The 257275-nt window shown below is 40.6% G+C and overlaps 8 protein-coding genes, 1 long non-coding RNA gene and 1 other non-coding gene across 19 annotated transcripts; 6 read left to right on the top strand and 4 right to left on the bottom strand.

Annotated features, from left to right (window-relative positions):
- Window positions 1-16358: 16358 nt before the first annotated feature.
- LOC116521598 (cathepsin D-like) lies at window positions 16359-46624 on the bottom strand. Its single transcript, XM_032236255.1, has 10 exons — window positions 46571-46624; window positions 42988-43068; window positions 41865-42002; window positions 32425-32548; window positions 31239-31357; window positions 30218-30417; window positions 24221-24352; window positions 21656-21851; window positions 19074-19172; window positions 16359-16550 (listed from the first exon to the last, which is right to left on the bottom strand). Exons 1-10 carry the CDS (start codon window positions 46622-46624, stop codon window positions 16359-16361), a joined length of 1335 nt encoding a protein of 444 aa, XP_032092146.1.
- A 9611-nt stretch (window positions 46625-56235) lies between these two features.
- Window positions 56236-107159, bottom strand: LOC116520697 (protein kinase C and casein kinase substrate in neurons protein 2-like). Of its 4 annotated transcripts, none has more exons than XM_032234996.1 (10): window positions 107084-107159; window positions 82536-82603; window positions 80365-80521; window positions 77381-77616; window positions 76454-76615; window positions 73808-73983; window positions 70307-70427; window positions 67505-67602; window positions 61745-61839; window positions 56236-56381 (listed from the first exon to the last, which is right to left on the bottom strand). In XM_032234996.1, the coding sequence occupies exons 2-10, from the start codon at window positions 82593-82595 to the stop codon at window positions 56266-56268; spliced, it is 1221 nt and encodes a 406-aa protein (XP_032090887.1). In that variant the 5' UTR covers window positions 82596-82603; window positions 107084-107159; the 3' UTR covers window positions 56236-56265. The 4 variants fall into 4 exon arrangements, with proteins under 4 accessions (XP_032090887.1, XP_032090890.1, XP_032090886.1 ...); XM_032234999.1 differs by lacking the exon at window positions 107084-107159 and adding an exon at window positions 105473-105542; XM_032234995.1 differs by lacking the exon at window positions 107084-107159 and adding an exon at window positions 104079-104375.
- LOC116520700 lies at window positions 104031-115499 on the top strand. Of its 2 annotated transcripts, none has more exons than XR_004256827.1 (5): window positions 104031-104053; window positions 110932-111046; window positions 112775-113002; window positions 113906-113999; window positions 114176-115499. It is a non-coding gene; the product is annotated as an uncharacterized LOC116520700 (long non-coding RNA). The 2 variants fall into 2 exon arrangements; XR_004256826.1 differs by lacking the exon at window positions 104031-104053 and adding an exon at window positions 108691-108713.
- LOC116523127 lies at window positions 109804-109893 on the top strand. The gene has a single exon (XR_004257053.1). It is a non-coding gene; the product is annotated as a small nucleolar RNA SNORD88 (small nucleolar RNA).
- LOC116520698 (testicular acid phosphatase homolog) lies at window positions 114973-144360 on the bottom strand. Its single transcript, XM_032235000.1, has 11 exons — window positions 143653-144360; window positions 131568-131663; window positions 130934-131020; window positions 128635-128772; window positions 124067-124165; window positions 120998-121093; window positions 120214-120346; window positions 118727-118809; window positions 117394-117500; window positions 116541-116710; window positions 114973-116452 (listed from the first exon to the last, which is right to left on the bottom strand). The coding sequence occupies exons 1-11, from the start codon at window positions 143737-143739 to the stop codon at window positions 116367-116369; spliced, it is 1182 nt and encodes a 393-aa protein (XP_032090891.1). The 5' UTR covers window positions 143740-144360; the 3' UTR covers window positions 114973-116366.
- Window positions 137581-146827, top strand: LOC116520699 (integrin alpha-X-like). Its single transcript, XM_032235001.1, has 7 exons — window positions 137581-137742; window positions 139727-139807; window positions 140505-140632; window positions 141699-141844; window positions 142064-142214; window positions 144901-145045; window positions 146490-146827. The coding sequence occupies exons 1-7, from the start codon at window positions 137682-137684 to the stop codon at window positions 146660-146662; spliced, it is 885 nt and encodes a 294-aa protein (XP_032090892.1). The 5' UTR covers window positions 137581-137681; the 3' UTR covers window positions 146663-146827.
- A 4258-nt stretch (window positions 146828-151085) lies between these two features.
- RABEP2 (rabaptin, RAB GTPase binding effector protein 2) lies at window positions 151086-169230 on the top strand. 5 transcript variants are annotated; one of them, XR_004256825.1, is made up of 13 exons: window positions 151086-151177; window positions 151463-151693; window positions 151829-151947; window positions 152048-152197; window positions 153220-153540; window positions 155690-155785; window positions 157033-157131; window positions 157976-158116; window positions 158230-158407; window positions 158599-158610; window positions 158700-158770; window positions 162910-167140; window positions 167245-168916. XR_004256825.1 is itself a non-coding variant. In XM_032234993.1 (12 exons), exons 1-12 carry the CDS (start codon window positions 151171-151173, stop codon window positions 168974-168976), a joined length of 1449 nt encoding a protein of 482 aa, XP_032090884.1. In that variant the 5' UTR covers window positions 151086-151170; the 3' UTR covers window positions 168977-169230. The 5 variants fall into 5 exon arrangements, 4 of the variants coding, with proteins under 4 accessions (XP_032090884.1, XP_032090882.1, XP_032090883.1 ...); XM_032234993.1 differs by lacking the exons at window positions 162910-167140; window positions 167245-168916 and adding an exon at window positions 168923-169230 and having other exon boundaries at window positions 152048-152167; XM_032234991.1 differs by lacking the exons at window positions 162910-167140; window positions 167245-168916 and adding an exon at window positions 168923-169230.
- Window positions 169231-175368: 6138 nt separating this feature from the next.
- Window positions 175369-182270, top strand: TUFM (Tu translation elongation factor, mitochondrial). The gene is made up of 11 exons (XM_032237133.1): window positions 175369-175474; window positions 178262-178308; window positions 178411-178573; window positions 179316-179482; window positions 179734-179838; window positions 179942-180106; window positions 180205-180337; window positions 180423-180527; window positions 181088-181239; window positions 181438-181557; window positions 181725-182270. The coding sequence occupies exons 1-11, from the start codon at window positions 175423-175425 to the stop codon at window positions 181893-181895; spliced, it is 1380 nt and encodes a 459-aa protein (XP_032093024.1). The 5' UTR covers window positions 175369-175422; the 3' UTR covers window positions 181896-182270.
- Window positions 182271-184123: 1853 nt separating this feature from the next.
- Window positions 184124-205016, bottom strand: ATXN2L (ataxin 2 like). Its single transcript, XM_032235625.1, has 23 exons — window positions 203052-205016; window positions 201404-201440; window positions 200469-200525; window positions 199826-199897; window positions 199389-199539; window positions 199160-199284; window positions 198964-199055; window positions 195363-195563; window positions 194795-194970; window positions 191999-192103; window positions 191693-191890; window positions 191096-191185; window positions 190405-190469; window positions 190006-190280; window positions 189506-189575; window positions 189244-189390; window positions 189055-189124; window positions 188735-188919; window positions 188519-188648; window positions 188308-188429; window positions 187345-187554; window positions 184829-185009; window positions 184124-184576 (listed from the first exon to the last, which is right to left on the bottom strand). The coding sequence occupies exons 1-23, from the start codon at window positions 203288-203290 to the stop codon at window positions 184527-184529; spliced, it is 3048 nt and encodes a 1015-aa protein (XP_032091516.1). The 5' UTR covers window positions 203291-205016; the 3' UTR covers window positions 184124-184526.
- A 13653-nt stretch (window positions 205017-218669) lies between these two features.
- Window positions 218670-236225, top strand: SH2B1 (SH2B adaptor protein 1). Of its 2 annotated transcripts, XM_032235795.1 has the most exons (12): window positions 218670-219520; window positions 220452-220553; window positions 220957-221027; window positions 221916-222844; window positions 222957-223058; window positions 224036-224127; window positions 224936-225042; window positions 231471-231662; window positions 232000-232226; window positions 232395-232566; window positions 232832-232940; window positions 236125-236225. In XM_032235795.1, exons 4-12 carry the CDS (start codon window positions 221993-221995, stop codon window positions 236141-236143), a joined length of 1872 nt encoding a protein of 623 aa, XP_032091686.1. In that variant the 5' UTR covers window positions 218670-219520; window positions 220452-220553; window positions 220957-221027; window positions 221916-221992; the 3' UTR covers window positions 236144-236225. The 2 variants fall into 2 exon arrangements, with proteins under 2 accessions (XP_032091686.1, XP_032091687.1); XM_032235796.1 differs by lacking the exon at window positions 220452-220553.
- The last annotated feature ends 21050 nt before the right edge of the window (window positions 236226-257275 follow it).

The following is a 257275-nucleotide window of genomic DNA, read 5'->3' as shown; positions in this document are numbered from 1 at the left end:
GCTTAGCCTGCACTGCCCTTCCGCTGCCTTTGTCCATTTCCCCATTCATCTCTCAGCTTCCCTCCCTCCCTCCATTTTCCTTCCCCCCCCCTTCCCCCAGCATCTTCCCCTTGTTGAGCCACTTTTCAGGGTTCCTTTTCTGCTGCTTCTTCAGTTATTCTCCCCCTCCTAAGAGTTGCCAAAAAATTTTCTATGCCCTTTCCCTGCATTGCTCTCTGGTTGGCTCTGGAATAACACTGCCCTGGCTCACACTGCCTATTTGCTGATTGAGCGGCCCTTGGCGCTGCCTTAAGCAAGCGCTCTAGTTTTGCTTCCAGGCAGCGATCCACAGCAGAGTTGCTACTCTATTTCTGCCCAAGTTCTTGGTCCCTTTCTGACCCAGCGTCCCACCCACCCTATTCCCCCACTGCCTTGTTTCTCCTATGCCTGACCAGATATCCCTTGAAGTCCCTAGTATAGAGTTTTCCAGATAATCCTCACTAGCTGGGTACACCCAACATGCCTAAGCAGTTAAAAGCTGCACTGTGTGCTAAGCCTAATTCAATAAATCTTGGCTGGGATTTTTAATATGTCATGAAAACTCAGCTTGCTTCATGAATTTCTCATCTGGTGAATAGTACAAATCCAGAAAGTGGATTAATTCAGTAACCAAGTTGTGGGTTGTGTGAATCCAGCCACTAGCTTCATGTTATAGTCCTTTCAGTCCTCCTTCAGTGGCCTTTCTACAATTGTTCTTTTGTCTTGATAGCTTTTTCCACCTGTAGTCTCCCTACAGAGGTCTTACAGATCTCTTCTCTTATTGGCTCTTATTGTTCCTCACAATGGGTCAAACTGCCCCCCACTTAATCTTGGATCCTCATTCTATCCAGGGCCCATATATCCTTGCCCTTGACCTCTTCCTTTGACCTCTTTCATGACCTCTGCTTCTATTTCAAATCCCGCTGCCTCAGAGATCCTCAATCTCTCATCTTTAGCTCTTCTCTCCTTTCCTTCCTCTGTATATTGGTTTTGACTATTTTTTCAAAGGTTCCCTTCTACATGTACCTCAACAACCCTCAAATCACAGCCCTGCAGTGTCCTAGTCTTTTGTCAGTGCAGCCATCCTTGCATTCTAACACATCCCAGAACTGCCAGGCTGGGAGAAACACTTTCTCCCTACTTTCCTTCCTGTATGTTTTTGTGGGGTTCTTTTTTTTGTGTTTGTGTGTGTGTGTAATGTCCCTCAGGATCAGAAAAGTGTTGGCATGGCTAGGAATGAGGACTTCATTATACTTACTGGATTAAAGTCAGGATAAGAAGGTGGGGTGAAAAGGGAGAAGGGACATTGGAAAGTTTGTATGAATGTATGTATGAGTGCAAGCTCCATTCTTAGATAATTTCTCTTGGCCTGGATTGGCTTGTGTGCCTCTCCCTCCCTCCCCCACTGGTTTATATACCTTTCCTTTTATTTTATATCATTCTCTAGCAGCACTTCTTAACTTCAGCATGCTGGCTGGGGAATTCTGGGAGTTGAAGTCCTCACATCTTAAAGTTATCCAGGTTGAGAAACATTTGGTCTAAAAGGTACATAATGCAAACCCCATAATGCAACTTGAGAAGTATTGATCTAAAGGACATAATGCAAAGCTGGGCACATCTGGATCTGTTCATTACCTAGAAGGGAGAATGCCTAGAATTCGGGTTCATATTCACCTGAAGACCAGTGTTCGGATTTTGGGGTCTTTGAAGATCAGTTGGGAGGAAATGAAGAATTTTAACCAATGGGTGTTTAACCTGACCATATTAAACCTGCATCTATAAGACCTCAGCAATAAGGTGTTTGTAAAATGTATCTCGGACATGATCCTGCATTTATTTGTTCAGAAGTAAATTCTACTGTGTTTAATGGAGTTGCTCCATATCAGTTCATAAGGCTGCAGCTCTGTAATTTTGAGAAGTAGGGAAGGGTTTCTAACAAAGGCTTTCATCCAAAGGGCTATACAACCTTTAGGAATGTTTTTTTAATGTATGCTTATATATTGCTTGATGTCTCAGCACTAGTCAGGCTATAACCTCAAAGTGTGAATAAGCCATATATATATATATGGCTTATATATATAAACACCACAGATGAAATTCTTGTATATTTGAAATGCAATGTCACCCCATGAACAGTTCACACGTTCAGCTGCTAAGCATCAAGTTTCTCTCTCATCAGGTGATCTATACCTAGAGGAGACCCAGTCTGACCAGTGACAATAAGGAAAAGCATGACAATGCAATTAAATGGGTGCATGTATATTATCAATAACATTTGTACTGAGATTGTTTTTGTTCAAGAGCCAGATGGGGAATATTGGTTGTGTGAATACCAAAGGGGGGCAAAAAAGGCTGGAGTTTCACTAATTGCTGTTCCTTTACTCATGTAATTGTCCATGTACACTCAACTGCATGCTCATATGTACCTGAGTTTATGAAGTATTTATAAAGGGAATGTAAGTTCGTGTGTGTGCATTAAGTCTCAAGTGTTTCTAAATCAACATGGCATGTAAGGTTGTGCAAGGAATGAAAATGCACAGATTATGGGAACAGATCTATCAAAACAACATGCAGAAAAGTAAATGGCTATCCCAATTTTGAGTCTGTCGCTGAGGATAATTGGCACAATTAATTCCTAATGAAATGTTCTCACCAAGAGTGAGTTTCAGATGTTGGATTCCAGTTTTTAAAATCCAAAGTCCTGCACTTTCCATTTCAAAGTTTGCATTTTTATAGTGTGTATAATGTGTATGTTTGAAATATATTTGCCATTCCAAATACAGTGAAAACTAGAATCTTCTCCCTAATATATTTCCAAAATCAAAATATATAAATGTTTTAGGAAGGATAACTGAGAAAGAGGAAAGGCAAAAGGTGAAGCATTTTGATTAATTACCCTTCTGATTATGCTCATCATTTCCAACTGCTGTGGTCCAACCTTTTGCAAGAGGTTGGAAGTATTCCACTGGGATAAAGCTGGCTTGAAGGACGTGGGGATGGGAGGAGCCATCTTCTAAACCCCTCCACACAGAAACATCCTCAGAATTTTATTATTCAGATCTGCAACCTGTTCAGCCTGATGTAGACAGCAATTCCTGAGGAATCTAGCTGGGATTCCTTCTGAGTAAATTAAGATAGGATTGTTTTGCCAATTTACTCAATAGCAAATTCTTATAATTTGCCTTCATCCTAAGCTTTATTAGGAAATTCTGTGACTGAACATTTATTTAAAAATATAGTTAATTAACACATTACTAATATCCTGAACTACTTTTCTATATGTCTATTCAAAAGTAAAATTTTCTGGTTTTGGATGCAATTTAATTTTTCACAATTACATATGAAGGCAAAATATAAGGAAGTTAGCAATAACCTCATGTGAATTTGGAATGAGTGTTCCCAAGCAGAAAGATAGGTTATAAATGGAAATAATACTAATATTAATATTAATACAGCACATGTAGCTAGCAATGGTACATGGCTGTTTTCAAGGGCAGGAGCCAATCTGTTATTTTTAAAGGCTTCCATGCCCTAATATTTGTGGGACCATCTGGTTCTTACAGCTTTCTTTTTGTGCTTTCCTGCGAGGAAGTATGTCAATGTGATTGGCTTTTTCTTACAGAAATAATCTCACTCTAACTCCCCTCCTCTCTTTCTTTTCTCTCCCCACATTTTCTGTCCTACCACAACAGCAGAGCAATGGATAGCACACAAAACAAAATCTGAGGACATCACCAACGCAATCATCATACAGGATTACAATGACACAACCAAATTGTTGCCTATTTTTCATGTGCATCTATGCATGCAAACATTTCCCAATTACTGACCATATTTTGGCATGGTAATTTCCCTCATGTGCCAATTCCAATTAAACATACCTTGTTTCCCTTTGGAGTCATAATCCCAGAGACACACTTTCATACACGCTGACCATTCAATCATATTAAACCTTCCTTCCTTTCTTCCTTTTTCCTTCCTTCCTTCGTTCCTTCCTTCGTTCCTTCCATCCGTCCTCAAGATGTAATGGACTATGACTATGACTTCCATGCTCCATACTTTCTAGACAGCAAAGGTTCTCCTAAGCTGATGGGACTTGTAGTCCAGCATGTCTGGAGGGCCTGAAGTTGGGGGTGATTGAGCTATTCTTGAAGTCATGGCCCATGCATTCACACTGCAATGCATAGATTAGACAAATCAAGATCACTCTCCCTCTCTCTCTCCCCCCCTCTCTCACACACACAGTCACCAAACTGAAAACCAGACCTGTATCCTCCAGAAGATGGTAGAACAGTAAGTACCAATAGAGCACAAGCCATCCTTGTCTTCTGTCTATTTTTAACACGCTGCTGTCCAGTCACAGGTGCTGAAACTGTCACTCCTCCCCCACCCTCATCTCTGGCCCCATATGCTCTCTATGAGCTCCTTTTTCAGGGGGAAAACAACCTGCACATATTTTGCTCCCCCCAACCAGCTTTTTGACTATAGTCACCCCCTCCCTCTGCCACCCAACAGAGAAAACAAACACACCGACACACACCAATAGAGCCACTAAAGGCCCATCCTTACCTGCTAAACCAACCCTTTTGGCTTAGTGTTATTTTTGAGAGAGGGAGACAAAGACAGAAGGAAAGCCCGTGATGGAGGGAATTACCCTTGCCTCTCCGCCAAAAAAAAAAATAAAAAAAAATCAGGGAGCAGGAGAGAGGTTATGGAATGCTTCCCCACAACCACCTTCTGGGGACTGAGCTATCTCTGTAGCAGCGCAGAAGGATGGAGTCGATAATTGATGGTGAGGTGGAGGGGGGGAGAAGGAGACGCAGGATGTTGCTGAATAGAGTCACTCTGTCTGCCTCTTCCCCCCACACACCTTGTGTGTTTCTGCTTCCTACCCCCCCTCCACCCCTGGTCTCCGGATGCAGGGCTGCGCCTTCTGGTACTGCAGACCCTGTGATGACATCACTACCTCTTAAGGTGGAATTTTGGGGCATCTCCCAGGCTGTTTTTGGATTGGATTAGAGGTGGGGGAACATTTTGTTTTCTATGATTTTGTTTTCTATGATTTTGTTTTCTATGATTGGGGAGAGTTGAGATTCAGAGAAGCACAACACAATTTTGCTCACAGGGAATTGCAAAAGAAATAAACAACACCCCCAGCTTTTCCACTTGTGGATGCCACCAGAGAAAAACAAGTGATTACTGGATGGGGAATAAATTTGTGACTATGGCCTGAAGTGCTATGTTCCCTGGAACTGCCACATAAATATCTATCTATCCATCCATCCATCCATCCATCCATCTAGGCTTATTCTGAACTAGGTTATTTAAAGTTACAGTGCCTAAAAGGTAACCTTTTCTACTCCAAAAACATTAGAACCTTTTGGGAGAGCAAATGGTGAAAGTATCCACCTTAAATGGAAAGAGGGTTTACATACTGGGGTGAGTTGGGGAGATTGTTCCCGAACTGCTGAACAGTTGTGAGGACATCCACAGACCATGATATGGTAGGGTTTTCTACATAGGAAGAGGTTGACTTTTATTTGAGGTCTGGGCTACCTTGCAGGAAACACAAAAGAACCTAACATGAAGGGGCTACAATACTCCCTCCCTATCTGCTACTCTTAAGAGGATTGTTGTTCTTTTGAAACTGAGGCATTTTTCCCTACATCCCAGGCATTCTGTATGATCTCAACTCTCCTTCTGGTGGGCTACGTTGCACTCAGATGTTTGGGGATCAATTTCTCTCTTTCTTCTTCCTACATCTCAGTCCAGACAATACTGAGAGGATTTTTAAAAAAATCAATTCCAATCATCCAGAGCCATTGAGAAAAGATGGTATTAATCTATGGGGCATTAAAAGGCCACCCTTCTGGCATACATCCGATTTCTGTCATCATAACTAAGGTCTGTTCTAAAATCCATTGCCACTAACTGCTGAACATGCAAAACAAGCAGTCATGGGAATTTTGCCCAGTGTGTCACAAGCTCTCCCAGGCCAGAATTTCCACTATTTAGGAGGTAACTTATTAGATACAAGGCTGAAACTGGTTTCTTATTCCCAGATCTGAATATGACACGTAGCTTCAAGACAACAAGAAGTTGTATGGGATATTGATTAGGGGACTAGACACTCCCAGGAGATGAAATTCACATCAAATTATTATTCTCAGTGGGTGAAATTTAGTCAATTGCTAATTATCAACCTAATCAACCTCAGCAGAAAAGAGGGAAGACAAGCTTTACTTATGTTCCTTGAAGGAAAGGTGTATTTAAGCTAATCAAGCAGAGAAGCAACCTAGAACTAAGAAGAAATTTCCTGACAGTGGAACAACTAACCTCTAGAAGTTGTGAATGCTCCAACACTGGGAGTTTTTAAGAAGAGATTGGACAACCATGTGTCTGAAATGGTATAGGGTTTCCTGCCTGAGCAGGGGGTTGGACTAGAAGACCTCCAAGGTCCCTTCCCACTTTGTTGTTCTATTCTGTTCTGTTCCATTTCCACGTACAGTTCTCCTTGAATCCTGATGACTTTAGAGACAAAAACAACTATGAAGTTCTAATAGCAATAATTTAAAAACAGTTCCCTTCCTTCTTCCAAAAGATGATTTGGACTCCCCAGTCTAGCCTTCACTTCTGACATTCCCTTGAAGTACCCTATCTGTGTTTTATGAATATCAGGTCCTGCTTAACTTTCAAGATTAGCTAAGGGGTGCCACCTACTGTAGAAAAGAGCAATGCATAAACAACCAACAACCAAGCATTGGAAGGGGGTAAATATGTAAGAATCAATGCTAGGACCTACTCGTGTTGTGGCCAATTGGAACTAAAATGCCACAAGTTCTTATTGTTTCCCAGATAGTGCCTTTAAAAAAATGCTGTTTAAAAATTTAAAATAGCATTTAATATTTGCAGAAAGATGGAAGGCAATGGGGCAAGCAGCCATCAGTCTTCATGGCTTTTGCAGAGAAGTCTCTTGTGCTTACAATCTAAAGTGCAATGGGAGAGAAACAATTGAGGAAGGGGAGAAAACCTTTGTCCAGCCCAATTCCCTTTAAATCTCTCTTTCTTGGGACTTCATGTTAGTGGCTGATGTACCCAGAGCCATTGCCCATTTTTGTCCAGTTTTAAAACCTACCTCCTATCCTTCTGTTAGCATTCATGCCCACACGAAGATGCAAACATGATTGCAATCTATGCCTTCCTCCTCTCCTCTCTCCCTCCCCTCTATGCCCACCACTCCTCTCCTCTCTTCGTCTCCCCATCTCTCCCCCTTTCTCCTTTCCACTCTCCTCCTCTCCACTCTTCTCTCTTCCCCTGTCCTCCCCTCCTTTTTCCTCCCTTCCTCTCCTCCCTCCTCTCCCCTCTCCTCTTTTCTTCTCCCCTCCCCTGCTCTCTCCCCCTTTCCTTTCCCCTCCTCTCCCTCCTCTTCTCCTCTGCTTTTTCCTCCCCTTCTTTTCCCTCCCTCCCTCTTCTCTTCTCCCCTCCTCTCTTCTCCTTTCCTTTCCCTTCCCCTCCTCTCCCTCCACTCCTCTCCTCCTCTCCCCACCTCTTCCTCCTCTCTCCTCCCTCCTTTCCCCTCTCCTTCTCCCCACTCTTCTCTCTTCCCCTGTTCTCCCCTCCTTTTTCCTCCCCTCCTCTCTTCTCCCTTCCCCTGCCTGCTCCTCCTTTCCCCTCCCCTCCTCTCCCTGCTCTCCTCCTCTGCTCTCTCCTCCCCTTCTTTTCCCTCCCTTTTCTCTTCTTCTCCCCTCCCCTCTTCTCCCTTCCTTTCCCTTCCCCTCTTCCCTCTTCTCCCTCCTCTCCTTTCCTCCCCCTCTCCTCTCCACTCTTCTCTCTTCCCCTGTCCACCCCTCCTTTTTCCTCCACTCCTCTCCCTCCACTCCTCTCCTCCTCTCCCCACCTCTTCCTCCTCTCTCCTCCCTCCTCTCCCTTCTCCTCCTCTCCTCTTCTCCCTTCCCCTGCCCTCCTCTTCTTTCTCCTCCCCTCCCTATTCTCCTCCCCTGCCCTCTCCTCCCCTTCTTTTCCCTCCCCTCCTCTCTTCTGCCCTGCCCACCCTTGCCCTCCTTTCCCCTCCTCTCCTCTCTCTCTCTCTCGTTCTTTCCCCTTTCCTTTCTTTCCCATTTCCATTCCCTTTCCCCTGCCTTTTTGTTTTTGCTCCCTGCTGAAGTGTTGCACATAGTAACCTATCCACTTTCTGTTGGAGACGTCCTGCCCTTAACCTTTCCCCAGTGTTCTGTGCAACAGACAGTTTCATTTCACTCTATGCTTCAGAAAACAGCGGTCGGATGAAAAACATCTGCTCCCGTTTTCTTCGTACAATGTATTTCTCCAAGTTGCACTGACTATGCCCTTCCATCATCACTTTTCAAAAAGAGAAAGAAAAAGAAAAGAAATAGGCAAGGAGCCCACAAGTCCTCCTCTCCCCCTTCACCACCCACCCGTTGTCCTTTGAAATCCCATGAACTCAGCAATTATTTAGCCAGTATCTCAAAGAAGTGTCAACCGCTGTAATTAAAGTTATAGTCTTGAGCAATGTGGGTAAAATGATTGGTGAAGCTCTGTGGAAAAAAACATGTCACGTACTGCTGACATCCATGGCAAGGACCCACCTATGGTTATAAGACAGCAGCAAAGAAATGTTTTCTGATGATCAAACAGGAATTCATAGAACAAACAAAACTACCGTACTTACCGAAATACTGTCCTGCATGGAATCCTGAGCAACCTAGTTTGACTTTCCATTTTTCCCGTCCCTATTTCCCTGTCGCCTTTTGGACGATGCTCTTTTTGTAGAAGAAATGTATATGAAATGTTTTTTTCACATGTAACTTAAGGCAGCAAACATATCTAATACTTGCCCCAAAGGTGCTTTTTCAAAAGGCAACTGGACTTTCTGATTTTTCCTTGAAGACGTTTCAGTTTTTCTGAAGAACCGAATAAGCTTCTTAAATGAGAAGCAAAACGTCTTCAAGAAAGTCCAGTTGCCTTTTGAAAAGCACATTTGGGACAACCATAACCGGATGGCTTAGAATTTCCACAGAAATATCTAATAATCCTTCCTCCTATTTTCCACACAGCAACAACCCTGTGAGGTGGTCACTGTACCAGTTTCCATGCCTAAGATGGGACTAGAACTCACACTCTCCTGGTTTCTAGGCTAACACCTGAACCACTATTATCCAACAAGGATTGCACTGTATACAGGGAACTCATTAAAGGAGATAAAAATAAATGCATCTCCTCCAAACATAATTTCGATTGCCAGATTGACTTTGACACAGCCATATTCATCTTCCTAGAGAATATATGAAAATAGAGTAGAATACAGGTAGTCCTTGACTTACAACCAGTCACTTAGCAACTGTTTATAGTTATGATGGACCCCACTCAAAAGCTACTTAGGACCCAATTTCAAAGTTATGTCATTGCCCTCCTTCGATCACATGAATTGGTTGCTAAGTAAGTCACCCTCGATTTTTCAATCTTTGTTAAGTGAATCACTGCAGTGAAGTGAATCGTTCGGTCAGGAAGCAGATCTGGCTTCTCCTATGGACTTGCTTGTGGGAAGCTGTCTGTGAAGATTGCAAATGGCGGCCACATGACCATAGGACACTGCAACACATGCCGGTTGCCAGCTGGCCAAATTTTGATCATATGGCCATGGGGAATGCTGTGAAGGTCGTACTTGTGAGGATTGGTCATAAGTCTTTTTTTTCAGTGCCGTTGTAACTTCAAGCAGTTGTTAAATGAATGGTTATATGTCAAGGAGTATCTGTAAAGCACATTGGACTAGTGGTGAAGGCTCAAAACTAGACTGAATTCTAGCCCTGGGTTAGGCATGAAAGTCAGCTGGATGACTTGGTGACATTCAGGGGTGTTTTTTTTCCCCAGCTCAATGTACCTCATAGTGTTGTTGTAGGGAAATTGGGAGGAGGAACAATATTAGGTTTGCTGCCTTGAATTGTATATGGAAAAAAGGCAGGATAAAAATCTAAAGAATAAAAATTGCTACCAGAACAGGGACCCTGTTTAGGTGATCTCATGGCCTAATATGTGCACAGGATAGGGGCGCCTTTATTAAAAACAATAAAGATGGTGTTAAGGGATCTAAATGAAATAAGCAACATATTTATTCTGGAAAAGCAGAACAGAAAATATGAATAACTTGGAGAAAACAAAGCTCAAAACCAGCACCTTAACTGGCCTGCTGGCTTTGCTGTCAATACAAGAAGTTTACACCAGAGTAAGAGGCTTAGAAGTTATCCAAAGCTTTCTCCCTCTGGTGAGAGTTTCAGCTGATTACTCAAGGAGCCACAGCTTGTCTGCTCCTTGCTGAAAAAAAACTGCTAAAGTTTCCTGTAGTTCCTTCCTGTCTAAAAAGGCTTCAAGAGGGATTGTCTCCAATGCTCTGTGCTCTGATGGCTCTGGAGCCAGGCGGAGAGAGCTGTAAAAGCAATGTGCTTTCTGAGGGAAATCTGTCTGGATTTTGTGGCCAGGATAAGTGTGACATACATCCCCCATTCAGGGGGATCCAATGGTGAGGCCAATATGCTTCCATTTTCAAATGATAAAACCTTCTCTGTCTTATAGTGTCAAATTCATCTGATTCAGAGGTGATGTCTGACTGAAGCAACTGAATGCTTCGAGCTGTTTTGAGCTGAGAGATGAGTCATCAGGAAAAGGTGGGGGGGAAGCAAAGTAACAACCCAACATAAAAATGCATAATTTAAGGTCCTCCAAGTACTGAACCATGAGATCCCAGAAGATCCAGCAGCACAGAGAACAGTGAGGAATGCTGGGAAAGGTAGTTCTGAAACATCAATAAGACTATATGGACCATATCCTTTTCAATGCTTTCCTTACCTAATACACTCAAAATGTTTGGGGAACCTCAATTACCTCAGCTGTTAATAAACTTGGAGGGCATGCAGTTGAGGAAAGAGCAGTCTCCAGAATTGAACTTAACTTACAACCTAAACCAGTTTTGTCATCTTTTCCAAGTAAGCCAGACAAGAAGCATGACAAGATGAGTTAATTCCACTTTTTTTTGCAAAGCTATCTTAACAGAATCTTACATCCTGTTAAGTTAGAAAGGATCTTTTCTGAATTTGTTCCTCTGCCTATTATTCAGGTGTGGGCTTCTGTTTCTTTTATCTGACCATTTCCTAGCTATTTCTTCCCTTTTGCCAAGTCTTTCCCAAATGCCACTATCAGGTTTGAACTGAACTGAAACTTACACACATGTATGTCCAAATCATTTGGAAATAACAGTGTATTTTACCATGGATAGTTTACACTCAAATGTGCATAGTGCATAACAGTTTAAAATTGATATCCAGATGGGGTGACCCAGGGGTCGATACTCTCACCCTTCCTGCTCAACATATATATGAAACCACTGGTGAGATCATCCGTGGTTTTGGGGTACGGTATCATCAATATGTTGATGATACCCAACTTTTCATCTCTACCCCAAGCCACCCAAACAATGCCCTCGACATGATGTCCCGATGCCTGGAGGCTGTGCGGATCTGAATGGGGAGGAATAGGCTCAAATTCAATCCCTCCAAGACTGAGTGGCTGTGGTTTCCGTCATCCTGATTTGTGCATCTTGTTCCATCTTTGATGATAGGGGGAGAAATTTTAGCCCCCTCAGAGAGGGCCCGCAATCTGGGCGTCCTCCTGGATACGCGGCTTAGTTTAGAAGAACACCTGACGGCCTTTTACCAGGTTCGCCTGATACGTCAGTTGTGCCCCTTTCTGGATCGGGATGCTCTGTGCACAGTCACTCATGCCCTGGTCATTTCTCGCCTGGACTACTGTAACGCTCTCTACGTGGGGCTGCCCTTGAAGAGCGCCCGGACGCTTCAACTGGTCCAGAATGCGGCTTTGCGGGTTATCATGGGGGCACCTAGGTGCTCCCATGTTACACCCCTTTTAGGCGGCCTGCACCGGTTGCCGGTTGTCTTCTGGGTGCAATTCAAGGTACTAATTATGACCTTTAAAGCTCTCCATGGCTTAGGCCCAGGATACCTGCGAGACCACCTACTGCCACTGGTAGCCACCCACCGTCCAGTGCGATCCCACAGAGTTGGCCTCCTCAGGGTGCCGTCGGCCAGACTGTCAGCTAGCGACCCCCAGGGGGAGAGCCTTCTCTGTGGGAGCGCCTTCCCTCTGGAATGAGCTGTCCCCGGAGCTTCGTATAATCCCCGACCTCCGGTCCTTCCGACGCGCCTTAAAAAGTTGGCTTTTCCAGCAAGCCAGCCTGGCCTGAACAAAACAAAATAAATTACTGATCATTGTTAATTTTAATCCGAATGTTTTTAAAAAATGTTCTTGTCAATTCTAATTGGGTTTGTTTGGGATATTCTATTTAATTTTTTAAAAACTTTTGTATTATGTGTTTCTTTTAATGTTGTACACCACCCTGAGTCCTTGGGAGAAGGGCAGCATATAAATCTAATAAACCAAACCAAACCAAATTAATTTCTGAAGAGAATATATATCTATCATATTGCCATAAATAAACCTGCAGCAGATCATCAGAAATAAAATAATTATAAAATTACAGATAAAGGTAAAGGTTTAGGAACACTCCTCTCATCTACAAACAATAGTGGGATAAAATCAAGGCAAAGTTTTTGTTCAACCAGATATTGTTTTTTCAACATAGCACTACTGGAGTAAGGGGGGAAAATGCTCTACATTTCTATCATCCATCAAATTTTTGGAAGTCTACAAGCCCTTTTCCTGAAGAATAAAAACATGTCTCCAGATAACTTCAGCTAAGTTTCATTTAGAATATTTGATACCAAAAATAAAACATTTAAATTGAAACCAGACATTTTCTTTTTAAGCCTAGGTATCACAGGTAAGCCGATTGAAAGAAAACATAAGTGTTTGTATTTATACATGATAGAGGCAGCAGGATTTTTATATGCACAGAGTTGGAAAGATACCCAAATTCTCACACCTGAAGAGTGGGTCATGAAACTAATGGAACTAGCAGAGATGGCAGAATTGACTGATGAAAGACAAAAGTTTTTCTAGGTTTGTTTCTACTAGGAGATCACGTCTTGGTTGAGTGAGATAAAAATGAAATTTTGGTTTCAGAATGTGATGGTTAGATTTGTTATAATCATATAAATATTGGGCATTTTTATTATTATTATTAGATGTATATTTTTTAATGTTTATGTTTAAACAGAAGTTATTTTACATGTGTACTTTTTGTGTTTTGGTGATTATTTGGTTTGTATGTTGTTTATACAGTGTTTTTATTTTAATTTAGAGTAAGAGGTTATTTTGTTATATACTTATATCTGTATTGAAGTCAGAAGTCACTTTTTTGTACCTCTTTCCACCCTTTTTTCTTCCTTTTAACTTTTTTCCCTTTAATCCCTTTTTTTAACCTTTTTGTATTTGTTACTTTGTATTTTAATTGTCTTTGAAATTAAGTAAACTTTGTTTTAAAAAAAACCCAATAAAGCATTGAACAAATAGCAACAATATAGTCCAATAGCATCACATCCATACAAACAACACAACAGTTCTATCATGTCCCAGTAACAATTGTGAAGGTCTGTGGGAATCTAAGTTGTGGAATTCATCTAAGGTAGGAATCCTTTAAATAAGTGTTTCTCAACCTTAGGTACTCTAAGCAATCTGATTTCAAATCCCAGAATTCCCTCACCAATATGCTAGAGAATTCTAGAAGCTGAAGTCCACAGATCTTGCCAAAGTTGAGAAACACGGATTTTAACATTGCAAGATTCTTTATTACCTATAGTAATATTGATCGATAGTAAGCAAATCATAGAGGCAATGGAGGTTGCCATTTCTTAAAGTTATTAAACTAAAAATCGATTATATATCTCTGATCAGTTTTATTATACTCTATGATTGCAAACTCAACAAGACACCAGTAAAAGCTTTAAATGTTTTATTCCACATAACAGATGACATAAAAGTGAATATCAGGACAGTGGAGATCCCAGGACTCCATTCAAATGCAGCTGGGTTGGGTGAATAATTCTGTTTCCTATGAATGCATGTTACTTCATTTTAAAGCAAACATTTCTGTCTCTCACGGGTGCAAAAACAAACTATACATGTAATCCCCATGGAAATATTAGAAATTTGACATGGCATTAGATTTCTATTGGATAGGAAGGGAGAAATGATTTTGTGGGCTTATTTAATTCCTTATCTTTTGATGCAACTAATGGAATCAGAAAAAAAATGAAGCATTAGATACACATTTATTTGCATAAACCAAAGAAGAATGTAGAACAATATATTATTAGTACAGTAGTAGTAGAAACATGCCTCTTTAATAATGCGAGTAAGATGTGACACAAAGGCCACCTAATTCACTCCCTATTGCTGGAGGATCACCAACTGAAGGCTATCCATTTGAACACAAAAGCATCAAGTAAGAAAAACCTTTGATTGTCAGTCAGAATAGTCAAAAATCTATGATAGAGGAAAGTGAATTGACCTTGTTGTGAAAATATCTGGCCTTTTCCTTGAAATGCTCAGTTGGTTATTGATTTATTTTATTTCTTTTAAAGTCATGTCTCAAAGTCCTTTAACTTAAATAAATGTAAGTAAAGTTATGAAGATGCAATTCAATTTTAGCTCTGTCTTTTAATCGTTTGGCTAACAGGCCCCAAACCATTGGAATAGCAACTGATGGCTGATTAAACTGAAAAATCACCAGACATATTAGGCATAAGGTATTATTTTGACTTCAGCTGATCTTCTCTCATTATTCTTCCAGCCTGACTCACGGCATTGTTTATATTATTTTATTTATTAAATGTATATGCCACCCATCTCACTATCAAAAGCGACTCTAGGTGGCTGTTTCTAGCTATTATCCCGGTGACCAAATAGGAAGGAAGCTAAAGAAAGGTGACTTGACAATATCATTTGTACATGTTAGGAAGCTGCCATCAAACATTGGTTTTGTAGCTCAGCAGCACAGTGGGAGAGGTTCTCTGAGGCCTGAATCTTCCAACCCTCCCTGAAGATATTAGGAGGTTGTACCCGGAAGCTTTTGCATGCCAAGGTCATAACTCTTCCACTGAGCTATGCTCCCAGCCAAATGAACACAGCTGCCTAATGAACAATCTATTTCATTATTGACTTTTCTCAGGGGAAAAAGGACTTTTCCTGCTCTGCTACAGAGATTTTTCTTAAAGGGAGAGTTAGGACTGAAACGAACGCCACCCATATGCAAAACAAGTTTTCTCTAAACTTATAGCTCAGAGGAGTTATTTCATTTCAAATACATAAAATCGTTGAGGTTGGAAGGGACCTTGGAGATCTTCTAGTTTAAACCCCTGCCCAAGGGAAAAGTCCTTGTACAGGTGAGTCCTGGACTTACAACAGTACTTTTAATGACTATTCAAAGTTACAACTAATGACCATTTTTCACGCTTACAATCATTGCAGCATCACCATGGTCACATGATCAAAATTCAGATGCTTGGCAACTGGTTCATATTTATGACGGTTGCAGTTTCCTGGGATCATGTGATCACCTTTTGCGACCTTCTGACAAGCAAAGTCAATGGGGAAGCCAGATTCACTTATCAAATGTTCTTCTTAACAACCAAAATTATGTGCTCAATTGAAATTGTAAGTTGAGGACTATCTGTAGTATCTTATAAATAGCTGTGAGTTATCTGGCTTTTTTTTTCTTTGACATTAGGGCTGTAATCCAGAAATCTAGTTTGCAAGAAATGAGGCAACCTTGGCTTCTATCTCCCTCTTTTTTCTAACCCCTCCCCTTTTCTTTCTTTATTATGCCTGAATTCTCTGATATTTAGTAGAGGGAGAAAGACTCCATAGAATGAAATCCTATGATCTCTAACTTTGGGGTAAGACTCTACAGAATTACTTCTGAATTGGCATGTGTAACATCAAGTTATGCATGAAACAAAAAGCAGAGGGCCAGGAAGAAAGAGGAGGAGGAGGAGGAGGAGGAGGAGGAGGAGGAGGAGGAGGAGGAGGAGGAGGAGGAGGAGGAGAAGGAGACAGGCGAAGTCAGTGGCAGCTAATTTCTGTATTCAGAAATACATTAGGAACTAATAGGAGAATTTCCAGGTTGGAGTTTGGAAACATAATGGTTCAACACCACCATCATCATGTCTGAAAACTTGTTCTTGCGTTTTAAAAATGGAAATATTCCATGAAGTATGGTGAATGCAGACACCATGCATATACTGGTAAGAAAATAAATCCTTGCAGAGCTTCTTAAGGCCATGAAACAAATGATAGCTACTATTTTCTGACCACTCTGAGGACAGTAGAATTTTCTGCTGCAGCTGTGATGTTTAATCTTTCCCATCAGAACCACATGAAGATTGTTTAGAAACAGCTAAGCCAACTCGGTCATGGTCTCGGTCAAAGACTGAGTAGTATCGTCTGAGGAAAACATCTCCCAGGATCCAGAGTGGTCCTGTGGGCTTTGGGATGTCGAGGGTCATGAATCCACTGATGCAAGCAGTCACCTTTGCCTGTCTCACCTGTAGAAGAAAGGAGACACCTGAATGATGAGCTTATGAACCTCAAGGTTTCACATTTTCATCACTGCACGTCTTTCCCCTGAGCACAAGTGCTCTCGCTGATCCATGACAACTGAAGAACAGAATATCCTTTTTTCCTGCTAGCATAATATGGGTTATTCTGTCTAACAAGAATTTAGAGATTTTTTCCACTCCTCAACGTCTTGCACCATTCGTAATCAAAGATGTCAACAATTGAACTTTCAACTTTTGGGGCAGATGGTCACATCCAGTGAGGCCCCACTGACAAACCTTGGCCCCATGATTGGGATCCAACTCTACTAGACTGGGAAAGTTGTGCTGGGGTAAATATTTCTTGGAAACATGTATGTATTTAGTTTAGTTTACTTTATTGTCATTGTACATCGTACAATGAAATTAAATGCCATCTTCAGTGTACATTATAATTATAAAAAATAAAACACAAACACACATCCTTCACATTCTATATAATTAAAATTGAAAACCTGATATTGCATTAATATTGCACTATTCAGTAGAATTCAATATAGTTATTGCCCTGGGATAGAAGCTGTTTTTCAGCCTATTTGTCCTTGTTTCTAATTATCCTGTACCGTCTGCCAGATGGTAATTGTTCAAAAAAAAAAATGGGTGCCCAGGATGAGATGGATCTTTAAGAATGTTTTGAACTTTCTTAAGGCAGTGGGAGCTATAAAGCTCTTCCGAAGAGGGGAGAGGGCAACCAATGACCCTCTAGGCAATGACGTTAACCTTCTGGAGCACTGTCCTATCTGCCACTGTGCAATTGCAAACCATACACAGGTGCAGTGTTAAAATACTCTCTATGGTGCAGTGGTAGAAGGTCACCAGCAGTTTTTCATTCAGTTGCTGTTTCCTGAGAAGTCTCAGGTAGTATAATCTCTGCTGGGCCCTTTTGACCAGTGCTGCAATGTGAGCACCCCAGAACAGGTCCTCTTTTATGATAACACCCAGAAACTTAAAACTGGCCTCTTGCTCCACTGGGTCTCCATTGATAATAGTTAAACTTTGTAAAGCTCTTCATTTCCTTCTTAACATATCTTCTAATAAAAATAATAATAACATTAAACATAGTTATTCTCATCATACTAATACCACCATGTTTCCCTGAAAATAAGACAACCAAAATAAACTCTTGGACTTATTTTCGGGGAGGTATTATTTTTGAGGTGCAGGAGGTGGCGAGTGTGGTCACCTCATAGCCGCTGCTATGTTGCAATATTTTCAGGGAGGAGGACTTATTTTTGGGGAGGTCTTATTTTCAGGGAAACAGGGTAACAATTGTCATTTTATTCTTATCTCGATCTTGATATAGTTTCTATTCTTCTTTTTGCCTTCTTTTATTTCCAATTTCCTTTTTTATTTTCTAACCATTGATAAAACACTTCCCATATCATATAATAATCAGTTTGTTCTTTATCCTTAATTGCTAATGTTACTCTATTCATTTCTGCACATTCTAATATTTTCCACAGATCTTACCACAGTTCTTTTAGTGATTGTTCAAAGTTATAACAGCACTGAAAAATGTGACTTATGACCATTTTTCACACACTTACGATCTTTGTAGCAACTCCATGATCATGTGATCAAAACTCAGGTGTTTGGCAACTGGTTCATACTTATGACCGTTGCTATGTCCCAAGGTCATGTGATCCCTTTTTGTGCCCACTGATAAGCAATGCCAAGGGGGAAACCAAATTCACTTAACAATGGGGTTATTAACTTATCAACTACAATGATTCATTTAAGAACTGTGGCAGGAAAGGTCATTAAAAGGTGCAAAACTCACTTAACCAAAGTCTCACTTAACAGAAATTTGGGGCTCAGTGATGGTCGTAAGTCGAGCACTACCTGTATACTGTCCAATATCTGATTTTTTAAAAATAGAAACGATGCTGCATTTCAGTGCTTGGATGGCCTAGAGACTGAACATAGACCTTTTTAACATTTATATTTTATTGTGTTCTATTAATCTAGGTGCAAGGATGGGATCCTATGAGTTTAACAACTGGTTATCTACATGTGGGTGCGTAGTTTACAGAGAAATCATCTTCCGCATTACTGCTGGGGAGGAAAACAGCTGAGGCACAGCAATCCACTCTGCCGTGTCTATCAGCTGGGCTTCAGAAAAGGGAATATAGGTGAGTATAGCTCAGGGGCAGGCAGGTGGGCCCAGGTGAAAGTCGGGGCAAACCGGTTTGCCCCCAGCTAACAGTCAGAGCTACCAGTTCGCCTGAACTGGTCCGAACTGGTAGAATTCCAACCCTTTATAGGTAATTTATAATGTTAATATATAGTGCTAGTCCATATATGATATGTCATGCTCTAAATAAATAATAAATTTCAGTGTAAATTGAATTAAACCTCTCATTGGGTTCAGAAAAATGAACCCAAGAAAATATGGCTTTCCGGCTGTGTATTAAGAATCCCATCCCCCCAGCTATCCCATTTTCTCGTGTGGATTTCATTGGCTTATCTCACCTGAAGAGTATAATCTTCGGGGGTCAGGGTGTAGGGTCTGCCATCCAGATGAAAAGTGATACTGGGCATCTCAGATAATTTCTGGCAATCTATTATGTACTAGGAGAAGAAAAGGGAGACAGGGATGAAGAAGAAGTAAAGGTTTGATATCACTCTCACGCTTATACAAAAGTGTTGGGTTACCTCCCCCCCTCCCCTGCTTCTCCTGGGCCAACCGCTTGCTGATTCTCATCACACTCGCCGCCTGAGACAGGTGGGAAAAAACTGTCACTGTTGAACACAACAATCTTGTTTCTTGGTTTTTCTCTTCCCTGTCAAATCCAGCAAAATTCAGCAGGTGACATAATGCCAGTATGCAGTGACTTTGCTGCTGGCAGGAGAGGGAACATCAAAAAGCAATGACTTCAGGCCATTGAGTCCATTTCAATACCTCTTGTAGACCTCTTTGCAACTTCAATGAAATTCCTTTGAAAGGGAATCCTGCATGGTGTCTTGTCCACAATGAGTGTTTTTGTCAGGAATTGGAAGCACATGCCAGATTCCAGCAAAAAAAAAAGGTCATAAATCGCAGTCATGTGACCTTAGGCTACTATAAATGCATGGAGAAGAGATGGGCAGCTATCAGAATTTTGAATCCAGGTCATAAATATCTTGTATCATCATAATTGTGAATGGTCGCTAAATGGCTATTCATAAGTTGAGGACTATCTGTATAGAGTTTATGAAGTCCCATTTCAACATTTTCCCCCAATATTTTTTCTATGGCTGCAATCACAAACCTCCTCCATCACTTCATCTTGAAGAGTGGAAAGTTTTAGCTTTGCCAGCAGTGTGCAGTGGCAGCCAAAAAAGCTAATACAATCCTTGGTTGTATTAACAGAGACATAGAATCAATATCACGTGATGTATTAGAACTGCTTTGTAAAACCTTAGTAAGGCCACACCTGGAATACTGCTCCCCACATTGTTGGCCTCCACATTACAAAAAAGATGTTGAGATTTCGAAAAAAGTTGACAGAAGAACAAATAAGATATTTAAAGGCCTGGATATTAAAACATATGAAGAATGGTTGCAGGATTTGAGTTTGATTAGTCTACAGAAAAGGACTAGGAGTGACATGATAGCAGTATTCCAGTATTTGAGAGACTACTACAAAGAGGAGGGGAGTCAACTTATTTTCCAAAGCACCAGAGGACAGGACAAGAAACAATGGATAGAAACTAATAAAGGAGAGAAGCAACCTGGAATTAAGAAGAAACTTCCTAACAGTTAAGGCAATTAACCAGTGGAACAGCTTGCCATCAGAAGTTGTGGATGTTTCACTACTGGAGGTTTTTAAGAAGGGATTGGACAGCCATTTTTTTGAAATGTATAGAGTCTCCTTCTTGAGTTGGAGATTGGACTAGAAGACCTCAAAGGTCCTTTCCTAGTTTATTCTGAATTGAATTGTATTGAAATGGTACCGTGTATTTTGACATGAAAATTATGTCTTGGTACTCATTGTTTGTTCAGTACTCAATGCACAAACTAACACTTGTCAGTGACAGCTGCTTTGTGACTCACTATATTATTCCTTATGGGAAAATTTATTTGATACTCATCTTTTTTGATACTCATCACGCCTCCTGGAACTAATTAACAATGAGTACCAAGGTACCACTGTAGAAGGAAGCAGACAGTGAATACCTCCCCCACCCCCCAGGATTCATCTCAGTACCACGTTAAAGGTTAATGTTTGACTGCTATTAGACTGCACAGATGCATTTGCAGACCCGCTAAGTTTGAATAAAAGATGAGTTTGGCCTCAGCCCCTGAAAATGGCACTTGTTCTGATTGTTCCATTCTGTGCCATGTTTTGTGTTTGTTCTAGAGTGAAAAGGAATGTCAGTCTGCCATTGGCATGTTGGCTAAAATGCAAAGTCTGCAATGGGTAAATGTGCTACTCTTGGGCCTCATTATCTCAAGCACTTTCCGGGGTGGAAGGAGCTTTCCATCTATCTGACTTTTATTTTTAAATATTTTAATGAAATTATATAAACCAGTAGCAGATGTACTGTGAAGAAAAAATGCCTACCTCTAGCATAGTGTTTCTCATTCATGGCAATTTTAAGATGTGTGGATGTGTGCTGGCTGGGAAATTCTAGGAGATGAAGTCCATATGTCTTAAAATTGCTAAGGCTGAGATACATCACTAACATCACCATTATTTCCAAGAATCCTTTTGGGCAGTAGTTGGGGCATTGTTTGCCAGCATGCTGTTCCAAAATGAGCTGTGGAATTGGATTTTTGAACCCTAAAAAGGGTGGCAGGAGGGAACCTTCTGCAATATGCCATTTAGGGAAGAGCCAAGATGCAGTAACTATTTTGAGAGATTATCCATTATTGGTCCCCAAAAGCTGCCTACTAAAATAATGAAATGAAGGCTAATATGATCAGATCTGAATTACAAAAAATTGAAAGGTGATAGCAAATTGTTGCTCCTTGTGACACTCACTTGTTGCTGTCTAGTGATCATCTGGGGATCTGCAGCCCAGATGTGCTCGTTCTAGGATGCATCCTCAAAGGAAAATCTCTTCCTTACCTGTCCACCGAAAGCATGTTGAGCACCAATAATTTCATTCAGAGCCTTTATGTCCTCGCTGGGTCCCGTAATGAGAGAGGTCCCTGTGTCCACAATGCCTTGGCAACTGTCCTTGCAGAGGGTGGATGAGTTGGTAGTTTCAAGCACGTTCCATGGCCAACATGTATTCTCCTTGCGTTGTTTCTCTATGGTTATCCTAAACAGAGTATTTGGAAAAGGACAGAAAATTGATTTAGATTGGGGAAGAAGGCTCAGTGGGAGGTAAGAGAAAGTGCCAGAACATTAGAGGCAGGGAGGATATGCAGTTTGAAGGGTTTGCACCCAGCAACTTCTTCCAGTTCTCTTGTCATAGCGGAGAACATGGGGGAACAGATCATCTTTGTCTCAATTGGGATTGGTCGTCATGTGAATTGCACCTCATATTATGGCCTTTTGCCACAGTCATTAAGAGAATCACTGTGGTTGCTAAGTAATACTGACTTTGTTGAAAGCCCCATGGAAAATGACAACAAATGACAACTCCAGAATGCAGTAATCTTTGTAAATACTTCATGGTTGCAAAGTGTCCTTATTTTGATCATGTGTAACTACTGTAGTTGTGAGGTCCAGTTGCACATCACTTTTTTCAGTGTCATAACTTTGCATGGTTGTTAAATGAATGGTTAAAGTTCTTGGAGCATCTGTATCTGGACTGTGCCACTTATAGAGTGTGATAGGAACATTGTCTGACTGTCTGCTGCTTTATTCCAAAACCAACCACTATTTTCATCCTGCATACATCTGTGTATTAGGGAAGAGGATGTAGCTCAACTCCTTGTTGAAATGGTAAATTTTTATGCCCTGGAACCACATTGGATTAGCCCTCAGATAAATCCAAATGCAAACTGACCACATTATCTGCAGTTTGAGAAGGCATTCATAGAATCCTGGCTTTTTAAAGCCTGGAGCTAGGTCATTGCAAACTGACCTTTTTTTAAATTTAAAATTTGATTGTTCAAATTAAGTGATTAACATAAACATGGGGTGAGCCAGCCAAGAAAGATCAATGGCAGCAATTTTCTTTCATTAACATCATTAATATTTGGGGAGAAGGAACAGAGGACAGGACTGGCAGTTGCCTTGGGGAGAAAAAATAACTGTGCCCAATGTAGGCCAGATGATTGACATCCCTGGCCTCTGTTAGTAATGATGACCAAAGCATTTTTTTTTGGTGGGGAAAGAAGTATATTGAGTGAGGTGTAACAGGGAAAGTGAAAGAGAGTCTGTCTTTTCTACATATGGGCTATAAAAGAGTCAGTTTAATTTAGTGGTTAAGGCACCAGGCTAGAAACCAGGAGACTGTGAATTCTAGTCTAATTTTAAGCATGAAAACTGGCTGAGCCAGTGACCCCCCTCTCAGTCCAACGCACTTCACAGGGTTGTTATTGTTGACTAAATAGGAGGAAGAAGGAGCATTATACACGTTGTTGCCTTGCATTACTTTTATTACATAAAAAGGTGGGATAAAAATCTAATAAATAATGGTTTCTACCCAGAGTTCCCAATGAATCTCTTATACGTCTGTTAAAGCCAAAACAGAGGTTGTGCTAAGGCAGGATGTACATTCCTGGGTAAAATTTTATCTTTCATATACCATCTGCACATTTTCACCCAATCTTGGTGTCCTTCAGGAAGGTGAAATATGTTACCCAGAATTCTAAGCAGCAGCTATGCTGATAGAAGGTTTATGGAATTCAGTCCGTACATCTGAGGGACAGTTATGCTGGGGGAAGCTGCTCTATCTAGTCTGCCTTTTTCTATGCTGTCATTATCAATCTGGTGCTTTCCTGGTCTATTAGACTACAATACCCATCAGCCCAGATTGGCCATGCAGTCCACACTAGTTTGGGGGAAAATGTGTTTAGTGATCACAGGAGAAAGCTGCAGGGGACTGCTTGTCTTACTGATGCCTTTAAGCTCTTGCAGGAATATCACGTAGGACAAGTAAAGAAAAGAAAAAAGAAAACAATAATAGCATAATAAAGAATAGTAGACCTGAATGTCATTTTTAAAAATACTACAGCATTGCCCTCTAGTGTTGAGGGGTGTCATTGCAAGCAGCTAAACTCAGCTGGCACCAGTGATTGGGTACTTACAGATAGTCCACAATTTACAATCATTCGTTTATTAGCGATTGTTCGAAGTTACATTGATATTGACAAAAGTGATTATGACCAGCTCTCATAATTGTGACCATTGCAACATCTCCATAGTCACTGATCATAATTTGTGCATTTAACAAATAGCATGTATTTATGATGATACAGCGTTCTGGGAGTGTCATTCACTTAATTGCAGTGATTCTCTTAACAACTGAATCAACAAAAGAGATCATAAAATGGGATGTGACTCACTTAACAACTGTCTTGCCTAGCAATGGAAATTTTGGGCTCAGTTGTGATGGTAAGTTGAGGATACCTCTCATTTTCTCCAAGCAGATACACTCTGAGGTTTATATGTGTCTACAAAATCATAATTCCTTGCATGTGTGGCAATCCAGTATGGGGGATCTAAAGGTGTACTCACTTGTCCATCTTGATCTGCCAGTAGGCTTTGCGTGACACTGGGATGTAGTGAAGCTTTCCCACATAGGCGTTGTGGTTGATGCCTCCGAAAATAATTTCACCTCCATTGTCTTGTTGTGAGGTCTTGTTGGAGCTAAGAGAAATGTTACAAAAGTTAAAACAGCTGTTTTAAGCCCCAGTGTAATTTACTGCATGTAAGTTCACATTTCCAAGATGGCTAAAGGTCTTCAGGTTTTAATGGTTGCAGAGAAAAGTAATTAGGGTACACAGGGCATGTTTTCCTTATTGTATTATAAGCTGCACCCAGGATCTGTTTTAAGTGTGTCTAGTGCCTAGGGCATAGGAATATAAATCAGGACAACAATTAGAAGCCCAATCCAGCAATTGACTTTCCTGTTTTTTTAGTTTATCTTTACTAGGGCTTTAGGTGCCTGTGTTAATTCTATTATGGCTACCCAGCCACCCACACACCCCACCTCCAATATTCCATTCACCTACACTGCCTGAGGAATTCTGGGGACCACACATCTTAAAGTGACTTAAGTTTGAAAAATACTGTTCTTCCCCCTCAATTTTCTAGTTAGAACCACCATGCCCAGGCTGTACAACATCACACAGCCACTAGATGGTGATAAAGAGATAATTCTTCACCTGAACATTGTGAGGAAAAAAATCCAGTGGAAGTGTCATTTCTTTCCCCACAAGGTCAATTATCACATTATCTGAAGAGAGACCTTTTCATTAGGGAAAGGAAGCATTAAACCCAGCCTCCCTGCATTCATTGGCAATTCCAAAGAAAATTGCCTTCCAGTTTAAAAATAAAAGTTTAAATACAGGCAAAAAAGTACTAACCATTCAATCAAGGTAACACATGCTTAATTTTGCCACCAAGAACCAGGAGTTTACAAAGATTAGTTCTTATCTTGAATGCTCTTTTTTCCATACACTCACTCACTCACTCACTTACTCACATTATTATTCTGGCAGAGGAACAATCACATAGCCATTCAGGACAACCCTATTGATTCTTATTCCATAGATTTCAAGATTAAATCCAAATTTTGCACATAGCCCTTGATCAATACCATCAAGTGAGATGATGAGGAGAAACAGGATCAGTTTGCATAATAAGCCAAAACAGGTTCCTGTTGAATTGGCACTATTCCTATTTCTGAGTAGGCTTGGTTTTGTTGTACTACAAGGGAAGTTTGCTTTCTTTCCTTCTGTCCATTTTTACTCCACTCCTTTTTCACATTATATACTTCAAGTTCTAGGGCAACATTTCTCAATCTTGGCAACTTTAACATATGTGGATTTCAACTCCCAAAACTGAATCCTTAGCAACTTTAAAATGTGTGGGCTTCAAGTCCCAGAATTCCTCAGTGAGCATGCTGGCTAAGAAATTCTGGGATTTGAAGTCCAGGTATCTTAAAATTACCAATGTTCAAAGACACTGATCTAGTGCTTCCAAAAGGCTCTTATTGAACCTTGGTAATGTAGATAAGCTTCTTATCTACATTACAGTGTGGTATCTGGGGGTCAAAAGCAGAAAGAAAATCATATAGGGAGGGAGTATAGTATAGTAATTTCTTTTAGATTTCCTGATAATTTTTCTTTATATATGTGGTTTTTAGTGGTAACCAACTAAACCCAATACAAAGATTTGTGGGAAATGGAGATTGTATAATGTGCAAAGAATAATGTTGTAAGCCAATTTCTTAACCATGGCAACTTTAAGATGTGTTCACTTTGACTCCCAGAATCCCCAAGGTAGCATATTGGCTGAGGAATTATGGGAGTCAAAGCCCACGCATTTTATAGTTGCCAAGGTTGAGAAATGCTGTTGTAAGTGATCCCTAGCCAATTTTTCAGAACTGGAAAAGTGTAGAATGGTTAAACTAATTGTTTGAGATATTCAAGAACCCAGAAACCAAATTTTAAAAAGTATTAGGGTTTTGGAGAGTTGTCTTGATAAACTACCTCGTTCCCAAATTTTTCTTGAGAATACGGCTATACTTCAGGAAGCCAAACAGAAAACATAAACCTGATCATTTTACATAGGCTATTACTGTTAAATACAATTCAATCCCATATTTTTGACATTTAATTTTTATTGAATAGATGGGTGTACTTATTCCTAGTAAGTGTAACTCAGGAAGCGCCACCAAAGTTTGAGGAAATGATTGTAGTTGTTGCAAATTGGTAGGAATTTGCCAAAGGAATAACTGGATGTTAGGGATGTGATTGCCTAGTGTTAAGATATTAAATTTAATAGCTGGAACAGTAAAATGCATAATGGCCCAGAACACACAGCAATAGTTGATTGATTGGAGAGTGTGGGCTCCTACGTGAGGCAATCTATGTTATGATTGGTTGCTGGGTATAAAGAGGGTGTTTCCCTTTTTCCCCGCCTTTTTCTTCTGTGTGTTCTGTATGCTGTTCTGTGATTTACCTCATGATGTAGTGATGTGCCTGACTATCTTGTCTGCTGTAAATATAAATTGTAAATTATATTTATTTATATAAAAACTACAAGTTCATGTCAGCATCTCTGACTCCGTTCGGACACCGGCTGCTCAATTCCCTGACACTCAGGTTTTATATAATTAGTTGGATCCAGAAGAGGGGGGAAAAAAAGAGGATGTAGAGGTAAACAGGAGCAAAAACTCCAGTGAGTCACAAGAGGATTAAAATAGGTTCTCGGCAGACAAAGTGAAGTCTTCAAGGACGATCCAACAGGAGGGGAAAGTCATAGGAAGATATGGAAATGTAGACTTTGAAAAGCATATTAAAAAGTGTGGAGTTGTGAGTGCAAAGAGGGCACTGGTGTACTAATCTAAGACCTGGACTACAAAAATGGATTCTGGAAGAGATGGCAGAGAAAAAAACAAAGAAAGTGATTAGGCAGTGAAACAACCTGAGGCAATAAGAAGGAATCAGAGATAAGATCGATATTTGCTTCAGCCAAAAATGTATGGACACTGAACTTATGGGAAAACACAAGAAAGAAAGAAAAATCAAGTATGGGTAGTCCTTGACTTATGACCACAATTGGGACCAGAATGTCCATTGCTAAGCAAGGCAGTTGTTAAATGAATTGCACCTGAATTTATGACATTTTTGCCACAATTAGGTGAATCACTGCAGTTATTAAATGAATTGTGCAGCCCTTAAGTGAATCCAGCTATCCCATAGCCTTTGCTTGTCAGAAGTCAGCTGGAAAAGTCACAACCTGAGCCTGGGATTCTGCAACGGTTATACATAAATGGCAGCTGCTGCAATGGCTGTAAAAGGGAGAACTAATGGCAAGTTGCTTTCTTCCAGTGCCAAAGGTGCTTTTTCAAGAGGCAACTGGTTTTATTTCTCATCCAAGAAGCTTCTTCAGCTGTTCAAAAAAAGAAAAACCCAAAAGTCTAACTGCCTCTTGAAAAAGCACCTTTGGGACAACCATGACCTAGATGATTGAGAATCTCCATAAGCCCTTTTTTCAATGCCATTGAAATTTTGAACAGTTGCTAAATGAAGGTTGTAATTCTACCTGTAATCAGAAAGATTATTCTCAGTTCTGCCAGAAGAGTCAATATAAGTTAAGATGGTAGCCAGGACCTCACAATGAAGCCTTGCTCTTTTACTTTACATTGCACAAACAACAGGTAATAATAAAATGGGGGTGGGGGGTAGCTTTGGCTACAGACTGGCAGCCTCCATCTTGACATTTTTGACCCCTGTCCCTTGATACTCTGGGAAAATACAAGAGTGTGTCCTTGCTATGGATCCACCATCAGAGAGGTGGATCAGGAAAGAAATCAACAGGACTGGCCAGTTGGAGAGAAGACTCAGGCCAAGAAACATGGGAGTAATCTGTTCTGACCGAGGCTTCCCAAGAGCATGAAGCAAACTCCTGGTCCCAACAAATTTTATTAATTTACTGTGAATTCTGCTCATTCACATCCAGCAAAGTCTTTCAAAGGAGGACTTACAGTCACAGACCTTACCTGGCTTAGAAAGCTGACAGGTGGATATCTGCAAGGAGTCTCGGAAAGTCATGAGCCAATTAAGTGAACTAAATGTCTCCTGCAAACTCCACTCTTCTTTCACTCCTCTTTTATTTCCTCTGGAAGGGCCCATTCATTGTCCACCTGTCGCCTTACTCCCAAGTCAACCTTTGTCTTTTAGCTGTTCCCTTCACCTGGCAACTCTGTGTATGTGCACACTGGGAACAGGCTCCAGCTGTTCGTCTGCCTCACTGATGTCTGACTCTGAAGATAGCTGATAACTGGCATATGGCCCTGGTCCCCTCTCTGCCTTTGACACAGAGCCCACATCAGAGCCCTCCCCAAATTCCAGGACTGGCCCATGTTCCTCCCCAACTTCCTCACTGTCCGAATCTGCTGCCAGCTCTGTTGGCCGCTAGCAGGCCACAGCATAATCCTCCAGAGCTGATGGCTGAGAGACTAGATACTGGAAGGCTGGTAACAATATTTTCTTGCCTGGAGTACAATTCCCACGACAGGTAGTCCTCAACTAATGGTCAATTGCTTAATTATTGTTCAAAGTTATATGATAGATTCCCCCCTCCCCCAAAAAGATATTTACAACCTGGCTCCAACAGCTCCAATACCTGGGCCTCCCCCCTCCCCATAGTCACATGACCACATGTCAGGTGCTTGGCAACCATCCAGTATTTATGGCCATTTGCAACATGGCCATTTATGATGTTTTGCTGAAAACTGGTTTCCAGTTTTCAGCAAAAATGGCCCATAGTGAACAATGGGTTTGCTTTATAATTGAGGTGTTTGCTTTATGACCACAATATTTGCTTTACCACATTAGCTTAAGGACTCCTGCAAAAAAAGATTTTAAAAATGAGTCTGGTTATGTGATGACCTGTTTTATAACCATCATGGCACACAATTGTAATGCACAGGTTCCATTATTGTCATAAGTCAAGGACTACTTCTCACATCCACATACAGCCTGCCTCTTGACTAGGAGTGGAAGCGGTGGGAGGGGTTAATTTGGTAACTGAAACAGTCCACTGCAAAAGGAGGGTCTCAGTAGCAGAAGACTTCATAAGGCGAAGCGAAGAGACTAGAGGAATGACCCAACATTTGAAGAGAGACAGTTAAGAATGAATGGAGATGCTCAACATCTCACTTGTATGTAAAAGATGTTGTCTGCTACTCTATATAATATGGTAATGCTCACATTCTATTCAACAGCTGATAATTGTGTACTACCAGATGTTTTGAAATCCTGCATTGCTCTTGGTGAGTCAGTTGGAAGTAAACTATTAAACCTGTTACAAAACAAACTACCCTCCTGGATAGGAATGATAGGTGGTGTATTCCAACACATCAGGAAGGCACTAGGTCAGGAACTTCATCTTGATCTTTATGCAGAAAGGAAGGAGGGAAGGAAGGGAGAAAGGAAGGAAAGAGGAGGGGAAGGCAAGCGGGCAGGCAGGCAGGCAGGCAGGCAGGCAGGCAGGAAGGACGGAAGGAAGGAAGGAAGGAAGGAAGGAAGGAAGGAAGGAAGAAGGAAAGAAGATGGAAGGGGAGCCAGAGGCTGAGGGAAAAAGAGAGAACCAGTTCTGAGCTACTAGTTTGATGTGACTTTAAGTTTAATTTATTTTAATCAGTCATTTTACACCTTACTGAACTTAAGGCTGAGGTTCTTCAGAAAGAGCAGAGAATGTTGCCTATAGCACAGGAGTGTCAAACTTAAGTCGTCATGGCAATATCACGTGATGTAGTCGGACTTTTTTCCCCTTCCCTAAAATGAGGGTGGGCATGGCCAGTATATGACGCATCCAGCCCGCAGGACAGGAGTTTGACAGCCCTGTTATAGCACAAGGCTATATAGGTTGGATGCCAATTGCTGAGGATGAGGGAGGGACCCCCTCCCTAAACTCTCATAAAGGGGATGGGGCTTGGGAAGTCTTCTACTTTGGTCAATAACAGGGAGAAGGTGATATCAATAGCAGAGAGGTCCATACTTGCAAAGTTGGAATGAGAAGACATTGTTTTTCAGAAGTTTTGCCTTCATCATGTTATCAAAGGGTGGGGTGATGTTGTTTACTGAGATGGAGGGATAACCCAATCCCATGATACCGTCAAATTTGGCAGCCACAAAAACCAAGCCTGGCAAATCGGTAGCCTCAGCAAAGGTCTGGTTCTTAACGGTGATGTTACCAATCTGAAGAGAAAGAAAATACACAGAATTTTGTCTTCTGTTTCATTTATCAGGGGGTGTCCATAAGATATTATGAACCACAAGTGCAATAAAAACTGCCTGGTTTTTATGTGTATCATATAATAAGTTAACCCAGTTATATGACTTGTCAAAGTTTACTGCAATGCATATAAAATGGGAAAAGTCTCAATCAAGTTTTCATGACCACCATTTTGACTTATTTTCACCACACATGGTAGACATCCCTGCCTTTTATTACATACAGATAATTACATTATTATTAAGTATAACCAATCTGATCCATCATCAATCAGGAGTTATGGTTTTCAGTGTTCTGGAAAACAAGCAGGGATATCCACAAAGGGTGGTCAAAAAGTCAAAAGAGCATACTTTTTATGGTACCCCCAAATTGATGCTGGAATCCACATTTTGGCCAAACACACCAGTGTCTCGCAATAGTTGGTATCTTAAGGATGCTTGAATTTGTAGGCTGATGATATTTATTTAGTGTAATGAAAAAAACCTGCAAATATTCCAAAGCTGCTTCTTTGTCCAGCTCCCAAAGTTCATATGTCTTCATTAAGTTATCTAAGAATTGAAGAGAAACTATTTTCTTCTGTCTTAGATTGCATCTTAGAGATCTGAGACTTGGCACAGGAAAGAGAATATAAAATAAATGGTATAAAAATCTCATTCAAAAGAAAACTGAATTTTATCTTCAAGAAAGGAAAAATATGCCCTTGTATTTCCTTCTTAATCCCTTCCTTCCAGCATTAAACTTAATTATTTCTGAAAAGCAGATTCTGCCAGCTTCCAATACTCACCCTGAGGACATCCTGGCTTAAGAATCCTTTAAGGCTACCGCTTCCATAATGAATTTCAAATTTGCTTTTATCGGCCTTGTGGGTGCAGGAAAACAGGGAACGGTAATGTTTGTGTACCCCTGATAGAGAAAAAGCAGTTAATTGTGTACAGAGAACAGACTGGGCTAGGGCTTCCCTTCCCTTCTCTCCATGCTAATCTACTTTATGGCCACTGATATTTCCCAACATATAGCAGGGGTGTCAAACTGGTGGCCTGCAGGCTGGATGTGTCACATGCAGGCCATGCCCACCCCAGCTCTGCAAAGGGAAAAAAAGTCATGATACGTCACATGATGGCATAAGACCAAACCTAGCATGTGATCAGCAATATGATCCACAGTCCTAACATTCACTGAGAAAAGCCCACAGTTTTCATGGCTGCTATGAATTCCTAGGTTATAAGAGACAAGCTACTGAGACTACTCACTATCAAAAACTTATGTGATTTCAACAGTAGTTATATTGACTCAACTGGGCAAGCAATTACATAACAGGGTGGATGGTATGCTAACTCCTATCAACCTGAGAGCTCTCAACTTTATATATTCAATATAATTATTATTTTTCCATAGGCATCTTAATGAAGGCTGTAATTGTTATGGGCCACAACAAGGCCACCCATACCTAACCTTACCTGTCCCACCAGAGAGAACCCTGATGGGAGAAATGGAACCCACACAGTGACACTAATGTCACCCCACCTAGGGTCCATCCATGATCAAATCATGGATGGTTTTGTTCTGATTTCAAAATAACCTATCTTTCCAGGAGAGAAAGGCATTCAGCCCTTCCAAATCTTCCCTGGTGTTGGGTTCATACAGTACTGTGGCTTCTTTGGTTTGATGTTGCCTGTGAACCAGGCCAAAGTCTCTCACGATGAAACTATTCCTTTACCACTTAAGTTGACAACTGGAGAGAATTTGACTGACCAAGTAATCCTTCTACTCCTCTAAGAGAGGAATGGATTACTGTAACAATGGTTATATTTATATTTTTTTTCATCTGGTTCATTCTACATCAGTTTGTGATTTTAAGAAAAGCCTGCATAACATTTTGGATGCATTAGCATGTACATTTCTCTTGAGCAACTCCTCCCCATCCACCTCCACTCTATTCTCAGGAATCAGTTGAGGGTATGATGTCTTACAGCATGCCAAATGTATCAGGCAACATTTGGAAGAGGGCACCCACAGGTTGGATGAGCCAGTATCAAAGACGACGTTGAAGCATTGTTTGGGGGTTCCAAGACAGATTTCACCATAGTATTGGGCCTGGGATATAGCAAGAAAAGAAGAAGAGAACAAAAGGGTAAGCATTTTATAATGACTTGAACCAATGTCTTTATCTACAGTATTATTTTATCTAGTTATTGTCCTTATTTATTTGTTTATCATTCTTAAATAGAGAGGACTAATTTGGTACCAAAACCGAATTGGGGGATTTAAATTCAGATCCTTGAGTGATTTTGGAGTAGACATTCTCTCCTAGCCAACCTATCTCACAAAGGTTCTCTCTGCCCTCCCCCAGTTGCCTTGTAGTCTACCTTGATTGTCTAATGCAGCATCACTCAAGCTTGGCAACTTTAAGATGTGTGGACTTCAACTCCTGGATGAAGTCTGCATGTGCTAGGTGGAGCATTCTGGGAGTTCAAGTCCATAACTGCTAGGTGGTGTATTCTGGGAGTTCAAGTCCATATGGACTAGGTAGGGTGTTCTGGGAACTGAAGTTCACATAGCTTAAAATTGTCAAGGGTGAGAAACACTGGTCTAGAGAAAAAAATGTAATTATAAATTAAGTAAATACACCAATAACAAACTCATTCTGAGTGCCAATCTTTTTGTATCCAATATGGGAATCGCCAAAGGCAAAACAGAGATGTAGCACCGACACAGAAAAACTGACATTTGCAGAAGAATTCAAGCAGTTCAGAAACATTAATCTTAAAGAAGAGGAAAAGGAGAAGAACAGCAAATGAGGAACCAGCACACTCAGTAATTACATGACAAAGTCAACTGAAAAAAAAATCCATCAGCATGAGAAGGAGAAAAAATAATTACAGAATTCTTGAGGAGAACAGAGCACAGATGACTCTCCCATATTGCAACATTTAATTGACAGATTTTTTGCATATTGGTCTTTTGTTTTTCAGATGGAAATCAAAATGGGAGTTAGAAGTTTTTATCTGAATTTGCTTGATTGGGAGAGTGGAATATTAAGGTTATGTAAAAGTTATATAGAACTAGATTTATCCTCTTTCTAATAGTAGAATCCTGCCTCATTTTAGCAGGGTAAGTGGTGTTCTTTGGAGGGAATGTATGCCAAGTGTATTCTTTCATTAGGATCACTTAAGGTCACTCCAGCTACCCAACTAAAGAGAGCAGGCACCTAAATTCAGCAGCAGTGATACAGGAAGATGATGGAGATGCATGATCACCTTAACCACAACAGGAAGGGCATCATTTTAAGTGTGTTAGAGAAGGCAGTGGTCAGCCACTTCTGCATTTTACTAGGAAAAACAACATGGATAAATAAGATAGAAGTGATTGATGACATAGTGCCTGGATGATGAACACCCAGGTCAAATTGTACCTGGCATACAAGTGATATTTCTGAACACTAATGAAGTTTATCATGGTGTTAGATTGGAAGTGGCCTTCCAGATGTTTAGTTGCTGATGTTGTCATGCAGGAAAAAAAGATCTGAGGCTGCAAAGAAGAATTGACAATGGGAATATGGAATGCAAAAATCATGAACATGGAAAAGTTTGATACAGAGATATGAAATGAAATGTATATAAATAACATACTAGGCATCAGTAAATTGAAATGGATTGGAGAATCAGAAGATCATGCTATTAACTATTCAGGACATGAAAAGCAAAGAAGGAATGTCCTTGCTTTTATAGAAAGGAATAGTACAGGCAGTCCTCCAATTATGACTGAAGAAGGGATTGTTGGAATCTCGAATCTAGATTATAAGTAACCCCCCCCCGAAAGGTGTGTCAGAGCTTTGAATGGTCATTAAGTGACTGGTTGTTAGTTGAGGACTACCTGTACTTTAGAACAAAATAATAATCATGTAAATTTAATAGGACATCATGGACAACACTTTACTGTTATGCTTAGTTCATGCTCCAATCAGAGGAGGAGGGGAAAAGTTTTATGGTTAAGTTTAATTTGAAATGTATAGAAATTTATAGAACATGCAAGGTTGATGTGCTGACTGTGGTTGGAAGTTGTAGATAGTAGGAAAAAACCACAGTTGGTTTGTATAATCTAGGAAACAAAAATTAAGCAGGAAAGTGACTAATCTCTGTCTACCAATCCTATAATATCTTCATTGCTAGCCCAGTTTTCAACCAACCAATATTGTGAAATTCCAAGCCAATTAGAAAAACAAAGCCAGACACTTTCCATAATATAATCTTGAAATATCCCTACCTATTAAAGAAAATATTGGAAATCCTAATCCTCATAGTTAAAATAGCTAGAGAACTGTGGAATAAACTTAAAAAAGGATTATATAAAAAGAGATTGCCAAAGATGAAGAAACAGAAGAAAACAAATTGGGTTTCAGAACAAAGGATGAAATTGCAAAAAAGCAAAACCAAGAAAGCTAAATATTTTAGGAAGGAACAACGATATTCAGAGAACTGTTAAAGAGACAAGAAAAAAATCTGTTTAAACAAAACAGAATTTGTCATTACAGCTAATCACCAGATTACGAGCATTCATTTAGCGCCTGTTTGAATTTATGAGATAAGCACCTCCTAGTGTTTACAAGCACTTCCCCTCTCATCCTGCCTTGCTGGTCTCATTTACCCTACAAGATCTATCTCCTCTTTGCCACAGTTTCTTTGCTTTTAAGGGAGATGAGAGTTGATGGAAGTTCCTGGGTGCCATAATATTGCACAAATTCAGGCACTCGTCCTGTTTTGCAGAGACTAGGTGCCTGATCTCTCATGAGATATGGACCCCAAAAACTTTCATTCTCTGCATGAAAAGAGTTTGTGGTGCCTGTTTCCTGCTCCTCCTCCCAACACCTTGCCGCCACCACTGGGACACTTTACTCAGACGGAAACCTGATGGAGACTGGAAGCTTCATCTACGTGCAAATGGAGCCTTTGAAAACAGAGGGATTAACTCCATTTTAAAATGCCCCCAAGGCCCCTATGAGGCCTTTGAAAATGGAGCAAATCCCTCCATTTTTAAATATATTTTATTCATTTTCACATTCCATTTTACAATCACTTATATACAGGGTATTTGCTATAAGAAAAAATAAATAAATAAAAATAAAAAAAAAGAAATAAAAAAAATTAAAAAAGAAAACACAACTCATCATTCACAACCCCACCTGACACTTCCATCCTCCATACACCCCATCTACCCCCTCCAACTTTCCTTTCCTCCCTCTAACGCTCCCCTCCTACTTCCCTTTCCCCTCAAACCTTCCTTCTCCCCTTACTCCCAACACGCCCTCCTTACATTCCCCTTACTCCTTCCTTACTCCTCCCTCCTCTTTCCCTCTACCTCCCTCCTTGGTGTATTCCTTTATTCAAGTGTTGTTTATTATAATCTGATAAAAAGTAAAATAAACCAAGGAAAAAAAAATATAAGAAAGAAAAGAGAAAAAAAAGGAAAAAAAAAAAAAGAACAACCGTATATAAGTGCATTCTTGTTCTTATTGAGACTATGTTAACACCCACCCACCCACCCCCCATAAATCCCCATCCCTACTCCTCCCGACTTCCCAGGGCCCACACCTGGCACTGCCTTCTATCTAAAGTATCTTATGTTCGTATGGATTAAAAATAAAGTAATATATTAAGGGGGGGGGAAAAAAAAGAACAAAGAAAAAAGAAAAAAAAAAGAAACTCTTTGTGTTAAGCTCAGCCCCCATCTTTATCTATGCTTAAATAGTATGTCATTCTATCTATATTTTATTCTCGTCTCTTGCTTCTTTGTTATTTACTCCGGCCTCCTGTAGACTCTCCCATTCCTCTTCCTTAACCTTGTATTCAGATAAACATTTATCCAAATTTGTATAGACATCAATATACAATCTAGCTCAAAAATAATCCCTTCTAGTAAAATTTAAGCAGCGTGGATCATTCCACATATTCAAATATTACTTTACAGAAGAATAATCAAACTTTCCCTTCTAATAGGATTTAAACAGCGTAAATAATCTTTCTTAACCTTAATTTCAAACAGTAATTCAAAATAATCTGACCAAACTTTCCCTTCTTAGTAAAATTTAAGCAGCGTGGATCAAGTATTACTTTACACAAAAATCAGTTTGCATTCTATCTTAAAATGATCCCGACCAACTTTCCCTTCTAATAGGATTTAAACAATGTAAATCATTCCGCATGCATTTTGCCCTCATCCCTTGCTTCTCTGATATTTACCACTATCAAATTTATGCAGACATTAGTTTAAAATTTAGCTCAAAATAATTTCACCAAGCTTTCCCTTCTAATAAAAATTAAATAGCATAGATCATTCCACATATTCAAATAATACTTTCAACAAGAATCAGTTTACCTTCTGTTTTAAAGTAATCTCATCCAGCTTTCCCTTCTAACAGAATTTAAACAACATAAATCATTCTGCATTCATTTTACATATATACATTCAGTATCACCCCACCAATATACGTAAATCATTCCGCATGCATTTTACCCTCATCCCTTGCTTCTCTGATATTTGCCACTATCAAATTTATGCAGACATTAGTTTAAAATCTAGCTCAAAATAATTTCACCAAGCTTTCCCTTCTAATAAAAATTAAATAGCATAGATCATTCCACATATTCAAATAATAGTTTCAACAAGAATCAGTTTACCTTCTATTTTAAAATAATCTCTTCAAACTTTCCCTTCTAACAAGATTTAAACAGCGTAAATCATTCTGCATGCATTTTACATATATACATTCAGTATCACCCCACCAATAAATTCCGCTTTTTCTACCGGAGAGAGGTCGCAAACCCCCATTCAATCCACAACTTTGGCGAATATTTTAGAATGTCTAAATCCTCAAACTCCGCTTTTCTGCTTCTCCGAGGGAGGGGGAGCTACCCCCTCCATCTTGCAGCCATGTGGTCTGTTGCTTGCCTTCTCCTTCGGCTTGTCTCTCCTCTTTTCCAAGTGAATCAGGAAGTCCCGCCTTCAAAGTCTTGTAATAGAAATCTCGAGCCTCTGAAACAGAATTGAGACGAAGTCTTTGATTCTCAAATGTGACCGTAATGCCGGCTGGGGCCTCCCATTTATATTGAATCTGATGATTTCTAAGCTCTTTAGTTAAAAAAGCATAGTCTCTTCTTGCTCTCAACATCTGAAATGGTATTTCTTTGAAGACAATCAAGTCCTGGCCATCAACTCTCAAACTATTATTGTAAAATTTTTGCATGATCGCGTTTCTGGATTCTTTTGTGGAGAAATATATAATTATGTCCCTCGGGAGCTGTCGCTGTTCCGCTACCAACGAATTCTGGCGATAGATTTTCCGAATCTGCCAATCAAAGTTAAGTCCCGGGCTTCCCACCGCATGGCTGAGGGCTTCAACAAAGGTCTGTTTCAGATTCTCTCGCTCCTTTTCGCGCAATCCTCTGACTCTTATTGCGAATGCCTTCTTATTAAAGTTTATCATAACGAGCTGTTCTTGAGTGTCTCTAATTTTTTGTTGTAATATTTGAATATTAGTAGTCAAATTAGAATTAGCCTCCTCCAAGCTTTCCAATTTATTCTCTATTTCAGCGGTATAATCTGACAGGGCAGACACGGCTGCAAACGTATTCGCCTTCATTTGGTCAATTTTAGACTTTAAATCACCATATAGCTCCAATACAAATTCCTTAATTTCTTGTTTAAAATCATTAAACATTTGAAAAAAAAATTCCTGTGTTAAGAATTCTCCAGTAGAGGGCGTAGGAGACAAGGGCTGCGATTCCAGTGTAAATTCTTTAAGTTCATTCATAGATTCTTTAGGCACATTTGTAGAGAGACGCTTCGATTTTGACCTGGGTGCCATTATAAATAAACAAATAAACAGCGCTTTCGCTCCCCTCTGTTTCCAAAAAAACAAAAAAAATTATCTTGTTAAGGAGCGGTCTGCAGGAAGGTAAAACCGGCTACGTACATCCCCTATCAGTCACCAACGGAGAGAAATCGCCATTTTGAAGTCCGTTTAAACAAAGAAGCCTCTAAGACAAATGGTGCTGGTATTTAAGATAGTAATAAAAGCATAAATCTCACAGGAGTGGGACCCGCCCGTATTAATCCTAGCTTCAAACAACTTTGCTTTGTCCTGGGGGGGGGATCGCCTGTCTGGGGCTGCAAAAAAAAAGCAGCTGAGAAGAACTGGCTGGAGATAAAAGCTCCGCTCACGCTGGATCTAATCTCTGTCCACAGCCAAAAAAAAGAGAAGGGCTGTGAATTACGAATAGACCCTAGCACACAGAGCTACTCCCTGCCCCTTTATAGCCAAAAAGGGGTGATCTCTATGATCTTATTTAGATATACAGACCAGATCTCTGAGAGGAGCTCGGTTGAGCCCTCCTCGGCGACAGGCTCCGCCCCCCCCCCAAATCCCTCCATTTTTAAAGGCCTCATAGGTGCCTAAGTGGCATTTCAAAACAGAGTGAATCCCTCCATTTTCAAAGGCCTCATAGGTACTTATGGGGCATTTCAAAATGGAGCACATCCCTCTATTTTCGAAGGCCCTATTTGCACACAGATGAAGCTTCCACTCTTCGTCAGGTCTCCATCTGGGCAAAAATTATCCCAGTGGGGGTGGAAAGGAATTCAGGGATGGGAAAGGTGTGGGAGACAAGTGCGGCAAAACACTTTCTGTGCCCTGGAGATCTCCTCTTCCTCAAAGAGAAAGAAGCCGTGTCAGAGAGGAGACAGATCTTTGCAAGGCAAGTGAGTCCAGTGCGGCAGTGAGAGAGAAGTATGAGGTATCTTAGTGGGTTGGGGAGGTCTTGGGGAACTGCTCCATCACTACCTCTCCCCTGGCCTTCCCTACCTTGAGATACCTCATGTCCACGTAACAAAGCACACATTCACCCACGCATTAAATTTGCGAATGTGGGAAAGCAGGGAGTGATCTAGTTCAAGGTATGAGATTCACTCCCACGAATCCTCAAGATATGAATGGAATGGACAGGCTCCAACACATTTATAACTCGATGACTACCTGTATATATTTGCAAAAGTCATTGAAGATAGAAGCTGACATAGAAACCCAAGAAAACTTTTTCAAAATATTTCCTAATTCAGAAGGAGATTTAAATTAACATAGTAAGGATGTCAATGTACATAAGTAACTGATTCAAAAATGAGAGGAATTTAGCAATATCAACAGCAAATAATTTTTTCAAGATAATTCCAAGAATCTCTAGTACTAAAATAGGTAGTTAAATCAGCACTTTGAATACAGGTATTATCAAATGGGAGGGCTACAAGAATTGATAGAATATCCACATAAAAACAGCAATGAAGAGGAGAAGAACCTGTAAAGGTTCTAACCAAATTATGCCAGCAAATCTGGAGAAAGACAAAATGGTAAAGAGAGTGGAAAAGATTATTCTACCAATATCAAAGAAAGAAGACCTAAGAGGGCATGCAAACAGTATCCTTGACTGCACATGCTAACAAAATACTTAGGATCATTCAGATCATTCAGATTAAAGCCCTGCATGAACATTAGTCTAGTTTACAAAAATCTGAGGACCAAGAAAGATTATTAGTGATGCTCACTAGAAAATTGAGAAAGCGAAAGGATTTTTTAATAAAAAAGTCAGTATGTGCTTAATTGATTATAGAAAGATCTTTTGATAGTGTCAACCATATCCAACTGTGGTATTTCCTGAGAAAACTAGAAATCCTAGAACAAGTTACTAGCCTCATGCAAAATTTATATACTGGACTGGAAGCCACAGACTGTACATAACACAGCAAAAGGAACTGGATTTATAGTGAATATATATTCAGTGAAGCTGGATTGAAAGAACATGAATGCATACAGGTGATCTTCAACTTAAAACCACAATTGAACCCAATATTTCTGTTGCTAAGTGAAATATTTATTGTGAGTTTTGCCCCGTTTTATGACCTTTATGATCAAAGTTGCTATTGACATGGCAGATGTTTTCCACTTTTCACTAGTGAGCAAGCAATAGAAAAGTAACAAGAAATATTTCATAGGCTAGCATTTTGTTAGAATAGCAATGAGACCTGGAAAATATATTCATACTGTATGCTGGGGTATGTCTATATCTACAAAGATCAGAAATGTGCTTGCAATGATTTTCTCTGTGACATGCTATGGAAATTAAAGTTAAACTTTGAAGATGCAGGATAGAAAGATTATTGATTATTTTGAACTTTGGTGTTGGAGAAGACACCTCAAAATACCATAAACAACAACAACAAAAACCAAAGAAACCAAAGTTTTCACACAAGGCACAAATGATCAGGCTTAAGTTATCATATTTTGGACACATCGTGCAAAGACTTCATTCTCATTCTCATGGGAAGCCTTCCACCAAAAGTGGAAGAGCAAGGATGATGGACTCAGTTACATTGGCACTAGGTGCACCATGCACCATTGGTAGACCTGAAGGACCATGTTGGGGACAGATCATCCTAGAGAAGTTCTATCTATGTGGTCATTAGAGTGAGGGTTAGGTTTAGGGTTTGGAATGGATACTTTATGGCAGTAAAGAACTTCTGGCCATTGTAAATTACCTCTTCCTCACTGTGATTCTGCATTTTGAGTGCTTAGCAACTGGCTCACTTTTATTACCAATCGCAGCATCCTATGGTCACATGACCATGTTTGCAACATTCACTTTACTTTATTTCATTTCACTGTGGTGATTTGCTTGAGGACCACTAATAAGTGAAATGAAAAAATGGGTCAGGCCATATGGGTACCTTGACTTGTGAGTGTAATAATTTATGATTGGATTTCTAATCCCAAGTTAAATTGTAAATTGAGAACTAACTGTAAGGTCCTTTGTTTAACCCAGCAACACTTACATTTGGTTAGTTGGCTAGTTTATACAGTATATCTCATAGCATTACTATTTGTTGAAGTGTCATCCATTGAGTATTATTAGGGGCAAGAAGAAGCCATGCCATTCACTAACTATAGTGACTGAATCCCTACAACATACCTAACCAAAATCAGACAAATCATGGGTTATCACTAAGGCTTGAACAAAGGCACAATTTTTGAGGCTCTGTCCAGCAGCTAAGTTTCCTTCCCTCATAGACCCATCAATTTATTTGGTGGATTTATAACTTGCTTTTCTTCCAGAAGCTCATGGTAGTTTACATAGGGTCTTTCTTCAATTTATCCCACAACAATAGCCTCCCTGAATAGGTTGGGCTGAAAGAGATGAACTTTCCATAGTTGAGGATGGGCTTGAATTGCCTCAAATTTATCCAATTATTTGACCACCAAGTTTTGGTATTTTGGCCTCATCATACTTGGGTTCAGAGGGCCTTCATTTATTACTGCAACATTCTGAAATTTAATCATAAGCTTATGCTCTCTATTAAGAAAACATACATCCATGTAGTTGTGGAGACGCTGGCGAGTGACAGAAGCTGTAGCTGGTGGTTTTCCAGTCCTTAATCCACCTCGCCTTAATACTTCAGCAATAGGAAGCCCTGACTGGCCAAACCGGTTTCGGACAGATGGAAATTTCTGCAGAGGGATCCTGTCAGGGAATAGAAAGCAGATAGAAGAGGGGGGGAGTTAAAAGTAATGAAGGGTGTGGTATTCTTTCCATGTCACCACCATTATAATAAGTCTAGGACAGAAATGAAAAATATAAATACTAATAGATTCACACGATTTCCCAGAGCCCCCAAGATTAGGTACAACCAAAGATATGGATTCTTTCCTCATGAGAGGTGGGATTTAAGGTAACTCCTTTACCCTTAAGCATTCTTCCTCACTTTAAATTGGATTATTTACAGCCTCTCCCCTCATAGAATACTGTTCTCTGGATAATGAAAGGTGGTGTACAAACCTGATTGAGGGCATACAATCTACAAACTGAAATTGTTTTATTCGGTCAAATGGTCCTACAGGACAGGATTTATTTTTAAAAACCCATAATTGATCAGATTCAAACTACCTGCTGAGCTATGACAAATGAAACAAGATTCGGTTTAGAATGAAGTAGATTCAACAAGGTTGCTTCCTTGTAATGTATACTGTTTGGCCAAATGTTAAAGATATGAGAATATTTCAAAAATAAAACAGGCAAATCAAAATCTAGGGTTTATTATTTCCTTGGATTGGGATTTTAAATCATTGAATTAGAGTCATAAATTCCTTGTCCATCTAGCATTACTGTGTTCAGAACTCTGTAGAGTTAGCTTGGCATTTTTCATCCAACATTCCTCAACCCTGTCTCACCTACCCACATGAGAGAATATTAGCCATAAAGGGAGAGAGATAAATCCTTACACATGTAGTGAGATATTTTTTAATTAACACAGATACTTGGCATCACCCACCTGTAGGCAGCAACAGGGCTGGGCAGGTGAACTAATTGTAGCTATCTAGTATCCCTAATCAGTATTAAGTTAAGTCATAGACTGGTGTGCTCTGGCACCAGGTTGACACTTCGTAAGACACCAGATCTCTTCTCATAACTGCCTGAGAGGAGCCAAACACTAACCAATCTCTTGTTTTGTATCAGATGCATCTGATTTTTAGGGAAGAAGATGAGCCAGAACTGGTGGATGCAAATGGGGTTATCCTGGAAGAATTGGTTTGTGTTATCAACTGGATAAGCTATCTCTTCAATATAGAGGAAAGAGTATTGAACTGGTACCCTCCACTTTGGTCATATATGCTATGAGGAACTGGCTAGCAGATCTAGATTGCTACTCACTATACACCTACAACATTCTTGAATCATAGGTCTCAGAAATATTTAATCCTTATTTAGAGCAGGAGGGGGAATGTTGAATCAGTGAGTCAGATACATCCCATGCTTAATTCCATCCTGCTTGGGCAAATCCATGGTGCTTGTTCTCAAAAGGGAATGCCTCCCAAAAGAGACAGATTGATTAGATGATAACCCTGAAAGTGCTCCAGTTCCAAGAATGAGTTGTCCTTGACTTATGACAATTGGCATCATAATTTCTGTTATTAAACAAGATAGTTGTTAAGTGAGTCACACCCAATTTTACAGCCTTTTTTGCCACAGTTCTTAAGCAAATCACTGCAGTTATTATACGAGTGCAGCTTCTCCCACTGACTTTGCTTGTCAGAAGCCAGTGGGGAAAGTTGCAAATAGTGACAGGTAACCATTATAAACACATGCCAGATTCAGATGCCCAAATTTTGATCACATGATTGTGGGATTGCTGTTATGGTGAAATTACAAAAGTGTGAGAACCAGTCATAAGTTACTTCTTCAATGTCATTTTTGCTTTCAATGATCACTAAACAAGGAGTACCTGTATTGCTTAGTGTTGGAATTCATTGTTGGAATGTATTTCTATGCAACACCTACAGTAGTACTCACCCACTAGATGGCAGTATTTACAGGTTTGAATCTATGATATATATTGGATGCTCTTTTGTTCTAAGTAGAGTTTCCTGTTTCCTGTTACAATAAATGGTTGAACAGTAAAGTACATGGTGACTGTACTCTTTGTTTCCTCTATGGTGCATTATATAAACAGAATTTCGAACACTTACCATGTTTCCCTGAAAATAAGACGGGTCTTATATTAATTTTTGCTCCAAAAGACACATTAGGGCTTATTTTTTCAGTTAGGTCTTATTTTTGGAGAAATGCAGTACTAAATGTGTCGGTCTGGCTGACAATCTTAACAGGGGCTTATTTTTGGGGCTAGGACTTATATAGGTATCTGAAAAATCATGCTAGGGCTTATTTTCCAGTTGTGTCTTATTTTGGGTGAAACAGGATAGTTGTCATACCCAAGCAGCACCCCATATCTTTCCTATTACCTGAGAGAAAGAGCAGGTGAGTTTCTTTAGCTTCTTCCCATTCCAGGGTTAGTTGTAGGTTGGCTTCAAACACTGCATTAAGCCATAAGATGGTTTGGGGGGTTTAATATGTTGTGGGAACCCTGTCATAGTGGCTAAGCCATGGATAAGACAATAACTACTTATGCAGTTATAGGTATGTTGAGGCCCCAAAGCACTACATGAAGCTACCAGATTTGATTGCGACTTCAAAAGATTGGACTACAATTATAAAAAAAAGTTGTTTTACACTGTGGCTTTTTGAGATAGGAAACTCACAAGACAAGTATTGTAAACCCTAACATTTAAAATTAAACTTTAAAAGTCTCCCTTGACGTGAACACATCTTCATGAATGCATCTGTGAACTTGTCTTGGCAACAGTGCATAAATGGTATTGTCTTATTTTGGGATTTTTTTTTTTTAGTGATTTACCCTCTAAATACTAACTTCATCTGATCCTACATAGGTTTTTTTCTTCTTCAAATTGAACAAAGACCAGCTATAGTTTCTTGTCACTGTTGTAGAAAAACCTAAAAGAGAGTTAATTGCATTCTGGAAAAAAGCTAATATTAATTTCCCAAACCGAAAAGACCCCACATCATTCTGGACACATATAGACCCCTAATATATGTGTCATGACCTCACTGACTTTACATCCACAGTCTGTCTGTGCTCAAATGACAGGTGTAGCACCTAGTCTACAAAAGATTTCCATTCATTCTCAGTAGATAAATCCATGTTAATGTCTACTCAACTTCATTGTTTAAACATATAGCAATAAACATAGTCTTCAACTTACAAATATTCATTCAGCAACCGTTCAAAGTTATAATGACACTGAAAAAGTTACTTATGCCTGGTTCTCGACTTGTGACTCTCACAGCCTCCCCACAGACACATGATCAAAATTGAATGCTTGGCAACCTCTTCTCTTGTCCCTCACCTAACAATAAGACTTGATTGATTTGATCATGTGCCATCAAATCAGTGCCAATCTTAGTGACCCATAGGAATTCTCAAGGAGAATCTGTCCTCAACTTGGTCCTTCAGGTTTTCCAACAAATAATAACAAATAACTAATATAATTATATAATGAATGGTCAATTGTTGTGTATCTTTTGTTTTCTTCCTATAATTTTTTTGAGAAGGAAACTATTCCAGTTCCTGATTTAGTACAAGAGTGAGTAGATTTCAAATACAGTCAGTTGGATCTAATGCTTCTGATTAGGTCCCTAATATGAACCAGGTATGCAGACAGTTCTATCATGCAAATGAGGACAATCTTGCGAAGTATGTTCATCGTAAAAATCAAGCTCTATTCCTGGTTTTCCCTTAGGGGCAGAAATTTCTGGGTTTAATTCTTTCCTTTTTAATTCTTTTATAAAGAAATGTTTTGTTCTTTTTCATTTTAAGACATTTCTGGATATATTAGTTTCATGCTCAAGACAGCATGAAAATTCTGCATAGCATTTGCAAATCACACTAAATCTCTGGCTAATCCTGATATTCTGGCTTTTATTCAGCAGAAACACTTTGCAGTATTTGTGAACTAGTCTTTGGGCATCCTATGTATCTGCTTCATAGCTTCTTTGTTTTATTTAGGTTAAAAAACAAAATATATTTAACCATTTTTTTCCAGAGTTGATACTACAATGGATTTCTGTTAATTGTTACTAGACAGCTCCCCCCCTCCCCCAAATTTGTCTGATGGATGAATGGATACATGGAAAAATGCACAAATTTCACCAGTTTAAAAGCAACAACCACAACCACTAGTATTTCTCTCTCTATTCATAACGTCCAGTAAAATAATGTTTTATTGATATCCAAGGGATTCCAGACCTGTCCTAAATGGGATAATGAGGATTTTCAATATCCTCTAAAGCAGGGGTGTCAAACTCAATTTCATTCAGGGTTGTGTTTGACTTCGGGGGGACGGGAGGACGTAGCTGGGATGGGCATGGCCAGTTCAACATCACTCATATTGGGGTGCCTGTGGTGGCCCAGATGGGGCTGGGGAGATCCATTGTCTCCAGTGGAGGAAGGCGAGACTAGGGAGAACACCAAACCCTTGCCCTTTAGAGGAGTCTCGCTGTCCTTCTCAGGCCACAAGGAGGACCCCTGGACAGTGGTGCAGGCTGTCCAGAGCCCTAGGCAACAGAGAGGAAGCACCCAGCCCTCAATCTCCAGGGCATCGGGACCCCACAGCCCAGTCCAACCCAGCCCTACTTCCCCGAGGGGGTGCCCGGCAGCGCTTACCTCCTCCTCAAGGCTGCTGTTGCTGTTCTCATTCTCCTTGGCCAGGTTGCTCATGGTGTGTGCGGGAGGGCAAAGTATGTGGGTCAGAGGGAAGCCCACTCCCTCGCCATGCAAGTAGACCTGGCTTTGCAACCAAAGCATCCTCAGCGATAGGATGGGAGACCACTAGGAGATGTCAGGAGGATGAGACAAGGGAATGGCGAAAGGGCAGCAGGCTGCTGGTGGCCAAGTGCTAAGGCAGGACTTTCCTTCCTTCCTTCCTTCCTTCCTTCCTTCCTTCCTTCCTTCCTTCCTTCCTTCCTTCCTTCCTTCCTACCTTTTCTTCTTTCTTGCTCTCTTCCTTCTCTTTTCTTCTTCCCCCTTCTTCTCTTCTTTTTCCTTCCTTGCTCTCTTCCCATCTTTCCTTTTCTTTGTCTTTCTTCTTTTTCCTTTCTCCTTTCCTGTCTCTTCTTGGATGCTCAAATACAAAAGGGAAAATATTTCTCCTTTTGTTTGCTTTTAGTTTGTTTTGCTAGCCCTCTGCCAGCGAAAATGGAGCTTGGAGGGGAGGTGGAACGCTTCATTTTCACTGGTAGAGGGCTGCAGGAGGCCATCACAGCTAAAAACGGAGCCTGGGAGGCTGTGTGTGACAGCCCCAAAAATTCCATTTTCGCTGACAGAGGCACCCACAGGCCAGTCCTTCGCTGTTTCCAGAGTGGGCCCCACAGGCCAGATCTAAGCACCCCACAGGCCAGATCTGGCCTACCGGCCTTGAGTTTGACACCCCTGCTCTAAAGGTACCTTACAGTAGCAACACAATGTAAGTTCACATTATTACATGCTATTAAAAGTTGCAACACCTCTTTTGAGACAAGATGAACTTTGTTTATTTGTAATCATGCTACTGTAGTGTTTCTCATCCTTGGCAATTTAAAACTCCCAGACCTCCAACCCTAATTCTAACCCTAACCCTATGGAATCCAAAATTTCATCTCTCTATCAAAAGTGGGAGAAATCTACATTAAACCTCTTACCTATCATCAAAAAGATGAAGCGCAAACCTGAAAGAGGACAAATGTATATTTGTATAAATTTGGACTTGCAAATTGGCCTGTACAATAATTTAAGTAAAAATAGAATTCGTCTCAGTTGAATTTTGAAGAGAATAACCATATATATCTGCTTGGCTACTCAGCTGCTTAATATGGATGGTAATTTCAAGGCCATTGTTTTATCTTGAAAGTGGACACGTGCTAGAGGGATTTTCAGTTAAGGGGGACTCTCAGTGGGATCCATTAGCATCCTAATCTGGCAATTTGTTTTCTGGCAAGCCTAAAATTCAACTTAATCCTCCCTTGTTCTTTTAAAGAACCAAAGAGTTCTGTTTCTCACAGCTTTTGTTCTTTTTACAGAACAAAAGAATTTATTTATATTTTAAACCCAATCCTATAGCTAAAATCTTTCTCTTCTAACCTGTTTAATTCAATTTCTTTTTAAGTGTTTGAGTCATCCCAGTTTTTAAAATCTTTGTTAAGGCAAGGTGTGCTTTTACTACCAACCACTGGTTATTCAGTATATACAACTTTTTAATTTTATCTTGAATCTCTACATTTTATTTCTCCTGCCTCCTTTGAGGATACTTTCCTGCGTATGATGGAAAGACCCTTTTTTTTAAATCTCACACCTGAAATTTCAAATGTGGCAGAACTTCTGCTTTTCCAGATATTGGGAGTTGGGAGTTAGAGTCCAACCAAATATGGACAGCCACAGATTCACATGTTAAGCTATCAGCACTCTTCAAGAGAGAGAAGAGTGAGCATAATATTATCCATCGATTTGACTGACAACTATTATTTTAATCTAAGTTTCTACAATCAGGTGATCCTCCAGATTTATCGAAACTACAAAATCTACAATTTCCAGGCAGGATCTCCCTTTGTAGCCCAGCACAAAGGAAAGGAAAAAGTAGATCATTACATTAACTCACAGAGACATCCTTCTAATCATTAGGCCACTTTATTTTGTTTTCAAATTACCTCTAGCTATCTTAGATCCCATATTCTGTGTTCACAGTTGGTGTCTTACACAGACCATTTCCTTGAAATGCAAGCTGTATGTCCCTACAGCCTGATTCTTTATATTCTCTGCAATCATATTCTTCTTTCTCGATCAAGGGTCCCTCAAGCCACAAGTTTCTCAATCCCCCCCCCCCCAAACCAATAACCTCCAAAGGATGAAGACTACAGTTTACAGAATTCACCGTGCTAGCCAGAAAGTTGGGAACTACTGTAACTGGTCCAGTCAGCTGTAGCTTCTGAAACTAAGAGAGGCTATCCTATCTTCTATGAGGATCTAAATTCCTAGATACTCCTCTGCAGCCCAAGTTCAATAACATCTTGCATTATCTCACCGGATTTGCCCTTCAATCCCAATTGCCAGCAGCATTATGATCCAGATTCTGCCTCCCATCTTCCGTCAGTTCAGTCCTTCAGTTCAGTTTCCAACAGGAATTCCTCCTTGTGTCCTGACTACACCTGGATTATTTTTCTTGGGGATGGAGAAGTTGTATATTTACACCGGCTGGGGAGTAGCATGATTGCCTCGCCCACGGGGCCCAGGAATGTGGGTTGTAGATCCTGACTGGTTAGGACTGCTGGGGTTACCGCCTCTATTCTATGTAATTATTGGGGTTCATGTTTCAATTGGCTAAGAGCACCTGAGGCAAAAATGCTTTGCCACTCTAATTAATGAGCAGTGAACTTTGATAGCTCTGAATCTCCTTGGTCGTCAGGGGAGCTCAGTCAGAAAGCAGATCTCTGTAATGTTTGGCTAACACTTGTGAGGTTTCATGTTTGTGATGTGCAAAAAGGGTTCTGAAACAAAATGATTTTCCTTAAAGCCCTTAAACAGTAGAGCCATCATGGGTGTGATATGTCTCTTGCCATCAAAACAGAGAGATTATTTGACAGCAGATATTATATGAATCAGTGGAGAAAAGCTAGGAAATCCCCCTGTTTTCTGTTTTTTATTTTCTTTAAAAACAAAATCAGGTAACTATGCTTATACAAATCTGGGACACAAAGATACTATACATACAAAAATTCTCTCTCCCTCACCCTCACCCTCCCTCTCATCAGACTATCTCATCTAGCCATCGAGATAAACCCAAAACCCATCCAGTTTGATAAAATATGGTTCCTAGCTCTGATGTCTCCTTAATTTAACTTTTGTAGTTTTTTTTTCTATGTAGCAATTGACGAGGCCTTATTAATCCACCCTCTCTTTTTTCCCTGTTGTCCCAGATGTTGCAAACCTTTGTTCAGGAGAGAACAAAAACTACATTACATTAAAATGAAGTTACTGCAACAATCCCCAGTGTATTTATTATTTTATCTCAATCTGACTTCCAAATATTATAGCCACTAAGGCAGGGTTGAGGAAACACTCAAGGGTTTTTGGAGACAACTAACTGTGAACTGCTTTGCCTATGAGACAGCTGCAGTTGTTGATTATGTTAGGCAGAGCGAAACAGCTAACCAAAAGGACTCAAGAATGACTCACTTTTTCATTTTGCAAATTAAAGGTCTTTCTTGAACTTAAGGCCAATATCAGCATCTGTTTGCCTAAAGTCCCATTCTCTTTTCTATAGATAGTCCTCAACTTACATCCATAATTGAGCCAGTCATAAATTGTGCTCTTTGTTAAGCTGGTCACCAAGTGACCATGTCTGATTTTATTATCTTTTTTGGGATGGTGATTAAGTGAGCCCATTTTTAAAGGGTATTTTTTACCAGAAACTGAAAATAAATGCCAGTTTCTGGCAAAAAAAATGAAAACAAAAAAGCGATCACAAAGCACAGTCATGTGATCAGGGAATGGTACAAACAGCTGTAAATGTAGGTTAGTTGCCAAGCAGTCAAAATATGATCATATGACTGTGCCCCCCCTATAGGGGGTGGTCCATCATAGAAACTTCAAATCTTGATTGTAAGTAGTTCTGGGGAGGTCAGTTGGTAATTTTAGTCACTAAGCTATCATTTGTAAGTTGAGGGCTATCTGTAATACAGTCCTTGACTTACAGCAGTTCATTTAGTGACTGTTCAAAGTTACAACACTAAAAAACTGACATGACTATTTTTCATAGTTACAACCGTTGCAACAATCCTATGGTCACCTGATCAAAATTCAGATACTTGCCAACTGACTCATCTTTATGGTGGTTGCGATGTCCTGGGGTCATGTGACCCCTTTTGTGCAAAGAAAAAAATATCTGCTGCTAACTCCACATGGCATCAGGCACCCGGTCAGTAAATGCTCACACTCCATCCAGTTGCCCCAACTCTACCTTGAATTGAGGGATGACAGTCATTAAAAAGGAGTTTTAACTGGACCCTGCCATAGTGTGGGAATAACGCTAGGAAGATGATGTTTCCTCTCTCAAGTCCCTCATAAGTTGTTTGGATTCAGTCCCTGGTGTGTTTGTTGTTGGTTATTTCAAAATATCCACATTGGTTTCCAACTAATCAGGAAGAGAATGCAAAGAACATAATAGTCAATAGTTCTTCCCTATGGCTTCTGTTATGTACATCTGTACTTGCAAAAAGGTTTCTATAAGAGGCCATCCAGGCACCATCCTTCTATTGCTCTGAAAATACCTGTGAATTAATAGTGTCCGAGTGTGATTTATAATGTCTTGGTAGGACCATGCTTGAAATATTGCATTCAGTTTTGATCACTATGATATAAAAAAGGTGTTGAGACCCTGGAAAGAGTGCATAGAGGAGCAATAATGATTATTAGGAAACTGGAGGCTAAAACATATGAAGAACGGTTGCAGGAACTGGGTATGTCTAGTTTAATAGAAAGAAGGACTAGGGGAGACATGATAGCAGTGTTCCAATATTTGAGGGGCTGCTGCAAAGAAGTGGGGAGGTCAGTCTATCTCCAAAGCATCTGAAGTGCAGAACAAGAAGCAATGGATGAAACTAATCAAGGAGAGAACCAACTTAGAAATTAGGAGAAATTTCCTTAGAGTTAGAACAATCAGTGGAACGGTTTGCCTTTCCACTGTTATGGGTGCTCCATCACTGAAGGTTGCATGACTGGAAGTTATGGGTGCTCCATCACTGGAGGTTCTTAAGTAGAGACTGGACATGTATGTCTCCTCCTTCCAACTCTGTTGCTATAACATCTGAACCTCTATGGGGAAGGAAATTCATTTGAACCCATGACCTGGGAGGTGGATTGAGCTGAGAGCGCCTGCCAGTGGACCAGTGGTTCTGCATCTGACAAGCACGCCTCCTTCAGTATCCAAGAAAGAAAAACCTCAACTCCATTTGAATAGAGATAAAGTACTTTACTAGATAAGAATTTAAAGCAGCAAAAAGGAAAGCAAGATCTGAGTCAAAAAGGGGCGAATAAGTACATATCAAATGATTACCCAGCCCCCTCCCTTCAATTACCTCAGGCCAGTGTCCAATTTGCAACTCCCTAAGATTTCATGTAGGGTGCATCTTCAAAAGGTCTCATCGGGTTGGTATGGGAGACGGTTGGCCTTGACCAAGACCAAACATCAGCCATCAGCATGCACAGAGGATGGTGGGAACAAAACTCCCTTCTAACTCCTCCAGTACCACACAATTCCCTTCCCAAATACCATGCCCCCACCCACCCCGTTTCTATGGCAGCCAATAGCAATCAAGTGAAGCAGAGGCTGACAGCATCTGTGATTTTCAAATGCATCATAGCCAGTGGTGGGATTCAAATAATTTAACAATCGAGGTTGTTCTGCCATGAATGGGGATTGACCATCTCCCAAACACACACACTCCACTGTCAAAGTGGATCCTGGGTGCTGCAATAGAGAAACAGGAAACGGAGCGGCTGACACAAGGGAAGGAGGATGCTTTCCCCCTTTTTTTCTCGATGCTCCTCGTCATCCCCTCATGTCAGCTGCTCCGTTTTCCATTTCTCCATTACAGCACAGCGCCCAGGATCCACTTTGACTCTCCTCAAAACCCTTCTTTTTTGCCTGTCCATTAAGTGGGCTTTGCCCAGCATGTATGTACAGCGCTGTGTAGTGCGCAGCTGTGCAGTCCCATTTGACAAGAACCCATTTTTGGGGTGGATCTCAGGCAACTAGAAGCAAGAACTAGAGAAAGGAGCAGCCTCTACTGTGTGAACAAAGTGGGCTAATAAAAGCATTGGAGCCGGGGCATTTCTGGGTTACAGTCCTTTTATCGAACACAGCTGCTTTAGGAATGCATATTGCCGTGGCTGCCGGCCAAATGCAAAGGATGAACTCTTGGGCAGGAGCTGAATCTCACCCCAACTAGCTCCGATAGGTCCAAAGGGGCAGCGCTGCCTATTCCAGCCATCCTTCCCATGCTGTCACCTTCATCCTTCATCTTAGGAGAAATGGGGCTTGGCAGGCTTGAGTCCTACTTTGGGCCAACCAGGAATCAGCATCGTGGGAAGGGGTGGGGACGACCAGGGCTCAAGAAGACGTGACCCAATGCCCAACTCCAACACCAAGCAAGAGGGTCCTCTGCAACATCGTGCATGATTGGGTTTCTGGCGCATGCTCAAGAGAGCATTTGCTGAATCAAGCGTTGCTTGCTAACTGGAAAACCTCGGTGGCTGCTTCTCAAATATGGAGCAAAGTGTGTATGAAGGCAGCTGGCAAAGCCCTTCCACTGACCTACCTTTTCCCTTCCCTTTCCCCTCTCTTCTTATACTTTCCTACTTAATTTAGTAACTTCTCCACCCATGATCTGATATAGCTTATTCTGCTGCTGCCACGTGAATGCATGCTAGCCTGGCCATTTAGGAATCAGTTTGCCAAACTCCCCAAAAAAATTAGCTACCAGTTCTGCCGAAGCAGTGTGAACCAGCTGAATCCCACCATAGCTGAGCTGGAACTAACTCAGCTCAGCTGCTGAACACAGAAGGCGGCATTACTCAGGCCAGGAACTGATGCTGCAGGCGAAGGGCAAGACCTTGTGTGCAAATGCTCCAGTTCATCCTAGGAAGTTATGTTAGTGCAGTTCACACAAATCATAAGGTGTGACAAACGAATAATTACAGGTAGCCCTCAAATTACAGCCATTCATTTAGCAACCATTCGAACAGCATTGAAAAATGTGATTTATGATGGGTCCTAGCCTTAAAAAGCATCACAGCATCCTCAAGGTCATGTGATCAAAATTTGGGCATTTAGCAACAGGCATGCATTTATGACAATTACAGCATCCTGGGATCACATAATTGCCAATTAGAACCTTCCCAGCTGGCTTCCAACAAGCGAAGTTAATGAGGGAATCTGAATTCACTTTATGGCCACCTGATTCACTTAGCAACTTGCAGCGATTCACTTAACAACCATGGCAAAAAAGATTGTAAAATCAGGTACAACTCACTTAACAGCTGCTTTGCACAGTGCTAGAATTTCTGTTCCCAATTGTGGTCATAAGTTGAGAACTATTTGTAGTTAGTTTTTTCCCTAACTTCAGGGAGAATGGGTATCTGGTGCCATGCCAGTCCTGTGAAACAACATTCCCTGGAGATTTGGATGGCACATCCTGTTAAATCTTTTGCAAAATATTGAAGACCTAAAGGTTTCCCTACACAAATTTGGGCTGGGAGGTATGGGTGTCCCACTGGCTGGTTGTTAAGTAATTGTTTCAGTAATTGTACTAGAAGTATTACTTTTTTTTATTTATATCTTTGCCCCAAGCATGTGCTTTGTTAGAGCTCCTATTGCTCTTGTACTTTGTTTTATTTCATATATTGTACATTGTTTCGTGTTCTTTTTTAACAGTATAATTAATAAAAGTTAATTAGCAATTTAATTAACATGATTAAATAGTTAATGGCACATTTAAATAGTTAATGTGTTTAATTCTTCCCTCCATATCATATCATTATTATTTGGCAGAATCTTGGTGAGATTTTCTATGACTGAAACCTGAGGGTGTTTCTATGACTGAAACCTGAGGGTGTTTCCCCTTGGTTTATGTTTCCCTGTTACCAATTTCTGCAGGGGAGATTCAGATGTTTCCTGAGGTGGAGAAATGCCTCTTTTAATGTTTAAAGAGAGATTTATTTAATCTGAAGTGGGAAATCAAGTGACAGTTGACTATGAGGCAAAGCTCAGCTGAGAGATGTTTTCCTTTGAGCCTAGTTCAAATCTGCTAAGTCTATCTCCATGCAGTTTTCTTATAGTACAGAAGTGCATTGTCATTATCTTCTTCATTCATGGTTTTTCAACTTTCAGTCTTGTCTATAGCCTTGGGATTTCCTGATGCTTTTTGTCCAAGTCCTAAGCAGCTTAGAACTCCACTTAGCTTTTGGAGATCAACCACCTTGGCTAGGACTGGTATGACATACATATTGTATCTTAACTCAGCTTCTGGATTATTATCAATTAAACTGGCAATAGAGACCTTGAGAAAAGAGTAAATAAAATGCTGGAACAAGTCACAAGTATACCAACTGAATTTTATCAGCCCTGGCCATGTATTTGTAAGATTAAATTTATGTCACAAGAACTAGAAGCTTGGAAACAAAAAGAAAACTAAAATTGGCCACCGTGCTTATTTATTTCTTTATTTTCCAAAATCCAAAGCTGCTAAAATATCAATTTCAAAAAACAACCCACAGATGTTCACAAATTCACCTTAGTTGTCTCAGCCTTGTTTTTGCACTTTTGATGGATGGAGTGTACTTCTATAGGTGGAGTGCAGTTGCCTCTGAATGGTTTTTCTTCCCCAAATGTCAATCATTCAGGGATATGTTGAAAGAACGGTGTGGTTGGATCCTACAAACTTCCCATACTTCACTAACTTGCCATGTGAGGGCCATTTTCAAATGTATATCCATCTCACGTGTTGCAAATCTTTGGATTAAGATATGACTAAAGAGAATTTGTGGGATTGTGAGATACCTTTCTTGTTATGCTTCTTGTGAAGTTTGACCAGCCCTTCAGGGCAGGGTGCTTTCAACCTCTGTGGCAAATAAAGGAGAGCTTTAAGGTACCTTGATTTGTTTGTGTGTCAGAGAAACAAGAAGAAGGGATGAATAATTACGTAAGCACATAAAAATCTGCAGGCATACCGAGTTATAAATTAGACCGGATGTATGTGTCCAGTAGATGTATGTGAATATGTGTTTGTATTTACTTACAAGTGCTACGTAGAGGAATTTAGTGACTACACTTTTACACAGCTTTGTTTCTGAGTCTTTATTATTTGAGTCTACTTTAACAATTTGTGCCACCCTCGAAACAACAAAAGGCTTGCTTTCTGTGAATACAATATGTAAATGGAGCTTCAGAGGGCTTGCTTTGCAATTCATTTATTCTACAACTAAAGGGAGGGACAAAAAGCTATGCTGAATGCAAAAGCCAGAATCACCCATGTGAGGTTCCATGTGGACCCACCCACCAACCCACTGCAGCTTCTGAGATTTCACTAGTATTTCCCACAGTTTTCAGGGTGAACTTCACACCTGCATAAGCTAACAACCTTCATGACTATCAAAATGCAACTGGATCTCTGAAGGAACTGAATTTTGCATCTTTCGTCTTGCAAAATGTGATCTCAGAAATGCAAATTATATATAATGTAATTTTACTGATTGGGTAAGTCCCCCCCCCCCCCCCGCATCCCATCCCATCTTCCCTTCCACACCCACTCCCCCGTTTTTGCCCATTCTATCTAACCCTGTATGGGTTCCACATAGTTGGCAGGGTAGAGGCCCACATGTCCACTGTCAGTCACTCCTTTGCACCAGCCTTGTTCATCCTCATCTTCTAATTTGGTGAGAAGCTCTCCTGAAAAGAAAAAGCAGGGGAAGATCTCATAAATTATTACAGATAATGGGAAGGGTGAAATAGTTTGAGTCAATAAACTGGTCTGACACCCAAAAAGACTTGGAGTAAAATTAAAATTGAAGACAGAAGAGAGTAAGTGGTGAATTAAGCCTGAATTAAACTTAGTATATTATATTTTTTAAAAACAAAATATCAATGGAACTTTTACAAATGCCTCTTACTTTTTAAATTGGACTGGTTTCTTTTTTCCCTCTTCTATTTTTCTTCTTTTTTCATATTAGTGGATTATGATTTTCTTTCTCTTCTTTTTACAATGCTTGGCTGGATTGTTTGCTTTTAACCACTTTTTTTTCTTAAGTTTGGAATTTAAAGAGAGGGATAAAAGCAGAGGAAAAAGAAGTAACAACACCTAGAGGCTGGAGGCTTGGAAACATCATTTTTTTCTTATTTCCTTTGAACATCTAACTCACATCTTATATTTCAAGGCTCCTGATTTTGTTTATTAAAAGGGATAGTGGGAAGAGTACAGATTGTTTATGCAGATGCTCTTCTGGAGTACTATCAATAGCTGGACTGGAGTGAAGAGAAAGCCTTGACTTGAAACATTATAGTGAACTTGTTTGAAACTTAACAAAAAAGCCTTGGATGTTTTAGTGGCAGTGTTTATAACCTGGAAGAATGGCGCAACATGAAGAAGAAAAAGAATTAATGTTGCAAATCATTATGTTAGAAATTCAAAAAGTACAAATAAGTACAGAAAACATTGAAAAGAGAATGGACAACATAGAACAAAAAACAGAAAAAATAGAGGGAAGAATTGAGAATATTTACAAAATGATGATGAAATTTGAGGATAGCGTTCATAAAATTGAAGAAAAATATGAACAAAGTGATAAGAAAATTGTTGATATTGACAGCAAATCAAGCATAGTTGGAAATGCCAGGAGTGAAATGTTGAAAGGAGAGATTAACGAACTGGAACTCTATCTCAAACTTCAAAACATGAAAGAAGAAAAGGAAAAAATCTGGCAGAAACAATGAGAGAAATTCTGGCAGAAACATCGGTGATAACTAAAGGCAAGCGGATGGAAGGAACAGATGGAAGGTTTGGAGTCTTTACAAGATATGAAATGAACAATAAAGTCCACGTGATGAAATGAAATGTTAGAATAAAAATTAAGTTAAATTTAGTTAAATTTAGAGTATTATGTATAAAATAAAGTAATAATAGTTATAGCTAAACAAATGATTAAAAATGGTAAATAATGCATATATATACAATAGATGGATAATATGAAATTTTATACAAATTGTAAGTGAGGGCCGTGGAGAGGATGTTTAAAAGCTTTGTTATAAAGGCTAAGCAATTCTATATAGAATGGAATATAAAGATGTAATATTATTGGATGATTTCAGGATGATGTAATGAAATGCCATAATATAAATTTATTTTAAATTTAGAATATTTTACATAAAAAGGATGTAATAATAGCTATAGTAAAATGAATGTTTAATAACCCTAACAATTGCATACATATATATTAGATTGATGGTATGAGTATGTAAACTGCAATTGAAGACTATTGTGAGAATGCACAAAAGTTTGTAACCAATCCACACACTGTAAGTTATTGGAGAAGGGTTTTTATTTTGTGCGTGTTTATGTTTGTTTGTTTTATGTTTTTCTAAAAATAAAAAAAAATACAGTGAAAACCTTTTAAATATTTATTAATGATATTGTAAGGAACTAGTTAGTTAATTGAAGATATGTATAAAATAGATACATAAAACAGTATTGCTATTAATACTAGCCTTGTTCTGGTATTGTCACATTTAGAATAGTAGGACTGTTAATATGATTCTGGGTTGATGACTACGTGTTGGGAATGCATTTGTTTTTTCTTGGCTATATTCCCAGGGATTAATTTAGAATCTATTAAAGCAAGCATGGAGACTTACCAAAAGAATTAACATAGAGTGCTGGAAGAAAAACTGTACATCTGATTTAAAGCAATGAATTTTTGTTTTGTTTTTTAACAGAAGATCAAGATGGTAATATTTTTTTAGTCATTTTATTTATTGCATCCTTTTCCAGGCCCATATACCTCTTTGCATTTTATTAACATGAATTTTAAGTAAAAGAATACACATACACACATACACACACTCATATGTAATTTCAAAGCCAGCCATCTCGTCTCAAGTTCTAACATGTCAAAAACCAGCAGTTCTAATATACCACCAATGTTTTGCTAACTAAAAAAAGACTAAAATCAATCAGATTTAAGAATTGTCTTTCCCATCCTGGAACTCTTCAGATCTAGTGGATCGCCACTTCCTTACTTCCCAATTCAGGTTAGATATTGCTCAAGGGAGCCAGCATGCCCACCAATTTCAATTATGCCTAGGAGTAGGCAACTGTAGCTAAACTCGTTGTTCTTGTGGTGTTACAATACTTTCACAATAGCATTGTGGTTGCTGGCTAGCCATGCCTTTGTTCAGAAGATTGCTTGTTAATGGCCCAGAGTCTTGATGTTTCCTTAAGGAAAAATAATGTTTGGGAAAGATCTCTTGAGAATCAGCCCCCACAGCTTTGAGAAAATGAGCCACATGTGCCTTGCTGAGCCTTAATGAGTAAGAGGTGTGTATGCATGAGTCTATGTTCTGGAACAAGGGACGGAGATGCCGATTAGTTGAGGCTTGAAATACCTTGGAGATCAGGGTAACAACTCTGACGCTGGAAGTAGTAGGCATGATGTTTGCCTTCTATGTTTGGTTTGTAAGGCATCCATCTTGTTCATAAATATTACTGGTAGTCCTCGACTTATGGCCACAATTGAATCCAAAATTTCTGTTGCTAAGCAAGACATGTGAGTTTTGCCCCATTTTATGACCTTTCTTGCCACCTTTATTAAATGGATCACTGCAGTTGTTAAGTAAGTAACACAGTAGTTTAAGTGAATCTGGCTTCCCCATTAACCTGGCTTGCCAGAAGCTGCAAAAGGTGATCACAAGACTCAGGGACACTGTAACCATTGTAATATATGAGTCAGTTGCCCAAGTCTGAATTTTGACCACATTACCATGGGGATGCTGCAACAGTGTGAAAAACAGTCACAAGTCACTTTTTTCAGTGTCGTTGTGACTTCGAACATCACTAAATGAAACCCACAAAAAGAAGGAGAAGATCCTTGGTCATGGTCCTCCTGATTGAAGGAACTCAAGTTACTCTGCTGATCAGCCGCAGTTGGACAAAGGGGAACAGGTTTCCCATTAGAATCAGCATAAATAAATATTCAACAGGGCTGTGAGGCAAGAAGGAGGAATACTTTAATCTTACCTGCCTTATGCAAATCCAAATTAAAATTCCTGCTGCCAACTGTAGTGAAGATACAGCACTTTTCAGTATTGCAAAGGTGAGGATGGATAAAGTTTAAGTCTAGCCTGCCTCCCAAGAATCCTAATAATGAATTGGCTGCCCTCTTCTCCTGCCGCCCTTCCCAGTATTAGCAGTAGCTCCCCGGGCTGAAGAGAAGGAGGGGGTCAAGTCGTTACCCACCCAGTGGACAGTTAATGAGTGCCATAGGTTGAGGCTAGTGAAAAATTGATAACTCCTCCTTTCTCCTGCCACCTGTATTTATTTATTTATTTGCTTGTTTGTTTATTTATGATTTGATATGTAAGCTGCCCATCTTGTCTAGGTGGTATGGAGGGATGACCTTAGAAGGGAGAATCTCACATGGGGCAATTGCCATGTAAAAGATACCTCAGCCACAGAAGAGGAAATGGTGTGGGAGATGTTTCAAAAGGGACTCTCCTTAGCTTTCCGGAAATTAAAGAAGGGGAGAATACTTTCGTCTGCAAGATTCTTTTAATGAAACATTGCAACAGAGAGCCAGTTTAGTGTAGTGACTAAGGCACAGGGCCAGCTGGATGACCTTGGGCCAATCGTACCTTTTCAGCCCTAGGAAACACGTAATGACATACCACTTCCAAAATCTTGCCAAGAAAATTGCAGGGACTAATCCAGGCAGTTGGTTAACATCAACAGTGACTCAAAGGGCACAAAAAACAAATTGAAATCCAAACCCAAACACCTTACAATAAAGCTACAGTAGAACTAGCACTCCTGGCTGTGTGTCTTGTCTGGATAAAATTGCAGGCTTAATACCACTCTTTTCAGCCTTGGCTAGAATAACTTCTGACAGACAGAACCCCATCTTTGATCTTCCGTCAGAACTCAGTGGTTACCCAGCCTCAACCCATTCAAATACATTGGCTGATATGTTTAGTGGGACAGAAGGAAACCAAAGTCAGTACAACCCTCATGTCCTTTCCTTAGTTCACTGTAAACAAGGATGCCCTTTAATGGTATTCTTCTATGGCAGAATAAAATCCAACAGTGGGACAACAACTGTTATGCTAGTATTGTTTTCTGTCATCTGAAGAATTGGTAGATAGCACTGTATCTAAGTTGTATGGAGCAACCTTGGGAAGAGGCAGGACAATTGTCCGTTTATCCTGATCACTTTGGTATAGGAGAAAATAATATTAGATGAGCAAGGTTGTACCAATCACCTTTGTAACTGGAAACACCACTATCTCCTAATCCTTGTCAAGTGCAAACAACCACAGCCCATTCATGAATAACAATAGTTAGTAACTTTATTATCTACCACTATGTTGCAAAAATCTCATCAGAATGCTTGCCTTCCCCTGGGAATAATTAAAGAAGGCTTCATGGATCTTGGTTGCTTGCAGCAACACAAGGACTCCAAGTTAGGTCCTTGTTTGACTCCTTCCAGCCTGGCTGGTAGATTTTCAAGTCCTTAAGCAATGGATTTCTTATCTCCATCCTTAGAATTTCATATGCTCTGTTTCCCAGAAAATAAAACCTGCCTTTCTTTTGGGCCCCAATATAAGCACTAGAGCTTATTTTCGGGAAAACACAATTTCGGGGTGGTCAGCCCAGCTGTGCACCCCACTCCCCGGCACACACACAAAAATTGGCAAGCGCATGGGGATAGGCAGCAGCTGTAGCCCACCAGTCCTTTAGTCAACACACACTTGAGCTGTGCAAAGAAGAAAGCAGGCAATCCTGATGCATGGAATAGAAGGCAGATGATCCCTATACGACACTTATATTAGGCACATACATAAAAATAGGGTGGGGCTTATTTTGGGGGGAGGTCGCATTTTTGAGGAAATGAAGAGAATGCAATAATACAAATGACAAGAGAAGGGAAATCAGAGTCCATTTTAGGAGGTTGGAATACATTCATATCCATTTTAATATTTCTATGGAAATGAGACTTCCTTTGAAGAATGACGTTGGGTGGAAGGATTATGAAGATAACACTCACCTGCCTTGAAACTTAGCTCATCTGCTTCCTGGCCAATATAATCGTACACGGCACGAACCCGCTGGCCTGCTATTGGTGCAGGTGCTGGCTTGGGACTGTAGAAAGGAGGGAGAATGTGACTATAAGTGACCTTGTTTAACCTTTGCTTATTATACTTACCCGGCTCTTTCTGCATATCCTACAAGAGGCTAAAGTAAGGTACATGGTAAGCCACAAATAAACACATTATATGTTATTATATTATAGGTTAATGTGAAGTATGAAGAACATCTGACACTGACTTATTGAAGATTACCAAGTGAAATTCATGGCGAAAAGGATATTTACATCTGGATTTCTGTGGATCATCAATGTTGACACCTGGTCATTTCTTTGCCTTATCATGTGAGTGACAATCATAAATTTAGGAACTAACAAAGGACTGAAAATCTATAAATACCGGTAGTTAAAGGGACTCTGAAACTTGGATGGCCTGCTAGCCAGCTGAACTTTCTTAAGGACACCATAAACGCAGGAACTGTCCTTCCAAGATGAGATCCCAGGAAGTGGACGTTAGAGATTCTAGATAGTCCTTGACTTATGGACCACAATTGGGATCAGAATTTCCACTGCAAAGCAAGGTGGTTATTAAGTGAATCATGCCCAGTTTTATAATCTTTGTTGCAATCTTTATGTTATTAAGTGAGCATTGCAATTGGTAAGCAAATCATTGATCCTTAAGCGAATTTGACTTCCTCCACTGACTTTGCTTGTCAAAAGTTGGCTAAGGAAGTTGCATGGTGTTCATATGACCTTGAGATGCTGCAAACATCATAAATACATGCCAGTTGCCATACACCCGAATTTCGATTGCCTGACCACAAAGATTCTGTAATGATTGTCTCTGTGAGAACTTGTTGTAAGTCACTTTTTAAAAATTCCATTGTAACTTTGAACAGGCACTAAACAAAGATTGTAAGTTGAGAATTACTTATAATTTATTTCTTTCAATAAGCCTTGGCTTGTTGGTCTGCACGAGACATGGGTTACCAGGTCCCTGAGAACAGATTTAATGTCACTGGGCCTAGAAAAACCAGGAAGTGGGTAAAATTGTGACCGACTGCTTAGTTAGTCTTCTGAGGGATATTTCATTTTTTTACAAGGGTAATTTTATCTGCATTCTAATTCTGTATCTCTGTCTCTTTGTTTGCTTGGGTTACTTACGAATTACAAGCAGATCATAGCTTCATAGAACTGCTTGTAGTTTCATAAAAGATTAAATCATAGCAATTGGACCAACGTTTATTAAAACTGAGACTTTTGGCCTGGGTGATTAAATCTTCATTTACAAACTGCTTGTAGTGAAACTATCCTTGCAAATCTTCCCTTTGTTGTCTTCATTAATTATTTTTTTAAAAATTCCTTTCGTGTTTATTACACTATTGGGTTTGTAATCTCTCATTTTAGGTTCCAAAACTGAGGGGAAGAGGGGAAGAGGGGAAGTGCTTATTTCCGGGGAAAAATGGTTCTTGTGTTAGTATAAATTGAGAACAAGTTTAATTTTGAAGTTAGCATTTTATTCAGCTTCCTGCTCCTGTACTGGTAGTCCTTAATTTACGACTGTTTGCTTAGCGACTGATCAAAGTTACAGTGGCCTCTGCCAAAACTTGACCCGGTTCCAAAGTTCCGATGTTCGTTTCCCCTGCCCCCCCATAGTCACATGGCTGCATTTTGACTGTTTGGCAAATCAGTTGGAAGTGCCCTGTGGTCACCCAACCATGATTTACAATCATTTTGCTGGGAACCAGAGTTTACTTTTTATTTCTGGCAAAAACTGCCCCATAGCGAACAAGGGGTTCACTTAATGACCTCAACATTCGCTTAATGACCACCATAAAAATGTTGCAAAATCAAGTTTTGTCACGACTCCCTTTCCGATTGTCACAATTTATCACTGTAATTGCAGGGCTCCATTATGATTGTGACTCAAGGACTACTTTGCAAGTCCTGTTGACATGATTAAGCAGAAAGAATATATTCCAGCTCTATAATTGCAGGGCTGCCTTACAAAGTATACATTGCTCTCTTAAGTAAAGGAGCAACATTAGTCTTCAAATATTCCTGAAAGCAAACTTAAAGCCACAATTCTTTGGAAAATGAGGTTTTTAGTAAATCATAAACATTCAAAATAACTTACTGCACAAAAATAATCAGCACAAATTTCTAAACTGGCCACAGAGCATTTGGTTGTATTATAAAATAGTTAAGTTCAGCCTAGATGATTTTCAAATTAAAGTTTTATTTAAAAAAACGCCACAACCTGAAAGATGCCTTTCAAATAAAACTAAATCCTGACCAGAAGGTTTTATTGTCTTCTTGTCATCACTCATGTTATAATAACAACACAGCAACTGAGAGGTAAATCTCTTTAATTATTACATCCATATCCTATCACATATTATAAAATTTGCTGAATACTTGAAAGGGCATTAGGAAGCTTTCTTTGGATCAAACCACAGATGATTCAAGTCTTGATACTAATGTTTAATCCCACCCACCCCACACACACTTGAAAAGCATTTTCAGAGGTTCAAAATCTGATTGGAGAAAGATGAGCTGCACAGGAATAAACCCATGTCCCAACTAAGGAAGTGCTGTTGGCACAGAGAGTATGTTCTTTCTAGTGGGCCCAATACACATTTTGGAGGAGTATTGTACTATGATAAAAGCACAACAAGAAACATGCATGTGACCTTATAGTAGAGATGTAGCATGTACATTGTAATAACTATTTTTAAATAATGGTTTATGAAATACAGTTGGCTACATCCACATAGGTAGCTAAGCCCTAAACATGGCTACCAACCCAGGCAGTTGACATCACGTTTCATGTCACAACCTAGTTTTTAAAATGAATAAACCATACTTGAGTGGGTGCCACACAGGGGTGGGTTCCGGCTTCTGTTACTGCCGATGTGCTCAGGGATGCCCTTCGGGTGCGTGTGTGTTTGATGTGTACTACGTGCGCATGCGCAGAAGCAAAAAACAAGATGGCGGTGCCTACAGCGCCACTGATATGACCGATTTGGGGGCGTGGCCGGCCAAGTTACTACCTACTCAGCCAAACCAGTCTGAACCAGTAGGAACCCATCTCTGGTGTCACAGTACACAAAACCAGCTAACCACATTTAAGTTTAATAAATTGCATAGCTGTGAAATGTTCCCTCTATTATCAAGCCCAGATTCTGAGAAATGTTTTATAGCAACTCAAAAATCTCAAAAAAGAGACCAGAACATGCATCTCCTCTGCCATTCCCATGCCCATTTCAGTCCTCTTGTGTTAAACCAGAACAAACTTTATATGCGGGGATGTGGAGCTATTTTTGAAGTGCATGTTTTTTGAGTGGCCTCGCTCTGATGATCTCCTTTCATGACTGAAATTTTATGCATTCAGAAATAAATAAAAATGCTCCATGTAGGAACAAGTAGAATTGTCTCAAAGACCTGAGCATCCAAGCCGATTGAAGGGCAAGGCAAGCCCTGCAGCCAATCAGGGATGGCCTTCAGAAAGAGAAGGGACTTCATTAGATCCAAAACTTTCAATGTCAGATTGTAGGATGGAATATCTGTGGCGATGACAAGGAAGGCATCCTTTGACTTTGCTCACAAGTGAGAAGGTGCCTTCTCATTTCCTCTGGTACCTGTTAATGATAAATTAATAGGTACGAGTGGAAGAGAATATGAGAGAATATGATGCAACAGACTGACGGGAAATTCTGGGAGTCCTCAAAATCATTGGAGTAGACTTATCAATCATGGAGGACTCAATTTTTGGGAGTCTATGTGTGTGTAAAACTGTTGAAATTCAACAGTTTTACAACTACCTAGTCCAAACCACGCACACATACTGGGTGAATCCAACCATCCTGTTTTGTATACTTTGTGCTTTATGGTTAGAGTTTGAACCCAGCCAAATGTGGCTTATTTCATAATGATTAAGCAAATCATGGGTTGGTATGGTGCCTTAATCAGATAAATAAGTGGCTGTAGGCAAATCACCCTTTCTTAATTACAGGCTTCCTGCTGTTGTCATGTATTATTCACTTACTTTACGAGGTTGCAAGTATTCCAGTAGAAGAGTGTCTTGATCACTAAGAACATAAGATTACCCTCTTGTATCACACCCCAACTTTCCAGTGGTCAGCCAGATGTCTCTGAAGTCTTTGTTCCTCCCTCTCCCTATTGTTTCTCTGATGCCCCCCCCCCCTCTCCCGGCAAGATAAGGCAGTTGAGAGAGCCTGCTAGAGGCCCAAAGACTTTTAAAACCATCCAAATCTGTGCTTGTCACTGCATCTGAGTGATAGCCATATATTTTAATTATATGATCTATAAAGAAACTCTTGCTTTTTTTCTGTAGCCAAATCTCCTCAATTTCACTACATGACCCCTGACCCTAATGTTTAGGAATTAGGGGTTTCCTATGCCATATGTGAATCAGGCCCCTTCCTCCTCTTTTCAAGTTCAAATATTCCAGTTTTTTCTTGCAGGAAGAATGTTTCATCTCCCAGATCATTTGGGAGTTCACTTTTGCACTTTTTAAAAAGCTTACCATATCCTTTTTAAACCTGGCAGATGGGACTATAAACTGTAGACATAACATAGATTTGTGCTATTGCTTTACAATGTTCAGAGTTTTCAATCCATTTTCTTGTAATCCTTAACATGGAATTTGATATATTGCATTATCATGTTGGCAAATTGTCAGTCTTTTCCTTGCCAATGAGTTCTCTATTTGAGGCCAATATCCTTTTTCGGTTAGTCACAAGCAACTCTGGGTTTATGCAAACTTAGGGTTTTCTGCCCCACTGGGGCATCGCATCACACTTACTTAAACTGGACTATAGTTGCTATTTGATTATTCAATCTCTTCATAATTATTTCTAGTTTTCACCATCTTGCTTGTAATCATATCTGCAAACTTTGGCGGCTTGTAGCTCTCTCAAAATCATTCCAGCTCCTGTTCCCCCCTTTCCCCCCCCAAAAAAAATCGGAAAAAGTGCCCATCCATTTCTATTCTGTGCTTTCTTATTATGAACCAATTAACAATCCATGAAAGGAGAAGTCCTCTTATCCTGGGAAGATTACCATATTTTTCGGATTATAAGATGCACCCGAGTATAAGACGCACCATGATTTTGAAGAGGTAATTTTTTAAAAAAAGTTTTTGCACTCTGCAGGTGTCCCAAACCCCCAGAATGCCTCATTTTTTGCAACAAAAAAAAGGGGGGGGGGAATGCAGAGCTTTGGGAGGCTTGTAGAGTACTCCTGGGGGCGGGGGGGGAATGAACAAAAAATGGCCTGTTTTTTGCAAAAATGGGCCACTATTTTTTTTAAGGGTGTGCAGAGGCTTTGGGAGGCTTAAAGAGTGCTCCTAGGGGCTGGGGGAGGCAAAACAGCCCTTTGTTTGCTCTTTTTTGCCCTCTCCAGCAACCAGGAGCACTCTGGAAGCCTCCTAAAGGCTATGCACAGCCATTTTGGTGAAGGGGGCAGGGTTTCGGTAGGCCAAAAATGCTGTATTCAGTGTATAAGATACACCCAGATTTTTACCCTCTTTTTTGAGGGAAAAAAGGTGCGTCTTATACTCCGAAAAATATGGTAGGTTTATTGAGTTTGGAAGATGGACACTACAAGTTACACATTATCCAACATTATTTTATCATTCTAGCTCTTTCACTGATTTTGGAAGGTGAGAAGGAAGAGGAAGGTGGAGATACAACTCACCAGCTCTGGGAGGGGGAGATGCTACAAGGTGTCACTTTCTCTGGTTCCTTGGGTTTCTTGATCTTCACTTGTAGCCTGTCAAGATTAGGGCTCCAATCCTGGGTAGCAGGAGAGGAGAGGAGAGGAGAGGAAGAAAATGTGAAATCTGAATTTGGGATGCATCCCATTCAGAATTAAAAAAAAAAAAGAAGAAAAGTTGAAAGTGGTTAGGAATCAAAAGGGCACCCTTGCAATAGGCAGAGCTTGGTTGATGCGGATACCTTTTTGGGTAGTTGGACCTGTCAGTCACCCGCAGGAAGTCTCTAATCACCACAGGATGAAAAGCATTATAACATTTTGGAGATAGGTGAAGTGGGTTTTCCACCATACATTATCTCAAGAGATGGACAGTAGCTAGTCCAAAGAAGAAAAATAAAATCTGCCCTTCTAAAAAAAAGTATTGAAAAATGTATGGGAACTTTAATAAAGTAATACATTTACCCTGATAAAATTTTTCATCAAAACGTGCTAGCAATTTGTTTAGTGGGGTTTTTTTTAATGCCCCCAACAATTTTTAGTATTATTTTGCAATTTCCCTCTTGACTTGTATATATGGAAATATAAAGAGACCTCAACTTACCACCACTTGCTTAGTGTTCAGTTAAAAAGGTGCTGGGAAGAGTGATTTACAACTCCACCTTGCACTTATGACTGTCACAGTGTTCCCATGGCGACACGATCAAAATTTGGGCACTTGGCAACTGTCCTATATTTACGACAGCTGCAGAGTCCCAGGGCCATGTGATTGCCATTTGCAGCTTCCCCAGGCAGCTTCCGACAAACAAATTCAATGGTGGAAGCTGGATTCACTTAACAATTATGTGATTCACTTAATGACCCTGCAAACAAAGGTCATAAAATTGGGCACAACTCATTTAACGACTGCCTCACTTAGCAACAGAAGTTCTGCTCTCAATTATGGTTGTAAGTTGAGAACTACCTGTAGTCGCTATTTCTTAAAAGCCATTAATAATTCTCAAAATCAATTAATTAGTGGAATGGCTTGCCTCTGGAAGTTGTGGGTGCTCTATGATTGGAGATTTTAAGTAGAAATTGGACAGCCATTTGTCCAGCATGTTATAAAGGCTCCTGATCGAGTAGGGTGTTGGACTAGAAGACCTCCAAGATCCCTTCCAAATGTTATTCTGTATTCCATATAAATAGATTCCTAAAGCCTTCCTTCAACCAGGCCCCATTTACAAGACTATACAAAACCCTAGAGAAGAGCGTAGGTGTTGGAACTTAGGTGTCTTTTATATTTCATTTGGTGCCAAGATTTTTTTTTACAGTAAAATCCTATAATTTACCTTGAAAGAAATACAAAGGTAAATAGCATAATTAATTAAATCAGATTGTCAGCCTGAAGAGTCTGAAGATTCCTAAACCAAGCTGTGGGGTCTAGCTCTAATTTTTAACATAATCTAATTTTTATTAAACCATAATTGTTAGGAGGTGTAAATGAGATGTTAAATGAAAGCAAAAATCTTTACTTCTTTCATGTTATTTCTGGCAACTTGTCAGAAAAGGGAGAAAGGAGATTACTGTTGTTATCAAACAATCTGAAATATTTCCCTAGCTATCAGCTGAATTGTTTTGTCACAGAGGATGTTATAAACAACAGTTGACTGTCAGCCTGAAGGCTCTGAAGAGAAGGAATTCTTTGTCTCTGAGGGAAAAAACCACGGAGAAGTGAGAATATCTGGATTTAGAATCAACTGAACAGTGGATTTATTTTTTTCTTACTGGAAACTACAGGTAGAACTTGATTTATGAACATAATTGAGCCCCAAATATCTGTTGCTAAGTGAGACATTTGTTCTATTTATTTATTTTGTCAAGCATATTTATAAGATAACAGATAAAAGTATAAACATGATTTTGAATACATGAAAAGGATAGGAATAAAAAGGGACATTAAGACAGGGACAGTAGGGATGTTGGTGTGCTTATGCACGCCCCTTGCAGACCTCTTAGGAATGGGGTGAGGTCAACAGTAGCCAGTTGAAGGTTAAAGTTTTGGAGGTTAGGGAAAGAAACCACTGAGTCAGGTAGTACATTCCAGGCATTCACTACTCTATTGCTGAAGTCATATTTTCTGCAATCAACTTTGGAGTGGTTTACCTTAAGTTTGCATCTGTTGTTTGCTTGTGTACTGTTGTGGTTGAAGCTGAAGTAGTCATTGACAGGTAGGACATTGTAGCAGATGATTTCATGTACTATGCTTAGGTCAGACTGAAGGCGACATAGTTCTAAGTTGTCTAAGCCCAAAATTTCAACTCTGGTAACACAAGGTATTTTACTGCGGTAGATGAATGGAGGACTCTCTCGTGAAATATCTTTGGGTTCTCTCAATTTTGCCCCATTTTATGACCTGTCTTGCCACAGTTGTTAAGTGAATCCCTGCAATTGTTAAGTTAGTAACATGGATGTTAAGCGAATCTGATTTTGCTTGTTAAAAGATCGCAAAACAGTGATCATATGACTCCAAGACACTGCAGGTGTCATAAATCTGAGTCAGTTGTCAAGTGTTTGAATTTTGATCCCATGACCATGGGGATGCTGCAGCGGTTATAAGTGAGTAAAATGATCACTCTTTTCAGTGTCGTCGTAACTTTGAATGATGACTAAACTGTTGTAAGTCAAGGACTACCTGTATTACTATGCTGGGACATTTTTCTATATGTGCATAAAATGGAAACCGGAAGGATTCTGAGAACATGCAGCATGCTGTTCTCCTACCATTGAAGAAGAAATGCTTCCCACCTCAAATTTTGGCCAGTTCATGGGCATTCCTGGGCCATTTCGGTTACGCCACAATTTAAGATCCTCTTGGTCATTTATCTCCTCAATGGCCTGATGCAAATCACCATAAACGGCTTGGATACTGGAGAAAATGAGAGATAAAGATGAGAAAATCATCACACATACAAGCACGCAGGGTGCACAAAACATTCCCACTTAGGAGCAATGTGTACAAAACAAGTCTAACCGAGGATGCTGCCTTCAAGGCGTTTACAAAGTTGTGAAACTGACTTGCAGGTTTCTACAGGATGTACTGAGTTGCAACATTTGCCAGGTGGAATTCTACTGTGCTTTCCAACCATTACAAAATATGTATCCAAGAGAGAAAGATTGAACATGTTCTGATTGACAGCGCAACCTGGTGCTTTTCAGGAAAATTGGCTACAAGGCAAGGCAGGTTGCAGTTTTAGCAGCTAGATTGTAGGACAGGGATAACTAACCTTTATTTTTATTTTTAAAGGAGTACCAAAATTGTGATTCCCCCCCCCCCCACACCTGGCCCTACCCATCTGTGCATGCACGCACGACCCACACAGCAAATTCGTGTACGACTTCCTGCATGGGGAGGGAGGAGTTTTTACCCTCCCCAGACTCTGGAGGCTTTTCTGAAATCTGAGGAGGGCAAAAATGGTTTCCCCTGGCCCCCCGGAGACCCTCCGGAAGGCAGAAACAGATCGTTTCTGAACGTCCAGTTGGCCCTTTGGGCCCCTTTTTTTGCCCTCCCCAGTCTTCAGGAAAGCCTCCGGAGCCTGGGGAGGGTGAAAAACAGGCCCCATGGGCAAACTGGAAGTTCATTCCCAAACATCTGGTTGACCCGTTGAGCCTGTTTTTCACCCTCCCCAGGCTCCGGAGGCTTTCCTGAAGACTGGGGAGGGAGAAAACAGCCTCCCTCGACTCTCCAGAAGGCCGAAAAAGCTGGCCGGCGCGCATATGTGTGCTGGAGCTGCCATTCCAGCAAGTATGGTTCCCTGTGCAATCTGTGGCACATGTGCCATAAGTTCGCCATCACAGTTGTAGGATGTAGGAAAAAAGATCAGGTGGGGGAAAGGTTAATGGAGGTATATATTTGGGGAAGAGATAAGATTTACCTGGGAGGGATGCTAAGGTATAGTTTAACTAGCTCCTGTTTTAAAGGTCAGGCCATGAGATGGGGGAATAGTGTAGAATGGAGACTTTTTTAGTAGAAATCGTGGAGGCAAGAACAGGTTAGGCATTGATTGTCATGAAGAGAACCTCTCTGTGGTCACTAAGCAGAATGGGACAACTTGCCATGGCCAACTCGTCCCAGCTGACTCGCCCTGGCCGTCTTCCTGCAACCGACTCACCATGGCCAACTTCCTGTTCCCAACTTGTCATAGGAGTAGGACAATTCAACATGGGATAACTCAGCAGAGGAACAAAAGAGGAACAAGTGACTCAAGCTCTGGTTCACTCTAGCCTCAAGGACGTCTAAGGTTCAAACCTAAAGTTATCCTAAGCTCATCATTAAGAGTTGGGCTTGATGATGCATTTTCACATAATCAATTAGCAGTGAGGTTTCATCTATAAGAAGGTTTATCTATGAGAAGCTGAGAAGTTGGGAGAAGTAGCTCAAATATAAGAAGTTTGGATGAGAGGAAAAGGAAAAGGGGAAATGGCAGACTTACCTAAGCCTTAAAACCAAGGAATTTAGGACAATTTGACGCAGTCGGCTCACTGTGGCTGATTTGCCCCAACTGTGTCACCCTGGCTGACTCATTCCAGACAACTCGCTTCAGCCAGTTCACCATAGGACAGCTCACTGTGGGACAATTCAATTGGGGATAACTCAAGAGAGGGACAAGAGAATTGCAGGGGGCCTTGTCTTGTTTTTGGTTTCAATCTTCTCAAGTTAGAAGTCCTCCAGGCTGGGGTGAGCCAAAACATGGCATCACCTGTATCCCTTGTCCCTCTCTTGAATTATCCTGCATTGAATTGTCCCATAGTGAGTTGGCTGAAAAAAGCTGTCCCTCAGAGTCGACCATGGTCAGCCACGGCAAGAGGGCCAGGGCGAGTTAGCCAGGGTAAGTTGTCCCATTTCAACACCAAGTGTCCAGCTGCAGGAAACATGGGCAGAGACAATTACGGTAGAGTGAGCTGATTTCAGAAGGGTGGGGAAGGAGAGCTGTTTAGTTCTGGGCAGGTCATTCAATAATTCAGTATAACATTCATGTACTTATAAATTGTTGCATAATAATAATAATAATAATAATAATAATAATAATAATAATAATAATATAAAATAATAAAAGCCTGGGTGGGGCCCAACTAGTAACCAATGCCAAATCCGGCGAAACAACTGGCCGCTGTGATACAATTGTATAATAATAATAATAATTGTTGCCTAATAATTAGTAAAAGCTGCCTGTAGAACATGACAATTGTGATTTTTTTTTTTTTTTTGCTGCAGGAAAAAAGAAAGTAATCCCAATGAATTTCTCTATTAGTGGAAAGTTCAGGGCAGCTGTGATCAGAATATATTCTATAAGGTAGGCAATGGGGAAGGAGTTGTTGAACCCAGGACAGGTGCCAATATTGTAGCTAGGATTATAATAGCATTATAGTATACATCTGGAAGCATCCTCTGACTATCTAATTGTGAATCAATTACAAGTTCTTTTGTGGAATGTGGCATTCTGGTAAAAAGGGCAGAGGACATCTATGGTGTAGCTGCCTGTGGAGAGATAGGTTCAAGGGAATAAAGGAAGCACCAGGTCATCTGGTGATCAAAGAAGTCAAGATGATGATTTGACTGTATAGTTAAAGTCAGCATCTTGCCTTTTTTGATCCCTCCTCAATGGTCACCCTTAGCTTTATTCCTCCATCTAATGGCAAATGGTGATACTGCACATCTGGAGCAGTGGCCTTTCATCCCTTTTTAGCCAGTACCACAATCCATATCTGGCATTCATGAGGATAGAGTAAATCACTGTTTCTCAACCTTAGAAACTTTAAGATATGAGGATTTCAACTCTCAGAATTCCTCAGTCATGCATGAAGTAGATAAATTGCATTTTTAACTTAAAAATGTCCATGGTGTCCAGTAATGGCCATTTTACCACCCCTTTCAATGAGGCATGGCTCTTTTAATGAGAGGAAATCCTGCTGCATGAAGTTTAATACCAGTATCTTCATTTTAATCAATGGATCTGAACAATGTGAGGCCAGCTGTATGAGTTATATAGCCCACAAGTTGTGGTGGAAATGTAGTTACAGTCACAGGAGGAGAGGTTGCTTTCCAGAAGGCAAAAGGGCATTGGCTTGGGATGTCTGGTAAGCAGGAAGAAGACAAAGACAGACCTCCCTAGCAGTTCACAATATATATCTATAGCTATGTAGATTGTGGTTTTAGTCAGGCAAGATTCTGTCTGTAGGCCAACAACAATGAAGAAACAACTCTATGTGTTATTCTTGGGGCCTGATGCAAGACTCCTTTTTCCACACCTGGAATCTGCAGTGATATCCAGACGCCGATGCAGGGCGAAGAAGGCACTTTTGAGGAAGACAATCCGTCTCTGCTCCAGAGCCTGCCCCTGCTCAAACACAGTCTCCATTTCTTCCATGTAGCGAGGGCTGCAACGGTCGAGCTCCTGCAGGGCCTTCTGATAACGTTCACGGATCTGTTGACCAGAGCCAAAAAGATTTATAGGCTTTCAAATTCTCCAATCTTTGGAATCCCTATCCCTAAACATATGCTCTCACATGTCTTGGACAAGGCAATGCTCATTCAGCTGCAGGCCACTCCTTGTGGCCCACAGTAACCAGGCTGGTTGGTTTTGCTGCATTGCAGGGTGAGGGAGGAAGAAACTCATCTGATGCTTTGGGGAGCTAAATAAGATTGATGGGTTATCTCCTGCCTTAGACCAGGAAACTTGAATGAATGTAGGAAGTAGGCAGAGATCAATGCCTGTGAGTGTTAGAATATGCACTCCCACTCAAATCGCATCATACCACTCCAAATTAAATTAGCATTATTTATATATATATATATATATATATATATATATATATATATATATATATGTATATGTATATGTATATGTATATGTATATGTATATGTATATGTATATGTATATGTATATGTATGTATGTATGTTTGTGTATATATATGTGTGTGCGTGTATGTATGTATGTTTGTGTGTGTGTCTATAATTGCTGAATGTTTACAAATTCATGCAATCTCACAAGATTCTGGCTGACTCTTGAGATTTCTGAGATCTTGTCAGATCTTGGGATGAGGTTGTCAACACTTTGTAATATTTGAGGTGATTTTGGTGAGGACACTAATTTTTGTGTGAAAAGTTTTATCTTCGATATGTGTTATATATACATCATATGTGTAGAATTGTGTCCTTCACATTGTAATATGTGTTCATAATTTGCTCTTACTGTTCTGCAATTCTGCGTTAAAAAAAAAAAACTCTGCACACCCAGCATCTTGATGAGCAAAAAGGTTTGAATTGGCTGACTTGGAAAAAAAATCTGCAATTCATAATTATTTAATTTTCTTTTTGAACCCAATCCAGAATATTAAAAGGTCACACTGTTCTTCAAACAGATTTTGTATTTAGTTTGCTGCACTCAGGCAACAACAGTATTGTTCTGCATAATTGCATTTCCAATCAAAGGAAAGAAAAACGGTTTGCTTTAAATCATTGCGGATTTTTTATTCCAGATAAATCCCCAAGTCCCAAACATTACTCAGATATTAGCAAAAGATCTCAATCATTACTGCACAGTAAAAAATTGATTTGGCAATTGTTCAAAGTTACAATAGCACTGAAAAAGGGACTTGCAACCAGTCCTCACATTTATAGCAATAGCACTTAGATTTATATACCGCTTTACAGTGCTTTACAGCTCTCACTAAGTGGTTTACAGAGTCAGCATATTTGCCCCCAACAATCTGGGTCCTCATTCTACCCATCTTGGAGGGATGAAAGGTCGAGTCAACCTTGAGCCTGGTGAGATTTGAACTGCCAAATTGAAGTAGCCTGCATTGCAGCACTCTAACCACTGTACCACCGAGGCTCTGATTATGATTTTTGCAGCAGCCCCATGGTCACGTGATCAAATTAGGCACTTGACACCTGGCATTTGTTTACAATAGTTGCAGTTTTTTTTTGGGGGGGGGGATCATGTGATCACCATTTGCGACCTTAGTCTTAACTGACTTCCAACAAGCAAAGTCAAAGATGGAATCAGGATTCATTTAACAACCACGTGGTGAACGGATGTAGTGATTTGCTTAATGACCATGGCAAAAAAAGGACACAAAATTGGGTATGATTAACTTAACTGCTTTGCTTAAGAATGGAAATTTTGGTCCCAACTGTGTCCTAAGTCAGAGACACACACACACCCTTATACTGAAGGTGCAAGCGGTGGGACATGTTCTCTAACCCCACCAGTCAATTGATATATTTGATAAAAGTATCAGGGAACCGTTAGTTCTCTAGATGTTGCTAAAAAATAACTCAGAACAACTGGTGCCACTCTGGCCTAAAATGAAGAATGCTGGGAACTGTAGTTCTGTTTCTGCTTTATATTTTAAACAAAATATAGGCAGTCCTTGACTTAAAACAATTCATTTAGTGACCGTCTGAAGAAACAACAGCAATGAAAAAAATGACTTATGACCATTGAAGCCTCCCCATGATGATGTCATCAAAATTCAGATGCTTGGCAACTGACTCACACTTATAGCGGTTGCAGTTTCCTGGGGCGACGTGATTCCCCTTTTGCAACCTTCTGACAAGTAAAGTCAATGGGGAAGACAGATTCACTTAACAACCATGTTACTAACGTAACACCTCTAGCAATTCACTTAACAACTGTAGCAAGACAGTTCATAACATGGGGCAAAACTCACTTAATAAATTCCTCACTTAGCAACAGAAATTTTGGACTCAATTGTGGTCGTCAACTGAGCAGTACCCGTCATGGCCAGCTGATGGTGAAGCCAACAGTAGCATATAATAGATGTACATAACAGGCACAAGTTTAGCCAACGTAGTTGGCCTATCTGACAAACTGCCCAACCAGCCAGGAGCAATGGAAAAGATAGAGAGGTACGAACACTCCCCTACCTTGTTGGTTTCTTGGCTACAACGTTGATGCTCTTCCCGCAAAGTACGCTGCCGATCTGGAGATACTTCAGCCCCCGATGGTGTCTGGATTCCACTCTCCCGCAGTGTTGCAATGTGCTCTTTGCGGCAGGCCTTGTGATAAAGAGTTTTGGCCTTCTCTGCCTGAATGTAGAAGTTGAAGAGGATGAGGAGGAAAGGGATGAAAAGTCAGGACAGTTGGGACCCAGTAGTCCCAGAAATCCTTCTCCTTAGCTTCCATATACTCTTAATTTATGGCGTCAGTGGGAAGGAAATAAGTCTACATAGGCAGCCAATGCTAGCCTCCTACTATTCATAAACTGAGGACTCCCTCCAACCTCATTCTATTGCTTCATGTTGGACCTGGTTGGAAAAGGGTAGGGATCAGGGTAAAAGGGAAAGAGAGATACAAGCTCACAATAAAGATAAACCTTTATTTCTCTAAAGCTTCTTCTGTTTCCTTAAGAAACCTAGATCCTTGGATTCTATTCCTCCATGTCTTTACCTATCTCTAGGTAAATGTAAAGGTTCCCCACATACTTTTGTGCTAGTCATTCCTGACTCTAGGGAGCGGTGCTCATCTCCGTTACAAAGCCAAAACTGAATTGTCCGAAGATGGTCCGTGTTCATGTGGCTGGCATGACTAAATGCCAAAGGCACATGGAATGCTATTACCTTCCCACCAAAGGTGGTCTCTATTTTTCTACTTGCATTTTTACATGCTTTCGAACTGCTAGTATGGCAGAAGCTAGGACAAGTAACGGGAGCTCACTCCGTTACAAGGCGCTCAGGATTCGAACCGCCAAACTGCCAAACTTTCTGATCAACAAGCTCAGCGTCTTAGCCACTGAGCCACCGCATCCCTTTACCTATCTCTACACCTAGAGAATTCCCAAAGGTTCTTCCTACCTTCTTGAGCTTCTTAGTCCAGGGTTTCTGAGCCCGCTGGAAACCATTTTCTAGCTCGCAAGTCTCCTTGAAGCCCCCAAAGAGCTTGCGGTGATAGGAGTCATGCTGCCAGGATCGGATACGTCCAGCATCCTCAGAGACCAAAGCCCTTTGCATCTCCATGTGTATTTGGCTTAACCGCTCAGAAGCCCCCAGGAAAGCTTGCCATGCCCGGAGTAGGGAACCATATACCGGGCCTAGAAGTGAAGGAAGAAGGATGGGTAATGACAGGAATTCATAAATTCCTTCACTGCAGCAAAATTGAGAACAAGTGATTTCTTGGGATTTGAAGAATGCAAACTTGATGCTTTATTGAGGAATCGGAAAACTGGAGAAGTGAACTAGGCAGAGAAGCCATTTAAAAATTGACTTTGCTGGCAACTTTTACTCTGCTGTAATCATGTGCGGGATTTTCTCCACTAACGCAGATGTTAGTACAAGGGAAGTGAGGTGGGCAGAAATCCATATTCCTGTCCTAGAGTAGGACAGAAAATTGGCCTACTCTAAATGAGTCTTTTTCAACCTTGGCCACATTTGGACTTCAACTCCCAGAATTCCTCAGCCACCTGTGCTATCCACACATCTTGGAGGGGGCAACATTGAGAAGTGCTGCTTTACCACAAGAACCATGGTGGTGCAGTGGTTAGAATACAGTACTGCAGGCTAATTCAGCTCAAGGTTGACTCAGCCTTTTATTCTTCCGAGGTTGGAAAAATGAGGACCCAGATTGTTGGGGGAAATATGCTGGCTATGTAAACCACTTAGGGAAAGCTATAAAGCACCCTGAAACGGTATATAAGTCTAGCTGCTATTGCTATTTAAGTGGAATCAGCCAGATAAATGATATGGCAGCTGTAGGAGTGTCTCTAGAATATGATTTAAAAAGCCAAGATGGTACGTAGCTGTGACTGTGTAATTGAAACTCTACCTGTTTTTTTTAATGTTTCATCAAGGTGCTTTGATTGCCTTATCATGCCTTATCATAGTGAACAGCTTGATTTTTTTTAAATCACACCTTGCAAACACCATTGGCCAAATGGCAGCCATGAATTTTATATCAGGTATTTCAGCTATGCTCTTGGGCTACAGAAATGGGCCTCATGATGTTCTATATAGTGCAACATTTATTACTGATTTTTGAGAGGACACTTCCTGATCACAGACTACCCAACTATGCTTTAAAATCTATAATAACATGATGACAGCATCCTTTGGAATGACATCACCTGGACTCTAGGAGATAATTCCCAAAAATATATGTATCCTGAATTATTTGCAGATGAGTCCCAGCATTTTACTAATTGCTCAAGACTGCAGTTTCAGGTACATTAAAAAAAACCTAACAGCATTCTCATATAATAGATGTTAAAATGCCGCAGGGCAAGTCTCTGGAATATAGAACATCTAGATTTTCTTAGATAACTTTTAAAAGGCACGGTTTATTTGGCTTTTCAATTGCATAGGTTGTCAACAGCAACTATCCTTGGAAAAACCAGTTTCTTCTGTAGGTATCAGAGCAAAGATATTACCATCCTGTCAGAAACACTTATCCTCCCATACACTTTATCACGATGAAATCATTACTTCAAAGGGGGGAAAAATCACCCAGTCCCATATCATGGGAATTATCTACCCATCTTTTGAAGTTACAACTAGGGCTGGTTTGGGGAAATTCATTATAGTATTATGACTAGCTATATCAACATTCTAGATAAATACAGCAGGGCTGGGAAAGTTGAAAGGAGAATTTTCCTGGAACATATTTTGAAATGGTTTCATAGTATATTCTAGGAATAAAAAGAAAAAACTAAAAGTTTATGGCAAGAACAAACTTTACTGAATCTTGAAATAGAAAAAGAGACTTTTCCAGCTTTTTTTTTTTTTACATCCATGGGATCTCTAAAAAACTCTACAACATTTGCTGTCCCTTGTTTCCACCATTCCTAATCATTGCAATCACCATTATATGTAATGTAACTGGTGATAAAACCTGATTTTATATTCCTCGAGGTTGTCCTTGAATGATTTTGGACTAAAAGGGAAATACCTTTTAACATAAGGTAAAAGTAAAGGTTCCCCTCGCACATATGTGCTAGTCGTTCCCGACACTAGGGGGCGATGCTCATCTCCATTTCAAAGCCAAAGAGCCAGCACTGTCCGAAGACATGTCCGTGGTCATGTGGCCACTATGACTAAATAGCGAAGGTGTATGGAATGCTATTACCCTCCCATCAAAGGTGGGCCCTATTTTTCTACATTCATTTTAAACAAGCTTTCGAATTGCTAGGTTGGCAGAATGTGGGACAAGTAACAGGAGCTCACTCCATTATGTAGCACTAGGAACTCAAACCGCCAAACTGCCAACCTTTCTGATTGACAAGCTCAGCATCTTAGCCACTGAGTCACTGAGCCCCTTAACATAGCAAATAATAATATATTTCACTCATGGACTGGGGACAAATTGAAGGCAACATCATGGGCACATGGTAGGAAAAAGATGTTGCAAGAATGCTTTGGGGGAATAGTTAGGTATAAGTGCGGAAAGACCCCAAAAGGCTGATGGGGTAATAATTAATTCCTCCAATTCCCTATATTGCTTTCTGTTTTTGTGGTGGGCTGATGCTTTGCCTACAGAAATAAATCAGGGTAAAACTGCATAACTCAGAACTTGGAGACATAGACATGCATTAAAGATACAAGGAAGGTTGGATTTACAACACGTAATTTACAACAAGTAATGTTGCAAATAACTTGAGAATAAACATTCTAGGTGTGGCAAAGTGTTGGCCTTAATCCTTGAGGAAATAGCAAACATACTAATTTATAGTTAGAACACACATTTCTATCAGTTTTTCCCCCCAGATCCCCATTTCTTTCAAATGAAACCCGCATATAAAGCAAACCAGAATTTGGAACAGCCACAGAAAAAGGATGAAGCCACTCACTTGCGTCAACCAGGGGCCGCCATTTGCGAGACCATTCATCCATCATCAAAGCATAGTTACGTTCAATCTTTGCCCGTTCCTGGAAGCAAGCTACAATCTGGTCACAGACACGGTACCCATCATCCAGACGTTTGACTGTGCTCTGGTAGCAATTGGGCTGCAGGAGAAGGGATGGGAAGAAGGGATGGGGAGTGGTCTCCGTCTTGTGGTGGAGGAATGCCCCTTCAAAACAGTGCCTACCATTTAATGCCTTCCCTTCCAAATCCCACAGAGTTCTACCTCCTCTGGGGTCCTCCTGTGAATTCCAACCAGAATCAAACCAACCCCATTTGAGGTTTTTGAAAAACAGAGAATCCCAAGCACTATCATTAAGCGTTCCAGAAAAACAAGTATAAATTAGGTATTTTGACTTTTAATTATTCTAAAAGAATATGGGATAAATGTGTTTTTAAAACTGGAAGTCTTTGCACAACATGCTAATCCATAATTTACCAAATTACAATGTGCTCAATTAACCCACTTCTCAGAATTTGCACAACACAAGAGAATCATAAATTATGAGCTGGGTTCACTCAACCCAGTAGGCTAAAGTATGAGTAGCTAGTCTGAAGTTCAAGGAACATTGTTTTTAATGTATCATTTATTTTTTAAATAAATGGGGGGAAATGTTGCCAGACATAACAAAAAATTCTGATACTGAAGTTTGCAGTGCTATAGTCAAGTTCTTTTTTCCTGTTTAAGATTAAGTGATGTGATAATGAAAAATCCACATTAAGAGAAAGGGAAATTTTGAATAAGCAGACTAATGATATCCTAATGTGGCTTTCTTCACAGTAATTTGGGACTGTTATTGCTTTCTTCTCCCCCCACCCAACTTTCTAATCTAGCCTACAACTTGGATATGCCTTTAAGAAAATCAGAAACCTTCAGTACCTCAGCTCTCCCAATTTATCTTTTTACTACCCTTTCCTCAATGTCATGCAGTCTTCACTTCACTAATTTTTATCCCAAGGAACTGGCCCTTGTAGCCAGTTCAGAAATTGCAAAATGGGCAGCTTATAGGTGGCCTTTGGGATGCCCATGTTACACCTCTCCTCTGAGACCTACACAAGCTTCCCGGGTGCTTCTGGATGAAATTCAGAGCCAGTTGGGTCTGGTGTCTGCCATGGCACCGGGCAAGAAAGCAGGAGACTGTGAGTTCAATTCCCTCCCCCCACCCCTAGGCTTGAAAGGCAACTGGGTGACTTTAGGCCAATCACTCTCTCTCGGCTCAGCTCACCTCACAGAGTTGTTATTGTGGAAAAAATAGGAGGAGGAAGTGTGTTGGATATGTTCGTCACATTGAATTGTTTATAAAAATAATAAAGGCAGGATGCGAATAAGCAAACAAATAAATGTTTTTTTAATTATTCCAGATTTTTCCACCCACCCCATTAGGTCTGATAAGGGGGACACACTCTGGACCCCTTCAATTAAAGAAGGTGATTCCCCCCCCCCTCATAGTGTCTTCTCTCTGAAACCCTATATCCTCCTGAGATCAGATTAGCCCTGATTTTGCTGGCCTTTCATAAAGCATTAAAACCCAGGATGGAAGTGAAGGTTGAAGGTTAGATGAGTTTTGAGAGGATTCTATTAATTGTTTTGTTTGGTGACCAATGCTTTTTTTATTCCTTGGTAATAAATTTTTGAAATTATTTTATAAATATGTTAGCCATTCAGAATAACATTCACAAGTTGGGTGGGCCTGTAGAAAGAAAGAAAGAAAGAAAGAAAGAAGAAAGAAAGAAAGAAAGAAAGAAGAAAGAAAGAAAGAAAGAAAGAAAGAAAGAAAGAAGAAAGAAAGAAAGAAAGAAAGAAAGAAGAAAGAAAGAAAGAAAGAAAGAAGAAAGAAAGAGGAAGGGAAGGGAAGGAAAGGAAAGGAAAGGAAGGAAGATACCTTCCATCATTCTCAGATGCCATGTTCATACAATACGTTCCACCAGATGTTATTTTGTATTTTTGTTTTGTAGTTCGGCATGTGGTGCAAACTCAGTCCTTTTGGTTAGCTTAAGATTCAAGGTATTCTGGTGATCTAAAATGGGCTAGCTCAGGAAATGAGTCAAACATGTTGCATACACATACATTGAACCTCCTCCCCTCCTGCCACCCTGACCCTCTTATCAGCTACTCACCATCCAGAAGCTGTTGGTAGTTGGCTCATCGGCAGCCACCTCGCTGTATATCACAGACATAGTATCACCTGTTTAGAGAGAACAGGTCTCATAGTGTATCCAAAAGTATCAAATAAAGTTCTCATCTTCAACAATTGTTTTGCAACCACATTCCAGATGTAATCATGAAGAACCTAACTTAATAATATGTGAGAATGATCTTGGAAGACAGAATGGAGAGCCACAGACTAGGCAACCGGCACATAAAAGATATCTCAGGCCACCAAAGGAGAAGGATGAGGGACGTGTTACAGAAGGATCCCTCTCTATTTTTTGGAGAGTAAAAAGAAAAGAGGGGGGAAATCATTTCAGTTTTATTTATGAGCCACGGTGGAGCAGTGGTTAGAGTATGGTACTGCAGGCTACTTCTGCTGACTGCCGGCTGCCTGATATTTGGCAATTCAAATCTCACCAGGCTCAAGGTTAACTCAGCCTTCCATCCTTCCGAGGTGGGTAGAATGAGGACCCAGATTGTTGGAGGCAATAACCACTTAGAGAGGGCTGTAAAGCACTGTGAAGCGGTATATAAGTGCTATTGCTATTTTATTGTATTAATTATAAAATTTATTGGTTCCCCCTTCTTGCCATAAGGTAACTCTGGATGGCTTACAGACATAAAAAATGCACCTATATTAAAACCATGAATAAATTAAAATCAAAAATTAAAATCAAGGTCACATGGAGAGGATGAGGGCGGAATGGGGGGAATGTGGGATCTGTTGTTATGCCACCTCCTCTGTGCTGTTCCCCTATTGGGGGCTCGAGGCCAACTGGCAGAGCAGGTCTTTGGATCTTTATGAAAGGATAGGAGGGTTGGGGCCAATCTCACATCGGAGGGCAAGATGTTCCAGAGGGCAAAAGCCACAGTAGAGAAGACCTTCCTCCTGGGCTGATGGGACCCGCGCCATGCCTCCTCTGTTGGCATGAGTGGGACAGGCCAATCCCAGGGTGGTGGAGCGGTTCCTCACATAACCTTTGCAAGATTCTGTTACTGTGATCTTATAATAGAGACCAGTTAGTTCTTATGATTGTGCTTCTTCTCTGGATTATTCTTAAGAGCTAATATTCATCTTTAGGTTGAATACTGTCGATAACAACGTATTCCGTCTTCACTTTGTTCCCTTGTCCAGAATTCTTTAGAAATCCTGGACTTTTAAAAGATATAGGGAGAGAATGTGCTCCCTGCATAAATAATAGATCCTTTTGATTTAAATATGAGTAAGTTAATGGCAGATATACCATCTAATCTACATGCAGTATTTTCAAGTGAAACATGGGTTTGTTTGTTTTTTTAAACCCTCTCTTTTCTGTCTGAATTCCAAGAGTTTCCTCATAAACCAAAGCATTGGTTAGGACACCCAGGTCCTGTGTTTATAGAATATAATTTCATTTATTTTCCTTGGATGAGTTTGCATAAAAATCCTGAATAATAGACTCACCAACCTAAGACTAACCCTTAACCAAGGTGAATGCCGCTTTGGCTGTCATTTTGCCTGGCCAGTCTAAGAGTATTGTGCGAACATAGCACAGCCTCACTGGTGTAATGATATGGCTTCCTATCTCTCGGGCAAACGTTTGGTAAATGGAGGTACCCTTTTTTTGGAAGTGGAAGTTTCCAGAGATGAGAAGTTTATAGAAAGTGGAAGGTGCTTTGTTATACATATTGAGGTTGGGTCAGTTTTCTAATTTCCCTCCTATCCTGGGGCATTTGATGAAAATGAAATTCTTTGAATTTAAAATTATGATAATTTTTTAAAGGGCTACCATTACAGTTTTCAAGTGCTTTTAATATCAAAATCTGGCCCTAGGTTCTGCCTCGGTTAACTTTCCCAATAAGCAACCGAGTCAGAAGATCATTTAAAAGCAGTTTATTAGGATGCCCTGATAAAGTGGGATCTCCCTATGAAAAGGGAGAATCTCAAGACCCATTTATTTGCCCCTCATTCTCTCTTCCAAATATGTTCAGTTCAAATGACAAGAAGATGCAAAGTTGGTTTTTACAGATCTTTGGGAAAGGACACTGAAGACCATAAAAATACCCTACAGGTATCTGTTTGCCCACCATTATAACAACCCTTTTACAGGACTGTCTCTCCCCAGTGGTGTCTATCCATCCTGTTAGATCTGGCAGGAGAGTCCTGGTCCTATTACCAAAAAAATAAAAAATCATGTGCTGGGACTCAGGATATTTTTTTTTACCTTGGCACCTGCCCTCTGGAACATCATCTCGGAATTAGACTTGCCCCAATCCTGTTGGCCTTACACAAGGATCTAAAAAACTGAGTTTGCACTGAGCCTGGGGCCTTAATTACATGGATGAGTCTGTATCATGGCTTGTTACAAGCATTTATGAATCTCCTTGACTGCTATTTTTATGTTATTATTGTTGTTGTTGTTGTTTACTCTGGTTTCTTTTTTTTCCATTCTGTTTTATTGTGAGCCATCCAGTCCTGTGTATGAGATAGATGGTCTATAAATTTACTAAACCAATCAATCCCTCTGAAAGCAGAAGAAAACTGCAAGTATTTGGTCCTAAATGTTCAAATGTGCCTTACATTGAATTTGAACAACTTTGTTCATATAGACACCTCTAGGTATGCTGTTACTGGAGGATTTTTAAGAAGAGACTGGAGAATCACTTGTCTGAAATGATACAGAATCTTCTGCTTGAGCAGGGAGCTGGACTAGAAGATCTTCAAAGTCCCTTCCAGCTCTATCCTGATTCAATGACTAAAAATCCCACTACATGGGAAAAAGCTGGGTCTTTTTTTGCCCAAGTTCTTTAGCTTGCCTCATTCACAGATTTTCCACATATGAGATGAGGTAGAAAATCTCCCCTCTCTATTTATGAAATAAATGACTCCATTGATCAGATTTAAGAAAATGGAGTAAGAAAATACATCTGCACACACATACTTGTCATAATAAACACTTTTTTGCAACTCTAATTACAAGAGAGATTCAAACCACGTAGATCACATAAAAGCTGATGCATTAGCAGCACAGATGATTTGGAATAAGCAAACTATTGAAGAAATGTAACAGAACTTATAATTAAATCCATAGTGTACTTATTTGAATTCAGTTGAGACATTCCCAATCTTGGGCTTCATAAAGCAATAGATAAAAACTCTTGGGACTTGCCTGCTCACTTTGACAATTTGAGGATCTACCCTTCATACGTTTATCTTAAGAAATTATCTTTCTCCGTATATTATCTTCTGATCTTTTAGAAGTTTCTTATCCCAACTATAACAATTAACGTTGTATGACATGCATTATTTCAGCCTTCTCTTTTCAGAAGTATAGAGGTGGCTCTTTTAGAAATTGCATATTTCTAAATAGTACTTATATAGCTCAACAGTGCCCCTAGAGAATTTGATGAGTTTTATACAGTACAGTGTAAAAAAAAACCTGAATAACAGTCCACATCTTTTCTCAATTGCTATATTGATTTTGGTGTCACTTTCTATCCTTGTCTTTAAGATACATCCACGCTTTTTTTTTTTTGCCATGAAGGATCCCATTGCAAATAGATCCATTTTATTAGCAGTCAATTGAAGGATCCATTAAGAGTCTGACTTCAGCTATTAACTTGCTGATCAAAAAAGCTGGGATGCCATTCTGGATACAAAAACAGCTAATTTTCACGAAATGGTTGTTTCTTTATCAGAACCCTGTGAAAATGGGGTTCTTCTCCCCCACCTTCCAAGAAAACCTCATATTTGTACTTGAGGATTGACCATGTTCTAAGAACTGAAACATTCCTCTGTTTAGAGTAGGAATACTTGAAGAGAACCAGTCTACACGTGTGATGCAGATCAGAGGTGGTATTCATCAGGTTTTGACTAGTTCTGGAGAACCAGTAGCGAATTATCTGAGTAGTTCGAAGAATTGGTAAATACTACCTCTGACTGACCCCGCCCCCATCTATTTTCTGCCTCCCGAGTCCAAGCTGAGGGAGGGAATGGAGATTTTACAGTATCCTTTTCCTGCCAGGCCCATCAAATCACACCACACCCACCAAGCCACGCCCACAGAACTGGTAGTAAAAAATATTGAATCCCACTACTGATGCAAATGTTCTGAGTGCATCCCTCAAGTAACAAGATTATATTTACTTAGAACCTGGCCGGTCAGTCAAACAATTTAGGACTGCGTGGCTCAGAAAAAGGGAGCTTTATACGATGTAGTAAAAATAAAGTTTTGTGGCAGTTGGCAATCCAATGCCTATCATGGTTGACTGCAGTCCAGATCCTACCCTGAATTTCATCAGCCCATGCAAAGATTCTCCCTGGATTTTTGGAGATCGCTATTTTTCCTTCCAAGCTTTAATCATACAGGGAAAAAAAAGAACTTTTTTAGTTTAGTTTCCTCCTGCCCTATATCTGGGCCAGGAGGAAAAGTAAGGGATAACGAATGAAAATTCTTTTCAAGAATGATGGTGATTAGCTGAACTCAAAGCTTCAAAGCCATATAAGGAAAAATAATGGCGATGGGATACTAGGGTAATCTGAGCTTAAAATTAGCATCTAAATTGCATCTCTCAAATACTGCAATTTGGATCAACTGTTCTGATGAAGCTGTTTTTCAAACTTTTTGCAGCATTAAAATGAGTTTAATTTATTCCTGAGTGTTTCTTGGCAGTTGATTAAACTTAAGTGTTTGCTCTTTGTTTAGTTAGTCCAGATGCTTTTGCTGCATCTGGAATTTTTGGGGAGGAATTAACTGTGACCTGGCTCCAATCATTTTTTTTATAGAAGCAGATAAAATTTATCTTAGTCATACATGTCACCTCCGGAATAACAGGTTTGAATGTTCTGTGCTAGCACACTAATGGGAATTGTTTGGTCAGAGTTTTATGAAGGAGTAGAGGAAGTGTCAGTCTCTCAGCAGACTAAGCACTGAAGGTATTCATCTCATGTTAAGATCAGAACGTTTCCTCTAATCTAAAATTAGGCATATATTGGACACTTCAGGGAATGTTTAATAAAGGGTTGATTTTGACTGTAATTGGAGAGACACACAGGATATGGAACATTAACATATATGGTTTGATCAGGAATGGGACAACTTGCCACAACCAATTCACCAAGGCCAACTCTTCGCGGCCAACCCACTGCAGGACAACCTGCCACAGATAACTTGCCGCAGGACAATTTGCTGCAGGGGAATTTAAAAATTGTATTTTATTATTTAAAATAAATAAAATTTATTTTAATATTTGCCATTCACTTTTCATTCTGCCCTTCCTTTTCCATTCTTTCTTTAATGATTCTATTCCACAATTTCTTTGATATTAGTGTAATTCTTGCCCCACAGCAAGTTGTCCTGCAGTGAGTTGTCCATGGCGTGTTGGCCATAGCAAATTGTCATACAGACCCGGTTTGATCTTGTCTGCTACTGTCACATATGGTGTTGAAATCAACAGGGGTGCTGCTGTTCAATGTGAATTGATTAATGTGTTAATAAATCACAAGTTCTTTTGAGATATTAATTCCTGTATTTGAAATCAATTAATATACATAGATATATATGGCTAGAAGTAGGTATCTAAATCCTTTCTTTAGTAATGAATTGTTAATATATGTTGTTTGTCAATATTTACATATTTCTTTTACAAAGGGGCAAAGAAGAAAACTTTCAAATAATACAGCTGAAAATTAAAGTTGTTCTATTAGTAATTTTCCAAACCTTTTCCTTTTGTATTATAATTAATTATACTTATACTTTGTCATGATTATTATATGTATCTACACTTTCCTTTACATTCATTTAGCATTTTTTAAACAAAGTGAAAGGTGCTGAGTATAAGATCACAATGTTAATCCGTATAACCACAGTTAATTTCAATAAACATTTTTTCACACAATACATAAATTACAATTTAGGGGTGGGCATCCTACAGCCATCTGCATTCCCCAACACCAAAAATTGACCTTGTCCTATTTGTAACATCCCTAAAAACTGTCCTGTGGCCTTTTAAGATCAGGAGGTTGAAGTGAAGCTCAAAATTTTCCATATTCAACAATAGATAGATTAATGTCATATGCTAAAACTCAAGAGGCACACCCTTAATTACTGGATGCCTAGAAGCATCTGAATATGCTTGATTAGATAGACTTCTGGTCTGAAATGTCTCAGATATTTTCTTAGGTATTGTACAAGATTCTAAACTTAATTGTCCACTGTCAGTTTAGCTAATCCTGACAATTTATAGTTAACCTAAACAGGAAATTAGCAAAAGAATTATAGACATTCATACTGCTGATGTGATATATTTCAATGATTGATTTTCCTTTCTTTGAAACCTTTCAGGAAATGTAGGGATCCTACTTATCAAATAAGATTTATTATGGACTTGTTGCATTTTGCAGAATAAACATTTTATATAGGGATGAAAATCATGATGCAAAATCATGATGCAATCATTTCCAAAAATAAATCCTTTGGTGGGAAGCACCATAAGAAGTGGACAGAACTTCAAAAACCATTGGGTGTAATTACTCAATTGAACTGTATACAACTTTGAAATATTTTATACAAGAATACTTGCCACCTGGTGTCTTTTAACAAGAACTGACAGAGATTGAAAATGTATATATCACCATTCTGCTGGAGCAAAGCAACTACTACTGGAAATAGGGAGGGCCTTAATGGGTCAAATATAATCAGCTTATTTTTGTGAGCTAGAGAGCAACCAGGATTTTGGTGCAAGAGTGCCTCACTTTTTCTGGGCCAATGCCATATTTCACTTTTAAGTGGTGCATTGGGACTTAGAGAACAATTAAGTCCGATTTAATCAAATTTAGATTTATATTATAATTAAATTCATTTGTTACATATTTCATTATTTCCTACTTCTATTGCATGGAAATTATAATTTTGTAATAACCATTAGAGGTCTCCAATAGTCTTGTTCAAGGCACCTGAGGGCTATTTCTGATCCCTGGGCCTCTGATTACGGAATTCCAATGTTCAATCTTGTTCAACAACCATATCCACTTCCTTACCTTGATTTAAGTGATTTTTTTAAACAATGGCTTATTGATTAATCTGTGACTGGCTGAGTATATAACCCTAAGCCATAAACTAAAACTCATTTTGGATGAGTCCACATAATATGCTAACCCAAAACCAAATAAACCACTGATGTGATGATTTAGCAGTATGGATTGTTTTGTTGTCTAATGTTGGAGACAGTTCTGATTAACTATTGCATTTTTGGGTTTTTATAGCGACACGTAATGAAACTGCCTTCTTCACCCTGGTTCCTTCCAGAAGTACTGCATTAGTACTACCAAAATGTTGAATTCTAACACATTTTTAAAGCCACAGATTTAATAGAGAAAGAATGTCGGTCCTTACCTGAACGTTCGTTTTAAGTGGAATTGAGGGAGGGGTCTCTGCTGGGATACTGCCAAAGCCTGATTGTTCCAGAGATTGAGGGAAATTTCTTTTATGCTTCGTCATTCCCTGTTGGTTCCCAATTTCCTCAAAGTCACAGTACAAATCTGCAAAAAAACTAACAGACCACAGGCCACCCGACCCTCCACCTGACTATCTGACTAAGGTCTTATTTGGGAGGGATGTGACCTCTCCCTCAATTCTACTTAAAACGAACGTTCAGGTAAGGACCAACATTCTTTTACCAGTAGTATTGAGGGAGGGGTCACTGCTGGGACGTACCCAAGCTCAGTCCCAGGGAGGGACTAAGACCCAGGGGTAGGGGGCGGTTGCTACCTGCTGAAGAACTCTGCGCCCGAAGGGCGCATCAGCAGATGCAAAGGAGTCTATTCAGTAATGTCGTATAAAGGGAGTCGGAGATGCCCAAGCGGCCGCCCGACAAATGTCCTCGAACGGGGCCCTAGTGGTCCACGCCATGCCGTAGTAGCGGCACTCCGCGTGGAGTGGGCCGTGATCCCCGCAGGAGGAGACTGGCCTAAGAAATCATAGGCTGTGGAGATCGCTTGGCGTAACCACCTGCCAATAGTGGCAGACGAAACCCTAGCTCCCAGAGAACCGGGCTGAAAAGAAATAAAGAGGGCCTCAGACTTACGAAAAGACGCCGTACATCAGATATAAATGAGTAGAGCGTGGTGGACATTCAAACAATGCAAAAGGCGTTCCCTCTTGTGGGAAGGAGCAGGACAGGTTGGGAAGGATGACCTCTTGGGCCTGATGGAAAGGGGAATTGACCTTTGGGAAGAAAGTAGGGTCCAGGCGCAGGACCACTCTATCGTGGTGAAACTGACATAGATCATCCTTGGACAAGAGGGCCCCCAACTCAGAAATGTGACGAGCAGAAGTCACCGCAACTAGGAAGGCTACCTTGAGAGATAAGAAACGGAGGGGGATCGTCCGTAATGGTTCAAAGGGAGGCCCGGTTAGAACTTGCAAAACCAGGGGCAGGTCCCACATGGGGAAACTATGGATTGGAGGGGGCCTAAGGTTGGCTTCACCCTTTAGAAACCTCTTTATCAAAGGAAGGTGGGAAAGGAAGTTCGTCTCCGGCGAGCACCAACAACAGAGCAGCACCTGACGTCTCAGGGTATTATGGGAGAGACCCCATCCAGACCTTTCTACAAGAAATCGCTCTTCGCAGCCCTCCCGCGGAGCTGCAAGAACAGAGCCTGTCACCCCCGCTGGCCTGGGGACCGGACAGAGCTCCCAAGCCCTGGGCAGGATAGAGAAGTCCGGACAGAACTTCCCTAGCACACAGGCAAACCGGAAACCCGGTTTCGTGGGGCAGCAGTTCAATTGTAATTTAGTTGAATTTTAGGTAAGTCAGTTAGTCAAATTAATCTAGAATTGAGAAATCTTAAACAAATATTTCCTCAAGGGAACGAAAATCAGTATTTGGACCAAAAACTGAGGGGAAACTGGGAACCAACAGGGAATGACGAAGCATAAAAGAAATTTCCCTAAGTCTCTGGATTAATCAGGCTTTGGTAATATACCAGCAGTGTCCCCTCCCTCAATTCTACTGGTAAATGGTTCTTTTTTTATTTCTAAAGTAATATTGAACTGATTGGGGCTAGAATGCATTTCTTCTGTTTAGTTTCCTGCCAAAAAGTCATTTTACTACTGTAATTTTTGGCATAACTTTTGAGGATTTAGAGATCCACCCTTGAGGTAATATACCGAAGTCTGATTTTTCCTTTCCTCCACCATAAAACTCTAACCATGCACACCTGGATTTGTATATTGTCTTTTCATTCTCCTTGCCTGATGCATCTGCTTTATTTAAGCAGATGCATTAAATGCATCTTCATCTTTATCAGATGAAGAGATCTGAAAACCATATAATCTTGCCCATAATTGTACTTGGTTGGCCCCAATAAAAGTCTTGCCTGATTGTGGGTTTCCATTTTCTTTTCTTGGCATTGTTTGTGCTTCTCCTTCTCATCCCCCACCATTCCTCTCCCTGAACTTCCAGCCAGCCTGCCAAGGGATTTTGGACAGCACGGCTTGAAAACGGACTGATCCATTGAACACTAGATGGAAAAGCCATTTGAAAAAGAGGAATGTGGGATGGGGAAAGGCTGCAGATGGGAGAACATGTGTTTGCAGTTAACTGGGACTGCAGGCTGGAAAATAAACAGCATATTGCAGAGAAGAGCACAGCAGTAGCATCAACCCAGCAAGGATGCAAACAGCAAAATCAGGATCTGTTCAGCTCCATCCGAATGAAATGTGCTGTAGACATCTGAATTTTCTGAACAACTCTGAAAGCTATTCCTTCTCTGAAAGTGACTTTAATCTCAAATAACAAATCAGGAATGCACTATTTTGAGAAACGGAAAACTCAGCATTTCCTGGATTCTTATACAGAATTTAAATGTTTGTTTGATTTGGGGTTGACTGTGCCTCTAAACTTATCAATTATGGTTAATTAAAAAATTAAAAAAACCTTGGGTTAGTGCAATTTCCTGTGAGTCAAAGGGAAGAAGGAACTGGTTTTTTTTTTACCTATCCGGTGGTCGCTACTCAATAGCTAGCGGAAACTACCAGAGACCTCAAAGGTGCTTTTTCAAATGGTAACTGGACTGCTTTTTCCTTGAGAAAGAAGAAATGAAGCTTCTCAGAACTCAGATGAAGTTTCTTGGATGAGAAGTGAAACTTCTTCTTCTTCCTCAAAGAAAAAAACAGCTTTTTGAAAAATCACTTTTGAAACAAATATGACCTGGATGATTGAGAATCTCCATAGATTCGAGAGACACTAGGCACCTGGAATTTTGCAGCTGTGGTTACTAAGATAGAAAAAAGTCATCATGTGTTGTTTGAGAGTTTGTTCTAGGATAATTTTTTTCCATCCTGGTTTTCTGCAGATGTATTAAATTTACAGTGATCAGAATTCCACGCCAGCAGGGCCAATAGAGTTGTGTTCCACTCTGTTTGGGGGGTTCTTTTAAATGGGGGGGGATTTGTAGCCCTAAGGGTAGGCCAGATCATATTGACCAAATGACCTCATAACTGATCTTCACCTTTGTGATAATTTCTGAATTATCTGTATATCTGGTAGCCTATCCATGAAGGAAATTCAGCTGCAAGGAGAACTGTGAAGAAGTGGATTGACATCAGTGTCAGAACTGGGGGAAGGGTGTTTCATTTCCCCCCCCATGATGCCCAATATTTGCTTTGACACTTACCGTATAATCTTTCCCAACCAGCAGATTTCAAAGAAGGGATAAATGTCTCTTATTGGAAATTTGAATTAATCTCTTATGTAGGGATTTTGAGCTTAGCTGGTAGACCGGCCAAATTGCCCACCCTTCATTTAAAGTCCATCTAATTATTTCTGAGTGACCAGAGGGCTATGTTAGGGGCTTCCTAGCAATTAGCCCATTATCCCACATTCTTGTTATTTATCTTCTGCTATGCAGCTGTCAGCATGCCACAGACAAGTTTTCCACGCCCCACCCTGCTTCCACCCCATTCTTTCAATTTCAGGCTTAATTTAAGTAAGAGAAGTGTCAGAAACTGGTATTCATTCCTTTCACTTGGGAGACCTAGAAATAGTAAATCTGTTAGAACTGCAAGAACAAGAAAACAATTTTTCTCCTGTAAAACGGTAGGTTTCAATTAGATAAGACTATGCAATTAAACAGGACAAAACTGGAAACAAATATTCCTGCGAAGGCAGAACCTTCATTTCTACATGGACTGTGGTTATTTCAGGCTACAAATTGTTTCATGTTTGGCACCTGAAATCCTGGGATTACTTATGGACTGTTTCCATGGTCTGGCCTGCAACTGCTATCTTGTTATCATGATGACAACTCCCAAGATATGAATACTGCATAATTGGCCTGTGAACTCCCCTGAAGCCCATCCAGACAAGTGAGTGACATAAAACCATAAAATGGTTGTCTCAGTCTTGGTTTAGCAGCTTTGCTGTTTGCAAATCATGATTTATGCCATAATGTGCAGTGCAAACTTGGCCGTTATAACTTAACATTCATATAATATGTATGGGGTCTTAAGGAAAAACACAAATATTTTAAAGATTCATCTTCAATGTATTTTTCCAGAAAGATGTTTGTACAGATGAAGTTAATATTTAACGCAACCATGGTTAAAGGGCTAAAAAATTGAAATAGGTTTTGGATAATTCTTTGTTGTTATGGTAATAGGAATAGCCAAAGGGAATAGCCATATTTTAAATGCTATTGATCTAAATAAGATGCACAATGCTTTTCTAGTGATTTACAATAGCAAATCTGGCGATTAAAAAAAGGAATTGAATATTTTTTTAAATGTTGATGTGTCTTCCTTTTAAAAATGGACCACAAACCAACAAATACAATGTAAATCAGCATTGTACAGAGTTGAAGATGCTGGATTAGGGGCAAAGGCTCATCCACTCACCTAGTCACTCTCTCAACTCAACCCACCATACAGGAGGTATTTGTAGGGAGAAATAAGAGAAGGGATCAACAGGATGCTTTTCAACTCCTAAATTAAAAATGGGATATGAATCTAATAAATTGTCCAATATTGTTTGGTAACTTTTTTGATTTCTTAAAATATTGTAATTGGCTACTTGCATCAAAGATAATAAGAGAACTAATTTAGTGCTGTGGTTAAGACATCAGGCTAGAAACCGGGAGACTGGAAGTTCTAGTCCTACTTTAGGCAGGAAGCTGGCTTAGGCCTGTCACTCTCTCTCAGCCCTGGGAAGGAGGCAATGGCGCTTCTGAAAAATCTTTTAAAAAGAGATTAATCCACCCATTATTCAGGGATCAAAAGCTGATTAAAAGGCACAAACAGACAAGCACAGCATGTATTAATTTGCTTACAATATCATTAAAACAGTCTAGAAAGGTACAATGTGTGTAATTCATTTTAGTCGACTATAGTGCTGTTATGTAGATTATCTTCATAGTAGTTGCTAAAGGATATTGAAATTGATTCAAAACCAATTTATAGCACAAAGAGTTCATTGAGAGATTTTATCACATTCAAACATCAAATCCCCCTCCTGCAATTTTTGTAACTCTCAAAAAAACCTGTTATGGTTAATATTTTGGCATTTTTTAAACAAAGTTTCTGTGCATTATTCTTTGCACAGGTTATAATATTCTAGTAAATTTATAAAGACATAACTGAATTTAACCGAACCTGTTGGAATTTGCTGTCATATTTTTTTGCAAAATATATTCAACTGTAATGGTTTCTAGTGATGATTATGTTTCTAATCCTATAACATCCTGCCTTCTTTAGCCTTGAATTGAATGTATTTTTATGCTTAAAAAGGTGGTAACTGAGGAAGGCTGGGAACCCAGATTGTTTCTCTACATAATGCATATTATGTAAACCCAACCATCTATTGTTTATTCAATTAACTATGGTGAAACAAACCCCTAACATTCTACCAACCAGGTGCAAATCCAGTTATTGACATGCATTGTGCGCCTAGCACAATATAGGTGGGCATCCAACCTTCCTTTGATCCTTTTTGTTTTAGATCCCAAAAATAATCACAGAAATACTGTTGATATATTTGAAACCCATCCTAAGAAATTATTTAGGAATGTTAAAAATATACCACTCAGATGTAAATTCTTCTCTTGCTAGCTCAATTTTGTAACCTTTCGCTTGGCTAAAACCAAATTTGGTCATAAGCTGCATGCATCTTTCAAAATAAATAAATAAATGAATGAATGAATAAATATCCAGCAAATCCTGCATTCTAACTTGTAAAGTATTTGGGATTTTTAAAAAGCTCAAAGTGCCAAGAGATCAGCCAGCTAAGTAGTGATGGGTTTGAGCATAACTTCATGGTCAGCAGAATGAGAGCAATGTGCTATCATTAGAGATGTCATATTACCATGTGGTTGGCAAGGCTAGGCCAGCAGAGTGATGGAGGAGGAACACACTTCAGCTACCTGCTATGCACTTCCAACTCATGGACACGACTGCACTGAATTGTACAACTTTATTCCAGCTCCAATTGTAGTTGAAAATTTCTCCCTTCCTTTCATAGCTGCGGGAAAGAGGAAGTAGTCCCTTTACCAACAGTCTCCCTACCGATGTAATTCTCCACCCCTTTATAGAAAATCACATCACTTTAAAAAAACGTTAAAAGAGCAAGCACAAGAGAGGCGATTCAGGTAATCCTTGACTTTCTATCAGTTGCTTAGCAACTGTTGAAAGTTACAACAGACCCCACCCCAAAGGTTCCGATGGCTGGTGGCTCCCCACTAATGATCATGTGACTGCATTCTGGGCACTTGGCAACCAGCCCTCATTAACAGCTGTTGCATGTGACTGCAATTTTTGACAATTATGCTGAAAACCAGCATTTACTTCTAGTCTCTGGCAAAAAACGCACTCATAGGGAACAGTGGATTTGCTTAATGACTGCAGCATTTGCTTAAAAATTGTGGTGCTTGCTGTCAGGATTCTAAATAACCCCCCCTGACAAAAGAAGACTCCGAGGCTGGAGTTTCCTCAAAGTTCCATTTCATATTGGCACATCTTGGAAAACCCGAATCTGAAAGTTTCCAGGTTTTCCCCACCCAAACAAAAATTCAAGCCTCTGCCCAGCACCCACATGTCCATCTCATGGCCCAATCAGGCACCATCCCAACTGGGGATGCCTCCCAGTCACACCACTCCAGGTGCAGGGCAAGACGTCCTTGACTTTCTGAGAAAAGAATGTTATTGTGACTATATCTATCCCACTCCATATAATTCCCCCTCACAATTTCCCACAGCATTAAATGTGGCAGGCCTGAAGGCCCAATGCAAAAGATGGCTTCCAGGCCTGACGTTTGCTTTATGACGGCCACAAAGAGAGATCTGTGAAATCGCTTGGTCACATGACTTGTTTTACGACTGCCACAATTTACAACCATAATTGGCAAACTTTATTACAGTCATAAGTCGAGGGGTACCTGTAATGTGCTCTGGCACAATTTCTCTATCCTAGTATACGTGGACTACATAAATGGTAAGGGATGCTGATGAAGAGAAGAAGGGAATGGACCTCTGGCACAACATCAGGGTATTGCAACATTAAATTTCCCTCAAGCACAGGAAAACAGAAGCACATTGTTCATTCTTCCTTTACTTATACAAAATAGGCTGCGGATCCAATAAACTGCCCCACACAATTAGTAAGTGTGCAAAGAGGACAGCCAGACTTCAAAATGTAACCACTTTATGCATCTCCTTTCTTTCCCCATCACTCCTTCTACCAAATTTAATAAAATCAAACATTATTCCAATATTCATTTTCCACTGCCTCACTGTGGGGATACAGAATCTAGATAAAGGACCCCTGAGGGAGAAAATGATGGTGGCGTTGCTATTTCATTTCCTTCTTAACATTTCTTTCTTTGATTCCTTCCAGAAACAAAGACGCAGTGTTAAGAAAACTAAGAACAATTATAAAGGAGGCTCAAATATCACTTGAGGCTCCTTGAAACACTAGGAAAAAAGTGGTGGGGCATGAAGGAGGCATTTGCACAGGAGTCCCAGCTGATAACTTCTGTGTTATGAAGGTCTAACGTTCTGCCACAATGTCTTCTGTTGGCCAAAGAAGCAGGCACACTTTTGTCTTGCAAGATTATTGCCTGTGCATGGAAAGGAAACTTTTGCTCTGCACACTCTAGGGTGGGTGGGTGGTGTTCCACTGCAACCCCTAAGGAGAAAGGTACAAAAGTGTGGCATTCCATTTGCTGTAACCAGTCATATGATGAAGTTCAGGTGTGAATCCAATTTTGCATTCAGACAGAACCCTTCATTCTTCTCTCCTCTGCCCACATATTTATGGAGCATTTTTGTTTGAAGACAAAGGCTATATTTTAATTACAGTTGCAAACAAACCAGAAATAAGGTAATCAGTCTCACAGGTGAGCAGAGCAAAGCAACCATGGTTTGCTTTCTCTACTTTTTTTTAGCAGCTCTTGTCTTTATAATCTGGTAGACTTTTTTTTTTAATGGAGCTCAAAAACGTGGCAGGAAGAAGACATACTACATACTAAGCAAGTATCTCTAAGTCATTGCATAGAAGCAAAGTTTCATTCAGTAAGCCTACAAAAATGATAGTTCCAACTGCTTTCTTGCTCATTTGGGTTACTGGATCTGGGCTTTAAAGAAACATTTGCTGCCATTTGGTGGTCATCTTGCATTTTCAGCTCAAATATGGTAACTTTATATTGAATCAAAACCCACTAAGTTATATAGTTTACCAAAATGCCTAATATACAGATATTTCTCCCCCTAATTCTCCACAGACAACTTCATATAGGATCTGTTTTATATCCCCTTCCATCAGTGGTCGGATTCAAATTATTTTACTGTCGGTTCTGTGGGTGTGGCTTTGCGGGCACGACATGGGTTTGTGGGTGTGGCTTTATGGGTATGGCAGGGGAAGAATACTGTAAAATCCCCATTCCCTCCTCATCCCACTAACCTACTTTACAGCTCCGTTCTCCTGTTCAGGGCCACAAATGAAGATTGGCTGGGAGGCTGGGTGGAGCAGAGGCAAGGCCAGCCTATTTGCCGGTTCTCCGAACTACTCAAAATTTCCGCTACCGATTCTCTAGAACCTGTTAGAATTGGCTGAATATCACCTCCGCCCATGTGGCTTTTATCTAGGAGACCTGTTCCTTCTGTGGAATTCTTAAATTCCTCCTTCTGCAAGCTCCCGAATCCTAGGAAACTCCAAGACAAATCTGGGTTTATACGCTATATGGAGACACAGTTTAACCAATTGCACTGCAGCCTAATGTGTTGCCCAAACCTAGATTGTGTAGTTAGTTGATGGTTCTGTATGTTTTCCAAACCCAGAAAAATATAGTTTATTCAATTAACCCATTTTCAGGCTTTACACAAATCCTATAAAAATTTGGCTTGTTCCCTCCAGAACCTGCTAAATGGCTGGTGTTGTCTGTTAAACTGAGATATTATTATATATCATGCCCCCTTTTCTTAAGCAAAAAAGTCCAATCATTGTTAACACATTCTCAAAGAACAATTAATGTTGCTTCTTCTTTCAATTGTTCTTTTTTTCTAGTTCATAATAATAAGTTTAAATTGCAATCCGAGCTGCTTTGAAAACTGCAGCCCTTCAGATGTCTGACTTCTCAGGAGTCTCCAATCAATATGGTTAATGATGCTGACCACTAAAATGAGGGATGCTAGGTGAGAAATAGAGATCCAAAGATTTTCTAATGCAATTCAGCAGCCTTGTTTAAAGTGGCAAACCATTGTTGGAATCTCATATGTACAAAGTGCCACATTGGAAAGTGGGAGGCATACAATACTTCAACAGTGGGAATTTGGTAATGCCATCAGGATCCCAAAGCATCTCTCAGAGTAACAGATATTCAAGTTGATTATGTATTCGTTAGATTGTTATGCTTTTTATTTTTATAAATGTTTATAAAAATTCATATTTATAAATAAATAGCAGCAAACATGCATAATACTCTTTCTTCCTCCCATTTTCCCCACAAACAACCTTGTGAGGTGTGTTGGGCTAAGAAAGAGTGACTGAATCAAAGTCACCCAGTGGGCTTTCGTACCTAAGGCAGGACTAGAATTTACAATCTCCTAGTTTCTAGGCCTGTACCTTAATTGCTAGACCAAATTGACTTTTTATTTGTATATATTATACTTGAAGGTTCAACTAAGCCTTTTTTTTTGCACCTTAGCATTTTATATTTAGTTACTTTGCATTGCATTTGCTGTATTCTTCTCATTCCTGCATTTTGGAGTTGTTTGTTTTAAGCTCTGTCCAGCCCCCATGTTGTTTTTAACTTCTCCGAATAATGTGATATCATCAGCAGATACAGTTTTCTCCGCCAGCGCGTCCAAAATCTACATCTGTTGAACTGTTGTGTGCCAGAAGTTGTTAAAGATTTAGCAGTCCGGCCACGAAGTATATATTTGCCTTTCTAAAAACTGTGCATTTCTCAGTTTAAACGGCTCTGAGCAACTCACATGTTATTCAGATGCTTCATCCCACCAAAGTTACTCCTCATCCAGGCTCCATTACTGGGGTAGACAGAATGGCCATTTCTTCCATTTTCTTTTCCTTATAGCCTCCAGGACTACATTAAACTCCCCTCCTACCAATGAGATCCAGCACTGCGACTTAATTTCATTTTGGCTCCAATTGCTTTTTCCACAAGCCAAAAAAGAAAGAAAAAAGAATCTGGAAAATAAGAAGAGGCGGGAGAAGGCAGTTCCCAGCTGGAGTTGGCAAGGGCTGGGCTGCGAAGACTCAGGGTTTGTTCTAGGGAAATGGCTCCTCTCTGCCTCTCAAATTTGGCTGCACTGCCTGCAGTTTTCCATCCAACTAAGAAAAAATGGGGATTGGGGGAGAATAAAAAAAAACTGGTCAAAATTGCCAGATGGAGGCTGTCTCTTTATTTCCCACAGCAGGGTAGAGGCAAAGCAAATTCTAGGAAATGACTTGCCAGCTTTCCAAGATCTACCCAAATTTTCTTCGATGGTTCAGAATGAAACCACTTGGCACCCCCAACTGTCCATGACACTTAGAATCTCAGTTCCAAGTCAGTCAAAGCTGGTTAAAGTTTACGACTTCAGTTTTCCTTTGGTTTCAGTTCGCCTGAATCATTACTAATTTCTTCCCTGTTCATTTGGGAAAAATAAAGGCTCCCAAATTGGCTTACAAATATAGATTGTGGGATAATCCCTGTCTTTTGATGCATAACCAAGACTGCATATATTATACCAAGCAGAGGAATGGATAGAAAAGAGAGGGGGAAACAAATTCAGGCATTGTTTAAGTAGAAAAATTAATTTTGGCAGGTTTCCCCATTAATGTATGATCAGCACTTACTAAGTTTATCCAAATCAAACTGAAATAATTTACCCAACTAGATCCTGCTTTAAAAAATGCAACAACCCACTAATCTCTCCAAATGCTCCCCAGCATACTGTTTTTTTTTTAAGAAGGGGACATTTTTACCCAATCAACCTGTTGGAATTTTATTGAAAAGCAAGTCCAAGTTTCCATGTAAGTATGGATGCCGGAAGAAGTCAAAAAAGTCAAGATGGTAGCCACCACCCTGTCATCAAAATCCCACTTTTTTTCTATGCAGAAACCTCTGCATGGTGGGTTGCTTCCCCCACTACTGCCGGTTCAGTGCCCACACAAATTTGCATGTGTGTGCTCAGTTCGCTCTGCATGCTTATGCAGTTGCCTATAAATAGGTCTGTGCATGTGCAGAACATTGAAAAATGAAAAAAAAAAAAAACATGCTGCGCCGACCAGGGAACCGGGCCGAACAGGTAGGAACCCATCCTTGCTCTGCACATATTCCCTTCAATGATTCTGTACTGGTTCTTTCGTCTTTTAAAATACCCACAGAAAACTCATTCATTTGTTTACATATTTTTTCTAACACCAGTGCTATGAATTGTCCATTGGGAAGCATCCCAAATCACCCCCAAATCCAAACCGCATCGACTCATCCAAGGATTCGTTTCAATAAACACCACAATCATTTGATGATCCTTTTAATGAGCCTTGGCCAACTTTAATTGGAGCATTGCTTTACCCTAGTGCAGTGTTTCTCAGTGTTTCTTGGCCTCTTGAAGATGTGTGGACTTCAACTCCCAGAATTCCCCAGCCAGCATGCTGACTAAGGAATTGTGGGATCGAAGTTCACACATCTTCAAGCTGCTAAGGTTGAAAAATACTCTCCAACTGCTATCTACGGTCCAAAAAGTCCCAGCCATTATAACTACCACACGCAGCCATTTTACTCCCCAAATATCAGCCCCACAAATTATAGTCTTGCCTTCTAAATCTTTGTACTGCATTCTCTCTTAGTTTTTCCTTCCTGTCATTGGGTTGTGGTTAGAATAAATTGGGGAGGAAAGAGAACCACAGAAGCCACCCAGACTTCTTCGAAGGAAAGCAATAAAAATTTGATAGAGGAAATATAACAAAAACAATGTAAGAATAATTTAATTTAGGATTATATCCAGCATTAAATTTACAGTTACATCTCTCTCTCTCTCTCTTCCTTGACATAAAGCAATTAAGTCTCTCCATTTGCACCTCATTTTATAGTAAAATCTACCCTATAAACTTTCCTCCAATTTATTTTGCTTAACATTCACAGGTAGGGAAGTGGACACTAACTCTCCCAGGTCTGGAAAAATCCCTCAGATGTGCTCAATTACAATTCCCATCATCCCTGGCCTGCTGGATACCATAGAGGCTACAATCCAACCTATGTGGAAGATAGTAGTTTGAAGACGACTGAACACCCCCAGCCACTCTCCAAATGCATCTAAACTTCCATTTTATGAGCCCACCCCTTTCCTCTGCCCCCCCCTCCCCTATTTCTACAAATGCCCATTGAGCAATTTTGCTTCTGGCTGGAAAACCTACCTTCTGGTGGAGCCCCCATCCTGCCCGTACCCGTCCTCCGCTTGCTCCGTTCCAGAGCAACAGATGGTGGCTCAGCACCAGTGGGATGGTGGAAGGGAGAGAGAGCTGGGGCAGGTGCCAGGGAGGACTTAGCTGTGCCGCTCTTCCTCCCAGTCACCCTCACCCCAACTCCCTTCCCATTTTTCTCTCTCTCTCTCTTGCCTTTCCTTGCCTCTCTGTTCTCCATCCGTGCCTGCCACACTCACTAATTCATAGCACCTCCTTCTAGTTCAGCATCATCCTCCCCCTTTATCTCTTCCCCTTCTTCACTTATCCCGGACAGCTTTCCCTTTTACTATTTGTCATTCTCTTTTAATATTTAAGATTAAATATTTAACAATATTTAATCTTCTACATCGGGTCCCCAAATGCAGTTTTTCTTCTTTTTTCTCCTTACAACTTTTGTGATGAATGTACATTCTGTACTGTGCACTCCTTTCCCCTTTCGAACAGATATTACCTAATATCTTACCTACCTAATCCTATTTTATCCTGAAAATGTATCTTTCTTGACTCATGTACAAGATTAATCTTTTCAGTCAATCATTCAATGGGAGTTACCCATGGCTAAAAAATTCTATTTAAAGGTCTTTTAAAACCCTAAGAGCAGGGAATAATGCAATGTTAAAAGCAAGTACCCAAACAATACAAATTATAGCAATAAAAACTGTGGTAAAATACAATTTTAAAGATAATCTCAGCAGTAGATTTAATTAGAAATAATCATCATTGAAGTAATCACCACTGTCAAGGAAATATACTTGTCAAAAAATAATGATTTTTAAAAATTCTAGTTATGTTAACAATTTGTGGATCTGCTGCACCTCAGATCTAATAAATGATTATCTATCTGATGATTCATCCACTTATCATTATAATGATGCACTATTATTTTATTGTCCAGATACAACAATCTTATGCTGACTTATTCCCCAAATGTGTAAGTATTCTTGTGCATGCAAATAAATCCACTAAACTGTCTAAGGTAGATCATCTACTTCAGTTTAAAATATTACTAAATTAAGATTAACTGGCCAGTGGCCAGTCATTATTGATTTAATTGATCCTAGCCTTCTTTTCGTATTCTTATAGTATTCAGTACAGATTCTGCTATTGCCAAATTGCAAAAAGAAACAATTCTTTTTACAGTATAAAGCACATGATGTAATAGAGATAAATAGTTGTGGTCTGGATAATTTCATGACAGCAATTTTTTTAGTTAATTCTTCCTAATTTTTACAATACTATGAAACACGTTGTACGATCATTTCCACTTTCCTAATTGGAGATCTGATGCAGTGATCTAATTCATGGACAATGGAACAGATTTGCACGCTCTTCCCTGCCACATTAACTTGCTTCTGCTGTGTCTCTCTTCACACAGCATATCCATCCCTCAATATTTGCTCTTCTCATATTTCTCTTTGCTTTTTCTCCCTCTCCCTCTCAGCTCTGTCTTTCTTCCCATAGCTGGAGTGGCCTCTGGAGCCTGATGTCTTCCCTGATTCTCCAAGTTATCCTCATTCTCTCTCATAACTGCTGCACACATTCACAAGTAAGTTCAAGTTACTTGAATTTACCTTTCCCGTCTTCCTTGTTCGGTTCTGCTTTCTCTTTCATGCTGTTGCGATTTCCAGTCTTCCAGTGTTTTCCAAACTTGGAAAAAGGGCTGTTGCTGGTAGGAGATGAATTTAGGCCTGGAAAATTCCTCCTTGCTGGGGAATGTCAATCTTCAGGAGGTTTTTTGGGGGGGGGGCGGGGGGGGAGGACTAGTTAACCCTTTGTTACCAAGCCACTGATGCTAGCCTGCTCTGAGTATTGCACAGTCCTTTGGCTGGGACATGCTAAGAGGAAGCTGTTACCTTTCCTACTCAGTGTCCCAGACAGGCATAGCATTGATCTTTACGTGCTGTCCCAGCAGATTCTTCCCTCCACGCCCCGACAGCTGCCACAGCTGTACCCCTGGATCTTTTCCAAAACTTGGGAGAGAACAGCTTTTCTATTCCAGGAAACTGACGGGGCATACATAAGGGAGTATATTCTGTTTTTTTTCTCTCTCTCTCAATTCTCTAAGACCCCCAGAGTAGATAAATTTCTTACTCTGTGAACAATTTGTGCTAGGAACACTACAAATGAAAACCAACACACTCACATGAAATATATAGGGAAGAGGGGGGGGGACAGAGCCCAAAGTATAAAGCTCCACCTTAAAGCTACAAATAACTACAATGGAAAGCATACAACCACAGTAAACTGATCTGTGCAGGTCCAGGAATATGCTGGGATTGTCAGTAAAACTGGCTGATCTATTTTGTTTCGCCATATCAAATTCTAGTTTCACTGCTTGAAGCATGTGCATGGAACGTATGTTCCATATGTATGTGTGCAAGAATTAAAGGGACATGGGACATTGGGATATATATTACGAGCAGTAGGCAAGTAGTATGTAATAATGGAAAAAACAGAAAGTACCATTTTAAAGTCCTTCGGTTTTGCAATCCTTACTACAAGTAGTCCTTGACTTATTTAACGCAACTGGGACCAGAATTTCCATTGATAAGCAAGGCAGCTGTTAAGTGAGTTCACCTAATTTTAACCTTGTTTTCCAGGTTAAGAAAATCATTGCAGTTGTTAAATAAATTACACAGTTGCTAATTAAAGCAGACCTCTCCCATTGACTTTGTCAGAAATTGACTGGGAAGGTTGCAAAATGGCGGATGACTCCAGCACTTGCAACCATCATAAATACAGTTTATGTACGTTGCCAAGTGCTTAAATTTAAATCATGTGACGCTGCAATGGTCTTAAATGCAAGGACTTGTCGTCACTTGTGCCATTGTAACTTTGAACAGTTGCTAAATGAATGCTCATAAATTAAGGACTTTCTGTACAGAACCTCTTATTCGCAGGCCTGTCGTTAGCAAATACAAATACTTTTTCCCCACTTCCAAGATTATAAGAACTAAGCACTTACTCTTTTTAAACCAATGAGAGCTCAGATTCCAAACTCCAGATTAAGATAATCCATTCTGGGCTGGCAAAATGGTCCTTACGGTAGAAGCTTATTCTCCCTGTGCATTCTTACCAACAACTTCTGTGGGTAAAGCAGCAACCTCTACAGTAGCTATTGCAACCCACTCCTACAAGTGGAAATTGCTATATTAGGAAGTCCGACAGAAAATCAAAACTTAGATTTTGTTTATTCTGTTCCTTTTCCCTCTACACAGCTAGAAAGGTCCTTACATTTGCTTCCACAGCATAGCCCAGCTCCAGGGTCAGGAATTCACTAACCATCTATTTTGGGGGCGTATCTGATTTCAGTCCCTTGTGTTGCCATTTTGAGGGCATGAACTGCCCAGAGTGTGGTGTGCTTGTTTGAAGACCACAGAGAAAAATGACTGTCTCTCTTTTGGCCACTTGGAGGAAGAGCATGCTAGGAATTTTCAGCAAGAGAAGCCAAATATTTTTATAAATTGTCAAAGAGAAGAAGAAGTTTGTGAAAGACAAAATATATTTATATTTTGAGAAGGACAATCATCTTCCCCGAAGCTCTCCTCAAAAGCAAAAGGACACCATCTTGGGCATGCTCAGTAGAACCATACATTGCGGTCAGGTGTGCAGAATACTACAAATGTCCGTAAATGTCTGTAAATGCTGACTGATTGCCTAGTACCCAAATTTTCCCAAAAATAAGACCTCCCCAGATAATAAGCCCAATTGAGCTTTTGAGCACATGTGGTAAGATAAGCCCTCTCCTGAAAATATTATAACAGCGGCAGCAGCTATGAGGAGACTATGCTCACCACCTCCTGCACCTCAAAAAGAATAAGACCTCCGCAAAAATAAGGCCCAAAAATAAGTAGCTCTGTAAAGATCTACGACGCTGCACATCTTGGTTTTTCTCCCCAGATGCAAGTGTATTTTTCTATATATTTATATCTATATACAATAGACACACACACACACACACACTCACCCCTATATATACGTATATGTGTGTGTTGTGCATTGCTTTTGTACCAAGTGGTTGGTACAGTGGCTGAAGTTCCAGATGCAAGTCACATTCAAGGAGCTGTTGGCCAAATATAGAATTTTTCTGGCTTTAAAATAACGTTCAATCAGCACCGCTGCACGCCAATAATTCCTACTGCAGTACTTAATGTCACTTATTTTTACTTTGTCTGAAAACATCCCTCAGGATTTTGAATTACAATAATTCTGTTGTAGAATTTTCTATTGCTTAAAGCTATATAGTTAGCATCTGATTAGTTGATATTGACATTTTGTAGCCTTTGTGATTTTGCCAGCTATTTGAGCATGTTAAAAATCTGATTTTGTCTATATTTTTTTCTGTTTACTTCCATAAAAGATTATTCAACGCAAGAGAGCCAAAGATTTAGCTTTCCCTAAATTAGTTTTGTTTCCAAATATGTGATTTATGAGGCATGATAACATTTTTTAGTGGTAACTGTAAGATAAATTGATATAGACATCATAACTAATATCTTTCTCTGACAGAAGGAAGCATTTTAATAACAATAAAATAATTATTGTTAGGAAAGACATTTTAATTATAGCATTTTACCTCTGTGGATAATCCTATTCACCTGGGAAACAGTATTCTTCTTGGTGCTTTCTGAAAAATAATAGTTAATAGTTCCTCAAAGAATAATATTTTCTGTGTGCATCTTCAAGTCAGTTTTAATTCCAGGTGACTCATTATTTCTTAGCAATCCCATTTTCAGAAATGGTTTGCATTGCTTTTGCCCTAGAGCTGACCCAGTCATTCACTTGGCTTTTGTGCCTATGACAGGGTTAGAACTCACTCTCTATTTTCTAGCCTGTGGTTTTAACCATTACAGTAAAAAATGGCTCTCTTAAATTTAATTGGTAGTACACATTTCCTCCACAAATTTGAAAAAATTCATCTTTAAAATGATGTAGGCTACCAGCCTTAAAATTTGCATTGCAATGCAATAATTTGCTGTTCGCTTCATCCTGGACATAAATGGTTTCAACTTTTACCCTCAAAACAACACTATAAGGCACTGCATATCAGAATAACTAGCTACAAGGATAGTTTTTCTGAATGCCATCACTCTGCTAAACAACTAATTCCCACAACACTGTCAAATTATTTACTAAGACTGTATTACTATTATTCTTCTCATTCTTCCTAGTATCTATCTTTTCCCACTTATGACTATAACCATGTTACTTGTATCTTTACAATTTATATTGTTTAATTTTTTCTGAGTATGATTTGACTGCTTATTAATAACCCATGACTATCACTGTATTGTATCTTATGATTCTTGATGAATTATTTTATATTTTTTAATGTACAGAGAGAGCATATGCACCAAAGACAAATTCCTTGTGTGTCCAATCACACATGGCCAATAAAGAATCCTATCCTATCCTATCCTATCTTATCCTATCCTATCCTATCCTACACCCTGGAAAGGGGGACAGCAGTTATTAAATGGAAATACATTATCAAATCATTAATCCTAAATCCCAATAAATGTGCATACATTAATTACAGTCGTAAAACCAAAATTAGACATAGAGGATGTAGTCCATTCCATTTTTTCCTTGTTTTTAGAAGAAAGCAATCAATAGTATGTTTTTAATTTAAGATTTTTAAAAGTTGCTGCCTATTTGGTTGCAATATACTCCTTTACACATGTACTTTTCCAGTTTACATTGTCAAAAGTAGTTGTGTCTCAACTTTAGCAATTTAAAGATATCTGGACTTCAACTCTCATAAGTCCCCAACCAGAATTACTGACAAGGGAATTCTGGAAGTTGAAGTCCATACATTTTAAAAGTTGAAAAGCTGAGACACGCTGGACAAGTTAATAAATTCAACAATCCTATGGCTTTATCAATTAAGCCTTGCCCTGACCAACCAGATGCCAAAGAAACTAAAAGAAAACCACAAGCGAGCTCACATCCCACTTCCTCTTCGCCTCTATGCCTTCAATAAAAAATTCAATTCGCTTTACCTCCTTTCGCGCACGCGTGGGTTTAGACCGGCCGAAGGGCGGAGACTTTATCTCCCTTCGCGCGCGCGTTCCTTGATAGCGCGCATGCGTAAAATGGTGGTCTTGCGAGAGCAAGGTTCCCGAAAAGCGGGGCGGGGCCAAAGTAGTATAAAAGGGCCACGTGCAGCGGTGCTTCTTCCTGTTTCGAATGGCGGCCAGCTGCAGGTGGGTGCTTGCGCTGGGGGCAGCTGGGTTGCCGGGGGTTTTAGGATTATTTGGATCATTTTTATTTGCTACTGTGATACATTCAGTAATTATTCATTTTATTTTAACAAGGAAAAGGCGAAAGCCTTAAAACAACCAACAGGTTGTTTTAAAAATAGGGGAGGGGGAAAAGGGACTCCTTCGCAAAGGTAGATTGAGATAAGAAATATAGGTCTATGATGTGGGAGGGAAGATGCGACCCTTATAGAAAAAGCCTTGAAGGATCTAAGGAATGGGAATCCAATCAATCAGAATAGAGCTGGAAGGGATCCTGGAGGTGATCTAGTCCAGCCCCCTAATCAAGCAGAAGATCTTATATACCATCTCAGAAAAGGGGCTGCCCACAGTCCCTTCTTAAAAACCTCCAGTGATGAAGCACTTACAACTTCTAAAGGCAAATAGTTAATTGTCGTCACTGTTAGGAAGTTTCTCCTTAATTCCAGGTTGATTCTCTCCTTGGTTAATTTCCATCCATTGTTTCTTTTTCCTGCCCTTTGGTGCTTTGGAAAATAAATTGACCCCCTCCTCTTTGTGGCAACTTCTCAAATATTGGGATACTGCTATCATGTTCCCCCTAGTCCTTTTTTTTAGAGTAGCCAAACCCAAATCCTGCAACCGTTGTTCATATATTTTAGTCTACATGCCTTTTAATCATCTTAGTTGTTGTTCTTAGCACTTTTTGCAAAGCCTCAACTCCTTTTTTGTAATGTAATGACCAAAACTAGATGCAGTATTCCAGGTGTGGCCTTATCAAGGCTTTATATAAAGCGGTGCTTAATACTTAATGTGATTTTGATCCTGTGCCTCTGCTTATGCAAACGAGGATTGTATTAGCTTTTTTGGCTGCTGACAGAGAGACTGCTGGCTCGATGTTTCAGGGATCGTCCACTAGGATTCCAAGGTTCCTTTCACAGTTACTGTTTTGAGCCAAGTTTTGTCTAATCTGTACTTGACCTTTAGTTTAATTGAATTAAGCATCTTTTTCTTTTCCTTTGGTAGGTGGGATAGGAGTATTACTATATATATAGATGAGAAGAATATGGCAGCAGGATTCTTCCAATGATGTTAGCACTGGGCACAGACTACTATGATGATAACAGTGCCCCCCTTGCCTTTGACATCTTGGGGGACTGAGGAACAGAATCCTGGCCTGCCTGTTAAAATTTGTGGTTGAGGAAAAAGATCTTGGTAGTGTTTGATTGCTGGTGGTAACTGCCATGTTAGGGAAACACCAGTATAGGTAGTCCTCAACTTAACAATTTGTTTGGTGACTGTTCAAAGTTACAACAGCACTGAAAAGGTGACGTACAACGGTTTTTCATGCTTACGACCTGTGCAACATCCCCATGATCACATGGTCAGAATTCAGACACCTGGCAACTAACTCATTTATGACAGTTGCAATATTCCCATGATCATGTGACCTTCTGACAAGCAAAGTCAGTGGGGAAGCCAGATTCATTTAACAACTATATTACTAACTTAACTGCAGTGATTCACTTAACTATGGCTAGGAAGGTTGTAAAATGAGGCAAATGTTACTTAAATGTTTCACTTGGCAACAAATGTTGGGCTCAATTTGGGTCATAAGTTGAGGACTACCTCTATTTGCCATAACAGCTAAGCTAACTGAAGAATAGGTTTCTCCCATTGTGTTATGGCCAGCTGAGGAATTATAGAGTTGAAGTCTGCACACCTTTGAAAGTTACCAAGGTTGAGAAGCACTGCTCTAGATGCACACAAAATGTGATTACATACTCATTTAATGAATAGACCTTCTAGGTATCATGAAAAAGGCCAACCAACAGAGGGGAAAATGTTGCCTTGTCCCCCAAAAAATTTAATTGAGAGTATCAAGAAAGCCAGTTTGGTCTACAGGTTAAGGCACCAAAAAGCGACTTGAATTCAAGTCTTGTCTTAGCCATGAAAACCATCTGGGTGAGTTTGGGCCAGTCACTCTTACCCCAATTCCACTGCACAAGGTTGTGTGGAAAATTGGAATATTGCTATTGATGGGTTGTTTGTAAAATAAAAGTGGGATACAAATAAAAATCTTGAATGGTAGGTGCAATCAGGTGAGCATGGTAGAAAGGGGTGGGGTTTTTTTTTGCCTTATATCTTTATGAAAGTAACCTACTTATGCTCCCCTCCCCCCAAAAAATATCTGTGTCTCCTTTAGATTTTGCAGATGTGATTGTACCAGATCCTGGAAACAGGAAATTTCTAGCAAACAACACACAGATGTTTCTGCAAATGGAAGACAGGAGGCTATTCTACATGTGGAATGGTTGAAGGTAGGTAGGACCAGCAAGGCTTGGATTTGTGTTACGCTATTGTTGCACAAAAAGAACTGATAGAAGTTTAAAGGTCTCTGATCTTCCCTCCTTTTAACAGCTTTCTGATCTGAAGTCACAGAAACCCATCCCTACTAATAAAATACAGTTTTTTCTTAAGGAAATAAAATGCTGAAAGGCAGCCCTAGAATCAACATTTTAAAAGCATGGCAGGTTTAATACTTGTGCCCATTTTCTTAACACCTCTGCCTAGCCAGGAAGATCTTTGCTAATAAAGAAGATAACAGAATGTTTCCTCTAACCATAAAAACTATATTCCCCACTGGTCATAAAAGCATTTCACTCACACCAAAGGCTAAAAATTTGTATATAAACTTTCCTGATGTGCCATTCTGTAGCCAGCCATCCCAGAAACATGTTGCTGTATCTCCACTAGAGGGACTAATGGGAGTTTTTGATCTGAGGAAGTTGCCTGCCCAGGCGGGAAGCACATGCGCCAGTTATGTAGGAAATGGACTTTGTTCAGAGATGAAGCGGGAAAGCCAATTTGGCTAAATAAAGATACTTAAAAATAAAGAGAAAGGAGTAACATTGATCTTTCTCCTGTTCTATGCAATCACTGGTCAATTAATGTTTGCCTTTCCTAATTTAAGATTTACAGTGAGAATCACCGGGATATGTAAACTCTGATTATTTTATCTTTCCCTTGCGTATCAAAGTCTTCATGTGCCCTCGAGATCAGCACAGCTGTTAAATGGCTATAAACCCTAAAGAAAACAATTTTTAAACCTTGTTAGGAAAATGTTTAAAAAAATAAGCAAAAGGGGTGAGGAGAACTATGTTTCCTATTCTTTCCCTGCCCTTTTAAGGACAGTCCAAGTCTATCAGGTGGGAATATTCTAAACTCATTTAAAAGTAAAGGTTTTTTAATTGTATGTATGTTTTAGCTAAGTATCTTGTAGGTGGATTTTGGTTGTCTGTAAACCAGGGAATATGTATCACAAATGCCTACTTATTTCTGTCCTCACGTCTGTTTGCCTGTGCATGTGCCTTTTCCTGTTAGCTCATTTCAGTTTACAAGCAGGAAAATAGCCACTCTTTTTCCAACAATATCTTGGACTTTCCAAATTCTGCCTAAAAACTATTCACCCCACACCATTCCACTTCCCCATCTCATTTCCTACCCAATTGCTCTACAGATTCCTATTGAGTTAAATGATAATAGAATCTGAATGATTCCCCCACTGCAGCTAAAGGAACAACTTCCAGTTGCAATTAAATCTGCATTTGGAAAGAAAAAGAAAGAAAGCTAGTTGTAACTGAGTGGAAAGACTTGGTATTTGCAAGGCAAAGAGTAAATTCTTTCAAATAGTTTCCTTTTTATCTACATGCTCTAGGAGGGAAGAAGTTTGGGCAGTTTCAGTTACTTTATGTCATTTTTCCTGAAAGGCATTGAGCCTAATAAATGTCTCAAAGAGTCTCTCTGGTGTTCTAAGCGATTGGTAGTAGAGGGCTGAAACATTCTTTTCAGTGTGCATTATCCTGTGACTGTTCATTTTCATCTGCAGATTATCCCAGAACTGAAGTGAGGGATTCAAAAGGTGGGGAAAGAACTGCAGATATGATCCCTCTTCTTCTTAGTTCTGGGAAAAATACACACACACACTCCCCCCCCCCCCCCCCTGTGGTATATGCTTCATTTTAAGTGTATATGCTTTGTTATTGTAGTTTCTGGACACCAAATAGACAGAGGCCTCCTTTTCAAAATGCAGCCTGCCTCAGACTTAATTCTCTGCCTGCGTACTTCTCCTGGCTTGGAATAAAGGGGAGAGAGAGAGAACAGAGAGGAAGATGATCTGCACTTTGCCTCCTGAAATGGCCTGGCCTGTTGGTTTCTTCTTTTCCTAGCATGCCTTCTCCAAATGTCTTGAGAGACTGAGGATCTCATAATGGAAGGTGAGGATATAATATTAATTGCAGAAGGGAAGGACTCCAGGTTAGAATAATCTTCAAATATTTTTTTCCCCCATGTTCCGTTTCCCTTCTCCCTCTTTTCCCTTTCCATAGATTAGGATGCTTTTATATAGTTGGTCACCAACTTACAACCTTTTGTTTAGTGACTTCAATATTACAACAGCATTAAAAAAGTGACTTACAACACAACTCTTATAGCATCCCCGTTGGGCGCGTGCTTAAAATTTGGATGCTTGGCAACTGACTCATGACTGTTGCCGTGATCTCCTTTTGAGACGACCTAACAATCAAAGTGGGGAGGCCAGGTTCACTAACAACTATGTAACCGATTTAGCTGCTGCAGTGATTCACTTAACTGCAGCAAGAAAGCAAAACTTACTTAACAATTGTCTTGCTTAGCAATTGAGGTTTTTCTCAGTTGTGATCGTACACTGATGACTACCTGTAATCACTTATGTAAAGCTTTAGGTGCTGAGTACTGTAACCATTCATTTTGTTTAATGGGCAAAAAGCATCAATTACTATTACTCTTGTAACATGGTATTGTTCGAGAATAGAATTTAAGCAAAGCACATTTTAAAGATTTTATTAAGAAACTTTATACAGCCACCCAACTCGGTGGGGTTACAAGATAAAATCCCAATACAAAAGCAATACAACACCCCCCCCCCCCCATGACAATAATTAGACCAGCCACTTGATGGTCTCCATGTCACTCTGGGGTCCCCAGTCTCATTGGCAGAACCGTGTCTTCAGGGCCTTGGGAAAGAGTGCCAAAGTGGGGGCCAATCTTATCTCTGAAAGGATGATGTTCCACAGGGAGGGAGCCACTACAGAGAAAGCCTCAGTAGGATTCTAACTTGGCCATCTTTTATTTTTTTATAGGTGTAAGTGAAAAGTGAAATGGCAGGCTTAATGTGAGCCAGGCTCTTCTGGAGTGTATACAGTTTAGCCTACTAGGATCCTTGAAAGGCTGTTGGTAAGTAATTATGTACTGTGAAGGTGATTAGTAATCTTCACGGGTCTATCCCAGTTTGGTGCCTATCGAATGTATGGCGGTTGAAACCCAACTAATCTCATGATACTTGATTGGGGGTGGCTGTCTAAACTTAAGTGTTTGATGGTAATGTATTTTGTGTTACTTGTTTCATTCAGACCGGACCAAAATGCCTGTCCACATTTTAACAAGCGCATCGAAGAAACCTACGTGGAGGAACTTCTTCCCCCCAAGAAGAAATGCAACTCATAAACTTTCCTGGATCCAGTGTTTGGGATGGGAGGGATTTGGCATTGTTTATGCATTATGCCCCTTATTCTGTTTTTCATGCAGAAGTGAGAGGCTTATCAGATCCCGATTAGAAAGCAGTGGGAGGTTTATTTACTTTACTCTCTTACACAATAAATATTTCATTAATTGGTGAATAACTGCTATGTTTGTTAAAGCTGCAAAGGGTAATACTACTAAATTGCTGCAAAATACTTGTGATAACTTTGGACTCCAGCAGCAACCTTAAACGCACACCCATCTGAAAAAACACTAGCTGGTAATGCTGCTGTAAAGCATGCCTTCTTAAAAGGGGTACTTTCGAACTCCTTTCTTCCAAGTGTTCTTTTCTGATTCTTACCCCTGCTCTTAGTAGCAGGAAAAGGGGTAATCTGTGAAGAGCTGTGCGGCTTACTTAAAATACCATCTGATGCAATGGGTGGTGAACCTCTGCTGTAGATGCCACTTAGAACTGGGTCAAGCAGCCAAATTCAGTGGCTGGGAAAGAAACAGCAAAAATTACTCCGCAGAGTGGGGAGAATCTTCGATTTGCAGCAAAATGTAGCAGTTACATTTTTGGAAGGTGATCTTGGCCCATTAAATGTATTACAGCTGCCCAATCAGAAAATTTCCAAGCAATGTTCTTTTCAAGGGCACTGCCTTTCCATACAATTGGTTGTTTGCAACCTTTCCGGTTCCCTGTATTCATGGATTTGTGTTCCCTTAGAGATCCCAGGCGAGACAATATAGCCATCTCTTGGGAGTTCATGGCACCTGCAAGCATTAGTCACAAATGAAATAACTAAAGTACATTTTTCATGCAGCTTGTCTGCAATAAGCTTGTTTGCAGCAAGCTTATTGACCTTAAATAAAAGAGGTGGTTATTCCTATTGAAAGACTAAATGTATGAATGAGGTATCCATAATGATGTCCTTCAGTAATGGGAAAGTAGCAGCTGCCTTTGGTTCATTGATGTCAAAATTAGCTATGCTATACCACTAGTGCAGTGGTTCCCAAACTTGGCAACTTTAAGACTTTAAGAGCTCTGCTGGCTGGAGAATTCTAGGAGTTGAAGTCCACAAGTCTTAAAGTTGCCAAGTTTGGGAACCACTGCACTAGTGGGTAGTCCTGCCATTGAACTGCTCTGTTTCCCTTTGCTTTCTAAACTTGCCTTATGTCAGGTGGACCCCAAGAACATGATCTTTGAAATGGGTTTGGGGTTCCCTTCCCCCCAGGATGCCTTCTTTCTTGATAGGAAACTTGTTCCTTGAATAGGTGGGTGAAACCGGCTTACCTTTGCAGCATTGGGTGTAGTGCAACAGTTAACTGGGTTTTGCACTTTAGCTTAACAGTCGTGTCCTATACAGTATGTTCTGTGAATCTGGTAACTCAGTACTGAAATAGTACTGAAATTAACCCCAAAACTACTAAATAAAATTTTCCTTCTATTGTAGTATGCATGTTATGTAAAGTAAAAAATCCAGCTTTCCTGCTGGGTGGTAAGAAACTATTAAAGGCATGAAAATGCAGGATCTTTTGGCCAAGGCAACATTCTCAAACTACTGAGTGCAGCGTTGAGTGGGAACAGGAATGACATAATGAAGCCATCCCTGTGTTTAGTGCAGAGCTTATGGAATATTGGGTGTGACGGGGAGAAATAAGTGGGGACAATATCAATCTGATGCAGTGTATTTCAGTGAACCTTAATTGAGTTGGACACTCAAACCTGCTAAAAGGAGGAAGCATCTAGGAATTTTGAGTGCAGGACATGTAGTTTATGAGCTAAAATCTAACACGGTTGTGCCATAGATTTAACACTGGCATTTCAGCTAAGCGCTTTGCATTCCTTTTCCTAGTAACATCCTGTGCTGAATTTCCTGCTGGCATTGACCTCCAAGTAGTTGGTGAGGAACTGCCTGGCACAAAGTCTTTGTCAGCTCCCCTCTTTTGTCACATTCTCCCAATTAGAATGCTAGCTGAGATGGCTGCATTGCACCACATTAAAAAAAATATATACAAAAAGGCAGTTTGCTTCTTGCTCCATGGGGTTTGGATGGTTGCCAATTCAGCTTATCTTCATTATCACCTCCTCCAATACAAGGCACCCATGCCAAGCAGTGCCACACTCAGCACACCTACTGCTGCAGCCAGGGCGATCACCGCACGCCCTGCAAATAGAATATCTGATCAGGCTTAAAAGTTTCGATTAACTAGCTCTGTGCTAAGAGGGGAGGGGAAAGATGATGACCTCATTACCTGGACCGCTCTGAGGGTTTTGGCATTCGGTATCCCAGTCCTCTGGGACAGCTGTACGGGTGAGATGGATGAATAGTGGCAATGGGCAAGGTGTGGGGCAGCCAGGCAGAGGTAGGATATGGGGCCTCTGGTCACTCCTGTTGCGGTAGAACATGGCAACGCTGAAAGAGCTGAAATGTGAAAATTTTAAAGTTTTAACATCGCTCTGGAACCTGCTTTACCTCCTTGCGTATCTGCCAAAAGATATATTTATTTGCTGCTGCACAATCCTTGAAAAGATTCAGGTTCTGCCACCTCAGCCTCTCTATCGTGATGCTACAGTCTGACTAATGCATCAGCAACTAAATTTGCTGACAGGTTGTTTGAAGGCAGCCAGCTCTGCTGCAAGGAAATGGTTTTGAAAGTGATGCAAAGTCTGGCTCGGAAAAGATATTGTAAGAAAGGAAAGAGCAAAATGAAATGACAAAATGGAAATGAGCTTTGTCTAGAATCTAATACCTTCTCGAGTTCAGGTTGTGCAAAAATTTCCATTTTAACATACTTCAGTGAACCATATAATTACGTAAAGGCAAAAGTTAAACCATCTTTTTCGTGTGTAGGATACTGACCAGTTAAGCTCCTTTAAATGCCCTATCTGGACATCTTTGCAAGCTGAAGATATGCTTCTGGTTTGTCAAATTAACACCAGGTGATCTGCCCAACCTTAGATCCTATGGTTCAGCATTTACAAGGCTTTGTATGTGCTCAACCTTTTAAGCTTATTGTCCTGAACATGGTGGATAGCAATGAACCATGTCTGCATCTTGGCACTTGCAAAAGCGAGACCTGCCCACCCTTCTTTTGTTAAACTTACTTGTTACTTTCTTGGTAGAATTCAAATCCATGACAAGCTGCATAGGGTGGTGGGCGGCCACTGTAAACCCCGAGGGCTGCCTGCAGAGCAATCAGGGTGCTGTCGTGCTAAAGAAAACAAGCAGAAACAATTACTATGCCATTAACATATTGGAATAGACCAGAATATTCCTTCTTCCCATGCTTCTCACGTCCATGACTTCTTTCCTGCCCTTATCTTTATTCTTTAATAAAACTTGGCATATCAAATTGCACTCTCTGTACCGCCAGGGCAGGATATTGGAGTAAAAGTGCCAGGGTCCCATGGAAGGAAAGGTGTTTTTAAAGTGAAGAAAGGTATTTTAAGTCCAGATAAAGTTTTGTTTTTAAATAGTAACTTCTGCTTATTCAGTTTTGTTTCTTTCATTGGAAATTATAGCTATTTTCCTCTTTTTGCTTGTTTATGTTACCGTGTTTCCCCGAAAATAAGATAGGGTCTTATTTTCTTTTGACCCCCGAAATAAGCGCTTGGCCTTATTTTCGAGGAGGTCTTATTATTTTTGAGGTGCAGGAGGCGGCGAGCATGGTCACCTCATGGTTGCTGCTCAGAGGTGAGTTCCTACCGGTTCGGCTGAGTAGGTAGTAACTCGGCCGGCCACACCTCTGAACTGATTCTATTGGCGGCGCCATAGGTGCCGACATCTTGTTCTTTGCTTCTGAGCATGCGCAAAAGCAATTTTTTTACTACTGTGCATGCGCATGTAGCACACATCAAGTGTGTGTGTGAACGAAGTGCGTCCCTGAGTGAACCAGCAGTAACAGAAGCCGGAATCCACCCTTGCTACTGCTGTGCTGCAATATTTTCAGGCAGGGCTTATTTTAGCGCATGCGCTCAAAATCCTGACTGTGCTTATTATCGGGGGAGGTCTTATTTTCAGGGAAACAGGGCACCTGCCCCAAATCACCAGGGTGATGTAGGTAGGCAGATAGATTTGAAATAAACCAAGGAATGGGTAAATATTCAATCACCTATATCAGGAAGCATGACTGGATTTGATCTATCGTTGTTTGAGTTCCTTTGCTTATTTTGAAATAAGATGTTTACTTAGCTGGGGCAGGCGGGAGGTGAGGCTCCATCTTTTTCTGGTAAGCCCTGAAATTTTGCCATAATAGCACCCCTGCAAGGCAGCAGCTGGGTTTCTCAAGATTATAGAAAAACAATCAAATTCTGCCCAAAACCAATTCTGTGCTGCAGATAATGATAGCTGCAGAGAGGGAAAGATGGCTCTAAATTCTCTGGACTGTCCCATTTTCCAAAGTGGATCTTTGCAATTTTAAGGAATAGGAGAACTTACAGCAGAATACATTATCATCTTAAGAGGCAGATCCTGGCACACCATTTTGGAAAAGTTGCTCAAAATAGCACCCAGCAGCAACCCTGCAGAGAGGAAAATATGCTGATAGATAATATACTGAAATGTATCTTGACATTCAGAAAAGCACAAGACTGAAAAGTACCAAATAGAGAGGAGCTGCACAGTGGTGTATCAGAAAATATACTAAAGGCTTAGAAAGGAAGTTGAAGGGGTCCTGCTCTCACTCCAGCACTGGCTTTGTTTTGGCATGTGAAACAGCAATTCCTGCCACATGGTGGCGCTATCAACCTAACTTGTCTAGTTGCTGGACCCTGAAATGCAGAATTCCCAATGCCATTGAAGTGTGAAGGAATTTTACACTACTCCCTGCTAGTAAATAATAGCATCGCTATGGCATCATTCAACCAAGGATAGAAAACCTCTCATTTGGCACAATTATGCTAGCTGTTAGCATCATTCTACAGATTGCTAATGGGGAAATGTGGTAAGTTTACATGGCTAAGAGTCACTGTAGGGGAGATGGGTGGTATAGAAATTTAAATCAGACAGACAGGCAGACAGGAAAAGAAAGAAAAAAAGAAAGAAAGAGAGAAAAAGAAAGAAAGAAAGAAAGAAAGAAAGAAAGAAAGAAAGAAAGAAAGAAAGAAAAAGAAAAAGACTTCCAAGCTGCTACATACTTTGTACTTTCAGTCATTTTTGGTCAAACTGTCCTATGTTTACTTTTTAACTTAGTATTATAGAATTTACCATACAGTTAGTCTTCTAAGTACGTCCATAACTGAGCTGAAAATTTATATTGCTAAGTCAGACATTTGTTAAGTGAGTTTTGCCCCATTTTACGACCTTTCTTGCCATAGTTATTAAGTGAATAATTGCAAATGTTAAGTTAGTAACATGGTTGTTAAATGAGTCTGGTTAACCCATTGACTTTGCTTGTCAGAGGGTCACAAAAGGTGATCCCGTGATCCCGGGACATTGTAACCATCATACATATAACTCAGTTGTCAAGTGTCTGAATTCTGATCACCCAACCATGAGGTTGCTGCAACAGTTGTAAGTATGAAAAATGAATCACTTTTTCAGTTATGTAACTTTGAATGGTCACTAAATGGATTGTTGTAAGTCAAGGGCTACTGTACGTATCTATGGAGATTCTCAGTCATCCAAGTCATAGTTATCTCAAAGGTGGAGAATTGGACTGTTTTTCCCCTCTTGAAGTAGTAGAAGAAAACATTTTGCTTCTTATTCAAGAGGCTTCATCAGTTCTTCCATCTCCCAGCCATCAGAACTGATGAAGCTTCTTGAATGAGAAACAAAATGTTTTCTTCTTCTTTCTCAAGGGAAAAAAAACAAAAACAAAGCCCAGTTGCCTTTTGAAGAAAAAAAAAAGAGCACATTAGAGACAATTACTGTAGACTTCTAGGTCCTGATTCCAAACAGAGCAAATAATTAAAATTTAATTGTACCTCCAATGAATCGAGCTTTCTCCTGGGCAGCATGCATCCCCACATGCGCTTCAATATTAAACACTTCTATCTCCGAGAGAGTTGCCAGAACTTGCGGTGTAGCCCAGCTAGGCAAAGTCATGTTATGGGTTTTCTGTGTGGAAAATGCGGGGTGGGTGGGTGGGTGGGAGAGAAGTTTTCTAATTAAATGGTGATCTTGCTATGATACACAGGTAATTCTCAACTTACGATCACAATTGGAACCAAACTTTTTAAGGCAGGGGCCTCCAAACTTGGCAACTTTATGAGTTGCGGACTTCAACTTCCTGAGTTCCTCAGCCAGCCGTGCTATGTGAAATACTCAGCTATGTACGCTGAGCAATTCTGGGAGTTGAAGCCCAAAAGTCTTAATGTTGCCAAATTTGGAGAGCCCTGTTCTAAGGGACTGATTCAGTGAGTTGCTCCCAATTTCAGAACCTTTTCTTTTGCCATTTTGTTAAGTGAATCACTGCAGTTGTTGAGTGAATCACACAGCTGTTAAGGAAATCTGACTGCCTCCATTGACATCGCTCATTGTAAGCCTTTTGGGAAGGGTTGCAAATGGTGATCACATGATCGTAGAGCATTGCAAACTTTGTAAGCATATGTCAATTGTCAAACGCCCAAATTTTGATCATGTGACCATGGGGATGTTACAATGGTTGTAAGTGTAAAGAACGGCTGTATTTTTTTTCCAGTTCTAACTTTGAATGGTTGCTAAACAAATGGTTGTAAGTTGAGGACTATCTGTAATGCTGCATCTTACCTGGCAGAAGAGTGTGTCATGCACCTTCCAGAGGCCTCTCAGGCTCAGCTGCTCAGATTTAAACCCTGTATAATTAGCCATCTTTTCCATAAAGCCCTGCAAGAGAGGAAAACAGAAATAGTTGACTAAAATACTCAAGATTTATTGTGCTCAATTATTTCTGTCTCAACTAACCCTGCAGTCTTATTCTCATTCATTGCGGATCTTCAGGGTGAACCTAAGCAGACGTGAACTGTTTAGGTCAAAGTAATGTAGAAGTTATGATTGTTTCCCCAAACTTAGATCTGCCTAGCAGAGGTTCCTCTCCCTGTAGCAGTAACAGAGGTTAATTTCAGAAACTACTAAATCATATCTGGGACTTAGGATTGATGCATTTAATAGTTTTGTAGATTTTTATACAGCCTAATCAAAATACACACTGTTATCCTTATTTGAGATATTACAATTGTGCTATGAAGCACTTGAAATCTGGAAATGTTTTTTCAACAAGTAAACTTTATATTAAGCAATTTCTCACTGAAGTAGTCCTACTCAAGCCCTGTCCTGTATCCCATCTGGGATAAGCCATTTGTAAATTAGTACTGATTATTTCTGATGGCTCAAAAGAAACTTTTCTCCCTTTAGAAAGCTTAACATTAAATCGTCTTATTGCCAAACTAAAACTTTTCTCTTGCAAATCAATCACAAATCTAATCAAATAGTTCCTGATAAAAAAGATGTTTTCTTTTAAATGATTCCATCTAAGATGACATTGGCAACTACTGTATATACTCGAGTATAAGCCTAGTTTTTCAGCCCACTTTTTGGGCTGAAAAAAGCCGCCTCGGCTTATACTCGAGTCAGTGAAAAATTTGCCCGAAATGGAGGAGAAAAAGGGGCGGGGCCATGCCGCTGGGTGACACTCGTGAATGGCCCAGTGCCCCTGTGAGTTTCCCCTCCCTCTGTGTCAGTTTGCCGCGCAGCGCGCACCGCACCATCCCCCCTCCTCACGTTCTAATGTAATGCAGGGCTGTCTTACGATTCCCCTTCCTCCCCCTCCTGCCGCTCTGCAACGATGTCCCACCTCCTCCTTGTTATGGCAAGCAGCCACATAGCGATGTCCCACCTCCTCTGGTACAGTGATCCAATGATAGGAATCACTGTGCCGTGTGTCATAGGAGGCGGGACATCGCTCCCGCGGCTGCACGGGACATCATCATCACAGCGGGACATCAGCATCATGAGGTGAGTGAAGTATTTCATTGAATACACCGCTAGTTTACTGTTTTTCTTTGAAATAAATATTCAAAAACATTATTGGTATCTATTTTTATTTTTGAAATTTACCGGTAGCTGCTGCATTTCCCACCCTAGGCTTATACTCAAGTCAATAACTTTTCCAGTTTTTTGTGGTAAAATTAGGTGCCTCGGCTTATATTCGGGTCGGCCTATACTCGAGTATATACGGTATTTCAAATAAAGGGAGACTTAAATATAATGAAAGAGTTGATGAAGATGTATTTTTTCATTCCTAAATGCCTGTTAAATAACACACTATATCAGCCTGTACTATAACACGACTATACAAATGATGCAAATTAGCATATGCACTTTTTAAGATATTGCTTTTCCTAGATTTTTATTATTTCTATTCCATGCTGTTTTGTTGTTTGGTACCCAGAGACTCATTTACAATAACTAACTCCATTTGTTATTAATAAGTGTTAAAATTAATGGAAATGACATCTGCATAAAAATGTTGTTATAGGCTGATGTAAAATAGATCAGTTTGTTTCAGAATTGATGAATGATAGAATTGTTGTCATTCAAGGTCAAATGATCCAAATAATTGCAAATTAATTACAATTAATGTACTGTTATATTTAACTGTCTTGTCTGGAGTATTTCAGATGCCATAGACTTGACTGTTATTTCAAGATATCCTTTGGTCTACTACACAGGAGTCCATAAACTGAAGTTTCACTGTATTGCTATAGTTTTATATTTTGGCCACTGTTAATATGTTTTGCATTTGTTTTGTTATTACATATGCTTTGGATTTTTATTTGTTCTTATTTTGCAGGCCGCTATGGAACCATCCAGATAAGAGGTGAAATAAAAGCATTTTAATCAGTATTAAATGATTTGTGGGTCCTTCAGATATTATTGAACTACAAGTCCCAGGATTCCTTACTGTTTCCAGCCTATTAAATACTTTAATTCAGCAATATCTGATGTTACCTTGTCTTTTTCAAAAATCAAGTACTTACAAGCATAGTTTATACAACATGCAAAATTAGGCTAAAATGAACTTGGATAATTTGTTTTCTAATTTGTTTAGGGAATCCAAACATTATCGTGCCATATTTTAGGAAACATATATTATATTAAGCATAATATAGTTTGTTTGGACATAACATGTTAAATGAAATATTAATTATATTTTGTTAAACTATGCTTAAAGGGTTGCAAGATTTCAACTACACAGAAGACAACCCATTTGCTTTGTCTACCATGATTTTTAAAAAGCCTAATTACAGCCAAAGTGTCTACACTTAATATTGAAGTGGATGGCTGGGAGAATCTGTTTTGGCTAGTGAAGACTTGGAGCATATTGTATAGGTATGCAATAATTTATTTAGACCATGTTGGACAGGGAAATGGTTTATTGATTGACTGACTGGCTGACTAATTCTTGAGCGTATGTAAATGTATTCTGAAGATCTCTTCCAGACTTTGATTTTCAGCACATGTTCATAAAATAGCACACTGACTTGATATTCAGACTTCAAGGAAATTCAGAGACTACAACTGTGTGGGTAATCAAGGAAGTGAATCATAATAATTTTAATGATTCCTTGGGGGAAAACTGGGACAATTAAAATGGTATGAAAACATTATCACTTTTCATGAGCAAAAAATGTTGGTGATAATGGATATTCTACAAATTTACCTTTCCTACAACACGTAGAAGATTAGATTGTCTTTACCACTCAGCAACATCTTTTTCAATTTTGGATTGTGGGGAATCCTACTTCTAGAATTCGGATTTAAATTATTCTCCTTTTTCTTAGCCCTATTCCACCATACCTTCCATTCTCTCAATTTAGCTTGATAGCTTGGCAAATGAATAGTCTCTTCCATCAATTGTTGATATCGTTGGCAGGTTCTGGTTGGTGGTTTTAAAAGCTGGGAACAGAAGTAGGGAATATAGACAATTAGATCATTTGTCCCAGGCTGAAACTATTGGGTTGTACTTCACTGTTAAAGAAATCAGATGCTTGGACAAAATACAAATATGGTCCTTAACTTAGGACCATAACTGAGGCCAAATTTTATGTTGTTAATATTTGTTAAGTGAGTCTTGCCCCTTTTTATGACCTTTCTTGCCACAGTTGTTAAGTTAATCGCTACAGTTATTAAGTTAGTAAGCCGGTTGTTAAGTGAATCTGGCTTCCCCATTGACTTTGCTTGTCAGAAGGTCACAAAAGGTGATCCCATGATTCTGTGAGACTGCAACAGTCGTAAGTATAAACTATTTGCTAAGCATCTGAATTTTGATCACATGATCATGGGGATGATGCAAAAGTCATAATGGTGGAAAAGGGTCATAATAAATCACTTTTTTCAGTGCTGTAAATTTGAAAGGTCACTAAACAAACTGTTATAAGTTGAGGACTACCTGTACTACTAAATCTTTCACAGGTTCGTTCATTCGTTCAGTTCATAATTTATTTCCAATATAAAGATTTGAATGGCAGATTTGCAATTGCCAAAATCAAATACATGCTTTGTGCCCGTTTAAAACCTTATTAAGGTTTTACTGTTGTAGTAATTTTGTGCTAGCAATAGAATCAATAGCTATTAAAAAAACCATGCAGAGCTGAAGATAAATTAAGTAGGCTTAAGAGACGAGAGTCTACCCAAGTTCTATGGAGCAGAATAAATACCTAGCAGAGACTGGAATCGTACAAAAATGCACTTATAGTAGGATAGCAAAGAAAACGTAGTAAAATAACCAGAGGAGAAGTATCTAGGTCACCTAGCTAAAGGTAAAGATTCTCCTCACACATGTGTGCTAGTCATTCCTGACTCTAGGGGGCAGTGCTCATCTCCGTTTCAAAGCCAAAGAGCCAGCGCTGTCCAAAGATGTCTCTGTGGTCATGTGGCCGGCATGACTAAACACCAAAGGCACATGGAAGACTGTTGCCTTCCCACTGAAATGGTCTCTATTTTTCTACTTGCATTTTTACGTGCTTTCGAACTGCTAGGTTGGCAGAAGCTGGGACAAGTAACGGGAGCTCACTCCATTACGCGGCACGAGGGATTCGAACTGTCAAACTGCCGACCTTTCTGATCAACAAGTCTTAGCCATTGAGCCACTGTGTCCCTATGAGATCACCTACAACAGTGATGGTGAATTTTTTCGGCAGAAAAAGAAAATGCGTGTGCGTGTGCCGAAGTGCCACAAACCCAAAGACCAGCTGGCCAGCACGCACATGCCTTTTTTGGCCATTTTCAGGCCATTTTTTGGGCTGTTCTCAGGCTGTTTTGGGGCCGTTTTCAACCCCAGAAATGAAATGAAAACCACCAAAAATGGCCTTAAAACAGCCTGGAAGATGGACTGAAAATGGTCCCAAAACCAGCCTGTTTTGGGGCATTTTTCAGGCCATTTTCTAGTACTCCAGCGTCTGTGAAGACCAGTGCCAGAAACAGAAGAGCAGCTGGCAACGGCACACGTGCCCACACAGAGAGTTCTGCAGAGTGCCATCTCTGGCACATGTGTCATAAGTTCTCCATCACAGCCTACAACAAAAAAACACTTTCAAGAAATACGTAGATGAGAACTTTGTTCCCATACATTTATAATTTACCTTCATAATTTGCAAGACTTCCAGGGAAGCATAAAGAATAAAAATAAGCAAAATTACAATATTAAAACTAGGATTACCATATTTAAACGTTCTAAAAGAGAAGATACACCTCTGAATATTTTTTTTCATGTGATGCAAATTGCATATATTTATTCATTTGTTCTTTTTATTGTTAGTCCTCTATTTAGTGTTCATTCTGTTTCTTCAAACCCTAAAGTGAACACATAAGTAGTAACTGGCCTAAAATTATATTTTAGTCAACAAGCACTCTAAATTCAAAAATGTGAAATATTGTATGTGCAAATAATAAGTGTAAAAGATGGCCTTATTTTATTTTTCATTTTTCTACTCATGAGCAATACATGCAGAGGATGCATATACACACGGACCAGGCAATTAAAACCCCACATCTTTTTATGTATGTTGCATATGCAGGAGCTTGATAATTGTCAACTTCTCTACAGATATTCCTGAATCCAAATAATGAGAAAGCTAACAGGTTGTGCCTCTACTGAAGCAGGTTTTCCCTAAATTCTAATTAAAATATATGTTGGAATAATCGCTGAGAGATCGCTGCTACAGAAGCAGTGTAGGAGAATTAAATCTCTCTGTGATCGGCATTTCTTTCATTATTTTTTTAAAAAAACCTTTATTGCACTGCTATAACTCTCTTTTATGATAAGCCAATGTTTGATTCCAGGTGGAACGAATTGTCTACATAACCCTGCTTTTGATTCTTTAGAAAAATAATGCCCCTGGGATACTTTAGGGCCAAGAAAAAAAAGAATGCACAAAATTCCAGTTTATCCTTATCCATTTTGTTTGCTTATTGTTAAATTTATGTCCTGTGGTTCATATAGGAGACTCAAGCACACCAGTGGTATTCAACAGGTTCTGATCAGTTCTAGAAAACTGGTAGTGGGAGTAGTTCGTAGAACCGGTAAATACCACCTCTGACTGGCCCCGCTCTCTATTCTCTGCCTCCCAAATCCCAGCTGATCGGGAGGAAAGGGGGATTTTGCAGTATCCTTCCCCTGGAGTAGGGAGAGAATGGAGATTTTGCAATATCCTTCCCTTGATACGCCCACCAAGCCATGCTACGCCCACCAAGCCATGCCCACAGAGCCTGGAGTAAAAATATTTGAATCACATCACTGCCCAAGCAGTATATAATACATAGTGCTTTATCCTCATCCTCCTGTTATTCTCCAAAAGAAAATTCTTATGAAGAAGATTAGGGTAAGAGAAACTGACTGTCCCAATGTCACTAGCAGGGCATATTCTAAAATAGTATATTCTTTCCATATGTGGCACTGACCAGGTTCACCCCAACTGTCAAAAGTATACTGAAAATGTTTGAAGGTAGTCCTCAATTTAAAACTATTTGTTTAATGGTTTTTCAAAATTACAATGGCACTTATGAAAGTGACTTATGACCAGTTCTCACACTTATGACCGCTGCTGCATTCCCACACTCACATGATGAAACTTCTGGTGTTGGGTAACTGGCATATATTCACGGTGGCAGCAGTGTCCTGCAGTTCTTGGACTATCGTTTGCAACCTTCCTAGGGAGCTTTTGACAAGCAGTCAATGAAGAAAATCAGTTTCCCTTAACAACTGCAAGATTCACTTAACAACCACAGTAAACTGCTTAACAATCATGGCAAAAAAGTTCATTAAAAACTCACTGCCTTGCTTAGCAGTGGAAATTTGGGGTTCAACCATACCAGTAGTGGGTTTCAAATTTTTTTAGAACCTCTTCTGTAGGTATGGCCTGCTTTGTGGGAGTGGTTTGCTGGCCATGTGACTGGGTGGGTGTGGCCAACTTGTAAAATGTGGTGAAACTCACTTAACAACGCTCTTGCTTAGCAACCAAAATATTGGCTCAGAAATTCTGGCATTTGAAGCACGCAAGTCTTAAAGCTGTCGAGTTACAAAACCCTTGTACCCCAGCCCTTTAGAAAAAAAAACCTCAGGGGTGTTCAAACTTGACAGCTTTAAGACTTGTGGACTTCAATTCCCAGAATTCCTCCTCCAGTCATGTTGGCTCAGGAACTCTGGCATTGAAGTATGCAAGTCTTAAGGCTGTCACGTTACAAGATCCTTGCACCCCTAAACCTTTAGAAAAAATCCCCAGTGGTGTTCAAACTTGACAGCTTTAAGACTTGTGGACTTCAACTCCCAGAACTCCTCCTCCAGTCATGTTGGCTCAGAAAGTCTGACATTTGAAGTACGCAAGTCTTAAAGCTGTCAAGTTACAAGACCCTTGCACCCCTAACTCTTTAGAAAAAAAAGCCCAGGGGTGTTCAAACTTGACAGCTTTAAGACTTGTGGACTTCAACTCCCAGAATTCCTCCTCTCGCTCTTCATCTTGATGAAGAGCGGACGGGCGGGGGGAGGGAGCTGGAACCGGTTGTAAATGGCACTGTAGTTTTGTGGAACCTCTTCTATAGAAGAGGTTAGTACCCACCCCTGAACTATACTCATAAATTGAGTATTTTATTTCTAGGGAACCTTTCAGTTAGCAAATGGTACTTAAGGCTGTTACCCATTCACCAAAGTTTTGGATACATATTTTGTAATCCATATTATATATTATTTTTTAAACAATCATACCACAAATTTATGAAGTTACATATTTATACTTTTTGTTGTTGCAAATTAATGTTCTACTGCTCCACATGTCATTTCACTGAACTGTTCCTTAAAATGTGTCACGAGCAGCCATATAAACAGGGAGGAAAAACATTTAATGGACCACATACGGCTTGTGTTCACTTACTTTGTCATACTTAGTAGGCACAGTGTGGATGGGAACAGGTTTCCAAGGAATCTCTGGATGTGAATTTGGATAGAGTCCCATCAGGTTGGCTTGGGCACTCATGATGGTGCGGTCATAATCGGTGCTGCGGACGTAGATCTGAAACAGTGGATAACCATGCAGTGAGCTACCTGTATTGGCCACAAGGTGACCAAACCATTGACATTTTACTTATTAGTGTAGCCTTTCTTGGGGGACACAATTTCTTCCTCCACAGAACTAGCGGGGATGGTAGGACCAAGCTTGCCTTCAATTTATAGCCACAATTGGGACTGAAAACTTCGTGGCTAAGTGATGAAGGCTCACTTGAATTATGCCAGATTTTTATGACCTTTTTTGCTGCGGCTATTAAGTAAATCACATGAATATGGTTTTCCCCATTGATTTCATTTGTTGGAAGTCCCCTGGGAAGATCACGATGGTATAATCCCGGGATACTGCAACTTTCAAAAATATAGACTGGATGACAAGCACCCAAATTTTGATCACGTAACCACAGGGACACAGGGACAGTTGCAAATGCAAGAGTTTTTTTTCATAAATCCATTTTTCCAGCCATGTTGTAACTTTGAATAGCTTGTTAAATGAATGATTATAAGTCAGGGACTACCTGTATGTGTGCCTTAATTGAAGAAATGACTATTGCTGGTTTATTATAACTGTAGTCGCTGTAGGATATTAGCAATATTCAAATATGTTATTAGTTAAATTCTTTGGTACAGTACCTCAAGGCAGCATACATAACTGGTGCTCCCTCCTATTTCTTCCTTCAATAACCCTGTGAAATTGGTTGAGCTGACCGAGAGTGTCTGGCCCCAGATTGCCCACTTATCTTCCATGTCTGAACCAGAGATGGGTTGCTCCCGATTTGGCCTGGTTCGGCTGACCTGGCAGTGGTTTTTTTGCCTAGGTTGCAGAACCGGTAGCGCCCCAGGCTTGCCACGCCCCCAAATCGGTATCCTCACTGCTGCTGATCTCGCCGCCATATTTTTTTGTGGTGACTGTGTGTGCATAGTTCACTGTAAATTGTTCTGTGTATGTGCAAAGAACAATTTACATTGAACTGTTCAAAACACATGCAAAGCAAAGCAATACTAAAACGGGCAGCAACTCACCCCTGGTCTGAATGGAGTGAACTACAAAGGGAGTTTTCCCATGTTAGTCTGGCTCCTTAACCACTATAGGCAGTCCTGGACTTATCATTGGCCACTAAGAGACTGTTCAAAATTAGAACAGGCCCACCAAAATCTATTTACAAAGTATGTTCCAAAGTATGGATGGACAGTCCTTTCCCCCTCTTTAGTCATGTGACTGCATTTTGGGTGCTTAGCAACCATTTTTGTCAGTTTGCAGTGTTCTGTGGCCATGTGGAGAGGTGGGTTCCTACCGGTTCGGACCAGTTCTCTACCACACAGGTAGTAACTCGGCCTGCCACACCCCCAAACTGGTTCTACAGGCACCACCATCATGTTTTTTGCTGCTGCACATGCGCAGAAGCATTTTTTTCCAGAACTAAGCATGCAGTACTGAAAGGTCATAAAATTGCCTTGGTTGTGTGATGTCCTGCCTTACAACTGCCATGATTTATGACCATAATTGCCAGGCTCAATTACAGTCATAAGTGGAGGATTACCTGTACTCCACACTATGTGTATGGTGCATGCATTTAAAACTTCCCTTGCCTGTATTACTTAATTGTACAGCATTTCTGAATGCAACTTAAGAACTATTAATAAGCCAATCTTCATTCTGCATTGATAAATGTAACTAGGAAAGAGACCAATGCTGGCTAAAGTATTTAGGTTTTATTTGAAAAGCAGCGGTAAAGCAGTCCCTTACAGCCCATATGTATGTACTCACCCATATATACTGGTTACTCTCTTCCATTAATTTGACCTTAATCTACAAATTTACCGTAATAGAGGATTTTCTGCAAATACCATTATTGACAACCTGTGGCAACTTGAGCAAGGGAGAAACATTTGGGAGGTTTCCTCACTATTTTTAAAATGACTTTTCGAGAAATGTTGGTCTTAGATTAAGAAGTGTTGGTTTTCATAGATTCAGCCAAAGACACCCACCCCCAAACTAAAAAGTCTGGGCAAGATTGTGGTCAGGGCTTGGATTCACTAGTTGTTGCTATTTATTTTTAATTATTATTTGTCTTCCCCTGTTTATAGTTTCATCCAGTTTGTTTGCTGCCTCTGGAATTCAAAGGAGCTGAATTATGTTGACCAATGTATTATTAAAAAAAGATTACTTCTTGTGGTTTGTAGGAAGGGCTCAAAAATCCAGCATATCTCTCCCGGAGGAATTTCCCCAGAGCCTTCTGTTGCAAAATGCCCACCTAAACAAGGAAAAAAGCAAATATTAAAATACTACCCTCCGAAATAGGCTCGCTTTGGGGCTGCAGAGTAAGATATAAACCGAATAACAGCCTGAATATGTGCAAACTTGATTTCTTGGCTGACCTCTGGTCTGATACAAGACCTGGCATTACTCTGCTTCTTGGATTTGTCTGCAAGGAATTTAAGCTTCTGAAGCATTTGTTTGTTATTCCTTAGCTTATGCATTCCTGCATTGTCGTAAGATTTATAGCTGCCTTCAAGAACGTTTATCTAGTTCCTGCACAGGCTATTGCTGGCAACAGGATACTTTATAAGGTTACTTCCAGGAAACTACTACTAGTATTATTATGGTGGGTCGAAAAGTTGCCAAATGTTTAGACTGCATTCAGCATTTTTATCCACTTATCGAGTCAAAGACCTGGGGCAGGCAGATGTTATGTAGGACAGGCTTCAGCTGGCACCAAGCGAGGATTGTCATTTTGCCCCTTCTTCTGCATTCTGGCACAGGCTGCCATAACAATAATTGAAATTCGCCCCTGAATGTACCTCACTCAGCTGCTGGAAACCATGTGGCCAGGCTGCTGCTTTGTGGGGATCTGTAGGGTAGGTGCTGAGGGGAGATCGGTCACCATGGCGATAAACCTGAGAAAGGAAGAGTTGCAAGATTGGCAATTATAAACAACCAAGTAATTTGTCTTTGGCTCTAAGGAGGGTTAACTACATAACTACCTTAAACCAGAGTCAGTAAAGCCCCATTACTCTGCTCATCCAACATAGGATACCCAAATCAGTCAAATCAGTTATAGTTTAGGATGAATGGGCTAGTTTACACATGCCAAAGCTAAAATTCCAATCACAAGTTATCCAACTTTTTAGCCTAACATAACAACTTGTACAAACCCACCTAGAAGATAAAGGAGAAGATTAGTAGCTCAGGATTGAAATGAAGAATTCCTGGTACTCTCTGAGTTCTTTTCTTGCAGACATTTCATTACCCAAATTAGGTAACATCATCAGTGCTAGTAGGGAGCGGGGTTTGCCCTCAATTCTAGTGGATGGCCCTATCAAGTCGGTGAGAGTGGTCTCGGTGATTCTTTGATTGGGCTCTTCACTGTTAGCTTGCTTGGTAGTTCCTTGCCTGGGGTATTGTTTACTTCTTGGTTGTTGGTCTGATGTTAATCTTGTGGTTAATCTATGCTCATCTGGGTGTTGGTAGCTGCAGGAGAAGTGTTTTGGTCTTTTTGTTCCATTTTTGGCCCGTTAATTGTCCCTTTTGCACAGTATGTAGATGTTTATGTCTATATCTCTGTAATAATCTGCAACTTCATCAAAATGGGACTGAACAGTCAACCCAACATAGCACAACCAACATGTCATAAAAAGAATAACACTGCCATACATCAAAAACATCTCAGAAACCACCAACAGATTTTTACAACCACGTGGCATTGATGTAGTACACAAACCAACTAAAGCCCTCCAAAACATCCTAAGTAAACCAAAAGACCCAGCAGCCCAGAGGAAAAAAACAGGAGTCAATTACAATATAATATGTAAGGACTGCAAGAGCCACTATGTAGAACAAACAGGCAAAAGACTAGCCAAGCAAATCCATGAACATCAGTCAGTCAGAAGACAGGATGAAAAATCTTTGGTTTCACAACATATAGACCAGGGATGTCAAACTCGTGGCCCACAGGCCGGGTACGTAACGTACTGGTCATGCTCATGCCTGGTTTAGCGAAGAGGAAAATCAGAGGTGGGTTGCTGCCGGTTCGGCCCGGATCAGCCGAACTGGTAGCAGCAGCGGCGGGAGGCTCCGCCCACCCATCTCGATGCTTCTGTGCAGAAATATCATGAGCATGCATGAGTGCACATGAGAACATGCCCAAACCAGTAATAAAGAAATTGGCAACCCACCTCTGGGGAAAATGATATGTCATATGACGACACCGTGACTATGTGAGTTTGACACCCCTAGTATAGACAGAGTTCAACTGGGAAACCATGACCATCCTACAACGAAGTTCAAAAATGCTAGAGAATTCCTGGAAACCTGGGCATTCTGACAAATCAGCAATCAATAGACACATAGACATAAATAACCTCTACATGCTGTGCAAAAGGGACAATTAACAATCCAAAAAGGGAACAAACAAGACCAAAACATCTCCCCAGCAGCAATCAAAACCCAGATGAGCATAGATTAACCCCAAGATTACCATCAGACCAACAATCAAGAAGTAAGCAATATACTCCAGGCAAGGAACTACCAAGCAAACTAACAGTGAACAGCTCAATCAAAGAACCTCCAAGACACTCCCACCAATATCGACAGGGCAAGCCATGGTAATAAACAAAAGGCCCAAAACACCTCCCTACCAGCAATCAACACCCAGATGAGCATAAATTAGAAATGGAGGACTGTGATATCTAGGCTCATTCATAATGTTCAGAAATAAGATAATAAAGTACTTTGTGTCACAAGTCATGGACTTTAAAAAGAGGTAAGAACCCTCTTGAGCCACAAATGCAAAATAGTTCCTACTATAATTTTTCTTTTTGTATTAAATCCACTTCTCTCTTTCATTTACACGGACACAGTCAGACACATTCTCACCCTCACCCCAATTTGGCTTTCTTTTCTATATTTTCTTTTTTTCTGAGGAAGATACAGCTATGATACTGCTGATGAGTCAAGATATACCATACTCCCAAACTAAGATTGCTTCTCCCATATCCTAAACGGGCATGGAAAGATAATAGTAGTGGACTCTTAAGAAGTAGGTTTTCTGTCAGCATTAGAAAATAATAAATAAATAAATAAATAAATAAATAAATAAATAAATAAATAAATAAATACATACATACATACACACACACACACACACACACACACACACACAGAAACATTCTTCTAGACCTCATTATAGATCATGCACACGCTAGCATATTAGAACTTCTGTTGCTATAAAATCCATCCTTCTGAAGTATATTTCAGTTCTCTTCTGTCACTTGCACAAGACTGATATTTTTGCTTTCTTTTTTTTCATGCAACTAGCTAGGACTAAGAGGAGACATGATAAAGTAAAAATATACAACATTTTTGTTGAACTATTTTAATGTTGGACAGGAATTAAACCCAATCAACATGGTACCCATTTACCAGATCAAACTCTATACAGTCCACAACTTAGATCTCCATCTGTTTCACCTGAGATCCAATTAACCCATCCCAAGAACCAAACAGTTATTTCCAATCCCTGGCTACAGGCTGGGCTAAACAGAACAAAGAACATAGAATTAGAGGACTGGAAGGAACTCCAGAGATCTTCTAGTCTAACTCCCTGCTTAAGGCAGGAACCTTATACCATCCCAGTCAAATGTTTGTCCAGTCTATTTTTGGAAAAAAACCAGTAACCCCAAGAGACCAGCATTGTCTTCTAACAGGATGTTCTCTGTAGCTGCTGCATTCTGCTCTTCAGACTCCAGCGAGCTTGACCTGACTGAGAGAAAACAATGGGTTTGACAACTTAATGGGAGAAGGCTGGTAAAAACCATCTTTGGCCAAACAAGATGGATTTGACCAGCTTTCTCCCATTCTCCCATTCTCTGGCCAGAGACCCTGGGATTCTTAGCTCTGTCATTGTCCCAGTCTGTGTACCAGCGTAACGAAGCGGAGTATTCTTCCTTGGGCAGCTGAGGGAAACAGCATCTTCAGGAGGAGGAGAATCCAAGCTGGGAACTTCATGGTCTTGAGCCCCTTGTAAAACACAGGAGAAGAGTGAGGGCTCCAATTATATAGCCCTAGCTTCAAGGGAACTGTGTAATTATCTTGTTTTTTCCCCTGCTGACAGATTTAACAGGTGCCCCACCACAAAGCATGTGGAGGTGAGGGGATTGTTCTATCTCAGTTATGGAGCCCTCCCCGTCCATCTCATACTTGCTCATCATCTTTAAAATTATTTCTCTGTGGACAGGCATGGCAGGGGGGATTATTCTCCATGATTACAAATCTCAGCCAAGACATTACGTCTTGCGTGCTCAAGCTGCAGATAAAGGTCAAGGCATGTGGCAACTGGAAACAACTCTGCTTGTTTCAGGCTGAGCTCTTCCACCATTAGAAGTTGCATGACTAAGCCAAATTCAGAGGATTCATGGATGAAGAAGTGCCTGATGGAATCCTGCTAATTTCCCAGAAAATTTAGGCTTTTCAGAGAAAAGTTCAGAGGGAGGATTGAACTTTGGTCAAGGAATGACAAACTTGGTTGGCTAGTTGGTTGGTTTGCATCAGTTCAGACCGGTTTGCCCAAACTGGTAGCAAAAAATACTATTGTTTCACCTGAAGCGGTAGTACAAAATGCTATTGTTTCACCTGAACCGGTAGTAAAAAATGCTACCATTTCACCTGAATCTGTAGTAAAAAATGCTACCGTTTCACCTGAACCGGTAGTAAAAAATGCTACCATTTCACCTGAATCTGTAGTAAAAAATGCTACCGTCTCACCTGAATCTGTAGTAAAAAATGTTACCATTTCACCTGAAACGGGAGTAAAAAATGCTACTGTTTCACCTGAACCGGTAGTAAAAAATGCTACTGTTTCACCTGAACCGGTAGTAAAAAATGCTACTGTTTCACCTGAATTTGTAGTAAAAAATGCTACCGTTTCACCTGAACTGGTAGTAAAAAATGCTACTGTTTCACCTGAACCGGTAGTAAAAAATGCTACTGTTTCACCTGAATTTGTAGTAAAAAATGCTACCGTTTCACCTGAACCGGTAGTAAAAAATGTTACCGTTTCACCTGAACCGGTAGTAAAAAATGCTACCATTTCACCTGAACCGGTAGTAAAAAATGCTACTGTTTCACCTGAATTTGTAGTAAAAAATGCTACCGTTTCACCTGAACCAATAGCATTTTTTTACAGCTGGTTTTGTTCTGACAACCAGCTGTGCGACAATCAGCTGTGCCACACAATTTAGAAATTATTTATTTAACAAATGAGTCCAATCGGTTTTAAAAATACTTTTTTAATTAGGTGCCATCCGGATATACTTCATTATTGCTGGATCATGAGGGAATATATACAAACACCAGAGAGCACTAAATGCAAGGGAGCCACAGATAAATTGGTTTTCACTAATCTATTAGGTCAGTAGAATGAAGAAATGCAAGCAGTTGAAATTATCATAGGTAAATATTCCCTTAACATTTGATTCCAGGGTCATCTTGATTTCCATTAGGTAACATCAAATATTTAAAGAGAGATGGTAGTGGAAAAATACAATTTAATTCTGCCTGAATTCAGTTTCTAGATTCATTTTAAACCCAAACCTGTTATGGTGATGATAAACCTTAAGTTTTTTTTCTATTTTTGAAACCAGATCGTGAAATAGCTATTCAAAGCAAAAGGTCAATAAATATTCTATCTGTCCAGCTCCCCATATGAGTGGGCAGAGTATGAGTTTTCTGCACAGAATAATAAAAGTACAAATATTCCAAAACTAATTCATGCTTTCTTAAACGTTACACAACAAATAAGCTGACCAGTTGGAAGTGGTCCATTAGACACAGAATTCCACTTTAAAAGTGGAGCTTCAAAATATACGTTAACCATGCTTTTTCACATTGATTTGGTTGAGAGATTTTAAAATGTGAATTAATTTGCTCTTTTGGTTCACATTAAAATAATAGCAAGGCAAGAGTGCTGGATTAAAAATAATTGCCTCTGTGCTATTTCTGAAACTCTGAGTGTCAAAAGCCCTGCAAACTTTACTGTACAAGTGACAACATATCTTTCTGCAGAGTGGCCAGCAGGGCACTTAGAAGATAAGAAGATAAGTATTAGACAGAGCAGTGGTTGGTATTATAATTGATGGGTAGCAAAACTTCTGGGAGAAATTGAATCACAATCCACTGTGAGATCAAAGGTGCCAAGGGTCAAAGCAAATCTTGGAATTAAGTCTGGCAAACTAATCATGGGGATATTCAATAAGGATCTATCCAGGTATATATAATGATACCCATCCATCGTTAAAGGTGCCACTGATGTTTACATCTCATATTTCTGCATTTCTGTACAAGTAATTTTTGATTTATGACAATTCAGCCCAAAATTTATGTTACAATGTGACAAGTGAAGTGACTTTTGCTCCACTTTACAACCTTTCATGCTCCAGTTGTTAACCGAATCACTGCAGCTGTAAACCTAGTAACATGGTTGCTAAGTGAATCTATCTTCCCCATTGACTTTGCTTGCTAGAAGGTCGCAAAAGGGATCACATGACCCTAGGACATTGCAAGCATCATAAATATGAGCCAGTTGTCTAGTGTCTGAATTTTGATCATGTGACTATGGAGATGCTGCGACAATCATATGTGTGTGGAAACAGGTCAGTGCCATTGCAACTTTGAGAACAGGTCAGTGCCATTGTAACTTTGAATGGTCATGAAATGAACAATCATAAGTCAAGGACTGTCTGTATAGTAACTCCCAACATGGCTACTGCCCAAGAGTTCAATGACCTAATGGAGCAAATGTTTGTATATCAGAGAGTGGCTGCTAGTACCAGGAAAGTGACCTGTTCTGCTCAATCTCCAGCTTACTCTGCAAACAGCCTTTGCCCTCAGAACTAAAAACTAACTGACAACAATTGAGAATGCCAGCTATGGGAGCACTTGGAGTTTTTATTGTCACCTTCCTTTTCCTTGGAGAATCAGGTGGGTACAAATAGGTGCTGTGGTCAGGTAAAGAGAGATGATTGTGTCAGGTAGATGGACATAGTTGATAGCTCTCTAAATATTTCCTTGAAGCAAGGGTGGAATCCAGCAGGTTCTGACAAGTTCTGGAGAACCAACAGTGGAAATTTTGAGTAGTTCGGAGAACCGGCAATATCACCTCTGGCTGGCCCAAGAGTGGAGTGGGAATGGGGATTTTGCAGTATCCTTCCCCTGCCATGACTACCAAGCCACGCCTAGGGAACCAGTAGTTAAAAAAATAATTTCACCACTGCCTTGAAGCCAGAGATCGACAAACTTTAAGTGATCAGTTGGCATCACAATTTTTTTTAGGGCAGACTAAAGTCCCCAAGTACCCTGTTTCCCCCAAAATAAGACCTCCCCAGATAATAAGCCCAATCGGGCTTTTGAGCACATGCACTAAAATAAGCCCTCCCCAGAAAATATTGCAACACAGCAGCCACCATGAGGCGACCATGCTCGCCGCCTCCTGTACCTCAAAAATAATAAGACCTCCCTAAAAATAAGGCCAAGTGCTTATTTTGGGGATAAAAAGAATATAAGATCCTGACTTATTTTCAGGGAAACACGGTAGTATCTAAGGTTAGGGGGAAGTTTTAAGGGCGACGTGACTTTGGACAACATATCTCTTTTAGAGTTAATGTTATACTTTTCATGAAAATGAAATGCAGGAAATTGTGCAGTCTGCATTCATCCTTCAGCAGTTGTGATCACAGTCTTGATCAGAGTTCTGGAGACCACATATGTGGAACATAACAACAGCATGGGGTCATAGTCCACCCACCCCTTAAAAAAATCCTTAATCAAACCAACATGAAAATTATTGTAGTCTACTAATTAAGAATGTACAGGATTAAATAGGACAGAGATTTAAATCTCCATTAAACCAGGAATATCCCTTAGATGATCAAAATGAGACAAAAACATATGCAGAACGGTTGTAGGAATTGGGAATGGCCAGTCTAGAGAAAAGAAGGACTAAGGGTGACATGATAGCAGTATTCCAGTATTTGAGGGGCTGCCACAAGAAGAGGGGTTCAACCTGTTTTCCAAAGCACCAGAAGGCAAGACAAGAAACAATGGATGGAAACTAATTAAGGAGAGAATCAACCTAGAATTAAGGAGAAACTTTCTAATCTAATGGTGAAAACAATTAACCAGTGGAACAGATTGCTTTCAGAAGTAGTGAGTGCTTCATCACTGGAGGTTTTTAAGAAGAGGCTAGACAGCTAGTTGTTTGAAATGGTATAGGGTCTCCTGCTTGAGCAGGGGGTTGAACGTGAAGACCTCCAAGGTTCCTTCCAACTCTATTGATTATCTCTATGCCACTGCTGGTTGTGTCTGATGGAAGTTGGAGTACAGCAGCTGAAAAACCATATTTACCCCATCTTTATTAGACTAAAACAACATGTGTATTTAAGAATACACATATTTAAGAATATGTAACAAATACTTTCTTGGCATATAAATAGTGCTGCAATGATTTAAAGCTTTAGTCTGGATTTAATGGTTTTATGTATTTGAATGAGATAAATGTAGTTACTGAACTGACAATTTAGTAGCTCCTAAAATTCATGATTTTATCTTATTAATCTTATGCTAAGATTAATCAGAGTTATTTTTTTTAATTAGCAGACCATTTGGTTACCTAGCCATCAGCCAATCCTGCTAAGTATCTACAAATATTTATATAATTTATAGGCACAGAGATAGATAAATAGAGACAAAATTATTAGATTCTTTAAATTTCTTTTTCTCTCCTTTGATACATGCATTTACACAACTGATATGCAGATGGTCGTATGTATGTATGTATGTATGTATGTATGTATGTATGAATGTATGTATGTATGTATGTATGTTAGCACTGTCCTGGTCTTAGAAAATTCTATTCAAAATTGCATTGATATTTTTGATAATATTTTACTATTTTCCTTTTGTACAGCGTCAAGAGACATTTTTGATCTTTCTGATGCTCTTGATGGAGATACCACAACAGTTTCCCCAAGAAAGCCAGAAAATCAGGGTAAGCAAAAAGTGGGGGTGAAAATAAAAATTTGGATTCTATAAATTTTATAATTTATCTTTAAATGGGAGTGCTCTTAGATTCACTGAAAATAAGTAATGACATTTTTTTCTATTAATGTTTGGAGATTTTTTTTTAATCCAGCATTTTAGAAATTTCAGTTTCGTTTTTGTTAACAAATTAGATTTTTCAAATTTCTTGAAGAAGCTTGGATATAGGCCATATATAGTGAATTGTCAACCATAATTTCTAACTTTATATTGATTAGAAATGAAGGCGGTTCAGTGTTAGGCAAATGAGTAAAATCAGGTTCTATCGACCATGCATTGAAAGCAAAATAAAGTCATGAAAAGGGCATTTTCTATGTACTCAACCACAGTTTTTTATTGCTCATTTACGTATATCAGGACTATCTTGGAAAGAGATTTTTTTTGAGGATGAGAAAGAATATTTCCAGCATTTTCCCCCCTGGCAAGATTACAGTACCTTTAACCTGTGACTCCCCCCACCCCCACCCCCCCACCCCCTACAATAGGCTATAATACCAAGATGAAAAAAAAATGAATTTTTGTTTGTTAGGAAGCTATTAAAATATTCAAGAGGCCCTCAGTTGGACATTGGTTGTGATAAGTTGAGAACAGTAGAGGATACTTTTGACTTTGAAATGAGAATCTTTCCTTTGTTCCTTTCTTTCCAGAGTGTCCAAATGTTGCCCGAGACATTGTGTTATTGATTGATGGGTCTAGCAGTGTTCGAAATTCGGAATTTCTCTCACAAAAGTTATTTGTTGCACTCTTCAGTAAAACTTTTCCTGACAATACTCTGGTCAGTTGGAAGAATGGAGAACCACACAAGGGGGATAATATTTGGATTGCTCTTTGAAGCCAAGGGAATAGAAGGGAATGAAGCGCTGGGAAAATATTTTGTTCTTCTGAGCTGGACTTTCATAAGACAGTTGAGATAGCTCATCATAGACCTGGGGAGGAGGGAAATACCTTCGTGAGCTATATTAAGAAATGGTGCAAAGAACAGAACTGCCTAAAAGGTTTAAAATTTAGTTTGCAGAGAAAGAAGGAAAGAAGGAAAGAAAGAAAGAAAGAAAGAAAGAAAGAAAGAAAGAGGGAAAGAAAGAGAGAGAGAAAGAATGAAAGAGGGAAGAAAGAAGGAAGGACAGATAAACAGAAGGAAAGAAAGAAAAAGGGAAGGAAGGAAGGAGAAAAGAAGGAAAGATGGAAGGAGGGAGGGCTGGAGGAATGGAGGGAGGGAGGAGGGGGATGCTAACTAACCATTGATTAGCATCAGCCTCTGGATTGTAAAAAAATATATAAAGCAGATTTCCTTGTCCTTGTCTGTGTTCATATGCTATGCCATGCTTAATTGGCTAATTAGCATGCTGGCTGGGGAATTCTGGAACTTAAAGTTCACTCATCTTAAAGTTGGTCAGGTTGAGAAACATTGGTTTAACCATATACCTGAACAGGTGGGATCACACCTTCAACTGCTGGCTGGTGAGTGGGTAATTATTTTCTGATTCTTTATTTATTGTTTCTTTTACATTTAAAATTCTTTTAACAGCCATGAAAAGCAAGTGATTATTGGCTAATGGTTCTTGTGAGTTCTAAACTCACAAATAGGACCATACTGAGAATGTCTGAATGTCAAAACAGGCCTTAAAATATATTGCCACAAATAAACCAGTCCCAGGTATAGTTTGAATTGGATTTGTAAGAGTTGAGGGTTGTTCTAACAGACCATCCAAAAAGCATCAGCATGGGAAAGTCTGATCTTGCCTGTTGTGGGAACACACATTTAATTAAAAAATGAATATGAATTCTTCAGATAATCCAGATGGCTGCTTCCACTTTTAACCTCCTTTTCCTTTCTTCCTCAGTTCTCCCTCCTGCAGTTCTCCAACAAATTTCAGGAGCATTTTGACTTTAGAACTTTCCAAAATGACCGAAACCTAAACAACATCCTACACGAAGCCCGTCAGCTGCAGGGCTCTTCCTACACAGCCACTGCCATCAAGAAAGCTGTGTAGGTCTCTGGGCAGTCTTTCTTCTTCCCCAACCCTGGTCTGGCTCCTCCCTGCTTGGTTGGGTCTGGGGGTTCACATCCCCTATCATGGAGCCATTGCCATGGAAGAATCCTCCATCTTTGGAATCTCTTCTGCTGGACCAGGATACAGGTCTGGAAAAGGAAGTGGGCAATGGCACTTTGCTCTCTCTCTCTCTCCCCCCATCTCCTATTTATTAGGGAACAGTTCACTCCACAGAAAGGCGCTCGCAGCAATGCCCAGAGGTTCCTGGTGATTGTGACTGATGGAGAGAAAACTGGGGATCCCTTGAACTATCCAGAGGTTATTCAGGAGGCTAACAGAGCTGGAATCACACGCTTTGCTGTTGGGGTGAGGTTCAGCTTATTTGCCTGTCTTGTCCTTTGTTTTCACATTTTGCTATCCTATCCTCAGGGAGCTTAGATCAGTGTTTCTCAACCTTAGCAACTTGAACATGGCATCTTTCCCAGAATCCTCCACCCATCTTCAAGTTACTGAGGTTGAGAAACACTGGTATGGATGATAGAATTCAACCAGGATCAGAGAAAAGTCCACCAGAGTCACCTTTCCAGCTTACAGCCTCAAGTTTTGTTGTTTTTCATTCTGGTTGCTTTTATTGTTTTTTTTTTTACTTTGCTTTAATTGTTAGCTGCCCAGAATAATGTACAGTGCCTTGGTACCCAACTTCTTTGAAACTCATTTAATTTGATATCCATTGCATCAGGTGAAAATTTTATCTAGTACTCATTGTTTGTTTGGTACTCAATGCACAAGCTAGAACTTGTTGGTGTTGGCTGCCTTTAACTCACATTATTTCTTGTGGGAAAAATTGTTTGGTACTCATCATTTTTGGTACTCATCATGTCTCCTGGAACCAATAAGTATCGAGGTATAATTGTATAGGAAATAGGAAATCAATAAAGCTGTGTAGCATACATATGCATAGACACCTATAGCTATAAGTATCTAATTGCAATGAGGCTACCCTCCTCTTTTTAACTATTTCTACATTAATTCTTAATTTGTTGGAATTAATGGAGGTATTGTGGTATGTTGTTTGAACCCTGTGTGTAGTCGTTGTGTTTGGTCTGTGTGAGTATGAATATGTACTTACTGCTTGGATTTTTATTTCATGAACTACTTTTATTGGATGGAGTTTTGTAATTACTAGGTTCTTCAGAATTGTACCACACCTTTGCAAACACACAGATTAATAACTATCATTATCATCTATTATCATCATTGCTACCAAAATAAAAATAGCCATTAGCTCCAACCCAGTGCTTTCTCTGAAAGTGTGTACTAGTCCAGGAAAAAATAAAAATAAATAGAAGTAAGATGTGGTTGGTAAAAGAATATCCTGAGGGGAGAGCCGGAAGGGATAGCACAAAGCTTTGTCACCAATTTGTCTTCTGCTATATACGATGGATGTTTTATAAAAATATTAGAGCAGCTGTTTCATCAATAATAAGCAAATTTCCCCTCCCAACCACCACCATTTTGTGACTATGCCTATATCAGATTCCAAACATACCCAGAAAGGCTACTTGTCTGTAATACAAATAGCCATTGTTTAATGATGCCTCATGTAATGACTGTTTCCAGTTACATCAATGATGGAAAATAACTTTGTGATCAATCCTTGCATGTAAGACCTTTGCAGGTCAGTAAAGCAAAGGAAAGCTGAAGTGACAAGATAAGCAAATTGCAATTTCATTTAGCAACTGTTTCATTTAACAACTGAGTTGTCAGGCCCAATTGGAGTTGCTTAAAGAGGTTTCTTACTTACCTGTATTTCAAAAGCTAGCCTGAAACACACAGATTTTCTAATTACAACTGCTTGCCAAAGTTTCACTGGTGCCAGCATACTAATCATGTAGCAACCAATAGGATATTTTTCTTGTTCTCAGTAAGAGTCGGCAAACTGCTTGGTCTGCAGTTTGCAAGGGTGTTTGGAAACTGTGTTTTCCAAAAATCAGTCCAGCCTGATGGTAACAGTTAATAATTAACCTGTTTAAAACCTAAGGAAGGTTGATGTGTAATTATTGACATTTGCAAACTGAACACTCCTTTACGAGTTCTGTCAGAGCTGTTTTGGTGTTGTTTTGTGGCAGGTAATACACCAGCTTCCTGCAACTTGACTGAAATGCCTCTAGGCCAGTTTATCAAGCAGAGGCTGTGTTTTCTGGTTGTCCTCATTGGTAAATCCTTACCCCTTATTCTGTTTTTGCCTATTGAGGATGCCATAACATCCTGCAACAATCTTCACCTTCCTTTCCAGATTTCCTGGATTAAGAGATAAATTTTAGAGCATGGTTGCATTGTGGCCGTGTTTCTCATACTCAGCAACTTTAAAATAGGTAGACTTTTGACTTCCAGAATTGGTGGAAGTCAACAATAGGAGAATAATGGAATTGGAAAGGACGTTGGAGGTCTTCTAGATCAGTGTTTTTCAACCACTGTGCCGCGGCACACTAGTGTGCCGTGACATAGTGTAAGGTGTGCCGTGGGGAAAACACTTTATATATGGTCAATATAGGCACAGAGTTAAAATTTTTTAACATTTTCTAATGGTGGTGTGCCTCGTGATTTTTTTCATGAAAAAAAGTGTGCCTTTGCACAAAAAAGGTTGAAAAACACTGTTCTAGATAAGCACCCTGCTCAAGCAAGAGACCTTATACTATTTCAGATAAATAGCTGTCTGGCCTCTTCTTAAAAGCCTCCAGTGATGGAGTACCCACAACTTCTGAAGGTAAACTGTTCCACTATCCAACAACATGCATTCAGGTCTTTTACAATGTTTCAAGAAAATATATTAAATGAAGGCAGCAATGTTTCCTATACCGGTAATTGTAGAGCACTGGGAATTTGGAGTAGATGAGTTCTGGGTCATATGTAGTCCTTGAAGCTCACTGTTCAAGCCTATTTTCTTCTTCATTTCTACAAACATCCTTGGACAATAAGTACTCAATGGTCTATAAATCCAATAAACCTAAACCTAACCTAAACATTTCACTGACTTTCTTTTTCCTGGAAGGTTGGTACAATGGTGGCAAGCAGAGTGTTCCAGAGGGAGCTTCACACCATGGCTTCCCAACCTGTCACGGAACATACCATCTTGCTGAGACAGTTCTCAGATCTTATGGATATCCAACTGAAACAGAAGATTTGTGCCAGTCACGGTAATAGGATTTGGGGTCTTGGGGAATAGAGGAGGAGTACGCATTCATATACCCAGAAAGGGCTAAGGGCAGCTTGCAAATCTATGCATGCATTACAGGTAGTCCTTGATTTACAACAACAACTGAGCCCAAAATTTATTTCGCTAAGTGAGACATTTATCAAGTTAACTTTGCCCCCGTTTGTAACCTTTCTTGCCACAGTTGTTAAATGAATAATTGCAATAGTTGGGTTAGTAACAAGGTTGTTAAATGAATCTGGCTTCCCCACTAACTTTGCTTATCACAAAAGGGGATCACATGATCCCAGGACACTGCCACCATCATAAATACTCAGTTGCCAAGTGTCCGAATCTTGGTCACATGACTATGTATTGCTGCAACTGTCGTTAAGCGTGAAAAACAGCCATAAGTCAGTGCCATTGTAACTTCGAATGGACACTAAATGAACTGTTGTAAGTTGAGGACTACTTGCATTGTGATCAAGAATTGCAGAAATTGTTTTATTTTAATTTCTGACTGCACTTTAAGAGTAAAGACTAGGTGAATGATTGGGCTGGTAATAATTTTATTGGCACAAGAATGAATTTAAGGAATTTAATTCCAGGTGGTGTGATGATGGCCTCTATTTTGAAGCCAGTATAAATGGCACCAAAATGGCATTAGATGAATAAATGGAGGCAAAATGTAGCAATATTTCTGAGGGGTAGCTGAAGTAACTTGCTGTATTTCAAGGGAAGGCAAAATTGCCTTCCTGTCTGGCTTGAATGGGGTGGGGCTGATGAATCTGAAGGAAAACAACGTCAGCAACTGGGCTGATATTGAAAAGCTTTGCAAAACTAAACCCAGTTGGTTCTTAGATAGAAGTTGCACAATACCAAGGTTGTATGATATATTGGGTAAAGTAGTTGAAAATATATTGTGGGAGAAGGCTAGGGAAAATTACTTCAGAACTTCATGGACATGGCCAGGGTGTCATTAGGAGTTGGGCTTAACCTGAAGGAAAATTTACTCTACCTTTTAAAAACTGATCATGAGAAATAAATCCCTGCCAAGCGAAGGAAAATTATTTTATTAAGCATCTCAAGATAAACCACCAGCCATAAAATTGTTATAAACATAAAAAACAACAACCAATTTTTCTCCTTAATAAAATGCTTGCAGCTTCATTAGAGTAATGTGATGGGCAAAAATTCAGTCATAGATGATATATTTCTCAGAGACAGAAATAGTTCTTATCAGTCACTATCTCCTTCTCCTTATAGGTTACAATCCTAACAATCATAACCCCTTTCCAAAATGGCGCTCATGTGGCTGAATCCTTAACAACTACCTCTGTGTATATGTAAATGTATATAGGGTGGTGGTGAGGAAAGAATTATAGCAATTGATAAAGAGAGGATGGAATGGCAGATCGCTGTGAGAAAGTCTGCTTTGTGTCTTCTAGGTACTGTGGTTCCACAGCCCACATTAGCACCCCCAATTTCTTGCACCTCGTGCACTGACCCCCATGTGCTGCAGAAACTGGAGCAATTAGTACAAGGCCTGGATCAAGTAAAATCCAAGCTGGACCTGCTGGCTGCCAAGGTTGGGAAATGTGGACCTGGCTCCCATGGTTAACAGAGTTTGCAGGAGGAAGAGAGTGTTGCAGAGAAATGCAGGACAAACTTAAAGAGTTGTATTTTTGGAGGGGTTCAGCTTCAAGGAGCCAAACTTCTGAATTTAATCTAGATCCCAATATGATGCTGAAGACCCTTTGATGGCAATAAAATCATTAGCTCATCAGTCTTGTATCTGCTTTCTTTTTAAATATAGCAACAATATATTTTGTAGAAAGCTATAGAAATGACCTTAGAGATCTCACTACATATTATTTATTTATCATATGGCACATTCACATCACAGTTCGATAAAAACACAAGAGATAAAAAAAACAAAATATGAAATATAAGGTCTAAAATATTACAAACACTTGTCTGGTTCAGAGATACCTTTTTTCCCCTTCATTTGTCACACCCAGGAAATCACCAAAATCTCCATTATAGGCTCTATTTTGGCTTTCTACCACTGATATGTTAGATAATTTATTTTTCAGACCCACAGTTTGGTAATGGTATTTTTATTTATGGATGACATCTGCCCAGTGTGAATTCAGATCAGTATGGTCCATATCGAATGGGGCTGGTCAAATCCAGATGGTTTTCCAAGATGCAAGGCAAAATTTCACTACACAAATGATTACAATAACACATTTAAAAACATACTTTAAACCAAAGAATCAAGGCATTAAAAATAAGACAAACCCTACCGTAATTTCTTGGGGCATAAAAGAGAGAAGGAAAAACATTGGCAGGGTTTGGTGACCTATGTAAGATCTTTGAGGTAGTCTAGACCAGGAAACAAACTACACACATTTGGGGGAAACTGTACATATTGATAGACTACAGTAATAGAATCTTAATGTGTTGACTGTATTTTTCCTTCTCTTCTTCTTATACCCCACAGAACTAGAGCAGAGCTAGTCTAGGTTTCATCCTAACCTTTTCTTTGTTTCTAAGCTTTACAATATGATTTTTAACCATCTCTGCACAGTTTCTCTGAAGTCATCTGTGTGGCTCTCTGCAAAGCCTCATGAATGCTCTGTGAGCTGTGGGGGCTTTCTTCACCAAGTCTCTCAGCAGGAATACGTAGCAGCAGGTAGCCTTCCATAAAATCCAGAAGCATTAGGTAGCATGACTAAGAGAAAGAGATGATGGAAGCTGCAGTTTAGCATAATCTCAGAAACCACATATTGCCCAGTCTGATTTGCAACATCATTTTAATTCAATTCTTGAAGCACAACGAGCAAAAAACATGCAAATAGATAATCCTGCAGACAATTTTACTCAGAAGTAATCTCCCTTGGATTTAATGGTGGTTGTTTCCATATATCAGATTATTATATCTAAAAAGTGTACTATATACAATAATAGAGAGAAAATGTAAGTAGGTTTTTCCCTCTTGTAATATAAGAATTCAAAATTACTCAGTGAAGTGGGCTGACACCATACAAGTAATCCTCTATAATTGAACCTAAAATTTCTGTTGCTAAGCAAGACAGTTGTTAAGCGAATTTTGTCCCATTTTACAACCTTCCTTGCCACTGTTGTTAAGTGAATTGCTTCAGTTGTTAAGTTAGTGACATGGTTGCTAAGTGAATCTGGCATCTCAATTCGCTTTTGCTTGTCAGAAGGTAGCAAAAGGTGATCACATGAGTCTGGGATACTGCAACTGTCACTAAATGAACTATTGTAAGTTGAATGCTATTTGTATTTCAGAAAGATAGAAACAGGTGATTCAATATATACTTACTATTTCAAAATCCCTATTGCAAATGTTCTAATGCACTCTCAGTTTTCAGAAAGGATTAGTCAAATCCAAAAGGGAATGACAAGGGTTAATAATCAGGATGGTGAAAATAAAACTTTCATGCATATGGAAATATATCACAGATTCGGTGTTGCACCGAGACACACACAGCAGGAAAAGCTTCTTTTCTTCGACTACTGTGTGAATTTTCAAGGGAAATTTGGTTAATCTTTGTATGTAAAAGGATGTTTTAAAAAAGAATTACAGTAATCTTGTCAGAAACTTTAAAAAAAAACTTATTTCCTAAATGGTTGTGCAGCCTTCATGGCAGATTTTCAGTCAGTGCATGCTGGATAATGCTGAAAGTATAGAAAATATAAATTTCTTACTGAGGATCACAGGGAAGGTGGGTTATGAAAGAAACTAAAATTGTGGCTACAACTGTATTAATTATAGCCTGCCCCTTTTCACTTGCTATAATGGGACTTTTACTGTACAGTTGGAATCTTGACCTTTTGTAACCCCAATCCAGAAGGGTGCTTCATCAGTCTGCCTCTACCTCAGGGTTCCCCAAATTTGAGATGTGTTGATTTTAATTTCCAGAATTCCACAGTCAGCCTGCTGGCTGTGGAATTCTGGGAATTGAAATCCACGCATCTCAAAGTTGTCAAGTTTGGGAAAGTCTGCCTACCTTGACTTCAGATGGAAACTATGGTTCCAGACAAGTGTAGATGGTTTCCAGATACTTCTTGATACTTCTACACAATCAGGACTAGTGCTAAATTGCCTGGTATCCAAAACAAAGAATATCTTTTAGTCTGCTGTCTCCATTCAGCTTAGAGATTTCCTTTTATTATTTATAGCATGAATAATAGTTGTGTTTTATTATTTATAGTGTTTAGCATTCATGGGTAGGTCAGCTGCTTGGTAATAGCACCTTGTTTTACTAATTATTATCTTGAATGAAAAGCAGCAAACTGGAAATGGAGAAGCAGACATGATCTAAACTTTGTTTTCATAACTAGTCAGATGACAATCTATTTTCACTGTGTAAACTTTTTTCCCTTTGGAAAAAAGCCTCCAGTCACTACTGAAGATTAGTTCACATACAACAATAAGCCAAATATAACTTAGCATGCTTGTTTGTGAATTAACATGTCAAACTTAGCTCATAAGAGTTTACTAACAATGACATTATGGGTCAGCCAGTTTCATGAATCCATCCAATCATGACTTATTCAATAAGGTGTAGGTGGTCAATCTTCTTTGACTTCCAGGCTACATTATTTTCTTCCATTGTGGTTTAAGATTATGGGGTGATTTTGGCCCCTTAAATCTTTCCTCCTGAAACTGGGAAATAATTCATTAGATTTGGAATTTGTGAGGAACCAAATAGAGTTGCTCATCTGGTAAATATTACTAGTTACCTTTGGCAGAGAACATGCAATAAAAGATAGCAATTTAGATAGAAATAGTAAAAATACAGCAAGTAGATGAATTCATATGCCATTTTCACTAAAGATGGGGAAAATTTAAGATGTACATAAAAGTTGAATGCAAATGGAATCTTCAAATTTGGGTGGAAAAACAAAAAAGAGCACATTAAGACTGAAGAGTTCATATATTACGGAATAGCAACTGGGAAAAAACTGAGAAAGTTGATGGGTGGGGTTAATATGTTTTTCAGAAAGACAGCAATAAAGTTTAAGGAACAAGAAGGATATATATGAATCAATGCATGGACTTGCTTGGCTTTAGGATAGAAAGGAATGGTGAATGGTGTTGGTGTAAACTCAATTGGGTTGTATTTCTAACTTTTCTTATTTCGTGCCTCTAATTTCTCAGGCATATGGTACTATTTTTTGTTCCTTTCTTCACTTTGCATAATGTTGCTTATCCCAAAAGGGATGTGGGGATAAATAACATTTTTTTTTATTTTTTGCCATTTTTTTTGCTATGTTTAGCGGAAACTTTGCAGCAGATGTTTCCCTGGAGACAGCAATACATGAGAAGGTAAAAAATGGCATCTGCACCACAACCAAGAGGGTTTTTTTGTTCTTTTCAAGATAAGAAATTAACACAACGGGCATTCAGTTCAGAAGATAAACTAGCTGCCTTTGAGAAGTTTGTAAAATTACCCGCAGTCTAGGGCCATACTTGCACTATTGTATCCAATGTGAGACATTTTCCAAAGATTGTGTCAGTGTATCTCAACCTCAGTAACATTAAGAAGATGCATGGATTTTCATTCGGAATAGGGAGGTTTACTGCAGCCAATGTCCAATCTTGCATTTTAAAGTTACGGAGGTTTAAAAATAGTGGCTAAATAAAAGTGTTCGGTCCCGGAAGGTGGGTTTGTTTTTGGGTGTGTGTGTGAAAAAACAGGTTTCCAATCCAACGACTGAACTCTCCATTAAACTACTTCTTTGAATCCTCAGGCCCAACTTCAAAAACAATTCCAGGATATGCAAAAACACCGCTTTGACAAACGCCGTTCCTCCTCACTCACATACGCCATTTCCCTTCGGTTCTCTTCGGAAACGGTCGAGAAGTCTCGGGGAGTCTTGCAACGAGCCAATCTTAACAGAGGAGCCGTGGTGTGTCGATCGTTCGGCCATCTTCGGCACATCCAAGGTTTTTTTTTTTACTCTCGACCATTTCCGAATTCCTTCGGCTATTTCCGGTTCCTCTCGGGAAATTCCGGCCTCGCTCGGTCTCCGGGGAAGCAGCAGCTGCCGCACCGCCACCGCCGGAGCAGTAGTTAGAAAACTCTTGGCGGAATGGAAGGTACGCGCGGATGCCCCCTCCCCTCCCCGCGGTGGGCTGGCGACCAAGTGCGAAGCCACGCCCCCCGCGGCTACAGGGCTTGATGGAGAGGAGATTCCGTTGGCGTCACTCACACTGAGCAAGGTCAAAGGTCGCGGCTGGGATGTTTAAGTCGGGTCCAGGGCTTATAAAGTTTATTGGCTGAACCATGTGATAGACTGGACGGGGGTGGGGGGGCACGGCTGCTGGTTCTGGGTTCCATTCTAGCTCCGCTTGTCATTCATCGAGCCCTGTTTTCCTTTCAAGAGCCTCAGAGGGTGCAGGATGTGGGCGTGTCCCGCGCCCCCAACCTCCCTGGGGACCCTGATCCTGAAGAGACCATCCGAAGTCTGCAAGCGGAGTTGGCAGCCGCCTTGGCCGAAGTGGAGACAGTCCGAGCTGTGGCTGCAGTGAGTGAAGGCACCAAAGAGGAGGCAGTGGAGGCTGTCCAGCGCAGGTGCCAGGAAGAGGTGGCTTCCTTGCAGACTATCTTGAAAGGTGAAAACAGTGCAGGTGTGGTGGGGAGGGGAAGGAGCTACGGTTGTTTTGCCCAAGTGCCTTAAGCCTTTCCTTCTAGACCTGATCGGATCTTGCCTTGTGGGTGGCAGCTCAAAAGTTTTATTTCCTTTATAGATACCATTTCCAGCTATGAGGCCCGTCTGTCAGCTTTCCAGCGTGACAGTCGGGAAAATGTTTGGAGCAGGCTGCCAAGGACCAACCCTCTGGACTCATTGGAGAAACAGATGGAAAAAGTAAGCGATGCACTCAACCAGAGTCTCTCTTTGAGGGATAAACTGAGTTTCCAGTGGACAGTGGGGAAAAACCAAGCCCTATGTCTGTCTCTCTCTGCAGGCACAAGAGGATACTCAGCGACTCCGGGCCATTGTTCTGCCGATGGAGCAGGAAATTGCTGAACTGAAAGCAAAATTGGCCCACGCTGAGAGTCTGGTTCAGGAGCTGCAGAGTGAGGAGGTGAGATGGAAAAGAAGTATAGAAGGAAAGGTAAATATTGGAAGGGATGGGTGAAAGCTGCTTAATAGGGTAAAAAACAGAGAAAAAGGAGAGGAAGAATAAAATACCTTACAAACGATATCTGAAACTGATGGCTATCTCAGAATAGATGCCAAGCCTTTGTAAATGTAATACCAGAAATGTTAGTCTGCAACTCTAAGCCCAAGTGTTGCAGGTGGATCTCTAAAAAGAATATAGATTAGCAAGAAAGACAGAGATGTGTGACTGGGACAGAAAATGAATGATGTGAGGACATAATAAATTATACGGGATGATTAAAAGCCTGGGAAAGTTGTAGATGAATTACTAATGGAAAAATTTTGTTCATTCAAGCACATTTATGAACTGCACAATTAAAACTCTGGGCAGTGCAGCATATAAAAGTGGGAGAACAAATGTTTAACTTCTGGTAATTTACAAGTCTTCCATTAATGATGGAAAATTCAGGGAAAGTCCTTTATGCCAAGTTATAGACATTTTTTAATCAAAAGGCATGTGCTTCCTATTCTTCTGATTCTAGGCAGCTCATAACACATGAAATAAAACATAAAATCCATTTGTAAACCCATTAAGTAATCACAGAACTGATTAAAAACTATGAGTAAACCAGCAACTACTGTCAAATGAATCTGAATGCTTTCTTAAAGTGAGATTCTTTTGCCCATCTTCTGACATATCAGGGCCACATCTAACTTGGCAGGGGCAGGGTGTTCTAGTGGGGGAGCTGCATGACTGAGAAAGTTAATTTCTGGATCCCAGCTTCCTTCCTGATTTCTTTTGATATGGGGTCCCAGTACATTATTTCCTCAAGTTATGCATACTGGGCAAACACTACATGAAACTAATTGTGCTATCAAATCTTTTTCAACTCCTAGTAATTGTATAGATTTTCTCCATGATGAACCTGAAATAAATGGTCCTAAAAATAATGAGAGCCTCTGCTATAAATACTTTGCAGTAACCAATCTGAGCCACTTGGAATTCTTTTTTAACTCCCATATTTTTATTTTCAGCAATCCCTATGTAGCTCAGCAGAATCCCTTCTTGCTGATCCCGAGACTGTGTCCACGGATTTGCCTGGAAATCACCAGGTTCCTTTGATGGAAGGAGGAGTAGCAGAGAAGTTTGCCTGTAGTCTGGACAGCATCTCCATTGCTTCATTTTCCTCTTTGACACCAAGTTCTGGGCCTTCTGTCCGACGCAGACGTCCCCCAAGTCCTGAGACATGTTCCATTGCTTCCTCAACTGGAACCCTGGTGCCTGAGACTATTTATCTACCACCAGTGGGATACCAGCTTGTGTCTGAATCAGAGTGGGCTCAGCTCCAAGAACAGGTTTGTGTGTGGAAGACAAAGATAGTTTATTATTAGAGATATTTCTCTGTATTCATTTAAGGTGCTTTTTGTGCTCTTTCAGGGTATAGCCATCCAAGATAGTAATTTCTTTTGTACAGAAATAATATTATGTTCTAAATTACTTTCCAATGCTTTCACTTCAAGATTCCATAAACTTCCTTTTTATTTAACTACCTCTGTTGCTTCTGACCATTCATGCTGTTTTCTGGTGGTCTTCCTTCTCCCCACTTTTGCTATAGCATTTTTTTGTGGCATTATGAATTAAGCACCTTAAACTGATGTTGGAAGAATTTGGGAGTATTGCAAAACTGTTTAGAGCAACTTTCAAGTATGTACAGTGGTGCTTAAAGATTTATGAATCTTTGTGGAATTTCCAACTTTTCTGCATAGACATGACCTAAAGTGTAATCTTTTCTTCACAAAAGTCCTAAAACTAGATATAGTGAACCTAATTAATTGAATGAAAACATTATACCTGTTCATTTATTTATTGAAACATTATTTCTTTATTGAAAAAGCTACATATTGATGCATGGCAAAAGTGTAAAAATGTTTTTGTGACTCCTTTATTTAAATGGTTTTTTAAAATCTAGTTTTAGGATGTTTGTGGAGAACAGATCATCTTTATTCAGAAATATTGAAAATTAAAAAGGTGCTGCCAGGCTTCACAGAGTCACAACAGCTACCTCACAAAGGGTCAGGCCCAATGCCTCTTGTCAGCAGCAGGAGGAAGAAGACAGCAAGGAGCACAGGGCCTCCAAAAGGGCAAAGGGAGCGGGGGTGCATACACAAATGGGGGAAAGTTGAAGCAGAGACAAATGTGTCAGGCCAGGAAAAATGAGGCCTAATGACCACAACCGGGACAACTCAAATTGCCATTGCCAACCAGCCCAGTTGTATGTTTTACCTAATGATCACTTCACTTAATGATTGGAGTCCCAATTAGGATCATTAAGTGTAGACTACCTGAGTCCTTTTCTTGTGATTTCCTTTTGAAGTGGGTGATCGTTAAGTGAAATACTGCCCTAAATCAAATCCTTTAAACTTTTATATAACTGCATATCCTTAAAGCATCCATTGTCTTCCTTCAACCCTTTCCCCAAATACATTAAAAGGGCTCCATAAATTTCAGCCCTGCTTGCTTTAGAGGAAGGGGCACTGTAGAAGTACAAGATTGCTTACCTCTAGTATAGGAATATGAAAAGGGCAATTAGTTTTTATATATGGCTTTCTTCATTGTAGCTCCCCCCCCCCCAAAAAAAAAACAAAAAACCACTCTGCTAACTGAGTCCTCCTGGTTCTATTACATTGTAATTTCTGGCACATAGTACGGAAGAGAACTATCAGGCTCCTTGGTGGAAGATTTGTGGGGTGGGAATGGATTTATTTGATAATGATTCTATATAATCAGTATTGTTGTATTGGCTTCTCTATGCTGCCTTTGTATTTTTATTGTTTAGTTATTGTCTTAATGAGGATTTTTAGTTGCTTTGAAAGTTTTTGGGAAGACATTACAGCTAGCTGACAATTTTTTCATAGATTGTCATCAACTCTGTAACTCCCAGAGGGATAATTTGCAAGTGATAATAAGATAATTCTGATTAGCATAGTGAGAAATACAGGTAATCCTTGCTTTACAAGGGTAATTGGGACTGGAATTATTATTGCTAAGTGATGCAATCATAAAACGTGATGTCACTGACTGCTGCTTAGCAATAGCAATTCTGGAAGTTCCCAGTCATCTTGAAGTGAGAACTGTGTGGGTCGTTAAGCAAGGACCTCATGTGTTTGCGATTTCTAATTTCTTGCCAGCTTCCCCATTGACTTTGCTTGTGGAAAGCCAGCAGGGAAGGCCGCACATTTCAGTTGCGTGATTGCAGGATGCTGCTGCAACAATTAGAAATCCAGGCTGATTGCCTAGATTGCAATCATGTGACTGCATGGGTGCTGCAACTGCTGGAACTTTAAGGACCAGTCATAAATATCACTTGTTCAGCACTATGGCAAATTGAAATGGTCATTGAACAAATGTTACATGAGAACCACCGTAGAAGAATTATGAGAAATGAGAGATACGAAGCTAAAGGCTTCCTTTCCCCATCCCCTATATCCTTGGTGGCCTCTTCAGGTGCAACAGCAACATGGAGCTCTGGAGGAAAGAGCAAAGGAGAAAGCTAACCTGGAAGAGGCATTGAGACGTAGCAATGAAGAGTGCAGTAAGCAGGTAAACTCCATGTCTTAGAACTCACGTTTGTTCTAATGTTAAATTGGATATCTCTCCTTTCTCGAAGGACCTTGAGGTGGAATACAGGATTAAATCCATATATTCATAAAGCATATGAAAATAAGACATAAAATACTAAATATTAATGAGGATTGATACCCAATGACCTATATTAAAAAAAACTGTCAGGGAATTGCACAGCTGGTGTCCAAATGGAGTCAGAGATGCTAATAAGAACTTGTGGTTTTATATAAATAAATATATTTACAGTAAATAAGAGAGGCAAATAGGAGCATAGTCAGGTAAATCAGTACAGAGGGAACATCATGAGGAAAGAGACCAGACAGGGCACAAAGGGCAAAAAAGGCAGGAAATGAAGAAACTCCCCCTTTACTCACAGCAACCAATCACAGCTCAGATTCCCACATGCGATGGCCAGCTCTTTAACCAATTAGCTATAACTGTATTCTTGCTCAATGTCCAACCCTTCAATGTCCCAACTATTAAAATTTAAATATATTAACAAACACTAGTAATTTCATAGAAACATCCATGTAGAAATGGTTTGTCATTGTTTTCTACTAGAATGTTTTATTTCCTAGATTCGTCTATCATTCCTAAAATTTTCTGGAGGTCTCCAAGTACTAACCAGACCTGACCAATATCCAGGACAAATTCTTTCAGATGTTGTCACTTTCTGGAATTCTATCAGTAGTGTAGTTAAAAATAAATATTCAGTCTCTATTTATGAGAAGACAAAAGGATCTGCTTGGTATTTGAAAAATAATTGTGAGTGGTAGGCTGTTGTCTCACAACTGAGAAGACCCAAGACTTCTTTCATCTGAGGTTTGTGGGTAAAAATATCTCAAGGATAATGTAGATTTCCAGGTAGATGCATATTCTGCAGGAGGAAATATTCCTTGAGATACTATAAGCACCAGCCTGCATAGATCTTTAAACATTAAGCTAAGAGATAAGGTATTGTAGTCCCTAAGCCATAGCCATAAATTATAGTCTGTAAGGCTGCGTTTACACCAGATGTTAAGCCAAAACCAAGCAAGCCACATTACAGCATATTACACTCTGCAGACTTAGTCACAGACTTGCTAAAGATACATGAAAAACATAGGCAGTTTGGTGATTTTTAACCTGGCACATTTCACATGCAGAGCAAAGTGCACAGAATGTCAACTTTCCACAAGCCAGTTTCCACAAGCCAGTCTCCCTTTCTCAATTTTTCTGAGTAGGTTCAGGTTCTTTTGACTCAGATCCAGACATCAGAAAACATTCTCCAAAGCCTCCAAGCCACCGTGAGTGAAACCCAGCGGAAGACCCAAGAGCAGATGGTGAGTAGGGTAGATGGGTGCTGGTGCTGGAAATGCAGCAAAGGATAGCAGAAGAATCGGAAAAGATGCTTGGGAAAAATGATCCTGCTTTGATGTATTCAATTTGGGATCTTTGGAACTCAAACTTTAGGTAGGAGGAGGTCCAAGGCTACTGACTTGTTCATTTAAATGCTACCTGGCCTTCTGCAACAAGGTAGGAAATGAATTGCCTATCTGTGATGAGTAGAGCCTCAGTATAGCACTCTTATCCAGATGCAGCTATATAATATACCGCTGGGGACTTGAGGACAAAAGAAAACCTGTATGTGGCACTTCTGATTTTTCAGAGTTGCAAGTGCAAGTTGTTGCCAGGACATGCAGTGTTTTCCTACTAGGGATGAGGAGCTTGTGTGTCTTACATATTACAAGATAGCTTGAATAGTTTTCTTCTAAAAAGTTGGCATATATATTTCTTTTTCCAAATGTGCCAATAGGCGCAGCCTATAAGTGGTCAGAGTCTTCGATTTATGACCACAATTGAGCCCATTTCCATTGCTAAGCAAGGTAGTTGTCAGTTATACCCCATTTTACGACCTTGTTGCCACAAATGTTAAACTGCAATCAAGTGAATTGTGTGGCTGGTAAGTGAATCTGGCTTCCCCATTGATTTTGCTTGTCACAAAGTGATTACGTGATCCTGGGACAGGATTGTAGATTTGACAATTCCAGACCTTCCTGTGCTTGCTATTCTGGATAAGTGTTTTTCAGAGGTCCTCATGTACAACCCTTTAAATCCTCTCTTGGAGACATCAGTGGAAGAATACTTGTTGGTTACCCTCCCTCCTCTTGTGGTACTCTTTTCCAGGCTGATTTGTCTGCATCCCACAAACGCCTCAGCTACGAAGTGCAACGTCTAAATGCCGAGAATGAAGGGCTGCGGGAGATGAGTTCTGAGGATTCTCCCCCAACAGATCATGAAACTAGGAGCTTGCCAAGCACAGTGCCGGTATCTAGACCAACTTCTGCTGATATTGAGGTTGAGGAGTGACTTTGCTAGTGTTGCAGAGATTAAATTTCATCTTTAATAAAACAGATTTTTCTCTCTTTTTCCTTCCTCAGGAGTTGCAAGCCATGGTGTCCAAGCTGAGGCAAGAGTCGGCCTTACAACTTCGGGCTGCAGAGCATCAGGCTGAGCGCCTGCGAATTGAAATTATATCCTTGCGGGAGCAGCTGGATGAAGAAACAGCATCACAGTCAAGCCTGAAGGGGGCGCTGGAGAGAGAGCGGGAAGAAAGAGGTGGGCAGGGGAAAGTGAAGAATGATTGTGATCCTGTTTGTATAATAGGAATGAATCTCTAAAATTGACAAATGATAATTTTTTTAAAAAAAAACAGTTCCTCTGCATTTAGAAGCTTCATATGAGAATTCTCTTTAGCATTAACAGCTTCTCCTTTTTGTTTCCTTTTCTCCGCTACTTCTGACTGAAAGAGCTTTTGCAAGGTAAGATGCTCTCAAGCTACATGGCCCATATATTTCCATTGTACCATTTATGCATGTTCACAAACTGGATTTCTTGTCTTGCGTTCCAGCCTCTTTGAATAGTATTCAGAGTGAGATGGAAAGGCTGCAGCAAGGGCAAGAAGAGCTTAATAGAATTCAGGTATGCTTGAATTTCTATCCAAAAATCTTGCACTTCTCAAAACTTGGTTCCACTGTATTTTTTTCAGTCTGGTGTCCTTGCAGTGACTGAATTTTCAGAGATTTTACAAATCTCTCAATGTTTGATACAATCTCAGCGAGACTGGGAGTTCAAATTCTAACCTATCCAGAAGCCATCACATTGGAAAAAAGTATGTATTTCTGCCCTCCCATACCTTGCAATTTCACATCATAAAGGAATTTGCTGCTCCTATAATTTATTTATTTTAATTTATTTATATAATTAATTTTATAATTTTAGTGAACACTTGACTTTTTCATTGAGTTTTGATAAACATTAGCAATTGGGCCTGCAGAAATGCCTACTGCATTGAGTTGACTATGTTTGGCTTGTGGGTTCCTTATCTATGTAAGGTTGGTTTAAGTAAATTTGTTGCAAACTTGAATGCAAGGGAGTTTTCTCCAAACAAAAAGAAAAAAATCAGGCTAGATGATTCCATGTTATGTAAAGTCTAGAGAAGAATCTAAGAGAATCACAATGTTTCTTACAATGCTCCATGGTTCCTCAGAACCAACATGATCCCACAAATGATGCTGAGAAAGACATTTTTCTAAATTCCGCTATTAGGCTTCAATTCTTCTGCTAGGCATCATCTAAAGGACCAAGTTACGGAGGGTTGCAAATTCTTCTGTTAATGTGTTGGACAAAATTGAGGCATTTTAGAATCCTGCTTCTAACTAGGATTCTACCTTCCTCGCTTTAATGTATTAGTAATCTCCTCAGTTATACCTGTGTTGGATTTCAAGAGTCTACAAAAATGATCCTAATTAACTGGATTTGAAAAGCTGATAACATTAACTGTTAAAATCTATTGCTTAGTTGTAGACTAGACCTGTCCAACCTTGATAACTTTAAGATCTGTGGTCTTCAATTCTCAGAATTTCCCCAAATCCCCAGTGAGTGATGCTGGCTAGGGAATTCTGGGAGTTGAAGTCCCCAAGTCTTAAAATAGCAAGGTTGGACACCACTGTTCCAGCCTTTTACTAAATTGCCTTTCATCTTTCAGTTTGAGAAAGATGACCACATTGACATTTCCCCCCAAATATTTCTAAAATGCCCCAAAGAAATCAATGTAGTTCTACTGCAAAAGTTAGCAGCTGACCAGACTGTTTTAGGTCAAGCCTTGTTGCAAATGCAGAGGCATAGTCCTCTAGAGCAGGATCTGTGGAATTCCTGACCAATAGAATATCCCAAGCTGGAGAAGTACAAATATTTGGAAATGGGAAGATGAAAAGGGAATATGGTTGAAAAACAATAGCAAAATTGTATCTCATAGAAGAGAGGCCCACAACAGATTTAATGCGGTAAATCTTTTCTCACAGAACAACTTTAAGCAGTAGCAAGTGCTCTAGAGAAATGTGTTACATTTCATATTGTCTTTATAGGCAGGTTACAGTGTATTATTCCATATGGTGAGAACAGCTGTGTGTGCCCCCCCTCCAAATAAGTCCACTACTGTTGCAGTCTTCATTAATCCAAAGTCTCTCACTTGTTTTAAAGAATGACATATGCAGTAATCAATGTTCCCTCTAATTTTTTTTCAGTGTGAGCGGAAAAGTACAGTGTTTGAGCTGCACAGTTTCATGCCTGAGCACCTAAGAGAGCAACAGTTTGAACTGCTGTCACGTCTGCTGGACATTTGCGCAACATTCCAAGCGTCAAGCGCCGATTGTGAGCGAGGTTTCAGCCGGATGAATGCCAGGCATGAAAAGTGCCACTCAAACACTATACTTTTCTGCTCACCCTGAAAAAAAAAGGCTCTCTGCTCAGCTTTTAGATTGTTAGACTGGCTAGAGAGAGACATGGCACCACCAGCCTGGTCCTGGCATTTTGCAGGCAACCTGTCCTCTCACATTCTTTGGAATGCAACCCATCACATTTGAATTAGATTTTGCCAATTATCCTATTAAAAGATAATCCTATTATTCTAAAATATGATTAACTCGATATTAAAAATGTAAATATTTAATGCTGATAAATAATAGCAGTAATTGTTATTTAGTATGATTAAAATCAGTATTGATATATCAATATATCTATCAAAATTGACAATAAACACTAAAATAACAATACAAATATATAATGTGGAATATAAATGTAATAAATATAATATATAAATGCAACATAAATGTAATAAAATAATTTATCATGAAACTCTCCCCCTTTAAAGTAGTAAGATCAATTAAATAGTCTAGCAAGTTTGGACAATATGCTATATGTTATGTTAAGAATATATATATCTCAGAATCAGATACAACATCCACATCATTTCCAACTGAGTCAATAAAATCATATGCCATGCCAAAACTATTTTAAATAAAGATATGAAATTAATCAAGTATTACATTTATTTTTCAAAATGAATGTACAATTTTTTTTATTATTTAAGTTTTGTACCCTATCTTTTCTAATTAACGTTAAATTTAAAAAGATGTTACATCAGACTACAATACAAGTAATTAAATGAAGACTAAAATAAGTGTTTTGGCATATTGAGCTTTTTATATTTCTTTCTTATATTGCTTCCTTAGTTGAGAACTTGCTCCTCAGCTTACTTACGCAATAACTGTTTGTTGCTTTTATGGTTTATTCATTCACTGCTTCATCTTCAGTTTTTTTCACAGGGGGCAGGGCTTCCTTCCTTCCTTCCTTCCCTCCCTCCCTCCACTCCTTTGGCCACCAATTTTGATCCAATTCTCTCTCTCTCTCTCTCTCTCTCTCTCTCTCTCTCTCTCACACACACACACACACACACACACACACACGCACACACACGTTCTTTTGGGGGGTTTAAATTACTCCGCCTCACTGCGCAAAATCGGCGCAGCATATGTTCAGCCCCCGCTTACTTGAATCAAATCCACGGCCGGCGGGACCAGGGGGTTGCATTTCAAAGCCGCCAGTCCTCTTGCTTCTTCTCCTTCACCGGCAAAGCTCCCGCTGGTGCCCCCGCCCATGGCAGTGGCGGTGGTGCCTCCCCCTCCGCTCGGAGCACCTCAGCTGGGCTCTGGGTTATCCCTGCCGTCGCCTCCACCTCCGCCGCTTTCCTACTAGCTACCGCAGCCTCAAAAGCACGGCAGAGGAGGAAGGGGGAGGGATAACGCGGGGGCCAGCTCACGTGCTCCGCGTGGAGGGAGAGGCACCACTGCCACGGGCGGCTCATCAAAACAAGTCTGGGGAGGTCCTTTGCAGGCGGCCAGTTCTAGCCGTCTGCAAAGGACTTCCCCACGTTTGCTTTGGTAGAAATCTCTGCGCAGCAGTTAGAAACTGCTGCGCGGGGGTTTCTAGCCACGTGCGCGGCCGCGCAGCTACGCACCTTAGAGGGAACAGTGGCAGTAATAATCACCTACTTCCAGGGCCGTGTGTTTATCGTGTCTTCAAAACTTATTTATTTATTAAATTTTGTATGCTGCCCACTCTCAAAGAGACTCAGGGCAGCTTACAATAAAAGGGAGGTGGGATAGATTAAAAAAAATAAACAACAGTTTAAAATTACACAACAGTTACAAACCTGAAGTGGGGCTGGACAACTCAACAGCCCCAGGCCTGCCGGAACAGCCAGGTCTTAGTCGCTTTGCGGAAGGCCGGAAGGGTAGTGAGGGTCCGGATCTCAGCGGGGAGCTTGTTCCAGTGGGCCGGAGCTGCAACAGAGAAGGACCTCCCCCGGGGTGTTGCCAGCTGACATTGGCTGGCAGATGGAATCTGGAGAAGGCCTAATCTGTGCGATCTAATCGGTCTTTGGGAGTTAATTGGCAGGAGGCGGTCTCTCAGCTAACCAGGTCCGATGCCATGTAGGGCTTTAAAAGTAACGACTAGCACTTTGAAGCGTGTTCGGAGCCCAATGGAAAGCCAGTGCAGCTCGCGGAGGATAGGTGTAACGTGGGTGTACCTAGGTGCACCCACAATCGCTCGCGCGGCTGCATTCTGGACTAACTGAAGTGTTCGAACACTCTTCAAGGGCAGCCCCATGTAGAGCACGTTACAGTAATCCAGTCAAACTTCATTCAGTTCTTCAAAAAAATGTTTTAACTCAGTTTCTCTAGGGCTGACTCACAAGATCCTGGAATCTCTTTCTGCAGGTCTCCGAGGTGGGGCGTGAGAGGAGTCACTGATGGGTATTAACACGGCCCATTTGCCTGGAGACTGAGGTAAATCTGAGGACACTCCCTCTTCTCCGCCTTCTGACTCTCCAGATTAACCTCAGTCTTCGGCCCAAAGGAGCTATTTTGGTGACTCTCCAGATTACTATCCTTGTTTTACTTCTCTTCCTAATTCTTCCTAAGCCTCCTACTCTCTCTCCTGCGCCTTTCTAGCCTTGCCTTAGCACAAGCTGTGCTCGCTGCACTCTAGGAAGCCCCGAGCCACCGGTATCCGGTGGGGGGGATCCCAGGCCGCGCACCACAGGCGATCCCATGCGGGATCACTGGAGGACAGTGTGGATTCTCCAGGCGATGAATCATTGGCACGGGTAGAGCAGCTCAGTCGGGCAATTGGACCGCGTGGTTGGCGGTCGCCATTTTGAATTGAGGGCGCATGCGCAAAGCGTAGGGAGGCGCACTGATTTCAGTCGCTGCAAGCACTTCCAGCACCGTGTTCGCCCAGGAGGGCACGTTGGGCCTGTGTTCTGCCGCTAATCCGGGGAGGGCCCTGTTGACGGCGGTGCACCAGTCTCTCTTCAACCCGCAGATCGGCGGGTGGCTGAGAAGAGCGCAGATTTGAAGGAACGCCGAATCCGCGCAATAGCGGAGAGACCGGGGACCATTGTGAGAGGAGGTAGAGATAGACAAACGAACCCTGAGTAGCGCGATGTCGAATTCTACCAGGAGCAGAGGAGCGGCTGCTCCAGGCTCCCCAGGGGGCTCAGACCTGAGCAAGGGATCCTCTCGGGAGGACTTCCCCATGCCCAGGGGGAGATCCCTTCCTAGGAAGTGCTCTTCCAAGTCTTCCAGGAGGGAAGGTCCCAGGCAGGAGGCCCCCTTAACTAGAGCGGCTGGTAGGAGGACCAGGGATATCATCAGCCCCTCACCAGGCAGATCTCGTTCCCCTCGCAGGCCCTCTCCTCTAGCTGAGGATCCTGGCTCTCCGGGCTCACGTAGGCCCGTTAGAAAGGACAGCCCCTTATCTCCCCCCTTATCCCCCTCCCACTTTCCAAGGGCAAGGGGAGATCCATTTGGCCACAGGGCACCAGGGTCCCCCAGGTAGCGCTTGGCTCCTCAATATTCAGACACTAGAGATGAGCTGGAGCCCCCAAGCCTTTCTCCTGCCTAACCACAACTCTCTGAGAGCTTCCAGAACGTGATAGCCAGAGCGATTGCAGATGGTATTGCTTCAGGCATGCAACACCAATTTCAGGGAGCCAGGCATAGGTCTGCTCGTGGAGCTCCAAGAGAGCAGACAGTCCAGTCCGAGACTTCAGTCCCCAGAGAGCTCAGAGCTTCCTCCCCCTCCACTGCCAGAGAGGGCTCAGAGTCAGAGGGGGAGGAGCAGAAGGATATTGGGTTCTCAGAGGACGAGAATGCCCTAGCCCCAGAGGCCCCAACCATCACAGACTTATTTCCTCCATCTTTATTCAGTTCCTTGTTACGCAAGGCCAAGGCCACAGCAGATCCACACCAATTCCAAGCCAGAACCCCAGTACCCCCAGCACTAGCGGGAGAAATTAGAAGGGTTCTTTCCATAGGCCTCAGGTGGAAAAGGAGAGGATCTCCACTCCAGACCTCTTCCTGGAGGTTCTCAAGTCTCGATGGTCTAAGCCTGGCTCCTTCCCCACTCCAGGGAGCAATGATCGCAGATTTTATAATCTCAATGCTTCTTTCGCCCAGGCCTTATAGGTTCCCTCCGTGGATGTTCCAGTGGCTGCCTTAGCTTCCTCCTCTGCTGTTGTGACAGGGGATATATCTAACTGCCTGAAGGCAGAGGACAGAAGAGTGGAGCTGGTCATGTGTAAGACCTTCCAGGCTGTGTCATGGGCGATTAGGCCGACGGCCGCCGCCTCTTTCTTTAACAGATCCACCTTTCTATGGCTGGAACAGATCCGAGACAGGACACCAACATTGGACGTGAGGCTACTGCAGAACATTATGAAGTTGATGGCGGCCACCCAAATCTCGGCAGATGCCACCCTGGACATGGTAAAGATTCTTCCAGGGCCTTGTCTTCCTTAGTGGTATCCAGACGTCTACTGTGGCTACGCCACTGGCAGGCCAAGTTCTGGGTGAAGTGGCATTTGGCATAAGCAGAGTACACAGGGGACAAATTATATGGTCCTTCCCTGGATCCCATCCTTGTTGAGGACAAGAACAAGCAGAAGGTCTTCCCATCTACATCCAGATGTTCAAACCACCGGGCGGCACCTTACTCCAGGAGACTCTATTGACTTCCTGAGCAGGATTTCAAGCAGCAGGGGTACTCTGCTCCCAGGTATCCCAGGCAGGGAGACAGGCAATTTTCCAGGGACAGATATAGGTTCCAGCAGCCCAGTAAGCAGCTCTTTCGAGGGAGGGGGTGGCTGCACCTTCCGCAGAGCAAAGTGATTCGGGCCTGGATCACCCCATCAGCACCTGCCTTTCCTTGTTCGTGGACTGCTGGGAGGGTATCACCATGGATGCTTGGGTTCTCCAGACAGTCAGGTTGGGGCTCTGCCTGGAGCTCCATTCCCAACCCCTGAATAGATTCTGCATCTTTCCCTCCTCCAAGAACCCGGTCAAGCGCTCCCTCATGCACAAGGCCATTCGTTATCTTCTGGAGATTAATGCAGTAGAACCAGTTCCGGAGGGGGAGAAAGAATCAGGGTTCTATTCCCACCTGTTCCTGGTTTCCAAGAGCTCGGGGGTGGAGAGTTATCCTGGATCTCAAGCTGTTAAATTCCAGGCTTATTTACCGTAAATTTAAAATGGCTTCCCTCAAGTCTATCCTGGGGGGGATTTCCTAGCCTCCATCTATCTCAGGGAGGTGTATCTCCACATCATGATTGCCCCTAATCACCGTAGGTTCCTCAGGTTCTCCTACGGAGGCTCCCATTATCAATACAGGGCCCTCCCCTTCAGGTTGGCCTCTGCCCCTAGGACCTTCACCAAGGTGCTGGCCATGGCTGCAGCCTACCTTCATTCCATCCCGGTTCGTCTGCATTGTTACCTGGATGACATCGTCGTGCTAGTTCCCTCAGCAGCTCCAGCAGAGGGGGATCTCAGTATTACCATTAGCACCTTACAGTCCCTGGGGTTCTCAATCAACCTCAAGAAGGGCCATCTAATCCCTTCCACTAGACTCCAGCATTTGGGGACCATTATTGATTCGGTGGAGTGTGAGGTGTTCCTCTCCCAGGAGATAAGGACAGTATTGTTGAATTGATTCAAGAGATTTGCAGGATTTGATCTGTTCCCGTAGTTCTGCTTTCCAGGCTTCTCGGCAAGTTCATCTCCTGCATCAGGATCGTTCTCTGGGCATGTCTCCACACCAAAGAATTGCAGTGGTTCCTCCTCCCACATCAGAGAAACTGGACAAGCGATGCAAACTTCAAGGTCCTTGTGACCTCCCAGGTGCTTCTTCTCTCTCGCTGGTGGATGTCCCCGGCTCTGGCCAGGGGTTCTCTGTTCAGGGAACCAGACAGGCTGGTCTTAACGACAGATACAAGCTGTTCAGTTGGGGGGGGGGGCTCATCTGCAGTCCCAGTTAATCCAGGACCGGTGGACTCCGATGGACCTGCGCAAGAACATCAACTGGCTGGAGCTCAGAGCGATTCACCTTGCTCTTGGGCAGTTCGAGAAGATGGTCGCCAGAAGACACATTCTGGTGCTGACGGACGACGTGCCAGCCAAGGCCCATGTGAACAAGCAGGGAGGTATGCACTCTGTGGCGCTTCATGACGAGGCAAGATATCTGGGGAGTTGGGAGGAACGGAACCCCCCGATCCAGGCAGAGCACATCTCCAGAGTGGAGAACCAGCAGGCGGTCTGGCTCAGCAGGGAGACCATGGAGAGTGGCAACCTTACCCCAACATCTTCAAACAGATCTGCCAGAGGTTTAGCCGTCCAACTGTAGACCTCTTCACCTCACCGTCCAACACCCAGCTTCCGAGGTTCATCTCGCAATTTCCAACACAGGGGGCGCTGGACATCGACTCCCTGTGCTGCAGATGGCCGGCGGGCCTTCTTTACGCCTTTCCTCCTCTTCCCCGCCTTCCTGGAGTCCTGAGGATGCTAGTGTTAGAGAGGGCAGAGATCATTCTAGTGGCCCCTCACTGGCCACGGCATCCCTGGTTTGCAGACCTGGTGGAGTTGTCGATTCTGCCTCATTGGAAAATTCCACAGGGTGAGTTGGCCAGGGGAGCCTGGAGCACCCAGACCCAGAGTGGCTCCATCTGACCACCTGGTGCTCGAGCGGGAACAACTAAGAGACGCTCAGATTTCTTCTAGAGTCATCAGGACCATTGAGGCCTCTAGGAGGAGATCCACCACAAGCATCTATGATGCAACCTGGACTTCCTTCGCAGCGTGGTGCAGGATTGCACAGGTAGATCCGTCATCGGCTTCAGTCCCTCAGGTTCTGGAATTTCTTCAGGATGGACTGGAGAAGGGTCTGGCTCACAGTACCCTCAGAAGGCAGGTCTCCACCCTAGCCACTATCCTTGGAGGGGGGGGTGTGTTCCCTGTCCCTGTCCCAGCTTCCGGTCATCAAGAGGTTCCTTTGAGGGGCAGCTAACCTTCAGCCTCTGGTGATCCACTGTTTTCCCTTGTGGGATCTTTCAACGGTGCTTCAGGCGCTCCTGGAGGCACCTTTCAAACCACTCAGGGAGGTGAGCTTACAATTCCTCACCCTCAAGGTGGTCTTACTTGTGGCGATCACCTCGGCCAGGAAGGTGTCTGAGCTTAATGCTCTATCTACCAGGGTGGACCTCTGCACCTTCCACAGCAACAGGGTCGTCCTCAGACTCGATCCAGCCTTCATGCCCAAGGTCAGTTCCCCCTTCCATAGGGGACAGGAAGTAATACTCCCGGATTTCTGTTCTTCTCCCTCATTGGAGAGAGAGAGGTCCTGGCATTGCCTGGACGTAAGAAGGGCACTGTGCATCTACCTCAAGTGCACAGCTGTCTTCAGGCGGTCGGAGGCTCTCTTTGTTTCCTTCCATCCCTTGGCCCGGAGAGCCAAGGTCTCCCCGACCACCATCTCCAAGGCATACGAGGCTTGAGGACTGCCGGTGCCGCAGGGCACCACCGCACATTCCACTCGGAGTGCTGCCACTTCGGCAGCCTGGGCCACCCAGGCACCTATCAAGGACATCTGCAGGGCAGCCGCCTAGTCCTCTCCTTTGCCCTTTATCAGGCACTACCGGCTAGATGCGTATGCCTTGGCTGAGGCATCTTTCGGGAGGAGGGTCCTTCAGGGTGTTCTGGGCACTCAGGGGACTCAGGCACAATGATCCTTCCCATGGACATCTAGTTTTGGTACGTCCCATCACCCATGCCCCACCTTGGAGACTGTCAGTTGGTCTTACCTGAACTGCACATCTCAAGGGTGGTGTGGGAGCAGTCACTTCCCGCCCGTCAGGCGTGCCCTGCACCAGGGCCTGAGTGGATTAGCTACAGGTCAGTCAGGGACCTGGGAGGAAATTGGGTGGTCTTTGTCCCTTCCTTCCCAGGTTCTACTTCAACTAGACCATTGGTTAATCTGGAGAGTCAGAAGGAGGAACAGAGGGAGTGTCCTCAGATCTACCTCAAGTCTCTGGGCAAATGGGCCATGTTAATACCTATAAGTGACTGCTCCCACGTCACCCTCGAGACATGCAGTTCAGGTAAGACCAACTGACATTCTCTCAGTCACTTTAGTAGGACCCAAGTTTGTGGACTGTCCAACCACAATAGACATAAGTGTTGCATCCGGAACACCTTCACTGATTCAAGTTTCACCAATTGCAAAGTTTGAGAAGAAAAATGTGAAAGGATGTAGGCAAAGCAGAGATACGGTGCAGAGCTAGTATTGCCCTTTCTCATGGTGTTCAAGTCTGAAGGCAAAGCCTCGTTCAGATGGAAAGCATTGTCTTAATATTAACAAAATTGTTGTAGGACTCAGTCATCTTCCTTCTTTATACTTTAGATGCAGCCTGATGTGAGAGAAGCCAGTACACTACCAGGGAGGCCAGAGGCTTAGACTGACGATGAAGAAATTGGGCCTCTCTGTCGTCCTATCCCTGACACTCCAGGAACCTCAGGGAAATCATGACTTTCCAGGCACCAATGGGTCAACTTGCTCCTCCAGAGCCTCTGCAGGTCTTCTCTCTGCATGGATAGGAGTATCAGAACTCTGGAGGTAGGGATGGTTGGGTTCTTTTGTTACTCTCCCCCAACCTTTGTCCGGATACTGGAGCCTCCAGAGCACAATAAATATGACTTTTTTGTAACTTTCTTAGCCTTTGCCTCTCTCTTTCAAGGTTGATTAATTAAGGTTGAGGTGGTGGGGTAGCACAAAGTATTATGACTGGCAAAACTGCACAACATGAGCATCGAAGTGTCCTACTCAAAACAAAGGCATTATAAACAGTGGCACCTCCAGTTTCAAGATAAAATTGCAGCTTGCAAGCAGTTTAAACATTTATAATAAATACTATTTTGTGTCTATGCTATCCTAGCTCTTATATATAAGGCAAATGGAAAGAATTCAGCTGAAAGGGCTTCTGTGGTGACTGTTTCTTGCTTTCTTCCTTTTGTCTTCTTTTCAGAGGCTCCTAGCAATCTCTTTCTCACACAGCATGGCTTCACTCTGTGTACCAAATTATAGATTGCTAAATAAATCACAGTGGTTATATCTTCCAGATCCCTATATCAAAGCCAAATAAGCAACATTGTTTAGCCTGATGTATAAAACTAAGTTCCCACCAAAAGCCTGTGAAATCAACGTGTGAAGTCAAACTTGCAACTCCAGCTCAAGTCTGATTCAAGGTTCAGGTACTCCTATGTACTATATCCTTGGAAATAGTCAGTTTATATGGAACTTCTGGGTGAAGAAAATGGCAGATTGATACATCTTTGAAAGCATGGAGACAATACTGAGGCTGGAACTCTGACTTGGTGGCGAGTCCAGTCCTCAGAGCTTTTCTGGACAAGGAAAAAACAGAGATTACCCAATGCCCATGTGCAATCCAGATCTCAGCTCCTTGTGAGGAAGTCCAAAGAATCAAAAAGAAATATGCAGGCACATTGTAAGTAAAGAGTACTGGGAACTATGAAAGGAAGGCTTATGGCCCCAGCAAAAACCATCCAAATCCCACTTTCCTAAACATCTTGGATTATAACTATCTCCAGTGTAACTGATCTTCAGGATGGCAGTTTCATTGGACCATCTGGTGAGTGCTCATATGGCCCACAATTTATTTAACAGAAAAAGAAAAGATGAAAAAACTATATAAAAGTTAATTTGCTGCAAAAAAGCACATTAAGAGTTTGGACTATAAAAGTTGTAAACATTTATTTTTCACCTTTGCCATTTGTTATTTATCCTACTTTTCCCACAACAACAACCACCCTGTGAGGTAAGTTGGGTTGAGAGAGTGATTAGCCCAAGATCAAGTTTCTGTGAATTAAATAAATAGCATGTACTTCCATGGGGGTGTTTTGTTTAATTTCTCTGAAGAAATTGAACTTTTTAAAATAAAACCAAAAAAGGGGGAAACTATAAACATGTAGAGGCTACATGAGAATAGAAATATCCTTTAATCAATTACAGGTGAAACTCGAAAAATTAGAATATTGTGCAAAAGTTCATTTATTTCAGTAATGCAATTTAAAAGGTGAAACTAATATATGAGATAAGATTCATTAAATGTAAAGCAAGATAGTTCAAGACGTGATTTTTCATAATTGTGATGATTATGGCGTACAGTTCAAGAAAACCCCAAATCCACCATCTCAGAAAATTAGAATATTACATGCAATCAATAAAACAAGGGTTGCACATAGAACAATATTGGATCTCTGAAAAGTATAAGCATGCATATGTACTCAATACTTGGTTTGGGCCCCTTTTGCAGCAAATACTGCCTCAATACGGCGTGACATGGAAACTATCAGCCTGTGGCATTGCTGAGGTTTTATGGAAGACCAGGATGCTTCAATAGCGGCCTTCAGCTCTTCTGCATTGTTCAGGCTCATGTCTCTCATCTTTCTCTTGGCAATGCCCCATAGGGGTGGTTTTTTGCGCTCCAGAGGCTTCAGGGAAGCTCATGAAGCCTCCGGAGGGCCTCGGAAGGGTGGGGGAGGGAGGCTATTTTCGCCCTCCCCAGGCTCCTATAAAGCTTCTGGAGGCTGGGGAGGGTGAAAAATGGCTTTTAAAATCAGCTGGCTATCGCACGTATGCACACTGGCCAGCTGGCAGGACAGCACCTCACGTGCCCTGATAAATGGCTCCGCGTGTCACCTGTGGCACCTGTGCCTTAGGTTCGCCATCACTGCTATAGGGCAAATTGAATTAAAAGAGAATGACTCACCAGAAATTACCCTGCAAGTTTCCATGGCTGAGTAGACTGGAATCAAAATCTCTCTAGTGCCACTAGATTTAAAACTGATGTTTCCAATATCAAGATGCTAGGATATTTGGAGATACTTTCTTGGACTTCTACCAGACTTGTAGAAAACAGTTAAGAATTTATTTATTAAATTTGTTTGCTGCCCATCTCACTTAAGGCAACTTTGGGCAGCCTACAACATTAAGAATGGGAAACATGTTGATACTATTAATAATTGTACTGTTTTATATTGTAGAGATCGGAGGTGGCTAGCAGATATCATTCTAGCAACACAATGTTTTATAACTGGATTGTTATAAATGTAAATTCGCCCAATAGCCATTATGACATTAACTCTTTAATATTTTCCCAACATGCTCCACTTTCCTAAAGAGGTTGGGGACTCCTGCCTGAAATAGTACCAAGCCTAAATATCTGACTCAGCAAATATCTGACTGAGGAAATTGAAACCAAATGTTATTTGTCTTATTTCGGGGGGTTCTCTTTTGTAAAAGTTTAGGGCAGGTGACTGACACCTGTTCTCATTTACATTACATTCACACTGCTCTGTAATAGTGGTGGTTTTTAATATTTTCATTTTGTAGACCTATAGAAAAGAATAATCAAATTCCATCATGACCTCAATAACTTCCACCCTACAATCAGTTTCAGCTTCGATCTTTCTACAAAAAAATCCACTTCCTTGAAGTCACAGCAGATACATAAACATCATGTTCTGTAGGAAACTACAAGAAACTGCTATCAAAATCTTGATAAATTTTTTAACTCATCTTTATTATTTTATATATAACTCAAGTCAGCAAACATATTGAATACTCGTTCCTCCTATTTTCCTCAAAACAAACCTGGGTGGTTAACTTGGATTGAGAGGCAATGACTGATCCTAAATCACCCAATTTTTTTTCATGCTGAAGTTCGGATTAGAATTCAGTTTCCTGGTTTCTAGCCTGATACCTTAGTCACTGGACTGGTGATAAACCCTTTTGGGTTTGACATATCAAAAATTCAAAAAATGCCTAAAATGAACTCTGCTGGCAGTTACTCTTCTCCAACAAAAGAGAAACAATTCTCTGACACAGACACACACACAGACACCATCTAAGCCACCAGTGGGTTGCTTCCAGTTCGGCCCAGTTCAGTTGAACCGGTAGTGGAATTCAGGCCTGGGTTGCAGAACTGGCAGTGACCCAGGCCTGCCACGCCCCCAAACCGGTTCCCTCGCCGCCGCTGGGCCACCACCATTTTGGTTTTTAGTGACTGTGTACGCAGTTCATTGTAAATTGTTCTGCGTTGCGCGTGGGTTGCGAACTGGTAGTAAAACCTGTAGCAACCCACCCCTGATCTAGGCAGGGGTCCCCAACCCACGGCCCGTGGACTAGCATGGGCTGTGGCATCCCAGCAATTGGGCTATGCAACTAAGCAAAGCCCCATCCACAGGATGTGCCTTCTGGTCCACGGAAAACCTTTGCCCGTTGAACTGTTCCCTGGTGCCCAAAAGATTGGGGCCACTGATTTAAGTCATCTTGAACAGTGTCATTTGGTGACAGCACTAAGCTGGGTCTGAAATAGAAACCTGGGGGTTTATTTCATCCTCATACCAACGCTGCCATTCAAAGGGTCATCTCACATTGTTTCACTTTGAGAGTAGCATTCACCTCTGCAGCCCAGTGATTCTCGGGTTTTGTTGTACACCACTCACCTTCAAGTGTTCTTTTGCAGTGTTCTTTCCATTGATGGGTTCCTATAGTGTAGCCTATCCAAAGCTGCTCCAGATTGCAGGAGGCGTTTGTTTTTGAAGTGCGTTTGGAGAATGCTCTTTTGTGGCCTCTGCAGCCTCCAAAAAGTGCATGAAACCACTTCCTGTTCTCACATGATTTTTGGAAGCTCTGGAGGCCTCACAATCATGGCCCTCTCACACAACTTTTGCAGGGTCTGAGACTGTGCAAGAGCACTCCCCATTTTCCTTAGCAGCCTCCAAAAATCACACAAGACTTAGATGTGCTTTTGAGAATACAAGTAATTCCTGAGTTACAACAGTTCACTTAGTGATTGTTTTAAGTTACGACCTAACCACCCCAAATACTTATGACAGTCCTGAAATTGCAAATGTTGCAGCACCACAACAGTCGTTCACACTTATGAACTACCGCAGAGGTGCTGCAACATTTGCCCTGGCTATTTCCTTCACCACTCTCCCCCTCTAGGGGAGGGCCTTTAGGCCTCTGTTCTCTGCAAAAGGAGGTCTGGACAAGACTTGCAACAAAAGGCTTTGCACATGGATGAAAGGCCTGAAGCACCAAAGCTTTCCCTCCATTTGCAAACCCTTTTGCCATACTTGCATAAATGCTTTGTCGCCAAGAATGGAGGCCAAGGGGCGCACCCGTCCCTCCAGGCCTCCGTCCTTGCTGGCAAAGGCCTCTTTCAGCCCTTTGCTGGTGATGGTGGAGGCTGGAACTGCTGTATGCAACCCTCGGGGCTTTCCTCCTCGCTGGTAAAGCCTCTTCAGACTAGCGCTGGTGGATCTAAGAAGATATTGTAGTGGTTTACGCTGACTAGGGGAAACAAAAGAAATCAGCTTTCTTCTTGATTATGCCACATGGTCCAGTGAGGGAGTGTCCTTCTCTATGCAGACTTCCTGAACTCATCAAAAAGTTAAGTAAGTGAATGGTGATGGGATGGGGTATGGAGGAAGCCCATAGGGCTTTGGGGAAACCAAGGTGCAGGAGGCAAAGCCTGGGATATTTTAGAGGGTGGGGGAATGCCTCCTGGGAATGCCTGTCCCTGCACTAGACCTCCCTCAGATTCTCCCATCCCTGAGTCACCCCAGGCTGTACTTAAAGACCGATGCATTCATTTATTTAATGAATGCATTGGTGAAAGCAGGGACAGGGAGATCCTTAGGTGCTTCATTTAATGTAGTTCCAACTTCCGACATGAATGGGCAGTCTCCATTAATATTATAAATCAGAGACTGCGTGGTAATTTCTGGGTGCTGGTGAATGTTAATGTGTCACAAATCATCGTGGCATGTCACTTTTGACATGCATGTCATGCGTTTCCTTCATTATACTAAATCAAGCTAACTCTAATAGCAGGAACCACTGTAATTTATAATTTAGCGTGGGGAAAGAAGAATCATTAACCTGAATGGGTTCCAGGCAGTCATCTTGTCCAGTCTTCTGATGAGTGCATATTCCGCAGTCCTGGAATGTGCAGAATTCTAGTTTTCTTCAAACTTCAAGATTTTCAGGTGTTCTGTTCCAATGTGGAATTGAGGGAATTGCAGTCTCACCACACCTGGAGAGTGCCACATTTCAGAAAGGCTGAACTAATTAAATATTCCAGTGTGGCATATTAACACTCTGCCTGTCTTTTGCTGCAAAAAATAATAATTCTTAATATATTTAGCCTACATCTATTTGCCAGCAATTTTCTTACTACTTACTCATTACTACAGTAATTTGTAGTAATGGTGTATTTCAGAGATTGGAGAATTTTGGAAAGTGAAACTGCCAGGATTGAGAATCACTGCTTTAGACTAAACATAGTCCGCACTTCTAGATCATGCTCTAAACAGGACTCCAACTCAACTGAAATATTCACTTTTCCCCGTTTTCTACTAGGACGGGTGACATTTTTTAAAATATCCCTACTTCTACTTTAGTATCTGTACATGTCTCCAATTCTTTCTCCACAACAGCCCTGTATAGTAGGCTGAGGTGAAGTTCAGTCAGTATTCCTTATGGCGAAAGATGGGATTTGAAACAAAGGTCCTTCCTCCAATAAATTTTCTCGCGCCTCTAAAAAATGTCTTTCCTTCGCCGCTCAAAAAAAAGGCATTGCAAAGACAACCGGAAGCTAAGCCTCTAAAACAAGACTGTTACGCAGGATAATTTAATCTAAACCGGCTGCAGGGCGGAAAGGCCGATCCTCCTCAGTCAAAATGAGCGCCTTTTTAAAAATATATATGTATACATTATTTATTTGTAGCCGGAAGTTGGATCTGGCGCGTGCCCCCCCCCTCCCCATTCCCCACACGGGCTGGTGACGATTTTTCCGGGACGAGGAAGGGAAGATGGCGGCCTCTGCTCTGCTGCTGGCGCGAGGGCGGCTGTGCGGCGGTAGCGGTCAGTCAGTCACAGCGGACATTGAGGGGGGCGGGGGAACCCGGTGCGGGCGGGGGGGAGGTGGGGGGTGGAGGCACGTTCCGATAACCAGATGGGAGGCCGAGAAAGGAAGCCCGACGTTTTCCCATCCTCCACGGGTTCTCTCCGGAGCATGCCTGACCTTCCGCGCCTTGACCTGGTCTTCAGTGCTGGGCTACGGAGGATGCTGGAAGGCGGCCACGAGGCGGTCGAGGGGAAGGAGAGAAACAGCCGCCTCTGTCCCCGCGCGCATGAAAAATTTCTTCTTTGTCCCCATAATATGTCTGCGTTAAAACGCAGGGCTCTCCAACCTTGCCGACTTTAAGCCTGGCGGACTTCAACTCCCAGAATTCCCCCAGCCAGCAGCTGGCTGGGGGAATTCTGGGAGTTGAAGTCCGCCAGGCTTAAAGTCGGCAAGGTTGGAGAGCCCTGGCGTAAAGCATCGATTCCAGTACACGTGGGAGACACCGCGTTGCCGAAGCACTACCAGCACCGGGGCTGGGCGAGGCGTCGCTGCAGTTTATTAAAGGCTGTTTGGCGGCCTTTTCTTGATCGAGACCAGAGAATATGCTACCACCATACCGATCTTGCATTTCGCTTCTTGACTCAGTGGTTTGTTTTTTTTTTTAAAAAAAAAAACATTTGTATAATTATGATTTTAATTTATGCCGGTTTTAATTTTGAATCACTTTGTAGTGTATGTGTCTGTGTTTCTTTTGAGACAGACATCAGAATTTCATTTTGAATGTATGCCAGTGTGTTCACAATTTAAAATGACAATAAGGAGATCCTATATGCATATATATGTATATGTGTGTATACTATATATACACACATAAAAACACACACACATATTGAAGTGCAGATTGATGTGTGAATGTACGGACATATATGTATATGATATATATATTGTGTGCGTACATACATACACACTTCAGTGTACACTTCAGTCTACATTTCTGCTCAAGGACCATTGTTAACATGATTTGGAATCTATCAACTTTATGGGAGAAATAAATTGATTTTTATCCCAAATAAATTTTGTTTTCCTCTCTTGAGGGACGTTTCAGTCATTTTGTATTCCTTCTTGCGGTATAACCAATTCCTTTTGAAAAGAGTCTTTCTGCAATAGATACACAGTTCTGAAGTTTTGTGTGCTCATTTTTGGCCTATTAATTTGATAATTCTGAATGAATTTCTGATATTTACATGACTAGTATCACAAAATAAACAATTGATGTGTCTAATGTAGAGAAGATGAAAGAAAATACAAGCTGATTTTAAATATGCTATACATATTTTTACATAATCTATACCAGTGATCATCAACTGGTGGTCTGTGGAAAAATTTTAGTGGTCCACAATGCACCCAGGTGGTGGAACTGCTCCGGGATGACCAATGGGCCAGTCCTGTGGCTAGAGCTCTGAAATATGGGACCAGCCAGGCAGCTCGTGATGGGGCTGGAAAGCTCCGCCATAGAGGGTGGTACGTGCAACATGCAACTTTGCAGGCGGAACAAGGTAATGGTGCTGTTGCAGCAAGGGGGGGGCGGCAGTGCAGAAAGACCGAAGCAACGGGTGTTGGCAATCCGCAGCTCTTTCATCCCCTGCTGTGGCTTCCTGTCAATTGAACCCATCAGTGGCTGGCCTCGCCTTCCCATCCCAGTCACTCCTTGCCTGGCCTGAGAAGGTAAGGGGGGGGGAGGGGATTGATACTCGCTGCATATTACAGAGTGGGTGTGAAGCACACCTGTATTTCATCTCTTGCTGGGTCTTCTTCTGGCCCTTTTTGATGCTATGCACACCTCGGTCATTCAGGGAAACACACAACTTCCTCTGCCCCGTGCCACTGGCCTGGCTGTTTCTCTCTGTGCTGCTGTTGGCGCCTCCATGGCTCTTGCAGCACTTTGCACAGAAGAATTAAATTTAGTGTGCTTCACAATGGGGGACACTGTGTCCCCTCCTCCTGGAGCCCATTACAATGCAGAGCATTGGCTGCAGCTGGGGCAGGCAAGTGTCTCGGTGTGGAGAGCAGGTCATGCGTCTCCCTAAGTGACTGAGGTGCATCCAGCACCAACAAAGTCCGAAGAAGTGCCTGTGAGACCCAGAGAGCACCAGAGAATCAGAATCAAAGATGAGATAGAGAGAGAGAGACAGGGACACAGAGAGGTGTGCATGAGAGAAAGGGTGGATGAAAGAGAAAGAGATGAGACATGAGAGAAAGATGAGGGGACAGTGTGTATGTGAGACAGACAAATGAGACAGAAAAAAGTGTAAGAAGAGATGGGGAAAAAGAAAGATGAGAGGGAGAAACAGGAAGAGGGAGAGAAAGCGTGTTGGATTCATATTAGTGGTCCATGGGATTTAAAATTATGAATTTAGTGGTCCCAGAGGCTAAAAGGTTGGTGACCCCTGATCTATACTTACTTGCTCCTTGGATTAAATGCAATATAAACCAGATCATTACATGGCGATATAAAAGTTGTGCCCTATCTAGATATGCTTTTCAAGTTACCTGAAATTTTTGAGTGTATATGATTTTTGTTAAATGCCTATACTGAGAGTTGTATGCAAAGATACAAAAAGGGAAGGAATGGAACTGAGAACAAGAACGTCCAAAGATAATGGTTTGGTTGGAAGTATAACAATTTCAGTGGGCTATGTGAAGTATAAATTGGATGTTTGAATATGAAGCAGTGTAGTGCGTAAAAGCAGAATACCACAAGCTAATGAGATTCCTATCACAATTATTGTATTTATGTCTTGTAGGCCTACGTGGCTGCTTGCCTCTGTACTTGCAAAATGTACTATACAAGGTAAGAAACATTTACATCAGGGAGTGGAAAAGACAAATGTGTTGATAAAAGTTAGAGGCAGTAATTCATAGAGATGTAATGCTATTTGTTTTCCCCCCGCAGCCACCAGTACATGGCACAAGCTTCGGTGGACTAGAATTCCCAATTCGATGTTTTGCAGTTGAAGCAAAAAAAACATTTGTAAGGGACAAACCACATGTCAACATTGGAACAATTGGGCATGTGGATCATGGCAAGACCACATTAACGGCAGCCATCACTAAAAGTAAGTGTTGGGGAAAGATGGGCACAGTTGTTAAAGGAGACCAAATAAATATCTTAAGCACCTCCCTTTTTATTTGCTAAAGGACCATTGATTTAAAGAACCACCAGTAAAGTATTGAAGCAATTGAGTAGGCTGATCCAGAGCTATTGGTAAACAAGATGTTCTAAAATTAAAGCATAATATTCAAAAAAATTGCCAGGGGTTAGGGTTTTTTTTATGTTGGGTGCTCTGGCTGTTTCCAGTCATCAGGATTCACATCTAGAATCTGCTTCAGCCTTTGTATTTGGAATAAAAATGTTACCCTTCAATAATAATCTTGATTGATGGCTATCACAATGTATTTGAAGGTGTTAGGGCTCTGTTACACAGCAGGAGTCTTCCAGAGGGTTTCAGATCTATCCAAGTATAATATTATTTCAAAGTTCACATAGACTTAGTGCTTTCTCCTTACTTGAGGCTCAGGTGAAGAATTAAGCGTAGTGTGTTCTCCCCCACTTTTATCAAGTGCGAGAAAAACTTTGATGCTATTTTCTATTAACACCTCTTATAATTGTATAAGGAAAAAAAGGCTGAGATGCGTAAGTCCTTTTTGCTAATTCAAAAGTTCAGAAAAGGAATAAAAGAAGCTTTAAGCAATGTTTGGCTGACTTGTCCCCTTACACAAGGACTAGTGCCAGCCCTTCAGATACATCAGTTTAAACACACCCATGATGCCATGATCATATTTACCTTTTTCTTCCAGTTCTTTCTGAGACTGGAAGTGCCCAGTTCAAGAAATATGAAGAGATAGATAATGCGCCAGAAGAGAAGGCCCGGGGGATTACAATTAATGCCTCCCATGTAGAGTATTCAACAGCCAACCGCCATTATGGTCATACAGATTGTCCTGGGCATGCTGATTATATCAAGGTAGGCATGAGGAACTAGATGCTAAGGAACTTTTTAAGAATTTCAATATTCCTGTTTTGGAATCCCTGGCAGAAGGTTCTTAGTGATTGTACTTGAAAGATATATTTAAATAAATGGTTGATTTAAGGGAAAAAACCCCACACAGAAGTATCTTTCCTGTTTGAGATATTTTTATTCCAACCACAATAATATGAATGTTTTTCTAAGCTTAGTGTTGGAAACTGACATGTTTCCCATTCTTTGGTCTATAGAATATGATCATTGGGACAGCACCATTAGATGGCTGTATCCTGGTGGTGGCTGCAACAGATGGACAAATGCCACAGACTAGAGAGCACCTTCTTCTTGCTAAACAGGTTGGTTGTGATCTAAAAAATACCATAGTGATCATCTGATACATTTGCTCAGACAGGGCAAATTTAAGCAAATTTCCCTTCTTTCCCCTCCACACTATTCTAGATTGGAGTGAAACATGTGGTTGTGTACATCAACAAAGCTGATGCAGTTGATGATAAAGAAATGTTGGAACTAGTGGAGCTGGAGATCCGCGAGCTACTTACAGAGTTGGGTTATGATGGGGAAGCAGCTCCTGTAATCATAGGGTCTGCTCTGTGCGCTTTAGAGGTCAGTGTTATGCTGCACTAACTCTGTTCCTTTTATTTCCTCCCTTAAGAGGTATTACTAATTCCTCTGGTTCTTTTTTTTTTTTTTTTTTTTTGTAGAACCAAAATCCAGAACTGGGATTGAATTCTGTCATGAAGCTTCTGGACACAGTGGATTCATACATCCCTGTGCCAAAACGTGACCTTGATCAACCTTTTCTGCTTCCCATAGAGCGTACTTACTCCATTCCAGGTACCAAATTATTACATTCTACCTTGCACATCCAAAGGTAGGGATCTATAACTATTTTATTTAAACTGGTTTTAATTTGTTCTAGGTCGGGGCACTGTTGTAGCAGGTACCCTTGAACGTGGGATTCTCAAGAAAGGGGAAGAATGTGAATTTGTGGGTTACAAAACACATTTACGCTCAGTTGTGACTGGTAAGTAGAATTCCCCCCTCCTTTTTTTTTTGCAAGATTGGTCTTCCAGTGTGTTTTTAGCTTAGTTTTTCTCCTGTTACTGGTATGTTTCTAAACAATTATGACCTGAAAATTATGACTGAGGCAATCCTTGAAATACATTAGTTCTCAACTTACAACCACAATGGAGTCCAATATTTATATTAAGTGAAATATGTTGTCAGTTTTGCCCCATTTGATGACTTTTCTTGCCAGATTTGTTAAGTGAATCACTCTGATGTTAATTTAGTAACATGGCTAAGTGAATCTGGGTTCCTCCATTGACTTTGCTTGTCAGAAGGTCGCAAAGGGGTAACGTTACCCTGGAACCGTCATAAATGAGTCAGTTGTCAAGCATCTGAATATAAATCATGTGCATGGGGATACTGCAATGGCCATTAAGTGTGAAAAAGGGTCATAAGTCATTCAGTGCCATTGTAACTTTGAATGGTCACCAAGAGAACTGTTGTAAGTCAAGGACTATCTGTATAATTTTGTGGAACTGGGGACGCTGCATAGAATGTGTGTGTAATTTGCTTTAGGTGTCGAGATGTTCCACAAACAGTTGGATCAGGCACAGGCTGGAGACAATTTGGGTGCTTTGATCCGGTCTGTGAAACGAGAAGATATACGACGGGGATTAGTCATGTGTAAGCCTGGCTCCATCCAGCCACATCAGAAGATTGAGGCTCAGGTAAGTGAGGGAAATATATGTGGGAAGGCAGAATACTAGCATGCTGTTTCACATCGTGTAGAGGGCTGAGAAAGAGACGTCCATAAAACTCTGGAGCACGTTAACACGTTATTAGGCATTGGTAGGCTACTATCCCCAAACATGCTCTCCTACCATGTAAAGTTAAGACAAGAAAAATAAATTGCTTTACTTTCATAGGTTTATATCCTGACCAAAGAGGAAGGTGGCCGTCAAGCATCTTTTGTGTCGAAGTTCATGCCAATTATGTTCTCGCTGACCTGGAATATGACTTGTCGCCTAGAATTACCTGAGGGAAAGGTTTGTATCACACATTTCCCCTCCAATTTGTTATGCGTGATCACTGCTGAGTACCGGGGTTTGAACAGGGATTATCTCAATATTTCTAGATTGCCACATTTCTTGTAGTTGTGGAGGTCTAAGTGTAGGTTGCCATCTCTTCATACCTTTCCTCTTGTTTGCTGTAGGAAATGGTGATGCCAGGCGAGAACGTCTGCCTTAAGCTCGTACTGCAGTACCCCATGGTCTTGGAAGAAGGACAACGGTTCACTCTCCGGGATGGATCTCGAACCATGGGCACTGGAGTGGTCACTAAGATACTGCCACTAGAACCAGGGGATGATTGCTGGGATAGTTAAGTTGCAGTAGCTGGAAATGGACATGAATACTTCCTAGAAAACTGACGACACTGCATCCATGTCTGCTCAGTAGATGAAGGTGGCAGTCTTGGCTCAAAGAAGAGGGTTCCACCAGGGGGTGGGAGAGCAAAGGTGAAAATTGTTTAAATAAAAATAATTCAAAAGTGAGCAGAAGCTTTTTTCCCCCCTCCCCTCCAGAATCATCCCTGGCTCAATGCAAGTGTGCTGATGAAGCTACAAAACATAGTTCTTTCTCATCAAGACAATAATTCCTATTTCCATTTTTTAAACGCAGGTATTTTTCCCCCTTATATTTTCAATATGTTGACTTTGTGATTTCATGTTTCCTTTCTCCTATGCGTGGCAGCACAAAAACATAACAAAGCTTCTGTGAGGTTCTTGGCACTCCAAAACTATGTTATCTGATTGGGTAATGACATGTCTGCAAGTAAGCAACAAAGGCCAGAGCACCAAGAAGCTCACAGTTCAACCCCAAACTACATATATTATCTTCTGTTGGAAATGTGCTGCTTTTGCATGCTGCTTATCTGTAATGGATTAAGGTTGCATAGCAGGGTTATTTATGTGCTTGTGATGCACAGATGATCTGGAAACTAACTAAAGTGTTCATTGGAAGGAGTGAAATCACTATTTGTTCCCCAGCAGTATTTTAACTATGCATTGACGGTGGTTTTTTTAAAAGTGATTTTAAATACTATCAACCATACACAAGTCTTATTTTTGCAACTAATTACATGAATCACTAACAAGAGTTTGATAAAATTTAATGTACAAGTTTTTAGCCTGATTAAGCATTGCCAACCTGTTTCACAAATATGATCAGCAGAATTATAATAGTTGAGAAGGGACTAATATCCTTAACTCTAAAGTTTGTTTTCTTCTATACTTAAATGTTTTTTCCTGTTTAAAAAAAAAGGACATTTCCTTTATTCACCACTTCACAACTGTTGGTTCACATTACAGCTGTACATATACAATGCCAGATCCCCTATACCCATGATGGCAAACCTATGGCACGCGTGCCAGAGATGGCACGCAGAGCCCTCTGTGGGCACATTGCCATCACCAGCTGCTCTTTGGTACAGAGTGCCCAAACCGGAACACACATGCGCATGCACGTGTTGCAGTCCCAGAAACTCGACTAGTTGGCCAGTGCACATGCACATCCTGGAAACCAAAAAACCAGGTGGCTGGCACATGCATGCGCATCAGCCAACTGTTCGAGTTTCTGGGGCCCCGGTGCATGCACACACACACATTTCAGTTTGGGCACTCAGTGCTGAAAAGGTTTGCCATCATTGCCCTATACCTTAAATCAGGGGTAGTCAACCTTTTTATACCTATCGCTCACTTTTGTATCTGTTAGTAGTAAAATTTTCTAACCACCCATCGGTTCGACAGTACCGGTGATTTATAAAGTAGGGAAGTAACTTTATTTATAAAATTTATAAAGCAGAGTTACAGCAAACCCCTACTGCCCACCATGAAAGCTGGAACGCCCACTAGCCGGCGGTAGGGACCAGGTTGACTACCACTGCCTTAGATTGACTATCCAGGATCAAAGTAAGACTATGACACTGTAAGCAGGTTGACGAATGAAAACTGAATTTCATTGGAGAGCAGCAAAAAGGTCATGGTCCACAACACTGAACTTAACCTGTGCTCATTTTAAAAGAATTCTCAGATGGTGACCAGCTGAGGCATAAAATCAGGACTGAGTGATTCAAAGTGGTCTCTACAAATAAAAAAGATTTAACCTGTCAGTCACACTATCATCCTTCTCTTTTTATAATTATGAAAAAACAATAGCAACTAAGTCCTGCAGAGGCCAAATTGAATTATGGCACAAATATACTGTTTTTGCCCATATCCAGTCCTTAAACTTAATGTGTCATTGATTCCAATAAAAGCTTCAATTAAAATTTTAATTTGGTGTGTAACCGCATTCATGGGATAACCCAGCACTAAAAACTACTGCTGTAGAATCTTTCACTGTCACTCAAACTACTAATCCTTGGTGATCTATTTTCAGAGAGGAAAATTATGCTGCTAGACAACAACGCTGAATTCCAAAACTGTTCTTCAAGTCTGGTTGAGCTATGTATGCTGGACAGGTCACAAATTCTTCCTCTCTGATGCTGCAGAACCACAATTAAGGGTTGTTGCTTAGAGACTGGCCCTCCCACACATTCACCCCAAGCCCAATATTAGTTAGTTTAAAATTTTATTTTTTTAACTTTTTAAATATTTTTACTTAATAAAAAGTCAAGATTTGTCCATATGGTCATGTCCTTGTCAAGTTAATGTGGGAAAGTGGCATTTGCTCTATAAACCCCAATGGAGTTATAAATAAAAGAAAATAAACCCTGCCCTCCTCTGGGCAATGGAAAGGGGTCTTGCTCCATCCCGCTGGTCAACAGTGCCCTGGCAGGCTTCACCAAACCAACGGAAAGGAAGGTGCTTGCCAAAAGGGACTGGGCCAGACTGCATCCCTTCAGGGGCCTCTGCCTTGGGCACAAGGGATGGCCCAGGCTTGGGGGTGGGGGGGTGGGGATCAGCAACAGAGCCATAGCCGGCTGGGGTCTCAGATCACAGGGAGAAGAGTGGACATCAATTCCCAGGGGTGTGGAATGGAAGCTGCTGGGAGGGATGAGACTGAACTGAAAAGAGAAGAAAGAGACAGTGAGGACCGCAAAGGCACACCAAAATCCAAAACAGTATTATCTGTTCTCTGCAGTGCAAGCCCTGCCCAATTGCCATCAACATTCAATCAACTCTGATCAGAAATACCGAGACTACAAAACCTTTTAATTTCCAGCCGTGTGGACATGCTAGGTGGGGATCAGGTTGGTACATCAGAGGGTTCATCTTTCCACCACCTCCCCACCCCTGGCTTTAAATAACAGGCTTACCTTGGTGGTGCCCTATGTATGTGTAGGGGGATGGTGTGGAGGCAGAAAGGGTGGGCACACCACTCTGGGGCACACCTCCTTGAGGGGGTCCACCATGAGTCTGTGAGGGATGCAGTAACATGACTTGGGGAGCTCCAGGGTGAGGTGGTGGGGCAGCTGCAATTCCAGTCTGGACATGGGCCTGTAGTAGACAAGAGGTTTGAGGATTTTAATAAATGATATGCCAATTTATCAACAAATTAGTGCAGCAGAGAAAATGACAAATTTTCTAATTTTAAGAACATACATTTAGCAATTGATGTAACTCATGCCAAAGAAATTTAGATGAGGCACTTAACCTAATTCCAAGTATTGTTCAAATAATATTTAATAACAAAATTTTATTAAATAACAAAAAATTCGGGAAACAATTGCCATTCTTGATACTAATACTGTCACAATCGTTGCAAACTTATATAGTACCCTGTTGATGACTTTTAAATGTTTGTCCAAGCAATCCTAGTAGACAAAAGCATTTTTTCTCATACATCAATTGCCACAAAAATGTTACTGGTCATCACCATCTCCTGGGTTGTCAAACTGAGTGTTTATGGGGAGACACACACTCAGAAATGTCTTCCATGAAACTAGGCAGTGGGGAGGTTAAAGGTGGGAAAAATACTTAGACTGAACAGCCAAGAAGCACATGTAGAAAGAGATAAAGATCTTAGAGAGGAATGTGGGAGATAAGTCAAAAAGAAGAAAGCATAGCAACTAAAGTATTGAAGCGGGCAAGAGATAATGGCTGAATGATTTTATGTTTTTGGTGTTGTTTTGATTTGCTTTGCTTTTCCTCTCTTTTTTTTTTTTGTTGTAGGTAGGTGACATGATTAGAAGTTAGATAGGATAGAAAGAAAATGCTTTTTAATAAAGGATGACAGGATTAAAAGTTAGAATAAGAAATAGAAATAAGAGAAAAGGGGAATATTAGTGTATACACTTAATAAAATAAGAGCAATAGTAAAAAAACGGAATAATTGAATGATAGATTGCAATGTTATATAAATATGTATTACTACTGTTTCCCCCAAAATATGACATGTCCTGATAATAAGGCCATGCCACATTTTTCTGGTGGGCAAAATATAAGCCCTCCCTCGTAAATAAGCTCCCTGGACAACGCAACACCTCCGGCCAGGCAGAGTGCCGCTCACCAACCAAGAGGTATCCTCAAGGTGCCAAGCTGCGGGAACCGGGGGGGAGGAGGAGGCAAAGGTGACCGTTAGGTTGGTGAGCAGCGCAGTGCCCAGCTGAAGAGGAGTGCCTGGCAGCTGCTCTCTTGCTAGCAGGCTCCCGAAAAGCCGGGCACAGCCTCATGGGCAAATGGCTGTGTTGCGCTGTCGCAGCAGCACAATATAACAGCCACGAAGCGACCACGCTCACGAGCAGCCACCCAGCAAACCCCGTTTCCAGCAGGGCACAGCGCCATTCACTGTCCTAGGGGTATCGCCAAGCCACGTGCCTGTTCACCACCACCCAGCTCCTGTGGCTTGCTACCTTCGAATTGCCAGTAAATGGCACTCTGCACAGCTGGAGAGGGAAGTTGCGCGAGCGGCTGTTCCACTCCCGCTCGAGCACCTCCCAATCTCACAATGCCCTGGCCCAGCTCTCCCCGCAAAGCCAGAGCACCTCCGCTGCCGCCGCCATCCCAACATGACTTTTTCGGCAGCTTCCAAATCGAGTCTTCCGGCACAGGCTGCTCTGGATGTACACTCTATGGTTGTGGCCCAGCTGTCGGCAGAGTGTACAACCATAGAGCGTACGGCCAGAGCGGCCACTGCTGGAAGACTCAGTTTGGAAGCTGCCAAAAAAGCCATGCTGGGATGGAGGCGGCGGCAGTGCTCTGGCTCTGCAGGGAGAGATGGGCCAGGGCATCTCCAGCCGTGCAGAGCGCCATTCACTGGCATTTTGAAGGCGCCAAGCTGTGGGAGCCGGCCGGTGGTGAATAGGCGCTCACATGGTTTGGCGATACCCCTAGGTCAGTGAATGGCGCTGTGCCTGGCTGGAAAGGGTTTGCCGGGTGGCTGCTCATGAGCGTGGTCACTTCATGGCTGTTGTGTTGCACTACTGCGACAGCGCAACAACCATTCGCCCATGAGGCTGTGCCCAGCTCTTCGGGAGCCTGTTCGCAAGAGAGCAGCCGCCCGGCAACCCCAAAACAATAAACCCTCCCCTCATAAGGCCCAAGCCATATTTTATGGGTAAAAAGAAAATGAGACCCTGTCTTATTTTTGGGGAAACACAGTATTAAAAATACATATATAAGTTGGTTGAAAGTAATAAATATGACTAATGCTATTAGTTTTATTTGTATTAGAATGATTTATACCCAAGTACCACACTGTTCACGCATTGAGATGTTTGTAAAAAATAAAAAGTGTCTGTGTGTGTGTGTGTGCGCGCGCACACATGCGGGCGATGTTTTCCATGGTCAAGAATGCTGCCCCTTTTCCCTTCCCAGGGTCTGGCATAATCACCTGAGTGACATGGGCCATGTTGGTGTATCCGTGCTGCAGCTGCTGATGGGCATGAATGGCATAAACTGTTGGCTGTGGGAAACCGCTCTGTGGAGACTGAGCGCTGGGCCCCGGGGTTATGGATGGTGGTGTAGCCGTCAGTGTAGCTGTGTGATATAAGTTCTGCTGCTGCTGAGCACTGGCCAAATGAGGGGGCTGTCCACCTTGGTGCTATAGTAGAAAACACAAGTCACACTTTCATTACCAGAGTTTGCATTAGTTTTTCTTTTTATATTATTTCAAAAGAATATGTTTGTATTTTATAGAGAAAAGTAAGATTTGAAACTTAGGTTAGCATACACTTATCTGTGGATAAATGGAATGACTAAATGTTTTAATGACATTAACATTCTTATTAAATTAGCTTTCCGGTTCTCTGATCTTCTTTATATAACACATAACCCTCTCACTCATTGATCATGTCACAGATTTAAATTATTCACATTCTGAATATAAATTCCTAGAGAAAGTATCTTTATTTAGAGATCATATCCAAAAAAGTTACTTATCAGTTATGGTGGGTAGGTTCCAACCACCCACCTGTTCTCAGTTACGCATTTCCATTGCAGAAAACGCCCACCCCAATTTGTCTTATATTAATACCCAAATCAAAAGTAGTTGCAAAGCAGCATCTTATTTAATTCCTAGATTGCCTTTCCCCCAAATAAAGCATGCAATGATTAATAAAGTTTATCCCTGATGCTTCCATTCCATAACAGAAGTTTCAGGAACCGAGATAAACAGAACATCACTTTAAAAGCAAGATTGCTTTTCATGCCAACCTAGAACTTCTAGAGCTTCAAGGATTATGGTGCTCTAGGACGAACTTCAAACATAAAATCAAATAGCAGGGTGCCAAGTCAAGCATTAAGTGTCTCCTATGCAGTAACTCCATATTTGGTTCCTCCCCCTCCCTCCAAGTACCTGCACAGGACTGGGAGCGGCATGTTGTGTTTGCTGCTGGTTGCCCGTGGGTGTGGTAGCTGGTTGAGGCTGATGCGGATGCAGCTGTGTGGCATGATGGGGATACGACTGATGCACTGTGGCTGGGGAGAGAAGCAGCAAGCAGCAGTCAACAAGGCAACGTGGTGGTAGAAAGAAAGAAAGCTCAGACTTCAGCTAACAATAAAGGTACCATAAAGAGTTTGGGGTGTAGGCTGTTCTGCCGGTGAATATTGTGGTGTAGATGATGAGACAATAGCTTGGGGGTGACTGCCAGATGTCATCATACGGGGGTTACTCTGCAGCATGGGGGCAAACATAGGCTAGAAGGAAGGAAAAAAGATAGAATATATGAGCAAAATAGATAAAACATACGTCTCTCTTTTCCGTTGAAATTTATTGCATCTACCTGTGAAGAATAGTGGGCCATGGGCTGCATCATAGTAGGCTGTCCTGTGAACTGCTGGGGATTGTAGATGTATGAAGAGTATGGAGTAGCAGCTACCAGAGGAGGCCCTGCAGCTGCTGCTGCTTGCATAATGGGAGGAGCTGAGGTGGGCTGGTGCTGATCTGAACGCTGGGGAGGTAGAGACCCTGTTTAGGAAAAATAAATGGGTTAAGAAAAGGCTTTTATGTTCTTGGTTTTTTTTTCCTCCAAGTGGCAGAATAGTTGAGCCTTCCGGGCAAATTTCCCATGATCAATGTCGCTTTGGCAAAGAATTTCCTCACCTTTAGCTCGGTATTTCCCCTGCTGTCCGGGCACAGAATTGGAAACAGGATAGGGGTACATCTGAGGTGTCTGCAGAGAATAGTGACAAACTAATTAATTCTAATGGTATTCTTATTACTATACCTGATACATTTTGTAAAGAACCAATAATATACAGGACTATTTAGGTCTCATTCCTCCCACCTCACCTGCACAGCTGGGCTCATGTGAATCTGTGGGATGTAAGAAATATATTGTGTGCTGTACATGCCACTTTGCCCTGGGGTAATCACTGGGATCGAGGGTGTAGAATGGGTGCGTGGCCCTGGTGATGTAGGCGTACTTGTTGATTTGTTCTGGGGAAAAAGACAGCAGTTATTAGATATTTGACTATGAAAGCCAGTTAAGAAGGTGCTGTTATCCCAAAACCCACCACGCCAACCCACACTATCCCCAGAGATAGTTACGCACCACAGAAAGAAGTGTTTTTGAGGGGTTGAATTCTTTTGCATTAGGATTCAATGTTGATTTCTTCACCTGCCTGGATGGGAGTACAATGGAAATGAGACAGGAACAAAGACAAACATGCAGCTGTCTTATCTCCAGGTAGTCCTCGACTTACAAAGTTCATTTAGTGACTGCTTGAATTTACAACAGCACTGAAAAAAGTGACTTTATGACCATTGCAGCATCCTTGTGATCACATGATCAAAATTCAGACAACAGACTCATATTTATGACCGTGTCATGTGGGACCTTGTGATCACCTTTTGCGACCTTCTGACAAAATCAATGGGATAACCAGATTCACTTTAACAACTGTATTACTAATTTAATTGCATTGATTCGCTTAACAACTGGGGCAAGAAAGGTCATACAATGGAGCAAAACTCACTTTCGCCTACTAACAGAAATTTCCACTGAGGTCGTAAGTCGAGGACTAAATGTACCCCGGTTCCCCCCAGACTCACTCTGAGACAGGACCATCTTCCTTGTCCTCTGCTTCTCCTTTTCCCAGGGGACTGGCAGTCTGGGTCTGGCGTTCCATGCCCTCAGAGGATCCTTTCTCCTCTTTGCTGCTGCCTTCACAGAAATCCAGATTGGGCTTGGGAGACTCTTCAGACACTTCACACGAACTGCCTGACCCAATCAATACCTCTGGCAATTTGTCTTTTATTTTCCCTTCAAGAGACTCCTTTGGCCGGAAGGGGTCATGGGTGGCTTCTGGAGAGGAGCTGGACTGTAACTAGGAAGAGACATGAGGTAAACAACCATGATCAGAAAAACTGCTTTTATTTTATGTTTCTATTTTAAAAGTGCTCAATGTTTTCCTCCTCTTTAAATGAAGGGGGATAAGAAAATGTGCTCACCTTAAACTGAGCTCCAAACTTCCTCAACTCCTCGAGCTGATTCCTCTTTTGCTCATTTTGGAGACCTAGAGCAGTGCAATTGCCACAATTGAAGAGTAAGAACTCAAAACCTTGAAGAGCATTTTTGTATCAATCTCCAAGTTCTGTTAAAATTTCTCAAATCTGATACTCTAATGGGAGTAATTGGCTGAGGATTAAGGGAGCTGTATTCCTATAAATACAGATGGTATTGGTTTCTGGTGGCCAACTGAATTATATGCACCTGATAAGATTTTTTTTTTTTACTTAGCAGTGATTATTCAATTTTGTATTAATATTCCACTTTTCTGAATGAGTAAGGGGATGTTATTGGGGTGGGGATGGTGTAATCAAGTCTTCCTTCATTTATCCCCAGGACAATCCTATAAGTTACACTGAAATGAAGTAGCTGGCTCAAAGTCAACCAGTGAATTCTGAGTTTATTAATTAACTGTTTAGTTCATTTAGAATAGGATAGGATTCTTTATTGATCAGGTATGATTGCACACACAAGGAATTTGTCTCCTTGTATGTGGACTGTGCCTGACTTAGTTCATAATTTTAAAAAACAGCAATGTGCAAAATATAATGTATCATAGAAAATATGCAAAGCAACTCCAATCTGACAATTAGCGTAACAAGCAAAAAGCTCAAAGAGTCAAAAGAAACAAACCTTTGCTAGTCTGCTTGACCAAGTCTGAGGGCCCCATAATTTCTACAGTCCTGCCAGCTTCTTTGGTGGCAGAGTTAGGAACCTCTTTAACTAGAAGAGGAAGGAAAGGGTTAGGAGGCAAAATGTATGCTACGTTTTACAACCAGATACAGGGCAAGGAAATAGGACAAAAACTTGAAATGCACTTGGAAAATATGGCAACTTTCCAGAGCCTCACCATTTATTCAAATCCCATGTTCTCTTTCTTCAGACAGACAATAATTTGTTTAGTATTCTAAAATCTTTTCAACTGATCAAACCTATCAAGTAATTAAAAACTATAAAATCTCAAATATTCTTCTTACTAGGCTAAAACAGGAAGAAAGAAAAAACAGCGAGAAGTTTATAAGTCAACAATCTTTCCAAGCAGCAAGTTTCAAAAATCTAAACAAAATCCGCAACAGTCTCAGAAACATTTAAATCATATGACACATTGAGGAGTTTGATGCAGCACATCTGGGATTAGCTGGCCAGCTAACACCTATAGGTTGCTTTGGTTTAGGTCCATCCTTAGTTCCTTCTACCAAACCTGCTTTACTTCCCAGTTTAAGTACTTACCTTCAACAGCAGCTACTGGGTTAGATGCTGGGACTTTAGGTGAAGGTGGGGTCGGGGAAGCACTAGATTCCATGGTAGTTCTTGACTCAGAAGGTGATGCAGGAGCAATAGGGATAGCTGATCCCACAGGGGGATCTTGGGAAGAGACTGGAACAGTTGAGGCAGACTTCGGTGAACGAGGAGGATAGAGACGGCTCACTATACAGTAAAGATGCATTAGATTAGGGCTAATATATGAAGTTTTTTTTTAATCAAGGCGCTCACAAAAAAACAAAAAACGGGTTCATTGCTTATACGTGCTTCTACCTGTAGGAGATGCAGCAGAGACTTCCATGGGTCGGCTGGTTGGGGAAGACATATTCTTGGCCCCTCGATTGGGTCGTTGAGACTTTGGAGACATTCTAGATGGACCTAAATCAAACAAGACACATACAAAGAAAACAAAATGTTCTTTTGACAACTATGGCTCTCCCTTACTAGTAAACAATGGAAATCCTATCATGCCAATGAAATTAGCAGGTACCTAATTGCAACTGGCATTTACAAATTGACTAATTAAGAAATTTAAAATAAATGAATGGTGATTAAGTCAATCCACCAAATGGAACTCTTATCTACAAGAGACAAACTAATGAATGTGGTTAAGTGACTGATCCTACGGCCTGTACAAATATGGGGATGAATGGGAAGAGGCAGGAAATGCTGCACCCTATCCAGAGAAGAGAGACAAGGGAAAAGAAAGGTCACAAGGACTCAGGATGAGATGCAGTAATCCTGGTTCCAGGTTGTAGGATAGCAAGACTGAACAGGGGCAACTGAAGGTGAGCATGAGATCAGTGGAAGAGTAGAAGGCTGCTTCAGACACAGCTAAACTGAGCAAAGTTGTCACTGATATTGTTATTGCTCAGTGTTACTGCACCGAGCAGAGGTAGTGCAGTGGTTAGAGTGGACTACTACAAGCTACTGCTAGCTGCAGTTCAGCAGTTCAAATCTCACCAGCTCAAAGTTGACTCAGTTTTCCATCCTTCCGAGGTTGGTAAAATGAGGACCCAGACTGTTGGGGGCAATTCGCTGACTCTGTAAACCTCTTAGAGGGCTGTAAAAGAACTATGAAGCAGTATACAAGCCTAAGTGCTATTCCTATTGCTTCTCCTTATTTTCAGCCAGCATTTTCAGTGAAGGCACTTTGTGAAGACCAACAGAGCAATGTCTTTTGCAAGAAATTAGCCTTGGATCATTTTTTTCTGAGGTCTTTCATAAGCTGTTTGGGCCTCAAATCTAATGTCTCCCCATTTGCACTACATCTCTTCCTTTCTTCTTTGACTCCTTCAATTTAGAATCCTTTTTTGATCCCATACACTATAAACTGTGTCACTTCATTTTTTTCTTTATCTTTCAATGCTACTACCTTCTTATTGTTACTGTTCTCCATAGCACATTTATTTATTTATTTGTTTATTAGACTTATACCGCTTCATAGGGCTTTCAGCCCTCTCTAAGCGGTTTACAGATTTTTAGCAAATTGAGTCAGCAAATTGCCCCCCCAGTCTGGGTCCTCATTTCACCCACCTCGGAAGGATGGAAGGCTGAGTCAACCTTGAGCCGGTGAGATTTGAACCGCTGAACTGCAGATAACAGTCAGCTGAAGTGACCTGCAGTACTGCACCCTAACCACTGCGCCACCTCGGACATTATAACCTTTGTCCTTCCATTTTTCTCCCTAGTGATGGTCTGTTACACTTTGTTATTTCAACCGGTCTGTACCATTCATCCCACCCTGCCTGTCTATTCATTAACTTAACAGTATTTTTCAGTCCTGGTAACTTGAAACAGATTGATATTGCAATGAAGACAGAAAATCATCATTTCCTCATTCCAGGAAGTAACCCTCTCTCTAAACCTAATTTGTATTGGTGGTACAAGTAGTCCTTGCTTAATGATCATTTGTTCAGCAACCATTCAAAGTTATAATAGCACTGAGTAGTTATGACCAATCCTTGGGGTTATGGTCATTGAAGCGCCGCCACAGCCATATGATCAGAATTTGGGTGCACTTTATGCAGTTTAACTTCACCCACAGGTTTACCAGTTTTACCCCATACCTCTCTGCCCTATTGGCTGCACTGCACTCCCTCACCTCAGATGCCCTAAGCTGACCTTTGCCTTTATCTTCCTCCTGCTGCTGCTGAGGCGCTAAAGAGGAGAGATAAAGAGGAGTTGAAGTGGAGGGAAGCACAATAGGCTGTGATTGCTAAGTGATACAGTTAAGTGATGTTTTGCCTAATGAGACCATTTGGTTATCAACAAAAATTCCAGTCCCAATTAAGGTTAAAAGAGGACTGCTTGTAATTGTTACTAGTATTTCATTTCTTACTAAATAATTAGGAAATTTTGCATGGCATGTAGGTCTCTTATCTTCCCATAGGAGCTCTATACTATTAGCCAATGGTTTCTGAAGAATCCCTTCAACCAAATTCTTCCCCAATTGACTTTTTACTGGTTTTCCAGTGTTTTCCCTCAGGTTGCCCATGTCAGCTTTAGCTATTATTTTCTTTTTTGCTGTCATCTTCTGCAAGCACTATCTTCAACTTTCTCAATCTCATTTCAAAATGCATTTCCCTTACAGCAGTATTTCTTAAATACTGAGGGGGTCCTCAAGAACCAAGATCTGGTTTCCTTAAAATCAAAATTATTTGCTAGTCTATGTTGAAAAATAATATTAAAATCCCATCAATCATGAATAATCACAATTGTAGCAAATGTATCAATTTTAAGTTTTAATATGATAAATATAACCCGCAAAGAAAAGCTTTGAGGTTCTCTACAATTTTTAAAAATGTGAAACAGTCCTTGGGAGAAAAAAAAATTAAGTACTGCTTTAGAGGAAAAAGTAAAGCAGAACAAACTTCCTTACTCTGACTTTTCATCTGATTCATTACCGCTTAAAATTACATCATAATAGACACAGGAAACACGGGTGGGGGAGTCATGTGAACTTCCAGTCAGATGAGCCAACCTTCACCAAAGCTTTTCTGCCTGTTAAAGTGATTGTTTCAATCCATTCAAGTATTTCTCTTTTAAACCAGAGATCCTCAGCCTTACCTCCATTGATACCTCTTTGCTCTGGAGCAGAGCCAGTGTTGCTTTCTGAATGATGTGAACTCCCACGGGGTGGCAAGGAGCTCATGCCTGGCCTCCCTCCTCTAGAACTACTGCAGCGTATGCCTCCTCTGGAGCTTTCTCTGACACGTTGGGGAAGTGGGATGTATTTGCCCTCTCTACAAAATAAAAAATAAAAAAATTGCCGAGTGAGTTCAAAGAACACCACCATAACTTTCCTCATCCCAGAAGCTGAATGCAAGGGAACATTTGAAACAAAGAGATTGTCAATCAACAGGTGAAACAGTTTCTAAGTTACAGTGGAACCTTAAAGTTATTTCTTCCCCAAATATATAGGGTACACTAGCCATAATTAGTACCTGTTTTATACTAGAGAGGCATATGGCTACCCAAAGGTTATTTTGTTTTACAGTTTTGAATCACCTTAACAAATGCTGTTCTGAGCTATCCAGAATAGCTAATATACCAATTATAAAATAATTGATATCATTGATATAAGAATAGAATTAAATACATACTTTTATTCATTTCACCAATGCTGCAAACTTACCTGGAAGCCAAACTGGGGCTGTCTCTTCCAGACACTTGTCTTTGCACTGAACTGTGCTTCTCTTCTTCTGTGCGCCCATCATCATTTTCCATTGCAATACGCAGTCTATACTGTGGGCTTGACTCAATTTCTCGTGCTAGCTGTGCAGCTCTGGCCTCTCGTTGCCTAAAAGCCTCTGTATTATCTTTTTCAAGAGGGACTCTGTCATGAAAAAATGGGTCATTGGAAGGATAGGGGGAGAAAATGCAGCAAATAAATTCTGATCTACACAAAAGAACAAAATAAACTTGTTTATTGTAAATGCACCAACATTTCTTAATTTGTAACATGGTAAAAAACACCTCAGCACCTAACAGTTCAAACTTTTGGTGCCCAAACTGACCAGTAGTTCTTACCATTAACAGAGACAACAGATGGTAACACAATTTGCTCCTTCTTTGAATAAAAAGGTACTATGTAAAAGCTTTAAATGATGAAAGCCATAACAGGTACATGAGGTCATTGGTTGACCAGGAAATATAAAAATTCTGATTTGGAATATAACAGGAAAATAAATTAACTAACCAAAGGAAGAAAATTAGGTGAACTGTATTTGTGAAACTAAAAAATAAAGGGGGGGGGGGAGAGGAGGGGATAATGTAACTGATCTAACTCTGTGAGGTACTGATGGATATTGGTATAAAGTAAAAATGTGAATTTAATTATGAACAAAAGAACTGTCACACAGTATGAATTGGTGCTATATTGACATAAATCCAAAGTTAGTGAAGTTTGGAGAGTACTTAAAAATTTAAATCCCCGTGGAGATTCGCACCCTCACCACCCTCCAGGCCTTCCACATAGCCCTTAAAACCTGGCTGTTCCGATAGGCCTGGGGCTAAAGAATCGTTGCCCCTCTCGAATGGTATGATAGTTGCGTTTTTTAATTATGTATTGTTTTTGTGTTGTTGTTAACTGTCTGTATCTCCCTTGCCTTGTTTGAGTTGTGAGCTGCCCTGAGTCCCTTCAGGGAAAAGGGCGGCATACAAATGAAATAAAACTCTAAACTCTAAATGGGAATGACAACATAGTCAAAAGTGAAACTGAAATGGTCAGCTAGGGTTGGTTGGAGATATGAATGTACATGTACTTTGATCGCAGAAAGTGCCATTTTGTAGTCTGAGACTCTAAAGGAAAGATTGAATGATCATTTACACATAAATGGCAAAATATTACAGCCAGGAGACACTGTTCACTTTAGGAGTATATCTTTGTATTTTATATTTTGATAATCAATAAAAATAAAAAAGTAAACAGAAGTATATCTCCAAAGAAGGGGACAGAGATAGAAAAACATTAAAATTTATAAATGCTGATAAAAAGATGGGTAATATATAGTGTACTATATCTGCTAAGAGGGATAAATATTTGTTGAAAGATAGCAATAGCACTTAGACTTATATACCACTTTACAGTTGTTTACAGCCCTCTCTAAGCGGTTTAGAGTTAGCATATTGCCCCCGACAATCTGGTCCTCATTTTAGCGACTGGGTCCTCATTTTAGCGACCTCAGAAGGATGGAAAGCTACGTCAACCTTGAGCTGATGAGAATTGAACTGCCAAACAGCAGTAGAAGTAACAAACTGAATCACTGTTTGATTTGGTGGCTGCAGTGCCTCAGATAGAAGGTCCGTACAGAGAGTGGTAAAGACAACTGAGAAGATTATAGGAAGTTCACTTCCTATAAGTACTGGATACTGCTTATAAGTACTATGTGCTCAGAGCTCAAGGCATTGTTAGAGATCCCACAAATACACTTTACAGTCTTGTTTATGTTGCTCTCCGCTGGGAGGAGGTTTTGAAGTATGTTTTTCTAGCAGGACTATTTGATTCGGTAACAGCTTTGTTCCCCATGCATCCATCTGGCAAACTCGCAAGATTCGTTTTTACATCCAGTCTAGATTGTGTTGTTTCTCTGTGTCATATAATATATGTGGGTATGTGCATCATTTTTATTTATTTATATTTTGTCATGTTTATGTAGTATATATTGGAGATGGGGGCCCTTTGAGAGCTATATGCAATGAAATTTCATTTTAATGTACCAATTAGTGTAAATTTAAAATGACAATAAAGTTAGCCTAAGTCTAAATCGGCAGTAATGCATGCTAACCCCTGTGCCACCATCAAGGCTCTTTGAATGTTTGAATGTAGTAAAGCAAAAAAAGATAGGGTCAAGAATGAACAAGCAGACTTGATACAAAAATCAAAAAGAAGTATGAAAGTAGTACCCTGAGGTGGCTTCGCTATATAGCGAAAATAAATGAGTATCTAATAAAAAATAAATATATAAAGCAAGAACGAATAAGTGTAGGGAAAGACTGAGAAAGTAATGCCCTGGATTTGTAAGCCTCAAAAAAACAGAAGGGAGAAATTTAAGAAACAAAGGGAACATATAAACTGATGTATAGGGCAAAGAAAGCAAGAGTGGTTTGCAAACATAGAAAGGTTTGAAAAGTGAATGGTGACTATTTATGTTTTAGAGTAACATTTTTTAATTTCCTCCTTTAATGTTTTTGACCATTACTCCTTGTTTTTAATATTTTATAAAACATTTAATACAAAAAGAAATAATAATTGAATATGTATTTGTGTGTATATTGCGCATGCACACACATATATTCACAGTCCCCCCTCCCCTAATGTTTAATTGATAACTTTTGGCTTGTTTAACTTATTTATGTTTGAGTGTGTGTATATATATCTTTTATGAATGAATATAAGTCACCAACAGCTATCCTGTGGTAAGATGGGCAGCCAATAATTTTTATAAATAAATAAACAAGCAAGCAAGGAAAAATCAAGTACAGGCTTCTACTACTGCTGTATACTGTTAAATTTTAGGAGCGTAACAAAAACTAGTAATGTAGTGAGACAAGCTGCATATTAACTACATCAAGTACAACTGAATTGATTTAGTCCAAATGTGTGAGCCCTAATATTCGCTGCATTCAGTATTTATTAGATTTGTATTGCCTATATTTTGTGCACTACTTTATGCAACTCAAGAAGGCATGCGTAATGCTCTCTTATTATTATTCCCATAACAGCAGCCTTGTGAGGTGAATTGGGCAAGAGGGCATTTTCGTCTCAAAGTCATCCAACTGGCTTCCATTCTAAGAAAGGACTAGAATGGTCTCTCAGTTCCTAGTCCTGCACCTAAACTAAATTGAATCCTGGAATTCAAGTGCAAGGGTAGCATTATAATATTCCAATGGACATGTCTCATCACAGAATATTCACTGTTGCTGCTATCAAATATTTCATTTTTTTAAAGCAGTTGCCAACATCCTGTAATAAACAGGTGGAACTGAGGATAAAGGATGAAACTATTAAATACTGACATTCAAAGGGTTGAGATGATTACTTCTGAATTATCTTGACAATGAGTCTGCTTTTTTTTAACCACTGATTTCTGCCAACAAATCAAAGCCTTACAAGTCCTGGTATGTTAACCAAGTCTCATTTATTAAGTGAAAGAGAAAGAAAAACAACTTAGACTCTACTTTAATAACCTATCAAAAGCGCACACGGCACACACACAGCTAAATAATTAACTTACGTATATGATGAGAGACTGCTATCATACGTTGTCTTCACACCGTAATTTTCCTCGTTGAATTTGAACATCTCATTTGGGTCCCAGCCATTAGACTGAAATCACAGATAAATGCTTTAGTACCTTTGCTGCAACAAAGCTTAGCAAAGCAGCTCTAAGTAACTCTATTTTGAGGACTCAAGCCTTATCAGTTACTTACCATATCAGATTCTAAGTCATAATCATCACTGTTGCTATCTCCCCCTTCCCAGCGTTGTAGTACTTTCTCTTTGTGCTCCCCATTCACTTTAGAATTCATGGCGATGGCAGAATCTGTGAACTTATCTAAGATACATGAGACAAAGAAAGTCCAGGATAGAAAGGATTCAAATTCTTCCTCATGCCTCCTCCCATCACATCTCATTTCTGTTATTTTAAGGCTGTATTACCTTTGGTGGCGTAGTTAAAGTCAACATTGCGGAAGTGCACTAACATGACATCAGCAGGCTTGAAAACCATAGTGTCTACAATATCCTCCCTTCTCGGCCCTACTGGCTGGTCGGGCACTTTCTTGTGCACAGCATCCACAGCCAGCTCAAACTGTAAAAAAAAAATACAGGCTGCCTATTCCTACTATAGAAAACCACATAAATGATATGGAAAACAATCCATTGGTCACTAAGCACTATCTATTTCCAGATATTCACCTTTGTCATCTCAGGGTGCTTAAGTAAGCTTTGCGAAATTTGGGGAGAAAGAATGCTTCCTATATCCAAAGTTCCAATATAAAATAAAACTAAATACTTAAAATGCAATTAAGAAATAAACATTACTGAACCTGTTAACTAACATTCTAAGAAAACTAGTCAGCAAAAAAAATATTCACCTTAGAACTCAGGGTTTTAAAGATTCCTTCAAATGTGCTTCCATTTTTCACTTTCACATCACATGTTGATCCCTGGGAAGAGAACCAAAGAGCAGGAATACTTTTTAAAAAGGATACAAGGATATTTCAAATTGAAAATCAAAGGCTCCCTGCCCATCTGTCCACCAACATACACCTATAATCTACTTATTTGGAAGGCTATTAAAATAAAGCAAAGTAAACTAAAAAAATTCAAGAGAAAACCCTGACTCATTTGCACAATGCTTAGCACACACCATTCTTAAGGCACTTTTTGCCATGAGACCTGCAGGGGAAAATAGCAAACTATTAGCCTTTGCGGGCATCCCACCTTCCTTTGGTTGAGAACCTTGAAATTTTTGCATTGTCTACCATTTTAAAATCAACCCAAAATAGCTGGAACTAAAATTCTTAACATGATGATCTGAGTTCAAAGAATAATGTAAATAAAATTACAACATGAATTACTACCTCATATGAGCAATGCCTATATAAAACAAATGCTCAACTCTTCCTGCAGGACAACACATTAAAATAAATTCCATCATATACCTTCCACACCCTATAAACACGTACTTGTACATCTATCTTTCCTACAACCTTAATTTATCACTAGGAGACTCACCACAACTGCTGTTAGAAAGTGAAGCATTCGGGAATTGTTATAAACACCCTCAAAAGCCTGGGAGGAATGAAAAAATAAGTGTCACCAAGACATCATTGCCCAATGTTACAACATTCCAAATAATTAGGTAGGCAACTGAAAGATTTCAGAAAATGTATACACCTGTTGTAACCAATATAGGCTTAAATAACCATTATGTTATTTGTTTTCTCAGTAAGTAGTGTCCTTCAGGAACCTTAGTATATAGGAGGCTTGGCACAGATTCAAACTGTATTACATAGAGTTTGGATAGAAGGTCTATAGTTGAAAATGAAATTATATTGGAATTTTCACAATTGTATCTAAAATTGAAGCATTCAAATATTTGTCACAAAATAAATCAAAATGAAGTGGTTTATGATACAGGTTGATATGAAAAATACACTTCTCTTTTTCGAAACAAAAAATGTGCTTTTCAGTGATTTAACTCCACTAATCTTAACAAAGTTGCAAATTTAGATAAAAGAGAGATAAGTATTTATACGCAGACTTTGCTGTACCTCAACAACAGTCAAATGACATCATGCTGAAAATCTACAGGAATTTAACCATTACAATTTTTAACTAAATTTATTACAAGAAATTATTTTACTCCAGATATTATTTATACTTTGCTATTGTTATAGAAATTGCAAATAAAAGAAATGTAATACAAATGAACACAAAGTCACAGAAATGGTTTTAACTGTAGTCATAACAGATACATAAGATTCTAGGGGTGTTTTACCATGTCGTGATTAAACAATTCTTATGTTAGGGGGTTCATTTATAGCTGTAAGAACTGAAGCCTACTAGCAGATATATTTATTGGCAAATATTGAAATCTCAAATTTCTAGCAGTTACACAAATCATACAGATTATATGACAATCCCAAATGGTTTATAGTACAACTTACAGGAGATTGGGGAGGTCCTTTGCCTGTACTCTGGCCCCTGAAAATAAATCAGATACAAATGTAATTAATAATTCAAAATGTAAGCTCTTTAAACCAATAGGCTTCATTTGGTGCATAAATTCATCATTCCTTATGAATCTAATTCAAGGAAGCTCTCACCACTAACAAGAAGCCCATATTTTATTACCAAAATAATTAAACAGACTTCCTAATTCAGCTTAGAAAGACATAACTTCCTTTCCATGGAGACAACTTTCTGAGAAATCAGTGCATGTACTATACATGGATACTCATCCCCTACAAATATATAAAAGTAGATGTTGCTTACTGGCACATGCACCCAATAATTTTCTGTGTATGAAAAGAAGCTTAGAATGGATTTGCGCTGCCTCAAATCCATAATTTCTGCGCTTTCTACATTACTTTATCTAAATTCAGAATAACATTTTGCACAATTCATTAAAATTCCTCAGCCAATTACAATAAGTGGGAGATAACTAGGTGATAATTCAATCAGAATAACAAAAAGAGCTCTTTATATTAAATAGCCTGATGAGCTGCTTCATTGCTATGACTTGTTCTCTGTCAGAATCATGATCTTGTTCAACTTAATAAAATTGATACATGGCAGAGTAAACCAGAGATTTATGTGCTACTGAAATGACCCCCCCCCCCCTTTTAAGCAGCACACTGGGCGAAAGTCATTTCTGGAAGGCATCCCTGCTCATATATACAGGTAGTCCTCAACTTATAACAGTTCGCTTAGTGACTGTTCAAAGTTACAATGGCACTTTAAAAAATGACTTATGCCCATTTTTCATACACAGAGTCAATGGAAAAACCAGATTCATTTAACAACCATGTTACTAATTTAACAATTGCAGTGATTCATTTAACAACTGTGGCAAGAAAAGTCGTAAAATGGGGCAAGACTCACTTAACTAATTTCTCACTTAGCAACATAAATTTTGGACTCAATTGCAGTCATTAAGTGGAGGACTACCTGTATTAGGAAGTTATTTTAATTAAGTAGACCAACCCAGCTCAGGACGCTGCAATGTCTGTTGGATCCATGATTTTTCTGATGTCTTTTAAATATATTGGATTGTACCTTTGGCGTGCAATCAAGTCAACCGAATTTACTTCCTAGAAAACATCGGTCTGTTGCTCTATTGGCACCCTCCGAAATTAATCCTTGCCTAAGCAGTCAAAGCCGACTACTCCACGACAAGGAGTGCAACTCAGCCGAGCAGGAACCGATCTTTCTTCTTCGAAAGAGGCACATACGTTTCTTCCAAAAGCACACAGGGCCAGAGGTGGGGAAAGACTCCCGTGGCAGGGGGTGGTGGGTGGAAGTCTAGCGGCATCCGCCTTCCGGTCTCGGCAGGGCTTGTGCCGAGAAGAGTGGCGCCCAATCAGCGGCATAAGCAGCCCAACTCCGCTTATCGGGTCTATACATACGCTCTCTTTTATTTCACCCCCCCTTCCCACCCCCGCCAACTTGCCGAGTCCTCCCGTCAACCCTTTTGGGGCGGGAAGGCGACACTGTCTCCTTCTTCCCTTTCGCTCTTTTTTGCCGCCAGGACGGCTTCCCCCCCCTCCCCCCCTTCGGTCACACGAAACCAGCCGCATTTCGGCCAAGCCTTACCTGGTACCGCTTCCCCCAGGAGGGGCTCCTCCGCCGCTCCCCGGGGGAGCCACCATAGTGGTTCTCGGTCCGCTGGAGGCTCCGGGGCTGAGGTTCCCGTTGGGGCTGGCCGGGGGTGGGTTGGCTTTGCGGGAAGCGGTGGCAACGGCGGCGGCCGGAGGCTGCGTCGGAGGAGGCGGGGGCCCCGAGGAAGGCGCAGCAGGTTGAGGGGAGGGCGGCGGCAGCGGTTGTTTCAACATGGCGCTGGCGGCGGCGAGGAAAAGGGCCGGGCGCCCCTGCTCTCTCTCGCTCTCTCTGTCTCCTCTCCTCAGCAGCACGCGGTTCAAAGGCCGTCGAGCGAAAAGGAGGACGGAAAAAAAAAGAATATAAAAAGAAAAAGAAAGAAAGCCGAGCGGAGGAGGAGGAAGGCAAGCGGGAACCCTTTGCCCCGTTCGCGCGCCTCCCGGGCTTTGACTTTAGGCGCTGCCGCTAAAGCGGCGAGTTGGGGGGAAAAAACGGGGAGATGAGAGAGGGGGAAAAAAGGCGATCCGTCAAGGCAGTCGCGGTACGTCAAGAAGCCCGGCCGCTTCAGACTCTTTTAAGCCAGACAACCCCGTGCGCTCCTGCCGGCCCGGAAGGGGAAACTGACTGGCTGGCGGGTAGGCTGGCAGGCCGGCCGTCGCGGAAACGGGGAAGGGTTGAAGGCTGCGAAACACTGGAAGGGGGGGCTAAAGAGAGAGGAGGAGGCGGCGGCAGCGTTTCTGCCCCCCCCCCCACAACCCGCTTTCTGTTGGCTTCGCCTGGGCGCGCGTCAGCAAAACAGACGCCTGGAACGTGGGCCTCGATTCCCACCTGCTGCTGCTGCTTCTGCCGCCGCGGGGATGAGTCCTCCGGGAGGACGCGCGCCGTTTGGGCGCTCCGTTAAAAGCCGGCGGCGCCTCGGGGAAAAAGAAGAGAGGGCGGAACAAGCCTTGAACCCCTTCAGGCAACGTGAGGGGAATGGCAAGATCGCGAAGACGGGGGGAGGAGAAGATGGGGGGAGAGCGAGGCCGCAAAAGAGAGAGAAAAGAGGGAGGGAGGCGGTCGTGATATTGGCGCTCAGGGTCGCGACGCGAGCGCTCTCAAACCCCTTCCTGCCGAGGGAAGTGGACGGCTCTGTCCCCTATCAGGCTCGCGCTTGCTTGTGAAGTAAGCAGAGGAGGGGGGAGGGGAAGGGCGACACGGATCCCGCTGGCCCGCGCGCACGAGAAGAAGTCAATCCGGTTGCTGCACAATGAGTCCCTGGGGAGGGCGGGGCCTTGCTCTGCGCCTGCGCTCTTCGCGCGCCCTCCTGCAGCGCACGTTCGGTAGAGGGGTTCCTGCCGGCCGCCGCGCGCGCGCGCGCGCTCTCTGTGTTTAGCCAATCGAGGAAAGAAAAGCGAGCCCCTTCAGTTCCTTGACAGAGCTTTGGGGGAAGAGAGGGGGCGTTCCTCCGGTCAATGGCTAAGACCAGTGCACATGCGTAAGAGGAAACAAAGGCTTGCGCCTGTCGTTTCCCTCGGACCGGTCTGAGCATGTGCAAAATGAGGGGAAGGAAACGTGTCGCCCATGTGGAGGACGCGTACAAATGGTAGTTTGACTGAAAATGCGCGTGCGCACGGGGGGGGGGGGAGAGAAAAACGAGAATCGCCAATTGAGTCCAAAATGCCAGGATGTTGGTTACCCGATTGACCCCGGTTGACCTCATTCTCAGTATGAAAGCTTTGGCCTCTGTGACCTCAAGGGCACTTTGTCTTAAGGAGGGATGACTGAGACTTGATAGAAATATTAAAAACTATAAAGAAAATATGTATCTCTGTGTCAGATACACACCGCCAAGAGTTGATGTGACTTGAATGCACATATTACATTCATGTATAATAGTGATATGTTAGCCATGTTAATATTTAAGAAAAAAATATTTTAAACTCTGAGTCAACAAAAGCTGCAATCCCACAGATGTGTAGGAGACAGAACCCAAATGATTAAATAAATGTGTACATGAAAACACACTAGATGCATTTTTATTTAAATTGTCTCTGAAATATGTTCCATTATTCTTCTTAAGGTATCATTATATGAAAATAATGAAACTGCTAATTCTGGCATTCTGAAAGAAGAATTATAAAATGCAAAATAGTCACAGGACTATCAATCACAAAAGTTCTATTGTAAAGTCTATTGTGTTGTAATTGTGACTGGAAAGATAGCCACTACCACAGACTGGATTGGAGATAGGAACAGGCAAACCTGGATTTTAACTTAACCTCAGTTGCTTTCAGCCTGGACTATTTCACAGGACTGTTGTGGGGAAATATGGCAGAGGGTCATAATATCTGAGTTACAAATTTTCCTGCATTCTTAGAGAAAGGCTCTCATTCCCTCATGCTCCTCACAGTTGCTGTATCATAAACATAAAGTAAATTACATGCATAATACCAAGCTGCTGACCTAGGCAATATCCTTCTTATACTTTCCTGGGAAAGTAATTGCAAAGCATCCAACAGGAGATACAAGAATGGCAGCAAAAATAAACACTTCTTGTGTCCCTAGAGGCATGAGAGAAATGAGCATTACACTTTATTGAAAATATGAGATTGGGAAATGGCATGAGGAAGTCACTCTGTATCTGTAGAAAAATAATCTGTGAAAAACAAAGATGAAATAAACTAAGGAAAAATACAAGGTACATAGCACCTGTAGTTGGATTTGCAAAGTTGAGAATAAATCAGGCCTTGGCAACTTTAAGAGATGTGGACTTCAACTCCCAGGATTGGAGTTCCCCGTGCTGGTTGGGGAATTCTGGGATTTGAAATCCAAACAACGTTGAGAAATACTGCACTAAATGATACTGCCCTCCATAACAATTTCTCTCAACTAATTATGTTCTGCTAAGCAAAAGTGTTCATGAGCACTTGGCCAAGAATGGTAACAGTCTTTGTCTACAGGGAATTTAGAGCCGAGGTGGCGCAGTGGTTAAATGCAGCACTGCAGGCTACTTCAGCTGACTGCAGTTCTGCAGTTCGGCTGTTCAAATCTCACCGGCTCAGGGTTGACTCAGCCTTCCATCCTTCCGAGGTGAGTAAAATGAGGACCCGGATTGTCGTTGGGGGCAATATGCTGACTCTGTAAACCGCTTAGAGAGGGCTGAAAGCCCTATGAAGCGGTATATAAGTCTAACTGCTATTGCTATATGTTTGTGAATTGGAGCCTCTTTTGTAGAAATTGGCTCAGAGTTAGTATTTATACAGAAAACAATAGGAGACCTGGGGGAGAATCATAGTTATTATCTATTGCTGAAAGAGATATTGTCCTCTATTCTGGATCTTCTATTAGAGCAGAGTTGGGGATTTGATACTCAATCAAAAACACCCAGGTTTCTAGGTATTATTGTTTGTTTTCTGCATTAGCCTCCAAGTGTCCTGGGATAGATCATTTGATGCATTTTGTATGTGTGTCTCCTGCTTTCCCAAGTTCCTCTTCATATGTTTCAAGTATTTATGAAACAATACCAGAGAGATAAAATACTGGACCCACATATTGACCAGATTCACACTGCATTAGAAGTGAAACTATGACTCCTTTATTTGGCCTAAAAGCAGATTACTTCACTTGTTTAGAAAGCCAGTTTTAAGATAGTGGTTAAAATGTAGAAAGCCAGCTGGATGAATTTGGGTCAGTCACTCTGCCAGTGCAGCTCATCTTAGATAATTTTTGTTGTGGGGAAAATAGGAAAAGGAAATATATATGCAGCCTAGAGTTACACAAAATAAATGCAGGCATAAATATAATAGCTAAATACGGGTAACTGTTGTCTTAGTGATCATTCAAAGTTACAAAAGCACTGAAAAAAGTGACATGAGCGTTTTTCACACTTATGAGCGTTGCAGTATCCACATAGCCACATGATCAAAAATCGGATGCTTAGTAACTGACTCATATTTATGTTGGTTGCAGTCTCCTAGGGTCATTTGTTCACTTTTCGTGTCCTGACAAGCAAAGTCAATGGGGAAGCCAGATTCACTTAATAATCATGCTATGATACTAACTTAATAATAGCAGTAATTCACTTAACAACTGTGGAACAAAAGGTCATAAAATGGGGCAAAATTCACTTAGCAACAACAATTTTGGGCTCAATTGTGGCCATACGCTGAGGACTACCTATACATAAATATTAATATATTATATGAACATAATCAAATTATTATTTGGTCAATAAGCCATGATAATACAAATCATGCAGATGATCTCAACTAATTTGAATCTCAGCAGAAGTTACTTTGGAATTTATACAGCATATTAGCTTTGAAAAGTTGCAATTGGTTGATGATCCGCATGCTCGGTTAAAGAGTAGGACTGTTCTTGATATGAAGAAGGTCTTTCATTTTAACATTTTTTCTTCTTCCTGTAAAAGGGACATGGATTAAATAGATACAGGATATATAAATATCTTCCCCTGCTTATGTCCAAAATTTGCCTCTAATTTTGTCATTCTAGTAGGACGTATCTTTGACAAGTTTGCCACAGGAAACTGAATCAGGCAGGCATTATCCTGAAAGTAATGTATTTTTAGTTCTCCTGGTATAAAGACATCAAATTCTATTACTGTATTTCCAAGACAGTCTCTCTCAAAATAAAGATTATGTGTGGCATCACATCTACCATATTTGTTTTGTTCTTTCACAATTCTCTTTCAAACCAGGATCAGATTTTTAAAACCTCTGTCCTCTCTCCCAAAACTTTCATGGATTGACATTCTGGAAGACTAGTGCTGCCTCATTGTAACATATTCATTTGGGTAAAAGCCTATTAAATTAAGATTTATTCTCAAGGGTAAAACAGTTTTTGCTGTTTTATAGGGGCTTTTGTTAATGGTTGCTAATACAGTGGTCGTCAAGTTAACCAACTAGTAAGAAATATATTTTTCTACTCTGTATAAATAAGTAATTAGTATGAACAACCATTTGGAATATTTTAAAAGTCTAAGAAAGCAGCAGTGGTTGCTTTATTGATGTTCCCATCAATTCACTCATAAAGGTTTTTTTTAATCTATAAAGCCTAAAATATGCTAGTGGTTCCCCATTACCAAGTCATTAAAAGGGTAGCAATGATAGACTTTTTAAATTACATCCTTATTATTATATTATAAAACCGTATCCTGCTTGAATAAGATTAGTGCTCAATCTAACAGACTTTTGGCAACTAGTACAGAGTTTTTCCATGTAGAGTTTTGAGGAAGATTGGGGAGAGTGCCATCTCATCTATTATATTGGTATAATGTAGTTTTTGGTTTGTGTTTTCATCTTTAATTGTTGTACTATATAAATTATTTGGAGTCCATGCAGATTGCAGGAAAATATAAAAGAAGTTATTTCATTAATATGCTCCACATCTGTCTTTTACAGTTTAACAAGAGATTGGTTTTAGCTTAGCATGTTAAGTGAATCCAGCCTTTGTGACTCAATCAACAAATTACTGTTAAAACAAATCATGGATTAACATGATTAGCATAATGAAAACTTCTCTGTGTCATTTCTGCCCTATTGTTGCCATATTAGACTTTTACAGTTGGCCAGGTAGCATTGCCCAAAATGGATACAGTATATGACATGACTTTGATTAACAAGAAAGCATGAATGCAGATGTAGCTATCTCAGTACAGTAATGAGCCAAGGTGGCGCAGTGGTTAAATGCAGCACTGCAGGCTACTGCTAGATCAGCAGGTCAGCGGTTCAAATCTCACTGGCTCAGGGTTGACTCAGCCTTCCATCCTTCCGAGGTGGGTAAAATGAGGACCCAGATTGTTGGGGGCAATATGCTGACTCTCTGTAAACCGCTTAGAGAGGCCTGAAAGGCCTATGAAGCAGTATATAAGTCTACTGCTATCCCCCACATACACAAATCTGATTATCGGGGGGGCGGGGAGGTTCTGTAAATCAATTTGTCTTGCATATTCCTAAAACGAATTGTAGAATATTGGAAGGGGGGGGGGAGAGTTGAATAAGTTGCATGAAGAAATAAATATTACTGTTAGTTGATGATTCGGAATCCACTATCGGTATAATGAAAAAATTAGGAGCTGTAAAAAAAAATCTTTAAAAAATAGAGCAGCAATGGTTCTTAAGGTCTTTTATGCAAGATATGATCCAAACATAAGCAAGAGAAAATCGTGGCACGACAAAACTGCGTTCCACTAAAGCGCGCCCGATTAAAGCGCATCACTGATGTCATCAGCAGCGCGACAACAATGACCGCGGAGAAAAAAGGGTGCTTTAAAAAGCGCTTTTAAAGCAAGCCGATTCACGTAAAGGTTAGGGTTAGGGTTAGGTTAAGGTTAGGGTTTGGTTTTGGGTTACCTTAAGCGTTAGGGTTAGGGTTAGGTTAAGGGTTAGCGTTAGGTTTAGCGTTAGGTTTAGCGTTAGGTTAAGGGTTAGGTTTAGGGTTAGGTTAAGGGTTAGGGTTAGGTTTGGGAGGGTTAGGTTTAGGTTTACGTGTTAATTTTAGCTTTACCGCTCACAGCGTGCTTTTTTCGTCACGCTGTGATGACGTCAGGTACGCGGTTTCATCGAGCGCGCTTTAGTCGACCGCGGTTTTGTGGTGGAACCGAGAAAATAGGTCTCAGCCTTTCAGTGGAAGAACAGAACCAGAAGAAAATGACAATGAGTGTGAATATAATCATGAATAAAGTAAAGAAACTACAATGTACCAACATTTTTGTGGCCACTACATAAAGGGGTCAAGCTAGGATGTTTATGTCCACCAAAGGCAGGATTGAAAGTGTTCAGAAATGCTATAATTTTCATGACATAAAATTGGCAGAAGAGATGGCTTTAGTAGAGTTTGAAGCAGCATCCAAGTTTCCTGCCAAACTAAAAAAAGTGAAATAAATAATTAATTATTGGGGTCTGGTCTTTTAAACATCCTTTCCGAAAGTTGCCCTTTCTAGAAGCACATGACAGAAACTGCAAGGAGGGGGAAAGAAGGGAAAGCTGCCAAGACAGCTGTGAGGCAATGCTACATGACTTTTCATGGTGCAGCCCATTCCTTTATATTGCACTCTTAGCTTCAGGTACTTTTAAGGACGGGAATAAGACTTCTCTCCCTTTGCTGGAAGGGAAATAGGCAAGCATGCATAACTAGTTAAGCGTTGTTTTGCTAATGAAGCAAAGCATTTTTAAAAAAAAACAAACCATAGCTTTCGAGGTCCCCAATAATGGCCATACTATTTTGCACATCCCAAGTAATTCCCACCCACCCCTCCAAATATCACTTTACTCCTTCAGGCTAAACTGCTGCGAAAGCTTTTAAAAACTATTACATTATATATGCTACAGATTAATATAGCTGCTTAATTGATTCCAAAGCTGGCTTTTGAGTGTTCATGGAAAGGATACACCATTGCTCAAGTTGTATCTTCTAGGAATCTTTGGAGGAAACAAAACAACCCTAATGCTCTGAAGAGGAAATGGTGGTGCAAGATGGTTAGTGAATTGATTGGTTTTCATGTTTGTTGATGATTTGCTTTCTTGAAGGCAGATAGATGATGGATGTGAAGACATACAAACAAATGTTACCACCTCTTGTATTTCCATTCTTAGGATCTAACAACTGATTGCATCATCAATCAATGAATGTGATAATTAAGAAAAGCAAGACGGAAGAACTGAAATTGCTTTTATAAAATTTAGATATGCTACTATAGCCTCCAGCTATTTTGATTGATGAGGCATTAAGAGATTGATTCTTTTATGGAATGTGGTATGAAGTTTAGAAATCCAATGAATGAATTTGATGCTATACAAATAGCTGCAAAAAAACTTAAGAAAGAAAAATAAGCAACTGTCCAGACAAAACTGAAACACCAACAGCACTGCCTATGTTAACAGCAGTAGTATCAGAATATAAAGACACTTCTATTGTGAAAGAAGAGGAAACTATTTTCTCAGTAACAATAAAGCTGTTGCCTTCTCCACCCTCAGTATTGTTCTTGACATCTTCAGGAGTTTCAGAAACATTAAAATAATAAACATGGGCCTTGAAACAGCCCCATTAATAGTGATAATTTAGAATGGTTAGTGATTACAAGACACTGCATTGTGAGAAGAGGAACAGAAAATTGGGACAAAAATCCTGGTATTTTGCCCTGGTATTTTTGGTCCTGGTATTTTTTAATCCTTTTATTTATATTTAAGTTTGTATATCTATCAATGTTAATATGTGTACAGGGACAGTTTATAATGTAAAATGCATTGATTCTACATTAGGTTTAGGTTTAGATTTATTGGACTTAATATGCCGCCCTTCTCCCAAAGGACTCAGGGCGGCGTACAACATAAAAACACATATTACAAATGTTAAAAGAAACATTAAAAAGAATATCCAAAAAATCCAATAGACATTTACAATAAGATTTAGAAATTAAATTAAAAATAACAATTAAAATTAATAATTTATTTTATTCAGGCCAGGCCGGCTTACTGGAAAAGCCAACTTTTTAGGGCACGCCGGAAGCAACAGAGGTCGGGAATTATGTGAAGCTCCGGGGGCAGCACATTCCAGAGGGAAGGCGCTCCCACAGAGAAGGCTCTCCCCCTGGGGGGTCGCCAGCCGACACTGCCTGGCCAACGGCACCTTGAGAAGGCCAACTCTGTGGGATCATACTGGACGGTGGGAGGCTACCGGTGGCAGTAGGTGGTCTCGCATGGGCCTAAGCCATGGAGCGCTTTAAAGATCATAATTAACACTTTGAATCTCACCCGGAAAACAACCGGCAACCAGTGCATGCCGCCTAAAAAGGGTGTAACATGGGAGCACATAGGTAACCCCATGACAACCCGCGCAGCAGCATTCTGGACCAGCTGAAGCCTCCGGGTACTCTTCAAGGGCAGCCCCATGTAGAGAGTGTTACAGTAGTCCAGGTGAGAAAGGACAAGGGTGTGAGTGACCGTGCACAGGGCATCCCGATCCAGGAAGGGGTGCAACTAGCGTACCAGGCGAACCTGGTAAAAGGCTCCCCTGGTCACGGCCGTCAGGTGTTCTTCTAAACTAAGCCGCATATCCAGGAGGACCACCGCCACTCAGTCTGGGAGGGATTGAGCTTGAGCCTGTTTGTCCCATCCAGATCCGTACAGCCTCCAGGCATCAGAACATCACATCGAGGGCATCATTTGGGTGGTTAGGGGTAGAGATGAAAAGTTGGGTATCATCAGCATATTTATTATACCGTACCCCAAAACCACAGATGATCTCACCCAGCGGTTTCATGTATATGTTGAATAGGAGGGGTGGGAGAATCAACCCCTGGGGCACCCCACAAGTGAGGCACCTCGGTGTCGATCTCTGCCCTCCAGTCAACACGAACTGTGATTGATCTGACAGGTAGGAGGAGAACCACTGTAAAACGGTGCCCCACATTTTCAACCCCCTGAGTTGTCGCAGTAGGATACCATGGTTGATGGTATCGAAAGCCGCCGAGAGGTCTAATAGGAGCAGGACAGAGGAACAACCCCTGTCCCAGGTCCGCCAGAGATCATCAACCAACACGACCAATGCTGTCTCTGTGCTGTACCCAGGCCTGAAACCTGACTGAAATGGATCCAGATAGGCAGCTTCGTCCAGGTACTGGGGAAGCTGATGTGCTACCATGCTCTCAACAATCTTCGCTACAAAGCAAAGGTTGGAGACCGGACGATAGTTTGTTAAAGAGGCTGGCTCCAGGGAAAGCTTCTTAAGGAGGGACTTCACCACTGCCTCCTTCAAGGCAGTGGGAAAGAACCCCTCTCTCAATGAAGCATTGGTAATCACCTGGAACCAGCCTCGTGTCACCTCCCAGGAAGCTGAAACTAACCAAGAGGGACACGGGTCCAGCACACAAGTGGCAGCACCGAGTCTCCCCATAATCCTGTCCATGCCCTCAGGAGTCACAGGGTCAAACTCATCCCAGATACTTTCCACAAGATTCATCCCCGTCGACTCGTCCGTATCTACCCAGTCAGATTCCAAGCCTGTCCGAATCTGAGCGATTTTATCCTGCAGATACTGAACAAATTCCTCAGCCCTACCCTGCAAGGGGTCTTTCCCAGTTCCTTGATTAAGTAAGAACGGGTCACCCTAAACAGGGGAGCTGGGCAGTTATCTGCGGACGCGCTAAGAGCGGAAAAATGTTGCCATTTTGCCGCTTTTATCGCCACTAAGTAGGATTTAATATGAATTCTTACTAGTGTTCGGTCGGATTCGGACCGGCTGGCTCTCCAATCACTCTCTAACCGTCTTTTCTGGTGTTTCATCTCCTGGAACTCCTCGGTAAACCAGGGAGCTACCTGGGATCGGCACTGGGTCATAGGCCACAAAGGCACAATGCAGTCCAAGGCTCCAGTAGCCGCCCCATCCCAGGCTTCTGCTAGGGTTTCGGTCGAACTGTGAGCAAAGGATTCAGGAAAAGTTCCAAGCTTCATCAGGAACCTTTCAGGGTCCATCCTGCGCGTGGAGGGAGGGATCCATCTAATCGGTTCCACATCCCTGCGGCGAGAGGTGGCAGTATGGAAGTCAAGCCTAAGGAGGAAATGATCCTCCTTAGTTAATTAATTAATTAACATTAATTCATTATGTTTGTTTTATGGTTTTATTGATTTTACCTACTTTTAATTAGGGCTATTGTGGAAGTTTTAGTTATTTTCTGTATGTTTAGTAAACCTCTGAAAGTAATATTTGACTGTGGTAGGATATAAATGTAATATAAATTTAAAAATCGATGTCTGTAATTCAGTGACAGTTAAAGCTGGCATTTCTCCAGGTATGCTAGACAATAATCCCCTTCATCCCCATGGCACAGCTATTCACTATATAAACTGGATCTGGTGGTAGTTCTAATAAAAAAAAACTGTTTGAGGAGTCTGAACTGCATAGATAAATCTGAGGTTTATTACCAAAAGTTGCAATTACTTTCTAGCAATTACTTCCTGGATATGCTTATGGTAAGTTGTTAGAAACAAGACATTTCACTTCCCAGACTTCTTTTTCTTTTATAATTTAACACTGAACTATCCTTTAAGGAAGGTTAATCTTAATCCTTAAATTTAATATTGATGGAAGATTTACCATTATCTTTCCTTTTACGTTTCCTTGAAAATATTTTTGTGTAGTTCAGTAAAGACTGTGATTTCCAGGTATGCCACTACTTCCCTCATGTTCTTCAGCGTTCCTGGTTTGGCTTTTTATTTTATTTTTTTACAATCCACTATGTGAATGTGCGATCTAAGCTCCCAATTTAGACTGACACTTTCTGAGTACTTTTTGTTTTTTGTTTTTCCCCCTGGACAAATGCATTAGCTCAGTTGAATTACCATGGCAATCAGTTATCAAGGAAATTGTCCAGCGGGTGTTGAATTTCATTACAGTATTTTACATAGGCTTTACTGACATTAGACTTATTATCTAGATGTCTGGAACTGATATGATATGATCCTGATGTTTTTAGAAAACATTGTCTATTTTGTCCAGTATTCAAGTAAGAAATACTGTAGCATTCCCCCTCAAAAATTATGCTTCAGTTTCCACAGCAACATAAACAGGGAACACTTTTCAAAAAGTTGACTTTCCAAAATTCATATGGACATTTATGTACATCTTAAAATATACCTAAAAATATAGTTGATATGTTACTTCAGAATTTCAGGCATATCCCTTATAACACTATTCTATATTCATCATGTTAAGGCCTAATATGGTTGGTATAATCTTGGCCTAGCATGCTGACTTCAGCGTTGTTATCTGAAACTATGACTTATGCATGCCATGTGAATTCAAATATACAGTTATTGGCTGGGTTTATAAAACCCACTGAACCACATTTGTTTTAGCTTCCCAAATACTGCTAAGATCCAGGAAGCAACATGGAATCCCAAATAATGAGCAACAACAGGCTGATTCAGGACAGCAGTCTCTCCAGTCTCTGCTCGCTCAATGAAAACAGGATGTTTGGGGTGCAGGAGTGGAATAATGAACCAGATTTTAGGAAGAGGGGGAAGAAGGTGGCAAGGATGAAATGCATGATGCATACTATTGAAATGCTCCTTAGTTAAGTAGCTGGCAGATCAGCAGGGGCATATTTTGGTCTCTTGGCTTGCATTTGGCAAGGGCGGGGGGTGGGGGGAGACAAATCTGCAGAAGCTGAGCAGCTAACCCAAACTACATCATTTTTGTTGGAATACCTGAAGAGGTCTGGTAGGATTCTCTCTGGGAAGCATATGATATGTGCTAGGGGATTCCAGTGTGTACAAAATATCTCTCCAGAGCAGGTTGGCAATCATTAAAGGAGCAATAGCAATTGTTCAGGAAGAGCTGACGTAGCATGAAAAAGAGAGATCACATACTGAATTGGAATTACATCAGTAGGAAGGGGCAATAAAGGGGGATAACTCCAAAACCATCCCATATGGACAGACATGCAAGAAAGTATTCTGTCCAATGAAGATGTAAGTCAGATAGAGAACACCCCTAAAAGAGAAGCAGGACCCATCCCATACCTACATTAAGTTTCACATGGAAGGTAGTGCCAACCTGTCTTGGACTGGGAGTGAGTGAGCTGTGAGAGGCTCATCTTAGCTGTGAGGGAGTTGCAGAAGCTATTAGGAAGCAACGGCCCACATGATTTTGTGTGAACCTCGGTATGCACATGTATCACCTTTCCTGCGGGAACTGCATTGGTGCCAATTTGCTTCCGGGTACAATTCAGGTGCTGGTTGTCATTTTTAAAGCCCTTCCATGGCTTGGGACCAGGTTATCTGCTGATCACATCTACCCTACCCACTAAACTGGGAAGGCAAGGAATGTTGTGGGTCCCGTCCTCTTAGGAGATACATCAGGTGGGAAGAAGGGCCTTCTATGTGGTAGCTCCTTCCCTCTGGAACATCTCCTGAGATTAGACTGACCTCCACTGTAACACCCCTTTGGAACTCCCTGAAGACATGGTTCTATCAGAAGCCTTGGGAACCCAGAGCAGGATGGAGCCTATTAAATGGCTACTATGCGTATTGTCGCTGGGATTTGGGGTTATTATTTTATTATTTTTCTTTTTATTATTTTTATTTATTTTATATGGTAATTTTACATTCCTGTAAGTTTCCTTGAATCGCCATGTGTGAGTAGGCAGCAATATAAACTTTCTAAATAAAAGTAAAGATAAATATATCTACAAGGCAGGAGAGACAGTATATGCCAGCCTGGTTTAATGGTTAAGGTGGTGGCCTAGAAAGCAGTAGACTCTGAGTTCTAATCCCTCCTTAGGCATGAAAAACCAGCTGGGTGACTTTGGGCCAATCTCTCTCTCCATCTCTCAGTTCAACACAACTCATAGAGTTGTTATGGGGAAAAAGAGAGTGTTAGGTATGTTTTCCACCTTCAGTTCTGTGTGCGTGTATGTATATGCACATATGTACATATACATACACATACACTATACATAAAACCATCAATGTGTTAAATTAGACATTTATAGAATGTCTAGAAAGCCTATAGAATGCCAAAACTGGGACATCAAATCATGAAATTTCAGACATTTCCTAGGGATTCTATGAAATCTCAAAAGGCAAACCAATAAAGTATAAAATACTCCCACTAAAATGCTATTGTAGCTTTCCTTGTGGAAGCAAGGCCAATACTCATCTTTTTATTCTGTTTTTTTAGTAAGAAAGTTCTGTCCTATATTTTATTTTGCATTTCTTCTTTTTTATCATATACATCTTTTCAATAAAGGGCTAGGGTTAGGATTAGTCTCTAACCCTTTTTATGATTGTCATTTCATACTTTGCCTAAATAGTTCTTACCATTCTGCATAATGCCTATGCATTTATAGGTAGTCTTCAACTTATGACCACAATTGAGCTCAAAATTTATTTTGCTAAGTGAGACTTTTGTTAAGTGAATTTAGCCCTATTTTACAATCTTTCTTGCCATATTTGTTAAATGAATCACTGCAGTTGTCAAGTTAGTAGCACAGTTGTTAAGTGATTCTGGCTTCCCCATTGACTTTGCTTGACAGAAGGTCACAAAAAGGGATAATATGACCCTCGGGCACTGAACCATCATAAATATGAGTCATTTGCCATCTGAATTTTGACCACTTGACCATGGGGATGTCACAAGAGTCATATGTCTGAAAAACGTCATTAGTCTCTTTTTTTCAGTGTCACTGTAACTTTGAACGGTCACTAAACAAACAAAGTCAAGGATTACCTATTTATAGAATACCTAGGGAAAGTACACACAGTATAGCATTTTAAAATAACAGACATTTCCTAGGCATTCTATATATACAGTTCAAGCTTTCCACACTTTGCTAGTATATCTCTGTCTCTGTCTGCATGACTCTCTCTCAGACAGCCACACACTTAAAAAAAATTCTTTTGGCAGTAATGGCACTATGGCAGGTGCTGATATTCAGCTGCAGTGGCAGCTGTTCTGCCTCAGGTGTCAATGCAAGATTGTATCCAAGTGAAACTACAACTGGCAGATGGGGAGCCAGAGCACAGATCTTAGCTCATATCACTATCATATTCCCACCTGTATACCGTAGATTATCCAAAGAGGGTCTCCTTGCATTTCCCTGTTATTGGTGTAGAGATCTCAAGAGGAAGATGGGTGACTACTCTCTCCCTACATAAATTCTGGATGGAAGGCAGGTTTCTAATGCTCTTCCATGGCCATTGAGTTGTGCTCCATGGCACTGCTATACTCCTGCTATACCATCTCCTTATAATTTCTCCCTCGCACAATTGGCCCTGGCTTTCACCTCCCCCCCCCCCCGCCCCAATGACTGATTGGTTCTGGATGTTATGCTGAACACTGACATTATTTGATTTGATTTGATTTGATTTGAAGTTTATTTGTATGCTGCCCTTTTCCCTGGAGGGACTCAGGGCGGCTCACAACCAAAAAGGGAGGGGGGAGACAAACTTATCAGAACATACGGGATAGTCCTTGACTTATGACCACAATTGAGCCAAAAATATATGTTGAGACATTTGTTAAGTGAATTTTGCCCCATTTTACAACCATTCTTGCCACAGTTATTAAGTTAATAACTGCAGTTGTTAAGTTAGTAACACAGTCGTCTGGCTTCCTTATTGACTTTGCTTATCAGAAGTTTGCAAAAGGTGATCTCATAACTCAGGGACACTGTGACTGCCATAAATATCAGCCAGGTGTCAAACATCTGAATTTTGACCATGTGATATATGCTGTGTGTGTGTGTGTGTGTGTGTGTGTTGCAGTGGTCATAAGTGTGATCATTTTTTGTCACTTTTTTCAGTGCAGTTGTAATTTTTTTCCTTCAAGTTTTTTTATTTTTTTAATAAAAATGTCAAATTAATGCGTGAACAGTGGCGCCATACATTCCAGTATGAACAAAACTAATCAAATTAAAATTATTACACGTTCAATCAACATAAAATTCCTATAACAATATAGATCTATATTTGTTTACAGTCTATCATTATTCAATTATTCCATCTATTTCTCATTATTAATTTCATTTTATCAAATAGAAATGTAATACATTTATATTCCCTTTATTTCTATTTCTTACTCTAGCTTTTCATCCTATATTAAAAAGCTTTTTCTTTCATTCCTGTCTCTTCTAGTCATGTTACCTGTCTACAAAAAGAGAAGAGCCATTGTAAATTTGAACGTCACTAAATGAACTGTTCTAATCGAGGACTGTATGTTCCTGTCAAGACCAAACTGTGACTAATAAGTGGGCTCTCGAACTGAGGCATGAATCATAAAAAAGTGGGAGGGAAAAAGAATAGATAGATGGCAAGGTTTGGAACTAGCTGCCAAACCTATTTTTGGTGTGGAAATTCCACAATATAGGTTGACAGAAGGCTTTCCTTAGACAAAGCACTCTGCATATGCTCAAGAATCGCACATAAACGCTTCCAGCCTTAGCATTAGAACAACCCCGTTGAACGGCGTGGCGTTTACTGTACTTCCTCGTTACCATTCGGGGAATTGCGAAAGGCGGGGAGTTCCGCATGTGCCGTTGCCCGAGCAACCGAAGCAAGACGCTCACCACCAAAGAACATCCCTACTCCCTCCGCGTCCTACGAGCATTCGTCAATCTACGTCACGGGCCGCCATGGTAACGACTTGGACGCAGCCTCCAACGGAGAGGGACAGCTTACGTTAACAGAGCCTCTGAATTTCCCGTGACCCTTCTAGCCGCAGGTCCATTTACTCTCTATGATAAAGCTCGTTCTTTTCATCGCTTCGGCCTTTTCCTCCTCCGGAGTTGATGACGAAGACGGAAATGAAAACAGGAAAACAATTGGCACAGACGACAAAAAACAACAACACACACACACACACACACACAGAAACCCGGAAGCGGAAATAGTGGAAGAAAGCCAGGGAGAGTGAGAGAGGGGAGACAGACAAACCCTTTCTCTTGGAAGGAACCCAAGGCCGGGATGGTGAGTGACAGATGCGCCCAGCCGAATCGGGGCCCCTTTTCTTTTTCCCGCTCGCGCGGAGACCTTCCCTCCCCACACTTCAGCTCCCCTGTCCGCCTTGAGAGCAGACTCGTCTTCTATCCCTGTCCTCCCTCGAGTGGGAAGCCTTGGGTTGCGGAGTCCAGGATCTGGAGGTGGGGAAGGGGGGTGTCTTTTACTTCGCAGCCTTCGCAGGTACGGCGGTGAGGCTCGTCGACCAAGCGGCTCCTTGCTTCCCACCAACGGCGCTCGGAAGGCCGCGCGGGCAAGTTCTGAAGAAGCGCAGCAGCGTGTCGCCAAGCGGGGCTTTTCCCGTCAGCAGGAGCGTGACGAGAAAGGAGCCACGTTATGTGAATCGGTTCACTCCGATGTAGGAGGTCTTTACGGAGTGTAACGCCCCGCCTTTGAAATGCATCTGACAAGCAACTCCCGCGTTTCCAGTCTGCACACAAATGCTTGCAGAAAAATAAGCTGGTTCCGCTCCAATATCTTTAACTGGTTTTGTTGCTTCCTCTGTCAATTTTTGCTTTAGTGCCTAAACCACAGAAAAAGTACACCATCTCACCATCTTTTGCTTTTCATGAGTTGGTGGGGGGGAGGAGCCCTGTATTTTAATGGCATTTCTAGGTCCTGGGTTATATGCCTAAAAGATACTGCCATAGCAAATTTTCAGTTGTAGGACCTTTTTCTATATAGGACCATCCCACAATATTTATTTTGTTCTTCATTAGCTACATTTTTTCCTACTTATGCTGATCCATGTTCAAAGAAATGCACATTTCAAGGATGATTCAGCATGTTTGCTGAACTGGATAGTATTTACGCTCATTTTAAAAATGAGAAGTCTAGAGAATAGATTATAAAATAGTTCAGGTACTATCAAATCTAATCAATTATTCTTGTCCTGCCTTAGCCATGAAAGCTGGCTCGGTAACCTGGGGCCATTGATGCTCTCTCTCAGCCCAACCTACCTCATAGGATTGTTGTGGGGAAAAATAGCAGGAAGCAGTTTTAGGTATGTTTTCTGCTTTGAGTTACTTATATAAAAATAATGATGAGATGAAAATAAATAAAGTGACCTAGGTGTTTCCTAAGAGAGAACAGAGATAAGCATGTTCTCTTTTGTGAGACCACAAAATTTTGACTAGTCTCAAAGAACATGGGAAGATTTAATTGCATAATTATAGAATAGCTTTTGAGAATTAGCTATTCTGTAGAAAGAGTTAAGTTCTTGCATGAAATATTTACAAATGTATGCTTTACCAAATGAGTTGATAGTTGAGGTTATAGAGTTCCTTTTTTGAGGTTTTGACATTTTGGAAATGCAAATAGGTCACTGGTTTGAAAAGACATGTCAAGACTGAAAACTCGCTCCATGTAAAACATAAAACATAAAACGTTTTTCCCTTGATATACAGGTGCTCTGTGTAAAAATGATTTCAAGCTTGGGAAATACTATAGTAAGAACTGTACTGCATATGTTCATGAGGTAAGCATAGTTTTTTGTTTTATCTATTTTAGGGGATGGTTCACTAAATCTTAAATTTGTTATCATTTCAACAGATAACAGATATTTAGATTTGCAGAAGAAGTATAATTTTCAGGAGTATGCATTCCTTATCAAAAATACTGTGTCTTGCAAATTAAGATCACCCTCTAATGTACTTCGTCTCTGTATTCTTTCGACGTCTCAATATCCAGCAAAGGATTGTTCATCCAATGGAAACTTGCCAATGTACTGCAATTTATATTTTACCAATCTTTGTTTATTCCCTGAGACTGTATTAATTATACAGAAGCCTGGTGGTTCAGTCTTAATAATAAGATTTATCACACCATTGTGACTTAATCATCTCCTCATCCATACAATAAATATAGGGTGACACTTGGCTTACTGATTCAATCTGATAATTTATTTTGTCTAGAAAATAATATTTAGCTTTCAAGTGCTTATTTTAGCTAGTCCAGTTATCTAGGCAACATGCTTCTGCCACCCCAAAATGTGCAAGCTCGATGTCATTTTTTATGCAATTGTTCCTACCTTGTTTCCACTGTTTCTTCAATTATGTTTCTGATAGAAAAATGGCTTTCTTCATTATGCCCTTTTAAAAAAATAATCTGACTCTTCTATTATTTTGGTTTTTAAGAGTGGTATCTTAATCCTTTAAGCAGGTGTGAAAGGCTCAAAAGTGTAAAGAGTTAGCAGCTATAGTTATCAGTCAAACAAACACAAAACAACACACACATCCTCTGTTGATTAATAAGAAACATGCATAAAAAGGAAATGGTTGGTTCATAAAAAATCCTTGAAAGACATTATTTATGTAGATGGTTTCTACTATAAAACTTATAATAACTTCTGTTTCTCCCTCTTCAGGTCACAAAACCACTGATACTAATAGCAACTTAATCCTGGCACTGGATGTATTGTTACCTAGTCCCACCTGGGTGATCATGAACGGAAGCGCAGTGCCATTGTCACCAGTTGGTGGAGGGATGGTGGGAGAACCTGCCTCTCTCCCCTCCTTTGGTTGGCGGGAATTCTGCGAAGTCCATGCTCGTGCTGCTGCAGTTGATTTTGCCCGTCGTTTCCGGACCTTCCTTGGTGAGAACCCCCAGTTTGCCACCCCAGGAGCCGAAGCTGCTTTCTCACACCGCTTTGCAGAGCACTTCCTAGAACATTTTGAGGCTGAGGTGAGCCGGGCTTACACCAGTGACTCGCCACCCCGCTGTGACATTGCTCCTTTCACTGGTTGTTCTTCTGCACGGGACCTCTCTGAGACCTGCAGTGACTCCTCGGTGGCTTCCCCTGTTGAACCTCCATTGGGCCCACCCTCTGGCCTCTCTAGCAGCCAGTCCCGCAGCTCGGAAGATGTTTCTGCTGTGGCAACCATTACTGCTACGAAGCCAAAGCTGAAGAAGCGCTTTTCTTTGCGCAGTGTTAGCCGCAGTGTCCGAGGTAGCGTACGTGGCATTCTTCAGTGGAAGACCTCGGCTGAATCATCCTCTGGTGGCAGAGATGGGACACCCACTGGAGCCAACAGTAATTCTAATTCTTCAGGTGGTGGTGACTCAGACCGTTGGACTCACCGATTTGAACGTCTTCGGCTCAATAAAGCCTCTCCAACCACTCTCAGAGTCGAACTGGCTAGTGTGCGCCGGGAAGGCCTACTGAACTACATTGTGGCTGATGATGGGTCAGGCGGGGGCAGTAGGACACGCTGGCAGAAATGCCGTCTTCTCCTGCGCAAAGCAGGGAAGGGAGAAGGGGAGGGTTACCTGTTGGAGTTCTACATACCACCAAAGGTGAGCAATGAGTCATTGTGTTCAGGCAAGAGAAAAGTTGTGGGGAAAAGTCAAAAACTTGGGATTCCTAATTTAAGCATTGACAGTCTTTTTTTTCTACCCCAACCATCAGGCAACAAAGCCACGGGTCAGCATTGCTTGTTCCTGTGTAATGGATGTGCGGACAACAACTCCACTGGAGATGCCAGACAAAGAGAACACTTTTGTGCTGAAGGTCAGAAAAAGATTGATGGGGTAGAGTTAAGATTTGGTAATAATTGAAACAGTAGTAGTTATATATCTATAGCCAAGGGATGCGTAGAATTGAATCTCCTCTTCTGTTGAATCAGAATCCATCACTAACATCTGGCTGGAGTTTGTTTTTAGCAGTTGTCTGCTTCTTGCCTGTTGCATTTTCATTTAGAGAAAATTGATGGTCCTTTCTGGCCTCCCTCTCTAGCAATGTTTCCTACAATTGGCAGTGGTGATATTTCTGAGCAGATATACTCCTTCCAAACTTTTTTATGTCTTTGGGAGGAGAGAATCCATCTATTTTTATATAAAATGACTTCTTAAACAATGTGCTGGAGAATATGCATGTTGGAGAAAGGGATTTGGGTTCTCAGTGATTCTTAAATTTAAAACCATTGGGAATTCAAGCAGATAACCACAAACACATCTAGCAAAGAATTCAAAGCTGAATGAGGGGATGGGTAATCAGCTGCTAAAAGATCTTTTCAGTTGCTGATATTGATTGTTGGAGCCCTTCTACCAAAAGCCAGAGAGAAGGTTCTTGATATTTTTTGTGTGTATGTAATCACCTTGATAGGAACAGATGGATTAAGCCCTTGGATTTGAATTGTGCTTATGTGCATGCATGATACCTGAAAATGTATTTATTTATTTTTATTTATTAAATTTTTATGCTACCTGTCTCTCCTGAAAAATAAGTCTGGGTAGTTTGCAAGGTATAAAACAAATAAAAACAATTAAAACATTAAAACTACACAGATTGAAATATTATTGAAAGCTGTACTAAAGCCAAAGCTGAGAGAGGTAGGAAATGAATGGGATGGGGATCAGATCTTCTGATGTTTTTCAAGTCCACCCTCACTGATATGAGTTCATCATTTCAGAGGGAAATGGGGCTTTAGAATAAAATCCATCCTATAGTGTTGTATATTTATTATTTCCCCCCCCCCTTCCTCCAAGCTGTCAAGTTCCTTGGAGTACATCCTTGAGACTGTTGACTCACTGCAGATGCGATCATGGTTGGCTGACATTCAGGAATGCATGGGCCTGGGGTAAGTTAACCTAAGCATCAAAGAAGGCCACAACTCAGTGGTGGAATACATAGTTTATAGGTTTAAAGTCCCAGATTCAGTCAACAAGTAAAGAGAGAAAAGTTATATGGCCTAATAAAAACTTGATGGACTGAGACTTTCTCTCTGAGAAGTAGCTGGTTCTGTACAATAGACCAGGTGTGAAAAATGTGTAACTGTTCAGAAGTTTAGACAACAGCTCTATCATTTCTCATTATTGGCAATGCTGGCTTGGTCTTTTCTCCACAGATTGGGATATAATAAATAATGATTCATTACCCAGTTTTATATGAAGCAGTTTCTCATGACAGCTTATAGAAGGAAGATTAGGGTAAGAGAGACAGAGAACAGATATGCAGGTATTAACAACAATATTTACTTTACCTTAATTGAACAGTGGTGCAACCCTGAGGTTTGGATGGCTGTGGAACAGGTACATGATTCTTACTCCTTTAAACAAGCAATTGGATAAGAGCTTGACTTTTTGCTTCCAACAGAAAAAGCTAATTCCTCCAGAAAATTCACAGATAGGGTTTAATGGTATAGGAAAAATGTTGTGTGGCAAGTGCTGTGTGGTGGCAAAAATTAAAAGTTGTCTGGTGGCCCCTTTTCTAACTAATATCATTTATTAAAAGGCATAAGCATTTGTGAGCTTCAGCTCACTTTTTCAGGTGCATAGTGTGATTTGATTGATATAATAAAAGGTAGAATCTTTCTTTGTAACATCAAATGGTTAGATATATGTGATCTTGGACTATGAAAACATTGCTAATGATACTTGTCTCCACAGAGAAAGTACTGATAGCCTGGAGCAGCCATGCATGAACCACTCAGATAGCATGCCCAGCCGGGAACTTCCCCTGGTGCCAAGTGAGAGCAATGAACAGCTCAGCCAAGGTGTGTATGCGATGCAATGTATACCCAGACTGTTATGCCTTTTTGATCTCTTGATAAAGACAAAAAGGCTTTCCAATGATTTTTGTGTGTGCAGGCAATCTGTTTGCAATAGAATACAGGTAATCCTTGAGTTACAACAGTTCACTTAGCACCCATTTGAAGTTATGACATAACCCCCCCACCCCACCCTGGGTCCCACCGCAAGTATTAACAACATAGTCCAAAGTTAAGAACGTTGCAGCACCATGGCAATCATTCACACTTAGGCCTGTGGAGACTCACTTACCTTATGACGATCCAGCGAGCCGTCGGTTCTTTTACCTGCTTCAGTGCATTTGCGGAGAACAGAGACCTGAAGTAGTATAGTACTAGATCTTGTACAGTACTTTTCCTTTTCACTTTAAATAGTTTTATTAATTTATAATATGACATATAAAGACAATACAAAAGCAAATATTAGGGAATTAGGAAAGGAAAAATGGATAGTGGGGGAAAGTAAGGGAAAAATAAAAAAAGGCATTGGTGCAATAAAATAAGGCATTAAGATCTACTCTCAACTTTTTAACTTTTTTTTTTTTAATAGCAATAGCAGTAGACTTATATACCGCTTCATAGGGCTTTCAGCCCTCTCTAAGCGGTTTACAGAGAGTCAGCATATTGCCCCCAACAATCTGGGTCCTCATTTTACCCACCTCGGAAGGATGGAAGGCTGAGTCAACCCTGAGCCGGTGAGATTTGAACCGCTGAACTGCTGATCTAGCAGTAGCCTGCAGTGCTGCATTTAACCACTGCGCCACCTTGGCTCTTAAACTTTTTCATAATAATAAAAAATAGTAATTTATGTAACAACAAATCTAACTAATTGGTAAAACCCAAACTCGAAGTTTGTTTTTTTCCACCTCAAGCATAAAGTCCAGAAGTGGTTCTCAAGTAGAAATGAAGTTATTTGTATTTTTTCTTTAATCAAAACAGTCAATTTAGCCATCTCAGTTAACTCCATCAATTTTTGTAGCCATTCATCCATTGTGGGGATCGAAGTGACCTTCCATTTCTGTGCATAGCGTGGTCTTGCTATTGTCAACATATATAACATCAGAGTTCTGAATTTTTTTCCAAGCCTTGTTCCATTAAACCCAAAAGAAAAGTTTCTGGTTTTCTTTCTATATTCACTTTAAGAATTTTCTGTACTGAGATATGAATCCTATTCCAGTATAGGTTTGCTTTATCACATGTCCACCATAAATGATAAAAAGTCCCTTCCTTACATTTACATTTCCAACATTAATTTGAGGTACCTTTATGCATTCTTGACAATTTATCTGGAGTTAAATACTAATGATACATCAACTTATAGACATTTTTAAAAATTATAATTTAATGTAAAGTTTAAATCTTTATTCCATATATTCTTCCATTGTTCAAGCATTACATATATCAATGGTGGGTTATGACCAGTACGCTCTGGTACGGGTGTACCGGTGCATGCCAGGAGCACCAGTTACCGTTCTGGTACGGTGCTCCGGAGGGGCCCGCCTGCGCTCCTTACTGGTATTTGAAGTTTTTGGGGCTTCCACGCACATGCACGAAGCAAACGCCGCTTGCACGATGCTCCGCTGAGCAGCTGGAGCATCAGAGGCATCATGGAGCATCGTGGGCAATAAGTATGCATGCGCGCACTGTGCGCGTTCATGTGGTGGATGCACGGCCCCATTGCACCGTACCGTAACCCACCACTCCATTATATGGAAAATTCCTTGCCCACTGAATCATACAATGCTTTACATGTTCACTTTCCAGATTTAAATTCAATAACACTTTATTGATTTTAGCAATAATATGCTCATCACTACCATACAGTAGAATATCTAGTTCATTTTTAACGAAGTTAAACCCATAATTCTTTTTATCTAATTTAAGTCTTTCTTTCAGTTGTAAATATGTAAACCAATGGCAAGCACTGCAGTATTTTAAGCCTCTGTTCTCTGTGAACTGAGCCCTGTACAAGATCCACAGAAAAAGGCTTTGCAAACGGAGAGGCCTTCCCTCTGTTTGCAAAACCTTTTGCCACGGATCTGGTACAGGCCTTCGTTCATAGAGAACAGAGGCTAAAGTACTGTAGTGCAAGATCTTGGCCCTCAGAAGCTTCCAGTCTGAAAAGTACTTGCAAGCCGATGGGAGGCTTGAAGCAATCCGATTTAGCAATAGCAATAGCAATAGCAGTAGACTTATATACCGCTTCATAGGCCTTTCAGGCCTCTCTAAGCGGTTTACAGAGAGTCAGCATATTGCCCCCAACAATCTGGGTCCTCATTTTACCCACCTCGGAAGGATGGAAGGCTGAGTCAACCCTGAGCCGGTGAGATTTGAACCGCTGACCTGCTGATCTAGCAGTAGCCTGCAGTGCTGCATTTAACCACTGCGCCACCTTGGCCCTTTTGCTGCCCCAAAGTCTTACCGGTTTGCAAATACTTTTCGCACCGAGACTGCAAAGAGGCAAAGAAACTGTGGCAGAGAGGCTGGAGAGCTCACTAGATCTTCACAAGGTAACTGACCCAGTATGGCGGGGGAGGGGGGGTGGAGCAATGATGGGAACCCCAGGAGAGGGAGCATGAGATATCTCAGGGGTTGGGATAGGCTTTGGGTGGTCTGAAGCAGGTGGTCTGTTCCATCGTTACCACCCACCACCCCCATGGCTTTCTCCACCCTGAGATAACTCATGTGCACTTAACTAGCCACACATTTTGTGGGTGAAAGGAGGGAGTGATCACATTTGTTTTATGTGATTCACTCCAATGAATCCTCGGGCTATGAATGTAATTGGCAGGCTCCATAATTTTGTAACTCAAGGATTACCTGTATGCTGCAGAATGCTTCTCTCAAAGACAACATTCTCTGAAAAGCTCTATCATGCAATACCTTAGTCAGCAGGCATAGAAGTACTACCATATATACTTACAAAGAAGCCAAGAATTGTAGGTGCTAAACCCCCATCCTCCACATGCTCATTGAATTCCACTTATAAGGTAATACAACTTTTTTGTGTATATCCCAATTATACGTGTATAAGCCCATCTACAGATAAGCTGATCCTCAATTTTTTAACCAATATGGATGAAGAATGGATAATGTGTAAATTATCTTAAACAGAGGAAGTATTATAATAGCATTCTGAGGCTTCTGTCTAGATCAGTTAACCAGCTACACTAAGCAAAGATACCAGCTAATAGAAATTTGTCTTAAACCATTTAAATATTGGATGAAATTTCAGGGTTTTTAAACAAGAAAAATTTTCTAAATTGTTTAAAAAGTAGGTGGAATCATCATGGGGCATGACTGTCAAATCAGAACTGGGGAGACCAGAGTTCAAATCCCAGGCAAGATAAGAAGCTGATTGCGTGACCTTTAGTCAGTAAATCTCAACTGAATCTTTGTACTTTATAGGATACTGTGGCAATCCAGCAATAACTGATTGCCAGTAAAATTTATTTAGCTTTTTTTTTAACACATTAAACCAAAACCAGCTTTCAGGCACAAACTACCCATTCAAGATAAACACATGAAAAATAATGTAAATTAGTATTAAATCCAGGATTTGATATTTATGAAAAGAAAACCAAGTAAAACTTAGATAAACACTACTAATTTCCCAAGAAAAATAGGTAAAGATTTAAAAAACCATGCCTGAAATCAAGCTTACTGTTCAACAATATAGAAGTGCTTTTCTGTAGTTGTCTTCTGCAGTGTATGTTCAACTTCGAATCAAGCCTACAACTGTAGAGTTTCCTGATGGTCTCCCAGCCAAGTAATTGACTCTGTCCTTACTTAACTTTTTTCAGAATCTGTCAAGGTCAGCTAGGTGCTTCTGTTTGCTGTAGATTAGGAACAACGGAAATGAGCACAAAGCATGTGCTCTCTTGAGGAGATGGCAAAGATACTTCCTCCTTTGCGGTTTAGGTACAGTTATGAACTTTGGAAGAGGAAATGACCTGGTTTTAAGAAGTTGGAACAGGATTCATAGGATTCACTTAACAACCATGTTACTAATTTAGCAACTGTAGTGATTCACTTAACAAATGTGGCAAGAAAAGTCGTAAAATGCAGCAAAATTCATTTAACAAATTTCTCACTTAGAAACATAAATTTTGGGCTCAATTGTGTTGTAAGTTGAGGACTACCTGTAGTTCTTATCTTACTACTACAGCTGAGACCAGAATTCGTGTTGCTACGCAAGGCGATTGTTAAGGAGTTATGTCGAATTTTATCACCTTTCTTTTGCTACAGTTGATAAATAATCACTGCAATTATTAAATGACTCACACAGTCATTAAGTGAATCTTGCTTCTTCCATTGACTTTACTTGTTGAAAGCTGGCTAGGAAGGCTGCAAATGGTGATCACATGACCCCGGGAGGCTGCAAGTGGGCTCAATACAGGCTGATTGCCAAGCACCTAAAGTCTGATCCCATTACAGTCATTGTAAGTGCAAAAACCAATTGTAAGTTGTTGTTTTTTTTGCTGCCGTTGCACTTGAACAGTCACTAAACTGTTGTAAGTTGAGGATATCTATATAAGAGAGAGAAAAGAAATATAAGGCAGTAGCATGGATTGAGAAGGAAGATTTTTATCTCTGACTGAAAAGCATAAAGGAGTTATAGGCATTCAGAAAGTCCAAGAAAGGGCCTATACTTGTTTTAGAAGGAGCCCAAAACACTAACAGAGAAGATACATAGGGAAATAAGAAGAAAACTATCAATATAAGCAGAAATAGCTTCTAGAGCAACAGTCCCCAATCTTTCTGGCTCTTCGAACCGATGGTGGTGAAAGCGGGGGAAGGGGGAGAAGGGATGGTTTCGCACACGTTCCCACTGCTTGTGCAATTAGAGCTTCACATGCTCGCAAGCCACTTTGCGGTCTGGTTCCCAATGGGCCACGAACCGCGTCTGGGTTGCGGATTTGGAGTTGTGGACCTCTGTTCTCTGTTCTTTTTGTGTATGTACTCTTCAACCATTTTTAAACTGGCTGAAATATCTTGGCCTGAAATGTTTGGTCTCCATTGCCAATATTCAGTATTTCTTGTCTGTTTCAATCAGGGTGGATTTGATTTAAATCAAGTCGATTTAAATCATAATTTAAATCACTAGTAAAAAGGCTTGATTTAAATCAAGTCGATTTAAATCATGATTTAAATCACTAGTAAAAAGGCTTGATTTAAATCAACTCGATTTAAATCATAATTTTTAAAGAGCGACTGTCATCTCTGTCCTGCAGCGGCTCCTCCTCTGACCCCTGTTGACTCACCGACAGTCTCATTCACTTTAGTGGGACGGCTGGTGATGCAGCAGTGACACAACCAGGTGAGAGATGTGCAGGCAGCAGATGAGTGGATGCCTGCTAATAGGTGCTGCCATGATGGATCCGAAATAACTGGTGCTCTTTAATATTGTATGTATATGCTGCTTAGAAGGTTTCACTTTCATTTTTACTGCTTGCCCTTCCTCCTCATACTTAGAGCCTGGCAGTACAGATGGATTTCTCTTCAAACAATCATACAGTTTGTAGTGTATATAGATTTGTAAAACAATGGGATAAAGAAATATTTTTGAACTTTGTTTTATGATTTATCTCATGATTACTATGAAATTGTGAATTCAGTAATGCAGTGAATGTTATCTCAGCTTGCAGATTCATTGAATGAGTTTACCAAAAATATAAATATTGCAGAATATACAATCTCATGCTATATAACTAAGTTCTATTTCATGCTGAATAAACTAAATTATTAATGTATCTTAAATAGAAAACTATATTTAAATAGATTTTTTACTCCAAAAGCAATTTATTAAAATAAATTTGATAAAAAAATTAAAATCCAATTTAAATTTTAAAAAATGATTTAAGCCAAAAATATCTGATTTTGAAATTTTGTTTTTTTTAAAAAAATCATCGATTTTTATCCACTCTGGTTTCAACTCACTGTAATCATGAATAGAGTGGAATAGAATGGAAACTTTATTGTCACTTTAAATGTGCACTAATCAGAATACATTAAAATGATTTTTGTTACGTACATCCCTCAAAAGATAACCATTATGCGTATACCCACTTACAAACGCATATATGACACAGAGAAACATCACAGTCTCGCTCGAATGTGTACATGGTGAAAAAAAGAATCCTGTGAGTTTGTGAGACGGATAGCATAAGGAACAAAGCTGCTACAGAATCTAGTAGCCCTGTTGTAAATACTTCGAAACCTCCTCCCAGAGGGGAGCAACAGAAAGAGACCGTGAAGTGAGTGTGTGGGGTCTGTAATGATGCTTTGAGCTCAAAGCATATACTGCTTATAAGTAGAATCCTGAATAATGGGAAGCAGGCTTCCTATTATTTTGATTTTCCAGCTGAGCCCAGCTTGTAATGTTTCCTTTCCAGGTGCCTACGGTGGACTAATGGAACGCCCCTCAGCCTCTATGTCTCCCAGCTCAGTCTCTATTGCTGCCTCACACTTTGACTCAATGGAGCTGCCTCCTCCTCCTCAGTTGCTGCCTCGGGTGCCAGTCAATGAAGGACAATTTTCCACTGGCTTCCTCCATACAACTTTCCCCGAAACCCCTGAAACCACAGGTAATGCTCTGAAGTGGGATGAATTGGTGCTTGGTCTAGATTTGAGGAGGGCCAGAGGACTCCCCTCGCCTCCTTGCTGGAGCTCCTATTGGGGATGGCATAATGGTGGAGGATTAGTTGACAATCCCTATAAACAAGCCCAAAGTGGGCAGGTTTTGTATCACTTAGCCTGAACTTTCTTTTTCTGAGATAACCTCTGAAATTGCATGCCGCCCGGTTAAGGTTTCTCTTGGATCACCCAGCTTCAGCATCATCTTGGGTTGAATGTTGTGGAAACAAGATCCAGATTCCTCTAAGTGAGCTTTGGCTGCCTTCTGTTGTTTTTCTCCTTGCTCAGGTTCCTTCCTCTTCCAAGGTGAACCCGACCCAGGTGGAGGTAGTCTTGGTGACACTGAACACCCACTCTCTGAATATCCATGGTTCCATGGCACCCTGTCACGTCTCAAGGCCGCCCAGCTGGTGTTGGCAGGAGGAGCAAACAGCCATGGCGTCTTCTTAGTGCGTCAAAGTGAGACACGGCGGGGTGAATACGTCCTGACCTTCAATTTTCAAGGGAAAGCCAAGGTGAGTGCAGCGGGGGTGGCAGAGAATCTATCAAATGGTGCTTGTTTTATTTATTTATTAGATTTCTTTGCCTCCCATCTTGCCTCAAGACTTGAGGCTTTGGGACAAGATAGGCTGGATTCTGGTTCAGGAGTAGTTTCCTACCCAACTTTCTTTTCCTACTCCTAGCATCTGCGCCTCTCCCTGAATGAAGAAGGGCAGTGCCGTGTTCAGCATCTCTGGTTCCAGACTATTTTTGACATGCTGGAGCATTTCCGGGTCCACCCCATCCCCCTCGAATCAGGGGGCTCCAGTGATGTGACGCTTGTCAGCTACGTGGTTGCTTCACAAAGGCTGCATGGTGAGTGTAGGATGAAGTGGGTCTGTGGGGTGGAAATAGCATAGACATTATTGCTAGTCCATATCATGCTCCATCTCCCTGCATATTTTTCCATTGTCATTCCAGTCTGCCCCTCCCTTGTTGCCCCACTCCTTATCCATCAGTCTTTCCCAGCCCAGGCATGCATATAGCAGGAGGGAGGATAAACCTGTTCACCCCCATGTTCGCTGCTCCCTCTCTTCCTCATCCCCAATCCCTATTTCTGATGTGGGCATCTCTGTCACAGGCCGGGACCGGGCTGGGAGCCGAGCGCCAGTGTCTGGGTTCAGTGGGGACCCCGACTCGCCCCCCAACCTCATCTCCATCCTTGCTGCTGCCTCCGCGGGTGACTGCGTGTAAGTGTGCAATAGGTACCTCAGGAGGAAGGCAGAGATATGACCGTGTGTGTGCGTGTGTCACGGCCCCTACGCCATAGCCATCGCTATCCATGGGTCATGTGAATGCACTGTCTACGCCATCCACCGTGTCTGAGACCAGGAGGCAGGGAAGAGATTTCAGGGGCTTCTGGCATTTCCAGGTAGGATTAAGAAAGGCTTCTGTACAGAATCCTGAAGAGTCACTAATAGGTTCTGTAACTGAATGGAACCATAATCTGGTTTGGCATAAGGCAGCTGCTGGTATTCTGCAGAGAAAGATCTTAGAGCTAATGTTTCAATTATCATTTGGACAACTCCTTTTATAATTTAATTCAATTGTATTAGATATAGCAGAACTGTGCAGAAAATACTCACTTGTGATGGACAGCCCAAAGTTAAAGATTATCTACCCAAACTTCAAATAATAATACTGCTGCCTCTTTTACTCCCCTCTTCTGGAAATTTACTTATTCAGGTGGCTGAAACAATTTTGACACCCCCTCCCCTCACCTTCCATGTAACATGAAGAATACTATTTATTAAACCAGTTTTCCACCAACCAGATCGTTCAAGGCAGTTTGGGTTAGACTGTTTTCGTCATTTGCTTGGTATTAATGAGAGTTATAATCCAAGACATCAAATGAATTCTAGGTTGAAAAAAAAATGAATAGAATACAATACAATCAAGAATCATGATACAACAGTGATAGTCATAGGTTACTAAATAAGCAATCAAATCATACTAGGAAACCAACAATATAAATCATAGAGTTTCAAGCAACAAGGTTATAGTCATAAGTAGGAGAAGATTGGTAATAGGAAGGATGAGAATAATAATAATAGTTTTAGTAAATAGTTTGACAACGTTGTGGGAATTAGTTGTTTAGCAGAGAGATGACATTTGGGAAAAAACTGTCCTTGTGTCTAGTGCCTATTTGCATCATCTTTCGATCTATTAAGAGCCGTGGTGGCACAGTGTTTAGACTGCAATACTTCAGGCTACTTCTGATCACTGGCTGACAGCAGTTTGGCAGATAGAATCTCACCAGACTCAAGGTTGACTCAGCCTTCCATCCTTATGATGTGGATAAAATGAGGACCCAGATTGTTGGGGACAATGTGCTGACTCTGTAAATTGCTTAGACAGGCTGTAAAACATTGTGAAACGGTATGTAAGTCTAATTGCTATTGCTATCGTTCAGTAGGCAAATTGTAAGGAGTCTAACAGCAGATCTGTGATGGTTTTCAGGTGGGCCAGCACTAGCCTTACAAAGGTTTTCATAACCACAGATGTTAGAGCAACTGACTGATGTCATTCAGTTCCTTGATAGAAGGTTTCTTCAGCACTGGGATCATAGAAGAATGTTTGAAGCAAGAAGGAACATAGCACATCTCTAGTGATTTATTAAAGATTCGGGTGAAGATTCGGGCCAGTTGGTCAGCACAAGCTTTTAAGCAAGAAAGAGTTATCTTTATTTTAAAAATTATTAGGGCAACCAAGAGTGAAAAAATGGCCAGCATGATTGCTTTAACTTTTGTCCCCACTATGAAGCACAGGAAGGTGTCCATAATTGAAAAGTCTTATGGCTCCCAAATACGTTATAGAAATAAGGTAGGTACTGTATATTGCATAGGTATTGTCTCATAGAGGAGAAAAAAGAAAAATACAACATGTTTCTAAAATAGCACATGACATTTGTAATGGAGTTAGAACATTTATGCTCATTAAAAAATATCAGTTTTCCCAGCTTTAAACAGTAGAATATTCAGCATATTAGGACAAAAGAAATAATTATGGTTTCACCTGGTATATGTAGCCTTTCCTTAAAGTAGTGTAGTGAATTAATTATCTAATATTGCCATTATAAAATACATGAAGAATCTCTTCAAATTTTAGAAGTATTTGAAATTCTCTCTTAATTGGAAAATCATGTCCTAATGCTCACATTTCACAGTATGTTGCCAATATTCTGTGAGAAGTGTATAGAGCATTCCTTCCCAACTTTATCAACTTCAAGAAGTATGAATTGCAACTACCAGAATTCCTCAGCCAGATAGTTATGGAATTCTGGGAGTTGAAGTCCACACCTGTTAAAGTTGCTGAGGTTGACACATGCTAGGATAGAGTAATGGAAAGGAATTTCAATGCTGCATTTATCATGCCTCCCATCTCTCCATAATTATCTATCTTTTTCTATTAATATTTGGAATTGCAGTCTCTGAATGGTGTCAAATAAGAAAAAAAATCTAAAACATTACAATAGCCTAGAATTTCACCTTGTTGAATGATAGTTCCAAGAGCTTTATATGCTTAAAATGCACTCACTGACAGTAAAAACACCTAAAATTAAATAGGTAAGATTCTTTTGAGTAGGTAATATCCCTAATAATAATTCAGTTCAAACAATTTCTGGCCCACATAGGTTCTGGCTTAAGTAAACCTGATTCTAAGGATAGAGTTCAAAACATAATGCGCCCATTTTTGCACATGTGTAAAACTGACGTACTTTTGTGCATGTGCAAAGTGTGAAGTTCAGTATAATCAGTTTACACAAGGTTCCTGAATTGGAACCTGCCTAACCAAAGGATTGCCTGCAAATGATTTAAGCTGACTTTATGCAGAAGCACAATGTTTTATGCCAATTTTGCATATTATAATGGATTATAGAAAATATCTATTTTGGTATAGCTTTTTAAAAATGTGCTTTCAACAATAATAACCTGATTTTATTCAGGGGCTACTGCAAAACGCAAGTTTTAGAAACCAAATCAATACAGTAAAACCATTTCCAAACAAATCCTGAAGAAGGGGTCCTTAATGCTCTCTGAACTTGCTTGTTTTCTTGCAGACGTTTCATTATCCAAAGTAGGTAACATCAACAATGCTAGTTACCTAGTTTAGGTAATCAAATGTCAGCAAGAACACAAGCTCAGAGAGCATCAAGGACTCCTCATGTCAAACATTCTCCTTTATTAATTCCTGAATGATTGCATTTGACAAGCATTGGGTACCACAACATAGTTGATGCTAAATCTGTTCATGAAGAGTATCTTGCTGAAATAATACTGGCTCTCATTGTTTATTCCCTCTTCCTGCCTTAACCCAGACCATCTCTCTCTCTCTCTTTCTCTCTGTCCGTCTGTCTCTTCTCTCCCTCTACAGAGCCGAGCATCTCTCGTAACCTGCCACTGCCACCTCCTCTCCCTCCAGCCCGGCCACCTCATGCTCCTCTGGACCATGGATTGCCGGAATCTAAAGGGCAGACTGAAGAGGAAGTCCAGATGGAGCCAGAGGTGGATGAGGGAGCATCTGTGAGAGTTGGGGGATCCCTTCCTCTGTCAGAGGAGTCAGAAGGGCGAGCCAGGGCTGTGAACAATCAGTACTCATTTGTTTGAACCCAGTGGTTATGAGGGGGAAAAAACCATAAGGGAACAAGCCCTTTTACTCTAACCATTACTATATGGAAGTTCTGATGCTGACCATAGGTACCAGATGGGCTTGAATACCCAACAGACTTCTAGACTTTCCTTGAGAAATCTTTGAGGTGGGGATGGAAGTCATCCCCTCAGTTCTTCCTGCCCTCTTTCCCTGGGTATGGAGCGAGCCTCACTTTTGCTTACCCCCTCTCCCCAACCGATCTAGGTACATGACCCTCTTGGGGTTCTACTATTTGCTTTCAACCCCTTAGTCTGCACTACTTTGGTCTTGTTTGGGTTGTTGAGAAATTGGTCTGTCCTTTCCCTCTTTCCTCCTCCTCTTTCTCCTCGTACCCCCTCCCTTTCTTCAAGCCTCTGCAGTTGGATAGTCCACAAGAAACACTACCTGGAGGAAATGGGAGTGGTTGTAGCTCCAGGATAAATGTTGACTTCCATCATTTGTACCCCTGCCTTTCTTGGTGAATGTATGGAGTTTCTGAATGTAATCCTTTCCCCTTGAAGTTTCCTCTTGTGGGGGAAAGTTGGCTGCTTTCCCCCCCAATTTGAATATATATTTATACTCTTTTTTTTTCTGCTATCCCCCCCCCCCAAAAAAATCATGGGAACTGGTCACTACACCCCATGGAATTGCATCATGCTATGAAATACACTTTTGGGAAGGCTGTCCTCTTCCCCTTATTCCCACTGCTCCCCTCCTTCTCCTCCTTTTAAGATTTATTTTTCTACTGTGGACTAGTTGGACTGCTCAGGCCTTTTCAATTTTTTTCTCTCCCTTTTTTAATTATTCCGGGATACAGTTCTGTGTTTTGTTTATGGGGGGAGTTTGTATAAAAAAATAAAGGAAACATCATTTTACCTTTTTAAAGTGAACTTTTTAAAGAAAATAAATATATTAAGTAAAATTAATAAAAACTGAAAGGCGGGGTGGTGGTGTTTATTTTGGGGTAAATGAATATTTGTCAGGTGTCCTTTTGAACTAATTTTCCTGCCTTGATTGGCAAATATGGAATCAGGTGAAGATGTTACTTTACATTTACAGTAGCCACTTAAAGACCTAATTGGGGACAGCAACTCTGCCACTAAGCAGAGTGATCCCTAAGTAGGGTGACCACAAAGTGACATCACTACAATTGCTTTTCGGCCATAAAGGGTCAAGACGAATCAGTTGCACATCTTTGGTTTGGTTTTGGGGTTTGTTTTGTTTGCCTCCTATCTGTTCCCCAAATGCTGGAGTGCTATCTTATTGTCATTAAAGTAATGTGATTGCGTCATAGTCCAGGATTTGAATGCTGAAGATGTTTTGTGCAAACAACTTACAGTGCTCTCTTGAAATTTGTTTCCAGTCTCTGCTCTGATGGAAGGTGAAAAGAAAAAAAAGCAAGTGATTTCCGTAGGCAGTTTTTCCTTTGCCTGACCCTTTCCTGTTGCTGGGCTATCAATATGTAGAAGAGCAAACTGATATTTCCTTTTTGAAATCTTTTCCTCCCCAATCTCCCCTTCGGAGGTGGGAGAAAAGGTCAGACAAAAGAGATATTATCACATTGCTTTCGATCCGTAGAAGAGCAAACAGCTTACTCTCTTGAAACCCCTCTCCAATTTCTCAGTTCTGCAAGGGGGGGAAATCTGTAAGAACAAAACGATTCTTTTTGACTCTAATGGTGATTATTTGACTGAGAGATACGGCATAAGTCATAAACAGTTGTAAATGAGCTATAAAATTATTTTTCAAGCATCCTTGTACAGTATGTTTGTACAGTCGCCGAATGAATGATCACTAAGCAAGGATTACCCGTACAATACTTGATAATAATCAGGCTTCACATATAAGCCTAGTCTCATTTTATAGAATAACAGAGTTGGAAGGGACCTTGGAGGTCTTCCTGCTTAGGCAGGAAACCCTACACCACTTCAGACAAATGGTTATTCAACATCTTTAAAACTTCCAGTGTTGGAACATTAACAACTTCTGGAGGCAAGTTGTTCCACTGATTAATTGTTCTAACGGTCAGGAAATTTCTCAGTTTTAAGTTGTTTCTTTCCTTGATTAGTTTCTACCCATTGTTTCTTGTCCTAACCTTAGGTGCTTTGGAGAATAGTTTGACTCCCTCTTCTTTGTGGCAACCCTTGAGATATTGGAACATTGCTATCATGTCACCCCCTGGTCCTTCTTTTCATTAACTAGACATATTCAGTTCCTGCAACTGTTCTTCATATGTTTTAGCCTCCAGTCCCCTAATCATCTTTGTTGCTCTTTTCTGCATTCTTTCTAGAGTCTCCACATCTTTTTTACATCGTGGTGACTGAAATTGGATGCAGTATTCCAAGTGTGGCATTACCAAGTCGTTATAAAGTGGTATTAATACTTCATGTGATCTTGATTCTATTCCTTTGTTTATGCAGCCTAGAACTGTGTTGCCTTTTTTGGCAGCTGCTGCGCACTGCTGGCTCATATTTAAATGGTTGTCTATTAGGACTCCAAGATCCCTTTCACATTTACTACTATTGAACAAGGTACCACATATACTATACCTGTGCATTTTGTTTTTCTTGCCTAAATGTAGAACCTTACTTTTTTCACCATTGAATTTCATGTTGTTAGATGGCGCCCAAGGTTCAAGTCTGTCAAGATCCTTCTATATCATAAGCCTATCTTCTGGAGTGTTGACTATTCCTGCCATCTGTAAATTTGATGAGTTCCCCATCTATCCCCTTTTCCAAGTCATTGATGAAGATGTTGAAGAATACTGGGCCTAAAACAGAGGCTTGGGATGCTCCACTGCATACTTCCCTCCATGTAGATGCAATTCCATTGAGGATTACACGTTGAGTGTGATTGGTCAGGCAGTTACAAATCCATCTGGTGGTGATGCTGTCTAACGCACATTTTTCTACTTTATCTAGTAGTAGGTTATGGTCTACTTTATCAAATGTCTTAATGAAGTCCAAGTAAATTATACTAACAGTATTCCTCTGGTCCACTAATTTTGTCACTTTGTCAAAGAATGCAATAAGATTAGTCTGGCGTAATCTGTTTTTGACAAACCCATGGTGGCTTTTGGTTATTATTTTGTTTGCTTCTACGTGTTTGCTGATTTGTTGCTTGATTATCTTTTCCAGAATCTTCCCTGGAATAGAGTTGAGGCTGAGAGGTCTGTAGTTTCCTGGATCTATTTTTTCCCCCTTTTTTGAAGATGGGAAGTATGTCAACTCTTTTCCAGTCCTCTTGCAGTTCCCCGGTGTTCCAGGGTCTTTGAAAGATATAGTTCAGTGGTTCTCGTCTGCCAGTTCCTTCAAAACCTTGGGGTATAATCCATCCGGTCTTGGTGATCTGAACTTGTCTAGGGTAGACAGGTTTCACTTACCATTTTCTTCCCTATTTTAATTTGTGTTCCTAAGCTGTTTTTTGTGGTGCTGTTTTTGATAGGTTTTTCTCTTTATGTAAGGACAGATGAAAAATACAAGTTAAATAGTTCTGCTTTCTCATTGTTGCTTGTCACCTTGCCACTTTCTCCCAGCAACGGACCAAATGTTTCCTTGTTTTTTTTTAACATGTTGGAAGAAGCTTTTTTGTTATTTTTTACTTATTTTCTGCCTTAGTTATTTGCCCTTCTTTCCACTTTTTATACTTGTCCTAAAGAAAGTTCTTTAGGTAGCCATGCTGGTTTCTTTTGAGAGCTGTTATTTTTCTTCTTCATTAGTATTGTGCTAGACTGGGCTTTTATAGCTTTCAAAATTTCCCAAGCTTCTTGAGTTGTTTTCCCTTAAGGATTCTCATCCATGGAATCCTTCCCAAGCTCTCTCTAAATTTATTGAAATTAGCTCTCTTAAAGTCCAAGACTCTAGTTTGACTTTGTTCTATGCTTGTGCTTACATAATGTTGAATTCTAATATTGCATGATCACTTGCCTCCAAGGTTCCTATAGCTTCAACACCTTCTATCATTTCATCTCTGTTAGTGAGAATTAAGTCCAATATGGCTGATCCCCTTGTTCCCTTCTCTTTTTTGGGAAACAAAGTTGTCCGCTATGTTTGTTAGGAACCTGCTGGATCTTCCACTTGGTACAGAGTTTGTCTCCCAGTTGATGTCAGAGTAGTCCCCCATTACTATTGTGATGTGCTTCCTACATATCTTAGTTAGTTGACTAGTAAAAAAAGTTCATCTATTTCCTCTATTTGGTGGCCTATATTAGAGACCTATGACAATGTCATTTTCCCCTTTTAATATTGACCGAAATGCATTCAAGATAATTTTCATCATTGTTGTGCTCTATTTCTGTAGAGATGTAATTATTTCTTATATAAAGTGCAACTCCACCTCTTTTATTTGGTATATTTCTTTTAAATAATTTAAACCTCTCTAGCTGTATGTTTCTTTTGTGAGTTTCATCCCACCAAGTTTTTGTAATGGCAACAATATCATATATGGCCTCATTTACTTGAATTTCTAATCTAATTCTCCCTGTTTATTCCTCATATTCTGTGCATTGGTGTATAGACATTTGAGTCCAATTTGATTGACCCTGCGTTTACTGTCTACATAACCTGTGTTGTGCCTGACTGCCCGTATTTTTTTGCCACCTGTTTGATTAGTGCATATGATATGGCTCACTATTACAGAGATCTTCAGACTTTAAGATTTGTGGACTTCAACTCCCAGAATTCTCCAGCCAGCTCTGGAGTCTTAAAGTTGCCAGGTTTGGGGACCCCTGCACTATTAAATGCTTGGTTTTGCTTGACAGTAAGATTGATAATCTTACCCGCGCAAACATTTAGGTTACATGCACTGATAACCCTATTAATGTTAGATTGCTAGGGGCAGAAATGTTCTGTATCAATTAATTCTCTGTCCCCGCTGTTCAGTTTAAATGTTCATCCAAAAATCTGTGAATTTAATGCTAAGTAACTCAGGCCCTTTCTTTGATGGATGCAAACCATCTCTTTTGTACAGTTTTTCATTGGACCAGCTACAGTCATCATCAATAAAACCAAAGCTTTTCCTTTTACACTGTTAGGTAAGCTCCATGTTGGGAGAGCGAGTACGTTTAGCGAAGCATTGTGAGAGTTGTGTTGGAGAACACACACCAGCATACAGAGACACTGCAGCTTAAATAGGCTTTTACTTTCGTGGAAATAGAGGTATCAGAGTCCATCAAACAGTCCAAGTCATACACGGATAAGACAGTCAGTCATCTATGTCTTTCAGTTAAGGGATAATCCAAATAATATAGTTATAGTCCAGTAATATAGTCCAGTATCATATAATCAGTTCAGTAAACAAAGTTTGCTAGCAGTTGCAAAACTTACAATAGCTCATGGCACTCAGTTCAGATCAGCCCAGCATCTAACGAACAGAGAGCTAACAGTCGTTCTGGCTCCCTCTTATGGCCGATTGAGGAAAACAGCAACCAATCACATTTTACAGTATGCTTTAAAGAAACAGGTACAACTTTGTTACATGATTTATACATTGCCAACCCAACCGTTAGATTATATTCCTAACATTCTCCCCTTTGGGTAGGACAATATATAAATCTTACAACGTTTATGCTTTATAGTACCTTGGGCTTTGGTAAAGTGATCTGTAATGTTGTCTTCAGACATACAATACTCCAGTGAAACTAATTTACTATTCACACTTTGCCGTACATTCAGATATCTTATATCAGTGTGTTTTGACCTAGTTTTTACAGCAAGATTGGATGCCATCTGAATTGCTGCTTGATTGTCTTCGTAAACAACAATAGGCTTTTTGTATGTCAATTCCCATATCCAGTAGGAGTTATTTGTAACGAGCTACATCTGTACATAATAATGACAAACATGAGAATTCAGCCTCCATGGTTGATAGACTTAAATGTTTTTGTCTAATAGACCGCTATTTAATTAGTGCCTTTCCCAGGAATACAACAAACCCTGATGTTGATTTCCGTGTAGATACATCTGTAGCAAAACTTGCAACAGCATATGCAGTTAAGCTCAGATCATTCCTAGGTTCTAAATACAATGCATAATGCATTGTTTGCTTAAAATATCACCTACAACTAGAAGTAAACAAAGTAATAGCCAAAAGCCAACATTCATTTGTCAAAAACAGATCATGCCAGACTAATCTTATTGCATTCTTTGACAAAGTGACAAAATTAGTGGACCAGAGGAATGCCGTCGACATAGTTTACTTTGACTTCAGTAAGGCATTTGATAAGGTAAACAATAACCTACTGCTAGATAAAGTAGAAGAATGTGGGTTGGACATCATCGCCACCAGATGGATTCGTAACTGGCTCACCAACCGCACTCAACGTGTAATCCTCAATGGAACTGCATCTACATGGAGGGAAGTATACAGTGGAGTACCCCAAGGCTCTGTTTTAGGCCCAGTACTCTTCAACATCTTCATCAATGATTTGGATGAGGGAATAAATGGGGAACTCATCAAATTTGCAGATGACACCAAGTTGGCAGGAATAGCCAACACTCCAGAAGACAGGCTTAAGATACAGAAAGATCTTGACAAACTTGAACATTGGGCACTATCTAATAAAATGAAATTCAATGGTGAAAAGAGTAAGGTTCTACATTTAGGCAAAAAAAAAAACGAAATGCACAGGTACAGTATAGGTGGTACTGTCTTCAATAGTAGTAACTGAGGGATCTTGGAGTCCTAGTGGACAACTATTTAAATATGAGCCAGCAGTGTGCAGCAGCTGCCAAAAAGCCAACACAATTCTAGGCTACATAAACGGATAGAATCAAGATCACATGAAGTGTTAATGCCACTTTATAATGCCTTGGTAAGGCCGCACTTGGAATACTGCATTCAGTTTTGGTCCCCATGATGTAGAAAAGATGTGGAGACTCTGGAAAGAGTGCATAGAAGAGCAATAAAGATGATTAGGGGACTGGAGACTAAAACATATGAAGAACGGTTGCAGGAACTGGGTATGTCTAGTTTAATGAAAAGAAGGACTAGGGGAGACATGATAGCAGTGTTCCAATATCTCAGGGATTGCCACAAAGAAGAGGGAGTCAAACTTTTCTCCAAGGCACCTGAGGGTATCATAAGAAGCAATGGGTGGAAACTAATCAAGGAGAGAAGCAACTTAGAACGGAGGAGAAATTTCCTGACAGAACAATTAATCAGTGGAACAGCTTGCCTCCAGAAGTTGTGAATGCCCCAACACTGGAAGTCTTTAAGAAGATGTTGGATAGCCATTTGTCTGAAACGGTATAGGGTTTCCTGACTAGGCAGGGGGTTGGACTAGAAGACCTCCAAGGTCCCTTCCAACTCTGCTATTGTATTGTATTGTAAGTTCATACACCAAGTTCTGGAAATCATTCTGCTTTGGGACAGATCATTTGCGCCAAGATGTATAATAGCATAAACATCACAGTCCTTACTGACATTTTTGACTATCTTGAGAATATGCCTTTTGTTTCTTCTGGCAGCAGCACCTGGCAGACATCTGAACTTTTTCAAAACCTCCATATCTTTTTCTGAATTTATATCCCATACAAATGATCACCAATCAGAAGGCGGCTTCTCTTTTGGATACCTTGCTCTTCTTGTGTGACTGATGTGTAATACCTGATTCACACTTTCCCCCTTTCCAAAGTAAGTTCTTCATTACTGCTTATTTGAGTTATCATTATCCACAACTACCTTGACTTGTCACTTTAGTGTTCCTGTTAAGGTAGGGGCACTGTATCTGTTATGCTGGGACACAGCAAAAGCTTTGTGTTTGTAGCTCACAGCTTTCATCTTGCCAGATCCCACGGTTGTCCATGGGACATCCTGCCCTTTTCCTGCAGGATCTTTGTGGTAGAGGGGGCTGATAGTGCAGCAACTCGATAGAGTGGAATGGCTGAATTGGTCACCTAATTTCTGCTTGGAGAGCACATCTTAAGAGATTCTGTCCATGTAGTAATTTGTTTACAAAGAAGACAGTACCCAAATTTGAAGAGTACTGCGGTATACAGCTGCAAAAGAAGTATTGCACTGAACTAAGCCAGTCATTTTGAAATAAAATCACAATCTCAAGTGTCCTAACCCTGAAGTAATATTGCTATTTTTGGTTTATAGTTATATGATTTGTTCACCGTTAGGTATGTGGGTCGCTACCTTTGTCCTCTGTACTAACTCTCAGTCTCCTGCACTCACAGTCAGCAGTTCCTCCCACCAGCCTCTGAGAAGTTAAAAAAAAATTAAAAAAATTTGTTTGCTGATTGCTTAAATGGAGATTTCTCTGATTTTCTCAGTAACAGTTCTAAAGTGGTTTTCATTGACATTTCTCAATCTGCAGGGACTGAATAAAGAAATAGGGTACATCTGAAAAGGTACTGCCTACTCCTGAAATATGTCCCTCCTTAAAAAAAAATACAAATAAAAATGAGGGAGTAGGAAGTGGCTTTATTCACACAATATGCCAAATTAAAATAATAAATAGCATTGTGGCTTAGTCGGGAAGTTGAGCTATGGCAACTGTATTTATTTTTCTTCGTTTAGTTTGAGATGTTTTGCCATCCAAACCGCTTCTTCTGTATGAGCTGAGGGGAAATCTGAGTAGGCAGAGAGTTGTTGGAATGTACCAACTCCTAAAATGTTTAGGGCTACTCCTGCACTAAACTCAGATTTTTTTCCCCCCAAAGTGCATGGCAATATGTCAATAAAGATTCTCAGTCAGTCAGGTAGAATTTTACCCTTATGGCTTCTTCCTTAAAGTGCATGGCAATTCTACCTGAATGACACAGAATCATCATCGGCATATTGCCACAACACACCTTGGTGAAGAAATCTGAGGTTGGTACAGGAGTAGCCCTAAGAATTTTAGGAGTTGGTACATTCCAACGACTCTGCCTACTCAGATTCCCCTAACTAAGAAGCTGCCTGGATAGGCAGCGAAACATCTCCGAAAACAAGAAAATAAGTTTAGTTGCCATGACTTAATTTCCAGACAATCCTAGTACATGACTGAGAAGCCATTTTATGGTAACGGCAAAGGTTGCAAACTCGTCTCCAAAGGGCTATATGCTCCTGTGACCATGATTATTAACATCAAGATATTTAAAGTCTCTGGGATTGTAGCCAACCTCCCTGAATATGGCTGCAAGAGGAAAATCGACTCCAGGTTAAACAGAAGGATCGTTTGAATGGTGGAGAAAAACCAAGGAAAATTTCAAAGATCCTGGGTGACCCCCACAATCAAGTACAACAATATCAAGTTGCACCATCCACTGATATCTGAAAGTGGTATCCATGATAGAAGACCCCATTTTTGACAGGCAGACAAAAAAAAACAAACAAACAAAAAAAAAAACCACAGATTGGGGTTTGCTAAAATGCCACTTTGAGAAGCCACAATCCTAGGAGAATATTCTTTGGAGAGATGAAACACAATTAGAGCTTTTCGGTAAGTCACAACAGATCCAGGCTCACAAAACAAAAGTGATATTTTTAAAGAAAAGTAAAACATGAAGGAAGGTCCATAATAAATGTTATGGGGTTGCTTTTCTGTCTCCAGTGTCAGATGTTTTGAATCTGCTGGGCATTGAAATCAAGATTATCAAGATATTCCAGAGCCAAACAATATAATGTTAGAAAGTTCTGTGTCAGCCACAGATCCTGGGTCCTCCAGGAGGTAAAATGACCCAAAGTGCACATTTAAGAACCCCCAAAATGGTTAAAAAGCAAACATTGGATTTTTCTGAGGTGGCCTGTTATAAGTCCTGATCTGAATCCAATATAATATCTATAAAAAAGAGCTAAAATACAGAGTTGGAAGAAGGAATCCATCAAATTTAAGACCATCCAAGTCTGGTGAATCCCTCAATGGGGTTGCACTAGATTAGAGAATGAATACCAAGGCTGTAAGCCAGTTTCCCAACCTTGGCAGTTTAAAGATGCATGGACTTTAATTCCCAGAGTTCCCCAAGCCCAGCAGTCTTAAAGTTGCCAAGGTTGGTAAACCTTGTCTTAAGTTACACTGGGAATGTTCAAATCTGCAAAATGTGCTTTTGAATACTCCAAAACATGAAGTTATTTCATTTCTGATCTTGAAGCTAAAACATTGCACAGTCTTAAAAACAAAATTCCAGAAACAAGCCGCCAAGAAAATTATGGTGGTTCCTATGTAATAACTGGAACATACCTTAACTCTATGATGATGTACACTCTAAGGGCAAAGTATGAACCCAGACAGCTATAATTTATACAACATAACGTGGCACAATGTGAATTACAATATTATTATCATTTTATATTTTTTTTCAGACTACAGACATGTAGGAAGCATTATTTTAAAACTCCTTTACTATAGATACCATGTTAATTAAGTGAGCTATTTGCAGCTATAGTCGGTGGGAAGTAATTTTATAAATCGTAGCATCTTTTCAAGCAGAATATTAATAGTAGATGGATCGAGACTAATAGAGAACAGGCTTCAATAGTAATCACTAATCACTGTTTCTTTGCCAGAATTTTGTATTTCTATGGAGGCAAGGTGACAGCATAGAAAATCTGGAATGGGAAATGTTTCTTAATTTGTTGAAGTGAGACCACATAGTAAAATGATTCCAGCTCATGGAGCCCTACTTTGGCCAGAAGGGGGTGCTGTTGGTCTTTGTAAGTGTGAACCTTAATTCACTTAATCAGATCACGTTAATTAGCAATTTAACTTTAGAATAACCTTCCCAATCTGGTACCTTCTAGAGTAGTTGGGCTAAATTTCAAATTCCTAATCAGTCCAGCCATTTCAGGTTGAAGCAGCTGCAAAGTAGTAGGGTAACAGATAAAATCCAAATGCAAACAGCCTACATCCTCAATCAAAATTCTGTTTTGAAATTTTGCAGGAATTTAAGTCTTTAATTTCTGGATAAGAACCTGAGCTTTGGGGAAACATATTAGTTCTGTAACCTCTTTATTACTAGCTATAATGTTTAAATGCCAATTGAATTAGGGTAATTTACCTATTTAATCATTTGGTACAGGGAATTTTGGAGTTTATATACTATTGAGTTAGAGATTGGGTGAGGTGTTCATAAAATTTTCTACCTCATATGCCAAAACAATTTGGCTAGCTTTTGTATTCTACTCTTGGACTCTAAGGAAGAGTTACATCATTTGCAGTCTATGTAGTCTTATATAAGCCATCTAACCTTGGTTTTCAGTCCAAAGACTCCTAAAATAGCTTATGAAAAAAAAAAAAAGAATTAGCCTCTCTCTTCAGGTTCAGTTTAAAAGGGGGAAAATCATGGTTGACACAATAACTTAGATACATATAAATATTCCATTCTGATGAAGTGAGAACATTTTGGGGCAGTCCTTTCGGGCAACTATAACGATTTTTTGTTTTCTCTAACTTCTCTACCTAATTAGGTTTATTTCCCACAATGCAATCTACCATCATTCTGAGCCGTGATGGGAACTTGAAGTGGAGCTAGGAACAACTATGCAGTTCTGTTTAGGGATTGTATTTACAAAGATGGTGATCCAGTAGAGCAGGTTGATTGAGAAAGGCTCCCCTATGCCCCAAGACACTTTGCTGAAAAGGCTCAAGGCCGCAACAAATAGCTGCTTCTTATAGCCTATATTTGGGTTAGTGAGTGGAATGGACTAGGTGACTATATAATCCCCTACTTTTCATCATTTTGAGTAGATAATTTTATTGAATCTTGCTGTTAAACTTGCTAATTATTTCATGATTTCCTTTTAGGAGTTCAAGATGATAATACTGGTTTCAGTTTTCCTCTTTCCTTTCATCTCCTGAAGTAGTTTAGATAAACAGGAGGTGGTTGAAAAAAAGTATAGCTGGGAAGGGATCCAGATGTTGCTGAATAATTCCTACCAAAACAATCCAACATAGTCCTGCAATATTTGGAGAAACGTTCCAAATTTTGCATTCTCCTTCCCAGTTTCATTTGGTTACTTAAGTTTTGTCTATATCTAGCGTCCTCAGGAGACTTGCTGAAAGCTGCCACTTCATCCCTTTTAGAGTATATGGAATGTGCATTATGTAGAATTGATGCATCTCTTCTAGACATGTCCTGAATTAGTTTTTATAATGTTTAATTAAATCAGAATTGCCTAACTTGGACAATTAGACTGCTGTTCTCTGAATCCATGGGTCCCATGGTTTAAAATACAAAGCAGCAGGATTGTTAAAACCTGGACCACCTCAAAATGTCAGCAAAAAGATGTAGAATGGCCAATTCCTGAACCTTATGATCATCTAGATGTTTTTGCAGCCCTCACTAAAATGTTTCTAATACCAATAGGAAAGATGCAGCGATCAGCTCTAGCGACAAATGTAATCCAGAGGAAACTGGCAGCTGTCAGACTGTGAACTAAATCAAGGCCAAGCTGTATTGGAGTCTGTGTGATTTACCAAAGACCTGTAAGGATCTCAAGTTCCCAAACTGTTAAGTGAAGAATTAAGTTCTCCAATGGAAACAAATTGTTAAGAATACTCAAAACATTATTCCATTTCCCATAGTTACCGCATGTGGCCATAATTGGTGGGTCTTTTGAATCTGATTACAAATGTTTTATAACACTAATATTTATCAATCCTGTACTAGGATTTCAATTTTATGCACTCTTGCCTGACAATAAACATAATAAAACTTTCCTTTGAATAGATGTGCACATTCACAGTTACTAAAGATATGTACTTGTTTTCTGTTTTTGTCAGGCCCAAAATTGTACAGATTATGTTTAACATAAATTTATATTTTGTGCTTAAATTCACCATCAAACACCATCAAAGCAGTCCAAATGCTCTGCCTGGGGGTAGGAATTACAGGGGGCAAGGCAATTAGAAAGAACTATAATATTATATTTTGTTTTTATTCAGGGAGGCAAGGCACAGAATCATGAAAGGAAATCTGACTTATCCACCCTCTCTTAAACTTCAAAACTAAAATAAGTTGTTCCTGTTGTAAGAAGCCTATCTATGCATTGATGAGGGCTAGAAACTTGCAGGAAGCCAATACAAGTATTCTTAAGATATCTCAATTTTTATTACCAAGGCAACCTTAGCAATGTGATGCTGATTGCACATGACCCTTCCTAAACCCCATTAGGTTGTTTTTTCACTTTAAACCTCAGTATTCCATTTTAAACTAGATGACGCCATGCAAAACCAACCATGTGCATTTATTTAGCAATAATCCACATAGAGATCTACCTGGCTTTTGGTTCATGCATTCTAAATCCCGTTCACTCTCCTTTATTAGCCTACCTATCCATTCTCTGTCATTCCTCTCCCTCCCAGCCCCCCTTCCCATCTTAATTCCCCTTTCCCTCTGAAAGTCTCCTCTTGAGCTCTCTAATCCAGAGGAGGCAGCTGCATCTATTTTGGGCCCAAGGAGCTCCCAGCTGCTCCCCATATAGGGTAAAAGCCGGTGCCCCAGCAGGGGACAGACACGGACACCACCTCCTTCAAGACGGATCTTGTGGCTAGAGAAGGTGGGTGGGGAGGTAAGGGGACCTGTCATTCAGGCAGGGTGGGGGGAAGAGAGCAACACCAAGGTACAAGACCTCAGTGAACCTTGTCCCCTGCGCATGCAGCTATGGTGCCAAAGTGCTTGGCGCACAGACTTCAAGACCACATTGGTGCAAAAGCAATTCAAGAAAATGTAGATATGTGTTTAATAGACAGAGTGGTAGCTGCAGCACTCAGCCTCAGGACTAGGCTTTGGAGCTTCCCCAGAGGAAAGACAAATGGGGAAACCGAACCAGAGGTCCACCTCATTCCCCACAATATACCGTTCTTTTGGAAAACTTGAAAGGGTGCAAAAGTCATTCATTGCCTCTTATGGATGCTTCACAAGAAAACTACTATTGATAAATGACAAGATAGAGGGTGCCTCTAGCAATAAAGGGGCTGATCTTGTCACACAATCTTATCCATGAATGTTCCAAGGATGGACACCTAGTGAAAGGGTCGGCTTAGGATGATACTTCGTGGAAGTGTAAATGCCAATTTATTTGCAGGGCACCAAATCTAGGAAATCTGATTTATACAAATGCAGTCTTAGAAGGGTAGTCAAGATGTGGCTATATATAAAAGACTAAGACTTCAATCCAATGGTAGCAGGTGCCAACTTGACTCTTTTGATACGCCCCGTCTTGCTTGGAACCTGTGGAAGATACAGGTTTTCCCCTTCTTATCTTCTCATAATTACTTTGTGAAATAGGGGTTAATGAAATTACTGGTGGCTACAGAATTTGGCCACGGAAAGTTTTATAACAATAGAAACCTTATCTCCCTCGTTATGTCCTGGATAATGTTTCTATGGTAGGAAATAGGATTAGAATTACAGAATGATCATACACTGCTTTTTAAAATTGTGTTTGCTTTGAGGCAAAGAGTAAAGAAAGGGAGACAGAATTAATATCATTTCCCTGAAATATGATGGCTAGATCAGCCTTCCCAACATGTTGGGATACAAACCTAGAATTCTCCATTAGCAGGGCTATTAGCCATTCTGGATTTTAAAAATCTGAAAATCGTAGCCCAACCTGTTTGGAAAGGCATCTGATTTGTAGGAAACCTATCATGGATGGACATCTTTTGCCCTCTGTTCTACCCTTGCTAAAAATGGCCAGGAGGGTCCATTGGGGTAATGGTATGTGGTAATGACCTTAGGAAAGAGGAGGGAGAATCCCAACTAAAGCAACGGTAAGATAAGAGGCAGCTTAGCCCACAGAAATGTGTGGGTGTGGCAAACATCTCAGAAGAGACTCTTCCTAGTTTCTTTGGCTGCAAAGTGAGGGGGTTGCAAGACTTTCAGGCTTGCAAGATTGCTGTCAGTTTGTGATGTAGTCCAGACAGAAAGCATATCTTGATGAACTAGTTCTACTTTATTGTAAGATTATATAAACAGAATCTTACAAGTTTGAAAGTACATCTCTTCCCCATTGCCTTTACAATTAAAAAAACAACAACTAGGGAGGATCCCTTCTCTGAGATATTTGCTGTGCCCATATCCCTTCTGTGGGCTAAACTGCCTTTTATCCAACAGTTTCCTTGGCTCTGGCTCTTCCCTCTGCCTCCCAAGGTCATTCCCACATGCCATTACAATTGGTCAACAGCAGTATTGGGCTTGCTTTAGCAGCAAATGCCAGTTCTGCACTGATATAGTGTCTTGGTACCCCAGGCAAAAGATCCCAAATGCATTTCTCTTCCGAGCCTGGAAATTAAATGTGTAATAAATTAACCAACTAACCACTTGCTGTCCTTTTATGAAACCCAAAATAATTTGCCTCAGGCAGTCCTCTCGCTTGGTGTAATACTGTCTGGTCTACATGGAAATTTTATAAATTGTAGTCCGTCACATCCGGAGAACAACAGCTGAGATATTAAACTAGGCATCAGGTCACTTCGGTTCAAAGTTTTACTGAGCTGTGAAGCTTCTTAGGTAAGCATTATTTCTCAGCCTAACATACCTTGCAAGATAGTTAGGTGGATAAAACATTACAAGAGATGTAACTTGTAATTGACAATTAAATTGTTACTTTCAAGGAAGGTACTCACAAGCTGTCATTGGCTTTAAGCAGTCATCGCTAGGATCCTAACTGTTGAGGGAAATTCATACGAAGGTGGGGGATAAGAGGTAAAGGAGTCCCTGCAGATTTTATTCCGCTAGCCACTGCTGACTCTGGTGTGTGTGTGTGTGCTCATCTCCATTTTAAATCCATTAAGCCAATGTTGTCTGAAGACATTTCCATGTCATGTGGCCAGCATGATGTCACAGAGTGCTGTTAACTTCCCACTGAAGTGGTACCTATTTATCTACTTGCATTTCCATGCTTTCAAACAGCTAGGTTGGCATGAACTTGGACAAAGACAGAAGCCACCCCATTGTATGGAGTTCGTGAACCTAGGCTGCTGGATTTTCAGCTGACAAGCCCAGCATCTTAACCACTGAGCCACCACGCTGTCCCCATGAAGGTGGGAGGTTCCAAAAGGCAAGATGGTGACCATGAGATTGTAGATTCACCTCCTGTTCATCCAAAACCATCTTTTTATTACAAGACATATGTAAAAACGTACAAGGTTTCAATATCCTGGTCACAGTTATCATCTTGAGTTTTTTGACACTACCTTCCTCTCCTTGGACATTTTTACCTTTGCTTTTGGTTGGTGCTTTGTGTCTTCGGTTCCTCCTGGCAGGCAGATCTAATTTCACTCTCTTCCAGGCACAGAAAAAAAGTTATTTTGATTACTAACAACCATCAATACTGATGATTTTGTTCCAAGCAGATCTCTGGACAGACTGTGAGACCTGAAATAGCCATCAAAGAACACTTGAATCTCTTATCTTAAATGATATACATTAAAAAAAAAACAGGTGAGCTTTGCCTACATCGACTTTTTGACCACTCCTTATGAACATCACCAGTGAATCTGATAAAAGTTATTAGTGATAGGACACAACCAGGTCTTAATAGAAGTGTTGGTTTATGAAGAGAAAACCTAGATTTCTGTGTGAGGAGGAGGGACTTCTGAATAGGTTCAAAGCTTTCTGTCTGATCCCAAAAGAGATCCACAAAATCAGTTCACTTGCACAAAAGCTAATACAATAGAGTATGTACCTTCCAGTGTGGTCTGAGTCCCAGGTATAAATCTTCTTGAATATGACATATTGGATGGAGTTCTCCCACCTCATCTTGAAGATTTTGAAATCCTATAGGAAAGCCAGGAGATTCTAGTTATGTAGGCAGGGTAGAAATGAGCCAATAAATTTGATGATGGGCAACAAGTCTTTTTATATTTACACAAGTGTGAAATCACTGAACATTTAAACTGGTGGATCTCCAAACCTCATGTTCTTCTCTTATCTTCAGATTTTTTTGGGGGGTGGGGGAGGATTGTTTTTCAATATCTAGATATGGACATGCATGTTTTGATTCTTAGTTTAATTTAAAAAACAATCTCATTCTCTCTTTGACTTAGAAAACATTAACAGCTGTATCCCATACTTCTAATGAACTGAGAAGGCTTATCCCATTTAAACCGTACAAGTACACTATGTTGTTATCAAGGCTGAGAAGTGTGATAACACTGAATTTCAAAACTGAGCAAAGCTGTGATGCCATATCTCTCTGGACCCACTCCAACCTTATCCATTCCACACACTGCACAGCTCTCATGAAACTTCCCTCTGCCCTCAAGAACCTTCAAGTTGTTTAAGAGATGGGCTGCTGATATGAAGCACTAGGTGGCTACTGGATATCAGGGTGCAAATGAATTTCTTAATCCAGCAAAAGGAAGAAGTTTGTAACTGATGTCATATCTTTCATTTTGTTCCCTAGTTCAGTCTTCCCTCTTGCGGCATTTTTCAGTGCTGGAACTGCAGTTCTCAAAATTCCAACTGATTTGAGTAGGCAGTTGGAGAGGAAGACCTCCAAGGCCCTTCCAACTCTATGAAGTCTATCCTGATTCTTCATCATCTTATCCACAGCTGCCCTGGGGCAGACTATTGATAGATGATATTGTTTGGATTTGTTTTGTTTTATTTTTGGTTTTCACTACAATATTGGGCTTTGGGTCTATTACAAAATAGGAAATCAATGGTAGAGTTTCATAATTATTGTACTCCCAAGCCATATATTGGTGCAGCCATATATTTAGAAGCAGAAACCTGGCCTAGTTCATCAATTATGTTAAGCTACTGTTTGTGTATTGCAGTGATTCTCAAACATTATGGTTCCCCAATCCCTAAAAAGATAAATGAATTTGCATGGATCTCCTGCAGAGAAATTAAATGGATCCATTGGGATTGGGTTGGACAAGTAATAAATATATCAGTTATTTTAAATAAATATTACTCATGTTTTGCAAACTTTGTGGTACCACAACTGCCTACTGTAGACTTGCATGTGCAAGATGAGCAAAGTTGAGAGTTTTGACAGAGTTCCCGCTTTGCTCATGCTGAAAAAGCTTGAGTAAGTGTGCAAGAGCAATGCACTGAGCAAAAAGCCATAATGCCTGTTGACAATATTTTGGCCTCAGCAAGCTTGATCAAATTTTTAAAAAAATTATGACACTGCCCTCCCACTTCACTTTACTCCCATAGCAAATAACCGCCTTCTGATCCTTTTTCAGAAGGCATGAATGCCTTCCTTCTCTATAAAAATGCTATCTATACATATGATAATTATTGCTTTGATTCTGATTTATGGTTCAATTATTGTAATTATGTATGGCTTTAAGGTTTGAATTTATTTTATTCCTCTCTGTTTTGGAATTCTAATGAAAAATGTTGCTAAAAACTATTATAATCAATATCAAACAACTTACCGTAGTTTTGTGAGAGGCCACAACTAGATAGAATTGAAAATAATTTGAAGTTGTGGAAAGAGCAGAGGTGAAGGACTGGAAGAAGGATACAGAACACTATTCATGCCATTTCAAATTTAACATTGTGAAAAATTTTAATTCAACAAAAAGCAGTGTTGGAGGTCCCCTCCTCTTTGCTGTTGCCTCTATTAAGCAACTGATAGTGAAAACTTTGCAAAAAATACAGTGGTCTTCAGGATTTGGGGATCCTGTGATCAAAAAGTCCAGATCTCTGCCTCCCTTAGATCTTTAAGACTGGGGAATAAAGAGTTTGTCTTGATCTTCTCAGATGTTAAGAGAATATCTGTTAGGAGCAGAATAGGGCTTCAATGACAAGGAGCTTCCAGGCCCACCATTTACAGACTCTGCTCACCTTGGGTTGGTCCCATAGTCATTGCATGTGGGCCTGGCATTATGGCCTGAGGTAACCCCATCCCTCTGCGGAGAAGCTCTGGAGAAGGGTGATAAGTCGAAGATGGGATGGGGTAACTGACCTCACCAGCTGCAGCTCCTGGCACTGCAAGTTGAAACAAGGACATGATGGGGAACCCAGGCCATTAACCCAGTCAGAGCCCCATGCACTTTCTGATGTGCACTCTCCCCGCAACTAAATAATTCGGGGATTACCTAAGGTAACTGCTGTCCATGGCTTTATTAAGGCTGCATAAAGTTCTCCCTCAGGCAACTCCGAAATTGTTTGTTTGAAACTTTCTTATATATATATATATAATAAAAATGATGCCTACAGCAGCCAGAATGCAGTTCTGATGTTCTGATTTCTGTCTCCTGTTAGCATCACATATGAGGAAAGTGGATCACTAGAAGTCAAAATTCACTTTGAACACCATACATGAGAATATTAAGACAGAGGTTAGATTTAGATTTGAGAAATAGGTTTAGGAATAGATATCCAAAATTCCCAAGGAGAACCTGGGTAGTTGTGGGAAGCGGGGATGGAAAGATTTTCTATTGTACCTCATTTCTATTTTCTTCTCCATCCTTTACTATTTCAAAAAAAGAAAATCATAAGTAGCAATCTTAGTAGATTTGCCATGGGGCTGGTTTTCTATACCAATGCTCCCATTTTCAATTCTTAAAAGAGCCCCGAACACCCCAATTCCCTTCCAGAACCCCTTTTCTCCAATCCTCTTTTCTCCATGCCTCCCACTCCTTTCCATTCTTTCTTGTGGCCGCTGACTTTGCCAATCCCAAAAGGTTGCAGTGGTAACTGAAGCCACGCGGGATGCAGCAGCTGGGCTTGTTATTAGCCCTAGGGAACTCAACACCCTCTCTATGCAGCACATAAAATTCATGGGTTTCCCATGCTGGTCCATTGCATAACTTGACTCTGAGCCTCATACAGATGGGCTTCTGGCTTCTCTTTCTCAGAGTGGCACCACAATGACCATTAAATAGCCTGTGGATTCAAATCAGTCCTTTTTCTGGAGTTGAACCACAGAAATTAGAAGAAGCAATGTTAATTTCATATCAATTTTTTTTATTTTGTTTTAACAAGGGGCTTTGATAATCTCCCAGAATATAACAAGAGGCTCCTGGAAGAGTCATCCAGCACACTTCTGGATATTTGTTTCAAAACACACTTTCCAGTTATAACATGGGCTAATCCCTTTCCGTTCCTTGAATCCCACCCTTGTGCCCACAAAGCAGACCATTATTTCAAGCTAATAAATAGATCAAGGCAATGCTTCAGTTTCCCCATTGCCCTGGACCAATTGGAATAAGCCAATTGGCAGGGTTTACACAACCTGACAACCAGAAACCACCATGTACAATCGCCAGTAACTGAGTCCATGCAACATGTTAGGCCCAAGCCAGACAGACAACAAATTAATGATGGCTAGGTGTAAAATATGTCTCTCAACACAACAGATGAAAAACGTCTCTTCTACTAAGAAACCCTCATGTATGTGGTAAGTATCTGATATAGCAATGTGTCACCCTAGTCAATCCATTTTTTTCCCTTCTGAATAGCTTTGCTGTCATGAGGAAGAGAAGTAATATTTGAAAGTTGAGAAGGAGGGCTTTCTCCTGGGTTGTTCCCAAACTATAATGTTACACTTGGCGCTCCCTCTCTCGAATTTTAGAAGGGTTTAAGACACATGATTATAATCTGCCCTCTTAAACCATTTTAGTGGATTTTAATTGCTTTAAATTGTTTCTGATTTTATTTATTTACTTTTTACCATGGTGTTTTGCTTTAGAGGTACTTGATTGCAAGAATAAATATTATTTTTTCCTTTTGGTTTGTCAGTATGAGGGCTTCAGTAGTTGGTCAAACATAAAAATGACCTCCCCACCCCAAATAAAATACTGTGTTGAAGAATCTGCAGCTTTTCATTTAGGAGAGAGGGTTTCAATGCTTCTTCTCTATGCAACTATCATCACACACTCATTTGCAATACAAATTGACCAAGATAGCTTGGTTAAATAAGGAGAGATGAATGTGAATATGAGGTTGACCTTCGACATGTTGGATGAGTGTTTTGCTTTTCCAAATTTCAATTACAATTTTTC

This window comes from Thamnophis elegans, chromosome Z (assembly GCF_009769535.1).
Source record: "Thamnophis elegans isolate rThaEle1 chromosome Z, rThaEle1.pri, whole genome shotgun sequence".
Taxonomy (NCBI): Eukaryota; Metazoa; Chordata; class Lepidosauria; order Squamata; family Colubridae; genus Thamnophis; species Thamnophis elegans.
The sequence above is the reverse complement of the archived record's forward strand: the minus strand, read 5'-3'. Positions and strand labels throughout refer to the sequence as shown.

What these genes read in the sequence shown, in the direction of transcription:
- LOC116520697 (XM_032234995.1), bottom strand. Translation starts at nt 104,118, where the DNA reads ATGAAAGAGAAAGCAGAACCGAACAAGGAAGACGGGAAAG. An exon ending in GCGGCCCCTGGTTGACGCAA is followed by an intron (nt 77,617 to 80,364) that starts GTGAGTGGCTTC and finishes CTTCACTTCTAG; the next exon opens with GCCCGGTATATGGTTCCCTA. An exon ending in GATATCACTGCAGATTCCAG is followed by an intron (nt 70,428 to 73,807) that starts GTGTGGAAAAAG and finishes CATTTTCTCCAG; the next exon opens with TATCCAAGCCGTTTATGGTG.
- TUFM (XM_032237133.1), top strand. Translation starts at nt 175,423, where the DNA reads ATGGCGGCCTCTGCTCTGCTGCTGGCGCGAGGGCGGCTGTGCGGCGGT. An exon ending in AACGGCAGCCATCACTAAAA is followed by an intron (nt 178,574 to 179,315) that starts GTAAGTGTTGGG and finishes TTTTTCTTCCAG; the next exon opens with TTCTTTCTGAGACTGGAAGT. An exon ending in CTGCTCTGTGCGCTTTAGAG is followed by an intron (nt 180,107 to 180,204) that starts GTCAGTGTTATG and finishes TTTTTTTTGTAG; the next exon opens with AACCAAAATCCAGAACTGGG.
- ATXN2L (XM_032235625.1), bottom strand. Translation starts at nt 203,290, where the DNA reads ATGTTGAAACAACCGCTGCCGCCGCCCTCCCCTCAACCTGCTGCGCCT. An exon ending in ATGACTTAGAATCTGATATG is followed by an intron (nt 199,056 to 199,159) that starts GTAAGTAACTGA and finishes CTGTGATTTCAG; the next exon opens with TCTAATGGCTGGGACCCAAA. An exon ending in CAAAAACACTTCTTTCTGTG is followed by an intron (nt 189,391 to 189,505) that starts GTGCGTAACTAT and finishes CTTTTTCCCCAG; the next exon opens with AACAAATCAACAAGTACGCC.
- SH2B1 (XM_032235796.1), top strand. Translation starts at nt 221,993, where the DNA reads ATGAACGGAAGCGCAGTGCCATTGTCACCAGTTGGTGGAGGGATGGTG. An exon ending in CAGGAATGCATGGGCCTGGG is followed by an intron (nt 224,128 to 224,935) that starts GTAAGTTAACCT and finishes TTGTCTCCACAG; the next exon opens with AGAAAGTACTGATAGCCTGG. An exon ending in TGCTTCACAAAGGCTGCATG is followed by an intron (nt 232,567 to 232,831) that starts GTGAGTGTAGGA and finishes TCTCTGTCACAG; the next exon opens with GCCGGGACCGGGCTGGGAGC.
- LOC116520699 (XM_032235001.1), top strand. Translation starts at nt 137,682, where the DNA reads ATGCCAGCTATGGGAGCACTTGGAGTTTTTATTGTCACCTTCCTTTTC. An exon ending in CTTTTCCTGACAATACTCTG is followed by an intron (nt 140,633 to 141,698) that starts GTCAGTTGGAAG and finishes TTTCTTCCTCAG; the next exon opens with TTCTCCCTCCTGCAGTTCTC. An exon ending in GAAGATTTGTGCCAGTCACG is followed by an intron (nt 145,046 to 146,489) that starts GTAATAGGATTT and finishes TGTGTCTTCTAG; the next exon opens with GTACTGTGGTTCCACAGCCC.
- RABEP2 (XM_032234991.1), top strand. An exon ending in ATGAAGAGTGCAGTAAGCAG is followed by an intron (nt 155,786 to 157,032) that starts GTAAACTCCATG and finishes TTTTCTGAGTAG; the next exon opens with GTTCAGGTTCTTTTGACTCA. An exon ending in GCTTGCCAAGCACAGTGCCG is followed by an intron (nt 158,117 to 158,229) that starts GTATCTAGACCA and finishes TTCCTTCCTCAG; the next exon opens with GAGTTGCAAGCCATGGTGTC.
- LOC116520698 (XM_032235000.1), bottom strand. Translation starts at nt 143,739, where the DNA reads ATGATTAGTATGCTGGCACCAGTGAAACTTTGGCAAGCAGTTGTAATT. An exon ending in GTTTCCAGCAGCTGAGTGAG is followed by an intron (nt 131,021 to 131,567) that starts GTACATTCAGGG and finishes TTCCTTGTTTAG; the next exon opens with GTGGGCATTTTGCAACAGAA. An exon ending in GAAAGCTCGATTCATTGGAG is followed by an intron (nt 118,810 to 120,213) that starts GTACAATTAAAT and finishes TCCTCTCTGCAG; the next exon opens with GGTTGCTGCTGGGTGCTATT.
- LOC116521598 (XM_032236255.1), bottom strand. Translation starts at nt 46,624, where the DNA reads ATGAGCAACCTGGCCAAGGAGAATGAGAACAGCAACAGCAGCCTTGAG. An exon ending in TGATACAAAACAAGAGATTG is followed by an intron (nt 42,003 to 42,987) that starts GTTAGTGTTTGG and finishes ATCCCTCTGCAG; the next exon opens with AAATTTCCATCTGTCCGAAA. An exon ending in TGGCAGATCAAGATGGACAA is followed by an intron (nt 21,852 to 24,220) that starts GTGAGTACACCT and finishes TACTCTGTTTAG; the next exon opens with GATAACCATAGAGAAACAAC.